Below are 236,351 nucleotides of genomic sequence, written 5' to 3'. Positions count from 1 at the left end.
GTGATGGCCATAACAATCCTAAAGGTCCAGCATTGTTCTCACAAGCCGCTTCACTCAAGACAATAATAACATAATGAAAAGTTAGTATATCCCAAAAAATTTAATTAAATAAAAGTTGCTATAAAGGTGGTAGCGATTCATTACCGAACTCTTAGCTGACGAAGTCGCGCTAGCTAACTAACGTTAGCTAGCAGGCAGTGCTTGAAAATTGGTTGAAACAACCAACATAAAATATAAATAATTACGCTGTGCATGTACAAATGAAGACCAGTATAAGCATCGCAAAGGGCCTCTGATACAATATAGACAGTTGACAATTCAAAAGAGGTCGACATTTCGGCAACTTAACTCTGGAACAACTCGACGCGCAGCAATGTAAGTGAATGGTGTCCAACGCCCAAATGACAGTGTTTGGAACTATTCCGATCTTCATATCCCGGAAGTAGGCGGTTAAAAGCGCCGCCATTATTTACAACGGAGGTCTATGGGAGTGTCGCAACTCTCTCTCTCTATGACTCTGGCCTGGGTGAATGGAAAGCCCATGCGGAATGACGTTTTACGAGCTAATTGGTTAACTTGTTACGAGCTCTGTAGTTGCTATGGTGACGACGATGGCTTCATTGCGCCTGTTTGAAAACTAGCTAGCAAGTTAGGTAGCTTTCGTTAAATCTCGGTGCACGTGCAAACAAAGTAAAAAGAAAATAAATTTACCTGAAACTTGTTTTACTCCCAATTTATTTGTGGAGAATATCGCAGTTTTACAGGATGTTTTCTAGCTATCAAAAATAAAGCTGATAAACATGACTAAAGCACCTGTGCACCACCGGAAGCGTTTCGGCGTGTCATTTCCTATGGTTATTTCTCCAGAACAAACTTCTTCCATACTGAGTGAGTTTGACCAGGTTAATATGGTCGTACAACGTTATGTGAGTAGTATGTAACGTTAAATAACTGACTGGCTGACGGTCAGCTAAAATAATAAGCGCAGAGAATACAACGCCACGGGTTTTTTTGTTTTTATATTTAGCTAACATGCGTTTATTCTACTTTATAACAAATATGTGGTCATAAAACTAGTTTTAACATGGGTTATGATAAAACAACAAAACTACAGAAATTGTTATACGGTACGGGATGGACATTATTGAAATGCTTCAAAAAAGTGCTGCAGTGAATGATGATAGTGATAATGTAGATATAATAATAACGTTAGATGGATTATACACTTATGCCGCTTTCACGTGCTATCGGAAATGTCTTACTTCCCAGTTCCCACTTCTGAAGTCGTGATTACGAGCTTATCGCATTCAAATTGCGACTTAAGAGAGCGTTTTAACTAGGAAACTGGTATATTTACGATCATTCTGATGGCACGTGAAGGCAGCATTACTTTTAAACATATTATTTTTAATTCTTTAAGGCCCTGTGCGTTTGACTTTCTATGTTCAATTGAGTTTAAGGTTCATCTAAGGTAATGCTGTATGTGATCCATCAATACATGTTATTCTGTTACAGACAAGAGCAACGCATTACCAGTCCTGACCAGAGGGTGGCGATATTGACTGAGAAACTTTGGTGTTTACAGAGTGCAGCTTCTGGTGAAGTTATTACAGCAAGTTCTCAATCTCATCATACAAATATCCTTCCAGCTGCTTTTCCTTCTGTCACTTTTTGATTAAAATGGTTTTGTTCTTTGCTAGAAAAGTTAGAATAAGCTGCAAGTCAAGCCTGTTTACACCAGAGCAAGAAAAGTGAGCTGGAGTCAGAGAAACAACGGATGTATGAATTTTAGGTAATGAGACGAGTGTTCCAAGCCCTTTTTGTGTTTACACCAAAACTGCAGAACAGTGGGATGTGGGATGTTTTCACGTTAGCACTGTCTGACTGATGCATCCTGACTATGCTTTATAGCCTTCATATGCTGGATTTGGCTGTAGTCTACAATGAGAGAAGGGTTTTATGGAACGTAATCGAGTTGGCTGCTGGTCAGTTCAGTGGAGGAGCAGTTGGCTCAGTCCCAGGCCGTGAGAGACCTCTCAGCCCAATTACGTACACAACTCGGCCAGCTTTTAGTAATAAACAGTAGTGTAGGCAGCTCAAGATGTTTGTTTTTTGTTTGCAGTTTAAGGTTTTTAATAACAACTGTCAGATACATACTGACCTGAAGTTTATAAATGCTGTGTATTTGTGGCACTATCAAATCATTAATCTGTTTGTTTGAGCGTCCTGGCTAGCCCAAATGCCACAACATTGGTTTAACCAATGGCGTGAGATTTGGGGCAGGGCTATCTGTTTGCCTGACCAATGGCAGCTGGGGAGTGTTCAAGAAACTTGTTTGGAAACATTGGCTGCTTCCGAAATCGCATACTCTCTTGAGTAGGTACTTATTTTGAATAAGTAACTACTTCCGACCACTAAAAAGGTATGTTCTATATAGTATGAATGTAATCTGGATGTACTACATTCCCTATGTTGCCCTTATCACGTGACCGACCAGTTGCGTCATGTCACTGCCGTTCACAAATCCTCTCCCATGGCCTCATGGGATAGTAAAGTGTCCATCGTAAGCACACTTTAGAAGAAGTAGGTAATCCGGGTACTTTTTGCCTACTCTCTTATGAGTACTGTGTATTCGGACATGCTACTTTTATCACATACTGTTTTTCAAACTTTATATTGGGAAGTATGTGATTTATGAAGTAGCCAGTGTTTATTTTTGCAACACTATAGGGCCAAAAATGACACACTTTCAGCTTTAAGAAATATCTCATCAACAGCTAAAGGTGCAATTCAGTGGTCTTGATCAGAGGTATTTAGTCACACCAAAGCAAAAGCTTTCATTGAAAACTGGCTTTGTAGAAATCGCCTGTTGAAAAGTGTACATTTCTGTTTAAATGTTTTTGGTAAGTAAGGATCTTTTTATCTTTGAATTAAACTTATCAGCAAGTATGCATTTAATTGATCAAAAGTGACAGTAAAGACAATTATAATATTACAAAAGGTTTGAATTTCAAATAAATTGATGGAAAAAAAAATCCTGAAAAAAAGTACCATGGTTTCCACAAATAATAACAGCAAATCAGCATATTAGAAGGATATCTGAAGGATCGTGTGACACTGAAGACTGGAGAAATGATGCTGAAAATTCAGCTTTGCCATCACAGGAATAAATGACAATTTAAAATATATTTAACGAAAAATCCAAAACAGTTGTTATAAATTTCAGAATATTACTGTAGTTATGATCAAATAAATGCAGCCTAAGAGACTTCTTTCAAAAACATTCAAAAAATCATATTTTAGAATACAGTGTCATTATTATTTTTTCTCTAAATGTTGACAATGTTTCTCAAAATGTTCTTTTTCTCTCGGTTTCTGTTTTCAACAGAAAAAGAACTTGCTGGACATTTAAGATCATTTAAACGAACTCATTTTAAAGAATTGCTTTTTCAGACTGTGTTTATGACACTTTTGAGTTGTTGGCAGAGACAGAACAGCATGAGTCTGGTCGAGCTGCCAGGTCTGCGCAGTGAGACAGAATTGATTAGAAAGCAGCTTTAGCAAGCCAAGAGAGAGGCAGATCGACTGCAGTTCGGCACAGCCTGTACCAGCCTCAGACTCCAACAGGAATAACTGCAATTGCATCTTATATTAAAGGATGTACCACATGCATTGAGTTCAAAATGATGCAAAGAAGGCTCACAGTTCCATTTACTCCACATCTTCTTTGTCTACATTTCTAAGCAACAACCTTGACAAACGACTGCTGACACAAGGCGACATCATCTATACTCATATTGTTTACAGCACTGTGCCAACCAAACACAGTACCAAAGTTGACAAAAAGCTCCTTAAAATAAAACAAATTTGTTAATTTTACCGCGAAATTAACATAAACATGAATTTGCACAGAAATAGCATAGAGTCTGATAGGACACACACAGCCTTTGACAAAAGATGTGGGAAGTGTTTCTCCTCCCTTTTAAAACTTAAATAGTCTTTTTCCTGATGTCTGAAAGCCTTTCAAAACAGGCCTGCTGCGACCCACCGGTTGAGAACCATATGTTCTTCAGAGAATGCAGGCAGTTTTGAGGCTTTTCCAGTGCTTATGTCTCAGTGTTGTTATACATGATTCAGTTGGAGAGAAGGCATCTGCCGGTGTTGTTGAAGCAGTGGTATATCCGCAGCAGGTCCATGTCCCGCTGGAAGAGGTTCAGGGTCTGCTGGAGGTCATGAGGACAGAGGCAGGTGACCGGATGATGAGTGCAGGACTGGAAAGTGCCATGCAGTTCATCTCGGAGCACAGCTGCACTGTGGACATGCAACGATATTTAACTAACCAGATCGAGCAGCTCAGAGGAGAGAACCAACAACTGAAGGTGGGGAAATTTGGGGTAGAATTCAACTACTACACAATTTAGGATGCCTTAGCTATTAGGTTGTTTTTTGTTCAGAGGATAAACCGGTTATAGATTAAATGACCCCATTCATGGGCATTATTGATAATGAATGGCTAGAACAAGAAGAGCTATGTAGCTAAATAGCAATTATTTTATATTGCACTTCTTCTCATAATTAGCCCTTGCTTGACATTCATATTGCGGTTGGTTTTAACAGGCTGCATTGAGACAGGCAGAGCTCAGACTCAGCACAATGGCGGGAGAGAAGGCCTGTCAGCAGGCTGCGCTCTCAGAAAAGACCTGCAGTGTTGATCAGCTTACTTTCGAGAAACAGCAGATGACCGACGAGCTGGAAGTGCAGCGTATGCAGCTTACCCAGCTGAAAGGTACAGACACTGATTCATCTGAATGCTATCACAAACTGCAGACCAACTATAAACACTGTTCAATGTACATTGTCCCTATAAACTATTTGAATGCTTAATTCTTGCTTTTATTGTACCGTATTGTTATTGCATGCATTGGTTTGGCAGAAGCAAAAATTCTAACCAAGTGACATCTGGGTCAATGACATATAGTAGGATTCATATTATTCACGAAAAGAAAAGTTAAGTGATTTTAAGAAAAGTCTAAATTTAATATTGTGTAACAATCAAATCTAAATTAAGAACATAACTACACCTTGAATACATGAGTGTACACATCTCAATTATTATTTCCAGGTTTTTAAATATATTTACAGAGGTAATTTTTATTTATTTTTTACAAATATCATAAAATATTCATAAAGGTTTTTGGGGAATATGTTTTAAAACCTGAACCTTGCCTTATTTAAAAAGCTCAAATTATCTGATATTTTAAGAGATATTGACCTCTGTATGATGTCATTTCTTGGTTTATGTTTTTGTCTGTTTGAAATACATAATTTGCCAGTCAACAGTTTTTCCAGATATTAATGTGCAGTAAAACAGTTTTGTCATATAATATAATACTGTTTAAAAGTTTTTAATGGTAAAAAAAAAAAAAAAAAAATGTATTCAGCAAGGATAATTCTGTTCTTTGGAACTTTCTTTTCATCGAAGAAAAAAATATCCTGGAAAAACAATTTTTCCACAAAATATTAGGCAGCACAACTGTGTTAAACATTTATAACAACAATAATAAATGTTTCTTGAGCATCAAATCAGCATATTAAAATGATTTCTGAAGCACTGAAGACTTGAGTAATGATGCTGAAAATTCAGCTTTGGCATCAAAGGGATAAATTACATTTTTAAATATTAAATAAAAAAAATTCATTTTAAATTATAATAATATTTCACAATATTACTGTTTTATTGTATTTAATAGTGAAATAAATGTAGCCGGGTGAGCTTAAGAGACTTTTCAAAAACATTAAAAAGAATCTTACCGGCCACGCAAGCTTATGAATGGTAATTAATATTTTCTTAGAAATGTTAATAAAAGATTATGGCCATGTCCTTTAACATTTCATTTGAAGCATTTCTTTCTTTTAATGAGATTTTTGTTTTCATTATTATATCACAGTTGGATCACCTTGACATTTTTGATATTGTTCCCCATTAATCAGAGGGGCAGGAAGCTTTTATAGAGCTATTTGGCAGGAAGACCAGTGAGCTGGAACAACAGAGCCTTAACCTCAGGACTCAGCTGAAGACCGTGCGGGCAGAACTGACCCAGGCCAACAGTTGGTTGAGAACCTTGGAGGGAGCTGATGGTCATGGTACATACACACACAAAATACTTTTTGTTTGTTTGTTTTAATAAATCATTTTTAAGGCTACAGGTAGGAAGGGGAAAAAAAGACATTTAAAATGAACAATGATCCACAATTCGCCCTCAGTAACCTCACAGGACTGGCCCCTGAGTTTTTCAGAGATCAAAGCTTTGAGAAAAAAAAATCCTAATACACTCAAATACAAATATAGGCATCCGTACCAATTCATAACACTGCTGATATTTAAAGTGAGGATGTTTTCACAGTGTTACCTCAGGAAAAACCAGACCGAGGTCAAGTGTATATAAAATAAAAGGCGGAAGACCAAACCCTGCGTTACTGGATTCATTTACATTCTTTACAGAGAGCCAGTGTGAGGCCGTGGTTTTGTTGTTTTGCATTTTGGATAATGGCAGGAAGACGGCATACTGAGATTATAGATCTACTCCGTGCACTCCTGCTGTTATTCCACTATGTACTTTTCCATCACTTAATCCGCACAAAGTATGCATTTTAACATTTTTACAATGTTTTCAGCTGTTTGGCGTCCGTGTATTGAGACATTGTTAAAGAACATTTTTGTTCTCGCTGTGTGCAGTGGTTGTGGGGGCTGTTACATAATGTAGCTATGATTTCTTAGGTCTGACCTCTGTAACCCTCCATTGTTTCATTTTGTCCCATTCAATTGTGAGAGAGACAGAATGGGAAAATGGTCTCATATGACGTAAGTTTCTGTTCATTGGTTCTCTGGACAAAGTGTCTTTTGAAATGCAGACAATACATTAACAATATAGTCCAAGTTATTCTCTTGTGAACGTGATACAGCTGACATAACCTGAGAAACAATTCTCAAATAGGGCGATACCTCAGTAATGCATCGTACATAATATTCCTCTTTCAGACAGGACAGGGAATTATTCTGAGTTTCATTCTTGGTATTTACTGTGGTTGAACTGATTGGAATGTGTTTTATATGTATTTCAGGTCTCAGGGTTGCTCTCGGGATGCAGAAACAGATCACTGCTAAAAGAGAGCAGATTGATTTTCTGCAAAGCCGAATTCAGTTGCTGGAAGAGACCATCGAGAAGCTCAAGATGGTGAAATGCATCACTAACAAGAAATTTCTGTTTCTCACAGTAACTCCCTGTTTCTAATTAGTGTGTATATGTAATGTTAAAATAGAAGGTGTCCAGGTCCAGGTATATCTAAGTTAGAGGTTTTCAGCCCTGCTTGTGAAGTCCCACTGCCCTGCTTCAGCTTGTGATTTTCAAGAGCTTTAGCTGATTCAGGTGAGTTTTATTAGGGTTGGTGAGAAACTTTGCTAGACAGTGGGCCTCCAGGAGCAGGGTTTAAGACCTATGATCTAAGTAAGTATATAGGTAATAATGTTATCATAATTCATGATTTGATCATTTTCAGACCAAAAAAAAGGTGTATATTTATGTATTTTCCAAATAATTAACAACACTTGAAGGGAAGGTATGGCCTCAGATGTGTCAAAACACTGTAAATTAACTGGGGCTTTCAACCTCATGGGGTCTGTATTCTAAAAATGGTACTTTATTATTTATCTTGTAAGTGAAACTGAAACATTCTCCTTAAGCTTGAAACCAGGGGAAATCATTTTTATTGACTGACGAGCACTTTTCTGTTTTCACAAAGCACTGTCAGGGATACCCCTTTCCCACCACTAATATGCATGAAATATTTATAGGAGAAAGACAGTGGGAAATATGGCCTGAATGTCGGTGTAACTTGCTCTGGTATGCTTGTTTGAAATGAAATGGAATCATCTCAGAGAGACAGTTTCCAGGCTAATCGCTTTTTTTGTATTTGTTCTACAGGCGTAGTCATAAGTTTACATACACTCTGCAGAATCAGCAAAATGTTAATAATTAAGTAAAAAAAAATAATAAGAGGGATCATACAATTTATTTAAATTTTTGTATGTGGTACTGACCTACATAAGCTGTATCTTATAACAGATGTTTACATATAGTCCCTAAGACACTGAATTGACACAAATAAACCAGTTCATAAGTTTAATTCTTATAACATGGATGATGTCTTGTGATAGTTGTTCATGAGTCCCTTATTTATCCTGAGTTAAACTAAACTGTTATTAAACTGTAAATGCACAAATCCTCAAGGTCCTGTGCATTCTTTGGTTTTCCAACATCTTCTGCATCTTTGAACCATTTCCAGCTGTGACTATGATTTTGAAATCCATCTTTTCACACTGAGGACAATTGAGGAACTCATACACAAATATTACAAAAGCTGCAAACACTCAATGGTGCTCAAGGAAACATGATGAATTATGAGCTGGGGATATAAGCTTTTTGAACGGGATGTAACTTGTATTATTTCCTCTTTTTTACTATTAACACTTTAGATTCTGCAAGTTGTTTGTAAAATTATGACTTCAGTTGTATGTTGAATTGCAGGATTATACGGCTGAAACTAAGTTGGAAATATTAGAATGTTCTTTGTTGCATTTAGGAAATTGTTTCACTCCTCATTGGGAGTTAGTTACTAGTTATGCTACTTAGAATCACAGATTGCACAGTATTGTGAAATAAGTTAAAATTGTATAACTACAATGTAAGACTGATATGTTTTCCAGCCATAAACCTTGCAAAAATCCTTTTGGGGTTTAGTAGATGACTATTGCAGCACTTTTCTTGAATACAAGAACAAATATTAACCTAGATAATCTCTTTTACAAAGTATTTTTGCATAGTCCAAAGAGCAGCTTTTTTCTGTTTATGTATGTTTTCCTTTTGTGCATATGTACATATAAATGAGTGTTTGTGTGTCATAGGAGAAGCATCGTCAGGCATTGCTGGTTAAGAGACAGACTCAAGAGCTAGTGTCAGAGAGGGAGAGCAGGAGAAGACTGGAGTCAGAAGTGGAGACTATGTGTTCACAAGAGCGAGAACTCAAAGGCAAAGCAGAGAGACTGGAAGCAGCTTTATTCAAGGTGTCTGACAGTCGTCTTGTTAAACAGGCTTATTCCAAATACAACAGTATGACTGTCAGATAATAGAGCAGATGACTGACATTGTAAACAATTGAAACATAATGTATATTCTACAGATGTCTAACAGTTTGGCTGAATGTCAAGACTTTATTCAGAAGCAGGAACAGGAGCTTATGAGGCTGAAACTGCATCATGCTTTAGAGTTAAAGGTAAAACACAGACAAATTTACTGTAGTAGTAATTATTTGATTTCATCTTCTGGTCAAACGTTACTATTCTTTTGCTGTTATGCTATTTCTATGTGTATGTTTTTGGTCAGGAATTGCAAAGCCAGAACTGGCGTAACGTCCCCAGATCTCCAGTCAGCAGTCGTACCCATCTTCCCCTCGCTCAGCAGAACGTTAATGGCCTAATGGAGGTATGAAAAAGCCTTGCTAACTACACACACACTCAAATATCTGAACTGACAGGATGTGCTGGAACAGATTTGCCTTTGGAATCTTTCCAGGTGAGAGTGTGTGACCCCATTGTTGAGCTGAAGAGAGCTGTAAGAGCTCTGCGTGGCGGGATTGTTGAAGAGCAAGGACCACACACTAGTACGAGCTTCAGGAGGATACCCGAAGAAGACCACACATCTAGACAGTGAGTCTCATTCATAAAAGGCCATTATAGAGGAAAACACCTAAGGGAAGACCACGGCATCAGGGAATGGAGGAGTTGAGGAAATTGCATACAAGTAGAGTTTCGTGAATCACTCAAGTCTTATTTACCATTTTCATTGCAGACCAACAGAAACTAAAGATGCTGGATGTACCACAGGGCCATTTGGGAGAATAACCAGTTACGGGTATGAGGAAAGTACACACACACGTTAACTACAAGAAGTTTCATGCCTTCTAACCACACATGCACAGATGTTTGATGCCCAGTAAAGTGCCTTTTCCTCAGTTAAGATGTTTTGTAACATTTAAGTGCTTCTCTGCAGTGATTTATGCTTGTTCTCCACTCTCTCTGAGACACATTTAATGCATGTGCTGCTTGTGTTGCATGTGTGCTTTGCAGTGAGCTCAGAAGTGTTGAACCTTATAAGCAGGATTGCAACAGCCCTTTATTAGCTGACAGTGAGTCTTTGTGCCACTACTTTGATCAATGATGGAAAAACTGATTAATGATCTTTGCTCATTTGGAAAAATACATAAATATAATCAAATGTCTCTTGTTTGACAGATAATGCAGTACGCTCAAGAGCGGGCCAGATGTGCTATTCCCGCTCTACTCGTGCGGCTGGATGCAGGTCTCCTGTGCACCTTCTCCTCACTTCTGATCTTCCCGCTGACAGAAACTATTGGCCCCCTTCCAACGCTAATCAGATATGTAAGCTACACGTCAAACACAATTAGAGTCGTTTTATGAAAATTAAACAGATAAGTGTTACCCGACACAGGATTTATTTAACAGTGCCAATGATTTAATTATTTTACTGCATGTTGTAAATCACAGTGAGTGATTATTTGGTTATAAAACTGGAAGTTTATTGGTCTTTTATCAGCTGCCAACAATCAAGATGAGCTCAAAGGACAGGGATCGCGGAAAAAGATCTGAACAGACCGTAGAACTTACTGAAGGATCTTCAACTGAAGGGTGATGGTCAGAATGACACTATTTTTGTTTTTTGTTTTATAGTCTCAAGAGGTGTGCTTGACTTTGACTGTGGCTGGCCTTACTGATCAGTGAGATTTGCTGCTTAAAGTTGGGGGAGAAGTTGAAAACTCAACTATCAAGTCAGATACTTTCAGCTTCCCAAAGTGATGCTTACACTGTGTTTGCTTTATCGCAAATAAAGTGGATTAGATATTTGTCAGATAAACAGATGTTTGAATTTTAAATGTAGCAAATGGAAACACTTTTCATTTGGTAGGTTATGTGCTGCTTAAAGGGATAGTTCTCCCAAAAATTTTAATTCTGTCATTAATTATTCACCCTCATGTCATTCCAAACGATAAGACTTTCGTTCATCTTCGAACACAAATGAAGATCTTTTTGATGAAATCTGAGAGCTTTCTGTCCCTCCATTGACAGCAACGCAATTGGCACTTTGACACTTCAAAGTCAATAAAGTGATCGTAAAACTAATCCATATGAATTGAGAGGTTTAGTCACAAGTTTTCTGAAGAGACTTGATCTCTTTATATGATGAACAGATTTAATTTAGACTTTTATTCACAAACATTGATTAGCGAACATAAACAGAAGCTCAACCGAACCTGCTTGACCGCGAGAATGAACCTCATTGGTTCTTGCAGAAGCTCAAACATTCTGTGTAACAAGAGAATGAACCTCATTGGTTCTCGCACGTCAAGCGAACATGCTTGAGCTTCCGTTTACCACAACTGATGTGTGAGTTGATGAATGTTTATATGTGAATAAAAGCCTAAATTAAATCTGTTCATCATATAAATTGTGTCTTTTTAGAAAACTTGGACTAAACCATTCAATTCATATGGATTAGTTTTACTATCACTTTATGAACTTTTTGAAGCGTCAAAGTGTCAGTTGCGTTGCTGTCAATGGAGGGACAGAAATGTCTCAGATTTCGTCAAAAAGATCTTCATTTGTGTTCAAAGATGAACGAAAGTCTTATCGTTTGGAATGACATGAGGGCGAATAATTAATGACAGAATTTACATTTTTGGGTGAACTAACCCTTTAATACAACACCTGTATGTAAAAAAAAAAAAAAAAAGTTCAAGATAAGCCTACATTATTTAAAATACCAATAAAGTGAGGTCTGTAATAATTAAATTACTTTCATTTTAATTAACATGACACAAAATAACATTAAGATTAAATTTTTACTGTTATAAAAACAAGATTTGTTAGCATTAGTGGAACTGAAGGTGTCTGAAAAAACACAAAGCGCACGTCATTGTTGTTATCAGTGAATCTAGCCTATTGTGAAATGGCTGTGTTGTCATCAAGAGCTCACACAGCCACTCTTGAGAAACTAAACCGACTGAGCCAGATGACTGCTCTCTCGGTCTTAGCCGTTTCTAACCGCGATGCACTGCACTGGTCTGTGCGGCGCCGCATGAGGTCGAACACGCCTAATAACAATTGACCCTTTGCTAGGCCAGCCTACAAAATATTACTTACCAATTCTACCTTAGCAGCTGTTTAGCATGGCAGAATGCATAAGAGCAGAAATTTCTTAGAAAGCCCTTGTAAGTCCCACCGGGAAGCTGAGAACACAGTATTTGTTTTTCAGTGAAAGTTTTATGAATGAATAAAGAAAACTAGAGGAAGAGAGAGCCATGCCAAATACGCCCTAGTTTGAAATCTGGCTTGGGGGTAAAATGTTCCTTTTAATCTAAAAAAAAAAATTGTAGTTGGGAGAACTGCATTTAGCAGCTAATGCATGAATGTGTGAAGTAATGTTCAATAAAACAACATAAGGGAATATTTAAAGAGTTTAATGCACAGCTCTCCCTGTAGATGATGATGTGGAGCCTCTGATCCTGTTCTTCTGTTCATCCTCAGAGAATATAGCACTGAGAAACTACACAAGGACATGAATAAAATACTTGATTATTAAATAATTAATTTGTCAAAGTATATGAAATATGATTTGAATTTAAACTCATAAAATATTTATTCTGTTGTATTACCCTTGGCATTCTCACTCCCTTTTTTATAATGAACTCTCTGAATGCCTGAATGCCGTGAATCTGCTTCAGCTCCTTATCCTAGATGACAGGAACATTTGAATGGAACTCCAGCAACTAAATAGAGATCAGGCTGGTTTGCCTCATCATCAGCTGTCACATTATTTGCTCTTTTTATACCTAGTAGATGCTATAAAAGTCACCTGCTCACTCAGCTGTTCCTCAAAGTCCAGACTCCCTGTGATCTCTGCCAGGGCTTGAGGATCATTGGCAGCCTGGGGTCTGTTGGGTTTATAGGCCTGTTGTACAGACATAGAAGAGACTTGTTAATCCAATCAGAAAAAGTATTACAAATTATAAGAACAAAAACAATGTCTCCAACCTGAGTCAACTCCTTAACACTCTGGCCTTTATGATGTTCCTCTACAGAGCTCTGGAGTTTTGCTATAGTTTGATTAGGATAGATCTTGTTAATAGGTAAGGTCATGGAGGGTTTCTTCTCATAGTCACTCTTAAACAGGTCCAAGATGGTTGACTCTGTCAGATCACTGATCTCTCCACCCTGAGAAAACATTCAAAGAAGGAATAACGTTTAGGCTTAATATCTATTGCGTAATGTGTACATGATGAGATATTACTTACCAGTGAAGTAATCCATTCACAGAAGAGCTTGGTAATCATCTGCTTGTCATCTTGTGATACGGAGTGCAAGAGTTTAACACTCGCCATCTGATCGTCTTTGACACCCAGAGTTCCTTTGAGTCTCTGCCACTTATAGGGATTTCTTGGTCTGGCGTCTGTACATTTCTCCTTTTGAGGCCTTGGGAAATTTAAGAAGGGTATGGTATTATGATATATGTAACATACTTCTGTAATGTCTCCCACCGGGAAATAATTAAAATTAAAATAGGAATACTGTTTTTAACCTAACATTGTGACTGGTTCCATTCTAATGGAATAGGATCAGAACCAAAACCAGAAACGTGCACAAAAGAGGAAATTAAAATCACTTGATGTTGATGGACGGTTTTATTGTCTCTGGAGTTGAGAATTCACATTCTGCTCTGTTTTCTTCTAGATGTTCCATTTTCTTTGTTGGAGATGTTATGGACAATTCTTCCTTCACGCACATATCAGGATCCAGGACTGACAACACCTGATCAAATAACTGTTGAAAAAGTTGGTGTTTGGAGGCTTTGTATATTATACATAGCAATTAATATTCCTCAATGTATTATTTTTTACTTCATCATCTTTCATATTTAACGCTGCTGTTAGATATTTCAGCGCCACAAGCAGCACCAAATGGAATCACAAAACGGGAAAAAAAAAGGTTTCCCTAACACTCCCACAGCTTTCAGTGGACCCTTTTTTGCATTTCCATATTTCTATAAAATTGTAGCCCAAGTCGTCATCATCGCTGGGTTTTTAACTATCCTGGTGAATGGGAGACCGTAACAATTTTTTTGCTTACAAAACAGAAGAAGCTTACTAGAAACCTCATTGATACAGTGTTAACTCTTTTTTTTTTTTTTTGTGGTTTGTGTAAATGAGGGTAAATGTTCGTTACAGCTAACAGCAACTTTAACATGATTTGAAGTGTAGCCTATTTACATGTTGTCCAGTCATGTCGACAACATTTTAAAAGTGGTATTACCTCTGGTGTCAGACCGCTCTCCAGATGTGGATACAGGGCCAGTGGGTGTTGTTTGAGTTTGTGCTCGACAGCATCAATGAACTCACACTGAGCTTGACTCTGGGGATTCTGCTTTGAGTAACACGCTTGAGTTTTACTTAGTCTCTTCTGCGGGAACTTTGTTGAACAAGCGTGGAGGTTCGGCATCCCAAAGACCGCAGGGGAGGGTCCACTCTTACACTGGGTGAAGAGTTCTTTATTGACTGTCGGGTAACCATCTCTAAAATCATCCAGGCCCGGGGACAAAAAACGCCATTTGCGACTATCTAATGCCCCTGATAACTGTTGCTTTTGCCTAAGATCCCTGAGATATTTAGTCTTTAGCCGTTCCTTAAACCTGAAGACAAAGACAAGAGTTGTGGTCATTCCCATTATGCAGTACCAGATGAGCTCTGTCAAAAAATCTTATGTTGAAATTTGAGGATGTATTTATAAAAGGGTACGGAATACTTTCTCATCAAGCTTAGGTACTAATTACAACTTGATGGAAAAATGGCAAGAAAGGACTGAACCTAGCAGGTTGGAAATAAAGAGCTGTTCCTCAATGAGCTTACATAGAGCTTTACTTTAAGTTATAAAGTGAATATTCTAGGGGTGTAACAATACCCTCATCTCACGATTCAATACTGAACTCACGATACGATGTTATTGCGATACTCCATAGTAAAAGGTTAGCAAAAAATGTAATGTTACAGTTGATTAAAATGATAAATTTGGTATTACATTGGGGGGTGGAAATGAATAGGCTTGGACTTGGTGCTGATAACCCAATGCACAGGACAATGGTGACACCAGAATAAAAATATTCATGATTCTGAAGCTGAAAATACAGAATTATTTTAAACAAATATGCTTCCACTCTGTCACTGACTACATATATTTAAAATGTAGCCCACTTTTTACTGGTAACATAAAACATTTGGCAGTATCAGGAGGACCCACAAATATTCCCCCGGTGCATTATTATACATTATATTCAACATTATAAATAGTAGGTGAATGTAGTACTGACACTAAAACTCTGTAAACTTCTCACAGTAATTTTCATTTTGGGTGAACTAGGCCTATACAATACAGATTGTCACTATCCACGATATTGTTACAAATTGTTTTACGATTTAACGATAACGTTACTGTGACACCCCTAGAATATTCAGAAGAAAAGTTTTGAATTTTCTAAAAAGGGAAAAAAGAAGAACACTTGCTGGAATATATCTTAATACATTGCCAGTTTGTCATGTTAGAAGTTAGTATTTCATTTAAAAAGTTAATTTTTAGTATTTTTATTTATTTTAGTCACAGTAGTAATATAGTATCTGTCACTGTCGCAAAGAGTGCAACTTACCAGGGAAACTTAATGTTTTCCACTTGTCCAGTTTTGAAAGACATTTCGCTCGTCTCGGTGCTTCTATATTATTTAAAACGATTCGTTTTCTACCAAATGTGTCTTATAGTTTACAAACACAACGTTATTAAATTATCACCATGTAAAACTTGGACACTCGAGTGAGCTGCGTTGGTTTGGTTGCTATGGCAGACTGGCACTCTGTACTTGTAGTTCTTCTCTGATGAAGAGGGGCGTGTTTAAACCACAAGAGGGAGCTTTGTGATAATAGAGCAGATGCAATATGTATAGCTGATAGGAGCTCTATTTGACCAAACGTTTATTAATAGAATACACATTTTAATTGCTGAGTCTGTTCCTAAAAAACACCCCCGTCCGTGGCTATATTTTGAATCTATTAATTATCACTGAATTTCTTGTTTTTACTGTGTTTCTTTTATGTAGTTTTGAATGCTCATCCTATGAGAGCATTGGGGAGTTTATAGCAATGTACTTATTTATTAGTTATCATTTATAGTATCAGTCTTTTATAATATTTCCCTAAAAACAAAGCCCCGTGCAAAGAACAGGAAGAGAAGACTTGTTTTGCCTTTGAGATTTGCTTGACTATATCCTGCATGAATGATTTACTCTTGACAGGATGTGGAACAGAACAGAACTTTCTGTTTTGTTGTTCCAACTTTCCAGATATCATTAAACCAATGATCCATCATTTCAGTCGAGCCGGACAAAATTATAGTTAATAATAATTCACAGTAACTGTGTTCAAACTGGCCACATGATAATGGTCTGAGTTCAAATGAATCCGAAGAGACGGTTAATGACAGGAGAGGCGCAGAAGATGTTCTGTTCTTCAGGAAGTTCAACTCAATGTTGTTTATGGAAAAGCTGGGGAAAAAAATACTGTTGGGTTATTCCGAAACAATACAATAATGTTCTCTTAATAGGTGATTTGAACTTTCCATGGAGAACGCCCTTTTAGAGAATATCCTGATTAAAACTTTCTCATCTAATCAGCTTCGGGAAGTTTTTTTGTTTTGTTTTGTTTTTACATTGGATCCAAGGGAGAAGTACAGCACTGCTATTATAAATACTCATTAAATTCTGGCAGTGGGACAGCTGATACTTTGAAATACGGGAATGAGTTAGTGATCAGGGAGTGGAGAAAAATTAGAATGAATAACCTGATTCAAAGCTGGCTCAAACCCAGAGCCCTTAAGCAGAATTTTCATTAGTCTTTATTCCTACTGTGTTCTTTGTGCCTGTATCACAGGATCTTCTCACATGTGAAACTTCACACTCTTTCTTTATTGGCATCTATAGTTTAATGAAGAACATCCATGGAACCTTTCCATTGCATATAAGGTTCCTTATAGTGGAAAATTGTTCTTGTAAGAACTGTCACAGAGAGGTTTCTTTGGGGAACCCAAAATTGTTCACTGCAGCAAAAAAAAAAAGACCATTTCGAATCATTTTTAAGAGTGTAGAGCTTCTCATATCCCACTAAATGTAAAAAATATTTCAGAAATTACGTTGACTTTTGTGGAATACAAAAGAAGATATTATGTGTCTTTTAGATTTTGTTGTTTTTGGATCTTACTTTTGGAAGTAAGTCTGTCAAAATAATGACAGAATTTTCATTTTTGCCTGAACTTTCCTTTAACCTTTAAATGACAATATGAGCAATATGAAAAACAAGCTTCCAGTAACTTGATAAGGAAGTAATCATTAAAACTCCCTTTCCCTTCCCAACCAAAATGAATAAGGTTGACTAATTCCATGCATTGCTTCCTGCAGAGAGCTCTTTCAAACATTTGTAAGAGTAAACAAAGTGAATTTAAATGCAGAGTATTTGTTCTGCACACATTTACAGTAGAACAAACTTCACAGACTGTTCAGAATTAACATGGTGGCGTGACTGCTCCCAGGAATCCGTGTGTGTTTTGAGGGTGTAGCCCGGTGACTCCTTCACAGCCAGCAAGGAGTTGAACATTAGATCCCTTTGACTTCACGGTTTATTCGTCTGTTTTGTCATGCACGCCTTCAACCTGTCAACTGATTCCTTAAATTATCTCATGTGAAATAAACAGCAAAATAATTATGTACACCACAATCCATGAAGAACCCTTTCCATTGCACAAAAGTTTCTTTATAGTGGGAAAAGGTATACATATTCTTCACACTAAGAAAAAGATAATGATTCTTTTAACTTTTCCACAAAAAGTTCTTTTTGGGAACCAAAAAATGGGTCTTCTATGGCATTGCTGCCAAAACAAATCAAATCAGCATATTATAATGATTTCTGAAGGATCATGTGACACTGAAGACTGGAGTAATGATGCTGAAAATTAGCTTTGCCGTCAAAGGAATAAATTACATTCTAAAATATATTAAAATAGAAAACAGATGTTTTAAATTGCAATAATATTTTCAAACTATTACTGTTTTTTACTGAACAAATAAATGCAGCCTTGACCCCAAAGTTTTTCGTTACAAAGTCAAATGAGTAAAATTGTGTAAAACGCCTTTAAAAACAAAGAGATGCTGGAGCAGCAAATCAGGAATTTGACTGTACGTGAGAATTTTCTCCTGAGTGGGAAGTTTCCTTCATTAGCACAGACTCAGGAGAAATGATCCGAACAGAAAACACAGAAGAGAGCTGGTAATTGTTTACAGAGTGTTTTCCCCAGGGTTCAGTGCTGCTGCTGAGACAGGTGGAAGTGGGCCGCCCCATAGGGGCAATGGAATTTCCTCAGAGCCAAACCTATGATAAGTATTTATCAGAGCATGTGATGTGCCAGAATCTGGGGAGGTCCAGCTTCCCACAAAGGACAAATGCCTTATGTAAGTTTTGAGACAAAAGGAATGCTCCCTTTGATGGTCTGTCCGTGAAATGGACAGCAAATATAGAATAAATGCCAAACGGCAATAGAATATGTAGAGAATTTCACTTGCAAAAAGCCTTATGCTCGCCGAGGTGGCATTTATTTGACCAAAAATACAGTAAAAACTGTAATATTATAACAATTTAAAATAACAGTTTTTATATATTGTATAATTTATTCCTGTGAGGGTAAAGCTGTATTTTCAGCATCATTACTCCAGTCTTCAGGGTCACATGATCCTTCAGAAATCATTCTAATATGCTGATTTTGTGCTCAAGAAACATTTATTATTATTATTAGTTTAGATTTGACTACACTTTGGCTGAAATTAAAAACACTCAATCTAATAATACGTGCAAACAGACTTGAAGGACAGAGTAACAGGATGACACAAATCATCAGGGGAGCTTAGGTTGGCAGTCGACAGTGACAAAGAAAGGAAACATTAAAGTTCGGAACAAACAAAACCCTTTTTTGTTTATAGTAAAAAAAACAAAAGATCCTCCTAAAAATGTACTTGTACATTTTCCAGACATTCAAGGTAGCGGAATTACTGTAAGAACATTCAGCTTCCCAAAACATGCACCTCTCCTCTTGGGAGGATTCAAAAATGTTCTTCATAAAATCAGTCACTGACTGTAAAAAAATAAATAAAAAAATCTGCCTTAAATTTGTATGTAAAATCAACTTGTCTGTGCAAGTCATTTCAACTTAAATTACATTACACTGGAAAAAAGAGTTGAATCTCATATTACTTATAACAAAGTTAAAGGGTTAGTTCACCCAAAAATGAAAATTCTGTCAGTAATTACTCTCCCTCATGTTGTTCCAACCGCGTAAGACCTTCGTTCGTCTTCGGAACACAAATTAAGATATTTTTGATGAAATCTGAGAGCTGATCACTTCTCCATAGGCTGCTAGGTGACCGAAACTTGCTGGCCCAGAAAAGTTATTAAAGAGATCGTTAATATAGTCCAAGTGACTACAGTGGCTCAATCTTAAGTATATCAAGCGACGAGAATACTTTTTGTGCGCAAAAACAACGACTTTATTCCACAATTAATTTCCTTCTCTCTGGGCCTCTAGTTGGTTCACGTAGTGTTTTAGCGCAGCGCGTCTGTGTTATACGTCACCACGTAGGCTCACTATTGGCCGACGCTGGTCATGTGTGTGATGCGTGATGACGTATAACACAGACGCGCTGCGCTAAAACACTACGTGAACTCTTTAATAACTTTTCTGGGCCAGCAAGTTTCGGTCACCTAGCAGCCTATGGAGGAGTGATCAGCTCTCAGATTTCATCAAAAATATCTTAATTTGTGTCCCGAAGACGAACGAAGGTCTTACGGGGTTGGAACAACATGAGGGTGAGTAATTACTGACAGAATTTTCATTTTTCATTTAAACTAACCCTTTAAAAATGGTGACTTATTTTGATGAGTTGAAGTAATGTAAAAACATATAATTACTTATTGATCATTACATTTTTTACAGTGGAATTCTTTTCTTTATAAAAATGTAAAAACACTCAATGCAAAAAAAGTTTTAAATAAAACAATTATTGGATTGCATTTGAAAGAAAATGCTATTTGTTCTACTTTCTTTGTGGAATTAATTTACTAGCAATTTTGACTGAAAAATTGTTTCTGCACCACTTTTTTCTACTTGCATTTTTTTCAGTGCTGATCTTTGGAAAGTACATATTCACTCCTTCTTCCAAATCCTGTCACTCCTTATATTTAAACAATGGTTTGTTGTAGTTGTGTAACTTCTCTCAGCCATGAGAGATTGACTACTTAAACAAAGAACAAAACAATCTAATAGGCCTATATTTTTAAGCCCATTTTATTGATATATTATGCATGTATGGAATAATTAATTACAACACTTAGTGAAATTGTTTCTCTCTGAAATTAGTTTCTGTGTTCTGTTTTTAACCATCTCTTTTCCTCATATTTCTCATTTTTTGTGTGACAAGCTTAAATGACCCGCAATTAAACGGTGTTCTTAAAAGGGGCGTTTGTGTCCTCTGTGAGCTGTAGAATCTCACAAATATAAATTCACCATTCTTTTCTTCCCATTGTACTTAATGGCCTTAGGCAACATCAATCACATCTCCTGAAAAGGTCTGGCTCTTCTCACTATACTCCCACAGTCATTCCTTAACCGTGATCTGCAACTGCCCATCGGTGCCAAGAGGCTTTCGGGAGTGAAACAAACACATTGTACCATCCTGAGCTGCATTTCCACACTGACTCCCAAGCAAACTCGTGCATCAAGTGATTGATGAGACTTCAAATAGTGTTTTATGTGGTGTATTTGTTTGTAGAAAACCAATTGAACTTTTAAACACTGATAACACAATGAGAAAGATAATACATGAACGACACAGGTAAGGATACTAGTGTTTTATGGTAGATTGAATTACACGTTTGCATAATAGGTTTCCTTATTATTTACAAACCAAATGATTTGAGTTAAGGAACTGGTTGAACCACAGCTTTTATATTTGTTTTCCCGACACATATGCTGTCAGATGCCCACTTTCTCATTTGCATGCAATTTTCCACCCTTCATGCGTAATTAATATGGGATTATACAAAGTACACCCTTTTTTTAACACAAACAAGCCAGACTGTAAGATAAATCAGTCACATTACGCAGGGATTACTGTGCAGGTTAAAGGGATAGTTGAAAAAAAAAAATCTAAATTGTGTCATCATTTACTGACCTTCATTTCATTCCAAATCTGAAGTCTGAAGAAGATATTTTAAAGAATGTTTCAACCCGATTTCACTGCATGGAAAGCATGACTATTTTACAAAGTGGCTGTTTTGAATGAATTTGTACATTGTGAAACATGAAGGTCATCCTCTAACTCTACCCCTTAACTTTTGACCTCACTGGGGTGTAAGAAGATCATACAAATACATTTCAACTAGCCACCAATTCGTCAAAGAAATGTAAAGTAATTAAGAAATGCCATGAGATTGTGTTGTCTGTTTTTGTTCGTGTGTATGTTTAGGATTAGCATTTTGCAGATGAACATTGTTTTGGTTGTGTTTCGGCTCAGCGTGATTGAATATGACCCTTCAAAATAGATAACGCTTTAATGAAATCTGTTAGAGATTTACACATTGCAATTTATCTGTTCAATAAAATACCTTACTAATCTGTTGAGTAATAAAAACGGCATCTCATCATTGCTTTTACATTTCAAATCCGTTCTCGCTCTGAAAAAGCCAAGCCAATGTTGATTCTTGTTTTATTACGAGCTCTGTCACGTTCTCTTTTTGCCAGCAGACTCTCCTCTGTTTGGCGGGTTTTTTTAAAACACAAAAAACGGGTGTTCCCCCGGAGGTTCGAGATTTAGCTAGTGATGGGCTATTTCGAAACACTGCTTCGTGAAGCTTCGAAACCTTTACAAATCTTTTGTTTCAAATCAGTAGTTCTGAGGGTGTATCAAACTGTCAAAGTCATAGGATTTCAGTAAACGAGGCTTCGCTACGTCATTACTGTTTCGAAACGTTTCTAAATTTCAATGGTTTACCGCTAGTGGACGATTATCTCGCCAAAACAATGGCGAACAACCCCCCGGTGGCGAACCATTGAACAAGTGTCTGGGTTTTACCTGATCTCTGATCAGTTTGTACATGTTTTAATTGGATATTAGTATAATTAGTAGGAATAATAGTAGTTAATAGTCTCTTATTGGCCTGTTCAGCAATCCCTGGAACAAACAAAACAAGCCCGGGAAATTGATAAAAGAACACATATTACTCATATACTTGATATTTAATCTTATTAGATGATTAGTTCATTGCATTTGATGGACTTTACTTTCAATAAAATATTGTGCAGTAGGTTAGTAAAAGGTGTTTTTATTCATGTTAGGCTTGAGTTTTTGTTGCATTTCCACTGTTACACGCGTAAAAGTAGTTGGAGCAACTTTTTCTCTGTTTTTGGATATGACGTATTTTGCAATTTCCATCCCATAGGTCTAAAATATAAACACGTACAGGGCTGTCAACTCTCACGCATTCAGCTTGAGACTGTCACGCAATTGAATTTGTTCTCCCGCCACATGCCCATATTTTCTCTCAGTGAAAAACATGAATTAGATTAGTTTACTTTTGATATGAAACAAAGTCTCAGATTTCAAATTTTGTAAGTTTTATTACGAAATTCAAACAATACAGTTTTGGCGCTCTTAATACGGCACGTGAACCGATCATCTCTTCCTCTTACTTACAGTAGGCCTACAAAATAAACATAAATGGACATCAGATGGTATGTTGAAAGAACCGCAGATAAAACAGCTTGTAAACAATATCTCTCATAATGTTATGTCCATTTACCTCAGAAAAGCCATTCTGAAACTGTATAGTTAGTGGGGAAACATTTTTCTAAAGAATAGCATTTTGAAGAAAAAAAAGCACTATATTACATAGGCCTATTCATTATATTTGTACTCGTTATTATAATTGTATTACTATAATAAAAACTGCCTTACAGTATATGCAGTTGCCTACAAATCAGTTATTCACTGTTAGACTTTTCTGTAATTTCTACAGTTATTTACTTTAAATCCCCCAGTATTATACTGCTATTTCTCTTTACAGTAAATAACTGTGATTCCAATTGCATCAAGGGAATTTTCTGTGACGTCTAACACCACATACAGAGACTTACTGTATTTTTTAAATTTGCTGTATACTACTGTATTTGACGTAACTGCCTCTCTGGCTGGCACCATTCCACCGTGCTTTTTATTTCCTAATTTTTGCCTTACACCACGTGTCTACAACGCTATAATAGCCAGAGGCTGTCTATATTGGACACATTGAAGCGACCGGACCTTTAAATGCAAACCTGTTTATCCCTTGTAAGAACTAGTGCGAGCGCTTGGACTCGTATCGGACTACGTCTGAAATATAACGGCCGCGGCGCATCACTACACTGTCTGGGATTTGTCGTGTCGCGTCAGACAGACATCCAGTGTAGGTAATGGGGTCTGTCTTTTGTTGGATCGCGACGTTCGTGTCTGGCCCGGGGAAGAGACGGAATTCACTTCACCGAGAGAGAGAGATCAGCAAGCAAGGTAAAAAAAAAAAAAAAAAAAAAAAAAAACATTCTGTGTATGTTGACAGGATTGTGCCCAGTTTAACGTATGTTATAACGTTAACGTTAGCCTAACGTTACTCGTCGTCAACATGGCGGTAACGAACTTTACCATGGTAAACTGAGCTAACGTTTCATTTTACACACTTTGTTAGATTATTGAATTGTCGAGTTAAAATATGCCAACGAGCAACGCGTTTACATTAACAATAAATGTGAATAAACTAATGTGAAATTCTGTTTATATCTTAATGTTGGCCTACTGATGAGAACCTTTATAGTTTTAGCATTAGTTTGCAAACTATACCATATTATAGTTTATTTTTTATTTTTATGGAATTTAATATTTACTTCCATTTTTGTGTTTAAAGGCAACTGCAACAAAGCGCCAATTCGCGCCAGTGACTTAGCAAGATTCCAGAGGTAGGCCAGCCCATTTGTGATATATTTTGAAAAGTTTGCTGAAATGATTAGCATACACTATGTGAAAATTGCTTTTGAGCCACTGGTGCAGACTAGGTAGCTAACAATATCTTATAAAATCTCTATAAAATTGGCTAACTTTATATCAAATAAGTGACCTTTGCATTATGTCTAACTTTATTACACAGCAAATGAACCAATCAGAAGATGGACCATTGTCTTTGTTCAGTCTCACCAGATTAAATGTATCCAGGTAAGCACTGCAGTAAAACTCTCACTAAGACCAAATCTAGCATTCTAAACTTAAGTTTATATTTTTGCATTATTTTTATATTTTATTAGCCAGCGACTCTACCATTGCAGTTCCACCTGACTAGGAAGGTCCTAATATCAGCGCACAGGTGGGTTAACTACTGTAGGAAGGAGAACGATCATCACACAGTGATTTCTTGCATGTATCTTACTGTGTATTTGTCTCAAACAGGTACTCCTTCACTGCAGACAAGCTGAAATGGGCTAAAATCATCTATTTCAGTCGTTCAACTTCTTTCTATGCATCTCAGCATTTTTGGACAGAATTTAGGATTTGTAAGTATTAAAATTTAATCTGGCATAATTTAATTTAGTTCTTTTGTATGCTATTTATTGACAAAAGCTGTTTACAAATATATATTCTTAAGTTTTTGTGAAAATAATAATACAAATTAACAAAAAAGGAGGTTAAAAATAATGTGACACTAATATTCTCTCTCTCTCTCTCTCTCTCTCTCTCTCTCTCTCTCTCTCTCTCTCTCTCTCTCTCTCTCTCTCTCTCTCTCTCTCTCATATAGTGTTGGAACCGGGATCTCCTCTGAAGGACTGAGTACATTTGTGTTTGTGGGCACGCATGCAGACCAGGGAACACTCTGATGTTGTCAATCAAGTTCTGAACAGGAACCAATCTTTGGAGAAGTTCATTTATTCACAAAGGTGGACAAAAACATTGTGTTGGCTTTTTAAAGATTATTTTGATGATGACTTTTACTCCTATGCTGTAGAAAAGATGGAGTAGACAGTCAGACATTGATAATAATAATAAATGTTTCTTGAGCATCAAAGAGACTTCTTTCAAAAACATTACGCCACTTAAATACTTCTTTTGGCCACCAGTGTACATGAATCCAACACATTTTTGGAAATAAGTGAAATTATTTTTAAGGTGGGGTTATGTGTCTTGTATTGTGAAAAGAACTGTGTTTTGTCCTGTTTTGGACATTTCCTTTTTGAATGCTTAAAAATGTATTTATATTCTGCAGTTTTATGAATGTAATGGTTGATATTTCATTATAATACTTGTATAAGCTAAACAACCAATGACTCTACATTCATTTAGTCAAATGCTAATGTTTTGTTTATGATTTTATGTATGTTTTCAAAAATGTTTGCAGTGAAGGACAGCACATAATGTGTTAATTTAACACGTTTACACATCTTTGTGCTAACCTCTCTGACATATTTACTTTGTTAAAATCATTAACACAATGAATGAGTTAAAATTAACACAAAAAATGTTGTCTCTAAACTTACCCATTAATGTGTAAAAATTTCACACATCATTTCCAGCATTGGCATGTTTATTTTGTGATATATATGAAATGTTTTAAATAAAAAAATGGTATTTTGTGATAACTTTGTCTAATTGGTTTGTATGAAAGTAGTACTTATGTAGGATAAAAATAAAATTAATCATATATCAAAATTATCAAATCTAATTTATATTTAGTACAAATAAAAATAATTACAGTAGTGTACTGATTAGCTTAGTTTTTACAGTAATGCACTGTACTGATTAGCTTCGTTTTTACAGTAATGCACTGTATTACACAAAACTGAAATACGGTTTGGTACTGTAACTCTTAATTACAGTAACTTACTGGCAACAGTGTTGCCAGTAAGTTACTGTAAAAAACCCTTGAAAAGTCTAACAGTGTTACTAACACTGTAAAAATGGTCACAATAAGTCATGACATATGTTTTTACATTATTCCAACTCATCAAAATAGGTTAAGTAATTTTAAACTTTTTTCTTTAAGTTATACGAGATTGAACACATTTTTTAAGTCAGTTTAATGTAATTTAAGTTGAAATGACTTGCACAGCCAAGTTGATTGTAGGCTAAAGGCCTACATAAAAATGTAAGAAAGCAAGCTTTTTTTTTATTACAGTGAACCTTTAATAATTACCTTTAATTATTAAAGGTTAACCCCCCCCCCCACACACACACACACACACACACACAGACAGACACACACATACACAACATACACACAATTCTCACTCGAAGCAGAACTCAAAAGTTGCCAGCCCAGTAATACATCTACTATAGTGAATCAGAGTAAGACAAAAAAACTAAAAAACAAAAAACTTTTTTTGGAAGAAGGATTGATGATGTATTGTGTTACATAGGCTAGTGTACCTTTAAAGTGAAGCAATAGCTTTTTTTTTAAACTAAGGTTGACTACACGCATCCTGCTTTAAAATCCGGTTTATGAAGAATTACTATTAAACTGCTGTTCTCTCCCTGTTGTTCAAACTTGTCCTGCCTTTCTCCATAAGCAGAATTGCAGCAGTAATATACTGAATAAATGCATATTTGTGAAGGGAGGGGCAACCAGAGAACGTGACGTCTGAACTGTTGTGCCAGAGACCAACAATCACAAGTTCTGTATCTTCATCAAAGGGGATATACAGAAAATGATGTTTTGCCATAATCCATAACATATTCAAACCTTCACATAAAAGACCTTTGTATTTTCTGAATAGTTGTATTATTCACATATTTGCTCATTTCAGGTCGGTGGGGAAAACGCTTTGAGCTTCTCCCGCAAGTGGGTTAAGCAAAAGAGCAGTTTTAAAATGATGTGTACTACATTGCAACAAATATCAAAGAAATAGTGCAATATATGGCAGAGGGAAAAAGGTGGACAGATATATAATTCACTATCCTCTCTTCAAATCAGATTTATGAAGTAAAGAAATGTGGTTGCACTGTGTCCCTGTTCAAATTTTACAACATCATAATGCAAATTTGCACACATTTAGTGACTTATCCGTTCCAGTTAAACAGTTAAGATATGAAAAGGCTTTGCTTGCTACTTCTCAGCAGGATATCTTTTATAAAAGAGGTTTTAGATAAAGGTTTTGTCTAGTCAACATGCAAGGAATACTGACTAACAAAAGACTTTTCATTCTTTCGAATGTAAAAGGAAACTTCCATTCAGCTCGTGAGGCATGTTGTGCTTTTGTGATGTATTTGTTATTCTTTATGTGTGTTCATTTTTGAACATGTAGAGCGAAACAACACTAAACAAATAAATAAGACATGTTTAAGATGGTTAATTAGGAAATGTTTGCATAACCCTCTCAAACCCTTCCTTTCCCTGAACTCAACAGGATGCAACTGAATGCAGTTTGCGTCATCATTGACACACACACACACACACCATGCACAGGAGTATTCAGACAGAAACATAATATTTTTGTGGTCAAAAATGACCATAGAGCAGCAAAGGGTTAAACTTTCTTTCGTTTAGTTTAAAATAGTTAATTCTTGTGACCAAGTCTGGCTATTTCCACACTGTAAAATATGACGTGATCAATAAGTTAGACAACATATGTTTTTACATTGCTTTAACTCGTGAAAATAAGTTATGAAAGTCAGTTTAATGTGATTTAAGTAAAAAATGACTTAAATATCCAAGTTGATTGTGCTTAAAAATGTCACTTGCAGCAACTTTTTCACAGTGCATGATTCTGTGAAAAAGATCCCACCCCCCCTCCCCATATTAAAATTATATTAAAATAATAGTCAAATAAATACATTATGAATTTGAATTGTCATTATGGATAATAAGAAACTGAATGAATGTACATTGATTACAGTTGTTTTGATATGGTCCATTCATAAAAGATTAATGAAAAACTATGCTTTTGCTAAAGCTTAGTCAAGTAGAGCACTGTTTCTCCTTTACCTCCTGGTGCTTAATGGTTTGTTTTCACTTCTCTTATTTGCACAGATGCTTTTAGGCCTGAGTATTTAACCCCCCAAGAGAGCTTTTATAAAAGTCACAGTAACCTGCTAAAAGTACATTCAAGTAAGCAAATCAGATTTTGCATAACTGTCATTTCATTCAATTTAACTGCAATTAACTTTGTCCTTTATCAGCAAGTTCACAACAGTTCAAGTGTAGGCACAATTAAGGTGAAGTCATAAAGCTTTATGATTTTACTATATCACAGTCCCTTATTGGCAGTGTGATGTGGCTTTATCTGTCAATAGGCCCTACAATGAATTCTTCTTTCTGAGAAGTGCATTTATTGACCGGTTAACTACAGAAGAACTGAAGAAAACTGAAGAATTTTGTTAACATGATAATACTAAGCGCTCAAAAGCTTAAATGTGCCCTACAGGGGCATTTTGTCGCATTTGTAAAATAAAGCTTTGTAAGCTTTCCCTGTGGGGGATGCAGGCATTTGAGGCTATAGGGGAAGGACAGTAAGTGAGTGGGCCCGATTTCTGAGAAAAATATTGAAAAAGGGGTCTATTCAAATTTGTCACGTTACAATTACAACCCTGACATCAACTGACCATCTTTATCAGCAGTATGCCAGTTTGGCGTGAGAAGGCCAATGACCTCGAGTTTTATCATTACATGTTATAATAAAGAACAGTAATAAAGTAACTATCTGGTATATTCCAGCACTTTTATGGGTTCAAATAGGTACGAATTTTGGTAATGCAGTTTCCCGGGTTACAATGTTGTTTTCTACTATCATAAACTACTCCAATGCTGCATGTAGCCTATTAAAATCAGCACATTTGGAAACTGCACATAAAGTCATGCTTACTCATAAAGTTCCAGTAAGCCTTATCTATTTTTAAGAAATATCCAAATAGTTATATTTTACTTTTGAACAATAATATATAATAATAATAATGTAAATGTCGAATCAAGGCCAAACTATCCTTTGAGGTTATAGTTAGCATTTAGGGGTAGCCAATGTAAAATATTAACAGATTTGTCTTAAAAAAAACAAAAAAGTATAATTAATTATGATAATGCTAAACTGCTTCACAATCTCACAGAGTATCATTTCTGTGACAGTAGTGGAAATAACCCACTACCATCTTAACCAAGCGTAAGTTCCGGATGAGACCAACATCAGATTTCCTTTCCGCCGAGCTACAGTGCTCACAGTGCTCAGTTCTCCCCAGAGCCGTTGGTTCTGCCTTTAAATAAGCCCCGCCCCGAAATCAGTCGATCAAATTCGGCATCACACTTCTGAGCCGTCGACCAATCACGTTCGTTCGGGGGTGGTCTTAAGACGGTGGTCCGGCAAGACGTCATCCAATAGAATCGCGTGCTCCTCGGACAAAAGGGATGCGACAATCATCGCTTACCTTGTAAGCCGCCCATTATTCATGTTCATTCACTAGTTATTTAAGGAGACACGACAGTAGATAGCGGAACACAAATTAAGACCTAACGGTCTCACGGCTCAAGTCTTTTAAAAACACAAAAACGCCCCGCTGAGCTGTAACGTCTGTTCCAGTGGGTTCGTAAGCTCTATTGTATTGTTTTTAGACAAGTCTGTATAGTTTAACAGCACATATATCCAAATGTGAAACTTCATGTAATATATGACTACATTAAATGTGTAGCCAGAGTTGTTCGGATCAGGCTAGAAATGAATATAACTCCAAGTTGGGCTATTATAATACTTATTTATCTGTTTCTTAACCTATAAATTGCGTCAAGACAGTAAAAGTAGGCTGTATATTTATTGTGATGTTCTGACATTTACACACATATATCTGCCTTGAAAACTCCTTTAAATCGTGACCTCAGCTCTGAGGGTGGATTAACACGCCCCTCTCTCCAAAAGTGTGTTTCTCATGCATGACTGGCTCATTTGAATCTGGTGAGGGAGGTGGAGAAGACCTCTGGCTGCTTTAGAGCCAGAGTTGATAGTCTCTTATATGTCAGCATCCGTGAAACACATCCGCTAATCGCACATCACTGGGATCGTGTTTGCTGAATATCCCACTGATCAAAGAAGGGAAACGATTCTAGCTTTGAGAAGAACGGAGACATACCTGGAGGTTCTCGAGTAGAAGTTCGGAACAAGAGAAAAGGAGAAAGAAAGAATAGTGTTATTTTTTTCCCCTACAGATCAGCCCATTTGAAACCATCAATAATGACTAGAAGATCGTGTGCCATTTACGCCACCGGGATCGTGTGCGCTCATTTGCTCATTTTGGGAATCGCCCTTCTGGTGGCTCAAGTCTTCCAAACAATGATTCAGGAGCGGTTAAAAAAGGTGAGTCTTTTATGGAGAAAAGTGTTTAATTAAACTTGTTGTGTTATGCGACCGGCTTTTAAAGTGACTCAGTGCTGCTGTTGTCCTACACTAGGCTTCTTCTGTGTTGAGCATCACACGGATGTAACGTAAGCATTGCGAAACCATACAACAGGCTAGCCTAAATATTGTCATATCAACCTATTCAATCATATGATGCTTTTGGGAATTGCTATACGGTTACCAAAGTTCCCATTCTTACTCGCGGTGAGACCCAGGCTACACAATCTCATGTTATGTACACTAAAAAACCTGTATTTCAGCCGTATAATTCCCCCTCTTTTACGTGTAGGTGGTCAAAACATATGGTATGAAATTACCGTGATGTAAATGTGGGTTTGTTAGTAACCCTGATTAAAGTGGGCTGGTCTGTGACCACGAAGCTTATCATATTGCGGAAAATACTTCTTTCCACCCCGTCTCTCTCTAATCCACCTCAGCGGTTCTGTATGTCTGATTATTAAATGCTTTTCATTGCAACTCACCGGGAATGAATCACTCTTCTTTTAATGTTACGGGAAAGGTTGTTCATTCACATAGCGCATATATATATATATATATCTAAATGGCAGGGGGAGGTGTGTGCTATATGTGTGGCTGTGGGGGAGGGTCTCCGCACGTTCTCCTTGGAAAAATACTTGGAATTGTGGCCTCTACCCTCAGTATTTTTAACCAAGTGTAGTATTCACTGTTCAATGTGATTCCCTTGACCTGGAATTCAAGGGTGGGTGTTTGTGGTGGTCTGTGAGTGAAGCTAACTTTGCTGGAGATGTTATGCAGTGGTTTGTCATTTATTGACAGTTGATTTAAAGCCTTATAATTGACCTTCATGATATACTGTTACTTTTCATATTCGTTACGTCTTTCTCTGTCACTGAAACATGTGACATTGAGCCGGTAGGCTTAAGTTCTCTACACAATGCAACTTTTTCAAGCCCTTAGGTGATGTGTGTTTTTGTTGGGTATAGGGTGTGAAGTGGAGTTTGTATAAGTGACGCAGGTATGTAAGCTCTGAGGCAGTTTTTCTTCAAAGTGTTTGAGGGTTAAAACTTCCTTTTTAGCTGAAGTTGAGATCCCTTTGATGTAAGCTTGTGAATGTATTCATTCCTTTCTGGGAATTAATGTCTACATTTAAAACTGCACCTCCTAGCAGTGTAAGGACTTTGGTAAAACATGGGTTGTTATCTATGAAAATATCCATTTCCAGTTGCTGGTACCATCATACACTCTGGTGTCTGCTTCACTGGCCTTTTGTAATGTTAACCACTTGCGCAAAAAATGACCTTCCTATCAAAATGCAAACATTTATTGTTTTTCTTACCTTGGCTGTATTTGCTTGAGCAAGGCTTTGAAAATGTTCTTCTGACATGGTTTAATGTCCATTGGGACCTTCAAAAACGTCACTTCTAAGTTCTCAAGGTTGATGAGCAGAGCAGAACACACAATCAAATTCCAAAGGTTTATCTATATTATTTATTTTTAAAATAATTAGTATTCATATCTTATCCCATTGAACAGTTGTAAACAGGCTAATGAGTTATACAGGATGTAACCATGTACACGATTTCTTTTTGTGTGTGAAAGAATTTTTTTTTTTATCTAGCAAGGATACATTAAATTGATCAAAAGTGACAGTAAAGACATCTGTAATTTAAAAAAAATCTCCATTTCAAGTAGGCTAAATATATATATATTTTTTTTAAACTTTATCAGAGAATCTTGGAAAAGTATCTCTTTCCACAAAAATATTTAGCAGCATCAAATCGGCATATTAGAATGATTTCTGAAGCATCATGTGACCCTGAAGACTGGAGTAATGATGCTGAAAATTCAGCTTTGCCATCACAGTAAAAAAAAGAAAGATTTTAATCAAGTTATATTAAATTGTAATAATAATTCACAAGATTACTGTTTTTTATCAAATATTAGTGAGCATAAGAGACATCAAAAACATTAAAGTATCTTACCGAACCCAAACATGTAGTGTATGCGTGCATGTTAAGGTGTGGTCTGGTGCTTTTAGTCGATAAAACTTTAATTGGCGTCTTTAAGCTAAAATGCACCGCTTCTTTTAAAAACAAAATCATCATTTTTTTTTACCAGGTGTAATTAAGAACTGCTGGCAGTGTGGTTTAAAGAAAACGCCAAGACAAACCTCCTGAGAAACCCTGAAAGATTGGAAAAGAGAGTCAATGAGTGTGATCATGTAACATAATCTTACTTTAAAGAAAAGCTTTAGTCTGATTTCACAACGCATGGTTGAACAAGTTGAATAGCTGCACATTTTCTTTAGTGCTCAATACCAGTTACTTTACACATGGTAAAGCTCCTAATGACAGTGATCCTATTCAGAGCTTACATGTGAAAAATTCCTCATTTTAGAAGACAAGTGTCCTCTTAAATAGATTTGAACAAAGACACCTTTATGTTATTCCCTGGGTCATAGTATAGTGTAAATGGCAGTGGTGATTTGACAAAGATTAGATGTTGGAATGATTGATTTTGAAACATACAAACTATGTTTTTCAACTTAAGGCCCTTCTTCTGACCAGTGATTCCAGCAAATCTGGATTTTTCTGAAATGCCCTTTCAGAAGCTGAAGGTCCAGTGAAGGGGGCCGTGATGTTTGTTGTTTTGGAGCGGGCGCTCTGCTACTCTGCTGAAGTCATGGTTTTTGATTCTAGATAGTGTTATCTGCATTTCAAGGCAGCATTCTTGAGTAAAACCTCCTGGTTGTTACGAGTTTATCACGAGTCAGCCTTTGGAGCTTTGGAGTTTTTTTTCCAGTACTACTGTCACGTGTAGTCACGAATAACGTTGTTCTGTTATGTAAAAGTTTGTCGTTTTAAAATAAACATTTGTTTCTCCTTCCGAGTTTGGCTCAAGACACTCAAGAAGTGAGAAGTGTTACTGCTGAACCTTATTTCTGATGGAAAAATTCAAAAACCTGAGAAACATGTTTGTTTTCGTTGCTCTCGTCTGTCATGGAGCGCTGATGTTGATGATTTCCTTCCTCTTCTCTAACTCTGAGTCAGCTCAACTGTCTGCTGAGCTCTTTCCTCTTTTTCCATCATCCCAGCACTCGCTTTACCTCATGTCTGCTGTATTTGTGTCATAACAGGTCACTGACATTTCACCAGAAACCGTCATCACTCAAAAGGAAGGCGCTCAGCTTTTTGTTTTCTTTCTTCCCTAAATTATATTGAACTCAGCTTAAACGTTGAGTTCTCTTTAAACAGACAGAAGAGCTACAGAAATTGTATTTTGGTGCTCTCTCTTGACCTTTGATTGTGTTTGATTCACAGGAGATCACACTGGGTAAAAACAGCAGAGTATTGGAGGGCTGGATAAATCCACCGCCTCCTGTTTACATGCAGTATTTCTTCTTCAATGTTACCAATCCAGAGGAGTTCTTGGCTGGAAAGGAAAAGGCCAAAGTCACTCAAATAGGGCCATATACCTACAGGTGATTTACAAAAGTCTCAAATTGAGATGTTCATGTTCATTGTCTTCATTCTGAGCTTTTTGTTTACTAAACTGTAGTGTCTGTTGTCAGTGACAACAAGTTTGGCACCATAGTCAAGAAATGACTCATGCTTTTAGAAGATTGGAAACAGGAAACATTTACCCTAACCATTTACTGTTTTCAACATTGATACTAAGAAATGTTTTTTGAGCTCCAAATCAGCATATTAGAAGATTTCTGAAGGATCATGTGACACTTTAGACTGGAGTAATGATGCTGAAAATTCAGCTTTGCCTTCAGGAAGGCAATTGAAATTGAAGCCTTCAGGAAATTATATTACAAAATATATTACAATAGAAAACCGTTCTTTCCAATTGAATAATATTTCACAATATTACTGTTTTATTGTATTTTTGATAAAAAAAATGCAGCCTTAATGAGCATAAGAGACTTCTTTCAAAAACTTTTGAATGGTAGTGTTGTGTGTATTAGATTATAAAATCTAGACCGGACAGTTGCCAATTTTGATATTAACATTATGCTACTCTCTTTTATCAGGGAATATCGACCAAGGGAAAATGTCACTTTCCTTGAGAATGGGACAAAAATCTTTGCCACAAATCCCAAGAGCTTTGTGTTTCTTCGCAACATGTCAGTGGGAGATCCTGAGGTTGACCGTGTGACAACCGTTAACATTCCATTCATTGTAAGAAGGGTTTTGTTTTCTTGTTTTTGCACTGGCAGCTAATAATTTTACATATAAAATTTGTTTTAGTCATTTGCTTAACGGATTATCTTTGATCCAAATGCAAAGATTTTGCTCTGAATTCTTTCCCTCTTGTTTCAGGCCGTGATGAACGAGTTGAACTCCTACTCCTTCTTTCTGAGGACTGCTGTGTCCATGTGGATGGGATCCATGGGCATCGGCGTGTTTATGGATCGCACAGTCCATGAGGTCCTGTGGGGTTTCAAAGACCCGCTGCTGTCCAAACTCCACGCCATGAGACCAGAAGTGGAGGAGTATTTCGGCCTTATGTACAATGTGAGAATCTGCAGTTTCATCATATTTAATGCTTTAGTCAGTCTGAAATAAGAGAGATAAAATCCAGTCTAAATGGGTCATATATTTATGCAACCAATACAAAGTAGCAAACGCAACCTCTAAAGCACATATATACGATCCGAACAGGATAAGCAAATGACGTTATTATCATGATCCTGCAGATGTTGACCAGTCTACCATGTAATTTCTTTAGGGATTATATATGTATTAGGACAGATATTAAATATCTGTGGTTTGTTGTGCAATCGTAGGTCTCATGCGAGTGCCTTGAAACAGCGAGTTTGAATGGTTTGCATTAATAAAACATTCAGTCTTTCACTCTGTATTCACATCATGGCATCTAAACAACCTACTTTCCTACTTCCTATGACTTTCTAGTCATTTTTACCCTTATGTGACACAGTTCTTTTTATTGTTCTAGCGTTATATAAAATTTTTATTTATTTTTTACTGACTACAGAAAAATGGAACCCATGAGGGTGAATTTGTCTTCCACACTGGAGAGAAGAACTATATGGACTACGGCAAGATTGACACGTGGAACGGCATCAGGTACACATCAGTCCTTGCGTAATCTGCGTTGCCTTACTGACATAGAGAGAATTCTTGCACACTCATTTGCTCTCCTGCCTTGAGAAATTGGGTTAAACACACAGCATGCTAGATAAGTCAATATCAAAGGATAAAGTACAAGAAAAGACCTACTGTGCAACTGGACCCCATAACCTGATTTAAATGGATATCCCAGTAAATAAAATTCCAATCGACTTCGCAGATTAAGAATATTCTGCATGTAGATTTTGGAGAAAAACGCATAATAAACCTTCCTTTTTCATTAGAACCCGTGACAAAAACAATCACCATCTATTCATTTTCTCACTCACAGTCAGATGAACTGGTGGTCGTCTAACCAGAGCAACATGATCAATGGGACCGATGGCAGTGTCTTCCACACCTTCCTTTCCAGGAAAGAACTCCTATACATCTTTGCTGCTGATCTGTGCCGGTAAGCAAGGTGTTTTAACACAAACAAGGTGCTTGGTTATCTGTACATGGTTACTTATGCTCGTTATCACTTGCAGATCCATTCATTTGGGTTACGTGAGAGACACAGAGGTGAAGGGTATCCCTGCTTTCCGCTTCGCCCCTCCGTCGGATGTACTGGCTCCCCCGGATGAGAACCCCAATAACGCTGGCTTCTGCGTGCCTGCTGGAGACTGTCTTGGAAAAGGAGTCCTTAAAGTCAGCATCTGTCGGCAAGGTAAGCCGGTTCTGGGACACGCCACAACTTAGCTTCAGGGCCAACAGTGTGTTTTCAGAGGAGGAATTTACAGTGAGAAAGACGTGGGATGTTTTCAGAAGAATCATTACATAGGGAAAATGGAGTAACGTTTTAAATACGGTAATTTGTTTAACAAAGTACAGCAATCTAAGTGCACTAAAGGTTTTTTTGTGCCCTAAATAGCTGGTCCAGACTGGCATTTAACTAAAGCAAACCAAGCATGTGTAAATAGTATTGAATTTCTGGGTTTCCCATTACTGATCTGTGGCTTCGTAACTGAAGTTCAAGTTAAATCGGTCTGCTTTTGTTTGCCCACTCTTGGACTATGAAAGGGAAATCAGGGTTCAGCGCTTAATAAATAACTTTTAGTACAGTTTTATGACTCAAGTACTTGATTCGCTGTAGTTGTCCTCCGACAAATTACTCTATCTTGGCCTCTATTGCTTCCGCCATAAACTAGTAGGCTAATATTATTATTGAACGATGGTAAACTCTCGCTTTTGTCATGTGAGTGCTCCTGATATGAAACAGCTGTGGAAATCTGCACATGCTTTGATTAGTCATCATTCCTAGAAGGGTTCATGACAGTTCTATTATGGTTATATTTAGGGAGGGTGTTATTAAGGATTGAGAGATGGGATTTGGTACATATTATTCTAAGCTAACGATAAACTAGGCACCTATCAGAGTGTATGATTATTTTAATTTTTTTGGTGGGTGTTCAGGTACTTCCCATCCTGTCATTGAGTATGTCCCTCCAAAAGAGGATGTTTCATTTTCTGTTAGTGTGCAAAAAAAAAAAAAAAAAGTCCTAGAAAATGCCTCGGGGTTATTACTTAAGATAATGGAAAATGTCATAAGAGAAGTAACATCTAAAAACTGCACGTTTGCAGTCTGAACTGTCACCTGCCCCATTGTGATGCATTAAATTCTTTGCATTCAGTGATTTTTTTATTTTTTTTTTATTTTTTTTTTATGACTTCCGTACATAATTCCTTGTATTTTTAAGAACATTTGTTGGTGGAAAGTTTGCATCTAGAATGGGTTTTTTAATTTATAAACAAATCAGTAATATTTTGCATTGTATGTTACAACTTTGAATTATATGAGTTTCTGTCATAGTGTTCTGTTATAGCTGTAAAGTTTAACAAGAATAATAACATATTTGTTGTAAATGAAAAATATAAATATTTTTTTGACACATTTCAATGTTGTTTTGTTTTGGTAAAAATCTAAACTACTGGCCTAGTTGGACCAGCATTTAAAAACAAAACATGAGGCTTGATATGACTTTAATCATCTTGATTATCTTTATGACCAGCCATTATAAATACAATAGCTGATAAAGAAGTGATTATTATTGCATTTTGCATATAGAACTTTCCTAGATAGGTGCTATATACCTGATTGTCAACTAATCTGAATAAAGGAACAGCAACTAATGCCACGTGTTCCTATTTCCCCTTCACTGTACAGGTGCACCCATAGTTGTATCATTCCCTCATTTCTACCAAGCCGATGAGAAGTACATCAATGCCATTGAAGGAATGAACCCTAATGAAGAGGAACACGAAACATACCTCGACATCAACCCGGTACGCAGTGTTGACGCTTTGTGATTTTTCACTTTTACAGCTACAGCACTGATCAGTTAGCGCTCTTGTGGTTTGTAATCTGAAAGTAGTTTAGACCCGTCCTTATATGACAGGAAAAAACAAGGTGATTCACACGTAACCACAGTGAATGTGAAACCACACCTGCCTAACTTTCCCTAGAATCCCAGTGAGAAATACTGTAACATGTCGTGATGGAAACTGTACTCATTGAGTTGATGTGTGCTCTACTCATCTAACTCAAAGACTGTGTGTGATGTGGTGAATATTGGGTGATTTTTATATAATAAATTGTCCCTTTGCTTATTTTCTGCAGACCACAGGGGTCCCCATTCGTGCCTGTAAGAGAGCTCAGCTCAATGTCATACTGAAGAGAGTCAGTGGCTTCGTGTGAGTAAAATCACAAAAACCATTAAATTGTGATTTGGAATGACAAAATGGCTAATGAGGTTTCCTTTTTTCTTTTTAGCAAAACAAAATTCCTGAATGAGACAATTTTCCCCATTATGTATGTCAATGAGGTAAGTTCACTTTCTTCAGATTAGGGATGTACCCGAAGCCGAATATTATTTTCTGAAAGGAAATGATGCATTCTACGGAGCCCCCAAAGAGACATGGTGATGGAAAAAATATATTCCAATGCTTTTGCGTTCTCTCGCAATTATATAAATAAATAAAAAGCAATAAATAAAGTTGGGTAATTATATTGTGTATAATTTGCAGGCATCTGGGAGCCGCCATAAATATCGCTTTTGAATGCTCGCTCGCTTTTCACTTTCACTTTCCAATTTGCAACCACGTGTACTGACCACACATTTTACAAGAAAAGATATTTCCGGATCTTTTGCACACCAAATCCTCTGACAGTCATCTATCCTAACTATCTTCACCTGATAAGTGAAATCATGATGTAATGTGATTTAACAGACTACCACAGCAAGCCAAACCATGTCCCTTTAGAGGCTCCATAGAATGTATTATTCATCTTCCGTGCCTTTCTGAATTCGGATTTAGGCTTCGGGCGCATCCCTACTTCAGATTATCGATTTGCCTGTTCACAAAGTTAGTTTGTTTTCCATTGAATTTCATTTTGTACTGTGGAATTTTCAGACTGCAACTATCGACGATGATTCCGCAGCCCAGATGAGGACGCTTCTGTTGATTGTAACGTTGGTGTCCAACTTCCCAGTCATCATTGTGGGGATGGGGGTCATTTTACTTATGGTCCTGATCTTCCTCATCTGCAGGAACCGCCAGAGAAAGGTAAAAATCAGCGATAAGATGTTTTGACCTTCCGTCTTATATATTGGCTAGTTATGTAATACTAAAAATGTCATTTGTATGTCGACAATACCTTTTCGTAGAACAAGATTAATAGAGTAACAGTTAATATTCTCCAGAAATGCCAGTATGGAAAATACTAAAAGCCTTTAAAATTCCATCAACCTTGGCTTGAAGGTCACATGTCACTCGCCTTGAACGCACTAACCCTAGCTTTAAAACCCATGCATGCACCCGCATGAGGGAATGCATGTGCTCTAGTGCACGTATTACTTTATGAAATGAGTTCTTTTATTATATAGTTGATATTTTGTTTGCAGTTTACAGTCATTTTACAGTCAGCTTAATTGGGTTGATCATCTATTCTTATGACCTCAAATAAATGTATTTATGAATGAATGGTTCAGTGGGAAATTCATATTTGTTTTGCACATTTATATACTAATTATCAGAAGGTCTTTTATAGCATTTATTTTATGACTTGAAAATGTATAATGCTGTTATGTTTTGATTTCCAGTAACATTTTTCCTCCCTTTGTTTTTTTTTTGTTTTGTTCCAATTCAGAATGAAGTAAAACGTATTGATTTTACTGAAGCTTTTCATTCTTTTGCTGTAAGTCTTCTTTTTTCCCTTACACACACAATTTGCTTTCATTTTGTTCAAATTTGCCTGTTATATCATTATTGTATTTGGTCATTTTGAGCATTTTCATAGAAATACCTTGTTTGTTTCTGCAAATCATTTTAATTGCTTTTCCTGCATGATGATCGTAATGTACTTTCACAGCGTTAGATTAGATGTTTAGCTCCATTTGTTAGTGGTACGTGATTTCACGTTTGACATCATCTGTCATCTATACGTAAGGTTTTAACAATGTACACGCTAATGTTCTTGTATGTTCTGTACAGACGACGAAAGACGAAACGGCTTATACCCAAGTGAGCAACCAAGCGGAGGATTCGCCGGAGAACCGCAACAATCAGCCTTTGAGGAACGGATCTTATATTGCCATGTCACCAGTGGAGGCACAAAAGTGTTGATGAAGGACATGACGTCTACCAGTAGTGCATCCTCACCCTTTTTTATGTTTTCACTGTGCTTCGTGGGCCAGTCCCCGCACGCTCACCACCGTATGCCGAGGGTCACTTATTTTGACTCGTGACTTTTTTTCTTTCTTTGAGCATGGCCTTCTCAGAACTGCCATATCTTCAAACAAAACCAATGTAAATTCAAAAGATCAGAGTCCATTTTGAACAACCGTCTCTGGGCTTCCAGAGGCTCCTGTTGCCTAGTCCTGAGAGGCCTGAAACACACTCTTTTGCCTTTAAAAACGCATATATGCATTGCATGCTGACAGAGTCCATAGTTCCTGAAGGCATGAGAGAGCGTGAGGGGTTTCACCCATCCGGAACACTCATGTCTAGGACGGCCTGTGCTCTTAAAGTGTTTCAGATCTCGTCCCACACTACTGTATTCAGGTCTACACAGGCAGACCTTCAACTAACACAGCTCTTCATATGTCAAACCCTTTGATAATGAACAGATAAATGCAAACTATTAATTTACCTCTAAGAGTATTAGAGAGCTAAAAGGTCTAATATGCTAACAAAATCTGGGTCTTATCCAGAACTTAAGTTTGTGTGATTGTACATACCAGTGTGTGTGTGTAATTATATGTGTGTGTGTGTCTGCAGGCATGTCAATGCTTGCATGTTTTTGTCACACTGTAGTGAACTGCTCTGGTGGATCAGTGTCCACCGTTTTGCACGATGCAGTGTGACGACAAGTGGAAACTAGTGATTTGAGCGGTCCTCTCTATTTCACAGTATCAGAGTCAGAAATCTTTCAGTGATGACGGCTGTTAAAAAGAGGTCAGACATTCTCCTTTAAGGCGTCGTATTACAGAAGTCGTACTAGCTTTTAGTATTTTGTAAGAAAACGAACAACAGACGTAGAACACTCACAAGTGAGACTTGAATATTTTCTGCCTTACAAATACTTACGAACACAATGTGATTCTGCTGCGAGGTAATGGCAGGTATACGGTGGAACTAGGCGAAACGTCAGACAAACTTCTGTGAATCAGTGTCGGACTGGGAACTACATCCCTCCCGTTTCACGGCGAAACGCGTCTGTTCTGTCATAGCGAGAGCACAACCCACAGTCTAATCAGAGCAGATGGGGTTAAAGGTTAGCAGGTTATCAGTGAGGTTTGCACATTTGTTTTGTGCACGGTTTATATAACCCTCTGTGGGTGAAAGAGACTCTAGCACTTGAATCATTGCTTGTGTCTGTTGAGTTTAATTTTCATTTAGCTTTTTCTTTCCTTGATTATCAGAGCCTTCGCTATTGCTTTCAGTTATCTGTCTGAAGTTGCCATAACCCTTGTGTGTAGTAACACTCGGTTGTTTTAAAGACTTGCGTATCTGTAAATCATTCCCATTTTGGAGACACTTGCTGGAATGATTGGTGTTTGTTACTTTTACTTGACGTAAACCATCTGTTACCTATTGCGACCACGGTTTGCGTGGATTGCAGTGCATATTGGTGCGTCTTTGCCTGTGCCATGGATTTTGCTTATCTTAAAGATTTAGTGCAGGGTTTAAACTGGAAACACTGTATTTGCAGTGTGTTATGCAGCTGAATCTGAACAGAAAACTGAGGGAAAGTCATTCAAGCTTAAGTGTAATTACATTACAGTGGCTCTCGGAGAGTAAAGTTTTGTTGTCAGTGCAAATAGTATATAAATTTACTTTAAAATGGTCTTTGACAGTCTCTCTTAACACACTAGGCTGAACAAGGACCCCGCTGGAACAGTGGTGGCACGTAAAATGTGACTTGAGTATGAAAGATCTATGAACCTGAGCCATTTCTCCACAGTTTCCAGATTCCTCTCGGTGACTTTTGCCCCTATATGCTTGACCAAAGATTAGAAAACTGGTTTGTTTGCTTTCCACACAGATAGCTGTATCGCTATCGACTTCCCATTTGCAAGAGCATTAGAACCTCATTGTCTACAAAGGCAAATAAGAAAAAAGAAAAAGAAAAAAAAGTAACAAAATATTTTCCAGGGCATACTATGTGAGTTTATAATGTTTAATACAGCAAAGAACTTAAGATGTAAAGTGTTGCCACAGCGTGCAAAGAAACTCTCAGTATTATGTATTGACACAGCAATACAACATGTAAAAAGCAAATTTTATAATGAAGTAAGAGGTTTTGTAATCAGACAAACAAATATTTATGTATTCCTATGTTCAATGGTATGTACATTATCTGAATTTGTAAGGTCTTTTCTTTGGTCTTGTTCATTTCTATATATTTCTAATTATTTTGTAATATTACCAGTGGGGTCATCAAGCACACTTCTGTTTTCTTCATTTTTTTTTCTTCTTTTTTTCTCTCTACATTTCTGGAATAGTAGCTACCAAGTGAATATTGTCCTAAATTCAAGACTGAACGGTGTATGTGGTTGTAAAAAAAACTGTTAACTTTGATGGAGGAAGGCTTGTGTTGTATATGTGGGGTGTGAGCCTATTGTGTGTAATGATCTCCTGTTATACAACTCTCTCAAGCTGTCAAACGTTTGTCCAACTGGAATAACAAAGGGAAGGCTGAGTGTCTTTGAGTTCCACTAAGGAAGATTGCCATAGTGCCATGTTGGGTACAAGGGAAGTTTCCATTTGCAATCTAACCTTTTTTTTTTTCTTAGATGAATGACGCCCTCCTTCAGGGATGAGCTTTTAGTGCCATACCATCCTTGTTTATTTCACTAAGTAGCAACACGTGTATCAGTTGTTGTTGTTGTTGTTGTTGTTGTTTTTTCCCCCTCTGCCTTCATTGCAGGGCTGGTAAATTCCTCACAACATCTTTGAGGGTGGTCTTAAAAACACTGAACACTTCATCACGTCCTCCTGAGATGCATTGCATTTTTTTTGCTGCTGAGAATGACAATCCTTATGTCATGTTAGGTGCAAAATCATTTCAAGTAATATTCATTTTTAGTTTTGATAATTTACACTGCACAAAATCTTTCTACAATGCTTTTGTAAACATTTTTAGTGTTATTTGCAAAAAATAAAACAAATGTTGAAATTCTTGCTAATTATTTTGTCACATTTCTGCTTTCCTCTCTGACGTTGTGTGAAAGAACAGATTTCTGCAATTATAAACCAAGGGACTCGCCCCAATATACAAATGTCGTATTCTTACACTTCACAAAAACAGTTTCATATTAGTATAATTTGTAATGTCATGAAATTTGTCTGGTTCACTGCAGTTTTAATGACAAAATACTCTGCAATGGTGCCGACTTATGAATATGCACATGGTTTGTCTTAAAGCATGTTAAAAACACCACATAGACATATACAACATTTATAGCTTGATTTTCACTACAGGGGGACTTTAAGAACAAGTTTTATACACACTACCCTTTAATATAAATATATATATATATACACACACACACACACATATATGTATTTTTTTTTTTTTTTTGGAACACAAATGTAGAAAAGTATACTAGAGTAAATATGGTCACATAACACCATCTTTGTCCATAGTTCAAGTTATCATTTGTTATAAAAGTTTTAAACATTTGATTAAAGATATAATTTGAAAATAATAGATTTCTTCCCTTGACTTCACTTTTATTTATTTGTATTTTTACACATTTAAAAAAATAAATAATTATTTGCAAATCTCATTTTAAATATTTGTGAATTTTATACATTTTTGTCAAACTATTTATATTTATTTGTGGATCTTAATCTATTTATTTGTGAATTTGATTCGTTTTTGTGTAGCCCCTGTTGTATCTGTTAGTATTCTATTCTATTCTAATCTAATCTTTATTATTATTCCTCCCCAGTGGAAGCCTATGGCAGCCCTATGAACAGAACATAGAAAAAAAATTTTTTTTAAATGGGCACACTTGTAGTGATGGTAATGAATAGTAATCTGACCAACTCTATAGCGCCATCACTTGTTTACATATTCACATTTGAAACAATTATAACTTTTGAACCCTTTTATCTAGAATTTTTTTACTTAGAACACCTGATTCCGCTCATCATGCTGATCACATTCAACATCTTACATAAGACTCCGCCTATTACAGTAGTTGCCATTTTTAAAAGTACAGTAGTCCATTTTTTCAGTACTCCTTCAAAATTTTCTAAATTCTTACAAAAATTGGCTCAGATGATCTTTGGTCCGTGCTGCACAGACATGGCTAAACAAAATTGTTTTATTCATTTTTGTTCAAAAGTTATGATGTCATGATCTTAATGATGCTGACCCAAAATTGATTCAAAGGCTCAAAACTTTCATCAATCAAGGCGAAACCTGGTACGCTTCATCGAAATCATGATCTAAGGGCCCATGACAAATTTGGGAACAGCGGCACCTACAGGTCATGAGATATAAAAAATGGCTCAGTTTTTTTGCTCTTCTGGCTCTGCACAGCTGTGTTGCCCCGAAATCGCTGCTTGCAGCTATATTGTACTATTATGTGCTTTGAGACATGAGGTAATTTCACGCCGTCTTTCGTCTAGTGACGCTTTGCAAACTCTGCTGTGTGAGTTCATGTGTTTTGGAGGATGTTTGGCTGTGGAGACACTCTGAAGGGAGGGTGGGATCTTATGCTTTCAAAGCTAGCTTGCTATTGCAAGCCGCTCTGATATTGCCTACCCTTCCTTTAAATGAAGCAACAACTTGTCCTGCGTCAGTCACTTGAACAACCTAGTTGTAAAAAAGTTTTGGCCGTTAACTTGACAACAAACGCATTTGGCTACAACTATAGGAATGTTTTGAAACCACTAGTGTAGCGATAACCTCTGATGTGAAACTGAGGTATGGAGTGGGCGATCTGACAAAGCCTTAAAAAATCATCTTTTCATGATGTGCAGTGACTCACAGCAGACATGTGAAGACTAGTGCTCTTTGATATCTGTACTTATGCAGGCCTTTCACCCACACAGGCCCTCTCCATGTTAACAAAAGAATCGTTGGTTAACCAGCAGACAGCGATATGTCGAGTGTGACTGCAGTCGTTACACAGATATATTGCAGTAACGCCCCCTAGTGGTGACTCACGGTTATCAAGAATCATCAGCAGAGAGAAAACAGTTGCTAAATACTTCATCCAGGTCAAATGTCAATGGTATGGAGTTCTGCAGTAATGACGTATTTTTGAAGGCCAAACCAGAGGTTAGAATAACCTTGGTTCCCTCGATAAAATAGGATTTTTTTTACTGGCTTTTGGATCATTGCAGAAAATAAGACCCACGAAAGTTTATGATTCTTACAAGTTTTATTGAAAATGATAATCTTCACAAATGAACAACTTTAATTTTGAAGCCTAAATACAATCGCCTAAAGACAAGAGGAGTGTTCGACTTGAAGCGGCACTGCGCATAACGATTGGCGTATGACATTAAATTACCATAATAGCGATTAAGAGCAGATGACTCCATTTGCTTTAGAATCACTCACACTGTACAGCACAACAACCATATACAGTGTAAGAAAGGCAACAACCCTGACTTAAGAATGCAAAATGGCTGCTCTCAGCGCATCAACCATAGTTGAACAGTAGTAAAATATTGTTTATTAGCCCTTCTGTTTGTCTGTGTCTCAGTAAACTCAGTGGTCCACACAGTACTATCCAACCCATTTTATGGATTTTCAATTTTGCCATTACCGCCTTTTTATTTGTGTATTCCCACAACAAATGTTTACCTGGGTGTGGGTGTGCCGTCATTCCCAGCTCCTCAAGGTAAATGGAACGCAGCATTAGCCACTTGTTAGCAACCACCTTTTCCCAAGAAAAGTAATATTTAAATAAATAAATAAAAAATCACAAAGGGTTATTACTGATGTATTTTATATCGTGGAATAAAATGTGAAAATATCTTAAGCTTCTGTTAACCACACTTATTTCAGGCATTTAATCATAATCTCCTTCAAAAAACCTATTGATTTCATGGCGATGGAATCTGAATTTCTAAAATGCTAACGTTTCTGTGTTTTAGCCGATAAAAATATTCTTCCCTGCATCACTACTACTTCCAAGTAGCCACCCATATGGTATACTCCCTCTAAACCATTTCCCTCAGTCAGCGTGTAGGAAGAGAGGAAAACATCAGTCATCTTTTTGGCTAGAATGTTTTCTAGGACAATATCTTTTATTTCCAGCAATAGCACAGAGCTTAACGTCAACATGCCTCTTATTAAAAATAGCTCTTGAAACACAAGTTGCAGGCAAAGGGTTTTAAAACTCTATCTAGCCTTTTACTTGCATGCTTAGCACATTTATGCAGACATCAAATCCATAATGAACAACATGTAGTCTATATTACGGAACAGTTATGTCATGGTGTATTATTAAAGATACTGATGGCTCATTTTCATACAGAATGTGCAAACAAATTGGTCAGAGGCAATGAAGGCAAACTCAAAAAGCCTCATGATCTTGACAGATCAAGTTTGCAGGGAGATAAGAACAAATGTAGGAATCCTTGAGAGATCAGCAGCTTGCAATACAATTTAGTACATTGAGGAAACATGGAGAACATTCAGGATTGATCACAGAACTTCCAGGTGCATTGTAAACCTGAACCTGAAGCTAACACAGACGTATATTTGGTTTAGAGAGGAAGATTCAAAGTCTAAAAAAAGCATATAACGGTTCATCCGGAAGGTACAATACCAAGAGGAAGACTAGTTTACAACAGTTCATTTTTTTCAACAGCCAATAGTTATTGTGGTGGAACAACAACAGAAATGTCACAGAGATCTTCAGTCTGTGAAGATGAACAATCTTCAGTGTGTGTACCAAGTGAACCTGCAGTCTGTGAAGGTGGACCTTGTGAAATCTGTGGGCCTGTAGAGGCTGCAGCTTGTGAGGTTTCTTCCTCCTGAGGAAGACGCTGATATTCCTGCTTGAACTTGAATGGACTTTTACCTCTCTCAATTCTGCTTTTGTCCACCAGCCGAAAAGCCTCCATGAATTCATCAATGTCAATGCTACCGTCATTATTTGTGTCTGTGCTGATAACCAGCTCATTGATGACCTCATCGGAGATCTCCATTTTCAGATAGGCACTGAGCAGTTTCAACGTCTGACGGAAATCCTCAAAAGAGATGAGACCTGAGAAAAACAGAAACATAGGCCATAGGAAGGTGCTATGGAAAGCCATCAAACTACGTTTAGTCTATTCTCTGTAGGAATCGTCATCAACAGGGAAATGTTAAAGCTGCCATGAAATCAAAATGGACAATTCTTTACATCCAAATAATACAGTGTTTATTATAAATGATTTATCAAACGATCATCCGTCATGTGGGCTCATAATCTTTAATCAAAATAACTTCCCCAGCCCCTTGCAACAATATCTCTTCTCTGATGACGTGTTTACTGGCGTGAGGGCGGGACAATCACAGAAATAGCAAACCATGTTGTTTTCACTGGAAGATCCAGTTATGACATTTTGATTAAGCATTACGAGGTCAAACATTTTTTACATTTAAAGGAACCGTATGTAAGATTGTGGCCAAAACTGGTACTGCAATCACTTTCAAATTACTGTAGAGTGGTGTTATCCCCTCCCCCTCCCCCCTGACTCGAGGTTGCCAGATAGGCTGGCATTTTTTATCCGACATGTTCGTAGCTGCAGCTGTGGTAACTAGAGCAGATCTGGCAACCCGGATGCCGAAACACTACTGACTTCGTGATTGGTAGATAGGTGGAGGGTGGAGCATCAGGCCAAAACACAACATGACAACATCAACATCAGTTGAGGGCTGCAACTTCACTTTTAAATGACAATATCCTGGCCGGACTACTGTTGTCAGTGATATAAGTATTTGAAATGAACATGATTTCTTAATGTCTAGTGACATATCAGGGCCATTTTATGATTAATTGAAATACATTTCTTACATACGGTTCCTTTAATAAGTATTTTATCAGTATTATTACCTGCAAATATTTTTTCATACCTGAATTATCTGTGTCCACTATTCTGAAAATGGTCTCCAGGGTGGAGCGATGTTTATACAGTGTCTCCAGCATACTCTGCTCAATGTGCTGTATAGTGAGAACAGAAGAGAGCGCTTTTTGCTAAAGTATCTACAGAATTCCGCAATAACACAGCAGACAGAGAGATGCATTTCTGGAAATGTTCAAATCAAGGGTTCTGCTTTACCTCAGAGCTGTGATTTTTTAGGGCGAGATCCCGGAACCAGCCGTGGTAGTCCAGCATCCCATCAGTGGTGCTGGACACTAGCTGAGGTTGAAGAACTCTCCAGGGCAGATCCAGGTGAAGAACTCGCTCGATTGCACTGGCCCAGTCGGACAAACAGATCAGTCCTGTGATGGCATTGACATTGCTTTGACATTTGAACAACTGCAAAACTAGCCATTAAGTAACTAGAAACGCATTGTTTTTAAATATTAAACAGTCTGAACTCCATTTTTATTCCTTAGCTATTAGTGGAAGTGATATCATCACACCAATAGGTAGCAAAATACTGCAGTACTGATAGTTGTCTGTACCTGTGTTCTCCTTATCAAGCTCTTGAAAGGCACTGAGAAGATCTGACTTGTGCACGAACAGTTGCTCTCGTAGGACCTTGAGAGCAGTGTGCTCTGTGCGTTTTACACTGAAAGAACATCGAGAAATGAGCTGGAAACTTGACAATGAACCTGTAAGACTATAAACTGTATCCAGAATGACTGTAAACACAACATCTGCTGTAGATTTTTCAACAAAACTTAAGTCATACCAAATAACATATTTGAAATTGTGAATGAAAATCATTCCCCAAGTTCAGTTGTTCACCGGGGCCACTAGGGGCCTCAGGATAAAAGATTACTTAAAATGACTCAAAATAAGACAAAACAAGCATTCAACAACTACAAATCAAGATATTTCTTATTTTAATTCAATTCAATTTTTTTCTTTGAAGAATCATGAAATGTACATAAGGTATTTTTTTTTGGTTTTGTTATTATACTATACTATACTATCCTATATTATGATAGGATAGTATAGAGTGGACATGAAGCGAGGTGGGAGAGGGTGAAGGGGACGGGATCGGGAAAGGTCCGCGAGCCGGGACTCAAACTCGGGACGCCCGAAGCGCTGCCCACAAGGCTATCGGCGCCAACAGCTAACCTAATTTTGAAAGTGTGATATATAATAATAATAATAATAATACGTTACATTTATATAGCGCTTTTCTGGGTACTCAAAGCGCTTTACATGGAAGGGGGAATCTCCTCAACCACCACCAATGTGCAGCATCCACCTGGATGATGCGACGGCAGCCATATTGCGCCAGAATGCCCACCACACACCAGCTTATTGGTGGAGAGGAGACAGTGATGAAGCCAATCAGTATATGGGGATGATTAGGAGGCCATGATGGACAGAGGCCAAGGGGAAAATTTGGCCAGGATGCCGGGGTTACGCCTCTACTCTTTTTCGAAGGACATCCTGGGATTTTTAATGACCACAGAGAGTCAGGACCTCAGTTTAATGTCTCATCCGAAGGATGGTGCTCTTTGACAGTATACTGTGACCATCACTATACTGGGGCGTTAGGACCCACACAGACCACAGGGTGAGCACCCCCTACTGGCCTCACTAACACCTATTCCAACAGCAACCTGGTTTTCTCAGGAGGTCTCCCATCCAGGTATTAACCAGGCTCAACCCAGCTTAGCTTCAGTGGGCAACCAGTCTTGGGCTACAGGGTGATATGGCTGATGGAATGTAGACATGTAAATTAACCATGAGCATTTTTATAACAAATTTACATTTTTCTAGATATGCCAAGCTCTAAATTATTTTAGCAGGTAGAAGGGAGTAAAATATGTTTAAAAAAAATCTTTATCCTAAATGCTTATCCAATAAATCATGAAAAACTGGTCTTTGGTCCTTTGTATATTGTTGTGGACAATGAGAGGTGTTGGAGTTAAAAAGGTTGAGAATCACTGTCTTAGTCAAATGGCTGATGATGGTATGTGTGTTGATTACATTTGTGGAAAGCTCAGTCCTCGGATCATACTGGTGGCCTGATACTGAACAAAGTAAGGCACGAGATCTGGACCCAGTCTGACAAAGGCTCCTCTGTTACTGCCAATCTCATAGTAGTTAGAGGCTGAAAAAAGGGTCAGGACCTGAAAATCAAAATACATAAATCAAATCAACTTTAAAAACTGTCAAGAACATTTCTACAAACATACACTGGCCCCAAAAATAACATTGAGACTTTCGAGAGAGGCATTTGAGACAATGCTAATGAAATATACAGTAACTGAGAACTTGCATTTCTTTAACTATGAAAGGGCAAAATGTCTGAAGAATAATTTTCCTCCGAGCTCATCTAGAGAATTACTATATTACTCACAGGACACAGTGTCCTAAAAAGCACTCTAAATTAACATGAGCCATCATAAGTACATGAATGTAAATGTAAATAAGACAATTTATCACCTTTTTAAATGAGTTTGTTAATCTAAATTCAGTCCCTGCCTGACAGATATTTTAATAAAAAACTTGTCATTACAAGTCATTATTATTTCCTTCTCAAACGACTGTGTAAGTCCTCTGATCACTGCATTGCTGACCTTACGATTGTGGCAAAACTCGTAACCATCCTGCTTGCACTCGTGTGAGCGGATGATGAGCTGGAGATTGTGTCTGTTCAGAAAGTCCTCGGTGACATCAGGACCCCAGTAACAACCTCCGCCACGGACCTCATTGGGAACGCAACCGTCCTGGGACATGGGGTCACTCCACAGCAGGTCCAAAATCTGATGACACCAAAGTATAAATGTAATTGCAAGGAGAGATTGTAAAACTATTTAACTGTTGGCATAATTGCCTATGTTTTTAAGAGTAATGTTCCAGATTAAAAACAAATTGATCACACTAGTCTTGAAATCTTTTATACTTTATTACACTTTGTGTATTTTAAAAGGTACACAACGTAACTTTTTTCTCCCCAAAATTAACTCAATTTAAATAATAAGTCAATACATCATCAATCCTCGTGTGTTTTTGTCTTACCCTGATTCACTATGGTAAGCCTATTATAATTGTTTGTATTTTAGGGGCTTTACACAACACCGTTTTCAGCTAAAAACGTAAAACTTTATGCGTTTTGGCCGTTCATTTACACGACAACAGCGTTTTGGGTGCCTAAAAACAATTTTTTTTTGAAACGGGTTTCAAAGTGCAAGTTTTTGAAAACGATATCAGTGTAAACAACAAAAACTTGATGACATCATGCACGTGTGTATTACATGTTCAGTCTATAGTGTTTCATCGCCATCTAATGGCCTGGCAGCAGAATACAGTGTTTTTAGTCGTTTTCACGGATACGTGTGAATAGGGATCGTTTTGACAAAGGTGTCGTCTTTACGTGGAAAACTCAAAGGAAAAACCTCTCTGTTTTTAGCATATCGTTGTCGTGTAAACGTACCCTTAGACCTGTTGGGATGGTTTTCGCAGGAAATTGCATACATTTGTCACTCGCCCGTGCATGTGGTATTTCATTGAACAGATAAATTGCCATGTGTAGCTCTCTAACACAGTTAAATGTAAAGCATTATCTATTGTGAAGGATCATTTCATTATGGTTGTTGTAGCGCTGGGCTGGAAGTACCATGTCTATCAATGGTTATAGCTACTTTAACGTCTTCAGTTAGTCAGCTTGAGATCCTTTCCATCTAAACTGGTTATCTAAATCTAAACTCTTAAGCCTAATAGTGAATTTTGTATAAGCAGCAGTATAACCACAGCCGAGGCACAACCAAAACAATGTTCTTCCACAAAATGCATGCAGTTTTGCTTTTTAACCTTTAGAGGGCCAAAAGTTATCCCTTTAATGTTTATTTTTGTGCAACGTCTTATCCAAAAGACTTCCATTGTAATATAAGTACAATACTCCAAATGCAATGTGTTTTCTATACACTGAGGAATGAGTTGAAATTAATGGTTCAAAACTACACATGTATCAAATTAGTACAGTGGATCTCAACCAGTGAACCAGAGCCCACTAGGGGGCCTCAAAATGACATACATCATTTTAAATAAAGACAAAACAAGCATCAAAATAAGACCAAAATAAAATCCAACTTAGACCAACTAAAAACAACATATTTCTTATCTTATTTCACCTCCTATGAAAGTATGATTTTAAGTAATTTAAATTAATCCAATCTTTCAACTCCTTGGGATATATTTTATGAACATAAATTTATTCTAGTTATGCCAAGCTCTAAAATATTTTAGAAACTGAGTAAAAATATATTTTTTAATCATTAATCCTTATACAGTAAATCACAAACAACAAGAAAAATCATGGGGCCTTTGAATATTTTTATGGGCAATGGTTGGCCTTGTAAATGGTTAAAAATGTTTAAGTTGACTTATTTGAGGAAGTACAATATAACTAAGTACTGAGTAATATTAATTAACTACTATTAATGTACTTGCTATGGAGTTACTGTTAGGGTTAGTTACTTATAATTATGCATAATTTACTGTTATTACTATAGAATACTATATGTAGTAACATGTAACAAACCACAAACATGTACCAAAGCAGATACTGTCAATGAAGCCCACCTGTTTCCAATCATCATCGCTGGTGTCGAAGACCTCAGATGAGCCTGATTCAGACTCACAGGACGGGGCAGAGCCCAGAATGTGGTGAGACTGGCTGAAGCTGGACATGCTAAACTGCGCTTGCCTACGGCGGACCTCGAGCTCCTCCTCAACCGTCCGAGCCACAGTCCTTGAGAAGTCTTGAAGGGAGCGTCTCTGGAAACTGTCCCGAGCAGCAAACGGTTTGGGAAAGGTCACCGAGCCCGTTCTGTTCTTACAGGTGATCATCTCATTATAATGCTTTGAATCTGCATGTAAACTACTGCGGGATGGAGTCTTCTTCTTCGGGGGCTTCATGGCAGACACATACTATAAAAGACAACAGTCATATTCAAAGAGGAGATGTTCAGGATTTAACAACAAGTAACCGTTTGTTTGACTCACTTTGTGTCTGTCCACTCGAGCTATCAGAGCGAGTTCAGTGGTATCTGAGATTCCTCCATGGACGATCAGCACCCGGTGGTCGATTACTGTCACTAAGGGCAACCAGCTGAAGATCTTCTGGAGCAACTTGAGGATACGCTTTCCATGCAACTTAAAGGAATTGAACAGATAAGAGAAGCTCCTCAGTTCAATTTCACCATAATGTGAAGCTCAGAGCAGGAACAGAGCATAACACATTACTGACGATGTTAATGAGTTATTCCTCAGCAGAGTTATTGTCGTTAACTAAAACCATAAAAATACTTTATTACTTACAAACATTAACTGAACATAACCTCAGTTAACTTCAGTTAGCACCATCAATAGATATTTTGCCAAAGATGTTTGCCATTGACCCTAAATCTGCCCAAAAAACAACACTTGACAAAGATCATTCTATTGCCCATCTGCTTAAAGGAATACTTCACCGCTGGAAAGATGAATGTGTATTTAAATTGGGTCATTTATGCAGAAGAAATGTGAAATTATTTTAGAAGTTGGTGCCTTCTAGACTGAGAAAAGCCAGAAAATGTATTTTTGGCTCATGTGGATGAAAGACAACAACTCCCAGAATGCACTTGCTTCGCTCCCCTACGAGGCCACTCCCAAGCCACGCCTACCGGTTACAGAGGGCAGTATCGGAAGAAATCATACAACTAGGCTACTTGTTGACTCGAAACTGAAAAGACACCGTTTTAATGTGAGATCCCACCCCCTATGGGCAGGTTGAAAACATGCAGAACTAGCTCCTACTACTGGCTGTAGTCTCTCGCCTCAGGCCAAAAAAGCCTCCGATAACGCAAAATGACGATTTTTGCGTCATCTGAGTTTTTTTCCAGACACACAATACAGAAATCTCTCGTCTCAGGGCGACATGAGGGAGGGAAGCACGGTCATTCGAAAATACTACCGGGTTTCTGCTGATACAAAGCTTAATGCTAATCGGTGAAGTATCCCTTTAACCTGTGATGTTCTTTAAAATACTAGTATAAATATAATATATTTCCAATGTAAAAAAATGACTCATGTATATTAAATACACCTTTTAAGGTGTCATATGCAGTTAAATGTTTGTTACCAACTAGTTAACAGCCCCCAGTCCTTTAAAATACAATGTTAGAAATTGACTCATTACATATATTTAATTCCCTACTAAGTTGTCATATATGCAGTCAAATGTTTGTTCATTTAACAACTAGTTAACTGCCACCAGTACTTTAAAATACTTGAATAAATGTAGTATCTTTCCAATGTAAAAAAATTACCCATTAACGTACGTATATTCAATTTCCTAAGGCAGCATGTCAACAGTTTGTTGATTTAGCAGCTAGTTAATCCATACCAGTGACAGAGTGCAAGAATGTTTAAGACTTTACGTTGTAATCCTCTTACCAAGGACTGGCCAACATTCACAGTAAAAATAACTGCAGGAGAATTGACCAGAGTTTCTCCTTTTAAACTGTAAGTCTAAGCAGGCTACAAGCAGTTAAGAGGTGGCATTCTTGGATAGAAAGTGTTGGGATATCCCTTACTGTTTCATAATGGAGATAAACAGCTAAGGCCGTATGGTAAACAAACTCTTAGGCCTTGTCCACTCTAATATATTTTCGTTTCGAAAACGCATCTTTTTCTCTGTGTTTTGGCCTTCCAGTCACATGAGACAGCGTTTTGTCAACGAAAACAAAGCTTTTTGAAACCGCTCTCCAAAGTGGATAAAACGCTGTTTTCGTGTTGTAGTGTGGACTGTAAAAATGGAGGTATTTGAAAACAATGAAGCATGTTTAGTCATGGGACACATATCGAACTGATAGACATGTTTGTTTATACCGCTATTGTGCCTGTTATGTGCAATTCACTTTCACACAGTTGCTAAAATATGTTTCTTTGCACACGCTTCATATCACAGTCCTGCAAAGGATGACAGAAAATTCACTCGCATTTGCAAATGAGACATGAGAGCAGTTGCGTTTTAGACCAAACATAGAATTGTCAGTGAGTGTCACCTAAACGCATCAGTGAATGGAGAGATATTTTGCTAAATAAAATGATCCTGCCAGAAAAATTGCCGGCAGCCCGGCAGCCAATTACCCCGGCACCCCGGCAGCCAATTACAGCACAGAATAATGCATCATCAATTTAAAACAATTCTTTTAGAGCTTGGGCTGTACTACTCCAATAAGTGACCATTTGTGTTCTAGCCCCATTAATCCTTGCAGTGCTGTGTTCTAAACAAGCAATATAATGAAGAGACAGCAGCCAGAATCTTCTAAGATCCATGTCAGGAGTGAACCATTGCTGTATAATTGTTTTTTTAGCAGCAGTGAAACCAGACATTAACAATCTTCTCTGAACTAACGTAAAGTTGTATGAAGAATCATCATTCAGCAACATAAGACAAGGGTCGAGGTCGAACTGCAATTTTGTGATATGTTTTAGTACTTGAACTACATGTTTCCAAAAATTGGATATAACTGAACAGTCTCAAAACATATGCAAAAAAGTACCTTTAGAGTTATTGTTACACAGACTGCAATTAGGATTTAATGAGAGTTTCAGCTTTTTTTACTTTTCAAGAAAAAACATATTTCTTTATAGTCTTGTAGGTCAAATTCTGTTACATACTGTCAGCATTGTTACTCTAACTTGATAACAGAGTTTGACGGTAAGAGAATTGACAATTTTAAACTTTTAGCCACTTGCTAGCAAAAATGCTAATAGGACATGGCACTAATGAAATCATGATTAAAAGACTTTTAAACAACCCACTTTGAGATCAGTGATAAATTTGAGTTTTCCTTTTGATCTTGTGATAACAATTTTGACGTTTTACAAAATAACTCTTGGTGTAAGAACTTTTTGATTAAAATATTTTCTCAGAGAGAGCACACATGTTGTAGGAGATAATTCCACCATAATTTAAAGGCACACTTTGCAGTTTCCGTTTTTCTCAAACAGCGACCCCTAGAGTCGCTGTGGAGTACTTGTATTTAACGTTACTGTCGTAAATACCACTCACGCAGAGCCGTCTCTGCACTCTTCCGACCGCGCTTTCTTCATTTTCTCTGTCGACTCTGCCATGATTCACGTCTGAAATGCGTGCTAGTGTCTTCCATAGAGGCTGCTTCATATGATGTATGTGACGTCGTGCCGTAAAGCAAGTCGTGATTCTCGCGAGATTTGTCGGGGCACCACCTCTCAAACTTGCGTTCCCCCCTGCTTTGCTTTCGGGATGATTCGCCCTACTACGAGTTCGTTTACCATCGAAATGATTTCGAAGCTGTTATATTAAGGTACAAATCTTGCATAGTGTGCCTTTAAAGGCAAAGTATGGTACGGTAACAGAATTGACAAGATTCATGGACAGTGGACACACATTTTTATAAAATAAAAGTTATTTTTAAACAATTTAATGTTGCAGAATTAAAAAAAATACTATTTAGGGCTAAATGAAATATTAAAGAAGAGTAAAATAAAATATTTTGATTACACAATCCTACATGATGGAAAAAAATACACTGACTAAATCGGACAACAAGAAATCATGATTTTCAGCAATATAAGACCCTTTTCTTACAGAAAATATGATATGGTAATATGATATATATAATATAATAATTAATAAATATTAATATAAGTACATTTATTCGTTTAGCTGACGCTTATATCCGAAGCGACTTACAATTGCTATATATGTCAGAGGTCGCACACCTCTGGAGCAACTAGGGGTTAAGTGTCTTGCTCAGGGACACATTGGTGTCTCACAGTGGATTCGAACCCGGGTCTCTCACACCAAAGGCATGTGTCTTATCCATTGCGCCACCACCACCCCGTGTATAGTAATATATAAGTAATATAACCATTTGAAAAAAGAAAAAATAATGACTTTGGACATCAAATGTACCTGCAATTATAGAATCACCCACGTGCAGTAAGGTAAATGAAGCACTTTCCGACGCTTCAGAGTGGACAATAAACTTTTGGAAAACACTTGAGTTAGGAACTTGAGGAATTGTAGAGCACAGACATTAGATGTAATTAATGACCTACCTTGTATTTTCCCAGCACTTCTTTGGTGAAGCCATACCTTTGAACAGAAAATGAAATGATATCACCAAGAAAATTAAATAAAGTAAATTTCAAAGTGGCAGAAGATTTCTTGCATAAAAAGGGACATCAATCTGACCATCTGATTTGTGGACACTGAAAGATTAAGATAAAAACAGAATTTTTATTCTTGTCCTTATGGTTATGTGCTATATTGTAAATGTAACATGTAAAATGATCACATTATAGCGCCATCTTGTGGCTGATTCTCACAAAAAAGTTGTACACCACCTCATCTAGACCAGTGGTTCATAAACGTTTTGACTCCAATATGTGCTGTAATAAAAAATAATTCAGTTTGCTGAGGCCCTCTAGTGGTTGACAACCACTGATCTGATTAAAATGCTCATATAACTATGAACAAATTTAATGATTCAGAATTGTTTTGATAATGTTTTTTGTCAAGGGAGTCTGAAAACAAAAACAAATATGAATTGGTAGGAGAAAAATAATGATGCTTGATGCTTGGACCATTAATTATAAAAATGTAAGGTATTAGCTCTTACGTTTAGTGTTGGTAACATTATATTTACTTGGTTGAGGTACTGCAAAATGCTTGTGGTGAGCAAAGTTTTAACAATATATAGTATGTATATTTATTATATAAATATTGTGTCACTGAATGCATGTGTTCAGCACATTTCCATTACCTCAAATTAATGATGTGGTCTTCATGGTTTCCTCGATTAAGATAAACATCTCCAGGATACACAAGCAGGAAAGCAAACAATATGAGCAGAATCTCTATGGAGTCTTTGCCTCGGTCCACATAGTCTCCATTGAAAACGTAGGGTTTCTCCATTGATGGCATTCCATTCTGGGAAAATAAATAGACCATAAATTCATAGGAATAGATACATTGTACTTAAAGGCAATCTCGTAGTTAGGTGTGGACAGATTTGAAACCTACCTTGTAAAATATTAGTAGCAAGTCTTCTAATTGTCCATGTAAATCACCTGTAATAAAGTTTGTAACTTGATTTTCGAAGAGGCGTTGAATAGTGTAACAATAAAAAAAGTGAAAAGGTTCTGTCAGGCATTCTTACCACAAACAGTTATTTCTTTGCTATGGCATGTAGAGACTCGGTTGATATTTGGCAACCCTCTGAGTAACTTCCACGTTTCCAGAAGAAGCTGAAGAACGTAACGAGAGTGAAGCTGCTGCTTGGAGAAACCAGAAGTGTACATGGTTAAAGACATTAGTGTTATCTGACTGTCACATATCTATGACAGGGATAGGCCACTGTCCTGCATAGTTCAGCTCCAACCCTGACAAAAACTCACCTGCCTGTAGATTTCTAGTAATCATGAAGACATTGATTAACATTGATTACTGTATCTTTTCCAGGTGTGTTTGATTAGGGATGGAGCTAAACTCTGCAGGACAGTGGCTCTCCAGGATGGAAGTTCCCCATCCCTGCTCTATAAAATAAAGGTTCCAAAAGGGAGTTTTAGCAGCAATGGCACAGAGGATCCTTTTTTGGGTTCTCAAAAACTTGGACACTGTATATTTCTTAAAAAAAATAAAAATAATTCTTGGTGTGAAGAATATCTGAACCAGGCCATGTTCAATTCAGCTCAAGATTTTGAGGGAGATTGGTTTTTCGGCCGCTCAAACTCTGCTCAAATCTGCTCTTTATCTGAATAACTTCTGGATAACTGCAACAGGAGTGGGCAAAGGGCTGGAGAAGGCAGGCAGATTACAGGGAGAAGAAGGTCCAGGCAGAAGGGAGGTGTATTCAGCGGGAAGTCTCATGACCCATGGTGGAGCCGATGGAGGGAAGAGACATGGGGCAGAAGGTTCTAGGGCAATGACGGACTGAGGTGGAACTGATGGGGGGAGGATGACAGGGAGGAGATGGAAGTTCGCCGGGCCATGGTGGAGCAGAGGGTTCAGAGGGACACGGGGAAGCCGCTGGCTAGGGCGACTGAGGTCTAGACGGGGACACAGAAGGGCGCAGTGGAGACAGAGGGACTGAGGACCAAGGAGGAGCAGAGGGGAGTGAGGAGTCCAATGGAACAGAGGGGACGAGGCGAAGCCAGAGAAGTGCAGTCCAGAGGTGATGGAAGGTCGACAAGCGACCAAGGCGAATCCGGGGGGGGACGAGGGAGCCTGGTGGAACTGGTGAACTGATGGGCCACGACGGAGATGAAGGAGGTAGGAGCCAAGGGTGAGCTAGTGGACTGATGGGCCGATGTGGAATCCTGGACACGGTGGCTGGAGTAGGATCCCAGGCATCCACTGTCCAAGATGGTGCTGAGGACTGGAAGCCCCCAGCGAGCCCACCATTCCACTGGCGTGTAGAGGGCGAGTGATGGGGCTGACAGGAGGCAGAGGAGATGAGGATGGCGGCTGGATGATAAGAGGAGGCGGGAGAGGGAGGTTGGGTGGGAATTCAGGCTCAGGAACCAACTCAGGTGTAGCAGCGACCATCTCCGCTGAAGGCTCGGGCGGCAAGGCTGCGGCCATCTTTGTCGGAGACGGATTCTCAGGTGTGGCGGCGGCCATCTTGGCCAGAGACGATGGCTCAGGCTTGACGGGCATGACGTGAAGCTCAGGCTTGACAGGCATGAATGACGTGAAGCAGCTCTGGAAGGGTGGTCTCGACGGGACGAGACTCTGGAAGGGTGGTCTCGGCGGGACGAGACTCTGGGCGCAGATTGGGTACGTCTCTGGGCTCTGGATGAAGACAGGAGGCGTGGCAATGAAGATGGCTGGTGACGGTGGTTGAGCGGCGATGTCATCATCAGCATCATCAGCCAATAATGTAGCCTCAACAGCAGCACATGATCCAGGTAATGTGCAAACGTACCTGGGATCGCTGCTGCTGGAGCTTGCTGGTGCAGATGATCGTCCAGTCCGTACCAGAAAACAGTCTTTAGGACGCCATCTGCCCAGTCAACATGGTGTGAAATCTCGAGGAACCTCTCAACATATTCCTCGAGCAGTTGGCCATCCTGGAAACGGGTTACGAGCCAATCTGTGGAATTCAGCAGGGTACAGAGAACGCCCATGTTCTCCTTTATTCAGTCGGTCTATAATTTCTGACTTTTTGGGTGTGGTCGGTTCTCCTGTCACGCTTTGGCTGCGTGTGGCACGTTCATGAAGACGGATCAAGCTTAAACTCTATTATTTACAAATAAGACACGTACCAAACATAGCAAACTGATGACGAGAACCGACAAGGGAGAATTGAAACTAGGGAGACTATATACACAGACAAATGAGGAGACTATTGCTGCGTCCCAATTCGCCTACTTATACTACGCCCTAAAAGTATGTACTCTTTTTGTGAAGAAAAAGTACATACTTTTGAATGTGTAGCAAAAGAGTAGGCAAACTTTGGGACATACTACTTCGTCATCTTTAACAGACAGATCTGTCGCGTGCATCCTGTCACCGTAAACCGCCCTGTCAATCATCTTGTCACAGTTAAAATCCTCCATTCAATCTAATTTAATTTCTTATCGTTTCGGAGAGAAATGTAGTTGCACGTTGATCTGCCAGTCGTGGGTCTTTCATGCGGAGACTCTCTTCATGTGTTTGCAATTTGAATATAATGATGCATTTAAAAGTTAATGGCTAAACGTATCTTTACAAAAGTTCACAATGCTGCTGCAGATGCAATCTAATGTGGACAACATTGAAAAAATACATTTTCGTCAGGTTAGATACTGATAATTAATCACTCAAACCCCTTTATCTAAACCTCTCTACATAACCGCCGGACTGGCGCGTCCTCCATGTCTGTAGTTTTTGAACACTTTTCACTCGTGTTTGTAGTTCTAACCGAATCCTCGTCCAACGCGCGATGGGTTGTGGGCCATATTAGCTGTTAAAGTGTGCATCGATCTGCACTTCGGATTCTGACCGGAAATAGTAGACCATCCGGGTATCTTTGGAACACTCATTTCAACATACTATGATTTGGGACGTACTAATTCTATTTTCTAATACTATTTAGGACGGATAGTATGCGAATTGGGACGCACCGTAAGAGACAACACAGTGAGTGATGATGTCTGTGATGAGGATCATGATAGGTAACAGGTGAAACCGATTAACAATAAAACACATGGAGCACAAACACAGAAGGCAAAACAAAGTCCAAGACAGGTGTCACGGTGACAGGCGGGGCCAGTGAAAATTTTGGCAGGCCAAATAACCAGTAAACTCCTTAGCGTTGAGCCCTGTGTGTTTATATATAGAGTCCCTTTTAAGACCTATCCCTTTTAGTATAAAATAAAGTTACAAAATCTGTCACGGGGAAAAAATTAAATAATGTCAAAACGACCAGGAATGTCACTTGGCCAGGTTATCTTTACATGTCAAAGCTAGAGCCGCCCGGGCTTGAAATTAACATCCTTTTACACTATAAAGAACCTTTTTTGCAATAGAAAGGTTCCATCCTAGCTAACTAAAAAATATGTTTAAATACAGTGTGCATTAAGTTTTGAAAACGTTATTTCTGACTGTTCTTTTAATGTTCAAACGTCTATTTTTAAAAAAAATGTTTTAAAATGTTTTTCTTGGTTATGTAAATGTTAAGGAAACTATTAACATTCTATTTTGTCATTTTGTAAACATTATAGCAACGTTACTTTTGAATGTTCTCTGAACATTCTGAAACAAGTAGCATTTAAAACTAAAATGTTTCCAGAAAAAAACATTCCATGTACAATGTATAAATATTGTGCTATCGTTTTGAAATTATTAAAGACCAGATTGCTCTGAACGAAGATTCTATAAACGTTACTGGGAGAATGTTTCCTCAACCTAGCCAGAATATAAGCCAAAGTTCTGAGAATGTTCCGTTAGCCGGGGTGGATGTTAATCTTTCTTTATGAAACCATAGATCCCAATAAAGAAGCACCTACTTGTTTGTTTTTGAAGGCCTCTACAAGATCAGCAGCCTGAACCATATCTAAAGGAAAAGTTAGCCGTGGGCCAGAGTAGATGTCTGGCACATCAATTTTGGTGTAGTTGAAGTATCTCTCCCACTCTGCATCTCGGCAAACCTCGTTTTCTCTGAAGATATGCGAGATCAGATTTCCTACATGGAAGAAGAACACAGGATGTTTTTAGCATGGATAGATTCCAGTGAAAAGCTGTATATGTGGTATTTGTGTTTACATGCAACAGCTTCTTTTACGTTCACTGCTGGATGGAGTGAAGTTATCCATCAGGTAACCAAGAAAATTGTATAACTGCATGAGGAGGTGAGAAAAAAATATTTGTCATATCATTATAAATGTTGTTTACAGCTTTCTTGGAAATAAAGTAAGTATTCCATCCATCCATTGTGATTATATTATCGTGGATTGCATACTTTGATCTGATCTTGTAGGTCTGCGTACTCCATGGACTGGAAGATGTTCCAGGTGTATCTGCGTCTCATTTCCATGCGGGCCGCATACTGTCTGTACCAGCGCTGGATTATCACCGCTGCTTTCATAGCTTTCAAGAGAACGTGACACGGGTTTTTTTTTTTACCACAATCAGAATACCTTTTTTTTGCTTAGATTAATTTAAATGAATAATTAAATTAATTTGTCGTGAATGCAATAACTTTCAGGTCAGACTTCTAGAATCACACTCAGTTCATCCGAGAGAGATTAATGTCAGATCAATAAACGTTGTATAATATAACTCTGTGTAGTGTGCACTGCTCAACAACAGTCAAACAAATGTCATAGTGGTGATAAAAGAGGAATTTTGCTTACTTATGGCTCCTGCAGACATGCATGAAAAAGAAGGCATGTGAGAATGTAAATGAGTTACTTATATTGACATTGCACAGAAACAACTGACAGCCGTGTTCTATAGTCACGAGAGATAAATAAGGCTTTACACAAGCTTTGCTGGACTGCTAAAATCTCACCTGGGATGACATTTCAATGTGTTTTAAGAAGTTAGGTGAGGAAGTTAAATTTAAACTAAATATTCATTGAATAAACAGTTCTCAAACATATCATTCTTTAATTTACACAAGCCATTCATTTCCATGTTTTTAGTAAACATATTACCTTTGTCATATCTTTTATTGAATTCACTGTTTTTTGCGACACCACACCCCATGGCTTCTCCTGAATGCAGAACATAAGAAAGTCAGTATAACAAGCACTTTTCATCTTATCATAACACCTGTATGAGACTTTATGAATCATGCACAATAAATCATATTTTATCTATGCCTATTTAATACAAACCACATCCAAAAGTATAAAGCATGTTTTTATTTTTAAAATGCTTAAGAAACCATAAACTGCTAAATAAACAACACTTAATTCAGTAATACACAATGTTATTTATTATATCTAAAATTCAGATCTTAAATATATATTAGTACCTAAAGTGTACATATTAGTAAAGATTACCGCCCTAGTGACAGCTCCCCTTTTTCTGAGTACAGTAAATCATATTGCAGATGAGATGAGAATAAAAACTCTTGAACAATATTGCCAAGCTTTTAACATGAATATAGGCTACACCAAATGTGATGTTGTTGTAGACGTTAATGAGATCCAGAGAGCGAGTTAATCTGGGGTCATTGCTCTCTTGCACTGGCCTTAATCCTCCTTACAGAGCAGACGACGTCAACACGCACCTGTGCTTCAGTCAAAGCCCACAACTGTCAAACAAAGCCTCAATCTAAATCAGCTTGTTATTTATTCGAATAGTTTAAAAAAATGTGGCTAATTATCTCCCAATTTTTTAAATCACTAGGACTCTGAGGTAAAAAAATGTAAGTGTTTTTATTTTTTAAGGAAATCCTGAATAACTAGGGATTATGGACTATGGATTTATAGACTTGTTTGTAAAGAAGGTTATTCATTAGCCCACCAGACAGCACAATCATTTAGTGTATGAACGGACATGCTAGTTTTGAGGTTAAATGTTGACAAATGCTCTTTTTCAATGGGGTTTTGTATAGGTTCTTGACTCAACTTTAAAGAACCCTTTACGCCAATAAAATTCTATATACTGTAAGGAAAAATGTCTTCAATGATTGCATAATACTTTCATGTTTAACAGATTTTTTTTCAATTTTGTCTAGTGATAAAGTATGTTTACAAGCTGTTTATTTCATTAAAAGTCATCAAAATAAAAAAGAATTCAAACTTAATTAATTCAAACTAAATCCACACAATGGTCCCATGATGGAAACCCCTAAAAGGTTCATGAAGACTTTAAGGTTCTATATAGAAACTTTTCTTCAAAGAGCGTAAGACGTGTAGACATAATTAAAACGTAATTTATCCCATACTAAATATTGGCCATTTAAAAAAAAAGTGGTTTAAGATTTTATATCATTATAGATTACCATTAAATCAGTTTTTAGTAGCTTTTAGTACCTTTTCTGTGTATTTCTTTGAATAGAATATTAATATGAAAGGCTGTGTAAAGAGTGTCAGCAAACAATTAAGCCATAAAAGGTTTCAGCAATGGATAACATATCAAAGGTACACAACCCCAACATGGGTAAAACTCACCTTGTGGTTTTCTCTTCTAAGTCCCAGAAGCTTTATTTCCACGACATGTCACCCAAAGGAATGTGTCCGCCTGGTGTACTCCATTGGTGCTTGCTTGAGTTAGTCAATGTGAATAGTAGAAACGCAAATAAATCAACTTGTGAGGACACATAAAAAGCATCGTCACAGGCTTCCCCATATCCCCTGAGACCTTCAATGTCCTGAGCAAAGTGACACTATTTTCCTTCAAAAAAGAGAGAAGACCTTGTGTCGAGCTCCTGAGGCCTTCAAGTAGGTGTGTTTGTTTCTGTGCTTCTGCTGTGTAGCTGAATTAAGTGAATCCCTGAAGGGATTAAGGGTAATAGCTTGATGCGACTTGACTGGACTTCCTTAGGAAATGGCACTTTCCTAAAGGAAGCAGATGGAGAAGTCTGGACGATGTTGATGTAAAGTATTTCGTATGTAATCAATCCAAAATAATGCAAGTAAATAATTTGAGGAGAAAGCAGTGAATTGATTTTGACATTTTATGTGCATGAGATCTCATTTGAAGCCCTCAGTAATTACCCCTCTATACTAGAATATATTGTGACCCTGGACCACAAACCCAGTCATAGGGGTCAATTTTATGAAATTGAGATTTATACATCAGTTTTCCATTGATGTATGGTTTGTTAGGATATAACTATATTTGGCCGAAATACAACTATTTGAAAATCTGGAATCTGGGGGTGCAAAAAAATTGAAACATTGAGAAAATTGTTCATTCATGTTTGCGATTGTGCTGCATTCACTCACAAAAATAAATGTTTTATATATTTACGGTAGTAAATTTACAAAATATCTTCATGGAACATGATCTTTACTTAAGAAAAATCTATAATTTTGACCCATACAATGTATTTTTGGCTATTGCCACAAATATACCCATGCTACTTGTGATCCAGGGTCACATATTGTAAAAGGGAGGTCTGGGAAAGAAATCTAAAGATAAATCAGATCTAAGCTTAATTGTGGTTTACATGTATAAGGGAGAATTCACAATGCTGTCATGATCTCCAGTCACTGCAGCACTACGTTTCCCAGCATCCCTCCTGCACACACTCAATCACCACCTGCCATCAATCCCCCTCTCAGCAGGACAACATTTAGGCACGCCATCCATACTCTCACGTAGGACTACATGCATGACTCATGTGATACTTACCTGCCTTTCTTACCTCCTGCGTTTCCTCCTCGTCGTTGCTCCTGCGTATCCAAGTTCCATATCCACATCTGTGAGAGAAATACAATCAGTCATTAGAATATCTACATGGTATAATAAAGTATGTGTGTGGGGCCGTACTCACCTGTGGTAAATGATCCTTCATCCGAACCTTCATCCTACCATGAACTGCTGTTGTTTATTCTCAGTTATTGCATTTAACCTGTCATCTAACCTTAACATTATATCAATAAAACCCCATTGTGTTGCACTTACAATCTGTTCAAGTCTGTGTTTCCTGACAAATGCATGATTATAGTATAAACCACATTTTATAAACTTTCAGGGCCATATTTTAATGATCTAAGCGCATGGTCTAAAGCGCACAACGCAAGTGCACTTAGAATCTACCGAATCCGAATCCACTTTTGCTAGTTTAGACGGGAAAAATGATCACCCGGGCGCATGGTCTAAAAGTGTTGTCCCTGTTCTCTTAATGAGTAATGGGTGTGTTTTGGGTGTAACATGCTATAAAAGGCTCATCTCCCATTTCCTTTAAAAGCCAGTTGCGCTCGCGCCATGGCGGATTCGATACTTACATGGCGGAATTTGCAAGCGGAAAGACCGAACACTTCTCTATCGAGGAAACGGATCAGCTCGTTCTTGAGGTTAAAGCGCGCAAGCAGGCCATCTATGGGACAAGCCGGATTCCGCCATATCTTTATGTACACAATAATAATCTTTTACATTGTAATCCTTTTGTTTTTAATATTTGGCTAGTTGCTGCTTTTAATCTTTGTGTGTGTAATAAGCAGAGTGTACACGCGTTGTGCACCCGCATTTAGGCACATATAATAGGCATTCTACGCACCCTTTAAATAACCAAAAAAAATATTGCGCCATTGACTTCAGACCAGGTTTTTGTTGGTCAATGGCGCAGTCTATTTCAGTTGCCTCAAAAAAGCAACACGACAACAAAGCACCTAAACACCTTGTTTTCAGACCAGCACGCCCATGGGCGCAGATACATTTGCTATTTAAACAACGTGGTGCAGGACGTTAAACTGATAACTGTGTCGGGCTGAAACTAGCAAAACACACTTGCGTCGCACCTGGTGCCACATTGCGTCAGGTGTATGATAGGGCCCTAAATATTGCATGCAATAATATTACAATTGTACATAATCTGAAATGTTATTAAAACTACCATTTTTAATTACAATAAACTCAAATTCATGTGTGAAATAATTTTTTAGTTATACTACACTACTGAGAATGGTGTAGTCTTACATTAAGAAATAAAAAAAAACTTATGGAATGTTATAATTTGTTATATAGCTGTTCAATAATTGCAGTGTTTTATTTGTCATCATTTAATATGAAAAATCATTGATTAATCCAACCTTACATATCTGATCAACTGTGATGTTTTATTTCAAAAAGTTTATTTAACAATAGACTGTCACCTCTACAAAATATTTTTGTTCAAATTACATTTTTCATTCAATAACATCAGTTGTGGAAAAATAAATAATTATAGTAGACCTATTATGTGTCCTAAAAAATGTCCTCACAAATGCTGTGAAAGTGATGCTCTTCAAAAGTTCTTTAAAGGGCTGCACTATATAGAGAAATACAAATTTAAAAAATGAAATTAAAACAATATGACTTAATTTGATTATAAAATCGCAAAGGCTGCCATTTAATTATATAAATATATGCACAGCAGGTTTCCAAGTGAAGCACGACACTGTGTTCATTTACACGCGCAGAAGCGTGTGATCATGATATGGTGTTTCAGCTTCTCAGAGCGGCTTGGTTTATTATGGTGAAGAAGACGCTGCAACCAAAGATACTCTCTGACCACTGAAACACAGTAGCATAAACGAACACAGTGCTGCATTTCACTCTGAAACTCGCAGCAAGCACATATATTTATTTGCCAACAAGTTGGTTTAACATTTAAAAATTAAGAAATTAAGTCGTAAATAATTACAGTTGTACTATACATTTTTTAAATATTTTTTTATTACATTTTTTTATTTGACAGTATAGCAAGTTTAAATATTTGTATTTAATAATAATCACAATAAAAAATTATAACATGCATTATTATTGTTAAAAACACATTTTATTACTATATAGTATTTTATAATCACATTTATTAAATCAAAGTCAAACAAAGTGGGAATGTGGCCTATGAAAACTCAAGAAGAAAGATATTTGAGCTCTTGTAAACTGTGACTAAATTGTTCAGCCATAAACGGATGGTTCGCACTCAAAAAAGTTTTCAGAGTAACCAGTCATTTTTCATTATTCAATCATTTTATGTTCTATGCTGATGCACTTCTATACAAAAATACCACAATCATTCTAGAATGATTTCTTCTTTCCAAATAGAGCTATTCAAGACATCTGGTGAAAATTATATATATATATATATATTTTTTTTATTGCAATAGGCTATATATATTAATTTTTTTTCTAATATTGTGAAGTTGTACTTTACAGATATTAAAATTAGACTCATTTCCATTGTGAAAAGCATGAAGAGAAGCAGGATTTGTTGGTAAGATCAGAATTAAGCTGAGTTGATCAAGAGAATGGCTCATTCCATCACTCACACCTCTGTGAACAGAAAGGAAAGACCATTGACTGTATTTAAAAAGTCAGCTGACAGTTAAGTTTCAAAAGCACAGAAAAGACACGCGACCCAGTTATTCACCCAAAATCTTGTGATCCTCCTTTCAAAAGCTGACAGACTGTTGCAAAATTCCCTTAATGTCAAAATGACTTCAGAAGCTACAGTAACCTCTTACATTTTGATAGAAATGCTGTTTCATCTAACAAAAACAAAACGTTACTTAACCAGCCAACTAGACTTCCTCAAATGACAATGGTGGTAACATAAATAAAGTAAATCTTAAGTGAATCTTGAGCAGAATATGTTTTATGTAAATAAATTTGAAAGTGGAACTGGGTAGTGTAATGGCTTGTTCTTACATCTCTGACAAATGTTGTGTACTTCTCAGGTGTGGCGGCACTCATGACGGTTGTATAAACAGTGATCCTGGAAGGAAGAACATACTCACATTAAAAAGCCTTATTATAGAAAAAGTGAGCTGAAGACACAAGCACTTAACACTCCACAACCCTAAACCAATGAACTTACACCAATGTTCCAATTGTATTAAAGCTGTATTAGAAATTATAAGATGCTATAGGGCTCCTACCAATCAAATGAAACCAGTATCAAAAATCCATTTTTGCACAGCAGTGGTTGAATTGCAAATGCAGAAAACAATTTTCCAACCTGCTTTTTTGAGGTGAAAATGTAAATCTAACTGTAAATTTTCATTTTTTATTTTTCATTATGTATGAAACTAATTTCAATTTATTTTCTTTGTATATATTTTATTTTCTTTGTATATCTATATAATATTTGTGATAACATTCCCAATGCTATGTACCATCTTTATGCAGACGACACTACTGTTTATTGCTGTGCTTCATCAGCCTCACAAGCTCTTCATAATTTACAATCAGCATTTTAAATTGTACAGTTTCGTCTGTCAACTTAAACTGGTTTTAAAATAGATAAAACCAAAGTAATTACTTTTTTTCAAAATCCAAAGCTCTACCAAGGAATCTTACTGAAATTATATCTTCACAAGGAACAAAAATAAAATATGTTGCGAGTTACAAGTACCTGGGTATTTTATTTGATAGCCAATTAACTTTTAAGCTCCATATTGATAAACTACTTTCTAAACTTAAACGTAAATTGGGTTTTTATTTCAGAAACTTTATTTCCTTTTAGTGCAAGGAAGCATTTGGTATCTGCAACCTTTTTACCACTATTGGATTATGGAGATCTGCTTTACATGAATGCCCCAGTTCATAATTTCTTTTAAATTGATACAGTCTATCATAGCGCTTTACGTTTCATTACTGGTTATAGTTATCAAGCACATCATTGCACTTTATATGATAAAGCGGAGTTGCCATCTTTGTATACTCGAAGAAGTTTTAACCGGTATTGTTTTATTTATAAGTCTATTTGTGGTCTAATTCCATCTTTTTTTGTCTCTCTGCGTTTCTAAAACAAATGTTTGCTACAATCTTCGTTCTAATGATTTGTTATATCTTAAGGTTCCTCGGGTTCGAACAGAGCTAGGGAAAAAAGGCTTTAAATATAATGCTTCTGCTTGGAATAATTTACAAAACTTCTTAAAGCTGACTATGCTTCCATCACTAAACGAGATTAAGTTACTTTTAACTGATTATGTGTTTTAACCTTTGGTAAATTGCTGTTGTGATCCTTGATTGTGTTTTTGTGTTTTGATGTGTATTTGTGTGTCTATGTTATTGTAGCTGCTATCTTGGCCAGGTCACTCTTGTAAAAGAGATTTTAATCTCAATGAGTTTTAACCTGGTAAAATAAAGAATGAAAGAAAACTGGGACAAATAACTAACAATGTTGCGTTGTGTCAGCGGAATAAAATAAAAAAAGTGTTATGTTTCTAGTATAGACTAAATCCTCTCCTTTTTCTTCTCTGCATTTCTCCTCTGCTCTAGCTTGCTCCCTCCTTTAGCTTTCTAATAAACCTGGCATTGTATACTATGAATGTTGGCTCTGTGACAAATTCCCAAAAATTGTAAGTCACTTTGAATAAAAGCATCTGCTAAATGCATTAATGTAAATGAATATCATCATATGGTTACAAAGAACCCACTAGTACCACATGACAAAATAACAACTCTGACAAACAATGATAAATAAAGTTAGTAGAGCAAGATGAGTTTAAAATCAGTGTTAAGTTTGGGCATCAGACATGAAAGAGGGTGAGAGTTCAACAGATATCAATGCTTGGACTGTTCTGATTTCCAGCTGAGAAACTGAAACAATGAGTGTCTGTGAAGCTGTGTGAAAAAGCAGAGGATTCACAAGACTTGTTTCTGTGATCTCTTCGGGATAATACTTAAATTCTGCATTGCGTTGTTAAATCCTAATAATAAAACCTCTATGAGGAACCACTGGTTACCACATACGAGAAATGATCACTCTACTTGGGGTCATTACATAACCATAAAATATCATGTGAAAATACATAACTGTCCTCCTTACCCATTACATACAGGATTCACAGATAAAACCTGTAAAAATGAAACTGACATGGTCACTGAATCAACACATTTTTCAATAAATTATTTAATGAAAGTCCATACTATCAAAAAACACAAATATCATTAAAGAAAATTCTTCAAATCTTTTTGATATCCAACAACAGAAATTGCTTATGATTGAATGCATTTACTTATATACTAAAAAACATTTATAAAAGCACATTTTATGGTACATTAACAATGGACTGTAGAACAGAACTAAATGCCATAACCTACGACAATAATAGGCAGCCAAAATGGATTTGTTCATACCTCATACAGAGAATCCATACTAATATGGTTTTGACCAGTAGAATTTAATGCTTTCATTGCCACATCTCTAAAAAAAAAAAGAAAAAAAAGGAAATGTGAGAAACAATTCTTAATTTGTTCCGTTCAGTAAATAATCATATTATTGATTAAAAAAAAGAATTGTCAGCTTGCCTTCTGTCATCTCGTTTAGGGGCGGGTAGCCAGTGGTCATAATTTGTTTCAACTCTATACCAGCTAAAATAAGCAACAGTCAAAATCACAGGTTTAGTAATGTAAATATTTTCAGGAAAGCACTAGTACTATATAACAGAATGGTCAAATGGAAGCCTATTGTCATCACTTTTGTCTTTCATCATACATTTTTTATATCATTTAAAAATGATGGTTGGTGCTTACTTTCCAAGAAGTGCATCCAGGGGCCAGATGTCAGCTGATCCTCCCCTGTCTCTGGTGATGACCACACCCTCACCAGCATGAACACCACCCAAAATGTAATAAACATCTGTGATGATCGGCACCTTGGCCAGCCTCACCACTGCATCCTGGAAATCCACAGCTGCTTCAAGAGTCTGAAGAGAATCAAACAAAACAGATTTATTCAATGCAAAAGTCTCTTCATAGTCAAAGTCAGTAAAATACTGAATTGTAATATACATGTGTTCTCTCACCTCTCGTACTAGCCAGCTAACTGGAGAACTTTTTAATAAAACGGCTGAAATTATGTTCTCCCACCAATGTCCCTTATCTGTGGAAATACAGACATAATAAAATCTGTGCAAAACTCACTAGATGATCTCATTTAAAAAAAATAAAAATCAAACCTACTGCGTTCATTGCCAGACACTGTAAACTTGTTGGGGCTTTGTCCAGTCCACAGCCCAACATAACCAGCAAAAGTGGTTCCTCTGTAGGCCACCTGTAGAGAAACAAATCTCAGAATTTAATATTCATGAAATAATCAGATAGAGTAAAATGGTATGCGTATTTGGTGTGCTGTCCGAGAGGATGGCTCCAAACTCGGATTTTGGCCCAAACCCAGAGTTCTCCCTCGTATCCCTGGCTAGGATAGGAACCAGACAATAGTGGCGGAGGGATGCAGAAAACAGTCGAGGAACGTAGGTGAGTCGGCTTTATATATATAGGTCTCCTCTCATGCTGATTGGAAAGATCGGTAACACTTTAGTTTAGGGTCCAATTCTCAGTATTAACTAGTTCCTTATCAGCTTGCATTTACAAGGATATTGGCTGTTTATTAGTACTCTTACAGCACATATTAATGCATTAGTCTGCATTACCATATTCTACATTCCTTAATCCTACCCAATACCTAAACTTAACAACTACCTTGCTAACTATTAATAAGCAGTAATTAGGAGTTTACTGAGGCAAAAGTCGTAGTTAATAATTAATTCTTAGTGAGAATTAGAGCCTAATCTAAAGTGTGACCGATAGACCTTTTGAACGTGTTCCTCCCAAACTTTGTTAATAAAACATTATAAAAATATACAATTTATAATAATCACTTTATTACCTTTCCATTTTTCATGAAATGTACATCTAGAGTTAGATTTCTGAGCACGTCGTGGGGATAGTCCAGGTTTCTTCCATGGTATATATTTCCCTTTGTATCCTGAGTTACAATACTGGTGCAAAACCTGAAAAAAGCAAAGCAACCACAATGAATGTTGAAAAGACGTTGGCAACTTTCAAAAGAAGTGTTGTACCAAAAAATGCAGAAAAGGTCAACAGCTGTACTGTACTTACGCAGATACTTCATAGGCAAAGTTCAGCAGCACGATATCTGAAATGTCAGTCCCGTAGAATGAAGCCATGCCCTGTATTTCTCCAGCATACGGCTGTGGGATGTATTTCTCCAGAGCCTGAACTATAGGTTTAACGGCAACATGAACCCATTTGGGAACAGTCGAGCTGCAGAAGAGGGTGTTTAAGACATAAACACATAAGACATGCTGTGGATCTGGGATGATAGTGACAAACAGTGACTAAACTTTACCCTACAGGTAAAGTAACAACAGGTAAGTTGCAAAACGATTGTGAATCAAAAACGAGAGGGGGAATGTCAGCCTTCTCAGAGGCGCTTTAACCACGTGATTCGTGTATGCATTTTTTATGCTTTGCGAACGTTTCTGCGATTACAAATTTTGTGCGTAAACCTTTTCAACTCGTCAGATAGGTAAAATGATCTAATGGCTAACAAAAACATTGTCAAAATTACAAGAATACCATCGAAAGCAACTTCTCGTAGTGTGTGCGCGTGCGGTATCAGACTATTTGATACTTACTCGATCACTTCAGATGCAGCTTTTCTCAAGAAATTAATGTCATAAAGGTTCTTCAGAGGAGCCCACCTCTGATTGGCGGGCACGTCCAGACTGATGTTCACCACTGGTGGAGAGAAATCAGCTGTCGATACGCAGAAAAATGTCACGCCGAGAAATAGACAAATCTGAAGCTTCATGGTGAATGCTGAACACTAACTGTCCTTGTGATAGTGACATTTGAATAAGCGAAACCAAAGAGTCCTTCAAACTGCCCAACTTCTGTATTTGAAAACAAGGAACTGAGATTGTTGTGACAGTAACACATTAACCACAAGGGGGTGGTGTCCACTGTGTGAAATCATAATAGCTTTGGTTTGAGTATAGGGTTTCTGTTCAAGAAGCTTCGTTGCTTTATTTTTGACTGTCAGACATTCATTTACAGATTTATTTTTTACCCAAGATTTATGTGGTCTCAGATTGAGGAAAAGCAGTATTTATTACGCACAAACGTCCACATGATGTTCATAAATGCATTTCCTGGCATTTTTATACGTTACGTATAGGCTACCCCATATTTTTGTATATTGTGTATAATTATTTATTTATTTTTATATTAAATTTCCTATTTACTTATTCTATTTTCATTATTTATTATCTATTATCCTGTCACTGTCATTCTATTTGTACTGTGGAAGCTTCTGTCACCAAAACTAATTCCTCGTATGTGCAAACATATGCAAAAAAGCTCGATCTACTGGAGAAAGGTAAACAGCTTATATTGCCTGCGACGGTAAACAGCACTTCTACTCACATGACTTTATTCAGACTTTATGCTTCTTGCATGCTTACTCATGTTTTAAAAAAGAAAAAATAGGCGTTTCAAATTAGTTAATTTTTTAACGATACGCCATTTGGTGCCAAAACGAGTAGCATTATGGAATAAATTTATACGTAACTTAATCAAATTCAAATTAGTTGAACTTTCGTTAAAGAAAGACGCCATTCGTCTTCTGATTTTGTCCGCCCACGTTTTTATTAGCGGCGTTTGTCCCAGAAGTATTTTCCCATTCATATTCAATCCATGAAGCCATGAACCACACCAAATCAAGCAGCCACGAGGCGAGTCAGAGTTTTTACAAAGTTTTATTTGGAGCAACAACAAAAACAGTTTTAAAAAACATATGCTGGTTAACTGCCCACCATAGAAATAAGTAAGGTTATTATTAATTGTTATTAATAAATACATTTTTAATACCATAATATGATATATTTTTGACGCTTCTGTATTTCTTCTTCTTTTTTCTTTTTTTAAAGATAGGGTGATAAGCCATTTTTATTACAATGCCAATGCAATATATTACAATGACTGCAGCATAATTTATTTATTTATTTTACTTTTTTGGGGGAAAACATGCTTTTGGACATGTCAGGACTCTTGCGTGGAGTACTCGCAATGCGCATGCGCACTCAAGTCCTCAAGGGTGAAAGTTATATCAGCTGCTGTTTGACAGCAGGGAGCGCGTCCAAGTGTTTACTGTTGCTTTGCCAACCCCATCAACAGGAGCGATTTTAGAGTGAGTTTGGTCATTGTTAGGAATATATTTACTTACATGTGCTTTATTTTGTTATGTTGTAAGTTAGGCTACTACGGCAAACACTGCACTCGTTGCACACCCACGCTGCCGATCACAGCAATTACACTGCGCTTATATGACATTATGTCACTGCATTTAGTTGTTTCCTTTGTGCATTGACGACAGGTAGGCTATTAAACAGTGTTGTATTTGGTAATGCTCGAATTCTTCCGATGATTTACAAATAATTTCCTTCGGTTAAAACACACACTTTCAGTTTTGTGTCCGCAGATTTATATATGGTTGTCCTTGAGGAGGAGAATTGCGATAATAAATGTAATTTTTGGACTGTGGTTAAGCATGTTATATCCATAGACTGTAAAAATGGTTGTATCAGAGGCAGAATATCTTTTCGCGACCTTCTGCGCAATAACCTATGCATTTAGCTCTTCTCTGGTGTGTTGTAAACGTGTGTTACTGTGTTATAGCAGCGGTAATTTGACTCATTTTCTTTTAGCAGGAATAAAAGGTTTTGTCTTGATTAAACATGAAGATTACTGTACTTGGAGCGACTGGTCAAACCGGACAGCAGCTGGTGAATCAGGCTCTTCAGCAAGGACACTCCGTCACTGCTGTCGTCAGAAACCCGGGAAAACTGACTGTAACACACGAGAACCTCAAGGTAAATAGGCGGATAAACATTTAAGAATTTCAAAGTTTTTATTTCAAAAGGTATTATTGGTATTATTTTTTAAATGGCATGATGAAAATTAAGAATTAGTTCATTTTATGTTACATTTGTTCATGTATTGCTTTCAGGTGTAAAGTAAAGGAGTGGACTGCACATCCACAATCTCAAATGCTACTAAATTCATTTAGCAATGTCCTTCATGAAAAACTGAAGCATATCTTACATTTTATAATGTATTTATATAAAGTATGAGTATATAGTCTGAGTTATTCGCTCTTATTTTCTTTCTTACCTAGATGACTCAAATTTGCACAATGATTAATGTTGAAAGGACTTTTTAGTTTATAATTTGAATAAAAGTAAGGACTTCTAAGTCACCAGGGTGCAAAGGTGAACATTTTACTGCATAACCTACATGCAAATGTTTGTTTTGCAAGAGTTTTTGTATTCAGCATAACATCACAAGGGTGGCATAAAAAATGAATGTGATCGATTTATGGGTTGATATCATCACATGATTGGCTTGCCCCACATTTTTGTGCAGAAAGTATTTTATGGACAGTTATCCAGACACAGCAAATAAGGATATGATTTACACCAAGCCGCCAGTGTAGATAATACTTCATGTGTTCAAGAGTAGATTTTCAGTGACCACTTTGTAGTTACAACTAGCGTGCAACCTCATAACCATGTAACCTTGTTTAATTGCATGCCCTCATGTGATAGGTGGTTGAGGGAGACATTTTTTCTGAAGACAGCCTGAAACCGCATTTCAAAGGCCAGGATGCCGTGTTGTCCTGTCTTGGCTTTCCAATCTCATTTTTTTATGGAATCACTGGCTACACCCAGTCTATGACGGCAGCATTAAATGCTATGCGTGATGCCAAAGTGAATCGAATCATCACCATGACCTCATGGTACACTGACCGTAAGTGCTGTTATTATTTGTAGGTACATGAATCTGAGGGTTCTTTACCTTACAGAGTATTTTTGGTCTGATCAGTTGTCTGGTATAGTAATTGGACTGTTATGACACTCTTCACAGCTAATTCAGGCTCCAATTCTTCCTTACTCATCCGCTTCATGTTGCTTCCCATGATTAGAAGCGTTCTGAACAACATGTATGAAATGGAAAACTTTCTTAAGCAGACTGATGACATCAACTGGACTGTTGTCCGGCCCCCTGGCCTCAAGAATACACCAACAACAGGTGGGATTTATAAATAAAACAAATTTTGATATGAATGAAAATGCATAAATGTATGCATTTTCTTTGATTGTTGTTACATTAAGTAACAGGTAAAATGTAGTGGCGGAGAGTAACAAAGTATATTTGACTTCTTTACTGTACTTAAGTATGTAACAAAGTTAGATGTTGTGGGAAGAAGCAGGCGGGAACCGGCAAACATTTAAAGACTTTAATAAGAAAATAAATAAACAAATACAAAATGAAAGTAAAGACAGCAGCCCCTCACGGACGACTGCTGTCACATGTAACAAAATAAAACACAACATAAATCCAGGCCTGGCCTCTCTCGTTCTTCACTGTCATCGCTCCTCCTTTATGCTTCTGCTCCTCCGTGAGAGATACGAGACCGGTGCGTCGCGCAGGTGTCGCTCATTAGTAATCACACCACCGGCCTCGCGCCACTCTCTCACAGCCCTTGGCCTCGTCCTGCCTACATCTGACCAAACAGAGATGAAGTTAGAAGCGACCAAACACCTCCACGTTTTCCCTATTTAAAAACAGTTACACGAGAAGTTATACGATCAAGTACGGTGACACAAAATAAAACGTGACGCTTTTCTAAGCGGGTAAAAAGGATAACTATAATGTATGGCGGAATAGCACTTGGGAGCACTTACCCGCTTAGAAAAGCGCCACGTTTTATTTTGTGTGACCATACTTGATCGTGTAACTACTCGTGTAACTGTATTTAAATAGGGAAAACATGGAGGTGTTTGGTCGCTTCTAACTTCATCTCTGTTTGGTCCCTAATGAATGAACTGGGCTAAGCTAAGTGCTATCATAGTGCAACCATGAGGGTGCCTGTAGTACACATAATCAACTTCTTCGTCTGAAGGAGACGTAAGCAGGCAAGCCTGAGACATGCCAGTGTCTCGTTCCCCTTCTCAGGGAACCAGGGTTACATTTGTAACAGAGATGTTCCCTTTCGAATAGGAACTCGCACTGTGTCTGACAAGACGCTATGGGGAACAAATACCCACTATGCCATGCTGAGGGGAATGACTGCCTGATCGGCTGTAACTAAGCACTCAAATAAAAAAGCGCCATGGCTTGACCCACTGCTGCGTATTCCCTTCCATTCAGTGGGGACAGACGTGATATGAGCCTCTTTATAGAGAAACTCTTTATAATAACGCGCAAGTCGTGTGTGTCCTCAGGTGTCAGATAATGCTGACACAGAGGCATGCACTTCCTGAAACGCATTACCTGCCATTCATCATAACACTTATCATAAAGGTTGGTGACACATCCTTGGAAAAACTCCTGAGATCCAGGAGCTAAAAGTCTGCCGCTAATGCCTGCGACTTATATGGTGACTTGACAGCTGAGGACGGGCATTTCACTCACGTTGGATGCGCCAACGTCACATTTGTACAGGCCGTAGTCTACACTTTGAATTCGTGATTGGTTGACTGGCAAATTAAAATATTAAATAGAACTTACCTTTTTCCTTAAACTTACCTTACCATACCTTTTTCAATCAGATCATCCCCTGCGTTGTCTACATTTAAATCATCTCTTAAAATGTTTTTTTTCTTCTTTCTCATGCTTAACTCGATAACACCTTTAGTTTGGTTTTAATCATGTTTTTATTTGTTTGGTGATGTCTTATATTAATTCTGCTATTTTCTGATCTGGTTCGAAGCCCTGCTTTTAATACTTAAGTACATAAAAAATCAAGTACTTTTATCAAATTGAAAAGGAGTAATAGTTTATTAGAGTATCTGTACTTTTACTCAAGTACTTGATTTGTTTACTTTGTCCACCACTGATAAAATGCTTATTGACAAATTTGCCTTTACTGCAAAGCGATTAGATTATCACAAATTGCATTTTTGTATTTTGTTAAATTTGTGGTCATTTTTCTCATTCTTTTCAAAGCCAATGAGTTCCTCACACATGAAGGTTATTATGTCCCTGATGAAAATGGTCTGCCAATCGGCCAGTCTGTGTCAAGAGGAGATGTGGCTCGTTTCATGCTCTCTCTACTCAATAACAATGCCTGGATGAAGAAAGCTGTTGCTATCATCACCAAATGAGTTTGCACTTTGCTTGCTCAACGTGAACTAGAGAAAAACATTTATTTCATAATGAGATTTTCCCCCTATTGTTTTACTTCAATGAAAGGTTAGAATGTTGTGTATTTTTTTAATGAAAGATCAAAAGGATAAATGCAGATTTATTCTCACAGCTGCCTTTGCTCATATTTACCAAGGGTGCCAATATTAGTGGAGGGCACTGTATATGATGCTTATTTTAATTTTAAAATGTGTTTCTTAATGCCAAAGAAAGGTTGGCAGAATTACAAGAAAATGTAATTCATAAAACCTTGTAGAAAATGCATTTTGTGATGTAAACTTGATTTAACATGAAATTCCAGGAGTAAAAATGGAGAGCAAAGAAATGACAATAAGCTGCATGCACTTTTGTCTTCTCTAAAATACTGTATGAATTGTGAAATTAAATGTGAAAGGCCATATTTATTTTTATCAAGGCAACATTTGTTCAATTCTAATCATTAATCTATATAAATTATCATTAATCTATAATTTTAGACATTTGTGTGCATTATGTGTAACTTAAAACAAATTAATCCCTGTCTTAATATTTTAAGCAATTTTTTCAATTCCAGTCTACTTTAAAACACCATTATATAATAATAAACATATTTTAATGGTATAAAAATGTTTTAGTCAAAATTCAGTTCTTAACTTTCTGAACTATATAATCCTGTCTAAACCTGTATTTTGCATGAAGGTTTATTGTTACTATATGTATTTTTTTTTTTCACTTTATTTTTTGCATATTTTGTTCATTGATGTATTCAATTTCTCTTGGTTTTATACAGTACACATAGGCCTACAGATTTTACATAAATAGATTTTATACAGCTATACACTATGACTACTTGGATGTTCGGGTTAAAATTTTGACTATATTGGTACATATGTTATTTAACATATGTTAAATAAAGCACACTGACCTGCTATTTAACATATAGTCGTAAGTGATTTAAAACATTTGATTTATGTATGAAAATTTAAAAATGTATCTCTGGTTTAGACGAAGTAAACACTAACGAATAGCAAAATATCTTTAGAGAGTACCTGAAGTTTGTTCCTGCCACAAACACTGATTGGCTCTTCGCCGTTCGAGGAGTTCAGCATAGACACAGAAATCTAAGTTTTGGAAGTGAATACTTTGTGAAATGATTTTTGTTTTGGTTGTTTGTTGTTGATCAAATTAATGAATTAAACTGTCCTCTATTCAGTCTGCTAGAGATAGTAAGTGACATTTGTTACGCAATTGGTGTGACCGAGTGTCTCATGACCACATGAGCGCAGTGTTGCACTGTTCATAATAAACCGTTTCTGTGGTGAAAGGCTGATGTCAGTGTGTCAGAGAGTCTATAGCCTACCTTGGAAATACATGTTGGTATGTTCTAGATTGTGTTATAAGCTGATAGCTGCCTTATAATTGTTAAAGTAAGGGCCAAAGGACTTACAAAGCTCATACTTTATCATTAAAAACTTTCTTACAAAAGAACAGCCTGAACATTATTGCTAAAGATTTTCTTTTGTGTTCCGAAAAAGAAAACAAATTTTAATCGACATTAGGGGGAGACAGAATTTACATTTTGGGGTGAACTGTCTCTTTAAGACTTGTGTAGTAAGATTTCACCCAGTAAATCGATATGTAGTAATTTTCTAAATAAAGGTCAAATCCAAAACCAACACAAGTCTGTCTATGTTGCAAGAGCCAAAGGCAACCTGTGAGGACACTTTCTAGATTGTTCCAGAGCCAGAGCGGTCACATACTAATCTGCTCTGGTCAGATGGATGAAATGACAGCGAGAATAGTTGTTGCTAGAGTTCAAGTGAAATATTTTTACTTTATACTTGTTATCAAAGTGCAGTTTTTTGATGTCAACAGAGATAGTGAATGAAAATTGTTAATTTACTGCACTTTTATTACTGGTGAGCTTTTGCAAGTTGAACTGATGACTTCCTTTGATTAATGTTCTGATTGTGATCTGAGGACTTTGTCCTCAATGGACAGATATCATGTTTGTTAATCAGAAGAGCAATAACTAGTGTTAGGAAAGAGGATTTATGCGTAATGTTGAAGGAGTACATTAAATCAAGTGAATGATTCACATTTCAAATAAAAATATGAACATATTAATTGAGAAAAAATGATTACTAATGCACAATCCCATTGCCAAGTCTTGTTTTGCAGCACATTGTTCAGATTTTATTTGATCAACCAAGACAAGCTGTATTATTAAAATATTTGAATAATTATATTTTAAAAGAGTATTAAAAACCGTAATTGTTTTTTACTTTGACATGCACAAAAAGAAAAAGAGATTAGCTTAAAAAAGTGCCTGATGCTTTTTTTTTTTTTGCCATGTGCCTCTGTATAGGATGGGTCCTTTCTAAATGGCTGAACATGATGCACTGACATCATCTCTTAAGCTTTTTAAAGAAACTTTGATGATTCACAAGATTTTTTTTTGTATTTTTTTTTTTTTTGTATCTCCATATGCATGTTATATATAAAAGTAAGAGTGTCATACATACGTGCTCTTAATAACTAGTCAGAACAATGACTAAGCAGTAAAATTACTTTAGATGTAATTGTATATCCTAAAATCTAACCTCTGAGCTATAACTTAATAATTACATAATTTCAGTAGTTCATTGGGGTCTAAAGTTGCATGTAACACCAGAACCTTTAACAAATGGAAATGCAAAACACACAACACATCAGTTTCAATGAAACCGTCTAAGAAGTGAACAAAAGATTACTCTTTTTTTTTTGAGGGATGGTGTTTCTTGATAAACCCTTCTTGTGTTTCTGCATTACCTCAAAACTGGTTTATGAACACAATATGAACAATAACTGGGGGGCGGGGTGGACTTAAACCACAATGTGCTTTTAGTTTGAGACCTTATCAGAGAGACTTTTGTGTTGTTTCAGAACACAAGCACGCAAACACAAACATATCAGCAGTTTTCCCTGCACCTGCTGACTAGTGACACTCCCATTTGAAGAAATGTACACAAAGAAAAAATGACATTCATAAAAGGAACTAAACAAATACTTATTGAGTTCCAATATATTATTCACTTATATTCCAACACGCTGACAGCCTCCACTCTCATAAATATTAAAAGTGCTGGGTGAAATTTGAATAGTATTAAGAAGACAAACATTCATCACACATCTGTATCTTTACAGTTACACTGTAACTGTTTGACGTACCAACAACACTCAGTGTGCAAGCAACAATATTAACCTTGTACATATCACTCAATCTAAGCCCGTTTCTAGACATTTTGACTGAACTTCTTCACAGATCATAGATTAACAGTAATGCGCACAGTAATATCACATACAATCAACTCCAATTTCATACATTGCACAGAATATACATAACCAGTTATAATGACAAATAGATAGATTTGAAAATGGATTAATTGACCATTTATAGAAGGTAATGATGTATTGGTATAAAATGGTGTAAAGTTTGACTGAGGCCTATTGGAGTGAGCAAAATACAAATTACTGAACAATGGAAAAAGAATATGATCCAGTGTAGTCTTGCGTTTAATTCCCAGTTTCATTTGGGTTCTTCTGTTATTCACCATAAAATTGGTTGATTTCTTCTTGATACATTTTACTGACGACAGGCCTTTTGAGCTTCATGGTTGGACCTGAGAAAAAAAAAAAAAACTTGAGCTCACTTCACATCTAATAAATCTATCAGTCTGTTTACATTCCTCTCGGTAATTATGCATTCAAGAATGCAGTTAGGCAAGCATGTTCAGTAAAGCCATTTCATCAAAACATGTGAGACTTACTTGAATTGTACTGACATGAACTGACACGAATGCTTATCATATTTTTTCAAATCAAAGCTGACAGATAAAACTGCTTCTGCACTATCTTCACTTCACTTCATCTATTTTATACTCTTGTCTATATAAAGAAATGATAACACTCACCAAGTTCTCCTCCAGATATGGAGAAGTCTCGTGGAAGGAGGGTCCACTTCTGGACTCTCTGAGCATTGGATGTCGCTTTGGCATTCACGCGGTCTACGCCCTCCTGGATGGCTTTGTAAATGGCTGGCTCTTTTTTGCTAATGATCTCTGAGACTTTGCTGGCAGTTACACCGTGCTGCCGACAAAACTCCACCGCCGGTGGTGTCAGTTCATCTGTGGGGTCTCCATTGTCATCGATGTTACACTAAAAATAAGATTCAGTGATTTAAAAAGAAAATATAACAACTTACATTTTGAAAATGGTGCCTTAGCAAATACTCTTTTATAGTGGCTGGTATAAATGTAAACATTTGGTAAAATGTGCACATTTAATGGTCCGACTAAGTAAAAATAGACTTACTTTGAGTGTAAGGAGCATAGCAAGGAACTTCTTTTTGTCTCCAACCAACATGACATTGCTGATGATTGACACCTCCTCCTTTAGGGCGTCCTCTATAGGGACGGGTGGTATATTTTCTCCACCGGCAGTAATGATTAATTCTGCAAAAGCAAGGTAATTAGATACAAATTAATGTTATACTATATAATTCTATATGTATTTATCTAATTGATATGATAATTTTCTGCTCACAGTAACATGAGTGTTATCCAAAGGCATGGCGAAAAAAAAAAAATCCATAGGGGGAAATGATTTATAATGATAAATCATAGACATTTAAAGACAGACCTTTCCGAGCTACGCGTTTGTTATTCGATCGATGGTATATGTTATTGTTGAGATCATCAGTTCACTTTTTTTTAATATAATTGTGTTTAACAGAAATATGCCAAGTGAAAAACTAAATTACCCATGATTCTGCAAAGAAATCTGCGGCAAGACTGCATCAAGATTATGTAATTTGCAATGCATTATAAAATTGCAGTTCTTTCCCTCATTTAAGCCATTAAGTTCACAGTCTTGTACCTTGCCTTTTTGTCAAATTTTCCAATACTTTTTTGATTAACCGTAGTTGTGATTTACCTTGAAGCTGGTTGGTTTGGTTCATATAACTCTTTCATGAAGACTTTTAAAAAAATCCATGGGAAAAGTACTTATGGAGCCAAGGCCGATGGAAAAGTGAACAGGCACTGTTCAACAGGCACTAAATGTACAAATGTGAAATTCTCCAAATGTGTATTTCTACCTTTTATTCTGCCAGTGATGAATAGGAAGTCATTGCTGTCATGTTTGCCCAGGTCTCCTGAGTGGAGCCACCCTTCTGCATCCAGTGCCTCCTCAGTCTTGTCTGGCATGTTCAGGTATCCCATGAACACATGCCTTCCCCAGAAACAGATCTCACCATTCCCATCACTATCTGGTTTGTCTAACTTGGTTTTGCAGCCTGTCAACACCTTACCACAGCTGGAGGAAGAAAAAAAAACATGTATATCACATACGATTGTCATCAGCAACTAGAACCTTTTTTTTTTTTTGAAGTATCCAGTCACTTTTAACCAGTAGTTCATGTTTGAAGTCAAGTTCACACAAGTTGAGTTTATCACATTAATCATGGACATGTTCAATAAAGCCTGAAACAGAAAATGTTTTGCCAAAATCTTAAAAGAAGAATTTGTTTTGTTTTGTTTTACAACTTGTAGGCCTATTTCATAACTTTTTTTTGTAAAATATTTTGTTCAAAATGTTTGTTATATTTCATTAAATAAATACAACATTTTCTTACTTTTCTTTCTCAATTTTAAAGGGATAGTTCACCCAAAAATGCACATTCTGCAATCATTTACTCACCTTTAAGTTGTTCTAAACCTGTTTTCTTTTTAATGTGGCTTAAGTCTCCACTTAGTTAATATTTTAAATTATTATTATTTTTAGTTAAAATTATTAATAGTTAAAATAATGTTTATTTTAATGTGACAGTTATACATATTATGTGTACTTACTATAGTAATAACAGTAAAGTGTTACTAAACTAAACCCTAACCCTATAGTTTCAGTTTATTTATTTTTTAAAGCACATTTAAGAGTGACCAAAGTGCTGTACATGAGAAAAGTAAACAAATACAAAAGTATAAACATAGCAGAGCAAGTACACACAGTATTTATTTCTAACCCTAAACCTATAGTAAGTACATGTAATAGGTATAAATATAATACCCTGAAATAAAGTGTTTGCAGTTTTTTTTTCCATATGAAAATAGAAATAATACCAGCACACAGGTTTGGAGCAACATGAAGTGAGTATAACAACATCTTATATGTTAATATACTGTATATACACGGCACATCATGCCTCTGACCTCATAATGTGAAAACCCTCAGCACAGGACATGGTATGAGGTCCAGTGCTCTCGCTCATGCCGTACAGCTCAAAGACAGGAATGTGAAGGCTCATGAAGTACTCCAGTGTGTCTTTGGTGATGGGAGCTGCACCGGTGAAACAGGCTCTACAGCGGTCAAGACCAAGAGCTTTGAGCACATTCTTGAAAACCAGTTGATTGGCCAAGGTGAAGCCCCAAGGCACTGACGAATCACTGCAGAGAAATAACATGAGCTTCGGGTTTCTTTCAAATAATTCAATCTATAAATTAATTAGTGGTTCTTTTAAAAACTCACCCATTCATGGCATTATAGCTTGCTTGAAGTCCGATTCCCTTTGCCCAGTCGGCAATCTTCTTCTTCATGATGGATGACTTCGCACCAGCGGCTTTCATTGCTTCTTGCATTTTTTCCCACACTCTGGGAACTCCCAAGAAGCCCGTGGGACGCACCTCTCTCAGCGTGTTGGCCAGGGAGCCCTGTATTGTTTAACCAAGACACTTGCCAGTTATTCATTTGTGTTTCCTCATTTCTACAGAAGTGTCTGCTGAACGAATCAATTTAAATCTAGACAAATAAATGTTTTCCATAAGTAAATAATGTAAGCATCTTAAGACTTTAACCTTCAGGGCATCTGGCTCGGCGAAATTGGTTATGGCGGCAAACCTCATGCAGATCCACATGTCTTGGACTTGGGCGGCCACGTGACTCAGGGGCAAGTAGCTCACCACTTCCTCCTCAGCCATCTTCAGCCGGACCATGTTACCTGCTGAATTGGCTGTCCATGTGATCTGGACAGAGGAGGGATGAATTTAAGGAACAACACTACTTATCCATCAAAATGAGAAGAATTACACTGTGTTTATCTGTGATTAATTACATTTGGCATTGAAGTAAGTGCTGAACTAGACCCTTTATGTGACACTATACACGGTACTCACATTATCATGGCTGAGCATGACCCCTTTGGGATTCCCTGTGGTGCCTGAGGTGTATATTAATGTGCAGCACTCATTGGCCTTTTGACTGTCGATCAGCACATCCAGCTCAGCATCAGGGACATTCTCTCCCAACTTCATAAATTCAGCCCACTGAGAAAACATCAAATTCATGTATATATTCAAATATAGCACTGTTTAATTATTTGCTTAGTAGACATGATGGAACATTTTGCTTGTTTACATTCACTTTCCACGACTATATATACATATATGTACATATCTGTAATTATCAGTGGACCTCCAGCTTGCATTTGTATGTTTTGTACAGAAAACCATTTGGCAGTTTTATCGTATTATTTGGCAAAAACTTACTGTATATAAGTTTGGTAACTTCTGCTCCAGTTCACCCTTGTACTGAACAATAGCCTTCAAATGTGGCAGCTGATCCCTCACCTATAATGACAGTGAAAGAAAATGTATTAGTATTTTATGAGAAGATTCAGTATATTATGTTTAGTTTTGGTTTCTGTTCATAAGTTTAGTTCCTGTGTCATTTGTTTCTATTGTTTCCTCTGCTAGTTTGTTTCCATGGTTTCTGATTTGTTAATTGATCATGCTCACCTGTCCCATGTTGAATTCCCATCTTTTCCAGTGTACTTAAGCCTGTATTTTCAGTTCAGTTTCGTCAGTCCTTGTCTATGAATGGTATGTGATAGATTTTCTGGTTTGTGTTGGTTTTCTCCTGTTTGTTTTGTTTCTAAATAACGTTTGCTGCAACTAGATATACATATATAAACTATTGACACACTACACTATTTGTTATTTGTTCAAATTACATTAACATTAATACTTTACAAAGGGAGTATTAATTCCCCAGTTTCACACACGAGACTTAAGCCTAGTCCCAGACTAAACTGCAAGTTTGAGTTATTTTAACTTAAAGCAATTTGCACAGATATATCTTAAAATATGTCAGTTCCATTGTTTCATCTCAAGATGCACACCAGTAATGTTTTTTCCCCTAAGGCACGTTTATAAAAGACAGTAATGTTTATAAAAGACAGTTTATAAAAGACCAGTAATGTTTTTTCCCCTAAGGCACATTTATAAAAGCTACTTAAATGCCCTAATCCTGGCTTTATATAAGCCCTGTCTGTGAAAACTTTATGTAAAAATGTACATTAGTCAAGATTATTTAATGCTGCAAAAGCATTGTTCATAATTATTTAATGTTATACCATGGTCTGTCTGAATACTCGATTCTAATTGGCTGGAAGTACATTAAGTAAGGGATAATTCACAGCTAGCTGTCCATTAAACGATTTTAATGCGCGTCATGGAGGCAAAAAACTGCAAAGAATTCGTAAAGATATAATTCATAATGATTCAAAATGCACGTTGTGCATTAAAAATTGTTTAATGTACAGCTAGCCATTGATTATCCCTTACTTAGCTAGTGAATTATCAAATGTTAAAGGATTAGTTCACTTCGAAATGAAAATCCTGTCATCATTTACTCATCCTCAAGCTGTTTCAAACCTGTATGAACACAAAAGAAGATATTTTTGAGGAATGTTGGTAACCAGACAGTTGAGGAGCCCCATTGACTTGCATAGTTGTTGTTTTTTTCTACTATATAAGTCAATGGGGTCCATCAACTGTTTGGTAACCGACATTCTTCAAAAATATCTTCTTTTGTGTTCAGCAGAAGAAAGAAATTCATACAGGTTTGAAACACTTTGAGGGCGAGTAAATGATGACAGAACTTTCAGACTTACAGGTTATTGTACTTCAAGCAGGAAATAAAACTGTTACATTTTTTGAAAAGATTATTTTGATAAGATCCCATATGAACATTCTTGTTCATAATAAGGATTATGTTTAAAGGAAGTATTTCGATTTAATGGGGTTTTTTTAAAGGTGGTGTAATGAATATATGATTCATCTGCTTTTAACTCATTGTTACACACTCTAGATAAGATGGGTCTAATAATTTTTTATTGAAATTATTAAATTGGTAAACTAAGTTGTATATATATATATATATATATATATATATATATATATATATATATATATATATATATATATATATATATATATATATAGTTATTTTTTATATCCTTCCAATTCTATCTGAATTATTTCATAAAAGCTTAACTAATAACTGTTAATGCACTTACTCTTTTGTTAAAAAGAATACCATCTCTGTGTTAGCTTATACATTTTTGAGCAGTTCTGAAACTTTGTAATGCACCACTTATGTTCAAAACCTGCAAAACTGTGGGCCCAAAAAATTATGATAATTTGAGTACGGATTGAAAAACCGAAGGTACGGTTAACAAATCTGAGCAGTTAATTAACCCATGGGTGTGATTTGTTAAACCGAGGGAACAATTTAAGAATCTGTAAGTATGGTTTATAAACTGAGGGGACGAATTGCAAAACTGTGGCCACGGATTTGTGGGACTCTTTTTTTTCTCTCTCCTACAGCTGACTCCCAGGGCTCCGTACATTCGTAATTTGATAAAAGCATCCACTAAATGATCAAATACTGTTCATTTTCAAACTACCTGGAGGATTTTGATCAGTTGCTTGTTGTTTTCAACCACCAGAACATTAGCTTCAGCATTATCAGCAACATACTGGCAGGCCTCTGGAGAGTTGGTGGTGTAGATGCCAGTGGCCAGTCCCCTGTGACAAAACAAGATATGTACTGTATGTTCACACAGCTACTTTATCTGATCTTACATTCCATAATCACTTATTCTCAAGTCTTTTCCTCATTGTCTAACTTTGAGAAGATTAACATTTAACAGATGAACAGTCAATACCCTGCTAGGATACATCCGACATCTGCTATAAACCATTCAGGAGAATTGAAGCCCAGAATACCGACACCATGGAATCGCTCCAGGCCAAGCTAGAGTACACAAAGAGCACAGCGACTCAATATATGCAAAAACAATTCATCACCTAGTGTTGTTTAGAGCTTCGACACAACAATGAAAAAGCTTTGACTCCTTAATGCCTTAAGCCAATATTTTGATTATTACACAAATGATAGGTTAGATCATTCAAACTTCAAAGGGACTTTCAAAAACAAATATGCTAGATAAACTTGTAGATAAAAAAGACATTTAGAATATGTTCGTGTTTAAATTTTGTTTTGTTTTTTGCACCACAGCACATTACATGTATGAACTAAGCTATTAAGTAAAAAAATCCATTCTCTGTAACATTTTACAATAAGGTTCATTATTTAACATTAGTTAATGTATTAACTAACATGAACAAACCCTGAGCAATACATTGTTACTGTATTTGTTTATCTTTGTTAACGTCAATTAATAAAAATACAGTTGTTCATTGTTTGTTCACAGTGTATTAACTAATGCTAACAAGATTTTAATAAAGTATTAGTAAATGTTTAAATTAACATTAACAAAGATTAATAAATGCTGTATAAGTGCAGTTCATTATAAGTTCATGCTAACTACTGTAGTTAACTAATGAACCTTATTGTAAAGTGTTACCCAGTTCTTTTCATACACAGTGTTTCTGAAAAACACTTGAAATTCATTTTCAAAGAATAAAAAAAAGATGTGAACCCTTACCTTCAGAAAGCTTTTGGCTGCCGCTCTTGAATGTTGATAGTACTCCTTATAGGTCAGGGTGACCCATGCTCCATCTTTCTTCGCACGGAGGGCGGGATAGTCTCCGTACTTCTGCACTGTAGCCATGAACATCTGATGGACCGTCATGGGAGGTTCTGAGCTGAGTTCTGAAGCGTTCATCCTCAGTTTGACAGCCTGGTCTCTGGCTGTGCACCACAGCTCCTCGGCTGGAGCGAGACGCACATCTTCAGCCTTCAACGGTATAGCCGGTTCATCGTCTTTATGAGCAGGACAGCAGGGACACACAGGAGACATGACCATATATTAAAAGTGCTTCTGAAAGGAATCGTATATTTATGGATAAAGCTTCTGTATGCTGTCTAAGCGAGAACAGATCAGTCCATCCAAGAACCTGCCCTCGTCTCCTATCACACATTCAGAAAAACACAGACGAACTGACAGCTTAACAAGAGTGAAGAAACAGGTCAGGTTACTGACAGGATATGGTGTGTGTTTCTCACCAATCAGGTTTCACAACTGGTTAAAAAAAATTCTATTTTTAACTAGTGCATTTACATGTTCTGGGCTACAAATCTGCATATCTGCTGCTTCATAAGTTAAATGTTGTTATAATTATTTTTATAATAATTATTATTGTTAAATGTATTATTTAGATATTTATTAATATTATTATAAAATCACACTCACACATTTACTAGGCTATGGGGACTTGCAAAGATTTCTATTGTTTCTAATATGCAGCTACTGCTAGTTATAAATACTGTAACCTAACAGAAAACTTTCTGCATATTTACAATAATTTTTTTTTAAAAACTGTATTTGATGCTGTTTTTTTTACAAATGAGGACATACCCAAGAGGAGTTTTTGTCAGGTTTAACTCACTTCTGGGAAAAAAATGTGTAAGGGATTCACTGATATGAAAATTTTGGCCGATTCTGATAACCGATAATTCTTTATATTTAAAAGCCGATAACCGATATATTGGCCGATAAATCTAAACCTACATTTTTTTATAATTTTTGAGAGCCTGATTACAAAAACAAAAGTCTCACCATTAAAATCCATGTCCCAAGCACACAGTTATTATTATAATTTTATGTAGCCGATATGACATATGCAGAAATGACTGCGCATGTTGCACTTAAAATCCCCGTGAACCGGAAGTTGCAAACGACTTTTCTCCAGTGTTGTGACGTATTTCCAAGTGAAACGGAACATTGAACAGAGTGCAGGGTTTTACTTTAGCGCTCCTCCATCTCCATCTCCACTCATAGCAGACTAACGGTTTGAGGGGAGTGGTTAAGCGTTTTCAACCCAAGCCGTCAAACTGACGTCATCAGAAAAGGAACGCCATTCCAGACCGGAAGTAACTTTTCAGATTTTGATTAAAGATTACCACGGCAAACTAAATTTTTCTGTGTATTAACTTGCACAGATTAATTGTTCACCAGAAGACTAGTAATATGCGCTAACAAAGTAAATAGGGTCTTGATTTTGATTTCATGTCGACTTTAACTGTATTTTCCTTTTTTGAAGTGATTCAAATCATATTTCAAAACCAGCATGGAGAACAGTGTGCATCTGAAGTGTTTCAGCTGAAGGAAATAATCCACTATTTATCGGCTTTAATATATCGGCCTAAATTTCTTATCAGGCCGATAACGATAACATTAAAAAATGTACATATATCGGCCGATACCGATATGGTGGATTTATCGTGCATCCCTAAAATTTTTCCCCCAAAATATGGTACACAATAGTAGGTACACACACATACATACATTTTATATAATATTTGTATATTATGTGTGTGTGTGTGTGTGTGTGTGTGTGTGTGTGTGTGTGTGTGTGTGTGTGTGTGTGTGTGTGTGTGTGTGTGTGTGTTTTCTACAATACACTGACCTAGATCTGTTTTTTATGTGACATTCAGAAAGTGATGTAAAGTGATTTGTCATTTTCATTTTCACAAGAATCTATGTGTAAATAATCTTCTGTATATTTGCCAGCAAGTAGAACATGACTGGTGGGAACTGAATATTCCTCAGAATTTATGCAAAACAGTTGGATTTTCAATATGTAAACATTTTGGGAATATTCATGTGAAGACTGTACCTGTGTTACTCTTTACAGAGATTGAACAATTGCCATTTGGATGGTTATTGGAGTCATGGAGTGCTACAGTCTGATATTCCTCAGTTTTAACAGAACTAAGGAGAAAGACAATTGAGACTTCTGTCATGATAACATAATATATAGATCAGCAAAAAAAAAAAAAAAAAAACGCTGTAAATTATCAAGTATTAAATATTGGAGGACAGAAATTCCACATTTCATTGATTAAGTCTACATACCCATTTCCAGTGACAGGAATTTCCTTGGAATCACTCGGTGACATACACTCATCGGCAGACATTGTACAGTCTTAAAATGACACAAAAAAAGATTTACAAAACTCCAAAAACTTGGGCTCACAAAGTAGCGACCAAACGCAATAAAAGAGAATATAATATGTCCAATGTCTTCCTTTCAGTCAAAACTGGCCGAGACTCTAACACTGGTGGTTACAAAATGTCATTTATCTTTATATGTACCCCAGCTCTTGCAAAATACTAGCAATATGTGCCAGTGGATACAGTGCCAGATGATGAAAGCAGCAGAGGAGAGGTTTTCTGTGAAACACTGGCCTTTCATCTACATTAGGAAACTGTTTAAGACAGGCTAGTCGAATGTGCAAATGTGCATGTCTTTAAATCTAGATTTTCAAATGAGAAATGCCTACATCTTTTGGTGATTCCTGAGGTTTACACAAGTGTGCCATCTAGAGTATGTCTAATGTATTTCTTATAGTTGACAATTCAGTTGAGTAGATTGGATGTTGCATTTTTGTTACATTTTGTATTTGTGATTGTGGTATATCGGGCCATTAGAATAAGGTAGGCCTACTCAAAAGATGTCAAGCTTCTGACATTTGTCTTGAATTCCATAAAACGGTTCATAAATAAAATTTAAATCCTTGTAATGAGACCTAGAAGTTCATCACTAGACTGTACTCAAGATTGCAAAATGACAAAGTTCATGATAATTACAACATAAGTGTGGCCACATCATGATCTTTGTCATTTTGAACTTGTACACAGATGTCAGATGTGAGAAGAAAAAAAAAAAACACAGTCCATTGCTGACAAGGAGAAGGAAATCGGCTCAAGTATAATCTTGTGAAATAATTTGATGGCTTTAAGGAATCTGATCCTAATCTGTACTTAAATGTAATGGGAGTGAAAGTGTCATGTTCAGTGTTCACTCATTCACATAAGCAGCTTTTTACAAATACCATGATATTGTACAGAAGCTTTACGCATGAAAAATTATTTTAAAAACTGCAGCAGCTCTATAATGCACAGTATAACAGACCACCTGATGACAAAGCAGGTGAAGAGTGCAGCTTGAATACTTTTTTGCAATATAACGGAGGGAGCCCAGGGCTAGCGGTCTGGGTTTAAAGGGATACTCCACTTTAAAATGAAAATTCTGTCATCATATACTCACCCTCATGTTGTTTCAAACCTGTATGAATTTCTTTCTTCTGCTGAACAGTAACCAGACAGTTTCTGGTCTCATTGACTTCCATAGTATATTTTTTTCCTACTATGGAAGTCAATGGTACCAGAAACTGTCTGGTTACTGACATTCTTCTAAATATCTTCCTTTCTGTTCAGCAGAAGAAAGAAATTCATACAGGTTTGAAACAACATGAGGGTGAGTATATGATGACAGAATTTTCATTTTAAAGTGGAGTATCCCTTTAATTGGAAAGTCAGTCTCTGTATGGGCGCACCATAAAAAAATTAAACATTTACACTGTTATTGCCCAGAGGAAAAATAACATACAGTCAATGTCCCATATATAGGCATAGGCCTACTATCACACTATATGTTGTAAATCACAGTGGAAACAGCAATTACATTTCACTCAAAACAACATTAGTTTTATCTAACAATGACCTACATTTTGTACTACTACTTTCAATTGTACCGCGACAGATTCGTTTTAAGCAAACAGATGATATTCTTAACAAATGCGTCGTTATGTTAACTATGTATTACTATAAAAAAGTGAAGACTACTTACATGTTTGCGTTTTTTCCGTCAGTCCTTGTTATGTTGCTGACTTGGAATTGTGCAGTTAGCAGGAGTGGATGAGCCACAGAAGTATGTTTCTCAGGTGCAGAAAGAACTTACTTGGCACCTGGTGTTCCATTCAAACCTATGGACCGCAGTGTAATCGTCACATGACGTGTCAGATTATTTATTGTGCTGTGTCTGCGCTCACGTTTCCATTATTAAATAAACGATTTAATCGGCACAGCACAATAAACGTTTTAAATTAAAATAAATAAATAAATGCAATCTAAATTCGACGTTTGTCGAACCCATAGGCCTACTTTTTTTTATATAAAAGAAAAACAACACGCATTCAACTTTATGAACTACAATTACGAATGTCTGTCACGCACATAAAACAGTAAATAAAAGAAATTTGACCATATGTGTGACACGTCATGTAAATATTGTGAGATATTTCAATAAAATTTGCATTCTAAAATCTACTTAGGCTGCATTTCACGGAATTTGCATAAAGCGAGCAGTATCTACATCTCAACAACAGCAAATGTCTGTTAATATTGATTCATGAATTCATGTTTGCAGGCCTGCTTTTGGTATTTCCGTTTTCTGGTAAATATAGTGTTTTGTCAACTGATTAGCATGTTATTCATTAAGATTGTGTCATACAAGCTCCAAGGCCACAATTTAGATACACTTATAACCAACAGATAGTATGAAAGAGCTGAGAGATTAAGATAAGATTAAGATTAAGTATCTGAGCGGTTAAGATAAAGCAAAACTCATAATTGATAAGACAATTGTGGACATTCGTTATTGATAAGACAATTTTGGACAATTTAATTATAATGTATTTTGTTGAAATGAGATATTCACGTGTTTTAAAATAATTAAGAGACAATGAAAGTTGTTTATGTTTAAAATATTGGGATTGTTATAAACTTTTTTCTTCCAGTCAGTCAGCAGCACAGACATTGATGCCTGAACTGTACCGATGCATCTGATGTTTCAGCAAATAAGATGAAAGTTCAGTTAATATAAACACTTGTGCATGAGCCATATAAACACGCAGACTGGCCACCAAGGTCACTTGATCACACCACCCGTCACCAATGAAACAGCTCTACAGGATGACCTTAGCTGAGGCCAAACAGGTTCTAATGCAAGATTTTAGATCTTCTTTTTTTTTTTTTTTTGCACATCCTAAAATGTGTCTTCATGGTATAAACACTTTGGCCCTTATTCATGAAACATGGGCAAAATTAATTGCAAATGTTATTAACTCATTAATATGTAAATAATCCCATTGACTTGAATGCAACGATTTTTATTTGTTCTGCTTGCATATCACGAATAAAACCCATTATGCATTTCATATAGTACTTGTCCTTCTTTTCAGTACTTTGTTGCATATGTTGAGCATTTAATATCCATTGCTCAACAACCTGGGACACTTTCAAAACTCACCAGAACGTTTTTATTACCCACTGCTGACAGTAAACAATAGTAAAGTCAACCCAACCCAGCTAAATGCCGGCTATTCAACAGCTCATTAACGTCAACTGTAGACTGAAATCCAGTGAAAATGTTTTAATGTAACAGTATTACATTTCCCATTCTCTCATTATCTGACAAACATTTTTTTAATAATATCCAACAGTTTAAAAAAAATGAAATCAGTAATCTCCTCCAAAAATGCAGAAAATTACTTTTATTCTGACAGTAGGTCCATCTATCCTGGAGGCCATTTCATTTGCCGTCCTCCAAGAACATGAATGTGAAGGTGATACACGGACTGCGCCCCATTTTTTTCATCATTAATGACTGTAAATAATAATGACACATAATTAAGCAGTTATTACATACATTACAGCTAATGACATGGTATTATAGTGTACTAAATGTACTGCAGATATAAAGATAATATAGATGCTAAATGAACCCATTTCAAACAAAGGCTATTTCACTCACCAACTCTGTACCCTTCATCCAGTCCTTCTTTCTTTGCTACGTTTTTGGCCACTATCAAGAGATGACCCAGGAGCTGGGTGGAAAAACATCAATATTTTAGAGGAGTGTCATACTCTGTAATTACTAAGACAAGAAATGTATAATATATATATGGGCAGATAAACCTGTGCATCATCATTGTGTGCTTCACTGATCCTGGGAATGGGAATCCTTGGAATAACCAGGAAATGAACAGGAGCCTGAGGATTTACATCTCTGAATGCTAGACACTGCAACAAAACACATTTGACATGCAAACTATTAATTTATAAACTGTAATAATACAAACAAACAAACAAAAAAAAAATCACAAAATGTTACCAAACAATATATTAATCAAAGTTGCTAAAGATTTGTGGTCTGTAACTTACCTGCTCATCTTCATAAATGATAACTGCAGGAATAGTTTTGTCAATTATTTTAGAAAATATAGTGGGTTCCGGTTTTCCGTACTTCTTGCTGGCCTCCTTTGCCAAGCGAACCTCATCACTCGTGGAAGAGCAGAAGCTCTGACACAAACAAACAAGCAAACAAACCCTCAGCAACATCATCTCTCCTAAATCAAGCTTACAGTAAACTTTGGCGCACTTCAAATTCAGAGCATACACAGACGGCACTTAAACACTGACGGAGTGTGCAAAAGATCAAATTAAGCACCTTCACGGGTAAGGCACGCCGTAAATGATGTCCAAGAGGCAACACTTGCCGGGTTAGTAAAATACTGCGGGCTGTCATTGCACTGTTTAAGGACAAACAGCGTCCATGTTCCATAGAAGATCCACTCTCACGTGCTGCTGCTGCTGATGATTTGTTTACATCCGGTGCTCAAGTTCTGCGGATTTCAAAATAAAGGTCGCCGAGCTACTCACAGTAAAAAGATTTGTTTCATTACGCAGATTTTATTTTCACACTTTTTTTTAGATGAAATGTGATCAAACATTACATATTTTCGTGAGATTTTTTAATTTTTATTGAATAAACACAACACTTTGGTTCAATTTCAAATACTAAATGCATAGAAATATATAACAGAAAAAGGGCAAGAAAAAGAGAAAAACAACTATAACATTTTTTTATATATAGTTTTTTAGTTATTAGTTATATATTACATCTACAGCTACATATTTTTATTCATAAACATGCATTTGTATTGAATAAATGTATTAAATAAATATTTTCCATTTATTCATTCCTGTATACCACAGTATAAATAAGTACAATGCCAAAATAAATGCAAGGTGGTTTCATGATAGTTATTACAGAAAATACAATATTATACCTTTTTAAATAATGATTTGCTGGATACAATTTGTATTATATACGAGATTTACCCCTGGTTTCACAGACAAGGCCCAGACTAAAATGTATTTTTGAGCTGTTTTAACTGAAAGCAACTTGCACTGACATATCTTAAAATATTTCAGAGCCATTGTTGTCTCAAGATGCACACCAGTAATGCTTTATTTTTTCTACGGCAAGTTTAGAAAAGCTACTTAAATGTCCTAATTGAACTAAAGTCTTATATTGGCTTAATCTAAACACTGGCTGTCTGTGAAACCATACACATTTTATTCTCGCCTCACCCGCTCCAGCAGATGGCAGTAGAAAACCATACAGTGACACTGATTGACAGAAGAATAACTCTACAGATCACGTGGGGAAAACATGGCGTCTTGCAGCAGGTTGCCCTTGCATCCTTTTCTCTCCACTACATCAGCACGCCTCGTCTGTAACAGAAATGTCCAAGTTGAAGCTTCCACAGCAAAGAGTTTATATCCACCCATTTTGCCCTCTCGGACCGCGAAGAGTAAGTCAGCGAAGGGCCGCGTGGTCACTGAGTTCTTTGAGCAGCTGCGCGCGCGCCCCGTCCAGGAGAAGATCCGCGCGCTCACTCGCGTTCAGCGCAAGAAGTACGTGATTTATCCACAGACATTTGCTCTCAACGCGGATAAATGGTACCAGCACTACACCAAAACCGCATATATCAGCGGTCTGCCAGAGAAATACACCGAAAAACATTCCGCGCCGGTGATTGATGAGTCTGTGTTGTCTGAGTTGCGATCTGTGGTCTACAGCTTTATCTTGCAAGAACATTGGTACTTGAAGAAAGGGAGAACTTTCATCCACAGAGAGCAAGAGCAATTCGTCACCCCGTTTTTAAGGAACATGGTCTGTGCTTTAAAAAACCTTCCTGCCAAAGAAAACCCCGTGCTGTGTCTGTCTAGTTTAGGTGAGTTTGACCTCCATGTTTACTTTTCTCATTAAAAGGTTTTCCAATCAGTAATGTAAGATTTCTCTTTATATTGTTTAAAGTCACAATGGAATCAAAATTGACGTGTTTTTTTATGGAATAATGCAGTGTTTGTTATGAATGATTATCCGTGCACATACTTTAAGTAATGTGACCTGTAATCTTATTTTAAAATGTCTTCCCCTCCCTCTTGCAACGACTTCTCTTCTCTGATGACGTGTTTACTGGCATTAGGGCGGGGCACATGACATCACAGCAATATACCTTTTTCACAGCAGCAATGAAAGCGAGGCTGTGAGGGATAGACATGCATCTCTTCAGTGGGTACTGTTATTTAATGTGTTTTGGATTGTTCTGCTGACAAAACAGTGCAAAATTCTTTCCAAGAAATATGAGTAAACAAAAAACTCCAGACAACATGATCAGTGGAAAATAAGTGATCTTAGAGCATTATAATATAGCTTTTACAGCAGATGCCACTGAAAACACGATAAGTGTATTCTTCACAGCCTCTCTTTCATACCTGTCATGGCGCTGCTCGCAATCTGGTCCATAGCAAACCACAACAATCCAAAGATCCAATCAAATACAGATGGACAAAATCAAGTCCCACCCTACATTTGTTTTCTTGTTCGAGAAGCCATTTCACTCGGATATAAATCACAATAGGGAAGAAAAGACTTCCGTTTCATACTGGCTTTAAAGTATATAGTGTTTTTTTGGTCATTCTGGTGTAATTTAATTTCTTATTTATATATTTTCGTATATTATTTTGTGAAGATTTTGATCCTCAAGTCAACTATTACTGGCTACGGGGAGAAAGGACTATTCCAGCAGGACACAGGAGTGGACGGATCGAGCCGATGAGATTCCAGATTGATGACAAACCTCACAGTCAGATCAGAATCCCACAACAACTTCCTGAGGTAGGAAACATACTCCCATTATGATTATGATGAATATTATTTATGCAAATTTAAATGATGACTACAGGCAGTGTTTAAATTGTAACTTTAACAAAGTCTGTGGTAAGTGCTGTTGTCATGCAACATTTTGGAGGAATAGCAATTAATGTATGAGATGTGCTTAAGAGTGATGTCATTTCCTGCAGTTTGTTCCTCTTGAGGCAGAGATCTCCGCTGAAGTTCCTGTCATCAGTTTGGCTCCTGACCGGCTCCCCTTGTTCAGGAGACAGTATGACAACAACATCTTCATAGGTGAGTCTGTTCTAGTCTTATTTTAGTATATACGTAATATTATAATAATACTCATTTTATTTTAGTTAGTTGGCAAAAGTTTGTTTTCATCTGTTTATATTTTCTTTCAGCTTTCTTTTGATTAAAATGATTTTTGATAGTTTTAGTTATTAACATTTACAACACTAGTCTGTTCCCACTTTTTTGTCTTCAGATATCCCATGATGCAATAGATAATTGTAACTCTAAATTCTAATTGGATGTTGTACATTTTATATTAATGGAAAAGCTTCCTATGTTGCTTGGCTACTGTAAAGGATTTATATTTTGTCTAAATAACTAATTACATAGTGAAAGAGTGTTCACTATTATACATTAAAAATTCATTGTAGTTTATCTATTTATTGAGCTTTGGTGTCTTCTCACATTGCTGGTGTCAGTTGTAGAACACCTGTAGTTAGTGATGGGTGCTTTTGAAACACTGCTTCATGAAGCTTCAAAACCTTTGAGAATCATTTGTTTCAAACCAGTGATTCAAAGCATGTATCAAACTGCCATAGTCACTTGATTTTGAGGCATCCTTACATCACTGCTTCAAAATGTTTTGCAATTTCAATGGTCCGCCTCTAGAGGGCGATGATCTCTGTGAACCCGTGTCTATATAACTTTTAACTGATCTTTGAGCAATTTTATCATTTTTTAGACAATTACACAATTGTAAAATAAAAAGGAAGAGTTGTAGTTAAAAGTCTCTAATTGGTCTGATTAACGAAGTTCTCCATAAAACAAACAAAACAAACCCTACAATAATACATTAAAAAGACAGTTTAATGGTATTAGATGATTTGTTAATTGCGTTTAATTGACTACACCTTCAATAAAACATTTGCAATTGATTTGTAAAAGGTGTTTTATGCAAGTTTGCTGCATTTACACTGTTCTGACCAGCAGGGGTCACCATTGTGTGGCCTTTCAAGCTCTTCAAAACTGAATCATTTTGTGAAGCAATTGGTTAAAAGTTTCGAAAAGCTTTGTGTAAGATTGTAACATTCCTCAGTCTTTCTTTTTCACTCATTGGATGAATGACTGAGGCCTCCCCTAATATTTTGGCTGTCTGGGCTGGGCCTCTCCTTCAGCTTGGATGATCTTCTGCCTCTGATCTTGTTTTGCTTTCTCCATAAAGAACTGAGCTCTTTGGCTTCGTTTTTCCCATCACTACCTGTAGTAAAATCACTGTAGTGTAGTAGTTCTCAACCAGGTGCTGGGGCCTCTAGGGGTCCTCTGCAAACTTCCAGGGGGGCCCCAATTAATCTTTAAATTGGTACAAACCAGCTTGGACCCACTGCTGTAGTCGCACAGCCTCCCTATGGCCAGTGGTACATGAGAAATGAACTATTACTTTTGAATTTAAATTCATTATGCTGAAAGTATGTGCATGTTGTTTTACTCCACAGGCGCCAAACTGGAAGATCCATGCTGCTACGGCCACACACAGTTTCACATGGTCCCGGATAGGTTTCGCAGGGACAAAATGAGCAAGAGAGGCCTCTCTGATCAAGTCGAGGTGTCACTAAGAGCTAACGGTATTGCCAGCCTGTTTGCATGGACAGGGGCTCAGGCTATGTATCAAGGTTGGTATTTGGATCTTTTTGGGGTACATTTTTATTAAATAATGCCAGAATTGTCCTGAGGTCAGGTTAAAATAAACTAGAGCTACGCGATTAATCGTTAAAATATTGCAAACCCGATTCAAACACCCACGTGATCTTATTCCTAAATGACAATGATTCGGCCATGTCTTTTAAGCCTTTGACAATCACAGCGAAACATTCAAATCTCGGAACATTCAAATCTGCTTCAGTAACTCGCCTTTTGAAATAAACTTGACACTTCTAATGAAGATTGTATCAATTACAGGGTTACACCAGTAACCAGTACACCAGTCATTGAATCATTAATTCCAGAGATTCGTTCAAAAACACTGAATCATCCAGTAATGAATATGAGCGAGTCATTGAATCATTTATTCAAACGATTAAAAATAATAATTCAAATTAATTAAAAAAAATGTAAATGGACTACAGCAATAAACATTTTGTCAGAACCTCTAGTCATAGCATATGTAGTTGTCCGTTCAGAATCGTGATCTCTATTATAAACCAAAAAAAGTATTTCTTCCTTAACTAAATACGTTTTGTTCTGCCAAGGCTTTTGGAGTGAAGAGGACGTGAGCAGGCCGTTTGTGTCTCAGGCTGTCATCACAGATGGGCAGTTCTTCTCATTTTTCTGCTATCAGCTCAATACTTTGGCTCTGAGTCCAAGGGCTGATGGCAACAATGCCAGGAAGAACTTATGCTGGGGCACAGAAAGCATGCGCTTGTATGAGAGAGTCACAGACGGAGACATAGTGGGCTGGAATGATGCAGTTCTGAGACTGATGCTGCAGTTTCTGATGAACAAACCACAGTGAGAACGCTGAAGCATGGATATATGATATGATTGTTCTGTGTGTGTCAATAAACATAATATATACAGCTGCATAGTTTTTGTCTCCGTTCAAGTATGATTTAAAAACAAGATGTTTAACGAAGATTTCCTTTCGGAGTCAAGTCACCTTTATTTATATAGTGCTTTATACAATACAGATTGTTTCAAAGCAGCTTTACAGTGATAACAGGAAAATAACGATTCAATGATCCAAGCAGAATTCAACTCTGCTGTTAAGCAGCTCTAAAAAGACAATAGTAAACAGTTATTAATCAGTTCAGTGTTGTACATCAAATATGAAATCAGATCAATTCATCTATAAAGCAGCTCTGCAGAAAACAGCGATGTAATCATCCAGGGCGGTGTTTTCCAAAAGCATCGTAATCTTAGAACAATTGACACCAATGGTCTCTACGATCAAGTTAGGCTTACGGAGCTTTTGGGAAATGTAGCCCAGCTCAGTTCAGTTCTCATCCGATAGTGTCAGTGCATTCAAATCGGTAATATTGCTGAAAATTAAAGGGATAGTTCACTTTGAACTTTGCCATGTCCAAGTGATCCGATCTGACGTGTACGCAGACTGGTGCATAGATATATACACACTAGACGTCGCCTTGTCTACGGCAATTCATCTAGTGTGCATATATCTATGCACCAGTCTGCGTACACGTCAGATCAGATCACTTCGACATGGCTGTGTATAAGAGGTAAAAACGATATAAATACTGTTCGTTTTCTCACACAAACCGCTCGTTTCGTGTCTTAGGCCATCAATGTGTACTTACGATGGGGAATTGTTTAATTTGGACGACGGGGAATTGTTTTAATTTGGACTCTGTGCATGCTCTTTGAGACAGTGACCATAGACCTGCATTATATGACTGACAGACAAGAACGGTTTGACCTAAAAATATAAAAATTGAAACTACTGCGGAAAAAAAGCAGTAAGGGCTTTCAATGGTCCCTCCATTGAAAGCCCACACAACCAAAACTTTCACAAAGTTCAAAAAGTCATAAAAGTAATCCAGTCTTCTGAAGAGACACAATCACTTTACATGATGAACAAACCCTATTGGTCCTCGCTTGTCAAACAAGCACAGCTGAGCTTCCATTGACCTCTATGCATGTGCGGTGATAAATGTTATTTGATTAAAAGCCTAAAGCATTTTCATCATATAAAGTGATCTAACCCTTAAATAAAGCTTTCAGGAATTTAGTTTACCTTTATTATTAAACTGATGTCCAAAATAGGTCATATGAACCCTGAAACTTTATCATAGCACTATGTTGAAGTATGAAAACATGCTGTTTTAAAACATTTAATATTAGGGATGTAAATATGTATGATATAGGATATTGCTGTGACAGACAAAAAACCTTATTGCTTATGTGATTCAAACCACAAGAATTAAAAAACAGAATAAAAATGTTTTATATAATCACACGCTGCTCTTTCATCTGATTTCATGAAAATCTCAGTGCTCCAGTTTTCTTTGTCTCGCCGTGTTCTCCAATCCATTGCTGTCATCATGAGTGCTAGAACAGAAATCAGCAACATCACTAACAATGTCTGAAAAAACTCCAAACAAGTCGAACTATTTTACCATCAGGCTTCAGTGAACTGATCTGAAAATACACTTACAGTTTTCTGGTTTGTTCAGAGTAGACATCATTCTCTGCAAAAGGAAAATTTGCAGAGAATTTACATTTGTGACAGCTCTATATAAATATAAACGACGGTCTTCCTATTAATCATTGAAGTATTACTGTACCTCCTCCAGAAGAGTTGTTCTGTTGCGGCTTGTTGCATTTTTCCCAAAGCAAAATCAGTGTGACCAGGACAATGACTTCAACCACTATGGCTATGAAGGGTTTGAGAGGCTCAGTGTACGACATGACCTTCAGCTCCACATACGACTCGCTGGGTTTGATGTCAAACTCGGCACTGCAGATGTACTTTCCAGAATCTTCCTCGGTCAGATTCAGTACAGTCAGTTTTGATTTAGTTCCATTATTAAGGATCTTGTAGTTCAGAGGGTTTGCAGTGACATTGATGAACACCTGTGAGGAGAAAAATATTGATATGAACAGTGTTATTGTTAACTAAAACTTAAACTACAACAAAAAAATGTTTTCAGTAACTGAAATAAAGATGAAATAAGATAAAATATTAGATGAAAATAAATGCTGTCTTGGTAAAATCCATTGCGACACTACCGAGGGGTGGTAGTGGCGCAATGGATAAGACACATGCCTTTGGTGTGAGAGACCCGGGTTCGAATCCACTGTGAGACACCAATGTGTCCCTGAGCAAGACACTTAACCCCTAGTTGCTCCAGAGGCGTGCGACCTCTGACATATATAGCAATTGTAAGTCGCTTTGGATAGAAGCGTCAGCTAAATGAATAAATGTAAATGTAAAATGTAAACCTGTCAAATAAGATCCAATTACTTAAAGGGATAGTTCACCCAAAAAAAAGCAAATTCTGTCATTTACTCACCCTCAAGTTGTTCCAAACTATGTAATGAACTAACATTAACAATGAACAATACAACTGTAATTGTTTACAGTTCATGTTAGCTCAGGACCATAAAAAAAAAAAAAAAATACAACTTTTGATTTAAAAAATGTATTAGGAAATATTCAAATGTACTAATTTTAATCTTTAAAATTATCGTGAACTGAATTTAATAAATTCTTTAGAAGCATTTTTCATTGTTAATGCATGTTTGCTTAATGTAGTGAACTAATGTTACCAAAACTGACTAAAAATTAAATAAAGATGGTAGCATTTTATTTTACAGTCATGTTCCCCATGTACATACGATGTACTTATTATATCAATTACAATAACTGTGTTATAAATAGGTACTAACCCTGAACCTACTCCTAAACTGAACCTTAACCCATGTAGTTACCTTATATTACCAGTACTATCTTGGGTAACTACATGTACTGTAAAATAGTGTATCCATAAAAATAAAAAAACAAATAAAAATTACAAAAAGTGCATAACTAAATTCCCTAAAAATATAAAATTAAAAGCTAATTCAAAATATGAATAGATACTATAATAGCATATAAAATAACACTGTATATGAATAAGCCTTTTATTGTGTGGTAATAATCAATCCCACATTCCCCATTTCTGATTCACCTTTTCAGTGTTGTTTGCCTTGTACCAGTTCCACGTGTTTGGTGTGTGTTTGAGTTTACACTCGAGTACAACTGAATCTCCAATGTAGCTCACTACCGGCTTGTCTCTTTTGTCTTTCATTACCGGAACTTGAGGAAAAGCACAATACATCAGTTTATCCGGCAACATCTCTAACAATGATAAATATGAAAACCATTCCAAGATGTGCATAAAAGGATAAACATACCATCTAAAACAAATGTTACTTGTGCCTCATTTTCTCTGAAGACGCATGAATAATTTCCCAGGTCTCTGGTCTGTATACTGAAACTATGAAGGAAGGTTAAACAACTTAGAGCAGTCTTAAGTCATTGTTTAGTAGTAATACTGAATTTCTTGTTTACTTCTGCATTAATTCGACATTTAATAGAAATGACACATAATCATTGTGTGTAAATAGACATCCACTTACGTCCTTTTAAGAATATACTGTTCATTGTTTCTATTTACAGTTTCTTCAGAGTTTTCAATTTCTTGTCCATCTTTAGTCCAATAGCCAGTAATGTACAGGGGGTTATTTGGTAAATCAGTTAAGTTACATAAAAGCTCTATATATTGGGGTGTCAGGATTGTAAGCTCCTCAATAATGACTTGACTTTGACCTGTATGCCAAAACATCAGCAAAACAAACCTCTTCATTGCAATTATGTAAAGTAAATTCAGCTAATTATGATGACTAAATTTGTATTTTATCATTTGTACACTTTTAAATACATCCGTTGATGTCAAATGCATGCTTGTGTTGCGTAATAAGATATGACAGGGTAACCGTACCTTTAGATGCAGCTTTTTTGGTTGTGATTACAGGATCAGACTCTGGGGAAGAGGTTGTCTCTGGGGAAAAAAAGACAATGTGTCACATTCAAATGTCAAATGTCGAACTTGATTTACAATACTAACTCACTTCTACTAGAGAGACAGGCCTAGTCAAGGTTAAATGAGATTTGCATTACTATAATAAGCCTCAGCTTATTGAACAATAAAAAGTGCAAATTCAGGAATAGTGCAATTACTTTAACATCTCCTAATAACAGTCGAGAGGACTTCATTTCAGTCTAACTGATAGCAAGGTCATAATGTCAAAGCTTGAAAATAACATAACACTGCCCTAATGTTACGCTAGACTAACAAGCAGACGTGCCAAACCTGTGTTCATCCCATCACAGTAGAGAAGAAGTAAGATGAGAAGCATGACATTAGCCATGGAGAAGAGCGCTCCTTCCCTGCAGCTCTGCTGTGTGCGAGGCATCTTTACTGGTGCGTCTTCTTTTCGGAAGCAGGTCCCCAGGGACAACAACCCCCCCCTCCCTTCACCCATCTTTACTGCTGCTATGGTGACTTGGCAAGACTGGTGTATGCTTGCAGCTTCCTGCTGTAAATTAGTCATGAGGTGGCCACAGCACTGCCTGATCAGATGATAGGAGAGCCTGTAACATCACCCTCTGTTGAGATGGAGCAGACACTGTGAACTGCTGGCACATCTCAGTGTTTAAATACAATACAAAACAACTGGCACACTGCTATTCATTAACTTGAAATGTTTCGACCAGACCACAAGGTCTTCGTCAGGCAAACAGCAAATATACTACTAAATACAACTTATATATCAGCATAATGAATGATCCCACATGACCTAATTAATCAATGAATTCCCTAATCATCCCGTGGACCAATGAAAATAGAGGGGAGGGTGGAAATTAATATATTGAATTTTCATTCAATATATGAATAATAATGTATTATTCATATATTAAATAATGAACAAATAATAATTACCCCCCGATAAATTATGCATATGCTGTGACTTTTACCACGTTCAACATTTCTTGACATATTTAGTTTGTTTAAGCATATGGTTCAAACAGCACAATTGATCTTACAGTCAGAATTTCATTGTATACACTTACACTGGAAGATCATTTATTTAAAAATGTTATATATTCTGAATTCATATTTTGAATGGATCTGGGTTGGAACAAAACATGTTTGTAAGTATATAAAATCCATACTTATGTGATGTAATTAAAATAATGTAGAGCTTAATTTTTAGGCAATGTAGAAACTGAACTAATTATTAGAACTTTGCATGACTGTAATCACACTTTCAGGATTTACGGTATTAGATCAGATATAAATTGTAATAATAATATACATTTATTATTGCTGTTGTTATAATTATTATTCATATTTATCAATAATTAATGATTGCAAAGGCAACTGTAATTATTAATAGTATTATAACAAGCAAACAAACAAATAATTTCCTGTAAGTGTCCCACACAAATAATAACATTTTATGAAAAAGGTGTTTTGGGACTAATAATAGCAGCAGCAGCAATAATAATAATAATAATAATTCATTTTTATTACTATTTAACAATAATCAATTTAGATGCAAATGTAATAAAGAAATAGAAATATTTTTCATAAGAATTCCCCAAATAATAACATTTTCTGAGAAAGGCTTTTTTGGATGGAAATAATAATAATAGCAACAACCACAATATAAACAATATACTGTATATATATATATATATTTCTTCTTATTCTTATTTAACAATAATTAATGATTGCAGATGCACCTGTAATTATTATTAGCATTCATCATAAATAAATACATAGGCCTACATACAAACAAACATAAATAAATCCCTGGAACTGTCTGGCACAAAAAGTCAAATTTTTTGTGAACGTTTTTTCTGCAAGGCCTTGACAAAGTTGTAAATATTGAGCAAATGATTAATTAATAATTTCTGCCAATGGAAATAAGGGCCTCAGACGAGCTGATGGAATTTGGCAGAATATTGTTACTCTTTTTTTGGCCTGGGTCATAGTCAGGAATCAGGATGTTCTTGATGATGCAACTTGTCGGCAGGGCTCTTGCTCAGAAAAGCCTCTCATTGGATTTACTCTGATAGACCAATCCTGGAGCTAGAACGAAGCTTGATTCAGGGAAGAAAAAAAAAAGGAAAGGAGAAGTGCATCTTTCTTTTGCAAAGATCATCAGTTCACATTCATTGTGATCAGCCAGGTGAAGAAGCAGGAACAACTAGCAAAATGTCTCATGATGGAATGTCCAGGGAGGAATATGAGGAGTATCAGAAGCAGATGGTGGAGGAAAAGTAAGTTTGAATCTCTTTTAAAGAACATTAGGTTAGAAATTAAACTCTTACTGCATTTGTGACATGGTTTATAAACTCACTGAGTATAAATATAACTACCCTTCCAAACATTACAAGCATTACATTGGTTGAGCTGTGAAAGAAACTACATGGTAAATGCATGGTAAATGTGAGGTTTGATGCTTTGTTGTTGCAGTTCTTGAATGCAACTGGTGTCTTTGCTGTTCTTTTATATTCCTGTTTTCTGTGTTGTTTCCCCATCAATCAAGGATGGAGAGAGATGCAGAATATTCTACAAAAAAAGCAGAAAGGGCTTGTTTGAGGACTTGTTTAAGAGACAAATATCGAATTCCAAAGGTGAGAGTCCCGTGCAGACGCAGATAATCCAGGAATCCTTCTCAATGATGCTTAAGGCAGAACACTACAGAAACTACATACACTAAACTTTATAGTTTTATTCCTATCCATATTCAATTTAGAAAACATTTTATTCTTAAAAATATAGTGAGTATATCCAAAAATTCCCTTCGTAAAAACCTTCGACTCTAATATGTCAATGGAATTAAACAAGAATTTTGAACCTGGCTTTATACAATGTTCAGATTTATGTTCTGGAAATGTATGCAAATTAGTGCATATTTAATTAGATAATCCCACATTTGCATATTTAAACATATCATTTAAGAAAATGTGTAATGTAAAAAAAAAAGGGTGCAATTCTTAATGTAATAAATCAACTGAGGACGTACGGAGATATCTGTTAGTATCATTATTTTTTTAATCCTATTCACCTGAGTTGTCTTGCCTTAATTGAGTTATTCCTGTCCCCGACTGACTGTAAGCAGCACATTAATAGCATCACGTGTGTGAAAGCTTCCATTGCAGACTGTGGCAGGAGATTAAGTCATAAAATAGTCACTTTGGATGAATAAGGCTTAACCACCCGCAGTGATTCTCTAAACTGAGCTGTGATTCTATAGTATTTTCCAACCTTATCTCACAGGAAAACGTAACTTGTACGAGGTGGCAATTTGATGTGAATGAACAGTCATTATGAAAGGCCACCCCTAACCCTGCCCCTAAACCTACCTGGCAATTTGCCAAAAACGTAAAATAATTACGAGTTGCTGCGAGATTTCATGTCGAGTGACATCTGTTGAAATGAAGATTCATTAAATAAGAATGGTTATACTAGAAATCATCTTTAGAGAAGTCTGACTCCCTAGGGAAAATGTATAAAAATGCCATGGGAGGTATAAGATTTTATTAATTGGCATGGCCTTTCCAGTTGTATAAATCGGTCTTTTATGATTAGGCTACCTCATATATCCAGGTTTTTCAACACAGGCGCCCCAATGGGTATTAAATGACCATTATTATTTTGAGAGACAATGTTATCATGGTAACACTTTATTTTACAGTGTCATTGTTACATATGTTACATGTAGTTACTATATTAAGAACAATTACATGCAACTAACCCCAAACCAAACCAAACCCTAATCCTAACCCTATAGTAAGTACATGCAGTTAATTAATATTACTCTGTACTTAAATGTATAATTACACTGTAACAACGACACCTTCAAATAAAGTGTAACCCTTTATTTTAAGGTGTCAGTATTACAGTGTAATTATACATTTAAGTACTGAGTAATGATCATTTACTACATGTACTTACTATAGGGTTAGGATGAGGGTTTGGTTTAGGCTTAATTGCATGTAATTATGCATAATTTATAGTTATTACTATAGTAACTACATGTAACAATGCCACTGTAAAATAAAGTGTTACCGTTATCATTATTGAAGTAGATAAAAAGCATAGTGTCACCACCTATGTGTTCGGAGTACATTATCCTTTTCAATGTAGGATTGATTGACATGCTGATGTTTTTTTCCCAGAGCGAACAGGATGAGATTATGATTCAGCAGGCCGGAGACGACATTGACGTGCCAGAAGAACTGCTCAAGATGGTGGATGGAGAGGCGCCACCGGAGGAGGAAAAGGAGTCCATCATGGGTCAAATGCAGAACCTTCAGAACATGGATATGGATCAGATCAAAGAAAAGGCTCAGGCCACATTCGTGGAGATGAAATCCAAGGCTGAGGAGAAGTGCACTCTTATGTAACGTGTAGAAGAGGTTAAAGTTATCTAGTGTAGTTGTCTAATCTTGACACTCATTTACTTACTAATAGTTTCAATAACCTGATGTCCATCACTCTTTAAGAGATCAATGTCCTTGTTCTGAAATTCATTTATTCTTAGTTCTTTCATTTGTCCTTTTTTTTCTTTTCAATCAATCTTTTTTCTTTGCTTTTCTTCTGTTGCTTGATTTTCTTTTTTTAACCAAACTGTGATCACTGAGTAATCTTAAATTGCAAAGTAAATGTTATGACTTATGACCAATATCTACATGCTAAAAGACAATCATGATATTTGATTCATGCACTTTTTATTTAAAAATAAAGGTTATTTTTCTAAACATCTGTTTAAAATCCACATGAAAAAGACATGTTTAAAATGTAATGAGATGATGAGATTTTTTTATATAAATGATAATTTAACATGACTAAATACTTACAGTATGTTACAATATTTTCTGTATGATCAAATATTTTGAAGGTGCCGTAATAAGTTAGTCACATAAAGGTGAAGAAACTGTTGGAAATTAAACATGACCACCTGAGATATAATTTTTGCATCACTACCACCACCAAATGCAAATGCAAAAATGTATGGATGGATCACTTATAGTTAATTTATAATCTGGACATTTAAGCTGGGATAGGAGACAGCTTCACCCTTAACATACTAAACCCACAATGAAAAATCTCTCATCATTTCAGCCAAACTCAGACTACAGGAGTTCTTAAATCTTAACCGATTGTAAAATCTGGTTGCATCACGCACATAAAGCCGGGGATACACTTAACGACTGTATTTTGATACTTAGGATTGATCATGCCGAAATGTGGCGAGTCAGAGACAGTTGTGTTCAGTCGGTGTTCACAGTCTGTGTTTACAATCTGCTGTGGTAATTGGAAACAGTCTGTAAGTGTGTTCAGTTCAGTCTTAGGATGTTTCAGCTAGTCGTTAAGTGTATCCCCGGCACTGTAGTAAAATAACGTGTATGTGCGCAGGCGCGTAGTCTTTCTTTACAAAGTGACATCGCCAACTACTTGTCTGGCATGCATAACACAGCGTTAATAGTCGTCTTCGAGGATCCGTGTGGACGGGGATCGTTTGTTGTCATATGTACAAATAAAAACCTTTTCCGTTTTTAGCACATTGTCGTTGTGTAAACGTACCCTAAATATCAAACATGTTAGATATTGTCGGGGCGGCCCCAATGTGTCCGCGAGCAGATTGGGAGGTTTAAGATTTGATCTGTAAACGCTTCACATTACCAGATAATCTGGGCCGAACAACAGAACCGACCGACGCGTTTTTTTTTTTTTTTTTTATGTTGGAAGGGTTAAATGAATCTCCTGTAGTCTGAGCCCGGTTGACTCACTCTCATGCAGTCCGATATGTACGACTGCCTTTCTTCAGATGAACACAAATGAAGATTTTTAGCAAATAAATCCATAATCCATCTCTGTGAATGCATATAATGTAAGTGTACGGGACCTCCCAAGCCGACGCTTCAAAAACCCACACAAAACTCGCTTATATCATGCTGTGCACTATATACACACACCTATCGTTTCGCTTCGGAAGACATTCATGATTCATCAACTGGGGTCATATGGGTTACCATCGTGTTTGTTTTCAGTGGTTTTTCCACTTTGAGGGTCCCATCCACTTGAATTATGAACTCACAGAGATGGATTATTATTCTAAACATTTTCGTTTGTGTTCATCTGAGAACAAAATTTGCATTGTGTGCTCAATCAAGGATGGTTATAGATTTGCAAACTATTCATGAACTCATTCTGCATGTCATCAATGTCATCAGTGGTCTCAATGGGAATGCTCGGTGGGTTCAGGAAGGGTGAGCACGGCATGTTCTCGTATTCATGTGAATGGTCACCGTGCAATCGAACGTCCCCGTAACCGCCCACAGCTCCGTGGAGATGCTCGCAGACGTTGAGGTAGGGGTTGGCGTACTGCTGGGTGAAGCACGGACCCTGGCCGTGGAAGCGGCGGTCAGACGCGGGACTGTGGCTGGGACTGGTCGAGGGACTGTGCGGCATGGGACACGTCAGCTGGCAGCTGTTCTTCCTGGTGGGGCGGTTGAGATCCAGTTTGGCGGTGAGGGGCTTGCCGATGTTAACTTCCATGTTCCACTGGACCAGGTCATCTAGGCAGTTAAACTGGACTTGAAGGCAGACAGTGAAAGCTAGTTCCTCCTGTAAAACGGGAAGAAAGCGTGAGAAGAAGAAAAGGGATCAATGTAGTTTTGAATTAACTGCATTGTAAAGCTCAATCTAGCTAAAGACCTATTGTGAATCTTTCTAGGTTGTGATGTGTTGAAGAAGTCTTGAGATGTACCTTGAGTTTCTGCACTGAGCTGAGTCTGGTGTAGAGGCAGTGCTGAGGAAGACTGCCCGAAAGTAAGAAGCTTCCCGTTTCTTCTAGAGTTTCCTTATTCATCAGCTTAGGGTCTACATCCAGGTCCTTCAAAGTCAGATTCAAAACATTCATGTGTATCGCAAATATATGTCAAGAAACACAGTTCATGTAAAATGTTAAGACTGCTATTAATCCAATTAAAATAATACTTAAAAAAAAAGATTAGTTATACTGTATAGCTTAAGAATTAACCTGCTCAAAAGCTTGGGGTCGGTCCGATTTTTTATGTTTTTGGAAAAACACTCATACTCTCCAAGGCTGCATTTCTTTAATCAAATACAGTAAAAAAAATTCTAGTTTAATATATTGTAAAATGTAATTTATTCCTGTGATGGCAAAGCACCATTACTCCAGTCTTCAGTGTCACGTGATCCTTCAGAAATCATTCTAATGTGCTGATTTGCTGCTCAAGAAACATTTATTCTTATTATCAATGTTAACTGATCAATGCTTAGTTTTTTTATGGAAACCATTACAAGATTATTTTCTTTTTTTGTGAACAATTTTTTTTATTATTATTTAGTTTCATACAAACAAACAGAAAATAGAATAAACAGGGCATACACATGTACAGAAAATACATTATACACCCCCACATTCCCTCACTCGCTCAAACCAAAAACTACAATACACACACAATAAAAACAGAACTAACACAATTCTACATTTAACATTTATTCTACCACACCCCACCCTACCCCACCCTTACAAGATTATTTGATGACTAAAGTACAAAGGAACTTATTTGAAACAGATGTTTTGTATCATTATAAATGTGATACTGTCACTTTTGATTATTTTAATGCATCCTTGCTGAATAAAAGTATAAAAAATCATCTTAAAATCTTACTGGTTTTGAATATGAATATAAATAAATATTGCATTGCAGATTCTTTCTTCAAAATAAAAACAAAGACCACTTACCAGAGGAAGGTTAGTTATGTGGGCCTGGCATGCCAGCATCTCCTCTGACTTTTGCACAATGCTGGTGTAGATGACCAGCACATTGGAGAACTCAGCAGCAAAGTCCATTTTTATCTGAACTCCACACTCAAAGTCCAGAATTTTGCTCTCCGGCAGTTCTGGGTTAAAACAGATGCAAAATGTTAGTTTGATTCCCAGTTCTATTTCACTTATCTGGAATTATCATCTGTGTTAAAGGGATAGTTCAAAATGAAAATTCTGTCATCATTTACTCAGCCTCATGTTGTTCCAAACCTGTATGACTTTCTTTCTTCTGCTGAACACAAAAGAAGATATTTTAAAGAATATGGGTAACTAAACAGTTGCTGGGCCCCATTGACTTCCATAGTATGGGGAAAAAAAGTACTATGAATGTACTATGAATATGAATGGGGCCCATTAACTGTTTGGTTTGTTTGGTTGTTTTCAGGTTCAGGTTTGAAACAGCTTGAGGGTGAGTAAATGATGACATAATTTTCATTTTTGGGTGAACTATCCCTTTAATATCATCAACAAGATTTTTTTGGTTTTATGGGGGTATTGTCAACAATGAAAAAGAGGTGAAAATCATCATTCAATCACCATAATTTTGTAGCAAAATAAAAATGCACTGAACATTTGTTAGAGAAAAAGGATATGGTTGATTAAAATAAACCAATTTAACTGTTACTTTATGTAATAAATGATTAAAAAACATTACATTACATTACATTACATGGAGTCTGTTCTAATAACTGATTGTGATTTTAACTGATACATTTTTTAAAATCATCTTTCACATTACTTGCAACTAAAATGTAATTTTCAAAATATGCCTTTTTTGTAATTATTAATATTCTGTTTATATTGAACTAAAATGACCACTGCTTACATCTAGACAAAACCTTTGAACCTTTTTTATACTGTTATGTATCAGTATGTTGCATAGTATGTTGAAGTAGCTGAAAATACCATGTGCTTTAGACCAGAGCAGGTTGTGTGCCTCGGCTGGATGGGAGTAGTCCCCGGGGCGGATGGGATCGGTGAGGGAACGTCTCTCAGACAGGCTGCTGCGGATCTCTAGAGCCTGCTTACCCTTTGTGGGGTCAAACTGACCCATATCTACAAATAATCAGTACAGTTCTTTGATAATGAAGACACACATCAAGCACAGGTAGATGAAATATACATGTTTGACATATTTCAATTATATTTTATTTATTTGAATATCTAAATTGATCTTTGAAATGACAACGTATAATGTTTAGTAGAAGTAGTAGTCACAGTGCAAAATATTAGTAGCACTCTTTTCAGATCAGTTAATCATTTGTTTGAGCTTAATGGACCTGCATTTAACTATTAAAAGCTGTAATGCTTCATTTAACTTCAACATGCTCATGGTTCACTCACCTTCAGCCACACTGTCCAGCAGAACAGTTATCTTCTCATCCTCTAGGAGGCGCTCTTTCAGGAATTTGATAAAGACTCCATTGGTGAATCCACTTGAACTCAATTCAAAAGCCTCAGCATCTTGGCAACTTCACAAAAATAATATATCATGGGGTAACGTGTCAGATAGAGAACATAATGTACTTCAGCATGTTATTTCTGGATGAAAAACTCACGTTGCATATCCAAAAACAATATTGGCTGTGACTTTGAGCATGACATTTGGCATGGCGTCGTCATGTACATTTCTGAAACAATGTACTAGTATTAGAATGATGACAACCAATGTGAATACGGTGTATTATCCTGCCTTTTAAATCCACAAAATCCCCACCTTTTCCTGCACATATCCAGGAGGAAGACATTGAGTCCAGTCTCCTTCTCCTGCATCAGTTTCAGAATGCTCTGAACACAGAGACAGTTGCCTGAGCGGTATGGATTTGGGGCATCCACGGGCACCATGAAGCTGTTCCCAAAGTTTTCATAACCATGTCCAGCATAATACAACAAACCTACAAGGAGGAGAGAGTCAAATAGTCAGTTCAGCCAAAAAAAGAAAATCCTGGCACCATTTACTCACCCTCAATGTCATTCCAAAGCCGCATGACTTTCTTTCCACTGTCAAACACAGAAGAAAGTATTTTAAATATTGTCTGGTCAGTTCTATCCCATATAACGAGAGCGGATGGTGAATTGCACTGTCAATAAAAAAAGTACCATAAAGGTGCCACTATTGTGACTTGTGCGCTGAAGTCAAATGATTGCTTTGCAAGTTATTTAATGAAAGTCTTAATGTACTTGCGTACATATTAGGCATATGATGATATCAAAATTTCGTATCACAATGGTTGCTGAAACATTTTTATCAAGGTAAACGGTATTATCACAGTATTGAATTACAAAAAGAAGTTGAAAAGATTAACTTCAGTGTTGCTCTCATAATAATAAGTTTAATAACTATTTTAAATAACCTTTAACATTTAAATTCAATAAACATTGCACAATAAAATTCAAGTGCAAAAGGGCACAACTATAAAGAACAAAACATTTTTAACAATATCAAGATATCTTTTCTGGACTGGCATGTTTTAGTCCAGATTGTCTGAACAAATGTTTGAAAAATAATATTAAAGTTATCATGAAATTAAAATGGAAAATTCTTGTTTTTATGGAATATTGCAATATTTATTATAAATGATTTATCCGTACACATAATTTTTTTAAATTCATGTGCCCTCATTATCTTTAATCTAAATAACTCCCATTCTCTCTTGCAGCAACATCTCTTCTCTAATGACGTTTCTCTCGGCGCAAGGGCGAAACAATCTGTCAATCACATGACATCACAGCGATAGCAAACAACATCCAATGATCCAATCAATACCCGACAGACTAAATCAAGCCCCACCCCACATTTGATCTTGTTCAAGAAACCGTTTCAATCGGATATACATCACAATAGGGAAGAAAAGACTATTGTTTCATGCCAACTTAAAGTATTTAAATAAATAATAAGCATTTTCACAGCTTGTCTGCCATTTTTGTTGACCAATGTAAAAATCAGACTAAATATGTCAATTTTGATGAAAAAGCAGCTAATGTGCATTCTAAGAATCTAAACAATTTGGATAATAAGGTATCTGGAATTATTCATACTGTTAATTACCACAATATTATACCAAATATCAGCACAAGCTTAGTACATATTTAAACATGGCACATTAAAATGTGTTGTGTCAAGTTTGGCATCAAAGATGTCAAATGCCATTAGTTCTCGTGTCTAATAACTGATAAGTGACGCGCCGAGTGTTAATATGTGTGAAAGCATAAAAAGATGGGAAGTGTGATCTCCTTTTGTGCTCCACAGTAGAAATACAATTATACAGGTTTGGATTGGAATGACATGAGGGTGAGAAAATATTGTAACTAATAGTCTCCTGAATTCAGCATTCAACCAATTAGTTGTAGTTTTACATATTGCAAGATGGCATGGTTATTATGGCAATTATATACTTTCCAAAAATCATGTTTGTTTGATCTTTCAAGGCAATTACCATGTTTATAGTAGTCTGCTATAAAACGTAGTATACTATGGTAGCATAAACTATAGCAGAAGCCACAGTACCATAAACTCCCTTATGAAGCAGAGACAAGAATTCCTCCACGGCGTTCCGCATCTCTGACTCGGTCAGATCCAGCAGAGACACCACTTTAAAGTTGAGCTGCCGCAGCAGATTAGTGAGGTCGTACACATCCACCATGGGCGCCTTCAGCTGCGGGTGGTTTCGATATGTGAGGTTACCGATCAGAAGGGCCACTTTGTCTGTAGCTGAAGGGAGAAACACATATTCACTGTGAAAAATGAGAGACTCCAGCCATTTTGAGTTAAATTAATTCATAGAATATATTTGGTCTACTCACCATAAGGTTTCTCAAGACAGTAATCTGATGAAAAAAGTCATAATCATTCACTGACGTACTAAAAGCAAGAAATCTTCAAGCCCGAATGTAATGGGAACACAAAACTTACCCTTCTCAATAGTCAGAAAGTCATCTGAAAAAGAGAAACGTATATAGTAGGTATTTAGAGGATTCTTCTCCGAAGGCATATGATGACAATAATGAAAAGAAAGTTTATAGATCACAAATAGAATACATTTTAAAGACCGAAAAATTAGATTTGACCCAATCCTGCCATAGTGAACCCTTAGTGCCAGTTCACTTAAAAATGAAAATTCTGTCATCATTTACTCACCCTCAAGTTGTTTCAAACCTGTATTATTTTCCCATCAACTCTTTGGTTTGTTTGGTTGTTTTCAGGTTCAGGTTTGAAACAACTTGAGGGTGAGTAAATGATTGCAGAATTTTCATTTTTAAGAAAAAATATTTTGTCCCACATTTGGTCATGTTCTCACACTGCACTCTTTACAATTTCAATGGAAAGTTCTTATTTTTGCAACAGACATGCAGAGCTGCATTACTGAAGGCTTCAGATCTACCAGTGTTCTCCTCCACCTCAATCAGTAAGAGTAGTCAAGAGAGTAGGGAAAAACATTTAAAGGCGTTTCCGGGTTCAATACAAGCTCAACTGTGGCACACCGTCGATTACCATAGAAAGAAAAAACATGTTTAATGTAATGCATTTCACATTATTTATGCTATTGCTGTTGATGGAGCTTGTTTTGAACCTGAAACGTTCATTAAAAGTTGTGAGCATGCATTAGCATTAATCGGCGTGACACTATGATGATTAGATATGACATGCACCAGATTCAGATTGATACCAAAAAGTCCCTAGATGTTAGAGAGGTGCCACTACATATTACATAATACCTTCAGAGCACTCCATTGCTCCTGAAATTTGTAGAGATATTCTTGGATCTTTCATTTCAGAATGGCAAGGATTTTCTTGAGGAGGAACAAGGGGTTGGACCACAAAATGAGTGTATATAAAGTGAACTTAAAAAGAGAGCAGCTCACACTTCTTTCAATAAGGCAGTCCACTTACACTGCCATACAAATCAACATTGTGCTTTTAGAGGTCCCACATTACCGTCTCTGCACTAGAGTTGGATAAGATACACTTCACATTGCAAAGACCATTTCTTGGCATCCTAGCTATATCATCCTGGAGTTATTTATATTAGAGTTACTTGTAACACACTACTGTTTAGAACACTGATTTGATCAGAAAACATCTAACCAAAGAAAAGATATAAAACAAAAGACTTGATCCATACCAGTAACAACAACATCAACTTCATTGCTCCATGTTCGTTCATTACTGCAGAAGATCTCGCAGCGATATCTTCCCTGGTGCTCTGGAAACAAATTCTTGACCTAGTTTAAACCAAAACAAATTATTCAATCACTCTCACTTCACTGACAAAAAAAAGAGTTGTAAATAAAACAGATTACTGGAGCGTGTCTTACAAGAAAATTCAATCTGTTCATCATATAATAGCGATCATAGCGATCGAGTCTCTTTAGAAAATTTGGACTAAAGTGCTCGATTCATATGGATTAGTTTTACAATGTCTTTATGCACTCAAAGTGGTAGTTGCGTAGCTGTCAATGGAGATACAGAAATCTTCATTTGTGTTTTAAAGATGAACGAAAGTCTTACAGGTTTGGAACATCTAACCCTTTTGGTTGAACTAACCCTTTAAAAATGTCACGTTTAATTCTTTACTTGTTGTTTCTTTGTATTTATGTGAAATTTGCTACTAATCAAATACAGTACACTATATAATACAATAGAAAATGTTATCCTCTTACAGTGTACTTCCTCCTGTTGGCTTTTATGATCGGCACCCCGTTTCTGTACCATTGATATTGTGGTAGGGGTCTGCCAATTGCTCCACACTCCAGATAGAGTATATCACCCACCAGCAGCCTTTGAGGCTGAGGCTGGATCAGGACCCTCGGCCTGCCCTCTGTTGCCAAAGACACTAGTCCTGGACAAAAAAAACATCCATTTTGATATCAGTGACACACAGTGACAATATCATGACAATTCAACCAAATGTCTCTCTTGTCTCTGATTTACCATATCTTGGTGGAACATCAAGGACGTCTACTTGGGCCCAGTGACTGAACTCATATGCGTTTCCACAGTTCACTCTACAGATGTAAAACCCTGCATCTTTGACCTGGACTGGGCTGAACACCAGGTCTGGGGAAGAGCTGTTATGTACCTGAAGGGTTGCGTTAGTTATGATCGTGTGAATAACTGACAATGAATTGTTCCTCACTGTAATCTCCTAAGTTTACCTCTTCTGTTTTCTTAAACCACTGGAACTGCACATGCGAAGCACCAACAGCACAACAGCTGAGACGAAGGTTATGTCCGGCAATGACAGCCACTGACTGCGGCTGGACGAGGATTTGAATTCCTGTGAGATCAATTGAGAAAACAGCATCTGAAAGTGGCTTATGAATGCAAATAAATCACATATGGCTATATCATCATAGAATCTATGGCAGGAATTTCTGCAGAATTTAAATGCATGTGATTTAAAGCGTTGTGTGTTTGTTACTTAAATATTTTAGCAAATTTTATAATGTTCTCAAATACCAATAAGAGTGTAAAGGTGCGGCCACATTTACTGTTCTGCGAATTTTTGCAGGCGAAATCCAGTCATTTCAATAGCAATCCACACACGATCAGGAATTTCGTGTGAAGCCAAACGTTTTCTGTCTGACGTTCAAACTGGTCACGTGGATTTGCCACATTAATCAACAGAAAGCTGATTGGTTTGAAAGTGATTTCTGTCTGAGCCGTGCTTCATGCATCGCTACACTATTGACAAATGGTGCTATTTGCCTGCGAAACTTTGCCAAAATTCTTTCTTTTTAACACATTTTACCGTATTTAAATCCATTTCACACACTGTGAAAAATTATATGATCAATAAGTTATGAAAACATATGTTTTTACATTGCTTTAACTCATCAAAATTAAAGGTAGGGTAGGTGATCATTTTTCTAAAAAAAAAACATTCCAAATTTGTTTAAACTGTCTTTATATACCAATACATAATTAAAATGTAAGTACTCTGAAAAAGAAAATATAAAAATCGAGTGACTGTAGACCTTTTAATCTGCAATAAACACAGCTCATTATTTCCATTCACTCCACCCCCTCCCTTCTGAGCTCCTTCCAAAGCCACGCCCCCAAAACACATGAACGCGCGACGCCAAACGCTCAGGCTGGAACAAGACGCATTTATTACCTGAGACGAGTGGAGAGGAAGGAGCGCAGTACATACAGTGACATCATGTCAGAATCACATGTAATAAAATACCTAACTTTATCACTATGAATATAAACAAATAAGATTTCTTTTAGTACTCACTATCAAGCTAGCATATCGATAATGGTAAAGTTTCATTCGGTAACGAGCTATATTTATAAGGCAAAACTAAAAACAGGTTGCATTGATACACGTTTTTCCATTACCATCAGTTACACTGTGATGAAGATGAATTTCGTGTAAGATTCATAACATATACGGTGTTTTGCATGTAAGAGTTTCCATGATGAAAACATTGTTGACTCTAATGAAGACTAACGTACACTCCGAGTCCGGAGACAAGTACCGCATCGTCGGTTCGAGGACAGGTCCGGGGTTGAGGGCGAAGCAGAGGAGGTCGTTCAAGAGCGCGGGCAGGGTCCGAGGAAGTAGTTTTTGCCTTGTTTGCCTTCGCTGACTGCATATGCAGGTGCTTTGAGCTGAATATTTCCGGGAACGGTGACATGTGATGACGGGTACAGAGGTCTGATTTTTTTCATTCCTTTTTCTAAACACATAATGTATTGACTACTATCAGGATGGAAGGACCATTTCACCCAGTATAAAAAAAAGTGTTTCTGAACAGGATTACCTACCCTACCTTTAAGACATTTTCCATTTTTTTTAAGATATACAAGACTCAACTAATTTTTTAAGTCAGTTTAATGTAATTTAAGTTTAAATGACTTAAACACCCAAGTTGATTGTACTTAAAAATGAGCAATAACAATAGTGAGTGCCTTGCCTTTGGCAAGCACCCACTAATTTAAGGCAGCAACTTATTTTTACAGTGCAGAATTCAGATTTTCAGGAACAAATAAAAATCAATTCTGTGTGGGCCTCAGCCTGTTACTTCTTCAAGTATTTTACTTTTACGACTGTGATTATAAATATCTGAGTACAACACAAACAATAAGATAATGTGATGCAGCCTGTACTGTTGAGACATAAACTCTCTCTTTACAATGTTTCCATTAAGGCAGTTGTACCTGGAGGTTTAAGGAACTGCAGCCCATCCGTATGACCCAAGATATGTAGAAACTCAACCAGTTCACCCAACACACATCCTTGATCTCCCATGAGTTTGAGCAGAGTGCGGGAGGGACTCCCTTCCGCCTCCAAAGCCTTCAGAGAACACATGTCCATATCATTGAGACTGTCCATGTGAGTGGAAGGAGACAACAAGAAAAAGACTGTGAGTTTATTCGTATATATTACATTAAAAGGAAAAGTGAATAAAGACAAATAGAGTTGTTACCTCACTTTGAATCGCCTGTCACTGTTCACAATCTCCCCCAGTTTTCGCCATCCCTTATTGTTGGCCTTATCAAGAGACTCACAGAGTCTCTTTAACACAGATTCTTTCAAGAAATTTATGTTCAAAGAGTTGTCATTCAAATCTGACATGATTGAGGATAATGGCTCATACACAACTGTGATTGGCTGATCTGCTGAACTCAGGTTTAAATGTTCAGCAAAGCACCTGCAATATGGGACATTGACATGACATTTCAGACAGTGTCCCGAGATGTGACATACTTCATATGAAAGATATAAAAAAAGATTTTTGACACATTTTACACCACATGACCGGAAATGAACAGCAAAAAATCATGAAATAAAAAACTTGATGCATGGTGACCAACACCTAAAATAGAAACTTTACCTTAAACATTTGTATAATATTTAGCCTAAAAATCTAAAACCTTATATATATATATATATATATATATATATATATATATAACCTGACTTCATTAGATTATGCCAGATACATTTAAAAAAAAAAAAAAAAAAAAATTATGGGTCAGCTAGCCTAAGTGACAGTAGCTATAGGGTTAGTTCAATTAAAATGTAAAAATCAGTCATAATTTGCAAACCTTCATGATGTTCCAAACCTGAAAGACTTTATTTATGTCCGTGGAATACAAATTAATGGGATGTTAGAGAGAATGACAGTCCAAGTCACCATTGTATCAAAATGCAATGAAATTGAATGGAGGCACTTTTTTTTCTTTTCTTTTTTCTTCCACATAAGAAAATAAACCGATACGGGTTTGGAACAGAGGTTTGGAACGAGAAGAAGATGAGTATAGCCTACATGAGGGCAACATTTTAATTTCTTGTACTACTTTTAAGATAGTTTCACTTTTTACAGTGACTTCAACAACCGCATATCGAGTGATGAAGGTTTGTAGCCTAAACTATGAAGGTTTGTAAACTATGAAGGTTTGTAAACTATGTGGCAGCGCGCCATTCCTTCCTATTTTTTTATTTTCAAATGCAGATTACTCAACTGTATGAATTTCTAAAAGTAAATGTTTATGGAAACAAACAGAGATAAAACAGATTAGAATTCACCACAAAAAAAATAAAAAAAAGTGATACCAGAAAGAGTGTAAACATCGGTCGCATACCGCAGGCAGATCAGATGTTCACATGTATCCCATTATACGTGTATCCCATTAATCCTTCGCTGCACTGACTGATGCGGGGAAATCCAACTTACAAAGCATAGACTACGTGTGTTTATGCATCACTTCCTGATGTCTAACAAAGAGGAAGGTGTTCTCGTCTCTCCCGAGTTCAAAGAGTCCTTAAACGGAAGTGTGTTCTTATTGTCAAAAAGACTGCTTTTCAAAACTTTTTCAAGACTGTGCTTTTCAAACGATTACTTTTCTTTACTTTACTACACACACACAAACATTTTAGTTGATTAATGGCCAGATCATCAATGATATTATTCAGTAGCCTATAATGGTGTGTAAAGGTTTAAGTTAGTCTTCTCTGCCACCATATTACTACACTTAATATACTGTGGGCCTATATTTTTTTTTACAGTTTGCTTACAGACAGTGTGAGTAGGCCTACAGTCATTCTCAACCTTTCTGACTCCAAGTCTTGACTGACTCCAATACTTTTTGACTCCTTGATTTGTTTTAAATATGTTTTACTCAATTTCTATCCACTAAAATATTGGCATAATAGAAACATTTATATTCATTAGGCTATACAAATGCACATGAAGTTATAGCCTATAGCCTACACTGCAAACTAAATTTTCTTACTCAGTATTTTAGTCTTGTTTTCTATTGCAAATATAAAAAAAAATCTTAATTTTTTTTCCCCCCGGTTTCACTGACAAGGCTTAAGCCTAGTCCCAGACTAAAATGCATGTTTGAGCTGTCTTAACTGAAAGCAACTTGCACTGACATATCTTAAAACAGTGTTTTATCTCAAGATGCACATCAGTAATGTTTTTTCTAAGGCACGTTTAAAAGCTACTTAAATGCCCCAGTTGAAATAAGGCCTAATCCTGGTTTAATCTAACCCCTGTCTTTGGAACCAGGTACTGTTTTCTGCAAAACTAGCGAGTTTATGCTTAAAATAAGAAAAAAATATCTTCCAGTGGTGTCATAAAAATAAATTAATTTTGATTAAAAGGGAAACCAAGATTATTATTTTACCTCACTGACAGATTTTTTAAAATCTTGTTTTAAGCATAAACTGTACTTCATTTTCACAAGTAGGCCTACAAACTCAAATACATCTTGATAAGTAAGAAGACCATTTTTGCAGTTTAAGATTTTATTCATTTAAATTACTTTTTGGGTCTAGAAAATCACACTTTTTAATTAAGCTTACTTGTACATTCGAATTTGTGTGGGAATTCTGATTTCTTCAAAGAAAAAAAGCTGTTGATAGGGTGAATTAAAAAAAGAAATAACTTGATTTTTAGTTGTTTTAAGCTTGTTTTATCTTATTTTAAATAATTAAGTCATCTTGGGTCCCCTTGGGAGTTTGCTGAGGCCCTCTAGTGGGCCCTGACCTGCTGCATGAGAATTCACTGCCAAGACAGAACAACCTAGCAACAAGCAGCAAGAACACCTCACAGTAACCAGTCAGAACCACACTATAGCAACCACTTAGTAATGCACTGTCCATCTTTTTATCTGTCTGTATGTAGGCCTATCATCTGTCTTTTTTCTCTTTGACCGCCTTAGTCCTATAACTTTAAATAATAATAAAAAAAAACTATTTTAAACTTCCAGACAATGCTTTATTAGGCGAACATCAATGTTTTATATCGACGAACTTTCCTCATCTGTTGGAAACATGTCACCATTGGCCCGTTTGTGTGTGATGCAAGTAACATCATACCCAATATGGCTCTCCAATCGGCCTGCAAGACTTCAAGTTACGCCCCTTCAAGTTATGCCCACTTCAGGTTACGCCCACTTCAAGATGCTCACTGGTTTTTCAACTTAAAGCAGCGCTGCACAGTGTAAGACATAAAAGTACGAGTTTAACATAAACTGAACATCCTAGAGTTGATTAAACTGACTCTTAGCTGTTCAAGAACCGAAATGCTTGTTTTGGTATACAGTAAAGCAAGCTGCAATGTGCATTAGTGCCAGGGTATTGATAATGTATTGCAAGAAACCATATTGCAATGTATTGTTTTATAAATTATTCGTCCCACCTCAACTAGAGTGTGGAGCAAGCACTAATATATCCTTTTGGAATTGGGCTTTATTTTTTAAAATAAATAATTGTAAACATCTTTTGATGTCTTATTGTATTCCTGATTTGCTGATGATTAAAAATGTTGACTGATATCAACGGCACTAATGAACAGCTAAATGCACCGCTGACAAACAAATCTTATGATACTTTTGAGACAAATGAACAACAAGCACACATAACAAAATCTTTTAATTGAATGGCAACACAATGAGGGTTTATGCAAACCCAATCTAATATGTTTTGGCACTAATTGTGTGTTCTGGGCTGCAGCAGAATTACATCCAATAGAAAATCAGATCTCAGAAAGTGCCCCCAGCCACATAAAAACAGTAGAATCTAATCCTTGTAGTTTTCCCCTCTGTCCACATCCCCTGTAGGCTTCACAGTCTTTGTAGAGAGAATTGCATTGAATGCAACAGGAGATTAGATACGGAGTTCTGTTGGTCCTTATATGCTCCTCTGAAAATGTGTTCCAGTTTACCACACCTGTTGACAAAAGAAGAGACTGTTTCATGTGTAAAACATGTTCAGATTTTAATTTATTTTTATAAGAAAAAACACTTTCTGGTAGCAGTGTTTCCTCAGTATTCATTTTAGTAGTGGTGTCACCACAGCAAGAAAAATGTGAAATTAAAAGAAACACCCATTGCCTAAAACAAAGCATTAGTCTTATAGGCTATAAGTAATTATTATATTATGATTATTAAAATAATTTTAGCACTAGAACCTCGACTTGAATCATAACTAGGCCCAAACATGGACAAATGAGGAATCACGAGCTGGCATCTTGCCGACAACATCTCGTTTTGGGTGTTTAGTGTGGTTCTGTGTGATTTGGACAACTTCAAGTTACGCCCCCTCCAAGTTACGCCCACTTCCTGTTACGCCCCTCTCTTACGGTCCGCAGCCAGACCCATCATGCCACTCCTCAAGAGTCTCTGCAGCTTTAGGGCTGTTTGTGTGCAAGCACAAGACTCAGAGGGACTGCGGTGTCAACAGGGTGACTTTGTATTTGGCCTTTCCACTCTCACAGTGTGCGTTTTGAGGGGGGACATCGCTTCGGATAGACTGTTTTCATAGTGAAACAGTCCAAAATGCAGCACGTTTGTGGATTATGGGAAAATCACAGGTGAAGCTGTGTGTGTAATTTCGGTCACGGATTGGGTGGCGGATCCAGGTGAGTCTCCGCGACAGTCCGCGTCAAAAGAAAAGACCCGATATTAGGCTACGATGTTTTATAAAACGGCGGAAACTATGATATGTCATTGTGCACTTATTTTGTTCTGTGCCGTAATACCGCGATCAAAACTGTATTATGCAAGGATAATTAAATGGCGCTAAACAGCGTCTTTAAAATTTGCACTATTCTTTTGTCATTCTTGGATTATTGATTATTGTTTAAACATCAGTTAATATTATTTTATGTATTTCTTATTGGCTGTTTAAATTAAACATATTTGTTGTTCCTGGAAAAACATTTCAATCAACCAATCATTTGAGAGACTTAATAGTTTATGTCAAGTTTTGGCTTACAACCAGGGTGCTTCTACATCAGTGTTACTCACCTAAATTACTCTGTAAAAAAAAAAAAAGATGCTACCTTAAATTTGTAAGTACAATCAACTTGGATGTTTAAGTAATTTCACAATGATATTGTCATTTAAGGTGACAATCAACTTGGATGTTTAAGTAATTTCAACTTAAATTACATTAAACTGACTTAATAAAAATTAGCTGAATCTTGTACAGTATAACATAAAGTTGAAAGTTGCAATGCAAAAACATATGTTGTCATAACTTATTGATCATATAATTTTTTTACATTTATTTTTGATAATTTCCCTCAGATTCAAGGGAAAAGTTATGGTTACCCGTTAGGTTTAAGGGGTAGGAATACAGTTATGGCTAAATTTACTGACAGGAAAGTTGTTCCAGGATCAGCAAAATATTGATCCAGGAACATACTTGGCGAAATCACGGTGACCATAGAAGCATAGTCTGCAGGACATAATCTCTTTCTCCAGCCTACATTTTTTGTTCAATTGGGATCATGAACTGGGATCATGGCTTACTGAAGCAATATGTGTTTGTTTATGGCTATCACATTGTTATCAGTGACTGAGAATGCAGTGGCAAAAATTGGCCCCTGAGGAGAGACCAAATGAGCCTGGAGTTTGTGTAGAGTAGACTCAGTAATGGTATGCAGTTTGCTGTTCCCTACCCTAGTAATATTTTGAGCATCAGATGAACAGATTTATGGAAAAGACTTGCTTTTGTGTTGCCTGTTGCAAAATATGTATTAATTCTTAGACCGTTTATACATTTAGTTTGATCCTTGATGGTACTTGGCCTCCACTGCCAGCTTTACCCTCATGTGTTTGAGGCCTGTTATATCTTCTTAGATAGTAAAAATCTGTCTTTTAAGGATGAATATTTAGTTAGTTATTTGCTTAGTGTTTTATTTTGGGTGGTGATGGGCTAATTTCTTTCTTCTGCTGATCACAAAGGAAGATATTTTGAAGAATGTCGGACTCGGTAACCAGACAGTTGATGGACCCCATTGACTTAAATAGTATTTTTTTCCTACTGATGACTTCCATCAACTGTCTGGTTACCGACATTCTTCAAAATATCTTCTTTTGTGTTCAGCAGAAGAAAGAAATTCATACAGGTTTGAAACAACTTGAGGGCGAGTAAATGATGACCGAATTTCCATTTTTAAGTGAACTATTCCTTTAATGTCAAATGTTTTGAGGTCCTTTAAACCTGGACTTCAGCCCACTTCCTTCTCAAATATAATGTGGGGAAAATAAAAGAAGAATTGCTTCTATATTCTGCAAGATATTGTTGCCAAGTGTTTCTAAAAATGATCCAAAACATAAAGTAGATTGATGGCCCTTTCAGTCTGTCTCTCATTGGAACTCACCATTTCCAAGGCAGTAACTTTCCATTAAGTCACATCTCTGCACCTGCCCGATTCTTTTGTTGATGCCTTGTCTTCATAACATTGTACATTACCATGTTGTCAGAAATAAACATTGTTCATTTTTCTGTGTAAAACATCTCTTCTGGGATCATGATGTGCTTGTGATTTGTGAGTGTTTTTACTACATAAAGTTAAATAAAATAAAAATCCACTAATGCCATCATTCATGAAATCAGAGAGGGATAATCTTTTTTTATATATGTCTTAGCATGGAGTTAGTTAACTCGATGCAGTTGTACCCATAATGACCTGTGATACGTGAAGGTGTTTACACATGCTAAGTGGTTGTTTTGCATGTCTAGATTGATGTTTAAAGTAGAAACAAACTCTACAGGTGATGCTTAACGTGGTTGGTGTGGAGTGGACACCTTATTGACTTTGTGGACGTTTTATTTCTCATGCAGGAAAAATGCGGAGAGATGCAGAGCAGGCGCTGACTCTGATGTGGCTTCTCTCTTGGATCCCACACAGCATGTGTAAGTGAGCAAAGCACGACTTTAAAAGAAATCAGCCAAACAATTTAAACAGTTTCGATTGTGCGCACAGAATTATAATTTTTTTTTGGTTGGCCTTTTGTCTATAAACTGTCCAGTACATCAGGTTGTGTGCCATTCAGAATTGAATCCCTGTATTTGAATTGATGTTGCTAACAGGGTGCAGATTTTTACATTCTATATATTGAGTTATGTATAGTTATGTATATCTATATGTATAGTTTTTAATAATCCATTTTATTTTTCAATATGAAATACCCATAAACGCACAACATATGGACTAATTCCAGAAGAATTCAATAACAGGGTGTTCTATAATAAGCTTTTACAGATATCATATATCATATACTCTTCAATTCCAATATCTCTCCAGGTCATTCTCCCCCGGGGAGGCCCAGACTAACAAGATGTCGGTCACCTGAGAAAGAGACCTTTACTTGCTGGTGGGAGCCTGGATCCACTGGTGGATTGCCCACCAGCTACCAACTGTTTTATAGAAAAGAGAGGTCAGTACAAATTAAATCACTATTCATCACTGTACCTTTTAACTTGCCTTTACATTTTTCTTTTTCCCTGTATTAATCCATGGACAGCTTCCTCATTGTGTGCTTATTCTGACACAGTTTCGAATGTAGGCTTTGCTTGGCTCAATAAGATATCCCATGATTTACTCTATACTCTATCGTTCAAATGTTTGGGGTTGGTAATTAAGACTTTTTAATGTTTTTGAAAGAAGTATTTTATGTTCACAAGATGGCGTTTATTTGATTAAAAATGCAGTTATATTGTGAAATATTATTACAATTTAAAAGAACTGTTTTCTAGTGTAATATATTTTTAAATATAATTTATTCCAGTGATGGCAAAGCTGATTTTTCAGCATCATTACTCCAGGCTTCAGTGTCACATGATCCTTCACAAATCATTTTAATATTCTGATTTGCTGCTCAAGAAACATTACTTATCAATGTTGAATGTTGATGTATTATCAGTGCTGAAAACAGCTGTCCTGATTAAATGTTTTGGGGAAACCCTGAAAAAAAAAATTTGTTTAAGATTTGTTGATGAATTCAAAGGAACAGCATTTATTTGAAATATAATTTTTTTGTAACATTATAAATGTCTTAACTCTGATCAATTTTTGATCACTTTAATGCATCTTTGCTGAATACAATTCTTTAAAATTAATTTCTTTGAATAACACATTATTGACCTTAAACTTTTGAACAGTAGTGTATATTTGTAGCTCTCATAATTCTGGAACTTAAATGTTTGTTATTCTCTAAATATGAACATTTGTACAGCACGCACATTTATTAATAAGCACACTAAAGCTAGTATGAGTTCATGTTTACATATTTTATAACAACAGATCTCAGGTTTCGGTTCATCTGTTGTCCAAAAGTTATGTCATCAATTTCAACTTTTAAACCATCAATACATTTTTTTAGCTTCGTGGAAGTCTTTGAATGCCCGGATTATCATAAGGCGGGGGACAATTCCTGTTATTTTGATAAGCGGCACACCTCTATTTGGATCATATACAACATCACAGTGGTGGCCTCCAATACACTGGGAAAAGCCTATTCAGAATCTGTGGAAGTTGATGTTATGGATATCGGTGAGTTCATTTATTGTGTTTACAACATATTCAAATGCATCCAAGAATGGATTTGTTTTTATGTGCTTGCAAAATGCCCCTAGCGTATACTGAGCATGCTTGAATGGTTAATGATGTTTTACTACAGAGACCAATTTCAGGGTTGTTTTGACAACAGCCACAGTGCAGTGAGCTGCCTGCTAAATATAGTGGATATTAAACAGGGACGGGCGACTCCAGTCCTGGAGGGCCACTGTCCTGCAGAGTTTAGCTCCATCCCTTCCTGTCATTTTCAAGGATTCATGAAGACAGGAGTGGAGTTGAACTTATAAAACTCAATATACTGCTACATAAAGGCACATGCAGCTTAATTTCCTCATGCTGAAACTGTTTATTACAGAACTTTTATTACTATCAAGTTAGATCATTCTACTAAAACACAAGGCAGATAATGCTGCATTTACAATTATATAGTTTAGTTACAATTTCCCCTAAACCATTGCAGTTCCTGCTAGAAATGTGTGTGCACTGGGCTTATCCATCTGTAACGGTGAGTTAAACGGTGATGACTTTTAGAGCGTCTGAGTGGAATGGAAAAGTACTAAATGGCACTAAACAGAGGCCGATCTGGCTGACTAGCTGAATAGAATGAGGATGAACAGGTTTGTGTCTAGCATATTGCAATACTCAAGCCATGTATCAAATATCCCACTGAAGATGCTTGAATGTGCTGGCATATGGTTGATGGTTTGACACACGGGGGATTTTTTTTAACGCATTAAGTGTATAAAAACAGTTATGCAGTTATGCAGCTTTGTTTTTCCAAAAAAAGTTCTCCAAGGCTGCATTTATTTGATCAAAAATTCATTAAAACAATTTAAAATTAACTGTTTTCTATTTTAATATATATTAAAAAGTTCCTTAATATATATTTATTCCTGTGACGGCAAAGCAGTTTTTCTAGTAACCATTACCTCAGTCTTCAGTGTCACATGATCCTTCAGAAATCAAGAAACATTTCTTGGTATTATCAATGAAAACCGTTGTGCTGCTTAATATTTTTGTGGAAACAGAACATCTCTACCAGGATTTTGAACTTTCTTTGAGTCTTTTAATCAATTGAATGCATCCTTGCTGAATTAAAAGTATTAATTTCCATAAACAACAATTGACTCTTTCAAGAATTTCTTAACTTGTGAATGGTTCTTTTGATGTGAACACATCTGTATTAGAATTAATTTCAAAGTGCTCTTTCTTGTCATTAAATCTTTAAAGGACCTTGACCCTTCTTACCTCTCTGACCTTTTGTGTGAACACCGTCAAGCGAGAACTCTTAGGTCCGCCAACCAGAGTTAATTAACTGTCAAAGTTAATATCTAGGGGTGATCGAGCTTTCACCGTAGCTGCACCTAAGCTTTGGAACAGTTTACTGATTTCTATTATAAATGCAGCAACAGTTCATATTTTCAAACCAAAGTTAAAAACATGTTTTCTCTTTAGCATACAACTTGTGATGTCCGTTTGTTTTCTGTCGGTTTTTTTATGCCCTGTTTTACATTCATTATTTCTTATGGTGCATTCTATTGTATTTTTTATTCATTCTAGTACATTGTACAGCACTGTTGTTGTTTTTAATTGTGCTTTATAAGTACAATTGAATTGAATGGTAGTGTACAAGAAGCATATGAGGAATAGCCATCCATGTAGACCCTATTCAGTTCTTTCCTTTTTTAGTAAATGTGTTGTTGTCACTGTTCAGTTGCACACTGATTGTAATGGAACATCGTGTCCGTGCAGTAGCGTTGTTTAACCACCACGCAAACCATGCAAATGCAAAAGGCCCCGCAGGCTTAGGGGCCCCTGCTGGCCAAAAGCAATTAACTAAATTCACGACTCCATTTGGGATTATTTATTACCAAGCGGTCCGGATAAGTAGAAAGAAACAACCATGAAGCACACATACCCAAAAGGACCTCAAAAAAGAACCCCCCCCCCCAAAAATACCCCAAAATCTAAATGAAACATCTGATGAGGCTGAAGACCCAGGTCACACATTGAACAAGCTGTGTCCGCACCGTCACTGCCTGTATTTACTGGCAGCTAAAGGGTTGGAAATCGAATCGCATACTTAAGGTCAGGAATCAGATACATTGAAAAAAAATGATTAGTTGAATTTAATACAAATGTTTATCGTAAGTGGTTGCACACAATTGATTTTAGTTACATTTAAACAAATGCATTAAGTTGAACTAAAATTGATTAAGTTCAACTTAATGCATTTGTTTAAATGTAGCTAAAATCAATTGTGTGCAACCACTTACGATAAACATTTGTATTAAATTCAACGAATCATTTTTTTCAGTGTATTTGTTATCGATTCCTGTGTTCACAATTAATGTGATTTTCAACTATTCAAGCGCAATAAGATGCACTCGCCTCTCATATAGTGTGGGAATACTGAATGCAATTGAGTTCTTTTGCATTTGAACAGACAAATACATACTTTACAAGGATATTTTGTCAGATCTTGACTGAATAACTTTAACTTTAATAAGGATTAATCTATATTTTATTTATAAAAATAACTATATGCAATGTTATTTTACATTTGATTATATTTGATTTATTGCACTTTGTTCAGTTGTATTTATTTGTGCTACTGCTAATTTCTTCTGTTCTGTTATTACTAACAATACTTTATTTTATTAAACAAACAGTTTAATTGTCATTATTAATGGTTTGAATATATATATTAGTAAGTTGTTTTTGCTGATATTTTTGTTAAATCCTATAGGCAAACTTTATTGTGGAAGTGTTCTTGAGGCTGCTGGGTTTTGTTGGTGGTATTCAGCTGTAACAAAATGTTTTGCAGAAAGACAGTATAAATATGTCTGATATCTAAATGTTTGACTTTTATTTTTTTCATTTTTTTTACCTGAAAAATTGGAATCGATAGGGGTCAGAATTCGCCACAACAGCAGTGGTGATTATACCCAGACAACAACATAGTGTCGGCCCAGTGTGTTGAATCCACATGTATCAGATGTGGCCCGGATCTGGGCCTACACTATGTTGCTGTCTGGGTAACGTGCGTATGCTATGCAGCGTGTCTGCCTCTGTTGTAAGCTTTTTGAAAGTGGAAGCATATTTTTCACTTAATTGTGAGGGGGGTGGCGGGTCCTGGCTTTTGCTTAGGGCCCCCCAAAATGGTAAACCCACCCCTGTGTCTGTGCAGTTGAATGTCATTTAAGATGATTCGTCTTCTTTCACACAGTGCAGCCTCACCCTCCAGAGAATGTGAATGTGACTTTGATGCAGACCAAGAACAGTCCATATTTCCTGGTGCAGTGGCAGCCTCCCCATGACGCAGACACCCGCTCAGGGTGGGTAACAATCAGATATGAAGTTCGCTTAAAAAACAGCGGAGACGAGGCGTACAGCAGCAATTGGGAGGTGAGATTCAAATAGTTTCATGGTCACCAAGGTTCTTAAAGATGTTCTTATGATTTGTAAAACATTTTTATACTAAACTTGGGGTCCATAAATAAAACATAGCATTTTCTTTAACAATCTAAAAATATTCCATATATTTATATATACATTTGCTTCTAAATGATGATTGATAAATTAATTATCAATTCATTATGAAAAAGAAACTCTCCTTTTTATAATAGGGGCCCTGGTTTTAAGAAGCTAATTTTTGCATTTCAAAGTTTTGATACCATGTTATAATTATGATTGAGACACATTCTTCTTGTGTTTGTAGTCATATGGTGCTGGAAAACAGTTGGAGTTTAGCATCTATAGTCCTCAGCCGGGAGCAAAGTACGTTGTGCAAGTGCGCTGCAAACTAGACCAAGGCCTCTGGAGTGAGTGGAGCCCATCAGCTTTCATCCAGATTCCAGACAGTAAGATGATACCAGCAACAGCAACTCAATCTTTCACACCTTCCAGCCATTGTTCTACATTACTGAGCATGTTTAGCCTTACACAACAGTGTGCAGGCTACAGGAAAGTAAAGTATAAATAAAGATAATTAAAATAACTTTTTTGATTTTTTTAAGCAATTCTTCCTTTAGATACGTTTTAAAGGGGACCTATTATGCCCTTTTTCAAAGTCTTACTAGAATAGATTTTCATGCTTGAATGTTCAAAAAACTAAATTTTCACATATTTTACATTAGCCTATTGCATCTTCTCTCTTCCCAGTCTGTCTGAAACACTCAGTTTAGTTCCCAGCTCTACGAAAAACGCAATGTGTTCTGATTGGTCGGCCGGACTAGTGTACTGTGATTGGTCATCCACTTTGAGTGTGTTTTGGAAATGTCAAATTCGACGCACTACTAATGAAATTCAACCATCAGGCCTTTTTTGCATATGGTTTGGACGGGAATTACTGTATATAAATGAGGAGGAATATAAATGACGTTCCCGGTAGAAAACTGAAGACAACAATCGAGGCATTTCAGGGAGTTCGGTAACAGTGCTTAGTTATTGATGTAGTGAATAACTCCCTTTGGAGTGGACTTTGTGCTTTGTAACTCAGGACCCCTTTAACTCAATATACAGCATTAAAGGATGATGATGACACTTTAAAGTAAACAAGTCTTTGTGTTTCTTATTTTGCAGTTATGTCTGACACACAGAATGCAGTTATGATCCTTGCCGTCACTCTAACTGTCATAATTTTCCTGCTGACTGCAGGAGTGCTGACAGTCAAGATGAAACGGTAAGCATGACATCCTACCTATTGACAAAGGGATTTACACTAATGACTGTGCATAAAAGTTACGTTTTCCCAGGATTTACTTTAGAATCCAGAATGATGTGCATGACACAAATTGAACATTAACATAATACTGAATCCATCTTATTTTTCAACACAGTTTTCTGATTCACTAGCAACTGTAAGAACTGGTAAAACTATTTGTGCTTTAAAACATGTTTCATTACAATAATAAATTAAAATAATATGAACAAATACAACAAAACATTTTTTTTACATCAAGCAGCATGATGAAATGTTTTTGCTCAACTGAAATAACTGGAAGCGGCTGGCAGCAAAAGTCGTGCACATTCAAGTTAAATAAAACTGAGCCCACTCTTACATAAAAAATAAGTTAATTCTGCATTTTCACATTCTTTTCTAGGGTGAAGCATTTTTTACTGCCACCGGTTCCAGAACCGAAGATCAGTGGCATAGACACTCAGCTCCTTAAGGTACAGTAGACACTACCATAATTTGTGCATTTATAGCTTGTTAAAGGGGCCATATCATGCATTACTTTATTATAAAATTTTCCCTGAGGTTAACTTATAATGTTAGTGCTGTTTTATTTACAATAAAGTGCCTTTAAAGTGCCCCTATTATGCTATTTAAAAGGTTCCTCATTTTGTTTTGGAGGTCTCCTACAATATGTTTACATGCATCCAAGGTCAAAAAACACTCTTTTCTCATAATACATTTGCACATCACCACATTTTTCAATGATTCTCAAATGACTCGTCTGAAGATTCAGTCTCTCTAATCCCCTCCTTTCCGCGAGCTACTCTTCTCTGATTGGCCAGACGGCCCAGTCTGTTGTGATTGGTCTACCACGGACAGCGCGTGTTAGAAGCTAAACGGCCATTAGCATAACTGAACTTCAGCTCCAGAGGCTTCCTCAGTCCTCAGCGATTGTACACACGGTAACGATTTAATTTTAACATATCAATCCGAACGCGAGTCAACTGATGAAACACTAGAACAACTAGTTATTCAACCCAAAACCTCCATCGCAAGGACGACCTGAGCAGGTGATTTCTCAGTGATGCGCTACTCAGTTTGAGGTACATTATGAGAACTAATTCCTCACCATCACCATTAGTGTGATAGTGTCCATCAACAAACTGATGTGTATATTTCTAATGGTATTTTCAGAAAACAGCATCTTCTCGACATGTTAACAACACAAAACCAGCTACAGTGTTTTAGGGTGGGTCAAAGTAGACGTTGTTCGCGTGCAGCCAGTGAAGACCATAGGCGGACATTATGCAAATGTTACCGCATTAATTTTATCTCACGGAAGTGAGACTGGAATTCCTTACGACTCGTTTAGCTGGTTCAGAGTCGATTCTTTCTTTTGGGAGACAATAACTTTATTTATCGTGCACTTTCGACTTTACAACTTTGCAGATCGTTTACATGCACAGACAGCCATATTACACACTGCATGAAAGATAATATTTGAAAAAGCACAATAGTGGCACTTTAAGACTTAGTGTTAATGTAAGTTAAATCCAATATCGTTTTCAACTGAAGTTTGTATTACATCGTGAAAGTTTTACAAATTAATCTGTACTGAGGTTTTTTTCTTCGTTCTATCATGGTCGCAAAAAAAAAGAAACCTTTCCAACTGACAATGAATTGACCCCACAAAACTGCTGTGCCAAAATACAAAGGTCATTTTACATCTCGTTTCACAGAGTGGGAAGTCTGAGGAGATCTTCAGTGCTCTGGTTACTCTGGGATATCCCCAAATAGCCCAGAGCTCAGACCGTCAGGTGGAGTATCTCGTGGTCTCTGACTATGATGAGGAAACGGAGTTTGATAGCAAAGCTCGTCTTGAGTACCAAAAGGGAAAAAACGGTCCCGCAGAAACTGCACAAAACAGCATCCAGATCACATGGAACAGCAGTCAGGGGCTAAAAACTCACCCTGGGACTGTCTCCAAACAGCTAAGTGACACCATCAGTGTCCTTGAAGATCTTCAACAACGACTTCACCTTGATTCCAATGGCTCGCCAGTAAAAGCTCAGGACCAAAACACACAAATGATCTCCGGTAGCAAATGTGAGCACGTCAGCATCACCCCTGGTGGATTTACAGGGTACGTTGAGGTTGACAAAGAGAAACGAGACCCAAAGCTCCTGGTAGAGGAGGACTACAGTATGGTCAGTGACGTTAACAGTGATAATATCCTTGTACTACAAGAAAGCATTCCTGTACAGGGACACAAAGAAGTCAAATGTGACAAAACTTCTGGAGCTGAGGAAACTGGAGGTGTCATCGAACCTCTGGGATACATGGAAACCGTGACAACATTTTCAAGCGGATCTTGACTATTTTGTGACTTAAACTTTAGAGGTTTGGGACTATTTTGTCTTGTAGTGTCCTGTTCAAACTTTCAAGCACTTTGTTAGTAGAGATGTGAGAGGGGTTATTTCAGAAATCTGTGGTGCATTTCCCATACAATGATATAAATTGCTGCTTAACTGCCATAGTACAATGCAATCATTTGAGAAATTAACTAGATAGTCATGATTGTTTCCCAAAACCACTATTTTGTCATTTGAACCACGTTGGCTCAACAATCTAGAATTGTGTGGAGTAATAACTTCTGCTAATTAATCAGTTCATGATTGAATTAATGTCAGATTATTACTGTAAATAGCGAACATGGCATCCGAGGACTAAATCAGTATTTTAGTTTGCCATTATTTTGCTTTATTTCCTAATGTTTGATTCAATCATGGGATGCTAGAGCACATTCACTCATGCTCACTTCAAACTGTGCTTTCATTCCCTTTCCAAACAAAATTTTTTTACTCTGAAATTTGTATACACTCACCGGCCACTTTATTAGCTACACCTTGCTAGTACTGAGTTGGACCCCCCCTTTGCCTTCAGAACTGCCTTAATTATTTGTGGTTTAGATTCAACAAGGTGCTGGAAAACATTCCTTAGAGATTTTGGTCCATATTGACTTGATAGCATCACGCTGTTGCTGCAGATTTGTCATGATGTGAATCTCCCGTTCCTCCACATCCTAAAGGTTCTCTATTGCACTGAGATCAGGTGACTGTGGAGTCAGTTTCAGTATAGTGAACCCATTTGAGATGATTTGAGCTTTGTGAAGCAGTGCGTTATCCTGCTGGAAGTAGCCATTAGAGGTTGGGTACACTGTAGTCACTGTTGCCTTTCTATCAGCTCTAATCATTCTCTTCTGACCTCTGGCATCAACAAGGCATTTTTGCCCACAGAACTGCTGCTCACTGGATATTTTTCAGACCATTCTCTGTAGATGGTTGTGCGTGAAAACCCCAGTAGATCAGCAGTTTCTGAAATACTCAGACCAGCCCGTCTGGCACCTACAACCATGCCAAGTTCAATCACTTAAATCACCGTTCGTCCCCATGTCTCAGTTTGAACTTCAGCAGATCGACTTGACCATGCCTACATGCCTTAATGCATTGAGTTGCTGCCATGTGATTGGCTGATAAGATATTTGCCTTATTGAACCGCTGAACAGTACTAGTACCTTGCTCATTTTGCTCGAGAGCATGATCTAAGTCCGTGTCATTTATAACAAGAAACTAGCTTGTAACCACAGGTTGAGAGCCGTACTTCCAACCATACAACTTTTTTTGTGAATACTTGTTGGAACTATGATTTTGGGAAACACCAAATCATTGAACTAAGTTGGTAACGACAACTTGCAACCATAGTTTGCTAACGATACTGTGAAACGCACCCCTTGTTGTGTTGTTCCTGTCAACCTGCACAACTACAGCCACAGCAATGGGTCGAAAAAGGAGATTAAAAGACAGCATCATTCTTAACCTTTACACATCGACCAACAGCTGTTAAAAAATATCCCCCTAAAGATAATTATATTAATTGTTAAACCTCTCAAAATGTTTCAACCTACTACCTCATAGCAGACATACAAAACACCACACTGGAGTTTCACCACTCTCTCTAAAGACCTGGCACTTTTCTTAATGCTTTTGCTGCTCTTGATCTTTTAAAATTGAATGTTGTTAAGCATTTTTATAGTTAATATGCAGACAAGCACCTTTTGTATATTTATTCACAATGATACTATGAATATAAAAAGTGATATTTCTTTGGTCAAAACAACTAATGATTTTACTGTGTATTTATTGAACTAGATCTATTGTCGCTCACAATCCATTTTATTTATACTTAATAAATCATTTAATCTTGATTTATCACTGATTCAATGTTAAAATGGCAATCAATATTTACTCGTTTTTTGCCTAAGCAAACTGTGAATGCATCCTTCTGATTTTACAACTATATGAACTTGGAAACTCACAAAGACGACAAGAATGAAGACTAATGTCAAATAATAGATTAGATCGGTGTAAAGCGCTGGCACGAAAGGGTCGTCAAAGCTTAACCAAACACAAGGGCAGTGAGCCCAGAATGGTCTGGCAGGCCTTTGATGTTTTTTGAAAATAATATTAAATGAACCGCCTCAGAGGAGCTAGTTACGGCGGCAGACATAGACGGGTCAGCTGATCTCATCATGGAACATTTATGGTCTGCAGTAAAGAGTTACTTTGTCAAACATTGACTTAACACTATACAAGGACAAACATTCGGTTCAGCATGAAAGAAAATTGTAGTACTGTTGTGCAGCTTTTTTGTTTAGTTTAAATTAGAATGTAAGGCTTTTTTTTTTTTTTATTACCACCCATTGTGGTACATATACTGCATTCATTTTGTTTGTGATGTGACAGTGTGAGCTCAAGACGTTTGATGAATATGATTTTGTGGAATATGATTGTTAGCACAGAGGTGCATTGTTGTTTCTAGCATGAGCTCCTCACATTCTTTCACTGACAATGGCATGTGTAATGCAGTTTTCTATCCACTGCTGGACAAAGTCCAGAGACACTTGCTAAGGTTAGGTTTTTTTTTTTTTTTGTACCATTTCAATAAACACCAGATTTGCATTTCATGTCTTAAGCTAAAATAAAAAAAGTTATAATCAAAAAGTTGAACATTTTCTTAGTGAAATTCATGAAACAGAAAAACAACACTTCTGAGTCAGAGAACTGATTCGGCCAAGAATTGGTGGTTTATTCCAGATCAGTTAACATTCTTTTCATTCTCAAGTAGCCTATAAACCTAATTCTGTAGACCCAAGTCAGATGTTTGTGGTAGGGATAGATGTGGATGGTATGTTTCATTTGATAATGAAATATAAAGGGTTCGTTCATCCAAAAATGTAAATTCTCTCATCATTCACTCACCCTCATGTCATTCCAAACCCATAAGACTTTCATTCCTCTTCAAAACACAAATAAAGATATTTTTTATAAATCCTGAAGGAAAGTCCAGGCGAGCAAAACTTTGACACTACAAAAAGTTAATGAAGACGTAAAAGTAATCCGTACAAATCGAGTGGATTACTGTTTTTATGTGCTTTAATATGTGTGTTAATGTTTACATGTGAATAAAAATCTAAATTAAATCTGTTCATCATGTAAAGTGATCATGTCTCTTCAGAAGACAATGTCTTTATGAACTTTTTTAGGTTTTAGGTTAATGGACAGACAAAAAAAATCTCTTTATTTTTTAACATTAACAATAGAAAATAATGACTAACCCTTAAAGCACTACATATACATTTCTGATATCTATGAAATTTATATTGGTGTTCCAAAGACAAGGCATTTCCGACACAAGATCATTTATTGCAATGAATTTATTGCAAATACTGGAGAAAACTCTAAATCCTTCACAATCACAATGTTTTGGTCCCAAGGTCAACATTCTACACAGAAGCAGGGAAAAAGGTTAATATGTGAAAAATAGAGTTACTACCAAGTGAAGTTGTGAATTGTTAGCTCTATGCTACATGAATATACCATAAACTCGACTACACAACTGCATAACACACACATTCCCTATTAACTGCAGCCGATAGCATAAAGACATAGAGCTAAACTCACATTGAGAAATGTAAGGAGAACCACCTCAAGAACTCAGTATTAATGGATTAGCTAGTGTTGAGGAACAGCCAGAGGAGGGTTAATAAATTTAAAGTGGAGACTATGATTTAGGTAAGTGATGTTTAATAAGTTCTAGGACTAGGAGGGAGAGGTATTCCCACAAACAGTTCACGGTCGTAACAATCATTCGCTTATGAGCCTTCAGAATTAAACCGCAACCTGCCAATAATGACGATACATGGGCTGCAAACACAGTGGTCATGATCAGTAAAATTGTGCATTCAACATGATAAGCAAAATACATTTGATTTACAAGTGTAAACATATACATAAATTAAGTGGTCTAGATCATTCCTATGATTTTTATCAAACTATTACACTCATTTGAATAGAAATAGAGGGATATTGGCTATTTGCAAAAATATTCACCATTCACACTGTGGAAACATCAAACTAAGTATGATTTCTATAAGAAAATATGTAGTCAAGGGCTGTTCGCTATTTTCAGCTTGATTGCCTCTTGATTTAATTCACCATTCCAGGTCACAGGAAAATATGTTTAAATGTTTTAATAAAATCCTCTAGACAGGCACATTTGGTATTTCAAGCTATTCCTGACACATCTCACAACAAGGTGCTAGAGGCTCACATGGGGTTGGAAACACTGTAGTGGATCCGTGTCCGTGTCACAGAAGCATGACCTTGACATAAAAAAAAAAATAAAAAACTATATTTTTTTGCCTCATTCGTACTTCCATCAACTTGCTTCATCATCATCATCCAGGAGCTGCTCTGAACCAATGGAAACGGATGAAAACTGGTCCTCGAAATTCAGGAAAGGGTGGTTGTAATTTTTCTCAAGCATTTTCCTCCAGATTTTAACTGTGAAAAGAACAGATTAAAACCAATGGGTGAATCAAAACGCAGTGAACAAAACATTCTTATACATTATGACATCAAAATGTTAACAAATGATTATCACTTTAATGATGCTTTCAAAAAGTCCTTCCATAAAAACTCTCTGTAAGCAGTAGACCAATCACAACAGTCTGGGCCATCTGACCAATCAGAGCAGAGCAGTATTGCGGAAAGGAGGGGTTTAGAGAGACTGAATCCTTTATCGAATCGTTTCAGACACTAGCTACGTTTACATGGACACCTTATGTTTCAATAAGAAAGAATTAATTCTGATTGATGAATCCGAACGTAGTGTTTACATGAACACTAAATTAAGTGTTTGGGTTGATTTGCTCGTTTATGTCACAAGCTTTTAATTGGAATGGCTCATGTCATGCGCACAGCACACTGCACAAATATAGACAATTCTGCTGTTTGCGCATACTATTCTAATTGCTTCTTTTCTTTGATTTCGGGTCCCAATTAGGAGACGACCAGCGCATAAACTGTTGTGCCATGTCGCTTATATTAATCAAGCAGTAAAAACGACCATTCCCGTCCCCAAAACAAAGAGTCTGTGGATGAGAGTCCCAAACAAGGACTGGTGGGACGTTGTCCTGCCCCACTTCAAAGATGATAAGTGGAAGGAGAATTTTAGAATAACACAACAGTCATTTATGATGCTTCATTCAGCAACAGCTCGTTCCATACGCCATTTTGACTTCACTGCACATGCGTAGTAATTTCCAGTTTCGTTTTCAGTCCGATCAAGTGTTTACATGTCCTCTCGATCGGATAACAAAAGGTTTAAACCACACCTTACGATCCAAATGAATCTGAACGGATCTGGCCAATTCATTCCGATTGACGTGGTTACATGTGACTTTTTTTATTCCGATTGTGCTAGTAGTCCGATAACAGTCGGATTATTAGGGTCCATGTAAACACAGCTACTGTGAGAAAAGCGGTGATGCTGCAATGTATATTATGAAAATATTCAAATGTTTTTTTTAACGTTGGATGCATGTCAGCCTATTGTAGGAGACCTCCAATACAAAATTAGGAACCTTTTAAATAACATAATAGGGGCAGTTTAATTTCACTGTGGCCCTAGTTAGTTAACAAATGTGTCAATTCCAGAGAATTCACATTTTCAGTTCTCATTTTAGAGAACTTTGAGCACACATTGTGTATAATAATCTAATTTCATCAATTTTGTGTAGATCTTACACAATATCTGTACACATATCGTCAATCACTGATACAGTTTCACAAAAACTCTTGGGGCTATTCATGGCTGGCATCCCTATAAACAAAGCAAATAAGTTACACATTTAACAGTTACGAGTATTTTAACAGAGTAGTTAACTAAGAGAATAATGAAACCGCAGTATTGCACGCAAAAGCAATGAATTCACACTATTTTTAGGTTTTTAATTAGGACGTACTGTACTCTGGCTCTTCTGTTCCAGAAGGTTCTCCCGACGGCTCCACCTCCTGTAGCTCCTCCTCCTGTAGCTCCTCCTTATGTTCCTGCGATTCTGTCTCCGGATTTGCAATCATCACCTCATATGCTTTCCTGGCCTCGGCTGATAACTCAATCATTTTGTGATAAAGGTCCTGTGGCCATGAAATAATTACATGTACAGGAATCAGCAAAATTCACTGAATTAATACAATCAGTGAAGTATAATGACTGTATAATGAATTTACAGTAATGCCACTCAAGATTCTTAACAAGAATCAACAATATTTACCACAACCATAAACTTCTAGTACTACTCACCTGTGCGCCATCGTAGTTAAAGATTCCCACCAAGCTGACGGGGACGGCTTTATTAACACAGCGGCCCAGCGCCTTTCTCGACAAGGCAAACACAAACGGGACACCTTGATCCCGGCATGTGTCAATGATGGTGTGAAGAGCCTCATCTAGACCTCCTACATTAAAACAAACAGGCCATCCATCAGCAACTACATACAAGCTGCAACATGAATTGAAATGTGAGTTTGTGCTAAGTTCACGCTACCTTTGGACTGTATACGTTCGCAGTTGGGCGAGATGATAACGCACTTGACCTTCCTGAGTTTGAGGTGTTTCAGCACCTCTCGTAGGCCCATGACCAGCCTGCGCTTCATCCTGGCCTTCATGGGGTCTTTCTGATAAAGACGATCCTGAAACCTCACCAGCTCCTTCAGTAAGCTGCTCACACATTCATCTACATCTTTTCTAAGCACTTGGTTGCAGTAGCTGTAGAAATAGAAGAAAACTATGTTAACTACAAATTTATAATTATAATTATTATTATTATTACTACATTTATTTTCTTCCATCACTTGAAAAGATGTAAATTTTAGGACCCAGATATTAATTTCATCATGTCTTCAAGTCTTTTTGGGAACATATCTTGCACATCTTTGAGAAACAAAACTATAACCTAGGGGTGGGCGATATATACCGGTAGAAACGATTAACGGGTAGAAATTTGTCAACCGGTTGAGATTTTGGACTATTGTCTCCATCGCGGTTACGCTTGTGTGACGTTGCTGTGCTGTGCTGTGCGTGTCACAAAAGCTTTAAGTTTGCATGCGATTTGAACTATTATGGTTTAAACAAGAGATTTTTTGGAGTTATTTTTGACTCTTTATTGGCCTTGAATGGTTAAATACTCTCACAAAAGGCCTGTCTTCACAAGTATCCTAGTAAACACAGTCATTTATGCCTTAAGTGAAAGTAAACAGTTGCGAAAGGAAACACGAGTAACATTATAATGGATCCGGGCAGCCCTTAAAGTGACAGAAGCCAAATAGTCCCGCTGTCTGTCATTCATGTTAATCAAACAACAAAAGAGAAAATCACTCACTGCTCTTGAGTTTTTGTAATTTTAACCAGAACAATGTATATTTGATTTACAAATTGAATACCACGCAGTGTTTTTTTTATTTTATACATTTGATAACTTTATACAATTTATGCAGCATTTCTTGTTTAGCGCTTGAATTTTTTCAGGTAGGACTATTTTAGTTGTGTCTTTGTTCTTTTGTATAAAAAAAAAAATTGGCCTATTGCTTGTAATTAATTTATTTGTTCTTATTTTATCAATGAATGTTTGCATGTCTTCAGTGAGCTTGAGTTTTGATTTATTTAGTAAGGTTAGTATTAGTTTGTGATATTGACATTGGTGACAAGAATTATGAAATTATGTCTATGGTACCTACATTTTTTATATTACAAAAACCTTATTTAAAGCAAAAATGACTCTATCGTTGTGATATATATATATTATAGTGTAATAAAAAGACTAATATTGTGATAAGATTTTGGTCATATCGCCCACCCCTACTATAACCAAAACATAACATTGATTTTCTTACTCTCTGAACTTCCTGCTGTGGATTTTGGGAAGATTGGGATTGGAATTGGGATTCCAGGATTTTAGTGTTGCATTTTCTGACACACTGTCATCCAACTTGTGATCAGATGGCGAACCAGGCTGGTCACACTCTGACTCCTCAGTACCGACGAGTCCAGGGTTCTCATCTATATCTGATACAGATTGTGAACATACTTCCATACTTTTCATACTTGTGAGAAGATGCTGATCATTGTCAGGCTGGCTTGTTTCAGAAGGATTCTCACTATTACTAGTTTCCTTTTCAGCAGCCTCAGAGGACACTCGGGCCGGGTCTCTCTCCTCCAGCAGGCGGTTCTGTTTTCTCTCCTCTCTCTCCCGAAGAATGACCTCAATTGTTCAAAATGCAAAACATCTTTTAGAATGCTTATTATAAACAGAGAGATTCAAAATGCACAGAATTTTTTTGTTTTTTTAAAAGGTGTGTGATTTCTGCACTAATAGCAGCACCAAATATAAATGATAATTCTGTTTGACGACACCAGTGGCGCAGAAATGACACACTGCACCTTTAAATGGACACTGGACTCACTCTTTTGAGAGGTGTTGGTTTTTTCGCCTTGGGAACTTCTCGCTGTTTTCCCTTCTTCACTAAGGGACAAGTGGAGTCCAGCGGGTTGTGTGGTGTTTTCTCTTGCTGCCTCTGCTTTTTCTGAACTGAAGTTTCTTTGTGGACTACAGGTAGAGCTCCTCCAACTAACACATCGGCAATATTATTTGTTATATTCGACGTGGTGACTAACATCATGGGTGTCCTACAAAGTCTTTAAACAGGGGTGCCCAATCCTGCTCTGCCGATCGACTGTCCTGCACAGTTCATCTCCAACCATAATCAAACACACCTGAAGCAACCAATTAAGGTCTTCAGGATCACTTGAAATTTAAAGGCAGGTGTGTTTGATTAGGGTTGGAGATGAACTGTGCAGGACAGTCGATCGGCAGGAGCAGGATTGGGCACCCCTGCTTTAAAGGGTTAGTTTGCTCAAGAATGAAAATTCTGCCAACATTTACTCACCCTCATGTCAATCCAAACCTGTCTGACTTTTGTAAATCTTCAAAACAATTGAAGATATTTTTTATTAAATTGAGAGATTTCTGTCCCTCCATTAAAAGTTTATTCACCCAGAACTCTTGACGCTTCAAAACGTTCATAAAGAGAAAGGAAAAGTAATCCATATGAATTGAGCGATTTAATTCTTCTGAAATTAAGTCTTCTGAAGAGACATGATCAATTTATATGAACAGATTTTAACTCAGGCTTTTATTCACATATAAACATTGATCAGCAAATGTACATAGAGCAGAGTGCTCAAATTTGGTAAAAATGGAAGCTCAAACGTGCTCGCTTGATGCACGAGAACCAATGAGGTTCATTCTCGCGTCACGCCAGCTCGTTTGAGCTTTTGCCAGAACCAATGAGGTTTGTTCTTGCACGTAAAGCAAGTGCGGTTGAGCTTCTGTTTGCTTGCTGATCAATGGCTGTATCCGAAATCGCATACTTCCCTATTATTTAGTAGGCGAAAAACAGTATGTGACAAAATAAGTATGTCCGAATTCACAGAACTCATAAAAGAGTAGGCAAAAAGTACCCGGATGACCTACTACTTCTGGCGAGATTCTGAAGTGTGCATCCAATGGACAGTTTACTATCCCATGAGGCCACGGGGGAGGATTTGTAAATGGCAGTGAAGCGGCATAACTGAGGCTGGTAGGTCACATGATAATGACAACATGGCGAATGTAGTACGTCAGTATTACTGTACATTCATACTATATAGAACATACTTTTTTAGCAGTCATGAAGTAATTACCTATTCAAAATAAGTACCTACTTAAGAGAATATGAGATTTTAGACGCAGCCAATGTTTATATGTGAATAAAAGCCTAAATTAAACCTATTCATCATTTAAAGTGATCGTGTCTCTTCAGAGGAGTTGGATTAAACCGCTCGATTCATTTGAATTAATTTTACATTCTTTTTATGAACCGTCATTGTTTTGGGTGAATATACTTTCAATGGAGGGACAGAAATCTCTCCGATTTCATTATAAATATCTTGATTTGTGTTTCGAAGATGAACAAAGTTTGCAACAACGAGCAAATGATGACAGAATTACATTTTGGGGTGAACTATCCCTTTAAATGCATTACACCACCAAAAAAAGAAAAAAATAGTGTATCGACTTATATTTCTTACCTGAAAGTGTTACTGGTCGCTGATCTTGTTTGGATTTTTGAGACTGTTGCTTCTGCTCAAGAAATGCCAGCATGTTTCCAAGGTCAAGCTGTACAGGAACCTTTGACTTTTTCTGACTAGTCTGATGAGATAAGATGGGATAAGAATCAATTACACGTGCGACTGTCTCGTTTTTCAGAAAAATCATTTAGTGATTAATTTTACATTGCATGGTACTGTCAAGTTCAATCAGATTTAACAGTACAACCTTATACATGATGGACAGAGTGTTTTGTTTTGATAGGGTTTAAAAATTGCACTGGAAACGGACACCAACCTGTGTTTTCTTAGTGTCACCGGAGGCAGAAGCGGGTGTAGTGGCTTTGTGTTTTATCCCTGGGTGTAGAGACAATCGCTCTTTTTGTGCTTCTGAATGTCCTTTGAGTTCCTGAATCAATGTAATTCCAGATGATACAATAAAGCATGTGCATATCAAACATTTTATTTGAACTGCTGGCATCACAATGTGCTCAGGCCAAAAGAGTCAACTCACAAATGCAAGCGACAGGTCTGGAAACTCCTCTTCATCCTATAAAAACAACACTTAGATAATCACCATTACGCTTCTATGTAGGTTACCTAGCAATATTTCAACAATTACCATTTAAAATACATATTATCAAAGAGCAAAACAGTGGGGGAAAAAAAGTTTCTAAAACCAATGTATACCAGTTATTTTTGTATTATTTATATACCATTATAGTACTTTGTTTTTCAATTTTAATTTTAGTTTGAGTTTGTGCATTTCTGTTTGTTTTTTATATTTCTATTCACCTTTAATAAATTACATTTTAGTTTTAGTAATTTTAGTACATCATCAGTTCGTTTTTTCAAGGCAAGGCATCTTTTTTTAAGTTTTTCATCTAATGTTATTATTTTATTTCAGCTTTATTTAATTATTTTGTAGTATTATTATTTAATAGTTTGAGTCAACAATAATGACACTGATTTAAACACCAATCACCAATTAGTTACAACTTAAACATAAAAAAAAATCTAAAATCTAATTTCAGAAAATATCATATGATTTGTCATACTATACATAAACAGTCTTTACCTCAAACTTCGGTGGCTCCTGCTGTATCAGATGTTCCTCTAGTGTCTCTTCTGTGTTCTCGGATACGGTTTTGGATTTCTTCTTTTTCTTCCTCCTCTTCTTCTCTGTTTTCTGCTCTACTTGCTGTGAGGATAAATCCTCCTAGACACAGAAAATGTGTGCAAATTGTGTCTATTTTGTATAGTACATCCTCAAAATGCTGATGGACAGTGCAGTAGTTTACCTGGGAAGATGTGTTGGCTTTGGGGATTTTCTGGATAACTCTGGGAGGCTGAGAGGCAATGTTTGCCCAGGAGTGAGCAGAAGATCCAGTGGGATTGGATATTGCACTATCCTGATCTAAATCAGATTGGATTAAAAAAAGATGATCCATTTAATTCCTTTACTATTGAATTTAAATATCTAATTTAAAAAGATTCACAACCCATTTCCGAAATATGATACATTTCCCATTGAGATGAAACTAAATATTCAATTTATTTGTTACATATCCAGTATATTAGAGTGGCTTCCCAAAACAAGAAAAAAAATTTAGGTTGGGAATTAATTTTGTCATTAGATTGTTGTGGTTTGCTATTGCTGTGATGTCATGTGAGTGACAGGTTGTCCTGTCCTCGCACCAGTAAACACGTCATCAGAGAACAGAAGAGATGTCGCTGCAAGTGGGAGGGGTTTTGATTAAAGATTACAAGGGCTGCAATATTCCATAAAAAAATAAGAATGGTCAATTTTGATTTCATGGTGAATTTAAGGAAATAAATGGGGACCATTTTGATTTCTGAAGCATGTTTGCACATCTTTACCTGCTTTGACAGCTAATGACATGTCACACTTTCCACTGGACGGGACTTGCTGTGCAGACTTGGTTCTTCGTTTCGGTACATTCTAACAAAAAACATTGCCAAGCTTCAGTGAGACCGTGAAGTTGTTAGAAAACTTGTGCTTTAACAGAACAATGTGTTCTTTGGCTCAAACCACCATCCATGATAGTTACCTTACAAATGAGTGCTGGTGAACTCTGACGCTCTGCTGGCATGACTGCACTAGAACATACTGTCGGCTCCTGGTGCAGGGAAGCTGCTGTATGGTTGCTTGGTGTGATATCCCCCAATTCCGGGAAATCAGCAAGTTTCATTTCAAATGTGCTACTACATGTAATGGCCGATTTGGCTCTCTCAGCGGGGTTTGGGGAAGGTTTGGACCCTCTGTAACCTGGAAACAGAATCAAATTGATTACGATTTAATCAGGAAATTATTATCAAAAGGCTCCTTGAAAAGAATGAGCACCTCTGTCTGTTGATCTCCTGCTAAGTCTTTTGTCCTGAGAGGAAGGCTCAGCTCTGTTGTCCTTCAACATCTGAAAGATCGTAAAACTTCATTAGGCTTTTAAATGCGCATCAGTATAAAGATGCAAATCATCCAAATGGCCATACTAGAATCAGACCTTTACAGTTTGCTTGTTCGAGCCTTCTTTTAAACCACTGTGTGTTTTGAGATCAGCGCTCTTGTTGGTGTGAAAGCCGCTGTTGTAGCCGTGCATTCTCTGTGCCGCGTCATACTGATTGTCTACTGATCTCTGCCTTTTCTTGAACCAGTCCTCAGGTGATAACTGGCATGTGGTGTTTTTAGATGGAGTTCTGTGTGTAATAAAAGAAATCAAAAATCATACTATTTTCATATGTATCACACTGTTATACTCCACTGCAATGTGATGTACAGTGGCCCCAAAATGCAGTTGGACAATTCAATCAAATGATATACAGTTTAAAATGAAGACAAGAAATATCGTGATGCTGTCAAATTGTAGTGAAAAAGGGATAGTTCACCCCAAAATGAAAATTTAGTCATCATTTACTCGCCCTCAAGCCGTTCCAAACTCATAAGACTTACCTTCGAATAAGTATCTTCTAAACAAGTTAAACTGATGGTTCACCCAAAAATGAAAATTCTGTCATTAATTACTCACCCTCATGTCGTTCCAAACCCGTAAGACTGAAGTTAATCTTTAGAACACAAATTAAGAACTTTATGAAATCTGAGAGATTTATGTCCCTCCATTCACAGCTACGCAACTGAAACTTTGACACTTCAAAAAGTTCATAAGATTGTAAAACTAATCCATATGAATGTGTGGTTTCAAGACCAACATTTTCTGAAGAAACACAATCGCTTTATTTGATGAACAGATTGAATTTAGGCTTTTATTCTCATAAACATTCATCAACTCACACATCAGTTGTGGTAAACGGAAGGTCAAGCATGTTCACTTGATGTGTGAAAACCAATGAGGTTCATTCTCGTGTTACGCAGCACGTTTGAGCTTCCGCAAGAGGTTTGTTCTTGTGAGTCAAGCAGGTTTGATTGAGCTTCTGTTTATGCTTGCTGATCAATGTTTATATGTGAATAAAAGCCTAAATTCATTCTGTTCATCATATAAAGCGATCGAGTCTTTTCAGACAATTTGGACTAAACCGCTCAATTCATATGGATTAGTTTTAAGATTTCTTTATGAACTTTTTGAAGCGTGAAAGTTGTAGTTGCGTAGCAGTCAATGGAAGGACAGAACATTTTCAGATTTCATGAAAAAGATCTTAATTTGTGTTCTGAAGATGAACGAAAGTCTTAAGGGTTTGGAATGTCATGAGGGTGAGTAAATGATGACAGAATTTTCATTTTTGGGTGAACTATCCCTTTAAGATATTTGTAATGAAACCTGAGAGGTTTCTGTCCCTTCATTGAAAGTCCAGGTAACCAAAATGTACAAGATCTAAAATGGCCATAAAGATATTTTAAAATGAATCAAGGTACTTTAATTAAAGTCTTGTGAAAAGATACAATCGATTTATATGATGAACAAAAAAACAAGACAAAAAAACCAACAAAAAAACCCACTTGATTAATATGGATTCATATTATGATGCCTTTTTGGATCTTCTAAGTTTGGCTACCTGGACTAATGATAAAGTACACCGGTGGTTACTTTGATAGAACACCTATGAGACCTTTCAAAATGGCACAGGAAGCCATATCGTGGCCACAAATTAAGAACTGATTCCCACAAACTCATGGCCATGTTTTAGGTAAATCTGGGTCATACTGTACGAATTCATTCCCTAGTTTTAATTTAGTTAAATTGTGGCTGGGATTTCCCCAAAGCACTTATTTGATAGTTTATTATTACACAATGCAATTTAAAAAAAAAATATCAATTACATTTTTAGTATCTCAGTCTTTTGGGGGCACTGCATGTGCTTATTTGGAAAAAGAATATTATGTTGATGAATCATATTTCTCAATGCTGGCCTGCTTTGACTGGAAAATAAAGACAGGTGCCACATACAATCACTTATATTTACCTTTTTAAATGATCCTCCATTTTGTCTTGCTGTGGAAGGCTATGAATCAAACAACTTCAGAGGATCAGCAACTCCAGCCTTCATTGTCTGTGAGCACAGAGACAGGTTCAAAGAACAGATAGGTGATAAGACAACACGCACGAGCTGAAACATGTAACGTTAGTGCACAAATCTACGTTTAAACAAACGATGCTGAATCCATGACAAATAATGACGCAGCAAACCGAAGTGAAAGACTAACGTTACACCACTCAGTAAACAGTGTTATGTCATAATCCACTCAATCAAAGTCACAATTGGTTAAAAATACGGTTTAATGTTTGCAACAAACTGACGTTTATTATTTTAACAGTTCATCGGTAACGTAAAGGTATATTTTAGAATGACTGTTGTCGTAATGGAGATGTACTGGATCGGTTAGCAGTCAGCTGTACTGAAGTGAACATCATGCAAACTTTGATTCAAACTTAGATACTGCCTTACATGTCAAATAACATGTAGAAGGTGAGCGTGACGCATGTTTAGCTGTCGACATCTTTCAGCAGCTCTTTTGTGTCGGGTTCACCAGCATGTGGGATTTCTAGATAGCTCGTTTAGACATCATTCTGAGCTAATGTCAACACAGTCATGATGATAAAATAATGTTTATGGAAAACCAAATAGCAAGATCTTTCATACCTTCCGGCCTTTAACAAACTCCATTTTAAAAAGACGTAGTCCGTTCGGCTCAGATGTAAAACTGGTAGGCCAAATAATTAAAGATTAAGCTCAAAGTTGACAACAAGCTCAAGCGGTGCGGGAACTTTTATTTTGAAGGGTGGTCTGATACGACATTACTCAACACACTGTGGTTGCAATGTGTGATATTCAGCAAATAAATTAGTTGAACCGGTTTAACAATATGTTTTAAAAAAAACGTAAAAAATAAAAAAACGTTCATGCAAGAACTATTTTGTTCTGCGAGTTTTATCAAACGATAACCATTTTCTCAGCATCCAAAGTAAACCTAAGGAAAAAACAACCTTCATATGAATTGTGCAATGCAAATTAATACAACAATTAAGATACATTTAAAATAATGTAATAGACAATCATCTTTATTGTTTTATGAATGTATGAATTACATTCAGAAATACACATTTTGATATATAAACACCTCTCTGTGTGTGAAATATTTATAAAATTGTCATTCTTATAAAACGGTGGCACTATAGAGGCATAAACATCCATATCTGTTGACCTCTGTGTTGGGTTGTAAAAAAAAAAAATACATTCACGGTGGAAAAAAAAATACATTCATGAATTACTGTTTTACTATTTACAGTCTTTGTTATTTTTAACAGAAAAGTAAACATGTTCATAAGCATTACAAGTACATTGTATGTTTTTTTTTATTGTAAAAAACACTATTTAAGAGGAACTTTCTTTAGTGGGCTTTAAGGCTTTCAACAAGGAAAAAGAGGTCTGACCCCCTGATGACACAATAGTGAATCCCAAAACTCTTGATCTCACGCCTCCTTCTGTCTCTTCAGCTGGTTCAGTAAAATCAGAGGGACTATAAAGAACACCGAACAGACTATAAAACATAATTCTGCTCCAGCCAACCAGTACACTGAAAAAAAAAAAATATTAATAATGTTATGATTTGCTGAGAACTGCAAAAAAACAAAGGTACAGACTGATATCAATTATATTCAGTAATTGAAAGGGACATTTCATTGCAATTCTAAGTTATAGTTAGGGTTGTTCACCTAATCACTCAGTGTACATATGAAAAAAAGACATTTCCTTTTTTCATTATTATTATTTGTTTACCTGTAGAAGTCACAATAGGGCCTAGTGCTCGAGCTAAAGCTCCAAGACTACGAAGGATTCCCATTACTGTTCCCTTCTGACTGGCTGTGCCTAAGACATCAACACAGACATTGTTAACACCATCACACATTCAAACTAACAGAAGTGTGAGAGATCATTACCATCATTATTAAAGGGACAGTTCAAGAACTAACAAATTCTTTCATCGTTTCCTCATTTTCATGTTGTTGTAAACCTGAGCGACATTTTCTGTGGAACATAAAAGAAAATATTTTGAGAAATGCCTCGTTTTTTTGTTCATCTTCAGAAAATAAATGAAGATCTTTTTGATGAAATCTGAGAGCTTTCTGTCCCTCCATTGACAGCTATGAATTATGAATTGCCAAATGAATTGAGAGGTTTAGTCCAAATTTCCTGAAGAGACTCGATCGCTTTATGAACAGATTGAATTTAGGCTTTAATTCATCAACTCACACATCAGTTGTGATAAACGGAATCTCAAGCATGTTCGCTAGATGTGTGAAAACCAGTGAGGTCCATTCTCGTGTTACGCAGCACGTTTGAGCCTCTTCAAGAACGAATGATGTTCATTCTCATGTGTTACGCAGCACTTTTGAGCTTCCGCATTAACCAAAGAGGTTTGCTCTCGTACGTCAAGCAGGTTCGGTTGAGCTTCTGTTTATATTCGCTGATCAATGTTTATATGTGAATAAAAGCCTAAATTCAATCTGTTCATCACATAAAGCGATCATGTCTCTTCAAAAAATTTTTGACTAAACCGCTTAATTCACATGGATTAGTTTTACGATCTCTTTATGAACTTTTTGAAGCGTCAAAGTGTCAGTTGCGTAGCTTTTCAATGGACAGAAATCTCTCAGATTTCATCAAAAAGATCTTCCTTTGATTTCTGATCTGAAGATGAATGAAATTCTTACGGGTTTGGAACATCATGAGGGTGAGTAATCAATGAAAAATTTTCATTTTTGGGTGAATTATCCCTTTAAGTAATGACCTCTCAAAAAAAACTACAGAATGGATCAAATCTTAAGGCACTCAACATCAACATAAAAAAAAAAAACCCACCATGTTCAGACACTTGTGTTGAAAGGCATGGAACAACAATAGCAGCAGCTGCAAGAATAAATACATTACTTATTACAAATTGAAATACTAATGCAAAAAATAAAATAAAAACATGATAATAATGCATTTGTATACTGACAGAATTGATGCACAATTGCTTACCAAAAGAGTACAAAAATAAGCCTGAATAGAGTAGTGTCAAATTCCATGCTATTCCAATGAGCAAGAAGGCTGGTACAAGTGTTATAATTGCCTGAAATACACAAACATGAAAACAAATATGTAGTCATAATGTGCAGGTCTTTGAGTAGTTAATCATTAAAGTTCCAAGAAAATTGCAAGAAAATTTGAATTGACTTGTGATCCAGTAATGCATGAAAGAGAATTTACCATGCGAACAGTCTGGATCTGATGACCTGGTTTGATCCTGCGGGCATATCCGCCCTGGATTACTGCCATGGTAATGCCGATGAAAAAGAACATCTTCCCCTGCTCCATGCTACAACAGAAGAAGGCAGTGTTTGACTTTAAAGACATCAGGCAATACCATAGGGTTCAGCTGCTCAATGATACATGTATGTCACGGTTCTGATTAAGGAAAACATATCTCAGACTGTACATTGGTAAACTGAAATCATATATTATCCTAGGGGCTGCTAACACTTTTCTTCGACCTTTGCTCAGTTACTTTCCCCCATTCTGGTTGTTTATGATGTATAATAAATTCTCCAAAACTTCCTGGTTCCTAATGCCTACATACAAATAAACCCACAGGCTGTTTTTCTCAACTTCCTGGGTCACATCTCATGGTTTGAGTTGAGCCCTGAACTCAAAATCGATTAGTCAGATTTGCAACGGACGGTTTATCTGTTGAAAGACAATGGCATGCTTTATAATGTTAGACTTTTCTTTGAATACAGTAGCAGCACTAACCACAGCTTTTGTAGCCGTTTTGCAGAAGTTGTGACATTCAGCAATGTTGTGTTAGCTATAGATTCAGGCCTTACCTAGAAAACTGGAAGCGCTGATGTGTCAGAAAACTCAAGGTGAATTCCAACCCAGAGAAGAGATATAGATATGTGAAGTAAACCAATCCAAGCACCTTCAGATTTTGCATTTCTATTGTGAAGAAAAGTCATCATAAAAAATGTGTCAGTTCATTCGTTATTCTATCTGGTAAAGTTTTACTTTATGTAGAAACTTAATGCTCTCACTTTGTTCAGATGGTGGATTCTCTGTTCTTGTGACCGCAGTGAATTTGAAAAGTGCAACAGGGTGAAGAAGATCTCCAGATTGTTGAATACCTGAAGATTCTGATGTCCTCTGAGTCATGAAAAGCATTCATTACATTTAGAATTAAAGACAATGCTATCAACTATTACAACGAAGTTGAAGTCTATTCAGAAAGTGATTAAAGTTGCGATGTAATGGAAGTAGCACCAGATCTTTTCTTCCGTAATGTGACGTACATCTGAGTGAAGCCGATTAAGATGTAGGGTTGGGATTCGGTTCAATCCATCAGTTGTTGATTGGATGGAGGCAGATCTGAATGCAAGCGTACTAATAAACTCACTAGTTTGTAGCACAATTGTTTAACCGTTTACCGCACTTTGTTAAGTGGGTCAAACATCAGACATGAAGCGTCACACTGCACTGCGGCTAATGAATTAAAGTCAGGCACATGCACAGAAAATAGTCTTTCTTTCCAAGAGAAAATAATTTAAAACTGGAATAAACTTGCTCATATATTGAAACAAATTAGGTTAAATATTTCAAGTAAGTTACATGCAAACATGCATCTATGAATAGTTCGCAATATGATCAATAAGATGTATTTAGAAAATAGATAGGGTGAATTTCCATTTCATGACAACTTTAAATGTTACAATGCCCTGGTTGCACAGACAAAGCCTAGTCCCAGACTAAAATGCATTGTTTTCTCTCAAGATGCACACCTGTTATATGTTTTTCTAAGGCATGTTTGAAAAAACATGGTGTTTAAATGTCCTAATTGAACTAAGGCTTAATCCTGATTTACGGTAATCTAAGCCCTGTCTGTGAAACCAGGCCTATACATATTAAAGCACATTTGAATAATGAGTTCACTGAGAATGACATATTATACATGATATTATTACAATGTACCTGAAATGGCAGATTACATATCCCAATCATTATTTTAGTCACTAAATGATAGCGAATTATTAAAAGTTAGCCTCTGGTTGTTGCATATTGTCACATTGCTGACCTTTTGTAAAGTCTCTGGCAGCATGAAGAAAATAAAAAGAAGGTCTGCCAAAGAAAAAAGGACAGCCAGCATGGCAGGGCCTTGATAAAACACCTCAGCGTCTTTGAGTCTCAGAGCAAAGTATGCTCCCATTAATGGACCCAATGTAAACCCCAAGGAGAAAGCAACACCAATCATTGCCTGACAACAGAAGAAAACAAACTCAATGAATCTTCAAGTCACTCAAAAGTTATAAGGTTAAAAATGTTAAATATGTCCTGAAAGCATCAATTAATGATGTTAATGACCGTAACTCACCATTCCCTTGTTTCTTGCTTTAGGGCAAGGCAGGTCCGCCACAACAGCAGTGCACAGGCTGACATTTCCTTTACAAATGCCTCCCACCACTCGAGACAGCAGAAACAGAGTAAAACTGTGAGAGAAAGCCCACAGAATGTAGGATGCCATGAGACCTACCTGAAAAACAAGGAGAACGTTACTTAGATCTACTAAGTCTACAAAAGGCCTTGAGTCATTGACATACATTAAAGTTAATATGTTAGCATTTCAATCTCTCTTAATTAATACCCTATCTCAGAGTTCCCAAAACTGGGATTCATTTATTTGATTAATTTATTCATTTTATCAATTCAACCTGGGGCTTAAATAAATAATAAAAATATATAAATGCATTTTTTTTATTCGTTTACCTGCATGTCATATGACCATTAACCAACACGAGAATCGTGAACATGTGAATGTGTTGTTAAATTATGGAAATATTAACTTAAAATCTCAGGGGCTACTTCCAAATAAATATTTTAGGTCAAAGGTGTTTGACTTAGAAAAAAAAAATTGGGAATCCCTGCCCTATATTATCTAATTTTGTCAGTATGGTCTATACTCACAGTTGTTAACAGGAGCATTGGTTTTCTTCCATAATCATCTGAAAGAGCCCCAATAATGGGTGATGACAGAAATTGTAGAAAAGAGTAGAGAGAGCCTATCAGACCTAAGACACCAAAGAAGAAGATAATCAATGTACATGTCCTTAATTCAAAAGGTCAGTTCAAATTATGTGCTGCATTTAAAGAAACCCTCAATATCAGCCAGAGTAGGCTATTGAAGTTACCTCCAAAAAGAACACTGTTATATTTTGTGTCCATGGGAACTCCAACTGCCCCTCTGAACCAGTCCACTACGCTCTGTAATGACTGATAAACGCCGTCCTGTAGAAAACACAGCAAAAAAGTGATGCAGAGATTACAACATCAAAATCATATGCGAAAGCCATTTTATAAACACTGCAATAATTAGTTTTCTTAGCATTTTTGTCATTTTCCATTCCAAATATCTCAAATAAATCTTAAATCAAGAAATGACTAAAGATATTAAGTATTGTTTTCTTAAACATTTTTTAAAATTAAAACAGGAAAAAAAATCTGTCAGTATAGTAAGAAATGTTTTTTTCCCATTTAAAATAAGTGCACATTACCTCGCTCATTCTTACTCCACTGACAGATATTTTTCACCTAATTTTTTAATTTTCAGGTAACAAGTCATTTTGCTTCTCAAGTAAATATATCTTGATTTAAGAATGTTTAGACATATTTGTACTAGAAAACAAATTCCCCCAGTTCACATTATTATGTTCCTATTCAACGGCTGCTTTTCTCCATCCAGTGGGGAAAAATGTAACCAAGTAAAACATTTTACACATAACACATTAATTGGAATAGTTCAATGAGAGCGTGCTACATGGAAACGTGAATGAAGCCATTGTCAGCGTCATTTAATACGAAAGAACAGCTCTGACCTTGGAGGCTTTCCACAGACTAAACTATTTAATATTATAAAGTTCATTCATTCAGTATCCAATCACTTAAGTCATCGCTGACTTTTGTACAGGAAATGCTCTGTTTCTTCAAAAGTTATAAGAAGGGGAAACATGTCCTGACTGGAATGCATTATGCACAGTCACACAGTCTACAGTTACGTGCATGACTAATCTAGGTCAAATTACAGCAGCATTTCTTTTTGAATAGAGAGCCAGCCAAACACCTTTTGAGATTTTATAACAACAATATATCCGAATGATGATCTCACCCCAGTTTGACTGTAGTGGTCCAAGATGGAAGGGAGCAGTGGAAGTATTAATGTGAAACCCAGCAAGTCAAGCAGCAGTGCCAAGAAAACCATCCTGATGACTCTGGAAGAGTGAATGTCCTCAGATGTAGTTTTGTCACCTGCCATTTCTCCACTCCGGTTGTTTTTCTTTACAGCTGAGAACTCTTAAAGCATCTCCTGTGGGCACTGAACTGAATCACTGAACAAAAACCAAACAATGAACAACAGTATGTACTCCATTATTTGTTTTTGAAACTAAAGTACCAATAAGTGCACTGGTATGGTAAAGCTTTTTGGACATGATGGTACCATATGTTTTTGGGTATTCTTCAAAGTCATGCAAATATAATTGACAAATCATTCAGTCAGTACCATGGAATATATCTAAATACCTTGGTATTGTAATTTAATACCACCACTTTATATATATATATATATATATATATATATATATATATATATATATATATATAAAGCAGATATATAGATATATATATCCTATATTTGGTGACCTTATTACAGTGCAATTGCACAAATAAGTACTTAGTAGGGTTAAGGTTTGGTTTATGGTTAGTTGGTTGTAATTATGCATTATTTATTGTTACTACTATAATAAGTGCACATGTAACATGTGTAACAAGGACACTGTAAAATAAAGTGTTACCAAAAAGTATTTAATAAATATTTCAGTGTCCTTGTTGTAATTGCACAAATAAGTAGGCTGGATAATATTAATGTTCTTACTATAGAATTGGGGTTTGGTTTATGGTTAGTTGCTTATAAATATGCATAGTTTACTGTTACTACTAGTAAGTATATGTAACATGTAACAAGGACACGGAACAATTAAATGAAGTGTTAGCAAAAAGCAATTAACAAATATTTCAGTGTTCTTGTTGTTATTGCAAAAATAAGTACTGGATAATATTAACTGACAACATGTACTTACTTTAGAGTTAGAGTTTGGTTTATGGTTAGTTGCTTGTAATTATGCATCATTTACTGTTACTACTAGAGCAAGTACCCATGTAACACGTGTAATAAGGAAACTGTAAAATAAAGTGTTACCAAAAAGCATTTTCTAAATATTTCAGTGTCCTTGTTGTAATTGCACACGTACTTGCTTTAGGGTTAGGGTTTGGTTTGCAGTTAGTTGCTTGTAATTATGCATACTTTACTGTTACTAGTCCGTAACAAGTACGTGTAACAAAGATACTGTAAAATATTTAGTAAAATATTACAAAATAAAATAAGTGTTGCCAACAATTATTAAATAATATTTCAATTGACTCTTAATTAATCGACGACTGATTTAAAAAACAACTTGCATATAACTTATTAAAAATTCATCATGCACCGGTCATATAAACATTTCACTCCAGCTCTGCTTCTGCTTTAGAGTCCCCGGGAAAACAGTTGTCAAATCAACTCTAATAAATTCTAAGAGACTTGGCAGTTTGTAACTCATTTAAGTCGGATATTTTCTTTGTTTAACCTAGAGGGTACAGTTCAGTTGATATCTTACCTTGAGCTCGCAGTGCGCAATCAAAGTTCCCAGAAGATGCTGCTACTTCCACACACACTCCCCCATCATGAACACACACCAGGAAGCGCGAGCGCGGTGTCTTATTTCACCAGCTACGACAACCGTGACGTGTAGTGGGATGAGCACGAGCAATACAGCTGATTTCTGTTAAGTCAATTTAATGAAGGCACAAAAAGTGTGCAAATATTTACAAATGAGAGCTTGCCACACAATAGATTCACGCAGACTGTATTATGAAGGTATAATAAGCATCACTAGGCATATCACAGTCCACGATGTGTTCCTCATCTGTCTGATCTGTCAGAACAGATGATCATAAGACATGCATTATCAATGAAAATAATGCAAAGCAATAAATGAATCATTCATCTCAAAAATGTTTTAATTTACTTGTTCAATTTAATCTTCAACATCACTACTCTTGTAATGGTTTCCAAAGACCACGAGAGGGAGTCAATTGATAATGTTTACAACAGATTGGCCGCTGAAGCAAATGATTTCAAAACTTTCAATATGATATATGATTTTCCAAATATATGATTTTAAATAGTATTAATTAGGGGTCTTCTGCCTCTGGATAGAGAGAATGAGCATATACATAAGAGTTGAGTGATTTTTTTTTTTTTTTTTTTTTGAGAAAGCACTGTCATTTTATTTTCTAAACCTTTCACCATGATTTAGATGAATATATTATGACAATGTTAAATAACGAGGAGTTCACCACACAAGCATTTTTGTCTCTACATAAATATATGGGTCATTTTTGGTCATTTTTATTGGTTTGCCTGGTTTGCTATAGTAACAAATTAATGTATATAGCTTGATATAGAGCTTGCATTGCAAAGACACAATAATTATGACCAGCGTCATACTTGTACATGACAATTTAATTAGAATGAAACGGATTGGTTTGGTTGAAGTAGTCTAAGTTTTATTAAATCATATTTTATGATACTTTCCAGTGTTTTATAGCATATTGACTGTTATATTTATTTAAATGTCATCTTAAATTGATGCTCGCAAATACTGAATAATAACATGAAAGACAACAAGTACACTAGAATGAAAAATTGAACCAGCAAGCAGGCGGAACTATACAGAAAACAAACGTTTCAGGGGGAACACGACATTGGCGCACACCATAATCTAAAGGACTTCAAAAAAAAAATTCAGCTGTCACATAGCGCTGTAAGTTAAATATATCCAATAGAAATTAATTATTTAAAAACGTTTTAACAGGGAAACATCATTGACTTTACTGGTCTATCATTTCCCCCCGGTACATGACATGCTTGCTGCTGTTTGTAACACCTTTGTTTGATCAATCGGGGGCATTTTCAGTGGGAATAGTAAGAGTGTAACGATAACAGAAGGAGCGCAGTATTTAAAATCTTAAAATTATATTCATTTTGATTACACTTAACTTACAGAATACTGGCACACATTTTTACAAGAAAAAGCCTTATTTTCACTCAACTTGGCATTTTCATGACTCGTCAGTAATCTGTACTGAATACGGTGTATTGTGTTCTCTGCTGTTTGTATTGTCAGGTTTATTGTTCCCGAAGAGGTCCCTCATTTACACATGAATGCAGGTAGACAATGAATGAAGCACCTCACTACTTTGCAGTCGTGACATCTCTTACTAAAAGTCGGTCATGACAGCTCAACAGACAAAATGATGTGCACCAGACTACTGACACTGCTTAAGCCACATGCAGTGAAGAGACATCTACCACAGATCTGTTCTGCCCGTTTTTCAACCCTCAGAAGACAGCATGAAAACATTATCACAGACTTCTGTCAGCCTGGATCCTGCTTTAACAAAAGTGATGATCACAAACAGAGAAAATGGTCTCCTTCACTGGCAGGTCACAACTACGGCAGAAGGTTTTTCAGCCTCACGCCTGCTGGGATTGTCAATGCAGCTCCAGCGTCTGTTCAGCCGTACCTCAGATTAATGAGACTCGACAAACCCATAGGTGAGCTCATGTCAAACGACACATTATCCAGGAAGCTCAAACATTACAAGCTCTTCTGTGTTTCATTATAATATTAATGAAGTGTTCTTGTAGGAACGTGGCTGCTGTATCTGCCTTGTGCGTGGAGTATTGGGCTGGCGGCAGACCCGGGATGCCTTCCTGATCTGAGCATGCTTGTGCTGTTTGGTGTCGGAGCTTTACTTATGAGAGGAGCTGGATGCACTATCAATGACATGTGGGATAAAGACTTTGACAGGAAGGTATGAGCACATGAATTTAAAGTCGACATGAAATGGAAGTTGCGATATACTTTTCTTCCCTATTTTGACATATATCCGAGTGAAACAGCTTGCCTTCTCGATCAAGAAAAAATGTAGGGCTGGACTTGATTTTGTCCACTGGGAATTAATTGGATCTTTGGATCATTGTGGTTTGCTTTTTTGCTGTGATCTCATGTGAGTGACAGGTTGTCCTGCCCTCGCACCAGTAAATGTGTCATCAGAGAAGAGATGTTAATGATCACAGATAAACTATTCATAATAATTACTGCAATATTCCACATTTTGTGGTGACTTTAAGATGACTTCCCCGTTCCCCCCCTTATAATGTTCTTCCCTTAGTCGTCCCAAAAAGTCATCTATTGTTTTTGCTCATTATCTGAGAACATAAGATGTGGTGGATTTCTGTTCCACTAGTGATGTACATTTCTATAGAAGCTTGCTTCCGCCTCAGAATAAAAAACAAAATGTAACTGCGTAATTTTATCTCACTATTATAACTATTTTACATTTCGCAATTCTGATGTTTATTCTTATTTATTATTATTGCCATTTATTATTATTGCCTGTGAAACCGGGCACAGATCTCACAATTCTGACTTTATTTCTCACAATTGCAAGTTTATATCTCGCAATTCGGACTTTAAAACTCGCAATTACGATTTTATAGCTCACAATTCTGAGGAAAAAAGTCAGAATTGCGAGATAAAAAAAGTCGCAAATTACTTTTTTATTTTTTATTCAGTGGCGGAAACAAGCTTCCATAAATTTCAGCATTGTTATCTGCTTTTCAACACTCTAACCTAACCTATCTCCTAATCTGTGTAAGATAAACGTGCCATAAACAATGTCAGTGTCAGACTTAGTTCATCAAAAAAGAATATTCTCTTATCACTTACCCTTCCAAACCTTTATGACATTTTTCTGTAGTACATAGAAAAATAAGATGTTTTAAAGAATGTTGGTTACCTTACCAGTTTTGGTTGACTTTCATTGCATGGACATACAAAATTCTGAGGAATTTTTAATAATATCAAATGTGGATTTGATCTTGGCAGCTGTTGGAGTCTGATTTTGGGGTCTGTCATGTTTCTGGTAGGTGTCAAGGACAGCCACTCGGCCCATTGCATCAGGGGAGATCACACCGTTTCGGGCTCTGGTTTTCCTCGGAGGCCAGCTGAGTTTAGCCCTGGGGGTCCTGCTCTGCCTCAATTACTACAGGTACTTCATATTTGACCATTTTTTTTTTTAAACAAAATTTAATGTATTTTGCCAACAATTGGGACTGAGGCAGAATTTTTACTTTCAAGTTGATATTATAATATTAGCAAGGAGTTCGAAGGCCGCTCTGCTGTACATTCTCAAAACAACAGCGTTTATACTCTACACAGGTCATTAAAATACATTATCGCGTCAGGTTGAATATTCTGATTGGTTAAGGCACAGATAAACGTAGAAAATTTCCACATAAGGCTGTTCTTCAGAAGCCTATCTCCATTTATTATCAGGATGTCAGTGAAAATCCCGTTTTAGACACAAAGTGACCCATTGAGGTCACCAATCTGAGTTTCCAGGCTCCAGTTTGTCTGTCAGATGGTCATTTCATCTCCACTGCGTGCTAGTTGCTCACCTCACAAACGTCAGGTTCCGTAACAAAAGGGTACACACACACACACAGTGATACACAGATACACAGCTTCTTCAAGGTCTGAGTTGGTCAAGCTCTTGCTTTGACGAAGAAACTTTCCCAAAACATAATGATAAGATATACATTCTCTCAGTAAAAGGTTTAGACAATATTCGTCATGATTCTCTAGTGGTTGAAGATGAAAAGTAAAGTAAATACTTTAACATAAGCTTGAAGATGTCATTTTCAAGGATAAATATTAATTAATAACTTGATAACCAACCACTCAAAGGATATACATTGAAGCGGCAGTGGATTCAAGAATCCACCCCTTCAATGCAAATAAGCAAATACCATAAATGTACAACCTTGTAGCTCACCTGTAGGTCTGTCTTTAAAGTTTATAACTTGTTGTTAAAAAATAATTTTCCTATGGAGAAAATGAATGGGGTTTTTACATCTGGAACTGCTGTACTCTATTAGCAAACAACAACAATCTGATCAATTCCCGATGGACAAAATTAAGTCCCTACATTTTTTCTTGTTGGAGAAGCCATTTCTTTCAGATATTCATCACAATAGGAAGAAAAGATGACTACAATTTTCGTTTCATGGCGGCTTTAATATCTGATAAACTGACTTCCCATCTCTCTCTAGCATAGCTCTTGGAGCTGCTTCTTTGTCGCTGGTGGTCACATACCCTCTCATGAAGAGAATCACATACTGGCCGCAGTTTGTTTTAGGTGTGTTACCATTTATTTCATCTTTCTCAAATTCAAAATCTTTCTCCCTTCCATATTACTCTGAACATTTTTTAAAAGTGAAAGTACTTAGACTGAACGTTCTGCATGATCTGTCATCATCTGTAGGTCTCACTTTTAACTGGGGTGCTCTTCTGGGTTGGTCTGCTGTGAAGGGATCATGTGACTGGTCTGTGTGTTTACCTCTCTATGTGTCTGGTGTCATGTGGACATTGATTTATGACACAATCTATGCCCATCAGGTACGGTGTCCGATTAGTTATCACACCCTAACATAAATGAGCGCAGTGTACATTTTTCTGATTCATCTCCCCCTCATGAGTAGGACAAAGATGATGATTTAAAAGTGGGTGTGAAGTCTACAGCTCTGAGGTTCCAGGAGAACACCAAACTGTGGCTGAGTGGCTTTACAGGGGCGATGTTGTCAGGGCTGGTTCTAGCGGGAGTTAATGCGGACCAGACTTTGCCTTACTATTGTGCAGTGTCTGCAGTGGCTATTCATCTCGCACATCAGGTGAGCAAGTCAAACTGTTATTGTTAATAGTGGCCTGCCTAGGGTTACAAAACAATTAAGCCTTTAGCCGTATTTGGATGGTCATGTGGAGGTCTGTAAAAGTAAATTTGCATGGCACCTCAACGATAAAATTCATGCGTTCGGATGGCAATTTGTTCATGGTGGAGGAGCGAGTTCTGTGACCCTACGAACTCAGGAACGTGCTGCTCATGTGGTCAGTCACATGATTGTCAGCTGTATATGCTTGGAATTATTTTAATAAATATTTTTTTTTTTGTTGCTTAATCTGTTTATTGAACTTTTTAAATATTAACAGGATAAAGATACAGGGAGAATAAGATATTTTTAATTTAATAATAGGAAAATAATATCCTATTTAATATTTGATTTACATTTAGCAAACGCTTTTATCCAAAGCAACAATAGGGCAACAATATGCAAATGTCGTGACCAGTCTCACTCTTATTTAAATCTCCTATAAAAAAAAAAAAAGACATGCTATAGTTAAAATGGTTAGTCTTGCATTCTCTCAAAATGGTCAGAATGAAGGTTTTTAAAAGCTACTTGTTTCACTTGTAAACTGAATAGTTGTGCAAGCCCTAATTTATATAAATGTGTATAATATTTTAAAAATATTGCATACCATAATGAGCCATTTCAAAAGTTTACGCGATTGATTTTATTACATGCATATCAATATTTGCTGAGGAAATCTCTCAAATAAAAGTTTTGCATTGACAGTTAATATTTGTTGTGTGTGTGTGTGTTCCATAGATCTACGCTGTGGACATCAACAGACCTGAGGACTGCTGGAAAAAATTTGCTTCAAACCGAAACCTCGGACTGCTTTTATTCTTAGGAATAGTGACTGGAAATTTATGGAAAAAGAGAAACGATGATCAGTATGAAACGCAGCTGAACTCCATTTCAAATTAGAGAGTCTGTTGGTTGTGCGACTTGTAATACCATTGATTTACGAGACATATCATGTTAACCAGCGTTTCTTTTAAAATATTTATTAAATTGCTACAAACTGGCTCTATTTATTAAATAATTAGAAAACGTACATAACATCTATAAAATTAATGTTAACATCGAGAACAGTGCCAGAAAGTTATACCTACATATGAACCAAAAACACCCAAATATTTTTATACAGCAAATAAAAATATAAAAAACAACAACAAAAATGAACCCCTATATAGGTTGATTACAGTATATGAATCAGATTTGGATTGTTTTAGTAGAGTAACAGAGGCCAACTATTTGTGCATTGTATGCAAAAGGAAATCTGAGGCACCGTGAACGTACCGAAGAGACTGTAAATCACAGGGAAGAATGTATGATCATTTTTGATAGGAATGATTCATTTGGATGAAGAAGCGTGTCATTGAGTAATGAGGTCACGAGGAAGCTCTTTCTTCATATGGAGACTCGTAGACGTCCATGGGTGGACAGGTGCAGACGAGATGTTGGTCTCCGTAGATGTCATCGATCCTTGAGATTGTGGGCCAGAATTTGGTCTCAGGTCTCACAAAAGGCTGAAATAACAAGGTTAAAGATACATTTTAAAACTGAATTAATAAGAACGCGAGGAGTCTGTATTTTACATTGATTTAAGGTACGCACCATGGGGAAAGCAGCATCCTCTCGGGAATACGGTCTGTCCCATGTGGTCGAGGTAATAGTGGCCAATGAGTGAGGAGCCATCTTTGGACAACAAAATTAAAGTTATATCGGGCAAGGCAATATGCTCATGTTTTTAATAAAGTGCTTCTATTCATTATTTTGTACATAAATGTCTAATTTGAGTTGGCAAGAGGGATACAAATAGTTTAACGCTCCATCCAAATGCATTACTGTAAAAGCTCCACAGACGCTGCTGACAAAGAATGTTCCGTTAAGTTAACGCTCACCTTGAGAGGATTAATCCTCGAGTCCATCCGGCCCTCTTCGATGTCTGCGATTTCCTGCCGGATGGCCAGCAGCGAGTCACAGAAGCGATCCAGCTCGGCCTTATCCTCAGACTCCGTGGGTTCGATCATTAGAGTTCCAGCCACAGGCCATGACATGGTCGGTGCATGAAAACCTGCCATAAAAGGTTGTGGAGGATCAGGGAATTGTCATCCATGAAATAACCTGCTTTAAATGTTTTTCTATTTACCATAATCTTGCAGTCTTTTTGCTACATCAACTGCCTCGATGTTTGCAGACTTTTTAAAAGGCCGCACATCCAAAATAAATTCATGAGCAACGAATCCTGCAAATAATCACAAATGTTTGTGAGGTACTTCAGTTTATTTTTTTAAGATCAGAAAATACAATATTTCATTCAATAACACCAACCTTTAGTGCCCCTGAAAAGAATTTTGTATTGGTTTTCCAGTCTTTTAGCCATGTAATTGGCATTAAGGATGGCCACCTCTGTAGCGTGCCCAAGACCCTTTGAACCCATCATCTGTTGAATGGGGGAAAAAAATCAAATATTAGATTAATGAATTAGGGATGCATGATAGATTGGTACCATTGATATTGTGCAGCTCATTTCCTCTATTTTATATTTAGAGTACCTTTGCCGTCATCTAAAACTCAGTAGTTAAAAGTTAATATTTAAAATCACTAGTAAATTAATCACAATGCAATCTTCAGCAAATATCAAAGTAAATGTTGGACCATGTAACGTTGTGATGCCCAAATACACATGTAGGATTTAAAATAACTTCAGCGTTTTATTGAATACATTTAGGCAAATAGTGTAGAAATGTAGGTAACACTTTACAATAAGGTTTCATTAGTTAACATTAGTTTATGTATTAACTAACATGAACGAACAATGAGCAAAACATTTGTTACAGCATTTAATAATCTTTGTTAATGTTAGTTAATAAAAATACGGTTGTTCATTGTTTGATAGGTTCAGTGCTTTAAATAATGTTAACAAATACAACTTTTGATTTTAATAATGTTAGTAAATCTTGAAATTAACATTAATTTAGATTGATAAATGTTGTAGAAGTATTGTTCATTCTCAGTTCATGTTAACTTAAGTAGTTAAATAATGAAACCTTATTAAATGTAACCGAAACTTAATATTAGTCTGTTTCGGTCAATGTTAATATCAGTACATCACTGTTATTAAAAAGGTAAGACTGGAAGTGCAGAGGGAGTGTCGACCTTAATGTAAGCCCATGAGATGGGCAGGATAGCGCTGGAGCCCCAGGGAGCGGCGCTGATGGTGCCCAGAGAACTTCCTGCATTCGTGAACTGAATGTTCACCACTGGATGATTGGGCAGGAAGGGGGCAAGATGCTGTTTCCTGTAGGCAAAAGCAATTAGGTTAACTGGAGTCAACAGATCAACATTTCTGGTACAGGTGCCATAGGGAAGGTCTGTTCACTTCAAAACACTTACACTCCGATTGGTCCCATCCCAGGGCCGCCACCACCATGAGGAATGCAGAAGGTTTTGTGGAGATTCAAGTGAGAAACATCTGAGCCGTAGTCTCCTGGTCGACATAATCCAACCTGTATCAAAAAGAAACAAGAACATGAAAACTCCAAAAAGAAAATGCACATTTAATGTAAAACACTGTAAACCACTCTTATTGTAACACAAGCTTCTAAAATGTTTACAGCATTTATTAATAATATTAATTCAGAATCATGGTGCACAGTTTACTCAATGCATAAACAACTGTTAATGTAAAAAAAATGTGAAGTTAAGATTAAACTAGAGTAATAAATGCTGTAAAAGCACTGATCATGTTTAGTTCATGTTAACCATTGCCTAACTAATGTTAATGATTACTATTAGAGCTGCATGATCCTGGATTTATTGAGAATCATGATTTTTTGTTTCAAATAGAGATCACTAATCTGAGTAAACAACTAAACATAACGTAATTTACTAGAGGTTCTGACAAAATGTTAATTGCTGCTGTCTATTTAAAAATGCTTAATTTGAAAAAGAAATGTTTAATCGGTTTGATTCATTGACTCAGTCACATACTTCACTTGTTTCATCACTGGATGAAAATTTGTTTTTGAACGAATATCTTGAAAGAGTGATTGCAATGAGAAATACATTTTTTAAAAGTCACTTGTCGCCACCTACTGATGTAACGACGTAATCAATAGATCGTTATTTGAAGCGCCAAGTTACTTTCAAAAGGTGATGTGCTCTATTTTGATCGCTACTGTAAACATCAGTGTTTATGTGAACAATAAACTTAGCCCAGTACTTCTGTGATCATTTGAATATTTGTTACAGAAATAACGATACTGTGTGGTTGAAAAGACCTTTGTGTGGTTTCATACCTATACAACTGCTCTCTCTGGCTCAGGAGCAGCGCAAACCCAGATTTAAATGTTCCAGTGTGATTTCATCAAAGGTTTAATAGATATAGCCGAATTGTTGTCATTTAGGAGTAAGATCATGTGGATGTTTGAATCGAGATCGGGATCTTTTACAGATTAATCGTGCAGCTCTTATTACTACAGTACTGTAAAGTCTTACGGTTCCATCTTCTCACCTGTGCGTTCATGTTGGCACCATCCAGGTACACCTGTCCACCGTTCTGATGAATGAGGTCACACACTTCACGGACGTTCTCCTCGAACACACCGTTAGTGGAGGGGTAGGTGATCATTATGGCGGCCAAGTTGGCCTTATGTTTTTCCACCTATCAAAAACGTGGTAAAGCGAGTCATTTTCCCTAGCCCAGACATAACCAAGCCATTCATAAGTTGATTCCCACCAGAAAGTATGAACACTGAGCTTTCAAAACAATTGAGCATCATGACACCGCAACAATGTGTGAGTTGGGACTATTTGTTTGCTTTACCAATGGCAGACAAGAGGTGCATTCAGGGAACTGTCATTATTTGCGCAATTTTGTTTGGTGCTGCTAGTGGGGCAGAAATTACACACTTTTACACCTTTAACACTGATGTGATAATGTTATCATAGACATATATCAGTGTATTGGTGTAAATAGCCCTCGAACAGAAGATGCAATTCTAAACTCTTTAAATCATTGTACATACCATGGCTTTAAGGTGAGACACATCGATGTTGCCATCTTTATCCACTTCCACCACCTGAACCTTCATGCCCGCCATCTGTGCGCTGGCAGGATTCGTTCCATGAGCTGATTTGGGAATCAGACAGACCTGAACAAATCCATAACAGATTTAATATGGGAGATTAATAGACAAAACCAAAACAAACAAACAAACAAACAAACAAACTTATTTTTCTAACAAGGAAACTTACTGGTTGTTTAAGATACACAGAAGCTATTTTCTGTCAAATATATTTGCAACACTAAGACCGATGACAAGATGTGATAACTCTTATTTGAGCTTATATATATTCTGCAAACTACCTTTGTCAAAACAGATTTCGGTCTGATACTTGCATGAAGCCATAGGGACTACTTTCATGGAGCCAAGTAGTCAAGGTCTACTTTTTTTATGCATCTTTTCATGTTCCACAGACATTTGGATTAACACGAGGGTGAGTAAAATAACAGAATTCTAATGTGGGTGTATTAAATTTTAATCAAGTGTCTTCCACTTAATCATTAAATGTCAAAATGTCATAACAGACTGTATGGCAGACTTTCTGAACTAAGGACACAGTGGCCTAAACACTTAATGTTGTGCAATTTGCAGCAGGTCACCATAAACAAACTCATCGTCCAAGGACTGCAAGTCTTGAAAATCACCAAATATGGAATCTTGCACTGAAGTAGAATCCTGTAACGGGGTGGTTGTTTTCTATGGCTATTTACTCAAACATGGCAGTTTGAACCTTGGCTGGTTTAAGAGCTGCATCCGCTATCTAAGATCTGCTTATTAGGGAGATGATAAAAAACAAAGGCCAGGTTACAAAACACTACAATGACTTGACTAAACGTTCTTATCGCTGATCTTCTTTCCAGTCCCAACTCGTCAAAACAATTTGACACTTTTTCAGCAATTTTCCCCTCAGGTTCAAAACAACTCTTGAAGAATTTAACAATCACTGTTAAAAGACTTCTGAACGACTTTGAGATTTTTTTTTGTATCACCAACTTTTTGCAGGTAGTACAGAATGTGATCTACAGTTGCTGACAAAAATATATTTCACTGCGTGCATATACACAAACACAAAATCTCCCAAAACCTCCTTTTGTGGACATATTTATTTGTAAAAATTTTGTAGAAATTGTACACATGCAGGAAGTTTTCTGTTAAGGTTAGGTATTTATAATTATGCAATGTCCCAATTTAGGTACCCAACTAAACATGAATGTGTGTGTGTGGGGAGTTCAGGCTTTCCCTACGTTGTAGGGAGGAAATGTCCGCACAAGGACAGTAATACCAGAAATCTTTGCCTTATGGGGATATATTTGGGGTACCCATTAGGAAAACAGCTCTTAGCGTTTCAATACTAAATTATGTTTTTTAGAAAATTAAAAAATGCAGAAAGTTTTGTGTGAGGGTTGGGGGATAGAATATACAGTTTGTACCATATACAAATCATTATGTCTATGGAAAGTCCTCAAAAAACATGAAAACCCAATGCATGCATGCATGACCTACTTTCAACTTTTTTATGGAGGAAGTTCATATTATCAGATTGAAATTCTGCTTATTATCAGTTCTCATAAGATTAGTAAAAGTCATGAAGGATCAGCCTGATCCTTCAAATGTCAAGAATGTTTTTAAAAAGGCCCTGAGATCAAACATGAGGCTTAAGGTTAATGAGAGGGGCTTTTCACTGAAGGATGATACTCACTGTTCTATGAGATTCTCCTTTGGAATTCAGATAGGCTTTGATTGCAGCCAAGCCCGCGTATTCCCCCTGCGCGCCGCTACGGGACAAAGAAATCAATAGCATCATGTAACCATTCTGCCTCAGCACAACAGAGTTCAAAGATTGCTTCAAATGGCTCTTGCCCAAGAGTACAGTATACTAATGATCCGGTTAAAGTGTCAACCAAGCAAAATGTAGAGATGCGTACACACCCCCAAACTTATCAGCACAAGAAACCTGAATGAAACAGAGTCATGTTGACACTTGATTTGCCAACTACAAGACCACTGTTTGCAATCAGAATGAATCATCTGCTTGATATTGAAGCAGCAATTTCAGGCAAGACACTTACCTGTTTGGTTGAAAGGAGATCTTATCATATCCTGTAATCTCACAAAGGTCTCTCTCTAGCTGCCTGAAGAGCTGCTGATAACCTTCAGCCTGGTCCAACGGCACGAATGGGTGGATGTTTGCAAATTCTCTCCAGGTGATTGGCTGTTGGTAAAAGGTTACAGTCAAACAATGAAAAGATCAGGGCTGCGTTTCTCAAAAGCATTGTAAGCCTAAGTAGATTGTAGAACCATTGGCACAAATGGTCTCCAGATCAACTTTGCTCTGATTGGTTGAAGTGAGGCGATGTCAGAGAAAAGAACAAGTAAAAGGAGGGCTATTCTAGAAGAGCAGAGCAATCCTGACTCACCATGAGCTCTGAGGAACTGTTCAGCTTCATTGTGCATGAGCCCTGAATTCAAAAGAGGAGTTTGTGTTACTGTGATGTTTTTATGTAAGATCAACACATGGGATAAATCCCAAAGTAAACTCGGTGATGCTTCGATTTTTGACTTACCAATGGAATCATACTATGTACGAGAGAAATATCCTTATTTTCCAGGCGCTTCATGTAACGTACAATATTGGTCTCTGAGTGATAGCTGAAATTGAAAGCAATACAAATAATTATTACACAGAAAAAAGCACATCCACACAGTTGTAGAAAGTTTCATTCACTAACAGATTTGTTCAAAACAATAGCTAGCATTGAAACAGACCTGTTAAACACTGGATGGGTGAGAAACTTGCTGGTTCTCTTGAAAGGGCCTGCCAGCAATCCTTTTGTGCGCTCACTCATTTTCTCAGCAATAAGTTCCTGATAAAGGTCAAAAAGACCATATATCATGAGGGAACGAAGACAAACAGATTTTTTGCAATATTTAAAAACCTTTCTGAATTAGGCAAGAACTTACAGCTGAAGATTCACACCCGAAGATCCAGAGCAGATCATCCAAGTCTCTCTCAGAGACGGTTTCATCCAGAGACACTCCGAGCTAAAACCACATCACGAAATTAAAAACATTAAACAAAAGATATTTGTTGATTTGTGTTTTCAAATTTTCACAGGTCTCACCAGTCCATCACTGTACAACCGCAGGTTGATTTCCCGCTGCGTAGCTTTTTCTAGGATGTCCTTGCCGGCCACGCCACAGTTGATCTTCAGCGTGTCAAAGAAGTTCTCGTGTTGGAGTTTATGCCCAGCTCTTTTCAGTCCTATTATCACAACAAGAAACAATCAGTATCACAAAAATCCCTATACAATTCTTGTAAAAAGAGTAAACAGGAGTCAAACAACTTGCCCTCAGCGAGAATCAACGTTGCATTGTGGGTTCTCTCAGCAATGTGCCTCAATCCTTGAGAACCATGATATAACGCATACATGGCAGCCATGTTTGCAAGAAGAGCCTGAGTAAAGACATTAAAATGGAGTACAGAAATACATCTTCACAGATAATACACACACATTCTTATACAGCCATCTTTGTGAGAACATTCATTGACACAATGCTACCTCTAGCTCCTTACCCTAACCCTACCCATCACAACTAGTTGCCTAACTCCAAACCTTACCCTAAACCTATGTATAAGTAAGTATCGTGAGTTATGTAATCAGATTACTTTTTTTCCAAGTAACCCATTACTTTTAAATTTACAACAAAATATCTGGGTAACTTTTTCAAATAAGTAACCTAAGTTACTTTGTTTTCTCATGTATTGACACACTTCTGTCCTCAATGTTGAGAGAAAAGCAGAGGCGTTGAGTGAAACATAAGTTTCAGACTAAATGTGAGCATGCATTACTCATCTAACTAGCACAAAAACATTCAGCATTTCTCAAAATGAGTAAAAATAGTAAAAGGCAAAAAATATTTTGCAAACCTGCAATAATTAATTCATGAATTCATTAATACTTTATGCATTTAATCTCACTATATTAACCAATGTCTTCGCTGCTGACCTTCAATTATCCAATTCAACCATAGTAATAAGCAAAAATTACTTTAGATAAACATCACATTTGCACTGAAATTTCTTCAGCAGCAGAGCTGAAAAGTTTGTTTGAGCTGCACCCTCTACTGTCACATGTGAATTTGCATTTTCTTCAGCCTGAGGCTTATTCATTTCACTTCTGGTGTGAAAGGGCCTTTACATTTGCCAAAAATATAACTTTTTTGTTATTAAAAACAAATAAGCAAGCCCAGCTTAGATGAAGAAAAGCAAAGCAAAAGTAACGTAACATTACTTTCTATAAAATGTAACTAAGTAATGCAATTAGTTACTTTTTTTATGGAGTAATGCAATACTGTCATGCATTACTTTTAAAAAGTAACTTTCACCAACACTGATTATTCCTAAAACCAAGTGTAGACCATCAAACAGGCCTTTAAAGGGGTCTCAGAAAGTAAGGACCAGCCAAAATGTCCTCACTTTCGATGGTCTAAAACTCAATCGATCCTCACAAAGACAGTCGTACAAGTACACACACACACACACACACACACACACACACACACACACACACACACACACACACACACATAGTATTTTCAGATCATTTAAGCTCTACCTGGGCAGTGCAGATGTTGCTAGTGGCTTTGTCTCTGCGGATGTGCTGCTCTCTGGTCTGGAGAGCCAGACGATAAACCTCTTTACCAGCTGCATCTCTGTAACCGGAAACATTTGACAGTTTATACCAACACTGATGAGGCAAACTACATTGAGGCCTTGAGACTATAAAAAAAAAAAAAGGACAGACTCACCTGGTCACTCCAACCATCCTTCCAGGCATCATCCTGACCAGATTTTCTTTGACTGCAAAGAATGCAGCGTGAGGCCCACCATAGCAGAGAGGAACTCCAAAGCGCTGAGAGTTGCCCAAGGCGATGTCAACTCCGAACTCACCCGGAGGACGCAGCACGCAGAGCGCCAGCAAGTCTGTAGCACAGCAAGCCAGTGCCTATGAAAAAACAAACAAAAAAAACACACACAAAAAAAATCAATGGACTCATGCATTGATCATGTATGAATCATATGCTATAATGCATCTGTATACAAAACAAAATCAAAATAGATTCTGTAGTGGGAACAGGATAGTTCACCCTCATGTCGCTCCAAATAAAAACAACTTTTTCTACATGGAACACAGATGGAGATATTTTGAGGAAACATTTAACTCTCACTTCAACATATTCAAACATGCCATGAAGGCAGGTCTGACATCAGTAACTGACATTATTTAATAGTACGGAAATAAAGTGTTCTTCAGTTTTTTTCCCTTTTGTTGTACACAGGAGAAAGTAGTCATACAGGTTTGGGACGGGGAGTAAATGAGTCTTAAGGTTAAATTAGGTAAATGGTTCATGCAAAACCCTATATACAAAGATTGGTATCAGAAAATGTGAGTTTTAAAATGACAGGTACATACACCACCCTTGTGAGCCTGATCAACAAGTGCAGTGAAATCTTCCACCCTGCCCTCAGTGTCTGGATACTGGAAGAGCACACCGCTAACATCCTTCCCACTGAAGTCCATCTCATGAGGAAGCTTGAGAACGGTCTTCACGCCAATGTAACTATGGGATACAAACATTTCATCAGGATTGGATAGATAGAGAGATAGAATGTTTTATTCTATAAATTGGTGAACTTCCTTACTTGGCTCTGGTTTGCACAACTGCAATAGTCTGTGGATGGCAGCGTGGGTCAATGTAGAACGTTCTTCTTTTGTTTTGCCTTTGAAAATGACAAGGTGAGTGTTAATCATCACTCCCAGCCCTGGGGATACGCCATCCTGCATGCCGAATACCTGAATGTGCCGTTTCAGGTGTTGGCTAATAAATCCAGAAAAGCCGGGACAATTTGTAAAATGCAATAAAATGAAGAATCTGTGATTTGTTAATTCTCTTTAACCTTTACTTAACTGACAAAAGTACACAAAAGTTTTTGAAAAGTTTTCACTGACCAAGGTAAGTGTATTGTAAATAAACACATTTTGATGGCTGCAGCAACACACTCCAAAAAAGATGGGACAGAGGCATGTTAACCACTGTCACATCACCTTTCCTTTTAAATAAATGGTTTAAATATTTGGGAATTGAGGATTAAGAAACTAATTGTTGAAGTTTTAGCCCAATCTCGCCTGATACAAGACATCTGCTCAACAGTCCGTGGTCGTAGTTGTCGGAGTCTCCTTTTCATGATAGCACATCCCTTATACGGTGTAGAGTGTCTAGAAACCATTTTAGCATGTGCAGAATGAGGCCTGGCATTGTCTTGCTTCCCAGGAAAGATGTCATCTTGATGGCAGTATTTGTCTCTGTTCAATCCCAATATATGCCCACATGAATGGTACCTTCAGACACATGCAAGTCACCCTTGCTGTTTGCACCTCCAAACCATGATAGATGTTTGCTTTTGTACCCGTCACTGATGAAAGACTGGATGGTCCCTTTTGTCTTAGAAACTTGATATCTTTTTATCCCCAAAAACAAGCTGAAACGTGGATTGGTCTGACCACAGCAAACATTTCCACTGTCTTTTGGACCACCGGAGATGAGCTCGGGCTAGATAACTCTCCGGCATCTCTGCACAGAATTGATGTATAGCTTTCTCCTTGCGTAAAACTGCTTCTGCATCAAGGAATGCCACTTGAATCTGATTGTTAAGTGACAATGGTTTTCCAAAGTACTCCCGAGCCCATGTGGCTGTATTTAACAGAGTAGCACGACAGTTTCTCATGCAATGCAATCTGAGGGCTCGAAGGTCACGCACATTCAACTGAGGTTTCCTGCCTTGGCCTACATGTTCTGAGATTTCTCTGGATACCCTGAATCTTTTCACAATATTATGTATGGTAGAAGGTGAAAGACCTACATTCTTTGCAATCTTGCATTTTGAAATGTGATTTTTGAATTGACCGTGCTCTCGTGATATTTAGCAAAGTGGTGAGCCATGACCCATCTTTGCTAGCAAAGACTGAGATGCTCCTTTTACACTAAATCACGATACCATCACCTATTAACAAATCACCTTCTTATTGTGGAATGTTTCAAAAGAGTTTAACTTGGATATTCTATATTCTTTTTTTTTTACATTTTGCCTCTATCCCAACTTTTTTGGAGGGTGTTGCAGCCATCAAAATTAAAATGTGTTTATATATACACTTTTACTTATAAAACACACTTAAGTTGGTCAGTGAAAACTTTGAAAATATTTTCTTTGTACTTTTGTCAGTTAAATAAAGGTTAAAGAGAATGAACAAACCACAGAATAATATTTTATTGCATTTTACAAAATGTCCCAACTTTTCTGGATTTGGGATTGTAGAGTAAACTCCTCCTTGATAAAATTGCATCATGTTCTTTACTGATGTTTCCAGCAGTTGGTGGACTAACCTGTTGCAGAGCTGCATGGCCTCTGCAGCGGCAGTGCCTTCATCCAGCAACGATGCATTGGCTACTGCCAATCCGGTGATGTCACAGACCATTGTCTGATAATTGAGCAAGCTCTCCAGACGCCCCTGAGAGACCTCAGGCTGGTACGGTGTGTACTGAGTGACCCTATAGAGAACACACAAAAAAAAAAAAAAAAAAAAAACTCACTAAAGCTCTAACCAAAGACCTTCAGCTTGAGTCACAAGACACATCTGATGCTGGGCACGCTACTCCTTTATGTAATAAGAATCATCAAAATGCAATTTGCTTTTTGACTAGAACTGTACTGACCATGAGAAACTAATGACCATGGTGTTCTAGCTCGTGACTGTAAATTTTAAGTCTCATTACAGAAACAAAGGGTTGATGGGTGTCAATTTTTATTGGTCCACTTTTTGACTATGCTCCACCAAAAGGTGAAATAAATGCTTAAAAAAAAAAAATTAAAAAAGCCAAGACAATACATACCATCCTGAATTCTCAAGCAGGTTTCTTTGTATGACTTGTGGGACGGAGCAGTTATAATAGCCCATTCCAATATAGGACCTCCACAACTTGTTCCTCGATGCAATCTTTTGGAGTGAGTCAAGAATTTCATTCTCACCTGTGGTAATTAAAGTACAAAGATAAGAACAATTTGGATATCTGAGGTTACTGATTAAAACAAACTCCCTAGGTTAATTAAACAGTGCTCACATACTTTGATTTGACAGTAAAAGAGATGATCACGTCTTTCAGATCTAAGCTCATTCTATTAACAAAAACCCCCTTATGGTTTCTCTTGCATCAAATTGAAATCAGCCTAATTTTACAAGTGACTGTGCCCACAATATTTTTAAGAAGCTTCTTCTCACATGACTCATATAATGAGTACTTAACTGCCTTCACACATCGTGGCAAATACACCTGGTATTTCAGCACACCCCAACAAAAATATCATGTCAATTGCAACATATGACCTACATTGTCCTGATGAATAATACAAGAGCACGTGATCTCACTGATTAAGAATTTAGCAATTTATAATTTAGTAGTTAAAGGTAGATAAAGGGCAAATATGGGACATTTCTGATGGCTTGGGAACTAGTTTAATGGTTGTAGTTCGAGGGCAATGGAGCCGGTTCATACCGAGACACACAAATTCCCGAGGCATTGTGTTGCAGCTTAGCAACACAGCAACTGAGCGGGGCAAAGATAATGCAGTAGTAAAAACAGCTAGAGAGAAATACACATTACGGACACCCCCCTCACACTAACATGTCTGCGGGATGTTCATTTTGTTTTACACTGAAAATGTGTGCATGCAGCTGTTTGGTGTTTTAGATAGTGTTTGTCAGTGCAAAAAATGTAAAAGATAAATTAAACTTAAAAAAAAAAAACTACAAATGGGAAAGTTTAGAGTGCCAAAGTAGTCCATTCTTGTTGAGCAATGAATTTGCAGGATTTGCAGATCAAGCTCTGTGCAGCTGAACCAGCAGAATCCAGTATAGCCCCCCCATCAGCTTCAGCATGGCTTGCTTCATTAAAGATACACACACAAGCAGAGGAGAAAACTGACTCCTTGCCATATGTCAAAGCTCATAGTGACTATAATAAATTAGACCATATTTATCTTTAAATTTGATAATTTTTTTGTCATTCATGAAACTGATTTGGGGAGGGGGAGAACAGTCTAGTGAGTGGTGTTATGTTGGCATAAGAATATTGGTCTTAAAATTAGACTTTTTACATCTGCATAATGTGTTAATATAAAAAAGTATGTGGTTTTAAATTTTAATAGTCGTATTGTCAGCAGAAATTAAAATTAAACCGTGTTATTCACACACCGGTGTACTCTGTTGTTTGTGGGTAAATCGTCGCTTTTTATAGTAAATTTATTTGTTAAATAATTGTCAGACGTTATGATTGCCAATGCAACTCAAAGTTCTTCCTGTTAAACGTCGTTATCCCCATTAAATTGTCAATTATTACGCAAAGTTATATGTTGAGCGGTGCACGCGTGATGTAATGCTACTGCTAACCAGATCAAACTGGCCGTGTGACGCTGAACTTTACACTCTAATTGTCATCCTATTGGCATCGGCGGAGGGCGTCAGGAGATTGGTGCTGCTCGCCGGGCTCCGCAAAAACAACTCCTAATATGTTCAAAGGAAGACTTAACGGTGAAAAACCCTCCAGTAAGGTCTATTGGCACACAAAGAGCGTGTAACCTACATTCCTCGCTCAGATAGACTCCTTTGTTAGAGTCTGGTCTGTTAGAAACCCCTAATTCGAAATATTTCGAAATAAAAATAATATGTTTGATAGAAAGGCTTAATGCAGTTAATAATTCCGCTGCCCTAAAATCTACCACCAAAAATAGTTCTACAATACCGCTTAAATGAAATGCAACCTCGCGGTTTGCCTCACAGACAGTCAATGCAAATATATGATGAATTCACAACAACAAACGACACGTGTTTCCTCTGTCTGCCGCTGCTGAGAGGAGTAAGAGCAACTTACACACAGGATCGTCCATTTTCAAACTTCTTCCCAGGCGGATGGATGCGGGAATTGTGTTTTCTATTAGCTGAGCGATTGACTGAAATCAAAATCAAAATGTAAACTATTATTTTGTTCATTAATTGTATTATCAACACAAACCGCGAAAATTGTTGCACATTAGAAAGTTGAAGATGCAGGTAAAATGCTGACATAAAGCGTTTAAATTGGCTAGCATTGAAGTATATTGGTTTAAAATATGCTGTTTAATTCGAAAAAATAAGTTTTACCTCAAGTCCAAGAGTATTGAGCATCTCTCTTTTCTCTTTGTCACCCGGTCCAATGTGTCTTTCAGAGAAATCATCGTGTCTCGGCAGAATTCTTTCAATCTTTCTGGACCACAGAACTTGTGAGGTGCCCATACAGCGCACATTTGCAGACACATTTACCGTTAAACCGCGAAGTTTCTTAAAAACATCCCCTTTGCTGCTGATATTCCATGGCACGCGAGCGTTCATCGACCGGCTGATGACAACCCGCCAGGATTTAGCGCAGCTCTGCATGTTCTTCGCTTGAGATTGACGAAAATTGTTTGCGATAATCTTTCAGCCAGCCTCCACGCCGTGTACCCCACTAACTGTCTGTGAAATTCCTTAAAAGTGTCTATTTATGCGCCTCCTCGTTGCACAAGGAGCAGCCAATCGATAAGTGAACTGTCTCTGACGCAGGGACAAGCCCCGCTCGCTCAGGTTCCGCCGTAACTTTCGAATGCGCCGTGGGGAGTTCTTACGAAGCGCCTAAAGCTTAAATTACTCATACAGCTGGTATCTGCTCGATATCCTTTCTATGTTTTTACATGCTTTTGTAGTTGCGTTTTTGAACGCACAATAAAACTTTAAAAACAATAAAACGCACAAAAAAAGAAAATTGTGGAGCAATCAGAATGGAGCAGAAGCTGGAAAGTGTTCCTCATTCTCCAAACCTGGGATGCTGTATTATTTAAAAAGAGAGAACTTCAAGTCCGTTATCCATCCACCTACCTACCTACCTACCTACCTACCTACCTACCTACCTACCTACCTACCTACCTACCTACCTATCTATCTATCTATCTATCTATCTATCTATCTATCTATCTATCTATCTATCTATCTATCTATCTATCTATCTATCTATCTATCTATCTATCTATCTATCTATGTCTGATAGCTCTATCTATCTATATGATATTAGGCTATATCCATCCATCCATCCATCTATCATCTGTCCTATCTATCTATCTATCTATCTATCTATCTATCTATCTATCTATCTATCTATCTATCTATCTATCTATCTATCTATCTATCTATCTATCTATCCATCTATCTATTCTGCCTGATAGCTGCATCCATCCTATCTATCTATCTATCTATCTATCTATCTATCTATCTATCTATCTATCTATCTATCTATCTATCTATCTATCTATCTATCTATCTATCTATCTATCTATCTATCTATTCTGCCTGATAGCTGCATCCATCCTATCTATCTATCTATCTATCTATCTATCTATCTATCTATCTATCTATCTATCTATCTATCTATCTATCTATCTATCTATCTATCTATCTATCTATCTATCTATCTATCTATCTCTGATAGGCTCTATAGATCTATCTATCTATATATATATATATGATATTAGGCTATATCTATCTATCTATCTATCTATCTATCTATCTCTGATAGGCTCTATAGATCTATCTATCTATATATATCTGATATTAGGCTATATCTATCTATCTATCTCTGATAGGCTCTATAGATCTATCTATCTATCTATATATATATATCTGATATTAGGCTATATCTATCTATCTATCTATCTTGTGTTGTGTGTGTAAAAAGCGTTTTCTTGTTCTGTTTGAGATAATTGTTTACTCATAACTTGGTTGGCACGCTGTCAGATTCCATTTAGGAAATAAGTACACACTGTGACGGACTGAATGTCTGTCTATCTATGCACGTCTGAAATGCAGAAAGACATTTTGCTCTGAAAATCAAATAAAAGGCAAGTCAGCCATACTGTATATGTATCTTCTCGTTTACTCACGCACACCACTCGAGCAGTTCCCACAACTATCTGGCCTCGCCTGGTGATGGATCTCGTTTGGATATTTTTTGGTGGAAACAGACAGCTGGTTTACCAGTTTGTGAACATACCATTTGCATTTCTGTTTTGTTGTTTAACCAGACAAGGACATCTCTCAATGATCAGCAGGTACAGTATGATAACGTGATCCATGCTGTTATTCATGATTTTTGATAAATGCATTGTCCTTTCTCCGAATGTTGATGTCACTTGTGAAATGAAATAGCTGAAATTCATCTCCTACTGCAAGGTACATGTACCTGACATTGGGAGGATTCATCCTGGCCATTGTAACAATGGGTCCATACAGCTTACTGCTGTTCTTCAGTGCCGTCCTTTTCCTGCTGCTGATCCACTGTTTACATCCAATGCATATTCATCAGTGGACGATGGGACTGCAGATGTGCTGGCAAACCTGCTGGCACTTGTACATCCAGTACCAGTTATACTGGCTTCAAGAAACACCAGACTCTAGGTACTGTATTTCTCCAAAAGTACACTGTATGAAAACATCCAATTTTGAGCTTTTGTTTTACTCCTAACAGACTTTTACTGGCCATATCCGCTCTCATGTTGATGACCCAGAGGGTTTCTTCTCTATCGCTTGATCTGCAGGAAGGAAAACTCTCTAGTCCCTTCCAAAACAGCAGTCAGGATCAACCCGTCCTTATTCCATTTCTAAGCTACTCACTTTATTTCCCTGCTCTTCTTGGAGGACCACTTTACAGTTTCAAAACGTTTGTGGAGTCTGTTAGGAAAATTAGTGTAACGCCACCCCTTGCTTCATATTTAGGGAATCTTACTTCAAAGATATTGCAAGTTGTAGTTTTGGTGTGGATTAAATATCCTCTCAAGGAACTCTTAAAATCAGTCATATTAAGAGTAAACAGCACTTGTGTTTTTCAAGATATATTATGGATCTGGATCCTGTCGCTGCTACTAAAGATGAACTATTATGCGCACTGGACGATCAGTGAGTGTGTTAACAGTGCTGCAGGAATAGGTCTCCATGGTTATGGTCACAGTGGAAAAACATCATGGGATGGGCTTTCTGATGGAAGTCCATGGGTGACTGAAGCGTCGAATCGTCCTTCAGTTTTTGCACGCCAGTGGAACAGAACCACGGCGGAGTGGCTTCGAAGAATGGTCTTCAAAAGGTCCAACAGATCTCCACTGTTCATGACCTTTGGGTTCTCAGCGTGGTGGCATGGCCTTCATCCAGGGCAGATTCTGGGCTTTCTCATCTGGGCCTTCACTGTGCAGGGGGACTACAAGCTACATCACTTATTGCATCCAAAGCTTACTTCCCTGTGGAGGAAATGGCTGTATGTGTGTCTAAACTGGGCCTTTACTCAACTGACCATTTCATGTGTTGTTGTCTGTGTGGAACTTCAGAGTTTAGCATCAGTGAAACTGCTCTGGTCCTCATATATCTTTGTGTTTCCACTGCTGAGTATTCTGATGGTTTTTATCCTGTGAGAAATTCATAGTTTCAGTGTATTTTATATAAATGTAATCGTTTAATAATCTTTAATCACTGTGAATAAGAACTAACCTATATTGTTTGTTTGATGCTAATTATGCTATATAATAAAAAGAAAGACTGTGCTTGCAAAGACAACTTGAGTTTGTTTTTGTTTAGTCATTTTGGTTTCACATTGAAGGTAAGATGTATCACATCATATCATGTCTTTTCTTATAGAAATACATTATAGCATACAGTAGAAAACGTCCTGTTGAAAAAAAAAAAGTCTGAATGCAGATCAACGATGTGTGAGATGAGAATTTATATATCGATATAACTATATACCTGTATATGCGCAATCTGTCACGCCCACTGGAGCCTCATCAAGAGCACGCATGTGCTGAAAAACCTCTGAAGTAAAGTAACCCTGGAACATAACCTGCTGCTATAGGCTACTTACATACCCTGAAAGTTACCTCCGTTTTTGGAACCGAAAGTTGAGGTTATCCACTTACTTACCATTCCTACTTACTTACCATTCCTTCATCCTTCCCTCGGGTCATTTTGACCAGGAAAATGTTTTTTAATAAAAACAAATCAAATTGTGTTCATCGGAGGGTTCCAAGGGAGGGAGTTTTGTCGCACTTGAACCACGAATACACACACAAAAAATGTAATGGATTCGAGGAGTTTTGTGGTTGAAATTTAAAAAAAGTAACAAAAACTTCCCTTGCGGGTCAATAGGCTCTATGCACGATCGCTTCCGTGTTTTGTCTCAGCCCGCCCAGTTACATCCGATGCTGCGTCGGAGGCCGCTTTTGCATTCGGTGGAGATAATGGTAAATTCAAGAACTTCCAGTAGTAAACGTGAATGATGTTAACAATATTGTGAGGCAGTTAGCTGTCACACCTAAGAGTAAGAAAGAGAAGGGCTATTTCGAGCTACATCGACAACTTTGAGGGTGAGTATTCTCTCAAATCATGCAAAATTTGACCAGCGAATTGGTTTCTAAAATCGTTGTCTCCGTTTCTGATAAAATACATTTTATGAAAGTTCTGCCGCTAGTACACTTCACGATAGAACGCGCTATGCGGAAGTAAAGACGCTGGCTGAGATCGTACCGGAAATACGTCAGCAGCGTTCGTACATAGAGCGTATTTGACCCCCATAGATCCTTTGATATTTTTATATAATGTTTAGCCTCCCCTGGCTGTCTGTTTTTTGTTTTGTTTGTTTGCTTGTTTTTGTTTTCTTCATTTTGTATATATTGCAATTCTGACTGTACATTGACTTTGTTTGTTTGAAGTGAAAAAAAAAAAAAAAATGTTGACCCCCATAGGAATGAATGGAATGCACGGTATGCTTCAGTACACATTGAAAAACCTAAAGCATAAAAATGCTAAAACTTTACCAAAAAAAAAATATATATATATATATATAATGTCTACATATCTATCTACATATCATATTCATATATCTAGACTGTAAAAAAATATCTGAATGCATACGGAAGAAAAAAACTGACTTTAGGACCCAGCGGAACAGCTCATTTGCTCCACAGAGATATAAGGCCATCTAGTGGCTAGAGTCATGAAATATGTTATTATTCTATTTTTCCACAAGAGGTCGGCAAAAACATCCAATGTAAGATATTTTGAGCTGAATTAAAAGGTTAATGCATGAAATTGTGAGTTGTTTTGAATTTAATTTGAAAGAATGAGAGGAATGTGCTTAAATTAGCCTAGCCTAGGCTACTATTTATTTATTTATTTATTTATTTATTTATCAAATCTAGTAATTTAAAGGTAAAAACAAAATTGCATTAAGAAATAGTATCAAAATGAAATAAAATAAGCTTTCTAGACAAAAAAATTAATAAAAATAAAAATAATTAAGTGTAATTTTGGGGCTTCGCGAGGGAAGGATGAGATACCCTGTAGGCTATGTCACATTTACCTGGTTTCTGGAGTATTTGGGATGACATGAGGGTGAGTAAATGATATGAAATGGTAAATGATGTCTTTTCACATTGGGTGAACTTTGTGTAGATTTTCGTAGGTATTAATTAAAGGAATAGTTCACCAAAAATAAACATAGCCTACTTGTCATTCATGCCTAGTCACGTCCAAATCCGTTTAAATTGAGTTCCTCATAGTACTTTTCTTGCTTGACACCCCCTGGTCAGTAAAATTTCACTATAGGCCTATATCTCCTTTTGTGTTGAAAGACCAGAACCAAAACCAACGTCATACAGAGGAAGAGTAAATGATGACAGAATTTTAATTATTATTATTTTACTAATAGACAAAAACTTCACACATTAATTAGTCAGAAACGTGTACAAAAACAGTGAAAATATATATATTTATTGTATATCACAAAATCAACACTACAACACATGCTTCTTCTACTGTGGTCATACTGCCACCTGGTGATGGGACACCGAGACGATCTGTCCATATCCACTGTGTACACATGTGGAGAATACAAGCTGATGCCTGATGGGATGTGATCACTGGTCTCACAAACGATTTAGGACATTATTCTTAGTTCATCTTTTTTTTGGGGGGGGGGGGTAAAATTATCAAAAAACAAACCCTTGTTTTAATCTGTGTGTCTTTAGTAGACTTTACATTATAGTTAACATGCGTGGCAGTGTTGAGTAGGCTAGGTACAATTTGGTGGTGCTTACAGGTGCTTGGAGATTACATATTAAAAAAAATAAATAAAAAAAATATTAAAAATGCTTTGTATGAAGGCAAATGCCAAATTAGATATTCAAATGCCCCTGAATATAAAAAAATAAGTGCTTGTCAACAGTATAATTATTGCATATAATAAAACTCGAAGGCTGAACGAATGACACAGATCCTGTAGCTCTAATTCTGATGTACAGAAATAAATCTGATCGGATTAACCAACATTATTATTATTTCCCTGATTGTCACTTGCAATTAAGGAAAAAATCAAGTCTTGTCATCACCACATTCAAACTCTGCTTATAAAATGACAAATCCATTTCTACAAACCAAGACATTATTGCTCAATAAATCAAAGTAAAAAAAAAAAAAAAAAGTTTCTCTATTTATCTTCGGAAAGAGAATGTGCATTTGGGGAAGTACCAAAAGACTAAGATATGCATATGACGTCAAATTAAATTGCATAGCATGATTCTACAGGTGATTCTACAGGTGCCATGATTCTACAGGCACATTACAATATTGCATTATTCCCTAAAAAAGTAACTAATTAGGGAAAGTAATCCATTACATTACTTTTGGGTTACTTTTTCTCACCTGGGCTGGGCTTTCTTGTATGTTTTTTAACAACAACAACAACAAAAAAGGTTCTATTTTTGGCTAATTTAAAGTTCGTTTCACACCAAAAGTGTAACGAATAAGCCTCAGGATGAAGGAAATGCAGTAGAGGTCATTAAACACATAAAATGTGTTACTTTACTCTTTACCTTTAAAAAAGTAATCTGATTACGTAATGTGTATTATGTACTCAAGTTACTTGTAATGCTAGTATCACTCACTGGTTGTGATATAAATAGTCAAAAGTGTGTTTATATCAACCTGAACATGATTCTGCTGATTCAGAGGAACATTAGTTCATAAAAAATGTTTTGGGGGGGATGGCTGCTCTTATTTTAAGGTTAAAGTTGGCAAATTCTTTGTAAAACTCTTTTGCTCATTTAAGCAGATTTCAACATTACTAAGGCATCTTTGTGATTCCAAAGTCCTGTGTGTGTGAGTGTGAGTGAGCATGTACAGTACACACATAATTTATACAACATATTCAGGACAGACAGGAACTGCCCTACCAGCTCAGCAATGTGGTATTATACAGTGAAACACAAGACATGAAAGACAATGAAATATAAGGCATAGCCCACTTGTTCAACAGCTGCTCAAATACCATGTATTATTCTGATTTTGTTGCTTAAATCTTTGTGGGTTTCTGAAGTACAGTGGCCCCAAAATGTATTCAGACACTCAATTACATTGAATGTAATTGCGACAGTTCTCATTAATTTAGTTTAAACTAATAAACTAAAACTTAAAAAAAAAACTATAGACAAAAGGAAAATGACAAAAACGCACAAAAAACATAATTAAAATTGAAAATATAAAAATAAAATCTCATTTATAATATTTACAAAAACTATAATGCTATATCAATTTTAATAAAATAACACTTAACATATGAAACCAAGTGATATTTATTTTAAATACATAGGCAGTAAACATTTAAAGCAAAACATTTCAGAGAAAGAAGTTTGTTATAATTTAAATAAAACAAATAAATTGTTTTTTTTAAAAAGCCATTAAAAAAAAAATCACCTTGAGGCCAGTAAGTTGTCAGAAATGAAAATCATTTGTTTGCGGATGCTAGTTTACTTTTTGGAGCCACTGTATGCAGCTTATATGCATATATCATTTGCAGTTTCACATATTACTTAGCATGTATGCACACAACAAACAGAGAAATTATAATATATTGCTTTCAGATACTGTAAAATCATCATATATCTCACTTAATGCTTGTTCCGTTCATACATGATGAAATAATCAGCTTCATCTGCACTCAGTGCTTCTTTGATTATTTCTAAGGCCAAAAACAGGTTCTGAATTGCACGGTTCTCAGTCGTTGTTATTGTTTGCGAACAAGTAGTGGCTTTAAACGTGGCAATGATGCCACAGTCTTAAACTAATATCTCTGCTTGGAAGTTATGGGGTGAGAGGTTGAGATAATAAAAAGCCTGCAGCCTTTTTGAAAGGTAAAAACATTAACACAATATGGCTTTAAATAGATCAAAGTTCATATAAAAAAAAGGTTACACTTTATTTTAAGGTGTCGTTGTTACAGTGTAATTTTATATTTACTGCGTAATATTAAGCAACAATATGTACTTACTATCGGGTTAGGGTAGGATTAGGATTTGGTTGAGGGTTAGTTGCATGTAATTATGCCTAATTTACAGTTAATACTATGGTTAGTACATATAACATATGTAACAAGGACACTGTAAAATAAAGTGTTACAAAAAAAATAAAAAAAGTAAAACACTGGTAAACACTGGTATCATCAATGGCTTTTAAACATCTGCAATGTCCGATTTATGCATGGGATGATCTGTAGTCTCAGTACATATATCTGGTAGTTTGGATTTTTTCTTCTCCACCAGCCTGTCAACAAGAACCACAAAAACCCCAGACAAAACAAGGCAGACGCCAGAAAAGTAGAAAGCAGCACCGAAGTCATGAGTCCAGTCCACCAGCCAGCCTGTGACACAGATACACAAAAGAAACATGAGACAGGTATGAGCAGGTATGAGACATAGAGAAAGCCTGCTGTTAGCAGTGTCTGTATCCTCCCTACTAAAGCACCGCCATGAAAACATACGCAAACCTTTTTCTGGAGTGCAAAACACCTCGCAACATAAGATCCTTTATGACATAATAGAGATTAATGGCTGTCAACAAATGCACACCTACTAAATAGGCTCGTCATGCTGTATTTGTTGACCATGAGCTGCGCCATGACGGGTATGAAAGAGAGGCTGTGAGGAATACATGTAACGTGTTTTCAATGGCATCCGCTATAAAACGCTGTATAAAACTCCTATCACTTATAATTTTCCACTGCTCATGTTGTTTGGAGTTTTTTGTCTGCAGAAATGTCGAAGATGTTTTTGCAGGGTTTCGAAATCCAAAAACACATTAAATAACAGCACAAACAACTGAAGAGATGCATGTCTGTCCCTTACAGCCTCGCTTTCATTCAAAGATGGCACTGCTGTGAATAAGGTCTATAGTGAGGTACACTATAGGAGAGGTACAATTATTACACTTATTTAACCAATTTAACTTTAAGATTGTTTTTGGTTCAGAAAGATTATGCAGGAAAATTGGCAAACAGACTTATGTTCACATTTGATCAAATGTCAAAATGTATCTACTGTACACAATGCAAAATGAAGATTTGCATAAAAAGCACAGTATGTCTGTCTCTGTTTAAACAGTCAAAATATGAAAACTTGAGAGGGGGCCACTATTTAAATAATATTATTCACATAAATTAAAAAATAAAATAAAAAAAAGACCAATTTAGACCAACTTAAATATGAAATTTTACAAATCTGACATGTGCCGATAATAGAGGCATACATACAGTAGTCGACATTTGAAGTGGATCAAAACCTTTCATCAAAGTTATACTTTGAACAATACCTGTTCTTGTCTTAGGACAAGTTTGATGAACTTTTTTGATCCACTTCAAATGTTGACTACTGTACTTGCTCTGACAATGATTCAATTTCATGATGATTTGTACTACATTCATTATCATGAAATTTGTTCACAATCAGATTTGATTCAGATCATTAGATTTACATTTATGCATTTAGCAGGCACTTTTATTCAAAGTGACTTGCAAAAGAAGAATTATTTTGTTATGAATTATTTTTAAAATAGGCTGAAGTCACAAACTGACAAAAACACTACAGCAGGTGTAACATTCATGTTTTTTTTTATGTTTTTTTTAAAACAATTTTTAAAGAAATATATATATATATATATATAAAATACAGGTATTATTCTAATACTTATAATAAATTATTAAACTCGCAATGCATTAATGAATTTTAACACCTTTAATACATAAAATAAGCAAATAACTTCTAAATAATGAAAGTAAATAAATGATGGTTAAATTATTGAAAGGTCAAAGTTCACAAAAAGGAAAAGAAAACTCTGCCATCATTTACTCGCCCTCATGTCATTCCAAACCTTCTTTCATTCTTCTGTATGACTTTCTATATCTTCTTTTATGTTCCACAGAAGAAATAATGACAGAATTTTTGGGAGAACAATCCCTTTTAAAAACTAATATTGTTGAAATGTCTAAACAGACAACAGTCCATGTGACTACAGAGGTTCAACCTTAATGTTATAAAGCTACAAGAATATTTTGTGTGCTCAAAAAACCCCAAAATAGCGACTTTATTCAATTTCTTCTCTTCCGTGTCAGTCTCTGAAGCTATTCACGTTGTAAAGTTGTTATTTTGGGGGGGTTTGCGTACAAATGGGATTCTCGTCGCTTCATAACATTAAGGTTACCTTTCCTGTCCTTGAAAGTGGTAATAACGTTGCAGTCAATGGGGGGTTCAGAAAGCTCTCGGATGTCATCAAAAAATATCTTCATTTGTGTTCTGAAGATGAACTAAGGTCTTACAGCTTTGGAACGACATGAGGGTGAGTAATGAATGACAGATTTTTCATTTTTGGGTGAACTAACCCTTTAAAGACAAGCACTGACCTGCAGCAGGTGGACCCACAAATCCCCCAGAGCTCCGGAACAGCATGAAGAGCCCTAGAGAGCTATCAAACCCATCCAGTCCAACAATATCCACGATACTCGTCACATGGATGGCCACCACACAGCCGAACAGGAAGCCATAGAACGAGCAGAAGACCAGGATGGTCCAGTAGCTCTGTGCAATGGGCAGCAGGAACAGCACCACCCCCAGTGCAGTGACCACCATAGTCAACAGCTGCAGGTTTCTCACGAGCCGCAGGTTAGCCAGCCAACCGCACGCCAGTCTGCCAAACAGGTCCGCCAATGCCAGCACTGACAGAACGGAGGCGGCCCAGTACTGCCCCATGCCCAAACTGTTGGCATACGGCACCAGAAACAAAGGTGGGATGAAGAAACCCGCCGCAGCCAAGATGGCAAACCCAATATATAGCAGCAGCTCAGGCCTCTGAATGAGATCCCACTGGAATGTGCCTTTTCTTGATGTCCTGCTTTCATCTTTTAAGTCCAGCACAAGTTTGCCTTGGATAGAGGTTTGTGCAGCTTGAAGGGGCTTCATCAGAGCACCACACACACACAGATTCAGCTGAAGACCGCCGATGATGAGTAGAGACCCCTGCCATGAATAGCTGTTGATAAGCCACTGGAAAAATGGGCTGAACCCCATTGCAAAGACACACTCTCCAGAACTAGCAATCGAATAGGCAATGGGGCGCCAGCGTTTGAAGTAATGGCTGACCATGCTGTTGGCTGGAATCCAAGAAAATGAGACTCCAAGTCCTAGATCACATACACACAAAAACACACTCAAATTAAATTATCACTAGACATTTATGGAGGATTGTAAATAAATCAGTAGACAAAGATTTAACCATTTAATTTAGTTAAATGTAAAAAAAACCAAAAAACATTATGTCATGTTAAAATGCAAATTATTATTATTCATACATATAATGTATGACTTTATTACTACATCTATAACATTTAAACTTATTTATTATTTAAATGGTTTTAAATAAATCTGTTTATTTGACAATTATAGTACTTTTTTTTACACAAACAATCAAAAGTTTGGGGTCGGTCCGATTATTTTAATGTTTTTGAAAGGTCTCTTATGCTCACCAAGGCTGTGTTTATTTAAAAAATACAGTAAAAAAAAAACAAAAAAAACTTATATATATATATATAAATGATTTTCAGCATCATTACTCCAGTCTTCAGTGTCACATGATCCTTCAGAAATCATTCTAATATGCTGATTTGCTGCTCAAAAAACATTTCATATCATTATCAATGTTGAAAACAGTTGTACTGCTCAATATTTTTGTGGAAACCATGATACATTTTTTAAAGATTCTGTGATGTAGAAACTTCAAAAGAACTGCATTTATTGAAATAGAACATTTTGGTAACAATGTAAATGTTTTTACTGTCACTTTTGATCAATGTAATACTTCCTTGCTAAATAAAAGTATTAATTCTAATAAAAAATCTTACCGACACAAAACTTTTGAATGGTAGTATAAATAAACTCTTTACAATGACACTTTACAAATTGACTGTTTACGTAAATGTTTAAATGTTATAGATGTAATAATAAAATAATACATTATATACATGAATAATAACTTGCATTTAAACATGATTTATCAATTTACATTTAACTATTTTAACAAAAAATATTGATCATTTTATTTGTCAAAATGGCCCTTGCATACCGTATTTCTTTCATACTGTAGAAGACTAAGTAAATACTGTGTACATCAATGTTTATTTCTAGATTAGTGTCTCTTACCCTCACCTAGTTTGTTTACAGACTTAGTGCATATAACACATAGCCTACTACTTCAGTCTATCCTATACTGTACATCAAATGGTATATATTTAAACATGGTAACAGTGCACAACATTCATCACATAAAACAGTGGTGTACCTGAGTCTGACCATGACCTACTGCCATCATCCTTAGACCATCTTATAAGCCGAAAACAGAAGGCATTGCATTGTGAAACAGTAGTGAACTATGGTTTGGTTTTTGGGTAATGTAAGAAAATGCGCATATTATGCACAGTTTGGATAATGCATGTATCTTCATTTTGCAGAATTAATATAACACTACACTCTTAGAAATAAAGGTTCAATGGAGTTCTATATAGAACCCTAGGGTTTTTGATGAAGTTTTAAAGAACCCTTTATGCCAAAAAGATTCTATATACTGAGGTCTTAAATGATTGCATAAACCTTCCATGTTTAATGAGTTATTTAAAAAAAATTAGTGATAAAGTATGTTTATGAGCAGTTAATTCATAAAATTGAATTAAAATAAAAAATGTATTAAAACAAAATCCATAAAATGATCCCCTTATGGGAAACCCTAAAAGGTTCTACAGTATATAAAGCACCTGACGGAACCCTGTAAGGTTTGTGGTGGATTTTTAATAGATAAAATAGTAAACTATATATTAAACTAACCATGTCTCTAACATCTAACCTTACTTCCTTTTTCAGGCCTAACATGATAACACTTTGAAACAAAATGTATTAAAACGTTCTGTCCTGTGTTTTTGAATGTTGTATGTTGTGTTGCCATACCCCTTTTACTTTGGTTGTGTGAGTGTATAAATAACAAATTTGGGAATTGAAACTAGACTGATGACTAAATTTGAACATTGTGATTAACAATGAAGTAATCATTAAAACAAAGTTTGCTTTACCTGGTAACAGAAGGGTTTGTCTATGAAAACCAATCAAATTGTGGGGAAATTATGTAAATAATGCAGCATGACATTTTTGTCATACCTCCCTATTCTATAAAAACTGTTGTATTCGAGTTAGCTGGAGGGATTCTCAGTGGAATTTGTCTGAGATCCTCCAGCCTTGCTTCTTCTTGGGGGAGATTCTCTGAGAACTGCTCGAGAGATCCTCCGGCCATAATTAAAGCATTTAAAGGACATTTGCTAAGGTCTGTTTGTCAATTATTCCTGCGCAGGAAGAAAGCTAGTTAGGGAAGCTTGCCATATTATGTCTCCATTGACTTCCATTAATTTTTAATTACGGAGCAATTGAATTGTTACTAGTAAGAATTACAATTAGAGAGCTCTCTAATTCAATTATTACTAGTAACAATTACAATTAGAGAGCTCTCTAATTAAATTCTTACTAGTAAAAATATGAATTAAAAGATATGTATAATTGCAGAGCTCTGTAATTGAATTAAAGAGCTCTGCAATTACATTCTTACTAGTAACAACTGAATTAGAGAGCTCTCTAATTGGAATTGTTACTAGTAATAATTGGATTAGAGAGCTCTCTATTTAAATTGTTACTAGTAAGAATTGAATTAAAGAGCTCTGCAATTGCATTCTTACTAGTAACAATTCAATTGTACAGCTCCGTAATTAAAAATGAATGGAAGTCAATGGAGACATATGACTTGTAAAAATTCATTTGTAGAGCTCTCTAATTGGAATTGTTACTAGTAAGAACTGAATTAGAGAGCTCTGTAATTGTAATTCTTACTAGTAGTAATTGAATTGGAGAGCTCTCTAATTGTAATTGCTACTAGTAAGAATTGAATTGTAGAGCTCTCTAATTGAATTCTTACTAGTAAAAATGCAATTACGACGAGTAACGCTGGGTACAATTTAAGCTAAAACGGCTTGCCATAGACTATATATTAAGCGTCGATTGGAGACGGCCCAGGTATTTATTAAGCGTCGATTGGAGACGTTAGGGATCGTCGATTGGAGACGTCCCCGGTAGACTTAGGTCAGATGAGATAGGACTTAGTTAGGATTAGGGAAAAATCTACGACAGGTTCTATATAGAATCTTTTCTTCTTAGAGTGTGTGATAGCATGTTGCCTTAATGTAATGTTAATGTTGCCACTGTTACACACTACAAAGACTTTTGCTCCGATTTGCAGTCTAGAGGAGAATAGTTGTCAAACGTCAGAGTGTAACACAGACTTTTTCAGCTTCAGACTATAAATCCATCCTGTCGGAGGATATCAAACTAGATATCAAAAACGATTTTAGAGCACAATTTAGTTTCACCCGTTTTCATTTCACAAGGTTCATGTTGAGTTTGTTGTGTGCGGAACGACTTTAAATGACTAAATGAGGTTCACATACTATCAGACTTTCGTGTATGATGACCAGTTTTACTCAGCAAGTACCTGGTGTTCAATCTGTTAAGATTTTTAAAGTTATGTAGTGTATTCCAGCCTTTATACACGTTAAAAAGAGGATTATGTGCTTAAAATTCCAGCATTACATAATTAAAACTAAACTACATAAAGAGTAAACTAAATTTACCTTGCAGTATACCCACAGACAGATACATCCAAGGCAGACTGAGGCCCAAAGAGGCGATAATCATTCCTGAGGCAGCCAGAAGCCCTCCGACCATGATAACAGTGCGCTGGGACAGGTGCATACTGAGAGCACTGGCAAGAGGAGCTAAACAGAGGGAACAAAAAGAAAACACCTCTCACTATGCAGGTCTGGTGCTTACTTGGGTGTGATCATGAAATGTCAGTTTAAAACGTTTTTTTTTTTAAATAGTGGTTCTGAGACAATTCATACAATTTCGGTGGATAACAATAAGGGAAAAAAAATTCTCACCTCCCAAATGAAACACAGCAATGGTGGTTGAGGTCATCCATGAGGTAGTACTAGTAAGGACACTGTAGTGATTTTGGATTTCAAGGAAAAACAAGCCAAAGTTCTTGTGAACAGCAGCAGTGAGGCCCATGATGAAGAAGGCCGAGGTCACCACAACCCAGCCATAGCCTCCATCCGGTGGGGTGGACAAATACCTCTCCATGCTGAATCCGACAATCACTTCCCACCTTCTGTAAAAGAATGTTAAATAATTTCAACATAGGCGTATATTGACATTATACTATTATAGTATTTATAAAAAAAAAAATTATATAGTATTTATTTTTACATGATCCATTTTGAGTTCAATTTTATCATATACTTCTGTCCATTTTTTAGGTTATGTAATATTTCCATTTAGCCTTAATTTTTTTCAGTTTAAGTCATTTTCATACTTCGACTTATTTCAGTTAGCTGCAGTGCCAAGGCAACATTTAAAATTATCTTTTAATTCAAGTTTTTTTTTAAGTTTAAGTTTTTCATTAATCAAAATTTCATCAAAAATATACTTTATTTCACTTTTATTTACCAGCTTACCAAAACAATTTAGTCTTCTTTTTTTTGGCCTAAAAACGTCTATAGGATTTTTGAACGTTTTGATATTTTTGTGGACATTTCTTCATTAACATTTCTTCAAACGTGCCAACATTGCCACACGGAGGGATAATCACGAACTCTTGACAAATTAGCTAAAAAGAGGCGTATGCATTTACTATTAGAGTGTTTTACTAGCGAGCAGATCCGACAAACCATTCTGTGATTATCCCTCCACGTGCCATAAGGTTGCTGACCCCTGGTATATACAATTTAAAAAATGCAACAAATTATTTGAAAGAAATTATTTTAGAATGTTGTGATGAATGCATCTCTGTCAGCACTTCTGCAGCCTGTTCCACACAGAGTGTCATTTAGCATGTTGTGACCAAAATAAATAAATAATTGCATTAAACTTTTCCCATAATCCATTGGATGGTCAGGGCACCACAGCAGATGCACACTTAGACAGCTTGTTCCATTCTGGTGGTTCTTGGCCAGGACTTGTGTCTTAGCAAAGTCAGGCCCATTCCATTATTTCATATTGTCTGCCTACTTTGTCCTCGGTCTACATCTCCTTCTTGTACCTTCAATTTCCTTCTTTTGACTGTTACCAGTAGTTGTTCATTTGGCCCAGTACGCAGTATTGCACACTTCCTCGTTGGTCACATGGTCTTTGTAGCTGATGCCCAGAATCTTTAGATTTTTCAGATGTACTGTAGGAATAATCAAATAAATTCCAGCTGTTACACTTCTTCAAAAGTCATTTTAAAAAATGGCAATCAACTCAGCACCAAGAAGCACAAGCAGTAACCAAGACCGACCTAACAGGAACAATCGTTCACAGTGGAAATCTGTAGCAAGTGCCAAAAATCATAAGATCGTGTGCGTCAACAAATTACCCACAATGCCTGCTCAACTGCCCAGCCCTGCTGCGATCACTGACTAAGCCAGTCCTTTATTGCCATTGACTCAGCACCACTAGCAGCAGGCAAACATACTCATGTTACAGTACAGTTCATGACAGCCTTGTCCTTGACTTGTTCCATCACCCATATTAGGCTACAGCTTGACGTATTAAAGAAGCTATCAAACTGTCAGCAACCTCCAGTACAGAACAGCCTGATGTCCTGCAATCCAAAAAGCTGCTAACCACCTACTATGCCATTCATGTGACCATTGTCACCTTTCAAAAACTCTTGCTTCCCCGCTGATAGAATCCTGTCCTAATCCACTCAATTACTGTATGAATCTGTGGTAATGCAGACTGCTCCTATATTATGTAATGTCTATAGGTTTGGGTGTAAGTGTAAATACAGGCACTCCTGAGGTTTACGGGCAAAATTTCCATGTTTCATCATGCGTCTGCACTCCTGTTGTGTACATCCAGCCTGACAGGAACCTGTCTGAATCAGCATATTGCTGCACGTTGAGTCACTGTGTCAAATGTGAACTCATGAAATTGGTAGAACTGCTTTTAGCGATTCCAGATTTCATAGAAGAATTATGCAACAGTGGCAAAATGATGACATTTACAGTGAATTAATTTTATGAAAAATTATAATTTTAACATTTACAACAATGATTAAATCATGCAATAAACTGTTCTGCAGTAATTCACAATCTAGAGAATAACTGCCAATTTTCACTTATCACTATTGTAAACCATTCGTTTTGTATTTAGAAGTGCACTGGAATTACACGACACTATTGAAAAATCACAGGGAAAAAAATCCATAAGCTCCATATTAATATAACAGGACACAAAGTGAGTTATTTGATCTTTTTTTCGCTGTAGTGGACACATTAAAACCCACACTGACCTACATTCAGACCAGTGTTTTTTTTATTATCTACTACTAACCCAGCAAACACAATGTTCCCCTAACTTTAGTATTTGGTTCCTGTTTGGTCATTTTTTGGGGGGAACCAAATAACGTTTTTTTTATTTTATTTTTTAATAAAATAACATTTAATTGCAGGGATTATAATAATATTACAATAATTTGTTACATTTTGTTCTTTTCTCTGCATTCAAAGAGCTTTATATGGAAGGGGAAACCTCCTCAACCACCACCAATGTGCAGCATCCACCTGGATGACATGACGGCAGCCATATTGTGCCAGAACGCCCACCACACACCAGCTTATTGGTGGAGAGAAGACAATCAGTCTATATGGGGATGATTAGGAGGACAATAGGAAAATTTGGCCAGAATGTCGGAGATACACCCCTACTCTTTTTCGAAAGGATATCCTGGTATTTTGTGAGCCCACATAAGAGTCAGGACCCCGATTTAACGTCTCATCCGAAGGACGGTGGTTTTTGACAGTATAGTGTCCCCATCACTATACTGGGGTGTTAAGACCCACACAGAACAGAGGGTGAGTACCCCCAGCTGGCCTCACTAACACCTCTTCCAGCAGTAACAGTTTTACCAGTTTTACAGGAGGTCTCCCATCCAGGCTCAAACCTGCTCAGCTTCAGTGGGTAACCAGTCTTTGACTACAGGGTGATAGCTGCTATAACCTAAAAATAACTCATACAGAATGTTCCCTAATGGTTATTGTTTTATACAAATAATATAATGTTCCTAGAACATTGCAGTAAGGTTATTTTTAAATAACCTAACATTAACTTATACAGAACGTTCCCTAATGGTTATTTTTAGGTTATTATTTTATAACCATGTAACTAACCTGCCAATTAAAACGTCTCAGATGTTTTTGTGTGATGACCTATACAGATCTCTGAAATTAGTTTAGTACAGATTTAATCAAATGAAGCAGAAATGAGATCAATCAAAACATGTTATAATGATCAGATAAATACAACTTTGTGTTAAGGTTTAAGCATGTGAAAAGCACAGTGAAAAAAAGCACATCATAAATTTGTGGGTTTATTTATATCTTCATTTACTACGCGCACTATTTAAAAAATAACGGTAATTTCGTTTTATTGGCTGCCTGACATTCGTTTATCGATCTCTTTATTAAATAAATGAGCAATAATCACACAGCAGAATCTGATTGGCTGAGAGCCTTTTTTTCCAGCCATACGATATTCTATGACATTTCTTAATACCAAGTACGGCATATAAAATAACATTATTTATTGAACAGCCTTTAATTGAAATGTTCAATTAATCTTTAATATTTGGCCACTTTTTTCTTTTTTACGATAAAAGCATTAAGTTCAATGCGGAGCGAGGGTTTAAACTTTTATTTTGAAATCACGATGAAAAAGATCGCACTTAAGTGTGTGTTAGTCCTGTGTTAGTGTAGGTTTGTAAATGATAGCACTATGCTATGCTATATTATGATTTTTAAATTGTTTTAATATATCGTGCAGCCTTAGAAAACAATCTAATAATGCGATTCATGGATTCTTTTTTTTTTCGGTTCATGGATTCTCGTATGTGGAATCAATACATCCTCCATACCCACGCGGGTGTGCTTGGATGATTACTACAGCGGGGTAATGATATCAGAGTAAAGCGGTTAGGGGAACGTTCTAGTAATGTTAGAATAACGTTAGGGGAACTTTAAAATGACGTTAGAATAACGTTCTACAATAAGAAAACGTAAAGAACGTTCTGGGAACCAAAACATGGTCTGGGAATACAGTTTTTATTAATATTTTAAATTAGTTTTTATTTTTTATATTTTCCATTTTAATTAAAGTTTTAGTAAATTTGTTGTGTATTTTTGTCCTTTGTATTAGTTTTTTGGTCTATATTTCATTTGTATTTCAGTTTTAGTTATTTTAGCACATCATGTTTAACTAAACGAAAATGAGAAATGTTTCATTGGTAATTAGCTGAAATATATATATATTTAATATATATTCAGTTAACGTTTATTTCATTCAAATAACGAAAATGTTTTTTATGGTTTACGATAACTAACCAATTCAGACAAGAGTGAATGAAGGTATTCAACTGAAAAATTAAACAAGAGTATTCTTCATGAATATAAGGTCGCACCAGTGTAGCCAACATAAATTGACATACAAAAATAAACCCAAATATTCATTGCATGGAGTAATAGTGAACAAGCGTACGCGCGTCCCCTACATATTGTTTATACTGTATTACATCTTATTCCGAAGTGTAACTATGTAGATCGTTGCTGCTTTTCTTTGCAAGATAATTCTCCATAAAGGATTAATGATGTAGGCTACGTCCTTGTACGTCAGCGTTTTGAAATAAAATCTGCTCTACAAATGGTTGGTAGGGAAATTACTTACACCAATGGTGCGACCGCACTCTTCTCCTCTCCTGTACTTTGTCAGGTCCTCTTCATGTTGTTCATCGCAGTCTGTAACACAATAGTAGCAGCAGTGTGTGATGCTGCCACTGATGTGAGCGGATCTCTATTTATAAACTCGCATGGCACTGGCCACGCCCCTGCTCAACACGCTTCCATGGCAAGCCGGCTGAGCATTTATTCCTTAAAGGCGGCATGAAATGGAAGTTTCGATACAATTTTCTTCCTTGTTTGTGCTGTAGCCTATATCCGAGTGAACTGGCTTCTCGAACAAGAAAAAATTTAATGAAAAATGATTTTGTCAGTCTGGAATTTATTGGATTGTTGTTGTTTGCTAATTGTTGCAATCATTGTTGATCTCATGTGAGTGAATGGTTGTCCTGCCCTCACGCCAGTAAACACTTGATCAGAGAATAGATGTCCTTGCAAGTGGGAGGCAGGGGTGCCCTAAGAAAACCAAAGGATCTGGGCTACAGCATTACGGTAGGCCCCCTACCCCAGATAAAACTTTTTTTTTTTTTTTTTTTTTAAGCTTCCTGACAATTATTTATGTGGAAATCTTGTTGAGAAGAAAACACTGTAGGCTACTTACTCAAACACCAGTTCTCTATTTACCCTTGCATGATTACAGTGATGATATAGGCTATTCATTTTTGTAGCATTTATTGTAAATTTTTTGGGGAATTTGATCATTTTCCACGGCACACATAGTTGGGAAACACTATAGCCTACATTATTATAGGCATTATACGGAGGTAGGCTAATATGAAAAGAAAATGCCATCAAAACTTTTCTGACTAAAATGCGAGTTTACAGCTCCATGATATAAATAACATAAATGATGTAAAATATTTATTATTCATTAGCAGTAGATCAAAATAATCACATGGCATAAATGTGTGCTATTTGATGAAGAAAAGGTTGCGTTTTCAAGCCACCAAAACGCAGTTGTCGTGTAAATGAACGGTCAAAACACATTAAAAGTCTTCCGTTTTTAGTTGAAATTGTCGTGTAAATGGCCCCTGAAAGTATTCTCTAATTTTGACCAGAGTTCTTTTTCAATTTTCTCATTCAAATTTTATATTCTGTGCTTCAGAATATATTTAACTTGTGAAATATGCTAAAAACTGCTCAAATTTAACAACCTAGCATTGGATTAATGCTGCGTTCACACCAGTCTCGAGATGACAACACGTGACATTATATTCGGACCAGTTCACATACTCGGACTGGGAGTCATGCATTGCATTTGTATGACACCATTATCAATGCCTAAATGAATCTGTAGTGGTCAGGCTGTACAGCTGTCACGTGGTCCAAGTAGGAGCTCTCAGAAAAATCTTAGAAGCTGTAATTACAAGCTCTATGGGGACATGAATGCTTTTTTAAAATCACGTATATTGCGATAATTATGACATGGTGTGACTGTGAACGCACCTGGGGACATGAATGCTTTTTACAAGTTTAAATCACGTTGTCAGGTTGTCAAAATATTATGGTATTGGGGACATGGCTCAAGATGCTGGAAGACACATGGCTCAAGATGCTGGAAGAAACCTACCTGCAAATCTACAGTACTGTGAAGTTTTTGGGCACTTGTGTAAAAATGCTGTAAAGTGAGGATGCTTTCAAAAATAATGTCATAAATAGATTTTATTGATCAGTTAACGTCTATTAACTAAATCAAATCAATATTTGGTGTGACCACCCTTTGTGTTTAAAACAGCTTTTGTCCAGGTAAAATAGCACATAGTTTTTCAGGTAACTTTGCAGGTCGGTTTCTTCAAGCGTCTTGGAAACGTTGCCACAGTTCTTCTGGATTTAGTCTCAGTTTTTTCTGTTTCTTCATGTAATCTTAGACAGACTCGATGATGATGAGATCAGATCATACCGGCTGTTGTCAGAGTCCTTGTGCACACAAATATCTCTCTAATATATTAATGGCAAGAGGAATGTTGGGAAATGTAAAATGATATTTCCTACACTACAGCAAAAGATATAAATAATGCTTAAAACATACATAAGACTTTTGCACAGTACTATATATATATAGACCCTTTCCAAAAAATTAGAATATCATGGAAAAGTTTATTTATTTCCATAATTCCATTCAAAACGTTAAACTTTCATAGATTATAGATTCAGGGCCCACAACTTAAACAATTTCAACAGTATTTAGTTGTTTATTTGTACATAATTTGGGCTTCCAGCTCATAAAACCCACGAAAACAGGATTTCAAAAAATTTGAATATTACATGAAATCACACAGTAATTACACAGTAATACCATGGTCATTGAACCAGGTTTTGGTTATTTTGGCAGTGTGGGCAGGTGCAAATCCTGCTGGAAAATGAAGTCAGCATCTCCATAAAGCTTGTCTGCTGAAGGAAGCATGAAGTGCTCTGAAAATGTCCTGGTAGACGACTGTGTTGAGTGGACCAACACCAGCCGATGACATGGCTCCCCAAACCAACACAGACTGTGGAAACTTCACACTGGACTTCAAGCATCTTGGATTGTGTGCCTCTCCATTCTTCCTCCAGACTCTGGGACCTTGGTTTCCAAATGAGATGCAAAATTTGCTCTCATCAGAAAAGAGGACTTTGGTCCACTGTGCTTTATTAAATCCAGAGTCAACGCAGCCGTCTACCAGGACATTTTCAGAGCACTTCATGCTTCCTTCATTTTCCAGCAGGATTTGCACCTGCCCACACTGCCAAAAGAACCAAAACCTGGTTCAATGACCATGGTATCACTGTGTAATTACTGTGTGATTTCATGTAATATTCAAATTTTTTGAATTCCTGTTTTCGTTTTCAACTAAATACTTGAAATCGTTTAAGTTGTGGGCCCGGAATCTATAATCTATGGAAGTTTAACGTTTTGAATGGAATTATGGAAATAAATAAACTTTTCCATGATATTCTAATATTTTGGAAAGAGTCTGTATATATATATATATATATAAAAATCTATGATATGTCTTTCTACAAAGCACCAGAAAATGGACATTGGATTAAATATATAAATGTCCATGAATGTAAGATATGGTAGGGTTTGTGCAAAATGTTTTCTGGGACCTTTTAAGGATCAAATCCAGTGGGCAATGTTTTTTTTTTTTTTTGTCTTGGTATGCTTTTTTTTTGTATTCACTGCCATTACTTTGCCCGACTGATGGCCATAAATGTGGCAGATGAGTAAAGTCACATGACTGAAACAGATGAATAATTTAGTTTAAGGAATAAAAGGCATGCCATACTTATGTCCATTCTCTCATGCACTTTCATCAAAATACTTATTTCACTAATGCATAGGAATGTATAAAGGAATGTTATTCCACACCCATTTCTCTGAAACATGAGTTGGTTGTCAACATGTTGCAATCAATATCTGTAACAATCTCAATCTGTATAACACAAATATATAATACGAGTTAACAGAGGTCTTGTAAATTTGAAAGAACAGATCAATTACTGTACATCAATGAAGTCTTCTGCACTGTCCTGAATTACTGAGAAGACACTGTCAGCATATCAACGGTTGCTTCAATAAAGCAAAACTCTGCATTGTGAATGCCATGGTTACCATAAAAATGTGAACTAAATAGTGAGAGCCTAATCCAAGCTGGTTTCAGGACCAAAATCAGGGCATTTGGGAACTGCAGAGAAACTGCCATCATAATCCAAATCAAATTGTGATTTTATAAGCAAAGTGAATCATGATGAAAATGCATCCTAATATCTGTACTTAAGTTATTCAAATAAGACACAATGTGAACGCCAGAATTTCAGCGATACAACTAAAAAGTCGTTCTCACTTTGGATTGTGGGAAACGACTGAACTGTTTACATTTCAGTAAACAATCAAAGGACAAAGCAAAGCAGAATGTTTGGCTTACAGGCCAATGCTGCTTATGTTAACAAGCTTCAATTGTCACAAAATAGTCACTGAGTAGTGTACTCAGATCAGTTTCATTCTTTCAAATTGGTCCAATAACACAAGGGTCAGTCGGTGTGGTGAAAACTGGTACCAGCCAGCGGTAAGAGGATAATGTCAAGTCTATGTTTGACACCCCACACTGTTGCCATTCCAAAGCTCCAGGGGCATGACGGATCAGAATACACAAACCGCATGTTCTTTCTTCAAGTAAATATCACACTGTTTGAGGACAAAAAACAAAAATGTATTTCTATAGTCTATCCATAGAATCCCTTGAATAATTGTGAATAGCAGTTTGACCGACTGTGGCGCTGAAGAGCAATACGTTAGCGCGTACTCCACATGTCCATTGCTTTACAAAGAGGTTAATGGGGAATATACCACTGGGGAATGGCTCATTAGCGGCTACTTTGGGCTGTAGCGATGACTGAAACACATTAGCATTTTTTATTCAAAGAAAAACAATAGACTTACAATAGCAAGATCTTTTATATCTTTTCAATCAGATACCAACTGCATTACAACAAACAACCAATAAACAATTATATATTTTTTTAAATCTTAATTTACATGACGCTGCTTCCAAACAATTCATTTCATTTTTATAAAATTATAAAATCATCTTTATATATGTACATACAAACACTTGGATGTAAAAATGCACAGCTTTTGCATTTCTTAATAAAACGATTCATTCATTTATACCATCGCTGATAGAGGGGCGCATGCCAGCACTGCTAGCAAAAGAGAAACCCATTCTTGATATAAATGACGTTAATTGTTCAGACAGAAGATGAGGTGATCAAGTCCTGGGGTTAGATCTGCCGTAATGGCACAAAGAAGGATTTTAAGACAGCGGACAGGGCCAGAGGACAGACTCAAAGCTGGATATCTGGGTGGCAGCGGTGAGCGAGTGAAGCTTCTCCCTTAAAACTCAGGCACTTGGGTATATCGGTCTGAATCGCTACCGTCCCGGATCAGGTCTACACGGAGAGCGAGCTCCTTGAAGGTTGGCCGAAGACTGAGATCGTTATCCCAGCATTCCTGCATGATCTCGCACATCTAAAAGAATTCAAAAAGTCAGTGTTTAACAAGAGCTGATTTACAAAGACCTGTTTTTGACCTGAATTATTTATCATTTACACAATTATACACTACCATTCAAAAGCTTGGGGTCAGTGAGATTCTTTTTATGTTTTAAAATAAGTCTCTTATGCTCTGCATTTATTTGATCAAAAATACAATAAAACAGTAATATTGTGAAATACTATTACAATTTAAATGACTGTGTTCTATTGTAATATATTGTAAAATGTAATTTATTCCTGTGATCAAAGCTGAACTCAGTGTCACATGATCCTTCAGAAATCATTATAATAGAACCTTTTCACGGACTGTGATGACATGTTTCCACAGTTTTTAATATTACATTTAAAAAAAAAATGTAATACAGTATTCTTTATTTCAAATTCTGATTTTAGTAATATAATGAATGAGGTAGAAAGAGATCAGATAACTTGATTATCAACCTATTTTCACTCGCATTTTATTACTACTAAATCATTTGTCATCTAATCACTCACTATTTTTCCTAAATTACCCCCTCTCATATCATGATTTGCTTCTCCTGTATGCATGGTTATTTCCAACTCTTCTTAATGTGTAGCTATCCTAATTGACCTGTGCCTGATTATTATTATTTTTTTATATTCTGTAAAAGAGATCTAACTTTTTAATGTATGATACTGTTGTATTATACTGGCATAAGTTGTTGCATCTCAAGTAAAACATTTAAATAATAATGATTTTAATACAGTTGTGTTGTAATGTGTTCTGAGATCTGGTACCTCTGAGGGACAGTCCATAGGTTGGGGTAAACGGTTTCCTCTTTTCAAGAGTTCAATGAGATGATAGACTATCGTTTGTCCCTGTTTGTCACCTCCCATCATACTCAGGAAAACCTGAACACAACAAAATAGAGCTTCTTATTTAACAGTTACTCTGTGCAGTGCCCAAAGCAATTCAAAACAAGCAACTATTAAATGTTGCCCTTACTGTGAATGCAGCATGTCCAGAGAACAAAACAAGAAATGTCAAAGAACAGCTGTGATACTTACTGTAGGTGGGCTACAGAGCTTGTCGCTGTATGTAAAGAGTTCATACAGAACCACTCCAAAACTCCAGATGTCTGACGCTACTGAGAACTTACTCTCAGTAAGAGACTCGGGCGCATACCTGTCACAACAAACCTATTTTTTAGACATGTTGTTCTAAACCCCTATGATTCACTTTCCTCTGCTTCCATCATTTGTGTCCCAACGAAACATGAAAGTCATACAGGTTTGAATGAAAAACAAACATACCAGAATATTGGACTCTCTCCAGGTTCCTTAACCTTGTAGTACTCTTTGTCCTGAGGTAAAACCTTGGTCAAGCCAAAGTCACCAATCTTCACCCTGAACTCACTCTCCACTAGGATGTTTCGTGTGGCCAGGTCTCTGTGAATGTACCGCTTTGTCGCAAGGTATTCCATTCCCTGTAGAGACATAAAGCAGACGTGACAATTTCAGGAGATTCAACATTGTTGTGGAATAAGATAATGTAAAAAAGGGAAAAACAGTGAAGAGACTTTTTGTTTGAAATGAAGAGAAAGAAAGAGGAGGCTTACAGAACAAAATTAGTAGAGACGCATGATAATAAGACTAGGGTTGGGTATCGTTTGAATTTGAACAATTCCAATTACGATTCTTATCAATTCCTAATTTCGATTTTGATAAGGTAAAAAAAACAAAAACATAGATATCATTCACGTTTATTTTAAGTCTTATTGCAAAACATTTTATTGTAGCTGAAAACCATGAACAAAAACCAACAGGCTAAAGAAACACTAACACAAGGAACTTTTACCCATGGTTTAAAAATACCATAGCAAAAACAACAAGCAGAACTAATATACATTTCAAGAATATACGAAAAAAATGCTGTTTTATAAGAGAAGTCACAGACAATTGTGCAACAGGTATGATTTTAGTTTAAGGCACTTCTCATTCATTTCTATTTTTTAATCAGGTTTGGAGCTAAACTCGGTCCTTCGAGAGCCACTTTCCTGCAGAGTTGAGAACCCCTGGTTTAGAGCTTGGCGTAACTACAAAAGTGTATATTCACTATAAAAATGCATATGGAATCTTAAGATTTTAATCACACAAGTCTATAAATCGCACTTTTTCATATATGGGTTTTTTAAGACAAAGGGAATCCTGGTTCTTCAAAGATTTAGCCAATGAAAGTTCTTAAAAAGAGCTTGTGTAAATCTTGTTCGATCCTCAAACTGTCAGTTAACCTGATAACTCGGGCCTGATAACCTCTATCTTGACTGAATGAACTGAAGTTCCGCAGCAGCCGGACAGTAGCTGAATGAAGTTTTGCAAGGGTAAACAAAGATCTTGTTGTTTGAATAAGTCCTAAACACTGTCTATAAAGGCTCATATTTTATTTATTTGATGTCTGACTGACATGTGGGACCTGACCTGAGAGAGAGGTCTAGCATTTGCTAGTCATAGCCAATACATAGCCTACACTTAAATAGCCTGTGCATAGGCATTTCATAGCATTTCATCTTTTATAAAATGAGATTTTGGCTAAAAGTATTTTACAACAGGAAAAACTGAGCGCCCATATAGGTACAACAAACTAGTTTGTAACCTGTTGATGAAAATGTAATGTGATGTCGCTGGCGCAGTTTTAATGACGGACAAAATGCACATTTGCTGTCATTCGCTGGTCAAAAACCATGTAACTGCTTTTAAGTTACACTTTTGTAAAATGTTAACAATATATTGATAAGTAATACAACAACATAGCCTATAATTTGTTTTTACCATCGGAAAATCATAAGCACAGGTGCGCCCCTGATAACCTCTATCTTGTTTCGTACTGGAACTTACACAAAGCGACTGAGTGATCGTCACCTCGGTAACATATATTTCTAAGAAATTTCTTCTTGGATTTATGATTGCTGATACACTTTTACATTTAATCATGTTATGGTAATAATATTAAACTATGGTTAATTCAAGGCTGTTAATATGCACGTATACGCTATCTAGCTAATTTCTGAATCTATAGTAGGCCTATTCTATACTCTCCGCTCGTCTTCACACACTGTAAAAAATGTCTAACCTCTCCAAGTCAAAATTTTCTAGTGACTGGTCACATCTAAATTTTTTAATTGGCCCAAGTGCAATTCTTGTTGCAATAGTCTGTTAACATTGGCTCAATGAGAAATAATACGTCAGACTAATTGAAAAATTTAGATGTTATCAGTCACTAGCAATTTTTCACTTGGGGATGTAATTTTTTTTTACAGTGCATGTATAAATGTGTTAAAACAAAAAAAGTTTTTTTTAGGGCCAAAGAAGCCCTGAAACCCTGTATATCTATATTATTATTATTATTATTATTATTATTATAATTGTTATTAATAGTGAATAAATCTAAAACTTTTATGTAGGCTTACTAAATAATCTTAATATAAAAAAAATATTTAAAAATAGGGAGGGGGTGCCCCTTTTCAGTTTCAACACATGCCCCTCAAATGGTCTGTGCACGGCCCTGATAAGAAGAAAGGTATTTATTACCTTGCATATTTGAGATGCATAATGCACAAGTTTCTTGTGGTCAATCCTGTCTCTGTTCTTGTTGAGATAGTCTCGTAGACTTCCATAAGGCAGGTACTCCATAATCAGTCGAAGGTTTCTCCTTCCTGAGAGAACAAGACATTACGATAGACAGAGCATGCAATAAGACAAAAGCACAGTTCTTCAATGTGGTAAAAATTTGTCAAGAAACAATGGAGAGCGCTCAATAACTAGATGCACACGGCTTTAAAAATGATGCACTCGTTTGGGGGTTCTCTTCTGGTTCGGATTCTAATCTCTTTGAGACAAGAGCTGGGTTTGGTGCATTTATGGAAGTAAAACATTAATTTGCAATGCAGGATAATGCAACATACCAAATGTTTTAAGCATTATCTAATCAGTCTGACCAAGATGATTCAAGCACTTCTAGACAGATGCAATAAGTTTTAATATCAAATTACATTAGTTATTAAATTTGCAACTAAATGAAAGCGTAAATTAAAACTAAATGAGAGCCTATACATTGTTGATTGGATGGAGACCGATCTAAATGCAAGCTTGTGGAAGAAGTAATTTCACCAGAACATATTTTGATTAAAAAAATGGCAAGGTTTAAAAATAAAGCATATACATGGATAAATGGTTAAAAATAAAATCAATAACATGCATTAAAAAAATTGATGGGGCGAATTTTCATTTCATACTTTATGTTTGAACTGGACAGCCAATTTTCATGGGAACACATGTAATTAGACTGCGATCCTTTATTAATGCTATTATTGTGCTGGTCAGTCAAGAGACTGATGGTCTCACAACACCTTAATTTTATCTTCGAGTATTATTAATATTAATCAAAATATGGCCTTATAATGCTCAGTTACTGCCACTCAAAGAAATGTCAACTTGATCAATGCTGAAAAAAATTACAGAAATGTAAATTTTCTGGTTCATTGGTGATCTCAGGTGGTAAATGACCTAAATACCACTTGTTTTAATTTCTATGCATTACTTGTCTGGAATCAAACTTTGATTTGAAGTAGTTGAACCAAGTGTAACAGCACATGCCAATGCATCTGCCAGCACTGCACTATTATTCATAATCATCAAGCAATGTCAATTTAGCCAATCGTAAAAAAATCTGATCTTTTACTGACTCAATCAACACGTAAGGGAGTGGAAAACATTGGCAGTCACTCAAATTCTGAGTAAATGTTTGGGGTTAAAGATGACGCATCTAAAGCAACAAAAGGTTTCAAAACACTTCATTCGTCCAGTACCTGCACCGTAGCAGACGCCTTTATATTTCACAATGTTCTCATGCTGGAGGGATTTGAGGATCTCGATTTCCCGTTCAAAGTCACGGATGTGTTCAGTGGTGCTGTGTTGCAATTTTTTCACTGCCACCACCTCACCGGTGTTGTCCTGCAGGGGATCATACCTGCACATTTCCACACTGCCAAAATTTCCCTGGAAACAGGAGAAAGGTTAGCACACATTATAATAATATTTTTTTTGACTATTTTCCAAATACTGTGGCAATTGAAGTAGTCATAAAAAATCAAAAAAAATCTGTAGAGCTACACTTGATGCTCCCCTTTAAGCATTAAAGAAATATGAAGCAAATCGACAATTCTTACATAAACAACCATTCAAACGTATAGGGTTGGTAAGATATGTTTACTGATTTTGAAATAATGCTGCACATATTTGATAACAAATGTGACAGTGATGTTGTTAAATATTATTACAATTTAAAATAACTGTTTTATTTTAATATATTTTAAAAAGTAATTTATTCCTGTGATGGCAAAACAATTTTCAGCAGCCATTACTTCAGTCTTCGGCAGCTGCCCTCGACTAAAGATTTTTCTAGTCGACCAGTAGTCATTCAATTAAGCGAGTAGTCGCATAATATACACTAATCGCATGTGTATATTAATGATTCATATAAATCATAATAATGAGCCTTTAATTCTCAAGCGCACACATAAAGCTTGCCAAAGCGTTTTATCATTGGATTAGGTTATTCATTTCCCCCTCTTTCTTTTTTATATTTGTTTTGTTTGTTATTTTGGCCTTTGGGACACCCTGAAGAGATGCTCTTTTTTCACTTGTTATTCCTTAAAGGAGAACTCCGGTCAATTTTAACATTGAGCTCATTTTTTTGTAAATTTGGAGTCCTGTCAGTACAGAGAACAACGACAAAAATCGGTGTTGCCTACACCGTGTTATCCTCATTTTAAAATTTGCACCCTATTGACTTCAATGGGGCCAGTTTTAAATCTGCTTTTAGCCTCTTAACATCCTTGATGTGCCATTACAAGTGCCCAGCCATTGTGAGTGATTCCTTCAGAGTGAACGCGGTGAATCTGACTGCAGTAGATGTGAAAGATATTCATAAAAATGAAGTTAATTCAGCCAGCGCACATACCTGTATTTTCTTCCTGTTTTCGGTCGAAGTCCACAGTAGTCGATTGTCGAGTTCACGCGCATAGGTTTAGTATCTATGATCATGTGCGTGAACTCGACAATCGACTACTGTGGACTTCGGAATTAACTGTGGAATTAACTTCATTTTTATGAATATCTTTCACATCTACTGCAGTCAGATTCACCACGTTCACTATAAAGGAATCACTCACATTGGCTGGGCACTTGTAATGGCACATCAAGGATGTTAAGAGGCTAAAAGCAGATTTAAAACTGGCCCCATTGAAGTCAATAGGGTGCAAATTTTAAAATGAGGATAACACGGTGTAGGCAACACCGATTTTTGTCGTTGTTCTCTGTACTGACAGGACTCCAAATTTACAAAAAAATGAGCTCAATGTTAAAATTAACCGGAGTTCTCCTTTAATAAATGTATTACTGTTTCTGCTTAGATTTGTGTATGTGTTTGATTATCGACCGGAGTGATTCGTTGCTGGGATTCCATAACCACAACCCAACTATTTATTGAGATCAAGACAGCAGAAAGCACATCTTATTTGCTTTATTTAAAAAAAAACCCCACAATGTTTTGTTGTTACTGTGAGCGTACACAAATAAAAGTTTGGAATGATGTATTACTCTTATCTGTATGAGCAAAAATGACGGAGTATTTTAAGTTGACGAAATGCAAGTGATCATGCCGGCGCCTTCACGTAGTGCAATACGAACTTTATACTTCCGCTTCCACACTCCGCACAAATGCATTTATCTAGGTTGTTAGCGCGAGTGAGCAGCCATGTAAAGTTACTACTTACATGTTTCAAATGATAAGCCATATTTGAGGTCGATGGATACTAGGTGAATGTTTCGATTTCCTGCCTGACATACTGTAACTATCACAAGGACCCGCCATTAACGATCTGTCCCTCACAGACTTCCGACACTTTTTAATTGTGGAGATAAAATCTTGGTCGACTAAGCCTCTTCTGGTCGACTAACGATTAGTCAACTATTAGAATGCAGTTATTGTCTTCAGTGTCACATGATCCTCTAGAAATCATTCTAATATGCAGGACTCTTTGATAAAAAGAATGTTAGCATTTCTTTGAAATAGAAATCTTTTTCAACATTATAAATGTCTTGCTGAATAAAATGATAAATTTCTTTGAAAAAAAACAAACAAACAAACATAAAAATCTTACTGCCCCCAAACATTTGAATAGTAGTTTATATATAAAATAAAATGATCTACCTTGCCAAGCTGCTGCAGGAAAATGAGATGTCTCTCCTCAAACTGCACTGGCTCCTCATTCTCAAACGCTCCAGTACTGAATCCAGATGCTCCTGCTCTGCTGGGTAAAATGTCACTCTCCTTCACGATCTCGTAATCTGAGAACACATTTCATCACTCAACATTACACAGCAAGTGCAAGAATGAGCAACAACACAAATAAATTGTGACACATCAAACTGCCAGTGGGACTGGGTGTGTTACATGTGACTGTCCTGACCTGGGCAGAAGAGACTGTTGAGGTCTCGTATGATGGCTCTGAATGAAGGTCTGAACGTTGGCTCGTAGTCCATGCAGCTGTTGATCAGGTTAGCAAGCTCTGTCCACTTGGGAGCAGGTAGTTGGTGATGGTTTTCATAGAACAATTGTTTCTGAATGGAGGATTACAAGAAATGTTCGTCAAGAGGTACGGATTATTTCTTTAACAGCACTTTGTACTAAAACAGGCTTTTCTAATACATATTTACTGTATTAGTATACTGTGGACACAAGTATTGCTTCACCTTGGAACTGTCCATGTTGGCAAGTGGCTTTTCTCCTCCGCTGCAAATCTCCCATAAAGTTGTCCCAAAGCTCCATTTGTCTGAGGCAAGACTCAGGTTTTTCGGATCTAAGATGCATTCAGGGGACACCCAGGGGATTCGCTCCACGAGAACTATAAAAATATTTAAAATTAACTTCAAATGAAATGCAAATATTTAAATCAAATGTGACAACCCATTATCTACATATTAAAGACCATCTGTGGTGAAAATAAAGTTTTTAATGTTTATATGTCTGTGTTTTTAAAAAATATACTTTCATGTGCAAATTCATATTATTGATATGTTATTGATTCAGTATTTTCTCCTGAAAACTGCAAAGAACCAAAGACGGTCTCAAAAACGCAGTTTGAAATCGCCCTTGTTTTTTTAATTCAAAAACATGTTGTAACCATTCCCGTCAACGTGCGGGCGGGCTTTATCATATCATTAACTGCTCTGAAGTAGGTGAGTCTCAAAAGTAGCCAGGTTATACCAGCATATTTTTCTGGTGATATGAAAAATCAGGTAGATTTAGCAATATAGCAGGTGAATATAGCAGCTTGCCATTGTGCCGCGTTTATTACAGTAAAGTTGATTAATGGATCAGGTGTTCTGAGCAGGTGCGAGTGAGTGAAGGCGGGGATAATTTGCATGTTCATTGATCTACATATACTAAATGAAGCAAGGGTGTGGAGTTCTCTTCAAGCTTTTTTTAAGGCATGAATTATTTTCACACAAAAAAATTAAACATAATTTTGGTGATCAAAGATGAGTTTTAAGGGATCAGGCAAATAAACTCCCATTTGGCCTAATTTCATTTAGTCAAATAGAGTTAATTTAATTTAGTAAAAATATAAGCAGTTTAATGTACATGTAAGTGGCTTTCATTTCAAGTTATCATTATATTGGCCATCGGCTATTAAAACAACCCACATTTGTTTACCACACCACTATCTGACAGAATGCTTTTGGACCTTATTAACAACAAATCTTAAAAGGGATAGTTCACCCCAAAATTAAAATTCAGTCATCATTTAAAACACCCTCATATCATTCCAAACTTGTATGACTTTTTGTCTTCTGTGGAATAAAGTCAATGTGTTTTTTGTTGTTTTGGACCCCATTGACTTTCATTGTGTGTACAAAAACAGTTAAAACATTCTTCAAAATATCTTCTTTTGTGTTCCACAGAAGAAAGTCTTACAAGTTTTGAACAATATGAGGGTTAGTAAATGATAACAGAATTTTCATTATTTTCATTTTTGGGTGAACCATTGCTTTAATAAGATGACGTCTGCCCTCTACTGGTCAGTGTGCATGACAACAAGTAAAATATGCTTCTGCTAAAATAGTTCTAGCACTGACATTCTACTTCATGGTATCTATGTGTTGTATAAACAGTGAACTCTGCATTTTGATGAGAAAAATGTCAAATGGCGATGAAAATGCATCAACTGGAGTGAAGAAGAGACCATTTCATTCTTACTTTTATAGACCAAAAAAAAAAACACCTGATAGTATATTCTGTAATGTATAATATGAGGAAGTAGGGCTGTGACGGTGGCAGTTTTTTACCACCGCGGTGGTAATGGACCAACTACCGGCGGTGGTGCGGAGGTTGGGGGGTTGTTTTGAAAGAAAAAAAGAAAAAGAAACAACACACTAAAGCGTGTAAAGCATTAAAATAAATATCAGTAAATACTGGTAACTTAAGTAATATAATAAAGTTGAATCCATTTAAAAAAAAACGTTCGTTTCGAAACCTTTTCTGATATCTTCATGTTTTCCACTTGTAAAAGGTATGAAAAGCGAATTGTATCTTCCACAAGGGCAAGGCATTTAGGCTATGTTTGATATTGCGCTGCCAGAGAAAGCGAAACTAAAAATCACCCGCGCGTGTGAAAAGCGCTTTACAAATAAACTTGACGCGCCTTACCATGTCTAATAACAAGCACAAACTGTGTTAAAAGGAATTTGACGGACAAGTAAAAATGTAGGCTATCTGTCCGACAGCGTTTTTCTACTTTACCACAGTAAAGAATACGAAAATAATAGGCCTAATTAAAAGCGAACCAAGGAAGAAACGTTTATAATCCCCTTCAGAACTGGGTGAGACGCGAGTGACGATATAGAAAAAGAAACAAGAGATTCCATGGAGGGATGAGTCACAATTTTTGAATATTCGATTAGTTGATTTAATTATAGAATATCTAAAAGGGTTGTGCGATTATTCTCTAAAATAAAATCTCCATGTTCTGGTGCTGCTGCGGTGGTGACGCATTAATGTAACCAGATGGTGACGCTGCCAATAACGTACATAACAGCTGTCACAAAGAACCGGCAAAATTAATGATTATGAATGTGTCAAATATAGCCATGAGACATTTGAATTTTTTATTAATAAATTAGTGTTTTCTGTGTCAGTGTCGGGCTGCAAAGATGAAGTTGACGATGCTGACTCGTCATCTTCGCAGTGAACGCGCCTATAGAGAGAGATGCACATTTCATACAGAATTTATAAGCAGATAGGCTTGTCGGTATATTTTCGTTTTGAATTGTTTTGTTTAAAAGTAGACAATTCAAGCTTTCTATATGGAATAATGGAATATTGTTAAATTCGCTGATAATCGGGTGACCAGATCGCAAACCAGAATTCAAAGCCGACAAAGCTTACATTTATGGGCTGACGCACAACTCTCTCATGCGTCATGAATCCAAACTTTTCCATGGCTGCGATGTAACATTTAATTGCTGACCTATTATTTATTTTGTAAACAAAGCTTTGTGCTTCACTCGTGTTATAATATTCATGTAAAACAGTATTTACATACAAAAATTGTTTTGGCGGACCACTGCCGGTGCTACTCAGCCACCGCGGTGGTGCGGTTGTCAAGTTTACCGGCACAGCCCTATGAGGAAGTGCAATGCTAGAGCTTTTATATAAAAAGGTCACGCTCTGCGTTTGGCCAATCAGTGACACTGACGCCACAAATACGCAAATAAGGACAATAACTGAGGGTTTAGGAATGTACAGTGTGAAATGTCATCTTATGAATACCCATGATGAATAGCTAAACACATGTAAATCATGAGCAGTATGATGTGTGAAGCAAGATAAAATATATAGAGGTAATGAAAAGGCGGCTACAGATTCACACAAGTTCTCCAAAGAGCCTTCATGCGGTTCACTCACTCTCTCTGGGCAGCACTGTGATGCCGATGCCAGGGTCACTTAGTTTGATGAATGGAGGGGTTCCCAACGTCCTGTCCTCCTCCCTGATCAAAAGTATGTTTTTTGCGCACACATTCCCATGAGCCAGATTCTTTTCCTCCTGAGAATGAAAGAACAAAAGCATTAGTCTACTTGGCTCACAGTTCACATGGGCTATTCCTGAATTGTTGTGACTTCTTACCAAAAAAAGCATAGCCCAGGTAAGCTGCTTGGCCACTTCCAACTTCCACAGGATATTAACTGATATTGAGTTCTTGTTTTTCTTCAGGTATGTGTCCAATGACCCAAACTTCACATATTCCTGCACCATGATGTCTAAGACCAAAAAATCCACAAGCTCAAGTATACGGCGGTAAATCATTTTGGTCACATGTGAACTGTGTGAACACTTACTCTCGTCTCCGCACACACAGATCCCGTAAGTCAACACCAGATGCTTGTGGGTGAGCTGGCTCATCATGCTGGCTGCCTCAAAGAAAGACTTACAGAGAGGAAAAAATTTAAGAGACTGAAGAAACCACTACATCAGTTAATCAAGCACAAACAAGTATACTTCCTTTTGTGAGATATCTTGATATAACATGTTATATTAAAGCAGAGGTTTCAACCCTGCTCCTGGAAACCCACTGACCTGCAAAGTTTATATACAACCTGCTTCAGCACACCTGTGATTTGCAAGTGATCCTGAAAAGCTTGAATAGCTGGTTCAGGTTTATTTGAGCGAAACTCTGCAGGACAGTGGGTCGCCAGGATTCAATTCGCTTTTCGATTCAGGGAGTCACAATTCAATTCCAAAATTACTCCAGAATCAGTTGCACACTTCCCCCTACATTTATGTGGTCCACTTTGACGAAACTCTCTCTTAAAACAGGACATTTTATCTATATCTTACCTCAGAGTAATTTCTGTGTGCTTTGTCCAAAACTTTGACAATGACTTCAGTCTTATGGGTTTCTCCGTAGTCTCCCTGCTCTTTCCGAATCCCTTTGAAGATCTTGGTGAATGTCCCCTGACCTTGACTCTCACCCTGGAAACAATGTTTTATAATCATATGAAACTTGATATTAACACTACCATTCAAAAGTTTGGGGTCAGTAAGGTTTTTAATGTTTTTGAAAGAAGTATCTTATGCTCAGCAAGGCTGCATTTATTTGAACAAAATATTTTAAACAACATAAAATAACTGTTTTATACATAATGGGCCCTATATTGCACCCAGCGCAATTGACTTTGTACACCGACGCATGTATCATTCCTATTTTGCATCCGCGCACAGCGGACTTTTCCCTTCACAGACGCACGTCGGTAAACTAGGAAATGCATTTGCGCTCCCGGGGCGGTTCAAGTCAAGTCAAGTCAAGTCAAGTTTATTTGTATAGCGCTTTTCACAATACAGATTGTATCAAAGCAGCTTCACAGTATTAAATTAAAATAATACAACAAAGTTTGTTTCAAGAGGAATTTATTGATTGATAAAATTAAATTAAATATCCCCAAAATATCCCGGTTCAGCGCAAAGAGGCGGCGTGTTCCGGCGCAAACGTTCCCTGATGCTATTTTGCAGGTTTAGAAAACAATTCCGCCACTAACCAGGAAAAACCTAGTCTAAAGTCAGTGGCGCGTTGCATGTTATTCATATGCTATTTTAAGGGCGCATGCTTGGCCATAATCAATGTAGCGTGTGCACAACGCGCATGCACTTTGATTCTCTCATCTACACACAGACGCAGTTGTTCTCATTTTTAGAAAACCATACATTATTACAAGGAAAAATATTAACACACGAGGGAAATCCTTGTTGTGTCCATGAAGATGTGAAAAATAGGAATAAATCTAGCTTACACATTTACCCAAATTATTATACGCCTGTTTAACCGAAGCTAATTTGGGTGGGTTTCTCCCATCCCCATACAATGTCACTTCTCTGTCTTTTACGGCCTGGCAAATCCGCCGTTATAATAGCAATTCGCCATGGAACAAGCGCGCCTGCTCTTAAAGGGAATGTGAGATGTCGCTCTGATTGTTTTATTTCACGTTACGCCCAAACCACACCTATGAATAATGAAGCTACTTCAGACCAACCCATTTTAGATTTGCGTCGGGCGCAAGAGTCATTTATCCCGCTGGTTTAATAGCAAGACCCAAGACCCGCCCACAAAGTTACTTGCGTTTCCACTTGATACTTGCATTTCAGATCGTTAAAATAGGGCCCTATATTTTAAAATGTAATTTATTCATGTGAAGGTAAAGCTGAATTATCAGCATCATTACTCCATTCTTCAGTGTCACATGATCCTTCAGAAATCATTCTAATATGCTGATTTGCTGCTCAAGAATAATTTCTTATTATTATATTTGTTAAAAACAGTTGTGCTGCTTAATATTTTTGTGGAAAGGGTGATATATTTTTTCAGGATACTTTGATGAATAAAAAGTTCAAAAGAAGAGCATTTATTTAAAATAGAGTCTTTTGTAACATTATAAATGTCTTTACAGTCACATTTGATCAATTTACTGCATCCATGCTCAAAAGTATTAATTCCGTTACAAAAAATCTTATCACATGTATAAGATAACAGGATGCTTACAAAATCAAGGTCTTCTTTCCTGATTTTGTGGAATACCATCTGACTGATGTTGTGTCTCTGCAGTGAGGGAGACAGGGGAACCTCCAAACCCCGATGACTTCGGCACACCAACAAACTCGACTTCTCTATTTACATCAAAAACACAAAGCAAGAAAAGTAAACCATCAACCCATTATAAAAGGATTAACAAAACATTTTCCAAATCTAAAAGGTTTGTTTTCCAGGTGATATTGTAGAGTTGTACATTTCTGGTATTCGTATGTCATATAACCAGGGCTTGACATTAACTTTTTTTGCTCACCAGCCACTGTGGCTAGTGGTTTTCCAAACTTACTAGCCACACAGAATTTTCACTGGCCACAATTTTGACATCGATACCATTGGAGGAAAACTAGCATATATATATATTTTTAATATAACCTCATAATTTGGCAGTCGGTATTTTAGGCTGCTGTTGCTTTAAAGGACAAGTTCGGTATTTTACACTTAAAGCCCTGTTTACAGATCGTATCTGATGAAATAGAACGGTTAAGATTAAAATTTGGACACATGCTGCTGTCCCGAGAATTTTAGGTTTATTTCGCTCCCCCCCCCCACCCCCACAATGGTTGTCTATATGCACTGGAAGATTCCGACCTAAAAACACATTAAACTTTCGTTTACAAAGACGTGAAACTCACCGAGTGGTCAGGGGTGTTCACTGATATGTTCCATCAAAAATCGCTGAAAAAGATGCATTCCAACAGGTTTTATCGTAGTTTTTGTCCAACTCCATTGACTTAATAGGACGTGCTGTGAGACCGCAGCACCTTTACGGTATTGCTCCGCCGCTTCTTCTTCTGCTTCTTCTGTGTATTCAATGAAATGCCCGTGGTTTGCTTGCAATTGGCAAAGGTGCATTATCGCCACCAACTGGGCTGGAGTGTCTATTATTCAAGCTCTCAACGGAAGGATCACGGGTGTGACGCGTTTGGCAAAATAGGTCCACAAAAGCGAAATAAACCTAAAATTCTCGGGACAGGAGCATGTGTCCAAATTTTAATCTTAACCGTTCTATTTCATCAGATACGATCTGTAAACAGGGCTTTAAGTGTAAAATACAGAACTTGTCCTTTAAGACCTGACGCACAGATCCATTATACTGTTGTATATAGCCAATATACTGCACTTGTCTTTATGTGCACGCACTTTGGGTGTGAACACAAAATCTGCGGGAATGATTACAATTATGCTAAATATGCACAATCCCATGCCGAAATTCAAGCCCTGTACCACCAACAATATTCATCCAGAGCAAGTGAAACGAGTGAGTAAAGGGTTTGTGTGTCAACTCGCTGTCGGAGAGAACGAGCAGCTGGTATCTTATGTATCTATTCTGCAGAAGAGTTTCAGATATTTCCATATCGATAAACTAGATTGCACTTAGTTTATTATTTCAGACGCATTTTTAAAAGACTACAATTGAAAAATTTATATTATATAAAATCCAACCCGCCAAAGTGGCTAGTAGGAGTGACTGCATTACACGCCACCACTGAAATCCACACGCATTTGGCGGGTGTTAATGCCAAGCCCTACATATAACCATAATGAGAATATCAGGTGCAGTACTGACCTTTGGCCTTTGGTGAACAGCACCTGCTAAACTGAAAGATGACACCATCTGATTTTACGGTTTCCTTCTGGTAGCACTTGAGCAGCTCCTGCAAGCTTCTAAAACTCCTTTTGGTTCCACTAAGATTGTAGTCGCCATTCTCGGACCTGGTGATCAGGCAGTGCTTGTACTCTACGTCCTCATACGCCTGAGGGAAACAAATCATTATGTCAAGAGACTGTCAGGATGTTTAGAAGGACATAGCTGATGTACACCACCGTTCAAAAGTTTTGGGGTCAGTAAGATATTTTTGAGAAAGAAATTAACATGTTTCTTCAGCAAGGATGCATTAAATGGGTTAAAAGTGACACTAAAGACATTTATAATGTTACAAAAGATTTCTATTTCAAATAAATGCTGTTCTTTTTTTACTTTTTATTCATCAAACGATCCTGAAATAAAAAAGTATCATGTTTTCCACGATAATATTAAGCAGCACAACTGCTTTCTACATTGATATAATAAGGAATGTTTCTTGAGCAGCAAATCAGCATATATGAATGATTTCTGAAGGATCATGTGACAATGAAGACTGAAGTAATGATGCTAAAAATTCAGCTTTTGCCATCAAGAATAAATTACATTTAGCAATACATAAAGGAGCTGTTTTAAATTGTAATAATTTTCCACAATAATACAAATAAATTAAATTCAAATAAATGCAGCCTTGCTGAGTATAAGAGACTTCTTCCAAAAATATTTTACTATATATAAAATAGACAACTGTTATTTTAAATAAGAATGAATGTAATAATATTTCACAATATTACTTTACTGTAATTTTGATCAAATAAATGCAGCCTTGGTGAGCCTTGGTTTCAAAAACATCAAAAAATCTTACCAAGTCCAAACTTTTGATTGGTAGTATATGAAGGTCGGGATTACAGTGGAGGATTATTCGATCTTAAGTACAAAATGCTACTAATTGATAATATATTATGTTTTGTGTAATTAAAATGGCACTTTGCAAAAACGTACCCCGACTGCAAGAGTCAGGAAGTATTTGTTGAAGTCTTTGGGGCTGCACCGGAGCACAAAGAGACCTCTCTGGTTCCCTGACTTGCGTAGTTTACTGATTGCAAACTCCATTCTGTCAACACAGGCAATGAAAACAATGATGACGCTTAAAAATAATGCATGAATGCAAATCTTCTAAACCTGAAAAAACTAATTATAAAGTCCCAGAAATGGGGCTCTATAATAAATCGTTTAGAGAAATCTGAACAGAAAACAGAGTAAATAAATAGCAAGTCATTCATAAGCATTTCCCGTAGTGCTTACGATATCGGCCCGTGGCAGTAGCTCTCGATGGCCTCCAGCAGATGGGGTGGGACGACATCCTTGCAGAGGTAGTGATGGGCATCTGTGGTCAGTCTATAGTAGCCATCGATTAGAGACACAAATGACAACGCCTCCATTGAGGTGGAAAACACCAGCTCCTGTACGAAAAAAAACATTTAAATCCAGTATTAGTGCATGATCTGTAAATATTCTCAAAGATAATAGCAGGAACAAATCCAGCAGTTCAAAGGCACTTTGAGACCCTTTAAAATAGAGTAACAATTAAAGGATATCCCAGAGAGTTAGAACAGACTTACTAGAATTTTTCCATCCTGTCTGTTGATGGAGACAATGCGGTTCATGTTGGTTCCCTCTTTGCTGGCTTGTCTGATACTGATATCGACAACTTCCGCAAAATCACAATATGTCTGCAGGTCCTTGTGAGAAAGTACAATAGTGTTAAGAAATTTCTTTAAATACGAAACCTTTTTAAATTTTGGCATCAGTACAGAAATATTAATAAAACACAACAAGACTGGTATTTCCTTCAGGATATGCCAATGCATTCAAGGCAGCAAAATAATTGTTTTAAAGTTCCAGGTAGGTTTAGGTTTCAGGCTTTAGTTCAACATAAATGAAATGCCACATCAGAGCCGATTTGCCATTGTCATGACACTCACTCATCATGCTCAGTTATTTTAAAACTGCTATTTTTACTGCATTTTTGATAAAAAGCAGCCTTGTTGAGCATGAGAGACTTCATATAAAAATATTAAATACACTACATTTCAAAAGTTTGTGGTCAGTAAGATATGTTAAATGGTTTTTGAATTCATTGTAGAGAGGGATAACAACAATGTTTGACGAACATCAGTGCTGCCTTGAAAACACTATTTAAAAATAGAGTAAGCAAAACACTCCACAGTTACTGGCCTGACTAGACCTCTATTAATCTAAAGTCAGATCTGTTTCACCTGAGGTGGGTAGTGGGTTCTAGAACAAACAGCCTTTCACAAAGAGTTCATAAAGTTAAAGCTGTTTAAACATTTACTCAAATCACTCAAATATATGTGAGACCAGATTGACTTCAATCACAAAAGTTTAGATCTTGCTTTGTGTATATGCATGGCCAAGGGGTGAACATGTGATTTTGAAGTACTCATGAATTTGAAATAAAACATTTAGGTTCAACATCTAAAACTGGTTACCTCAGACTGTGTGTCTTTGTGTCGTTCTCGGCACCACTGGATGCCGCGGTCTGCGGAGATGACGATGGTGACCTGCTCGGCCGAGGGCTCTTTGACCTGAAAGCGTTCGGTGTAGAAGCCAGAGTCCAGGGACTCCAGGCTGATCAGGTATTTGAGCTTTAGGTCGCGCGCTGAGGCTCGGCACTGGCTGAGCTGCTGCACGACTTTCCGAAAGCGATAGCGGATGCGCTTCCTTGTGACAAAATGGTAATCCTGGATTCGCTCCCTCATGTCTTTAGGGAGGAAAGACTTGTAACTGTGAATTAAGCAGAAAATGAGAATTACTGTCAAACACCACATTTTGTTTGTAGGATGGATGGAAGTTTTAAAGGTCTTTGTCCCATTTTTGTTTTAATAAGGCTGTCAATGTTAACGCATTAACGTGAGATTCATTCAAAATCACAACGCACATATTGCAAATAAATGTATGCAAATAAATACTGAAGCACGTGAAATTGCGTCATTAATGTAATTTACGTCACACAGCCGATGATCTTAGAAGTCGGGAGTATCATCACACTGAGCATCTACAATGGTGCAAGCACCTGAAACCCTGGTAGGTGGACATTTCTATTTTAACCCTATTTCGCTTCTCGGTTTGCGATCAGATCAGTTCCTCTTGGAGAGTTTTCGGTCAAATGATCCAGTGGGCGAATTCATTCAAACAATGAATCAGTCCAAAACAGCACTAATATAAAAAAAAAAAAACAGGCTTATTAAATCAGAGATAGTAGAGAGAATAAAGATTCGCAATGCGTTTTCAGTGAATTATTCATTACAGTGTGTCTTTTGCTTTAAAACACGAGCTCGATCATATTCTGTGTTTGTTTCTGAAGAGTGCGAGCCACAAACATCCCACCACTGTATGCCCAGACGATACACAAACTATGTTTCTTGGCTGAATAAAGCAAGCCAGAGTCTCGATAGTAAAGTTTTAAAGGTTGCGAATTGTAATAAAGGTAAAAACGATTGCAGTGACGTACAGGACTCGTAAAGTAAGTGCGTGTGTGTCTGTTATACTGATGCACAAACAAACCGTGTATGTGTGTTTCCACACACATTCAGGATAATGTTTTGATTTGTCATGTGCATGTTGCTGTGTTTAGTAATTTAGGTGTTTAGTAATGTCTATGATGAATTAGGAGATCTGAGATGGTTTGGATTCAGACAACAAAGCAGGTTTTAGAAAAAGCGGCAAAATTCGGCAAGAAAGATCATAACTTTAAATGGACTCATCGTAGATATGATACATTGACAGGTCAAAATATCAAGTAGATCATCCCATTATTGGTACCTAATGTCATTGTAGATGTCCAGTGGGGAGCACTGCTTCTCTTTGGCAGTCCTCATCATGTCCAGCACAGCCATGCCAAGGCACTCCTCCTGAACCTCATGGTCACTGGATAACTTTACCCAGCTGTTTACAAAGTCACTCCTCCACTGCATACACAAAACAGAGAGGGGAACCCCACATCAGTATTACAGTATAAAAAAGAGAGAGAGAGATTAATGACATGGCAGTAATTCTCTGGGAACAATGATTAAACACCTTTATTAAACAAGAGTTAAGGCCACGTTTAAACCGGAGGGCATTTATTCGATCAAAAATACAGAAAAAAAGCAGTATTGTGAAATGTTATTACAATTTAAAATAACTGTGATCTATTTTAATATATTTTAAAATGTAATTTATTCCTGTGATGGCAAAGCTGAATTTTCAGCAGCTATAATCCTTTAGAAAGGATGCGCACCACACGCATTTGTCTTTATTCACCACAACTGTCTGAGGCTGTCTACTGGAATCAAAGTAAACATTGCCTTTGTCTACTGATCGAGTGCATGATGAAAGTGCGTAGCAACGTAAAATCCCGTTCGCTGTCGTGTTCATGACATGTTTAATCTTGGAAGATTTAAATGCAGCAAATTATGACTTGCACTTCTGTAACCAAAGCTGAATGTCTTTTCCTATGTAACGCGACAGCCGATGGTCCCACACCGGCTAAACACCCTCTGGCTCCGCCTGCTTCAGTAGCCACACCCCAAACTCTTGCCAAAGGTTGAGCTGGAATAAGACTGACGGATCTGAGCGAACAATGATTTGATGGTGCCTGGGAGGCTCAATGTTTACAATTTTGGGGGAAATAAACTCATGAATGGCAAACTAGTAGTCAAGGAGTAATAATTCTGGGTTAACAGAATGCATTTTAAGCATAGAAAATCTTACATATTTCAGCTTTAACCTAGAGTTAAAAATAGTGGTCAACTACTATGATTTCTTTTTTATATGCAGAAACTGATATTTGTAGATGATGTTCAATATTCTGATATAATTAAAACTATTTAATGATAGATGTTCACAAATTTGCTTGGAATGAAAACTTACACAATATTTACTGAACAAATGAAACTGTCCACTATCTATTTACAGTGCTGTCAAATTGTTGGCCAATTTGGCACATTTTCTGTCACCAACCAATAATCTCAAAATTTGTATTATCAGCCAATTAATTAGCCTGGCCGATATCAGCCTATATCTAAAAAGTACCCTGGGTTAATGATATTAAGTGCAGTTAAGAGTATGTTACGTTTAAACCCAATAGAAAGATGTAGTCACCATGGAACTGGGGTTTTACACAGAAAAACACCATTTATAAAACTACTGATAGTATGTCAAACAAACATCAGTAAGCAAACAATGTTGTTTTCATTGTATACTACCTACTATGACACTGCTGTGCATTAATACGAGTGTGCTAGAGAAAACCACAGCAGGTTTAAGCAAACATACATTGTGAAAACATCAACCATGAACAGAGCAGCCACAGACTGACTGATAAGTGTACACAAGATGACACTGCAAAGCTGCTGCCTCAAAAACGGGTTTCAAAATGACTCCAGTCTGTGTTAGACTTGTAATTTTTAAGGACATACACCCATGTAATCCAATGGGGTTAGACAGAGTGAACCTCCAAACACATCGCAGCTTAATTTTAAACCCCCATAAGCCTGTTCTTCTTTACCTGGATGAACTCAACATGATGGTTGTATGACTTTCGCTAAAGCACAGCTTCCCCTATTGACAGTGGTTTCCAAATGTTTTCTTTTGGGCCTGCCTTTTGTAGAGAAAAATTTTTTTCAAGCCCCTCCACCAGCACGCACCCACATAAAGACTCTTTTAGAGACACGACCTTGCTTGCAAAATCCTATAGGATTTATTTGAAAGACAATTAATACAGTACTAAAACTTCTTAACTTCAACAGGATGCTTTTTAAGTGGTCTGTAAGTGGCATCTTAACTTGTTGGGCTTCATACTGCCAGAAGCTAATATTTTGAGGCACGCAACACACTGTGGTCACTCTTCATTACTCACCGTTGTACTGGTGAATCCGAGGACGAGATATGCCTCATCATATTTTCTTGTCTTGAGGCTGTCTACACAGGACGCAACAAAGCGAACGTTACAAATCCATTTTTTCTTTTGTGTCAGAAGTAGTGCAAGCGCTTGAAGCACGTCAGAAATAGAACGGGGCATCAGTTTCCTGTCAGGGTTTTGTCGTGTCGCGCCATATCCAGTGTAGACAGCATCACTGATTATAATGGGTTCTATTTGCTTTTGTCACGTCGCGCCGCAGTGCTCGTGTCTGGTGCAGACACGTTGTTTTGGTAGTCGTGATGTTTGAAGTTGATCCATTATCTCCTTTACGATTACTTGGCACTGATGCATGTATCGTGGATAGTTCACCCAAAATAAAAAGTACTGTGTGAGAAAAAAAAATCACGTTTTCAGAGTTTTAGTGTCTGTATTACTACATATAATGTTGAATATAATGTATAATAATGCAATGGGGCAATATTTGTGTAAAAAGTGGCCTATATTATTTTAAATATATCTAGTCAGTGACAGAGTGCAAGCATATTTGTCTAAAATAATTCTTTATTTTCAGCTTCAGAATCATGAATATTTTTATTCTGATGTCACCATTGTCCTTGGGTTACAAACACCAAGTCCAAGCCTATTCATTTCCACCCACAAAGTAATACCAAATGTAGCATTTTAATCAACAGCACATTTTTTGTTAAACTTTTATCATATGTCTTAGAGTATCGCAATAATATTGTTTCGGGAGTTCAGTATCGTGAAATGTATCGAATCGTGACATTAGGGTATTGCTACACCCCTAGTCCTTTCACAAACTTGTCCATGCTTAGAACAGAACATGCATCATTCTTTTATATTTTTACACGGCTCCCTGCAATTCTCGATTCTGATTGCCTCCTAGTGGTCTGTTATTTCCTCTATTTCTACATTTACATGAAATATTATGCTCAGTTAAAGTACATTTTTACTAATAGTTTAATAACCCTATTAAAACGTAAATCGCAAAAAAATAAATAGTAATTTTTTCAAAGATGACATTTAAAACAAATCTTAGTCTATAGTCCAGCATTGTGGATGCATTTTGCATGGGAAGCTGTACTAAAAAGCTGAAGTTAGGAATAAAAAATCAGATCAATCAACTTCCCCTCAGTTACAGTCATCGCATGACAGACTGTTAGTGGAAGACAAACGGGCGCCACAAAACCAGCCCACTCAGTATAGAGTCAGAGAGCGGGCAGCTGAGTTTCCTTTATTTATCATGTGTTTAGTAAATAGGGGCCTTTATCAGTGCAGATACACAGTGGCGTAATTCACATTTAAACACTGTAAAATCCGAAACCAAGACTGACTCTTTTCTGAGAAGATAATCTAGGCCAAACTGCAATTAAATTATATATGAATGTGCTCAATAACGCAAGATATGCTCAGATTTCAGGCCAAGTGAAGTGTAACTGTAAAACACTGCTATGGTGATTCAGTATCCACTGACAGCACACAACACTTAGTTCACAATTAAAGGTCATTTCTTTATTGCAAAACTGACGTGGGTAATCCTCACCTGAGCAAAGAGGTAAGACATTACATAGTCATCCAGGACAGGACTCTCAGATCCCTTTGTCACTCCATAGCGGTACGCCCGAGACGCTCCACAACTATACCAGCCGGGAAAATAGTACCTGACAGGAAATATCGCAGTCACTAAACTGCAGGCTACAAAACATTGAGACGGAGAGGACAAAGGCCAAATAAAATAAACCAGGTTAATTAAGTGAAATATGGAGCATAGTGCACTACCTAATTCTAAATAACAAACTCTCGTTGGCTGTTTCGTGTAAATGGAGAACATGATTGGGTGATAACCAGACCCCTTCATCTTCTCTGTACAGTCCAAACAGGCTGCAGTAGACTGGTGTAACTCCTGTGAGAAACAGATGAACATAAAGAACAGACGCTAGTGAGACAAGAGAGACAGACACAACATCAGCCCTAAGGCTCAAGAGCAACACATAAAAAACAAAGAACGGCAAACATAGATGCAAAACAATTTTTTACACCAAAACATCCAGTGTGAAGTAAGAAATGCCAAAACATATAAACTAGGGAATGGATCATGATGGTCAACAATGGTCCAACAGCGAAATAGTCAATTTGTGAGGTTAACTTTAGTTTTAATAGAATTGTCCTCATCTACACTACCGGTCAATAATTAAGATTTTATTTCATGCTTTTTAAAAAAAAGTTTATTTAATCAAAAATATAGTAAAAACAGTAATATTGTGAAAGATTAAATATAAAAATAACCGTTTTCTATTTGAATATATTTTGAATATATTTTACTGGGATGGTAAAGGGTGAATTCCAAATGTCATTTTTGCTCCCTTGAACTGCACTTCGGGAAGGGGACACCATTTGTAGAAGCGTTCCCTACGAAAGAACCAAAGTCTTCAGTGTCACATGATCCTTCAGAATAGAATCCTAAACAAAAAATGCATCATGGATACCACAAAAAATTAAGCACAACTGTTTTCAACATTGATAATCTTTTTTTGGTCAAACTTTAGTTTAGGGTACAGTTCTCACCATTAACTATTAAAGGGTTAGTTCACCCAAAAATGAAAATTCTGTCAGTAATTACTCACCCTCATGTTGTTCCAACCCCGTAAGACCTTCGTTCATCTTCGGAACACAAATTAAGATATTTTTGATTAAATCTGAGAGCTGTCTCACTCCTCCATAGGCTTCTACGACACTATAACTTGCTGGCCCAGAAAATGCATTATAGAGATCGTTAATATAGTCCAAGTGACTACAGTGGCTCAATCTTAAGTTTATAAAGCGACGAGAATACTTTTTGTGCGCAAAAATCAAACAAAAATAATGACTTTATTCCACTATTAATTTCCTTCTCTCTGGGCCTCGAGTTAGTTCACGTAGTGTTTTAGCGCAGCGCGTCTGTGTTGTACGTCACACGTAGGCTCACTATTGGCCGACGCTGGTCATGTGTGTGATGCGTGTGACGTGCAACACAGACAGGCTACGCAGTTACACTACGTGAAAAAAATCGAAAAAATGTTTTGAGTGAACTGCCTCAAACTCCTAATTACTGCTTATTAATAGTTAGTAAGGTAGTTGTTAAAGGAACACTCCACTGTTTAAAAAAATTAAATAAAAAAAGGTTTGTTTTGTTTTTTATCACTTTTACTCAGGACATGCTAGCTGGCAACAAAGGATTCCATTCATTAAGCTAAGCTAAGCTAGCGCCGACCCTCTCAAACTAAAACAATGCATGCACTGAGACAACAATGCATTTGCCCACCTATCTAAATGTAGGAAAGAAGGTGAATAAGCCCTATTTAAAAAAACGGTGGAGTGTTCCTGGATTTAGGGATGAAGAATATGGTCATGCAGAATAAGCCATTAATATGTGCTTTATAATTACTAATAAACAGCCAATATCCTAGTAATATGCATGCTTATAAACAACTAGTTAATAGTGAGAATTCGACCCTAAACTAAAGTATTAATTTTTTTTTTCTGAGTTCCAAATTAGCATAATATAAGTATTTCTGAAGGATCATGTGACACTAAAAATGTTGCTTTGCCATCACAGGAATATATTTTAAAATATTTGTACAAATATTTGCTGAGGCTTGTTATACATTTTATAAGTTCAGTGTTAAATGTACTTCACACCTTAACATGCATTTATTAGTTGATGTCTGATGCAATAAAAATGAATTTTCTTCAGTGCATAGACAAATAAAGACAAGGTGTTTCTGTACATTTTCACAGGATAAATGACATCAATCACAGATTCATTTACTAGCCCATTTACATTATTTTAATAGCAGCACCATGCTTAGCAGTAAAGAAAGTCAGCTAAAAAAGTGTGTCAAGACCATCACATGTCTGTCACCAATACCCTGTTGGGGATGAGCTGATGGCTCCTGGGCTGATGTTTATCTTTTATAAACAGTAAACACAGGTGGACTGACAGGATCTTATTATATAAGCCATCAATACTACACCTGATTAATGTGAGAATCCCGAGCATGCCACAAATAACTGACTGTTTTTGCAATAACCTATAATAATATAATATAATATAATATAATATAATATAATATAATATAATATAATAATTACATCTCATTTTAAGAAACAAACAAACAAAAAAGATACTGACGGTACTGTGTTATCAGTAATAAATCTGAGTACATGGGCAAGAAGAAAATAATGTTAGCCTGGTAAACCCTTTTTTCAGGGAAATCACTTTAACATTGTCCTAAACAGGAGCAACGTGACAAGTTTTCAGTAACGGTCCTAATCGAAAATGTTGCGTGAAATAGCATAATTTTTGTTTAATGCACAGCAGTGAGCATCCCAGTTTTTGATAAATTAAACTTCACAGTGGCCAGGCCTACTCTAAGATACAGACACTAAGCAACCAATAAAATCATGTCACGGGACGTTTGTCACAGTCTCCATGGAAGGGATTTATCACATTGCATCTGGATGGAACACAGTGCAACTTATTATTCTTTCATTCATATCTACTTTATAAATTCTAAATCATTTTTTTTTTTACTTCTTTTCTATAATCACATGATGGGCATAACTGACCGCACTCCTTGGCAGCATCGATGATGAGCTGTTCGGTGACATACTCTCCCGGTGGGTAACACAGAGGGGTGCAGTTAGCATCGCTCTGGCTGCTGTGGTAGAGGTGGATCTTGAGAACGGTGGGCTGCTTTGGACAGAGCTCCTCATGGTGGACATCACCATTCTGGTAACGTGGTTCACACACAGCTGTCTCCATGTCCATCACAGAGACACATGTGATGAGAGATAAAACAGCAACATTCACCTGGTGGAGGACATGGAGAAAGAGTACATTATCTACTAGGCTTGGTGCGGTAGTTGTTGTAACCGGTGTAATTACATTACTTGGCCACCGTGGCACCGCCCCCACTGTTGTTGTTTTATTTTATGGAAATATAAACTGAAAGCGTCTGCTCTGCTCCAAACAGCATGAGCAGGGCCTAGAACTGACATTTTGCCCCACCTGCCAATGGCCGGTGACTTTACCGGCCATAAAAAAAAAAAAAATTTCGGTCATGAAACTGTTTTAACAAAAACAGGCATGACACCAAAATTTCAATTAATCTAATCAAATGTAATATAACACTGCATAGTCTTTACTGTGTAAACGAAAAATAGATTAAACATAGAATAACAAAAGTAATTCATTCAAGAGCAGTGAGTGTTTTTTAACATTAAAAAAGCAGACAGCAGCAAGTCAATTAGCCTGCTGTCACTTTAAGACCGAATGCACGGATCCAATATACTGATACACACTGTACACAAGGCTCGAAATTGCTTCCAATTTGGTCGCATATGCTCCTGAAATTTAATCTGTGAGACCTAAAAATATATTTGGGAGCATTTGTGTGAGTGCAAATAATGGTTTTGGTGCGACCTGTTTTCATTTCTCTACAAAACGTTTGCAAATTATGCCTACTGCACAGTGTGTACCTTATGTGCGCTGATACGCGGTGCCCGGACCATCATTCTATCCAACATTACATAACCAATCAAACTTCATCCTTACGTTCTTAACTTTAAAGCAGATTTTAGATTGGTTAATTTTAGCTGTCAATCACTCCCACTCCCTTTCACTGCGCTCCGTTGTCACGTGACAGGGAGCTGTCTACCACGTGAAATTTAAAAGGCTTAATAAGAGAGAAGATGAAACGAACGCTGACAGATTTGGTGATGTGGTTAATGTGGATCCACCAGCTGAAAAGAAATCGTACAGCTTTCGGAGAGAGTGGCTAAAAGATTTCGAGTGGCTCCGCTATGCTGATGGTTCAATGCATTGCGTTCACTGTAAAGCCTGTGGGACAGAATTTGCAGCTAACACAGCGTTCGCAACTGAATCAATACATTTTAAGCGCGCAAGCTTGGTTAAACACGGAGAGAGAGAGTGCCAAGCACAAAAAATGCAGGGACAAGTGTGTGGCAAACAAATCAGGTTCATCAGGTTCGATTATTAAGGCTTTTAATCGCCAGGATGCTGTCATTCTGCTCTACTGGCAGAGCTAAACGTCACATTTGGTGGGTGCTCCTACATTTTTGAAATGGGGAGCACCAGTGCTACCAAGTAAAAAAGTTAATTTCGAGCTCTGTGTACACATGCGTTTTCTTTCTCACCTGTTTCCGTTCATAATGTTTACTAGGATACTTGCCGAGACAGGCATTTTTTGACAACTGTGTGAATTTGTCCGTTCAAGCGCAAAAAGACATGAAAGAGCTCAATATTCACACGCTGTCTGAGACACCGTTTTCTGGGCGTGTGCTTCGGATGTTTAAACTTCCTTAACAGCATGCAAATAATGAGTTGAGTCAATTTTTTCATGTTCTTGGGTTGAATTTAAATTGGCAAGGCTTACACTTTCGTGATGATACAGAACTGGCCCGTCAACTTTCCCAAGTGTCGATCATGTTTATTTAAAATGATGTTCTCAAAACATTGCACTGTTAGAATTTAAATGTACTGTACCTGCCAACGTTGATTTTTATTTGCATTTGGCACTTGGTGAGTGTAAATTTGAGTTTACTTCACTTATCACTGCACGATATTGGAAAAAACTGACATTATAAAATATATCGTTTTTCTGCAATATATATTTTATATATATTTTTGTATAAAAACAATTTCACCAGATGACTTTAATAGCTCTATTTGGAAAGAATTATTAATTTTAAAATGATTGGGGTGATTTTGTAGGGGAGTATATCTGCATAGAAAATAATAAATTAGAACAAAGATGAAATAACAGAGCTTTATTTTAAAGTTGAGTTTAACAGTATTCAGGTACAGAAATTGAATAAACAAATGTAAATGAACACTGCCTTCACTGTATAAATTAAATATAATTAGTATTTGTTAAATCTTTTAAGTGATCTTCTCTTTGTATTTTCGTGTTTGATTAACATTAAGGACACAGACAGCAGCAGCTTTATAAGTCTGCTGTCACTTTAAGATCGAACGTATGGGTCCAATATAATGATACGTGTGCGTTTTCTTTCCCAATTGTTTACGTTTCCGTTCAAGCAAAAACAGAAGAGAAAGAGAATGGAATTCAGTGTTTGTGTCTTCTTGCTCTAGTACGGTTTAAAATCGAGTGTTTGTGTCTTCTTGCTCTAGTACGGTTTAAAATCGCTTGAATTCTTCAAGTGTAAGTTCAACCAAAAACGAAAATTCGGTCATCACTTTGACACTTCAAAAAGTTCTTAAAGAGATTGTAAAACTAATCCATAAGAATTGTGTGGTTTAGTAAAAAAGTTCTGAAAAGACATGAACGCTTTTATATGCAGAACAGATTTAATGTAGGCTTTTATTCACATATAAACATTCATCAACGCACACATCAGTTATGATAAACGGAAGTTCAAGAATGTTTGCTTGATGTGCGAAAACCAATGAGGTTCATTCTTGTGTGTAACGCAGCACATCTGAGCTTAAGCAAGAACCAATGAGGTTTGTTCTTGTGCGTCAAGCAGGTTCGGTTGAGATTCTGTTTATGTATGCTGATCAATGTTTATAAGTGAATAAAAGCCTAAATTATATCTGTTCATTATATAAAGCGACTGTGTCTCTTTATTAAATTGAACTAAACCTCTCAATTCAGAGTTTAGCTTTACGATCTCTTTATGAACTTTTTGAAGTGTCAAAGTGGTCGTTGCGTAGCTGTCAACGGAGAGTACAGAACTGGCTCAGATTTTATTAAAAATATCTTAATTTGTGTTCCGAAGACGAACGAAAGTTTTGCGGGTTTGTAACAACAGGCGAGTAAATGATGACAGAATTTTGATTTTTTTGTGAGCTAACCCTT

The 236,351-nt window shown here is 36.7% G+C and overlaps 20 protein-coding genes and 2 long non-coding RNA genes across 39 annotated transcripts in view; 10 read left to right on the top strand and 12 right to left on the bottom strand.

Moving 5' to 3' along the window:
• Positions 1-639: 639 nt before the first annotated feature.
• Positions 640-14,376, top strand: LOC309498138 (coiled-coil domain-containing protein 158-like). Of its 7 annotated transcripts, none has more exons than XM_082168677.1 (15): positions 641-888; positions 1,516-1,792; positions 4,188-4,379; positions 4,618-4,786; positions 5,992-6,144; positions 7,123-7,235; positions 8,963-9,121; positions 9,238-9,330; positions 9,441-9,539; positions 9,630-9,763; positions 9,906-9,968; positions 10,184-10,242; positions 10,349-10,495; positions 10,671-10,768; positions 13,862-14,376. In XM_082168677.1, exons 3-14 carry the CDS (start codon positions 4,233-4,235, stop codon positions 10,721-10,723), a joined length of 1,389 nt encoding a protein of 462 aa, XP_082024803.1. In that variant the 5' UTR covers positions 641-888; positions 1,516-1,792; positions 4,188-4,232; the 3' UTR covers positions 10,724-10,768; positions 13,862-14,376. The 7 variants fall into 7 exon arrangements, with proteins under 7 accessions (XP_082024801.1, XP_082024804.1, XP_082024803.1 ...); XM_082168676.1 differs by having other exon boundaries at positions 4,138-4,379; XM_082168675.1 differs by lacking the exon at positions 13,862-14,376 and adding an exon at positions 12,614-12,717 and having other exon boundaries at positions 640-888; positions 1,516-4,379.
• fam47e (family with sequence similarity 47 member E) lies at positions 12,576-20,121 on the bottom strand. Of its 2 annotated transcripts, XM_082168691.1 has the most exons (8): positions 15,825-20,120; positions 14,441-14,816; positions 13,794-13,951; positions 13,426-13,603; positions 13,166-13,345; positions 12,987-13,082; positions 12,787-12,864; positions 12,576-12,677 (listed from the first exon to the last, which is right to left on the bottom strand). In XM_082168691.1, exons 1-8 carry the CDS (start codon positions 15,866-15,868, stop codon positions 12,591-12,593), a joined length of 1,197 nt encoding a protein of 398 aa, XP_082024817.1. In that variant the 5' UTR covers positions 15,869-20,120; the 3' UTR covers positions 12,576-12,590. The 2 variants fall into 2 exon arrangements, with proteins under 2 accessions (XP_082024817.1, XP_082024818.1); XM_082168692.1 differs by lacking the exon at positions 12,576-12,677 and having other exon boundaries at positions 12,730-12,900; positions 15,825-20,121.
• A 3,206-nt stretch (positions 20,122-23,327) lies between these two features.
• Positions 23,328-25,870, top strand: LOC309499877. Its single transcript, XR_014206387.1, has 4 exons — positions 23,328-23,810; positions 24,202-24,654; positions 24,738-24,841; positions 25,084-25,870. It is a non-coding gene; the product is annotated as an uncharacterized lncRNA (long non-coding RNA).
• A 3,831-nt stretch (positions 25,871-29,701) lies between these two features.
• scarb2a (scavenger receptor class B, member 2a) lies at positions 29,702-43,458 on the top strand. 3 transcript variants are annotated; one of them, XM_082169322.1, is made up of 14 exons: positions 29,702-29,848; positions 30,466-30,613; positions 33,958-34,118; positions 34,677-34,824; positions 34,966-35,160; positions 35,642-35,733; positions 36,068-36,187; positions 36,264-36,442; positions 37,940-38,058; positions 38,393-38,466; positions 38,546-38,597; positions 39,187-39,339; positions 39,923-39,970; positions 40,267-43,458. In XM_082169322.1, the coding sequence occupies exons 2-14, from the start codon at positions 30,491-30,493 to the stop codon at positions 40,396-40,398; spliced, it is 1,596 nt and encodes a 531-aa protein (XP_082025448.1). In that variant the 5' UTR covers positions 29,702-29,848; positions 30,466-30,490; the 3' UTR covers positions 40,399-43,458. The 3 variants fall into 3 exon arrangements, 2 of the variants coding, with proteins under 2 accessions (XP_082025448.1, XP_082025447.1); XR_014205986.1 differs by lacking the exon at positions 29,702-29,848 and having other exon boundaries at positions 29,888-30,613; positions 40,267-41,723; positions 41,754-43,458; XM_082169321.1 differs by lacking the exon at positions 29,702-29,848 and having other exon boundaries at positions 29,888-30,613.
• Positions 43,459-45,534: 2,076 nt separating this feature from the next.
• Positions 45,535-67,550, bottom strand: ppef2a (protein phosphatase with EF-hand domain 2a). 2 transcript variants are annotated; one of them, XM_082168916.1, is made up of 19 exons: positions 66,066-67,550; positions 65,308-65,451; positions 63,921-65,157; positions 63,598-63,657; positions 62,901-63,028; positions 62,724-62,778; positions 62,449-62,624; positions 58,617-58,734; positions 58,481-58,527; positions 58,221-58,387; positions 57,514-57,550; positions 53,428-53,577; positions 53,005-53,352; positions 51,000-51,185; positions 50,407-50,549; positions 48,921-49,027; positions 48,571-48,734; positions 48,365-48,452; positions 45,535-47,513 (listed from the first exon to the last, which is right to left on the bottom strand). In XM_082168916.1, the coding sequence occupies exons 3-19, from the start codon at positions 63,931-63,933 to the stop codon at positions 47,122-47,124; spliced, it is 2,379 nt and encodes a 792-aa protein (XP_082025042.1). In that variant the 5' UTR covers positions 63,934-65,157; positions 65,308-65,451; positions 66,066-67,550; the 3' UTR covers positions 45,535-47,121. The 2 variants fall into 2 exon arrangements, with proteins under 2 accessions (XP_082025042.1, XP_082025043.1); XM_082168917.1 differs by lacking the exons at positions 62,449-62,624; positions 62,724-62,778; positions 62,901-63,028; ... (2 more) ...; positions 65,308-65,451; positions 66,066-67,550 and adding an exon at positions 59,402-59,777 and having other exon boundaries at positions 58,617-59,199.
• A 108-nt stretch (positions 67,551-67,658) lies between these two features.
• LOC309498297 (N-acylethanolamine-hydrolyzing acid amidase-like) lies at positions 67,659-74,286 on the bottom strand. Its single transcript, XM_082168928.1, has 11 exons — positions 73,990-74,286; positions 73,451-73,615; positions 73,218-73,341; positions 72,512-72,602; positions 72,355-72,431; positions 72,083-72,255; positions 71,858-71,920; positions 71,687-71,753; positions 71,376-71,404; positions 69,251-69,317; positions 67,659-68,875 (listed from the first exon to the last, which is right to left on the bottom strand). The coding sequence occupies exons 1-11, from the start codon at positions 74,163-74,165 to the stop codon at positions 68,864-68,866; spliced, it is 1,044 nt and encodes a 347-aa protein (XP_082025054.1). The 5' UTR covers positions 74,166-74,286; the 3' UTR covers positions 67,659-68,863.
• A 1,110-nt stretch (positions 74,287-75,396) lies between these two features.
• On the top strand, positions 75,397-80,870 carry LOC309498299 (flavin reductase (NADPH)-like). 3 transcript variants are annotated; one of them, XM_082168930.1, is made up of 5 exons: positions 75,397-75,542; positions 76,060-76,224; positions 76,960-77,161; positions 77,279-77,443; positions 79,364-80,870. In XM_082168930.1, exons 2-5 carry the CDS (start codon positions 76,090-76,092, stop codon positions 79,519-79,521), a joined length of 660 nt encoding a protein of 219 aa, XP_082025056.1. In that variant the 5' UTR covers positions 75,397-75,542; positions 76,060-76,089; the 3' UTR covers positions 79,522-80,870. The 3 variants fall into 3 exon arrangements, with proteins under 3 accessions (XP_082025056.1, XP_082025057.1, XP_082025058.1); XM_082168931.1 differs by having other exon boundaries at positions 75,411-75,542; positions 76,063-76,224; XM_082168932.1 differs by lacking the exon at positions 75,397-75,542 and adding an exon at positions 75,707-75,728 and having other exon boundaries at positions 76,063-76,224.
• Positions 80,871-82,586: 1,716 nt separating this feature from the next.
• Positions 82,587-95,794, bottom strand: LOC309500052 (long-chain-fatty-acid--CoA ligase ACSBG2-like). Of its 2 annotated transcripts, XM_082171596.1 has the most exons (15): positions 94,516-95,794; positions 92,739-92,808; positions 92,500-92,594; positions 90,366-90,643; positions 89,583-89,671; positions 89,322-89,442; positions 87,121-87,201; positions 86,749-86,898; positions 86,431-86,598; positions 86,105-86,286; positions 85,789-86,022; positions 84,678-84,895; positions 83,894-84,033; positions 83,494-83,737; positions 82,587-83,202 (listed from the first exon to the last, which is right to left on the bottom strand). In XM_082171596.1, the coding sequence occupies exons 2-15, from the start codon at positions 92,798-92,800 to the stop codon at positions 83,126-83,128; spliced, it is 2,139 nt and encodes a 712-aa protein (XP_082027722.1). In that variant the 5' UTR covers positions 92,801-92,808; positions 94,516-95,794; the 3' UTR covers positions 82,587-83,125. The 2 variants fall into 2 exon arrangements, with proteins under 2 accessions (XP_082027722.1, XP_082027721.1); XM_082171595.1 differs by lacking the exon at positions 94,516-95,794 and having other exon boundaries at positions 92,739-93,953.
• Positions 95,795-96,084: 290 nt separating this feature from the next.
• On the bottom strand, positions 96,085-97,343 carry hint2 (histidine triad nucleotide binding protein 2). The gene is made up of 5 exons (XM_082171597.1): positions 97,177-97,343; positions 96,891-97,028; positions 96,645-96,749; positions 96,481-96,553; positions 96,085-96,333 (listed from the first exon to the last, which is right to left on the bottom strand). Exons 1-5 carry the CDS (start codon positions 97,288-97,290, stop codon positions 96,242-96,244), a joined length of 522 nt encoding a protein of 173 aa, XP_082027723.1. The 5' UTR covers positions 97,291-97,343; the 3' UTR covers positions 96,085-96,241.
• Positions 97,344-98,156: 813 nt separating this feature from the next.
• mrps30 (mitochondrial ribosomal protein S30) lies at positions 98,157-102,500 on the top strand. The gene is made up of 5 exons (XM_082170754.1): positions 98,157-98,749; positions 99,551-99,696; positions 99,882-99,987; positions 101,421-101,597; positions 102,174-102,500. Exons 1-5 carry the CDS (start codon positions 98,185-98,187, stop codon positions 102,434-102,436), a joined length of 1,257 nt encoding a protein of 418 aa, XP_082026880.1. The 5' UTR covers positions 98,157-98,184; the 3' UTR covers positions 102,437-102,500.
• An 895-nt stretch (positions 102,501-103,395) lies between these two features.
• Positions 103,396-107,296, bottom strand: emb (embigin). Its single transcript, XM_082168927.1, has 8 exons — positions 106,797-107,296; positions 106,425-106,484; positions 106,063-106,252; positions 105,838-105,920; positions 105,612-105,739; positions 104,226-104,514; positions 104,096-104,129; positions 103,396-103,989 (listed from the first exon to the last, which is right to left on the bottom strand). The coding sequence occupies exons 1-8, from the start codon at positions 107,035-107,037 to the stop codon at positions 103,929-103,931; spliced, it is 1,086 nt and encodes a 361-aa protein (XP_082025053.1). The 5' UTR covers positions 107,038-107,296; the 3' UTR covers positions 103,396-103,928.
• A 1,073-nt stretch (positions 107,297-108,369) lies between these two features.
• Positions 108,370-111,501, top strand: cplx4b (complexin 4b). Its single transcript, XM_082169492.1, has 3 exons — positions 108,370-108,772; positions 109,042-109,129; positions 110,678-111,501. The coding sequence occupies exons 1-3, from the start codon at positions 108,708-108,710 to the stop codon at positions 110,903-110,905; spliced, it is 381 nt and encodes a 126-aa protein (XP_082025618.1). The 5' UTR covers positions 108,370-108,707; the 3' UTR covers positions 110,906-111,501.
• On the bottom strand, positions 111,213-124,112 carry malt1 (MALT paracaspase 1). Of its 2 annotated transcripts, XM_082169490.1 has the most exons (18): positions 123,956-124,112; positions 122,797-123,021; positions 122,528-122,694; positions 120,517-120,638; positions 120,293-120,440; positions 120,022-120,200; positions 119,484-119,583; positions 119,077-119,151; positions 118,274-118,297; positions 118,165-118,188; positions 117,869-118,072; positions 116,078-116,255; positions 115,920-115,991; positions 115,705-115,832; positions 115,267-115,416; positions 114,277-114,434; positions 113,272-113,397; positions 111,213-113,129 (listed from the first exon to the last, which is right to left on the bottom strand). In XM_082169490.1, exons 2-18 carry the CDS (start codon positions 122,943-122,945, stop codon positions 112,671-112,673), a joined length of 2,463 nt encoding a protein of 820 aa, XP_082025616.1. In that variant the 5' UTR covers positions 122,946-123,021; positions 123,956-124,112; the 3' UTR covers positions 111,213-112,670. The 2 variants fall into 2 exon arrangements, with proteins under 2 accessions (XP_082025616.1, XP_082025617.1); XM_082169491.1 differs by lacking the exon at positions 119,077-119,151.
• A 2,887-nt stretch (positions 124,113-126,999) lies between these two features.
• prlrb (prolactin receptor b) lies at positions 127,000-141,416 on the top strand. The gene is made up of 9 exons (XM_082169765.1): positions 127,000-127,242; positions 129,456-129,527; positions 129,919-130,051; positions 130,997-131,166; positions 134,420-134,598; positions 134,912-135,053; positions 135,775-135,874; positions 136,296-136,365; positions 137,611-141,416. Exons 2-9 carry the CDS (start codon positions 129,461-129,463, stop codon positions 138,244-138,246), a joined length of 1,497 nt encoding a protein of 498 aa, XP_082025891.1. The 5' UTR covers positions 127,000-127,242; positions 129,456-129,460; the 3' UTR covers positions 138,247-141,416.
• A 210-nt stretch (positions 141,417-141,626) lies between these two features.
• LOC309498834 (selenocysteine insertion sequence-binding protein 2-like) lies at positions 141,627-153,793 on the bottom strand. Of its 2 annotated transcripts, none has more exons than XM_082169763.1 (17): positions 153,530-153,793; positions 152,852-152,938; positions 150,940-151,132; positions 150,783-150,852; positions 150,490-150,707; positions 150,299-150,380; positions 149,719-149,834; positions 149,496-149,636; positions 148,932-148,967; positions 148,716-148,826; positions 148,400-148,520; positions 146,734-146,897; positions 146,164-146,531; positions 144,819-145,039; positions 144,575-144,729; positions 144,237-144,408; positions 141,627-142,773 (listed from the first exon to the last, which is right to left on the bottom strand). In XM_082169763.1, the coding sequence occupies exons 2-17, from the start codon at positions 152,869-152,871 to the stop codon at positions 142,649-142,651; spliced, it is 2,313 nt and encodes a 770-aa protein (XP_082025889.1). In that variant the 5' UTR covers positions 152,872-152,938; positions 153,530-153,793; the 3' UTR covers positions 141,627-142,648. The 2 variants fall into 2 exon arrangements, with proteins under 2 accessions (XP_082025889.1, XP_082025890.1); XM_082169764.1 differs by lacking the exon at positions 153,530-153,793 and adding an exon at positions 153,335-153,518.
• Positions 153,794-153,927: 134 nt separating this feature from the next.
• On the bottom strand, positions 153,928-161,755 carry LOC309498836 (major facilitator superfamily domain-containing protein 10-like). The gene is made up of 13 exons (XM_082169766.1): positions 161,629-161,755; positions 160,083-160,302; positions 159,109-159,205; positions 158,885-158,988; positions 158,295-158,453; positions 157,998-158,177; positions 156,964-157,072; positions 156,757-156,868; positions 156,140-156,248; positions 155,912-156,002; positions 155,750-155,797; positions 154,667-154,756; positions 153,928-154,463 (listed from the first exon to the last, which is right to left on the bottom strand). Exons 2-13 carry the CDS (start codon positions 160,227-160,229, stop codon positions 154,360-154,362), a joined length of 1,350 nt encoding a protein of 449 aa, XP_082025892.1. The 5' UTR covers positions 160,230-160,302; positions 161,629-161,755; the 3' UTR covers positions 153,928-154,359.
• A 999-nt stretch (positions 161,756-162,754) lies between these two features.
• coq2 (coenzyme Q2 4-hydroxybenzoate polyprenyltransferase) lies at positions 162,755-168,001 on the top strand. The gene is made up of 8 exons (XM_082169672.1): positions 162,755-162,837; positions 163,201-163,631; positions 163,725-163,891; positions 165,009-165,130; positions 166,194-166,279; positions 166,406-166,539; positions 166,623-166,811; positions 167,586-168,001. Exons 2-8 carry the CDS (start codon positions 163,328-163,330, stop codon positions 167,745-167,747), a joined length of 1,164 nt encoding a protein of 387 aa, XP_082025798.1. The 5' UTR covers positions 162,755-162,837; positions 163,201-163,327; the 3' UTR covers positions 167,748-168,001.
• On the bottom strand, positions 167,812-182,570 carry gldc (glycine dehydrogenase (decarboxylating)). Its single transcript, XM_082169671.1, has 25 exons — positions 182,149-182,570; positions 181,880-181,958; positions 179,846-179,981; positions 179,339-179,503; positions 177,600-177,677; positions 177,370-177,517; positions 176,705-176,901; positions 176,512-176,608; positions 175,244-175,349; positions 175,018-175,157; positions 174,857-174,937; positions 174,662-174,759; positions 174,460-174,544; positions 174,313-174,354; positions 173,965-174,107; positions 173,595-173,670; positions 171,857-171,982; positions 171,343-171,492; positions 170,223-170,335; positions 169,986-170,127; positions 169,158-169,269; positions 168,976-169,071; positions 168,728-168,900; positions 168,441-168,521; positions 167,812-168,352 (listed from the first exon to the last, which is right to left on the bottom strand). The coding sequence occupies exons 1-25, from the start codon at positions 182,419-182,421 to the stop codon at positions 168,215-168,217; spliced, it is 3,075 nt and encodes a 1,024-aa protein (XP_082025797.1). The 5' UTR covers positions 182,422-182,570; the 3' UTR covers positions 167,812-168,214.
• Positions 182,571-183,800: 1,230 nt separating this feature from the next.
• Positions 183,801-185,616, top strand: mboat4 (membrane bound O-acyltransferase domain containing 4). Its single transcript, XM_082171738.1, has 3 exons — positions 183,801-184,124; positions 184,246-184,470; positions 184,541-185,616. The coding sequence occupies exons 1-3, from the start codon at positions 184,003-184,005 to the stop codon at positions 185,472-185,474; spliced, it is 1,281 nt and encodes a 426-aa protein (XP_082027864.1). The 5' UTR covers positions 183,801-184,002; the 3' UTR covers positions 185,475-185,616.
• A 2,413-nt stretch (positions 185,617-188,029) lies between these two features.
• On the bottom strand, positions 188,030-202,337 carry LOC309498503 (monocarboxylate transporter 13). Of its 2 annotated transcripts, XM_082169269.1 has the most exons (6): positions 202,230-202,331; positions 198,568-198,696; positions 197,408-197,637; positions 197,099-197,242; positions 192,785-193,561; positions 188,030-190,750 (listed from the first exon to the last, which is right to left on the bottom strand). In XM_082169269.1, exons 3-6 carry the CDS (start codon positions 197,607-197,609, stop codon positions 190,563-190,565), a joined length of 1,311 nt encoding a protein of 436 aa, XP_082025395.1. In that variant the 5' UTR covers positions 197,610-197,637; positions 198,568-198,696; positions 202,230-202,331; the 3' UTR covers positions 188,030-190,562. The 2 variants fall into 2 exon arrangements, with proteins under 2 accessions (XP_082025395.1, XP_082025394.1); XM_082169268.1 differs by lacking the exon at positions 198,568-198,696 and having other exon boundaries at positions 202,230-202,337.
• A 4,322-nt stretch (positions 202,338-206,659) lies between these two features.
• Positions 206,660-236,351, bottom strand: part of jak2b (Janus kinase 2b) — a 41,210-nt gene continuing 11,518 nt past the window's right edge. The window contains exons 2-24 of one of the 2 annotated variants that reach the window (XM_082168855.1): positions 233,077-233,320; positions 230,248-230,371; positions 230,012-230,129; positions 226,368-226,513; positions 225,035-225,329; positions 224,144-224,263; positions 223,827-223,984; positions 223,524-223,635; positions 222,507-222,693; positions 220,892-221,016; positions 219,196-219,330; positions 218,697-218,784; positions 218,485-218,618; positions 218,265-218,403; positions 215,051-215,202; positions 214,768-214,918; positions 214,509-214,645; positions 212,104-212,293; positions 210,827-210,951; positions 208,553-208,725; positions 208,307-208,424; positions 208,037-208,150; positions 206,660-207,251 (exon numbers count right to left, since the gene is read on the bottom strand). In XM_082168855.1, coding sequence (XP_082024981.1) covers positions 207,117-207,251; positions 208,037-208,150; positions 208,307-208,424; positions 208,553-208,725; positions 210,827-210,951; positions 212,104-212,293; positions 214,509-214,645; positions 214,768-214,918; positions 215,051-215,202; positions 218,265-218,403; positions 218,485-218,618; positions 218,697-218,784; positions 219,196-219,330; positions 220,892-221,016; positions 222,507-222,693; positions 223,524-223,635; positions 223,827-223,984; positions 224,144-224,263; positions 225,035-225,329; positions 226,368-226,513; positions 230,012-230,129; positions 230,248-230,371; positions 233,077-233,278 — 3,378 coding nt within the window. In that variant the 5' untranslated portion in view covers positions 233,279-233,320 and the 3' untranslated portion in view covers positions 206,660-207,116. Of the gene's footprint in view, positions 207,252-208,036; positions 208,151-208,306; positions 208,425-208,552; positions 208,726-210,826; positions 210,952-212,103; positions 212,294-214,508; positions 214,646-214,767; positions 214,919-215,050; positions 215,203-218,264; positions 218,404-218,484; positions 218,619-218,696; positions 218,785-219,195; positions 219,331-220,891; positions 221,017-222,506; positions 222,694-223,523; positions 223,636-223,826; positions 223,985-224,143; positions 224,264-225,034; positions 225,330-226,367; positions 226,514-228,444; positions 228,464-230,011; positions 230,130-230,247; positions 230,372-233,076; positions 233,321-236,351 lie in introns of those variants that run through there. The other variant, XM_082168856.1, reaches the window with a different exon arrangement.
• The window catches only part of LOC309498263, a 2,322-nt gene continuing 1,611 nt past the window's right edge, over positions 235,641-236,351 (top strand). The window contains exons 1-2 of the long non-coding RNA XR_014205896.1: positions 235,641-235,943; positions 235,997-236,351. The exon at positions 235,997-236,351 is cut by the window's right edge and continues 1,611 nt beyond it. This is a non-coding gene — a long non-coding RNA (uncharacterized lncRNA). The remainder of the gene's footprint in view (positions 235,944-235,996) is intronic.

Source organism: Leuciscus leuciscus, assembly GCF_965113295.1.
Source record: "Leuciscus leuciscus genome assembly, chromosome: 5".
In the NCBI taxonomy this organism is placed as follows: Eukaryota; Metazoa; Chordata; class Actinopteri; order Cypriniformes; family Leuciscidae; genus Leuciscus; species Leuciscus leuciscus.
Note: the sequence above shows the minus strand (reverse complement) of the source record. Positions and strands in the feature narration are given on the sequence as shown.

What these genes read in the sequence shown, in the direction of transcription:
- LOC309498503 (XM_082169268.1), bottom strand. Translation starts at nt 197,609, where the DNA reads ATGGAGAGGTATTTGTCCACCCCACCGGATGGAGGCTATGGCTGGGTT. An exon ending in TGCTGTGTTTCATTTGGGAG is followed by an intron (nt 197,243 to 197,407) that starts GTGAGAATTTTT and finishes CCCTCTGTTTAG; the next exon opens with CTCCTCTTGCCAGTGCTCTC. An exon ending in TGTGGGTCCACCTGCTGCAG is followed by an intron (nt 190,751 to 192,784) that starts GTCAGTGCTTGT and finishes TCTGTGTCACAG; the next exon opens with GCTGGCTGGTGGACTGGACT.
- LOC309498297 (XM_082168928.1), bottom strand. Translation starts at nt 74,165, where the DNA reads ATGAAGCTTCAGATTTGTCTATTTCTCGGCGTGACATTTTTCTGCGTA. An exon ending in ATTTCATGAAAAATGGAAAG is followed by an intron (nt 72,603 to 73,217) that starts GTAATAAAGTGA and finishes GTTTCTCTACAG; the next exon opens with GTGGCCTACAGAGGAACCAC. An exon ending in TTAGCTGGCTAGTACGAGAG is followed by an intron (nt 72,256 to 72,354) that starts GTGAGAGAACAC and finishes GATTCTCTTCAG; the next exon opens with ACTCTTGAAGCAGCTGTGGA.
- gldc (XM_082169671.1), bottom strand. Translation starts at nt 182,421, where the DNA reads ATGCAGAGCTGCGCTAAATCCTGGCGGGTTGTCATCAGCCGGTCGATG. An exon ending in TACATAGTATGATTCCATTG is followed by an intron (nt 174,355 to 174,459) that starts GTAAGTCAAAAA and finishes TTTTGAATTCAG; the next exon opens with GGCTCATGCACAATGAAGCT. An exon ending in AGGATGCTGCTTTCCCCATG is followed by an intron (nt 168,353 to 168,440) that starts GTGCGTACCTTA and finishes TTGTTATTTCAG; the next exon opens with CCTTTTGTGAGACCTGAGAC.
- malt1 (XM_082169490.1), bottom strand. Translation starts at nt 122,945, where the DNA reads ATGTCAGATTTGAATGACAACTCTTTGAACATAAATTTCTTGAAAGAA. An exon ending in ATTGTTTTTGGATATGCAAC is followed by an intron (nt 115,833 to 115,919) that starts GTGAGTTTTTCA and finishes ATTTTTGTGAAG; the next exon opens with TTGCCAAGATGCTGAGGCTT. An exon ending in GCTGGACAGTGTGGCTGAAG is followed by an intron (nt 115,417 to 115,704) that starts GTGAGTGAACCA and finishes GATTATTTGTAG; the next exon opens with ATATGGGTCAGTTTGACCCC.
- LOC309498299 (XM_082168930.1), top strand. Translation starts at nt 76,090, where the DNA reads ATGAAGATTACTGTACTTGGAGCGACTGGTCAAACCGGACAGCAGCTG. An exon ending in GACCTCATGGTACACTGACC is followed by an intron (nt 77,162 to 77,278) that starts GTAAGTGCTGTT and finishes CACTCTTCACAG; the next exon opens with CTAATTCAGGCTCCAATTCT. An exon ending in CAAGAATACACCAACAACAG is followed by an intron (nt 77,444 to 79,363) that starts GTGGGATTTATA and finishes TTCTTTTCAAAG; the next exon opens with CCAATGAGTTCCTCACACAT.
- LOC309498834 (XM_082169763.1), bottom strand. Translation starts at nt 152,871, where the DNA reads ATGGAGGATCATTTAAAAAG. An exon ending in AGGAGCCACCGAAGTTTGAG is followed by an intron (nt 148,968 to 149,495) that starts GTAAAGACTGTT and finishes TTGTTTTTATAG; the next exon opens with GATGAAGAGGAGTTTCCAGA. An exon ending in TTAACTACGATGGCGCACAG is followed by an intron (nt 144,409 to 144,574) that starts GTGAGTAGTACT and finishes TCATGGCCACAG; the next exon opens with GACCTTTATCACAAAATGAT.
- LOC309498836 (XM_082169766.1), bottom strand. Translation starts at nt 160,229, where the DNA reads ATGGCAGGTGACAAAACTACATCTGAGGACATTCACTCTTCCAGAGTC. An exon ending in TAACAGTGTTCTTTTTGGAG is followed by an intron (nt 158,989 to 159,108) that starts GTAACTTCAATA and finishes TTGGTGTCTTAG; the next exon opens with GTCTGATAGGCTCTCTCTAC. An exon ending in AAGCAAGAAACAAGGGAATG is followed by an intron (nt 158,178 to 158,294) that starts GTGAGTTACGGT and finishes TTCTGTTGTCAG; the next exon opens with GCAATGATTGGTGTTGCTTT.
- cplx4b (XM_082169492.1), top strand. Translation starts at nt 108,708, where the DNA reads ATGTCTCATGATGGAATGTCCAGGGAGGAATATGAGGAGTATCAGAAG. An exon ending in AAGCAGATGGTGGAGGAAAA is followed by an intron (nt 108,773 to 109,041) that starts GTAAGTTTGAAT and finishes CCATCAATCAAG; the next exon opens with GATGGAGAGAGATGCAGAAT. An exon ending in ACAAATATCGAATTCCAAAG is followed by an intron (nt 109,130 to 110,677) that starts GTGAGAGTCCCG and finishes TTTTTTTCCCAG; the next exon opens with AGCGAACAGGATGAGATTAT.
- fam47e (XM_082168691.1), bottom strand. Translation starts at nt 15,868, where the DNA reads ATGTCTTTCAAAACTGGACAAGTGGAAAACATTAAGTTTCCCTG. An exon ending in AAACCGTCCATCAACATCAA is followed by an intron (nt 13,604 to 13,793) that starts GTGATTTTAATT and finishes AAATTTCCCAAG; the next exon opens with GCCTCAAAAGGAGAAATGTA. An exon ending in AGGAACAGCTGAGTGAGCAG is followed by an intron (nt 12,865 to 12,986) that starts GTGACTTTTATA and finishes CCTGTCATCTAG; the next exon opens with GATAAGGAGCTGAAGCAGAT.
- prlrb (XM_082169765.1), top strand. Translation starts at nt 129,461, where the DNA reads ATGCGGAGAGATGCAGAGCAGGCGCTGACTCTGATGTGGCTTCTCTCT. An exon ending in AGTTGATGTTATGGATATCG is followed by an intron (nt 131,167 to 134,419) that starts GTGAGTTCATTT and finishes TCTTTCACACAG; the next exon opens with TGCAGCCTCACCCTCCAGAG. An exon ending in TTTCATCCAGATTCCAGACA is followed by an intron (nt 135,054 to 135,774) that starts GTAAGATGATAC and finishes CTTATTTTGCAG; the next exon opens with TTATGTCTGACACACAGAAT.
- LOC309500052 (XM_082171596.1), bottom strand. Translation starts at nt 92,800, where the DNA reads ATGTCTGCCGATGAGTGTATGTCACCGAGTGATTCCAAGGAAATTCCT. An exon ending in ATTCCTGTCACTGGAAATGG is followed by an intron (nt 92,595 to 92,738) that starts GTATGTAGACTT and finishes CTTTCTCCTTAG; the next exon opens with TTCTGTTAAAACTGAGGAAT. An exon ending in AGCTATAATGCCATGAATGG is followed by an intron (nt 86,023 to 86,104) that starts GTGAGTTTTTAA and finishes ATTTCTCTGCAG; the next exon opens with TGATTCGTCAGTGCCTTGGG.
- hint2 (XM_082171597.1), bottom strand. Translation starts at nt 97,290, where the DNA reads ATGGAACATGGACGCTGTTTGTCCTTAAACAGTGCAATGACAGCCCGC. An exon ending in GGCGTGCCTTACCCGTGAAG is followed by an intron (nt 97,029 to 97,176) that starts GTGCTTAATTTG and finishes TGTTTGTGTCAG; the next exon opens with AGCTTCTGCTCTTCCACGAG. An exon ending in GGATGAAGGGTACAGAGTTG is followed by an intron (nt 96,334 to 96,480) that starts GTGAGTGAAATA and finishes TATTATTTACAG; the next exon opens with TCATTAATGATGAAAAAAAT.
- mrps30 (XM_082170754.1), top strand. Translation starts at nt 98,185, where the DNA reads ATGGCGTCTTGCAGCAGGTTGCCCTTGCATCCTTTTCTCTCCACTACA. An exon ending in TGACAACAACATCTTCATAG is followed by an intron (nt 99,988 to 101,420) that starts GTGAGTCTGTTC and finishes TTTACTCCACAG; the next exon opens with GCGCCAAACTGGAAGATCCA. An exon ending in GGCTCAGGCTATGTATCAAG is followed by an intron (nt 101,598 to 102,173) that starts GTTGGTATTTGG and finishes TGTTCTGCCAAG; the next exon opens with GCTTTTGGAGTGAAGAGGAC.
- scarb2a (XM_082169322.1), top strand. Translation starts at nt 30,491, where the DNA reads ATGACTAGAAGATCGTGTGCCATTTACGCCACCGGGATCGTGTGCGCT. An exon ending in ATAGGGCCATATACCTACAG is followed by an intron (nt 34,119 to 34,676) that starts GTGATTTACAAA and finishes CTCTTTTATCAG; the next exon opens with GGAATATCGACCAAGGGAAA. An exon ending in AAGAGAGTCAGTGGCTTCGT is followed by an intron (nt 38,467 to 38,545) that starts GTGAGTAAAATC and finishes TTTTCTTTTTAG; the next exon opens with CAAAACAAAATTCCTGAATG.
- LOC309498138 (XM_082168673.1), top strand. Translation starts at nt 4,077, where the DNA reads ATGCAGGCAGTTTTGAGGCTTTTCCAGTGCTTATGTCTCAGTGTTGTT. An exon ending in GGAGGGAGCTGATGGTCATG is followed by an intron (nt 6,145 to 7,122) that starts GTACATACACAC and finishes TATGTATTTCAG; the next exon opens with GTCTCAGGGTTGCTCTCGGG. An exon ending in GAAGACCACACATCTAGACA is followed by an intron (nt 9,764 to 9,905) that starts GTGAGTCTCATT and finishes TTTTCATTGCAG; the next exon opens with ACCAACAGAAACTAAAGATG.
- ppef2a (XM_082168916.1), bottom strand. An exon ending in CACTCCATCCAGCAGTGAAC is followed by an intron (nt 62,625 to 62,723) that starts GTAAAAGAAGCT and finishes TCTTCCATGTAG; the next exon opens with GAAATCTGATCTCGCATATC. An exon ending in AGTGGACACAGATAATTCAG is followed by an intron (nt 47,514 to 48,364) that starts GTATGAAAAAAT and finishes TGTTTTTCTCAG; the next exon opens with GTCTCATCTCTTTTGAGGAT.
- emb (XM_082168927.1), bottom strand. Translation starts at nt 107,037, where the DNA reads ATGACTAATTTACAGCAGGAAGCTGCAAGCATACACCAGTCTTGCCAA. An exon ending in CAAAAAAGCTGCATCTAAAG is followed by an intron (nt 106,253 to 106,424) that starts GTACGGTTACCC and finishes TTTGGCATACAG; the next exon opens with GTCAAAGTCAAGTCATTATT. An exon ending in TCTGAACAAACCAGAAAACT is followed by an intron (nt 103,990 to 104,095) that starts GTAAGTGTATTT and finishes TTTCTGTTCTAG; the next exon opens with CACTCATGATGACAGCAATG.
- coq2 (XM_082169672.1), top strand. Translation starts at nt 163,328, where the DNA reads ATGATGTGCACCAGACTACTGACACTGCTTAAGCCACATGCAGTGAAG. An exon ending in GAGACTCGACAAACCCATAG is followed by an intron (nt 163,632 to 163,724) that starts GTGAGCTCATGT and finishes GTGTTCTTGTAG; the next exon opens with GAACGTGGCTGCTGTATCTG. An exon ending in CTATTCATCTCGCACATCAG is followed by an intron (nt 166,812 to 167,585) that starts GTGAGCAAGTCA and finishes TGTGTTCCATAG; the next exon opens with ATCTACGCTGTGGACATCAA.
- mboat4 (XM_082171738.1), top strand. Translation starts at nt 184,003, where the DNA reads ATGGATCTCGTTTGGATATTTTTTGGTGGAAACAGACAGCTGGTTTAC. An exon ending in CATCTCTCAATGATCAGCAG is followed by an intron (nt 184,125 to 184,245) that starts GTACAGTATGAT and finishes TCCTACTGCAAG; the next exon opens with GTACATGTACCTGACATTGG. An exon ending in CAAGAAACACCAGACTCTAG is followed by an intron (nt 184,471 to 184,540) that starts GTACTGTATTTC and finishes TACTCCTAACAG; the next exon opens with ACTTTTACTGGCCATATCCG.